This window comes from Pan troglodytes, chromosome 16, assembly GCF_028858775.2.
Source record: "Pan troglodytes isolate AG18354 chromosome 16, NHGRI_mPanTro3-v2.0_pri, whole genome shotgun sequence".
Classification (NCBI taxonomy): domain Eukaryota; kingdom Metazoa; phylum Chordata; class Mammalia; order Primates; family Hominidae; genus Pan; species Pan troglodytes.
The window spans coordinates 93172893-93461250 of NC_072414.2; the positions used below are offsets into that span (position 1 = coordinate 93172893).

The 288358-nt window shown below is 48.8% G+C and overlaps 1 protein-coding gene, 1 long non-coding RNA gene and 1 pseudogene across 9 annotated transcripts; all 3 read right to left on the reverse strand.

The window, feature by feature from the left end:
• Positions 1–3561: 3561 nt before the first annotated feature.
• PCSK6 (proprotein convertase subtilisin/kexin type 6) lies at positions 3562–201588 on the reverse strand. Of its 8 annotated transcripts, XM_016927557.3 has the most exons (22): positions 201257–201588; positions 154562–154666; positions 142896–143006; positions 142225–142368; positions 140892–140968; positions 138796–138884; positions 107488–107660; positions 102285–102497; positions 98528–98628; positions 93242–93345; positions 91004–91121; positions 78178–78366; positions 74025–74161; positions 36985–37164; positions 36783–36821; positions 31531–31633; positions 30004–30200; positions 27679–27766; positions 23459–23562; positions 18530–18659; positions 6854–6966; positions 3562–4994 (listed from the first exon to the last, which is right to left on the reverse strand). In XM_016927557.3, exons 1-22 carry the CDS (start codon positions 201548–201550, stop codon positions 4897–4899), a joined length of 2907 nt encoding a protein of 968 aa, XP_016783046.3. In that variant the 5' UTR covers positions 201551–201588; the 3' UTR covers positions 3562–4896. The 8 variants fall into 8 exon arrangements, with proteins under 8 accessions (XP_016783046.3, XP_054523212.1, XP_054523213.1 ...); XM_054667237.1 differs by lacking the exon at positions 36783–36821; XM_054667238.1 differs by lacking the exon at positions 6854–6966.
• On the reverse strand, positions 7557–8369 carry LOC107968452 (uncharacterized; annotated as a pseudogene).
• Positions 201589–259096: 57508 nt separating the features above from the next.
• Positions 259097–260831, reverse strand: LOC112205627 (uncharacterized). The gene is made up of 3 exons (XR_010151821.1): positions 260742–260831; positions 259555–259610; positions 259097–259185 (listed from the first exon to the last, which is right to left on the reverse strand). It is a non-coding gene; the product is annotated as an uncharacterized LOC112205627 (long non-coding RNA).
• Between the last annotated feature and the right edge of the window lie 27527 nt (positions 260832–288358).

The following is a 288358-nucleotide window of genomic DNA, read 5'->3' on the forward strand; positions in this document are numbered from 1 at the left end:
AAAGTTGTACAAGTTTCCCTTCAGCATAGGAACAGGGACAGAAGTCAAACCATATGTGGTTTTATTCATTGAGGGTATCTCTATGAAGTTGCAAACAATTTTCTTTTTTGATTCCATTTCTTTTGGCCGGAATTTCTCAACCTCGGCACTATTGACATTTTGGTCTGGACAGTTCTTTGTCATGGGGGCTGCTGTGCATTGCAGGGTGCTTAGCAGTATTCCTGGCCTCCACCCACTGGATGTGAGTACATCCTTCCAGTTGTGACAACCCAAAATGTCTCCAGACGTTGCCAAATGTCCCCTGGAAGACAAAAGTCATCCCTGGTTGAGAACCACTATTTTGGCAACAGGATGTTCTCTGCCCTGGGCACTTTGGTTCCTGTTGTTTCAAAAGGGAGGCTAAGATATCTGGTCACCCTTAGTGTGGCTGGTCTGTAGTGGTGAGGGGCTTTGGATGGTGCGACTGAATCCTAGGATCTAAGGTGGGTGCTCAGTGCTGTACCATCTAAGGATGCTGTTCTGTGCTCAGATAAGCCACAAAGCCTGGGGTGTCAGGAAAGGACTCAAACAGCCAACCAGGAAGGATAGAGTCTGGGGTTCGTGCGAGGAAAGCAACAGTGAAGGCTGGGGTAGGGGAGCAGATTCTTCCTTTCCCCCCAGCAGCCAGTGCCCAGTGGCCTCCCAGCTGGCTGGGCAGAACCTTAAGATGCTAGAGAATGGCCTTGGTGTATACTTTCCATCACCCCTGCTTGTTCTTATTAAAATGTTTTTCTTTCCTATTCTCCACCTCCTCTTTCCATCCTCTGATCTGAACCTCTGGCCCTCACCTGCTCTCGGGGGCCCCAACATACTCCAAGCTTTTAGGCAAAAGGCCCTCTCCAGCCATAGTATCAATAATGCAAATGCAGTGGAGGGTGGTCTCCCCAAGTTCAAGGACACTCCACTCCTGGACTCATTTAGACCATGTTGCTATCTATCTATCTATCTATCTATCTATCTATCTATCTATCTATCATCTATCAATCTATCATCTATCTATCTATCTATCTCTGTCGTTTTTGATTGATTGATTGAGACAGGGTCTCGCTATATTTCTCAGGCTGGCTGCAAATGCCTGGGCTCAAGCCATCCTCTTGCTTCTAACCTCTCAGAATGCTAGGATTACAGGTGTGAGCCACTGTGGCTGGCCCTTTTACTTTTTTAAGTTCTGTCCACCCCCCTCCCATTTCAGGTGTGTCTTCTGTACAAAGTGCAATTCTCACCAGTCCTTTGAAGAGTCACAAGATACAAAGTCAGTAGTGGCCTGGGAGGGATGGGGATGTACACATGGGGTCCACTGTGAGGTGCCAAAGAATTTGGGGATAAGGTCAGGTAAACATCACCCCCTGAAAATAAAGCTAGTTTAAAACAAATGCATCATGGCTGCATTTGGGCAGCTGTAGAACGACGCCCCTCCTGCAGCCAGCCAGCCTCCTTCCCTGGGCCTGGTGGGGAGCAACTTTGCCAATGTGCAGCCCAAGGCAAGGCACTCACTTCTGTGGGCCTCAGTGTCCTTGTCTGGGAAATGACAGGTTTAGAGGAGGTGATCCATGATCCTGTCACTTAAAATCCATACACATATCCTGCCAGAGTCCAGACAATTTTAACCTCAAAGTCGGACCATTTGTGAGCAGACATTATATGTAGTTGGTCTCTTTCAACAAGGTGGAGTTTAGTCATTAGGACTTTGTGAACAACTTCTCAACTCCCCACCCGACTTGTCAGCCCCAAGCTGGGCTTGCCTGGCTTAGCCACTCGACGAGGCTGCCTGGTTGGCTTTCCTGTAGTTGTATCTCCCTTTGGGAGACAAAGGGAGTTTCTTCCCTTTTTTTTTTTTTTTTTTGAGACGCAGCTTGGCTCTTGTTGCCCAGGCTGGAGTACAGTGGTGCAATCTTGGCTCACTGCAGCTTCGCCTCCTGGGTTCAAGCGATTCTCCTGCCTCAGCCTCCCGAGTAGCTGGGATTACAGGTGTCACCACCACGCATGGCTAATTTTTGTATTTTTAGTAGAGATGGGGTTTCACTGTGTTGGCCAGGCTGGTCTCGAACTCCTGACCTCAGGTGATCCGCCTGCCTCGGCCTCCCAAAATGTTGGGATTACAGGTGTGAGCCACCATGCCTGGCCAGGAGTTTATTTCTGATTCAGCTGCAAACATGGTAGACTGTAAGCTCTGAGTGGGCAAAGAGCTCGGATTTACTGATATCCGGGCTCTAGGGTCTAAAAAGCTGCCTTGCACCAGCAGTACTTAACAAGTTGCTGGTTTTAATTCAGTGTCGGTCTCATGGGCGGGGCAAGGGGTTGAATGTTCATCCCAAACACACTTATTCCTTCACTGCCTCACACGCACAACTCTGGTCAATTGGTGCTTGTGGTGGCCAGCTGTTGGGTTGTGTGGCCTGCCCTGCCTTCTGAGAGCTGCACACTGCTCCCCTCCTCTGCTCAGAGCTGGTCAATTGGTGCTTGTGGTGGCCAGCTGTTGGGCTGTGTGGCCTGCCCTGCCTTCTGAGAGCTGCACACTGCTCCCCTCCTCTGCTCAGAGCTGGTCAATTGGTGCTTGTGGTGGCCAGCTGTTGGGCTGTGTGGCCTGCCCTGCCTTCTGAGAGCTGCACACTGCTCCCCTCCTCTGCTCAGAGCTCCCTGCAGCCACATTCTGCTGCACAAGCCTGTCCTTGTAGCCACAGCTGATGACACAGGGAGAGTACCCATGTAAGGCAGGCTGACCAAGTCCTGTCCCTGGGAAAAGAAGAGCCAAGAAACAGACCCAGAAAGTTGGCTTGAGGGGTTGGATTTGTACCAGTTTTACCTGGAAGATGCTGGAGGTCTTGTCATTTGTCCCATCAACTGGAGAAGGCGGCCATGGAGAGAAGGGCAGTGCTGCCGCACAGAGAGGGTCCAGGTGACATTTAACGCCGGCTCCAGCTTTCCCAAGGCTCTGCTGCGCCCGCCCCTGAAATTCTGAATCCACTCTGGATTCTCAGAACAACGCCCCTCACCCACTCGTGTTTTCACCTAAGTCATTTCTAGTTGGTGCGTTTCCTTTACTTGCAGCCAAAGGATTCCTAGCAAGTACAAGCTTCTGACCTCACAGAGAGGCCATGGTAAACATCCCAAGGAGTGCATAAGCCATGGGTTCAGGGATTTCAGCCACTGCGTAGAAGACGAGCTGTAACCTAATTCACTCACACTTGGCAGCAACCGGTGAAGAGGCTGGCAGTCTGGGCTGTGGGGAGCTCCCCCGTGACAGATGGAAGGGGCCCCTACATCTGGAGAGGCTCTAGAACCTCCTCCCAGTGAGGCTAACGTGGTCTGAGGAGGGTCTCTTTGCCCAATGACATTCTGGGGTTGGGATCTGGGATTTCCTCCATTGCTTCCTTACATCAACATTTGCTAAAGCTCAAAAGAAGACCTTCCACGTAATGACATCAAACAGATCTGAAACCACAGTTAAAGTAACGTCCACTTAACACTTGGTCAGCACTCATGTTTCATTTTGTGTGCCGTGGAAAGAAATACAGGCTCCTGTGCCATGGGATGTTAACTCTTTTATTAATTTAGGGTTAACATTGTACTTGCTTCATTGATTTCTCTTTCAGAGTTGTAGATTCAATAAACAACATCTGGGTTCTCTCCAGCTCACAGGTGACAAGGCAAATGCACTGTCGTCAAACAGGGGAGCGGGACAATATGGAGAAAGATGAGGTCGAAAAAATTTAAGGCAAATGTTACTTCCCTATTCAAGGGAATTGATCAAGCAGATCTGTGCATTTCAATGAAAATATATGAAATATTTGTCAAAATAATTAACATCGGTAAAAATTAGAACATGTAGCTTATAAAATGCCTACACAGGTTTGGCAGAATAAATCCAACTGTGTCATGTAGGCTCGTAATATACACAGACACAGGAGCTTTCACCTTAAAAACGAGTCTTCTGAAGGGCAGAGGCCAAATGTATTTTAAAAGCAATTCCATAAAATGGGAAGTGATGGATGATTAACAATGCATGGCTGGCTTTACATTTTGTTCAGAGGAATTGCTTGGCCATCGGGGTACCTTTTGGCTGGCCACAGAATGCCTCCTGTTGCCCCTCCTCAGAAGGCTCTGCATCAGGTCGAGGTGGTCGTTCAGGCCATGAGACTCCTGAAGACACAGACAGAACACGGTAACAAGGAGAGCTCGGCTTGCTCAAAGGAGAATGCTGCGGGGATAGAATCTTCTGGTCTGGCTTTGGAATTGGACTTTCTAAGCCACTGCTGCAGTTTCAGAAGTAGCTGACTATGTAGAAATAGATACTCCGGCCCCAGTGGTCATACATTTTATGCCCTCAAACCTATCTTATTTATAGTCTGACCAAACCGTGCCCAGACTGCTCAGTGGCAGGCAACGAGCAGGTAGACTGCTGGCCCTTTGTCACATGTGAGGATGGCCCAGGGTTTGCCAGCTGGGCCGGGGAGATTTACTACACAGCCGCAGAAAAGCACGGGGAGAAGAGTGATGTGTGATGCCAAGCGCCTTTCTTTTCTGCTTTGGTCTTGAAGATTCAGTAAACTTATGGTCCCAGAAGCTGCTCCAAAGCCAGAGCTGTGGATTCCCAGAATTCATTTTGTTCCTGTTACAGTTTGTCAGAAGACTGGAGCCAACAAGCAGCATTTGAGAGGATGTCACCATTGTAGGAACACCTCCTTAAGAGCCACCACCCACCTGGCTTGGGTGCCCAGAGATGCTGCTCCTGGCGAGATAAAGCTGTCAGGTGCAGGGCGCCGCTCCTGAAACAGACTCTGGCCGACAGTCTGGAGGAAAGTGGACGGACGGATGGATGGATGGGAGTGCCTGCCCTCTGTGGGCAGCTAGACACCCTTACCCGGCCAGGAGGCACGTGCGGCAGCAGAACTGAATGAAGAGCTTCCGTTCGCACAGCCGGTTGGACTTCACCATCTCGCAGAATGTCTCGTCAGCTGGGGCCCCGCATCAGGAAAGGCAAAAGAGGGAAAGGTCAGTCTTCGGTGCCTGTAAAGATTGTTTCAAGGCCGGGCGCGGTGCCTCATGCCTGTAATCCCAGCACTTTGGGAGGCCGAGGCGGGTGGATCACCTCAGGTCAGGAGCTTGAGACCAGTCTAACCAACATGGTGAAACCCCGTCTCTACTAATAATATAAAAATTAGCTGGGCATGGTGGTGGGCGCCTGTAATCCAAGCTACTCGGGAGGCTAAAGCAGGAGAACCACCTGAACCCGGGAGGCGGAGGTTGCAGTGAGCTGAGATCATGCCACTGCACTCCAGCCTGGGCAAGAAGAACAAAACTCCGTCTCAAAAATAAATAAATAAATAAAAATAAAAAAATATTGTTTCAATCATTCCACATATGCTGGGCATCAGTGGTGCCCTGGGCAAGAGGGACACAGACAGAGGTGGGCAGCAGGATGGCAGCCCTTGAAGCCCCTCTCCTGCAATGCACTTGACTCTGGGAGCCCTGTGTGGCGGGAGGGCACTGGTATATGGGGCTCTTGCTGAGTCTCAGTGACAAGGGGATTCATGAGCGGGATGTGGGGGTGGTGTGGGAGGGATCTCGGGAGAACACCCAGCCTGGGCCTGTGGGGCACATGTGCACCTGTCTTTCTGGACAACTACTGGCAGTGGAGCTTAGGAGGAAGACTGTAGGGGAGGCCGGAGGACAGGCCTGGAGGCAGGAGGGAATGGAAGCTGCTTCCAGGGTGGAGGGGGCGGACGGGGAGGAGTGGGGATGGGGGGAAGGGAGCCGCCGTGGACAGGACTTGCTGAGGACGCCGCTGCAGCAAGGGGAAGAGGCCTTTGAGGATGCATCATCCGTGGACCTGGGAGGCCCTCCAGTGGCAACCACACTTTTTTGGGCTAGATACATAACCTGGGCAGGTGACTTCCTAAAGGAGTTTCTGGGCCTTTGAAGGGACATAATTAGACAACCCTCCCGCCACCCCCCAAAAACAATAACCAGTAACAAGGCAAGGAGGCATCCCAGGGCCCTCCACAAGCTCCATGCTCTGCCAGGACAGGGCCAGTGCCAGCTTCATACCCAAGGACCACCTGCCCTGACCCTGGACACTGGAGCAGAGAGCCTTCCTCTCCTGGCTGTCAGAATGTGGCTCCACCCTGCTGCTTGCTGGGCCAGAGCCCCCTTCCCTGCCCGTGTGTCTGTAATAGCTCCTGCACTGCACCTCCAGGCTCGAGTCCTGCCAACCCTCCTTGGTGCCTGGAATTCCCAAACTGGGCACTTAGCTTTGGTGCCCTTTTAAGTTTCTGTTTTTACAACTTGTCCTTGTCCCCCATCCCACTGCAGAGCCAGGGCTCTCCTGCAGCACAGATGCAGGTCCATGCTGGATCCCTGCGGAGCTGGGATTGCTGCTGCTGAGTGTGTGCTCTACTCTGGGCTCTGTTCCCCTCGTCCTGAGGCAGAGACCCTCCAGGCTTCCTGCCTTTGACCCCCCAGGTCAGGCTTCTTTTATGGTATGTCATCACATCCGGGCCACCGGCGGCCTATGGCATGGCAGTGGGACCAGCACAAGGACAAAATCATTTTTAGGAGTCACTCAATAAACAGATCAGCAGTGGCTGGGATGCCTCTCTGATCGATGTGTGAGAGGCCTAGAGGGAAGTTGGGAGACAGGGCAGCTGTCTTCCATATCAGCTAGAGGAATCCCAGACAGTCAATCGGATCAGGGGCACGAACGCCTGTCTGTGGAGCCGCCATGCCTGTGTGGCTTTGCTTTTCTCTTTGGAGCACGAGCTGGCCAGCTGAGCTCCTCCACAGGCAGCCCCAGGGTAACCCTGCTGCTGCTCACCGTTGCTGCACGTGTGGTTGGTGATGCAGGAGGTCCCCAGCTGTGTGAAGCCCGTCTTACACCTGCTACAGTTCCTGCTGGAGCCTGCACAGCTCAAGCAGTTCTCATCACACCTGTGGGAAGATACCGTTCCTGCTGAAGTCTGGGGAAGAGGCTCCACCACTCCGGGCTCCCTTCCCAGAACCCTCACCTCCCTGCACCTCCTTCCCACCCCCTCAGCCTCGGTCCTCTGTGGAGAGGCTGTGTCGCCCACCATTCCCTGACACAGGGGCTGAGTGTCTGCATGTCTTTTCTCCTGTCTGACCTCACTATTGCCCTGGGAGGGCAGAGACAGCCATGGCCAGTTGGCAGGAGCAAGTCCAGGATCAGGGGCCAGGCCTCCGAGGCTTCCTGCAGCTCACCTGGACACCCTCCTGGGCCCTGGCACCCAGCCCCCACCCCACAACACGGCTCCCAGAGCTGTGTCAGTCTTCTCTCTCCAGTGGCTGCCGGGCTGCAATGGCTGTAGGCTTGGGGTCCAGGCCAGACTCCACCCAGGGATGTGACACACCTGACTCGAGCTGACCAGAAGGCTGCTGTCACCTATATGTGGCCATGCCTGCTTACCCTCGGGGAGTGGGAGAGATGCCCCACAATTCCTGCCCCTCTCGGACGGTCCTGGCCCAGCCTGCGCAGAGAGGGACCCCGGCCAGGGCTATTTCTAACGCAGGGTAAACGTGACCTCAGGGGACGGTTGGTGCACTACAGCCCAAGGGCCACATCCAGCATTTATCCGGGACCACAGTCACTCATTCATTGACAATCTTTTGTGTAGCAGTGGCTGAGCTGAGTAGCTGTGACAGAGGCAGTGTGGCCCCAAAAGCCTGAACGACTGACCATTATGCCCTCTACAGAAAGCACTTGCCGATGCGGGCCGAGTGCTTGAAGCAGCACGTTTCCCATCCTGGGGCCGTGAGTGCACCCCGGCTATGCTGCTGCCTGTCCTGAGTCCAGAGCCCGGTGACTCGGTCTCCACAGTGCTCGCATCAGCTGCCCACCTCCCCATTGTTGCCAGTTAAGGGTGGAACAGGCCCCATAGGCAGGGCTTGGAGCTTTGTTGTGCTCATGCCTGGGCCTCCCTGGGGGGCAGTTCTTTGCTTTATATAGATGTCCCCTCCCTGCTGTGTGAAGCCTCCCATGCTCAGACACCAGGCCTCCTCATGGGGCTCTTTGCAGAGCAGCCCTCTGATGGGGTCTGGTCTCACCACGGACTCCGCTGCTCTGGAGCCCCAGGTGCAGCATCGCTTCAGCCTGGGTGGGAGGTGGGTTTTATTCCTAGTGTGTCTGAGGATGCTGAGCCTAGAGCTCAAGCCCTTGGTCTGTGATTGTTAATGTGTAAACCCCACAGGCAAACTCGAACCCACGAGCCTTTCTAATATTCCCATCCAGGCCGCCCCAGAGGAAAGGACGGGGTTACAGGACTTGCCAGAGGGGGTTGTGCACTTGTGGGAAGCCCCATGGGTCTGCCCCCATCATGCTGCCCCCTCCCCACACCTGCCCTTGCACATTCTGGTGGCCCAGCCACCAAACCCTGATGCCCCAGTACAGGTTATGACTTTCCCCACAGACCCTCTGATTTCTCTTACAGACAATGCCACTGGTGAGACGAGAACCAGGGCCGAGCTGAGTCATTTAAAGAGATGTCAGTGGTCTGGAGGACCCAGGGGCCCAGTGCCCCCAGGCCATGGCTGAGGGCTGCTTCATCAATGAAGAACTGTGGTGAGGAGTGGGCTGCGGTGGACAGCCAGGAGGTTACGGCTTGCTTGCTTCTTCAAATACAACCTCACCGAGCTCAGCAGGATGGCAGGGGCCTCGGTTTTCCATTGCTCTAACCAGGTTGCCACACACTCAGCAGCTTAAAATAACACCCACTCAGCGGCTCCCCGTTATGCGGGCAGAAGTCCAGGCAGGTGCAGCTGGGCTCTCCACCTAGGGTCTCACGAGGTTCAGGGCAAGGTGGTGGCCAGGCTGGGCTCTCCTCTGGAGGTCTGGGGAAATAATCCATCACCATGCTGCTCAGGGAGATGGGTGATGCTCCCGTCCCCGTTAGGCCAGTGCAGACGGCTCTCCCTGGGAGACCCTGTGTAGCTCCTGCTTTCCGTCAGGATTACCGTGCCCAGCAGCGGGTCCTCGTGGGCAGCACCAGCTTTGGGCAGAGTGGCTTTTAAGATGCTTCTGGTTCTGCAACCATCTATGGTACCTACTTTTCCCCCAAACACCATGGCCGCTTTGCCCTGCCACATTCTGGAAGGACAGGGATGCCGGATGCAGCCCTCTGTCCCTGCTCCCTTGCAGAGGCCACTCCCATCATCCTCCTGCCTGTTCAGGAGTGGGATGCAGAAGACTGATGCTTTCATGCTCCAGCCTGGATGCAGCATGCGCATTGGCAGAAGGCGTGCCCCTTCAAGCTGCGCCCCTGGGAGTCTCTGCCCCCGCTGAGCCTGGGGGCAAGTGGAGGCAGGGCCAGGGCATGAGGAGTTTGTCTCCCCCGCTGGCAAGCACTCCACAGAGGCCTGTTTTTCTTCCAAGTTGTCCAGGCTGGCTCTTCCTGGGTCCTCTCACTATGTCTTGAGGGTGTCCGGCGCCTCTCTTAGGGAACTTATCGTGCGTTGTTCTCAGCGTCGGGCCCCGGCCCCTCTCTTAGGGAACTTATCGTGCGTTGTTCTCAGCGTCGGGCCCCGGCCCCTCTCTTAGGGAACTTATCGTGCATTGTTCTCAGCGTCGGGCCCCGGCCCCTCTCTTAGGGAACTTATCGTGCTCAGCGTCGGGCCTCGGCTTCCACCTGCAGTTGCCAACCCAGCAGGCCTGCGTCCTGACCTGCATGTTCCAATGCAGCCCGTCTGGCCACATGCTCCCTCGGAGCTGCCTGGCACAGCAGCAGCGGACGGCCACGGCGTCCACCAGCATTCTGGGGCCTGGAGGATGCCTGTGGTTCTCAGCTCAGGCTGTCCAAGTGGGGAGAGACCCCGCAGAACCAATCGGACCAAGGCCTTGCTTCCTTTGGGAGGCGTCCACACTGACGCTCTTCCTGGGGGGTGCTTCTCCAAGACCCGGTGTGTCAGCCGCAGCACTGTCAGCCTCTGCAGGGCTGAAAGCTGCCCCTCACCTGGGAACAAGTACCCAGGAAACTCCTGTCCTCCACTGCCCAAAGAGAGGTTTGCGGTGCGGCTGCCCGCCTGCTGCCTCCACTGCCCAAAGAGAGGTTTGCGGTGGGGCTGCCTGCAGGGGGTCCAGTTGCACAGCTGTGGGCATGATCAGCATGCCCTGAAATCCAGGGCATTTGACAAATGAAAGTGATTATCACTGTTTAATTCCAAGTTCTCCCTGGATTGCTATATTTAATTATCTGAGAACCAGCTGACTGGTTACCATGAAGGGTTTAACTTCAGACAACTGTGCCCAGGGCCCTGTGCGTGACTCAGCAAGGCTGCACCTTGCAAGCAGGTGGCAAGTTTCCTCCATTACAGCAACTCAGCAGAAGGGGCTGATGCTTGCAGAGATACGTAACTGCCACCAGGTCCCTCTGCTGTGGGTCAGACAAGTGCAAGGGCTCGGTGGTCCCTCATGGGCTCACTGTAGGGCTTTGTTTCTAGGGGAATAGGTTACAACCCACAGTGGTTCTTACACACAGCCTGGGAGGCAGACCCCACTGTGTGGTGAATCAGTTCCCAGCTGGCAGCCAGCCACGGGCACCCCTCCCCTGCTCTGACACAAGCCTTTGAGGGCTCCCTCATTTTCAGTCTTTTTCAGACGGAAGCCCCCCGATATGGTTTGAACATTTGTCCCCTCCAAGTGTCATGATGAGATGTGATCCCCAGTGTTGGAGGTGGGGCCTGGTGGGAGGTGTTTTGATCACGGGGTGGATCCCTCATACATGGCCTCACACCATCCCCTTGCTGATGAGTGAGTTCATGTGAGAGCTGCTTCTTTAAAGGTGTGTGGCAACTCCTGACTTTTTTTTTTCTTTTGAGATGGAGTCTCGCTCTGTCGCTCATGCTGGAGTGCACGGCGCGATCATGGCTCACTGCAACCTCCGCCTCCTTGGTTCAAGCGATTCTCCTGCCTCAGCCTCCTGTAAGACTGGGATTACAGGCACACACTACCACGTCCAACTAATTTTTGCATTTTTTTTTTTTTTTTTTTTTTTTTTTAGTAGAGAAGGGGTTTTGCCATGTTGGCCAGGCTGGTCTTGAACTCCTGGCCTCAGGTGATCTTCCCACCTTGGCCTCCCAAGTGCTGGGATTACAGGCGTGAGCCACTGTGCCCGGCCTCCTTCCCTCTCTTGCTCCTGCTATTGCCATGTGATGTGCTGCCCTTGCTTCACCTTCCATCAGGAGTGAAGACGCCGGGCAGATGCAGGCACCACGTTTCCTATGAAGCCTACAGAACTGTGAACAAATTCAACCTCTTTTCTTCATAAATCACCCAACCTCAGGTATTGCTTTTTAGCACTGTGAAAGCAGGCTAACACCTGGTACTTCCCTTACAGCCCACCCCATCATCACACCCGCACAGCTCACCCTATCATCACACCCTCACAGCTCACCCCATCGTCACACCCTCACAGTCCACCCCATCATCACACCCACACAGCTCACCCCATCATCACGCCCTCACAGCTCACCCCATCATCACACCTTCAAAGTCCACCCCATCATCACACCCTCATAGTCCACCCCATCATCACACCCTCACAGCTCACCCCATCATCACACCCTCACAGCTCACCCCCATCATCACACCCTCACAGCTCAACCCATCATCACACCTGCACAGCTCACCCCATCGTCACACCCTCACAGCCCACCCCATCGTCACGCCCTCACAGCTCACCCCATCATCACGCCCTCACAGCTCACCCCATCATCACACCTTCAAAGTCCACCCCATCATCACAACCTCATAGTCCACCCCATCGTCACACCCTCACAGCTCACCCCATCATCACACCCTCACAGCTCACCCCATCATCACCCCTCACAGCTCACCCCATCATCACCCATCAGAGCTCACCCCCATCACCACACCCTCACAGTCCGCCTCATCGTCACACCCTCACAGCTCACCCCATCGTCACACCCTCACAGCTCACCCCATCATCACCCCTCACAGGTCACCCCATCATCACCCCTCACAGCTCACCCCATCAACCCTCAGAGCTCACCCCATCATCACACCCTCACAGCCCACCCCATCATCACACCCTCACAGCTCACCCCATCATCACACCCTCACAGTCCACCCCATCGTCACACCGTCACAGCTCACCCCATCATCACACCTCACAGCTCACCCCATCATCACCCCTCACAGCTCACCCCATCATCACACCCTCACAGCTCACCCCAACATCACACCCTCACAGCTCACCCCATCATCACAACCTCACAGTCCATCCCATCGTCACACCCTCACAGCTCACCCCATCGTCACACCCTCACAGCTCACCCATCGTCACCCCTCAGAGCTCACCCCATCATCACACCCTCACAGCCCACCCCATCATCACACCCTCACAGCTCACCCCATCATCACACCCTCACAGTCCACCCCATCATCACACCCTCACAGCCCACCCCATCATCACACCCTCACAGTCCACCCCATCGTCACACCCTCACAGCTCACCCCATCATCACACCCTCACAGCTCACCCCATCATCACACCCTCACAGCTCACCCCATCATCACACCCTCACAGTCCACCCCATCGTCACACCCTCACAGCTCACCCCATCATCACCCCTCACAGCTCACCCCATCATCACACCCTCACAGTCCACCCCATCATCACACTCTCAGAGCCCACCCCATCATCACACCCTCAGAGCCCACCCCATCATCACACCCTCACAGTCCACCCCATCATCACCCCTCACAGCTCACCCCCATCATCACACCCTCACAGCTCAACCCATCATCACACCCTCACAGTCCACCTCATCATCACACCCTCAGAGCTCACCCCATGATCACACCCTCACAGCCCACCCCATCATCACACCCTCACAGCCCACCCCATCATCACACCCTCACAGTCCACCCCATCATCACACCCTCACAGCTCACCCCATCATCACACCCTCACAGCCCACCCCATCATCACACCCTCTCAGTCCACCCCATCGTCACACCCTCACAGCTCACCCCATCGTCACACCCTCACAGCCCACCCCATCATCACACCCTCACAGCTCACCCCATCATCACACCCTCACAGTCCACCCCATCATCACACCCTCAGAGCTCACCCCATCATCACACCCTCACAGCTCACCCCATCATCACCCCTCACAGCTCACCCCATCATCACACCCTCACAGCCCACCCCATCATCACACCCTCACAGTCTACCCCATCGTCACACCCTCACAGCCCACCCCATCGTCACACCCTCACAGCCCACCCCATCATCACCCCTCACAGCTCACCCCCATCATCACACCCTCACAGCTCACCCCATCATCACACCCTCACAGTCCACCTCATCGTCACACCCTCACAGCTCACCCCATCGTCACACCCTCACAGCTCACCCCATCGTCACACCCTCACAGTCCACCCCATCCTCACTCCTCACAGCTCACCCCATCATCACACCCTCACAGCTCACCCCATCGTCACACCCTCACAGGTCACCCCATCATCACCCCTCACAGCCCACCCCATCATCACACCCTCAGAGCTCACCCCATCATCACACCCTCACAGCCCACCCCATCATCACACCCTCATAGTCCACCCCATCGTCACACCCTCACAGCTCACCCCATCATCACACCCTCACAGCTCACCCCATCATCACCCCTCACAGCTCACCCCATCATCACCCCTCAGAGCTCACCCCCATCACCACACCCTCACAGTCCATCTCATCGTCACACCCTCACAGCTCACCCCATCGTCACACCCTCACAGCTCACCCCATCATCACCCCTCACAGCTCACCCCATCATCACCCCTCAGAGCTCACCCCATCACCCCTCAGAGCTCACCCCATCATCACACCCTCACAGCCCACCCCATCATCACACCCTCACAGCTCACCCCATCATCACACCCTCACAGTCCACCCCATCGTCACACCGTCACAGCTCACCCCATCATCACCCCTCACAGCTCACCCCATCATCACCCCTCACAGCTCACCCCATCATCACACCCTCACAGCTCACCCCATCATCACACCCTCACAGCTCACCCCATCATCACAACCTCACAGTCCACCCCATCGTCACACCCTCACAGCTCACCCCATCGTCACACCCTCACAGCTCACCCCATCGTCACCCCTCACAGCCCACCCCATCATCACACCCTCACAGCTCACCCCATCATCACACCCTCACAGCTCACCCCATCGTCACCCCTCAGAGCTCACCCCATCATAACCTCACAGTCCACCCCATCGTCACACCCTCACAGCTCACCCCATCGTCACACCCTCACAGCTCACCCCATCGTCACCACTCAGAGCTCACCCCATCATCACACCCTCACAGTCCACCCCATCATCACACCCTCACAGCTCAACCCATCATCACACCCTCACAGCTCACCCCATCATCACCCCTCACAGCTCACCCCATCATCACCCCTCAGAGCTCACCCCATCAACCCTCAGAGCTCACCCCATCATCACACCCTCACAGCCCACCCCATCATCACACCCTCACAGCTCACCCCATCATCACAACCTCACAGTCCATCCCATCGTCACACCCTCACAGCTCACCCCATCATCACACCCTCACAGCTCACCCCATCGTCACACCCTCACAGTCCACCCCATCCTCACTCCTCACAGCTCACCCCATCATCACACCCTCACAGCTCACCCCATCGTCACACCCTCACAGCTCACCCCATCATCACCCCTCACAGCCCACCCCATCATCACACCCTCAGAGCTCACCCCATCATCACACCCTCACAGCCCACCCCATCATCACACCCTCATGGTCCACCCCATCGTCACACCCTCACAGCTCACCCCATCATCACACCCTCACAGCTCACCCCATCATCACCCCTCACAGCTCACCCCATCATCACCCCTCAGAGCTCACCCCCATCACCACACCCTCACAGTCCACCTCATCGTCACACCCTCACAGCTCACCCCGTCACACCCTCACAGCTCACCCCATCATCACCCCTCACAGCTCACCCCATCATCACCCCTCAGAGCTCACCCCATCACCCCTCAGAGCTCACCCCATCATCACACCCTCACAGCCCACCCCATCATCACACCCTCACAGCTCACCCCATCATCACACCCTCACAGTCCACCCCATCGTCACACCGTCACAGCTCACCCCATCATCACCCCTCACAGCTCACCCCATCATCACCCCTCACAGCTCACCCCATCATCACACCCTCACAGCTCACCCCATCATCACACCCTCACAGCTCACCCCATCATCACAACCTCACAGTCCACCCCATCGTCACACCCTCACAGCTCACCCCATCGTCACACCCTCACAGCTCAGCCCATCGTCACCCCTCACAGCCCACCCCATCATCACACCCTCACAGCTCACCCCATCATCACACCGTCACAGCTCACCGCATCGTCACCCCTCAGAGCTCACCCCATCATCACAACCTCACAGTCCACCCCATCATCACACCCTCACAGCTCACCCCATCGTCACACCCTCACAGCTCACCCCATCGTCACCCCTCAGAGCTCACCCCATCATCACACCCTCACAGTCCACCCCATCATCACACCCTCACAGCTTACCCCATCATCACACCCTCACAGCTCACCCCATCATCACACCCTCACAGCCCACCCCATCATCACACCCTCACAGTCCACCCCATCATCACACCCTCACAGTCCACCCCATCGTCACACCCTCACAGCTCACCCCATCGTCACACCCTCACAGCTCACCCCATCGTCACACCCTCACAGCTCACCCCATCGTCACACCCTCACAGCTCACCCCATCATCACACCCTCACAGTCCACCCCATCGTCACACCCTCACAGCTCACCCCATCATCACCCCTCACAGCTCACCCCATCATCACACCCTCACAGTCCACCCCATCATCACACTCTCAGAGCCCACCCCATCATCACACCCTCACAGCCAACCCCATCATCACACCCTCAGAGCCCACCCCATCATCACACCCTCACAGTCCACCCCATCATCACCCCTCACAGCTCACCCCCATCATCACACCCTCACAGCTCAACCCATCATCACCCCTCACAGCTCACCCCATCATCACACCCTCACAGCTCACCCCATCATCACACCCTCACAGCCCACCCCATCATCACACCCTCACAGTCCACCCCATCATCACACCCTCACAGTCCACCCCATCGTCACACCCTCACAGCTCACCCCATCGTCACACCCTCACAGCTCACCCCATCGTCACACCCTCACAGCTCACCCCATCATCACACCCTCACAGTCCACCCCATCGTCACACCCTCACAGCTCACCCCATCATCACCCCTCACAGCTCACCCCATCATCACACCCTCACAGTCCACCCCATCATCACACTCTCAGAGCCCACCCCATCATCACACCCTCACAGCCAACGCCATCATCACACCCTCAGAGCCCACCCCATCATCACACCCTCACAGTCCACCCCATCATCACCCCTCACAGCTCACCCCCATCATCACACCCTCACAGCTCAACCCATCATCACACCCTCACAGTCCACCCCATCATCACACCCTCAGAGCTCACCCCATCATCACACCCTCACAGCTCACCCCATCATCACACCCTCACAGTCCACCCCATCATCACACTCTCACAGCTCACCCCATCGTCACACCCTCACAGCTCACCCCATCGTCACACCCTCACAGTCCACCCCATCCTCACTCCTCACAGCTCACCCCATCATCACACCCTCACAGCTCACCCCATCGTCACACCCTCACAGCTCACCCCATCATCACCCCTCACAGCTCACCCCATCATCACACCCTCACAGCCCACCCCATCATCACACTCTCAGAGCCCACCCCATCATCACACCCTCACAGCCAACCCCATCATCACACCCTCAGAGCCCACCCCATCATCACACCCTCACAGTCCACCCCATCATCACCCCTCACAGCTCACCCCCATCATCACACCCTCACAGCTCACCCCATCATCACACCCTCACAGTCCACCCCATCATCACACTCTCACAGCTCACCCCATCGTCACACCCTCACAGCTCACCCCATCGTCACACCCTCACAGTCCACCCCATCCTCACTCCTCACAGCTCACCCCATCATCACACCCTCACAGCTCACCCCATCGTCACACCCTCACAGCTCACCCCATCATCACCCCTCACAGCTCACCCCATCATCACACCCTCACAGCCCACCCCATCATAACCCCCCACAGCCCACCCCATCATCACACCCTCAGAGCCCACCCCATCGTCACACCCTCACAGGTCCCTTCAAACTCCTCAATGTTGCTCCCACCCTGAATAGGACAGGTTGCCCTGCCCTGTTCTGGGTCCTGAGTTCATGATCTCCCAACATAGGGCAATATTCAGCCAGAAAAGAAGAGACCAGAGCAAACAGCTCCTCCTTTAACAGCTCATGTCCAACAACAGAAGGGTCCAGGGCCATCAAATAAGAATGGTGACTCTGTGGACGGACACATGGGAGGAAGCACAAAAGCAGGACAGGAAGGGTAAAATAGATGTGCATGGACTGTGCAGAAAACAGCTTTAGAATGAGGAAATTGTCAGGATCTTTTAAATTTCTCTGAAGTATCTAACTAAAAAAAGTATTTTAGGCCAGGCGTGGTGGCTCACACCCGTAATCCCAGCACTTCGGGAGGCTGAGGTGGGTGGATCACTTGAGGCCAGGAGTTCGAGACCAGCCTGGCCAACATGGTGAAACCCCGTCTCTATTAAAAATACAAACAATTAGTGGGGAGTGGTGGCGGGTGCCTGTAGTCCCAGCTACTCGGGAGGTTGAGGCAGGAGAATGGTGTCAATCCAGGAGGCGGAGCTTGCAATGAGCCGAGATCGCCCCACTGCATTCCGGCCTGGGCGACAGAGCGAGACTCCATCTCAAAAAAAACGAAAACAAAAACAAAAATTAGCTGGGCATTGTGGTGCACGCCTGTAGTCCCAGCTACTCGGGAGGCTGAGGCATGAGAATTGCTTGAATCCCAGAGGCAGAGGTTGCAGTGAGCTGAGGTCACACCAGTGCACTCCAGCCTGGTCGACAGAGTGAGAGTGTGTCTCCAAAAAAAATTTTTTTTTAACCCAAAACATGGTTTCTCTGATTATCGACAGTGCAAAGGATGCATGCTGAGCGCGACATGGGCAGGGACGTCCCGCGTAGTCCACCAATGGGGTGTGAGCACCTTGCTATTCTGCTTCCCATCTTATCCCGTTGCTGCACGGTGTCTGCCCACAGCAGGGACCCAACAAATATGCATCCAGTGAACAAAGGGACGAAGGCCCCTCAGCAGCTCTGTAAATGGGCTCCTGTCCACAGTGGGGTGATGCAACATGCCCTCCCCGGCCCCTGGGGAAGCTGCCAGACTCTGCCCTCCAGGCACTCCTTTGCTGGACACAGCTGCCTGCCGTTCCCCGCCAGGAGGACCGTACCTTCGACACACTTTGTGGGGCAAGCCCGGCATCTCCTCTGGGTAGAACCCCTCACCACAGGCTGGCACACACTTCCAGTCGTGGAAGTGGAAGTTTTTCGCACAGTGAATGCACTCTTCTCTGCCTGGCCCTGAGAGACACAGGAAAAGAAGCAGGTATCAGGGATGGCTGGCAGAACACCATGCCCCAGGCCTGCCTCAGGGCCTTGTGAGATCAGGGGTACCATTCAGGAGCCCCCAGGCCACCACCACAGCTGCCATTTCCCAGGTTCTGTGAGCTGGGCCGTCCTCACCCACTCCCAGGAGGTGGGCATCGCCCTCCCCATTTCACAGACGGGGACATCGAGGCATGAGATGATCTCAGAGGGAGCACACCTGCCCACTGGCCGTGCCACGATGATGGGCCCTGTTTCCAACAGGCCTAGGCCCACCTCTGCTCCCTGAACACCTGGAAATACAGTGCCAAAGTCTTCATATAAAAAATATAAAACAGCTCATTTAGTTTTTGTACGGATACATGTTGAAATGGCAATATTTTAGACACATTAGGTTGAATAGGATATGTTACTAAAATTATTTTTGCCTGTTTCATTTGACTGTTTAAGATATGGTTACTAGGCAACTTCAAATTGCATGCGTGGCTTGCGTCTGTGGCCCTTCCATTGCACAGAACGCTGTAGAAGACGACGGGGGAAGATGAAAGAAGAGATCTTTGGGAATGGTGTTGACAGGTGTTTGGTGTGTACAGCCAGGGCGTTTTCAACAACAGAGAAACAAATGCCTAAGACTAAGGGTTTATAGGGCAGGGAGGAGAGACTCGAAGACACAACAGTTCTGAGCAAAGGGCCACGAGTCATGGAGGAAAACCTTCAGGTTGGCTCAGGGTCCGAGGAGGACCTGTCGACCTGGGTCAGATGTTGGACTAGTTGACTAGATAGCACCTCCTCTGGGCCAGGTGTCTCCAGGGAGCAACTGATGGGACGTCAGAGAGGGGCAGTGAGGTGGCCACTGACTGACAGCGGAGAGGGTTACAGGCAGGGAGGAGATTATCTCAGGGGCTCTATGATAATCACAATGCCCAAGTAAACCTCCCCACAGCTGCTTCAGTTCGATTGTGGTTGCAGATCGAGGCCGTGCAGTCTGCTCTGGACTCAGATGGGGCCTCTCGCTGCGTCAAGGGAAAACCCCTTTGCAGAGGTTCTGGAGCCTGGAGGGCTCAAGCACAAGGCCCTGGGCTCTGGGGCTGGTTCCACACCTCGGAACCACAGCCGTAAGCCTGGGAGGGAATTCTGAGCTCATGCAGGAGAAGCTCCCCCTTTGAGAGTCAGGAAGAGTGAAGCCGACAAGGCCACAGGGTTTTGAGCAGGGGGCAGATGTAGGGACCTCAAGGGGCCTCTTGAGGACCACCGTCTTCATGGCGGGTGTCTCCCTCTCTTCCTGAGGTCCGGTGGAAGAGCTGTGCCCCGGGGGCGGGACTCTGTCTGGTTTATGTTGTTCTGGAGCAGAGGCTGCTCGTATGCCTTGGCCGATGCCGCCCCTCCCCATCGCTGGTCTCTGGGAGCATCGGGTGGGTGGGTCTCGTACACCAGGCGGGGTGCCACTCTGAGTGGGGTTTGGGAGCTGTTCAGGGCCTGCCGCTGTACCTCTCACGCCTCACCTGCTGGACCCGTCTTCCCCACTATCCTTCCTCCAGCACCAGGGTCCTTAACACCTGTGGAGCCTCCCAAGTGGGAAAGAAAGCTCGTTCTTGTTTGTACTTAGTTTCATGCTCAATGTATTAAGCTTCAAAGTTGTTAAAACACATTTATTTGGAGGTGGTGGCGATGGTGGCACACAAATGTAAATTCACTTAATGCCACTGAACTGTATGCCTAAAAATAGTCAAGATGGTAAATTTTATGTGATGTGTATTTTACCACAATAAAAAAGCTGTTAAAGTGGGTTGATTTTCTAAGTGACCTATTTTCTCAACTACTAAAAAATATGAATTTCATAACTCAGTGAAAGTCTTTTAAGGATTCCATTAAGTCGCAAGTCTCTATAGACTTTGAACACTTTAAAAGCACCCACAATCAGAGCAATAAGAGCAGAACGGGCTGTGCTTATACAGGACCTGCTATGTCACTTGCGGGGCCCAGTATAAGGTGAAAACATGGAGCCTTTGTTCAGAGAGCTGGAAGAATGTGCCACGACAGGGACGAAAACAGAAAGCGTTTTCCTTTCTTTTGAATCTCTCTTGGTCTGTTGTAGTGTTTCTCATTTGCTGTTTCAAGTAGTGCCGTCTCAGGCACAGGACGTTCACGCTTGAGGGCTGACCGTCACAGGTGCTTGGGGCACTGCCCCGCAACTTGGTATGTGTGTGCCCTGCAGGCTGTCAGCTGCTAATCCACATGCCATGCCCCAGGTGGGTAAGTCGCGTCCCACGGGGCCACTGCATTAACCCAGCTGTGCCAGCAGCCCCGAAGGATTACAACCTCCATGCCAGGACACACGGGGCACCTGGACTCAGGAGAATGAGAGGCTCATCTCGATCGAGTTGCCTGCCAAGCGCACTGGGGCACTGTGAGCCAAGGGTGGGGACAGATTCCGCCATGCCCTACCCCAAGCACTCATGCCTGACTCCGACCCTCCCCACGACTGTGCCCAGGCCCCTGGGTGGGTGGTGGACAGCAGTGGACACTGAATGGGAACAGGGAGGGGAATGCCAGGTGGGCCTGGGTCTCCAGGGCACAGGAAGTGGGCAGCTGAGAACAGCTGCCTCCAATGAGGTCCACACCTGACATGGAACAAGAAGCCTCCAGTGACTCAGAGGAGGAAAATGAGGTCTCTCTCCCAAGAGGCTGCCAGGGGATAGATGTACACGTTCCCAGGAGCTTAGAAAGAACCCCAGGCCAGAGGGCATGGGGCGCAGGGGAGACCCCCGGAGCTGTGGACCTGCTCACCAATGAATTTAATAGCTGAAGTGATGGAGAAGTCACTGGTTTGAGATGAGAATTCCAAGGGACTCTATAAAGCTTTTTGCCATCAGGCAATCTGGGGACTCAAAGAAAGAAAAGTGAATTATTGAAATCAAAGAGTTGCAAAACTGTATGCCTGAATGTTATGGATTCAAGTGACTATGAAATTTAAATAAGCAACATCAGTGATGCTTCCTAATCCATCTGGGCTAAATAAGTCAAAGAAATAATAAAAATAATAGACAAAAAGGCGACAGGCAAACTGCTGGGGAAATCTGCTGAGCTGCCAGCGGGTGGAACCCATCCAGATGCTGAGCACTGTGGCCTTGAGGGCTGCCCCAGGAGGGAACTGAGGAGGACACGTCTCCCCTGGGTGGTCTGAGGTCAGCCTGGCAATCATAGGAGGACACTGGCCTTGGCCACAGCCTTGTTCATCAGGCCTGTCTATTCCAGGACATACGGCAGGGAGCTGCATGGGGTGCTCATGGTCGGCCACGTGGGGAGGGGTGTGCCCACTCTGCAGCATTTCTGAGGCACAGTAGTATCATGGAAACTGATTTAGCAGAGACTTAATTCTGTTATTTATTTATTTATTTTTTTTTAACAGAGTCTTACTCTTTCGCCCAGGCTGAAGTATGTAGGGGTGTGATCTCAGCTCCTTGCAACCTCCACCTCCCGGTTTCAAGCAATTTTCATGTCTCAACCTCCCCCGTAGCTGGGATTACAGGCGCCCGCCACCACACCTGGCTAATTTTTGTATTTTTAGTAGAGATGGGGTTTCACCATGTTGGCCAGGCTGGTCTTGAACTCCTGACCTCAGGTGATCCACCCGCCTTGGCCCCCCAAAGTGCCGGGATTACAGGCGTGAACCACTGTGCCCGGCCAATAGAGACTTAATTCTTAAAGTATTACTGCAGAAAAAGCTCACATGATGTGAGTTTCTTAGAAAGGACCAAAGTACCAAGGACAGGAAGGAGAGAGGAGAAAACTTAACCCAAAACATATCCGAGCTCACAGACTGATGGTGCACTTCAACTTACTGTGCAAATAGCTCTGCAAAACAAAATCCAATAAAATGGATGAATTCTCCGCTATTCTGCATAAAAACTGTGCCTGGGAGACATCTGTGCCATCATCTTTGTGGGCAATTGTAATACATGTAAAATTGTTTATAGAATTCTTTTCCTCTTTGAACAAAATGTTCAAAATAAGTGAAGATAGGCACAAAGAACTAAGGCTATGTTTGAAAACATCCCCATCCCCACCTGGATCCATTCCCGCCTCTCCCAAAGCCCTCTCAATGTTTATGGTGTTGTGTTTCTGTCCGCGCCGTTCCACAGCAAGAGCTGAGCTCTGAGACAAGATGGCTTATGAGTGGTGAGCATCTCTTATCCCTTTCCCCATCTGAAATAAGCCACTGCCTGGCTGGGTTTCTAATGAGAACCTCAGGCTGCGTGTTCAAAGTGGGATTTTGTTTCAAATTTAAAAACATGGTTTAAAAAAAATTTCCAACAAAACGTTTTCCTTTTGTGGAGAACAGGGTCTCACAGCTTTGCTGCCCAGGCTGGTCCTGAGCTCCTGGGCTCGAGCTGTCCTCCCACCTCTGCCTCTCTAAGTGCTGGGGTTATAGGCGTGAGCCACTGCAATGTACATAAAATCTACCATCTCAGCCATTTTTAAGTACACAGTTCAGCAGCATTAAGTACATTCACACTGTTATGTAACCATCGCCAGCATCTATCCTTAGAACAATTGTCATTTCTCAAGTTGAGACTCTGTAACCATTAAACATTAAATGCCCACTCTCCCGGCCCCCAGTCCCTGGTAGCGCCTTTGTACCTTGTTTTGCCTTTGCATTTTAATGCTGCAATAAATGCAGAAGCCCACGAAGTCCTAGGGCTTTCTCGGGCTCAAGGCAGCTAGCCTACGCTTGGGTGACGCTGGCCCGAGGCCTCCGCAGGCGGTGAACTCACCCACGCAGGTTCCGCAGGTGTGATGGCATTCCCCACATCTGATCAGCTCTGAGTCAAAGTAGGTGCCTGGCTCGCAGTCAGGAATGCAGCTGCCCCGTGCAAGGCTGTTGAAAAGAAAGAGGCAGATTTCCACATCCATTCCAAAAGTCTAATTAAATTATGACTTGCCCTCTAACACCTTTCCCAAGAGGAGATGTAAGTGGCTGAGGCACAGTTCTCTGTGTCACCGAAAGTTCTCAGCTAAGGAAAGTTGGGAAAGCCATCCCGCAGTCCGCTGGGGGCCCAGCAGGAACGGGCACAAGGGCCTGGGAAGCAAAGCTCCCATCACCAGGCAGCAGGCGCCAGGCTCCGTCCTTGACCCAGTGATAGCTTTTCCTTACTGTCATTTCTCCAACTCGAATCCAAACCCCACGAAGAGAAGTGGAGCTGTGTGGGTCATCACTGGTGGCATGCTAGCTCAGTCTCAGTGTCAAGTCCCTCTTGAAGTGTTGGCATTTATGGCGTGTGACGGGGCTGTCGGCTACAAGGCTGGCCCTGAACCCCAACCCGCTCTTGCCTCTCTTGCTTGAAACCTTGAAACCTTCTGCAGCTTCGCAATGAACTTGAAATAAGACGCCCTCTGGAGCCCCAGCAGGCCTGTCAGATGCAGCCCCTACCTTCCTCTTTCGCCCCATTTGTGCCCTCACTTCACTCCAGCCAGCCGAGTGCTGGACAGAGACACAGATGCTGAGCTAGACCACCCACGTGGATGGCTTCTGCCACCTTCCCAGTGTTCGACCCCAAGCAAGCCAGCCAGCCCCTCTACATCTCTGTTTCCCTTCCTGTTAATTGGTTTCTACATCATAAAGTTGCTTGGAGGACTCAATGAGCTAATACCCATAAACATTTCAGTGTCTGGCACACAGCAGTGTGAATAAATATCACCTACTATTATCTCTTTAGTTCCTGAGATTATACTGTGTACAGTCTGTGACGTACATGTTCTAGATGGATTTGCCACTAAACATACTGAGCAAGGGCTCTGGGGTGCATCTGTCAGACCCGGAGACTCCTGCTATGACACTGGGATTTATAATAAGAAATATATGAAAAGAAAAAGAAAAAAAAAAGGAAATATATGTTCGGTCTTTGTCCTGACACACAGCTCCTAAAACCCTTGGAATTACCAAAGTGCTAAATGTCTTTAATAACTGATAGCTGGGGGGTCCTGGGCAGCCTCTAGACAGGGGCTGGCTGCCAGGGAACCAACCATTGATCAGAACTTTGGAATTTTTAGCCCTACTACTCTGACTTCCCTCCTGGGAGGTGAGAGGGGCTGAAGGCTGAATTGATCACCAATGGCTGATGATGTAATCAATCATGGCTATGTAACAAAACCTCCATAAAAAACCCAAAAGGTCAGGGTTTGGAGAGCTCTGGGGTGGTGAACAAGAACACAACCACATCCTGGGAGGGTAGCCCAGCCCAGCCCCATAGGGATGGAAGGTCCAGCGCTCAACCCTTCCAAACCTCACCCTCCGCATCTCTTCACCTGGCTGTGTGCCATATCCTTTGTAATAAATGGGCACATGTAAGTAAAGTCTTTCCCTGTGAGCTGCTTTAGCCAATTATCGAACCCAAGGAGGGGTCAAGGCAAGTCCGATTTACGGCTGGTCACTCAGAAGCACAGGCCATGTGGGACTCGTGATTGACATCAAAGTGGGGCAGTCTTGGGCTGAGCCCTCAATTTGTAGGATCTGACACTATCTAGTAGCGTCAGAATTGAGCTATTTATTTATTTATTTATTTATTATTTATTAATTTTTGAGACAGGATCTCGTTCTGTCACGCAGGCGGGAGTGCAGTGGCACGATCTCAGCTCACTGCAACCTCCGCCTCCCAGGTTCAACCGATTCTCCTGCCTCAGCCTCCCGAGTAGCTGAGATTACAGGCGTGCACCACCATGTCAGGCTAATTTTTTTATTTTTAGTAGAGACAGGGTTTCGCCATGTTGGCCAGGCTGGTTTCCAACTCCTAGCCTCAAGTGATCTGCCTGCCTCGGCCTCCCAAAGTGCTGGGATTACAGGCGTGAACCACTGCGTTCAGCCTGAGCTATATATTTATTACGTATATCTTACGGTTCACTGGAGAACTGCTTGGTGTGTGGGGAAAAACCAACACGTTTTGGCTACCAGAGGTGAAGTGTGTTGTATTTTGTGTGTGAGAGTAGGAGAAAACACTGGCTTTTCCTATCTCTTACACCTGCATTTAGCAGGAAGACGTCTGTATGTTGGCAGCTCCTCTGCATAGATAGCCGACACCCACCCGGCGCCCTTCCTCTTCATGGTGCCATGCCCACTGCGAATGGCAGTTAAATCATGTCTTTATGACTGACACTCCCCTGAAAACCTTTCCTGTGTTGATCCCCCTGAAGAGATGGAGGGCCAGAGGCGGCGGCTCGGCTGCTCTCTTGCTGCTTTAACATGACTGCAGTGATTAGAAGTCACAACTTAAGAGGATATTGGGCAATAAACGGAAGCTCTCTGTGGCTGACGGCTGGCGATGCGTCTGGAGTTTGCACGCCTCTCTGAAAGCTCGTCAGTGACGGAAGCACTGCTTCTATGTGGCGGGGCTACTGACGGGAGGCGTTTTCTCTTTAGCACACCATTCCTAAATTGAGTATCCGATTTCCCTCTCCTACAGGATGGGACAGGACGCATAAATGCATTCCCAGGGATCCCTCAGCACTTCTCTGCTGGGAAACAGGCAGGTTCCAGGGAGCTGGGAACACAGAGCCTCCTCTTCCTGATGCCCCCAGCTACCAGCCTGGGTTGAGGATCCACTCCTGGGCTGCCTGACCTGCAGAGCCTGGGACATCAAAGCTGGCCTCTCCCAGGCCGCCAGCGGAATGCCTCCTTCCTCTTCCAACTCTTTTATCTTTGGGGGATCCCTTTCCTGGGCCAGTTCATCCTTTCACTGCTAATCCTGCCTTGTCCAGCCAACAGGTTTAAATGACAGCAGATGTGATGCATGACTTTGGGAGCCTTGCTTTGCCTTCCCTCTCCTGGACTCCTAGCTGCTTGGGGTCCTCTTCTCCCCAGTACTCTGATCTGGAAGAAAGGGGCAGGCTGAAGGAAATGAAGGCAGGAGCATAGTGCCTCCTGGGGAAACTTCATCTCCCCTGTTTGTAAAATGCGAGTAAGAATTATGTCTACTTCACAGGTTGCTGCAAAGATTACATGAGGCAACACTGGTGCAAGCCCCTGGAATAAGAGAAGATATGTGCAGTAGGTTTTCTTCCTTTGTTCTTTACTCCAAAAAAGAAACTTCTTCTATGGAGAATTCCAGTCCTCACAGCATTTGAGAAGGGAGACGGGGCTGGGGGTCTGTTGCAGCCCTCCACCGCCTCACCCTGCAAAAGCAGCTCCCTGCCTGGACCGCAGCATCCTCACCACTGCCAGCCTGCGGAAATGCAGAGTCGTGGGCTCTGCCCAGACCTGCTGCATCAGAACCTGCATCTGCACATGAGGTGATCCTTCCAGTGCGGACCATGGTGCTAGTCTCCCTACTATGGGAGTGTCCCCCAAAAAATTTTGAACAGAATGTTCTAAGATTTTAGACAGCAATTCGGAGGAACAGGTAATGTATATTTGATTGCATTAAATGCAGTTTGGTTGCATTAAATGGGCTGAAGAAACATTTCAAAATATTCCAAGAACAATCATTAACCCAGTAGAATGATTTTAAAGAAAATGCATGCTGAGCTTTATGGGGCTGAGCCTGATGAACAGGGAGAACTAGGAACGTAAAGAGCACCCTCAGGAAGCCGTGAAGATGTCAGGAGCTGGGAGAAAAAGAGAAGACCGAGGGATGCAGAGGAGAGAGGGTGGGTGAGCTGCTACAGCCCACCCCCGGCCCAGACAGCGAGGGGAACTGGAGCAGGTGGAGGTGCTGGAGCGAAAGGAGGCGGATCTGGGCACAGCCCTGTGCTGTACGTGATGTGATCAAGTGCTGCTTTGCCCAATTCGCCCATGTTGTGTAAAACGTAGAGATTCCGCCCATCCTCTCCCTTTCCATCCTAAGCGGACACACGATTTCCAGGACTCGGAATCTTTACCCTCAATGGCTTTGGGCCTCTGACAGTTCAGCTTTTAGGAGAAATGCACCAACGTGGTAAATCCATAACACACTCCAAGCAGCGCCACCGCCCTGGCATTACTCAGGTTTCAAGGGGGTTTTACCTGAATCCTTCTTTACAGACAGTACATTTCTCAGGTTCATCCACGCACTTTTTACAGCTTGGGTGGCATTTAAGGCAATTTTTCTGACCTGGAGAAAAATAGCAAGATAAGAAAAGAGAAGGGACGGCACTGACAGGAATGAAATCTGGGCAAGCAGGCCCCCGGCATTTCAAAGTGGGGGTGCAAGTGGGCTGTTCCCTGAGTCCACCTCCGGAATGGGTGGAAATAAAGCAGCCAGAGGCCGCTTGTGCCTGGTGTGGGGTCACAGAATTCTCACCTCCCCTTTCTGAGGTAAAAAAGGTCCTCAGACAACCACCAGGCCTCTGAGGTGGTTCTGCTTATTTCAACAGGGATGGAGGCCAATTCCTGGTGGGCTGAGTCGAGTTTAACGAGGTGGAAATCTTCATAAACGTGGCCGGGTGTGGGCAGGTGGGGGGTGGAGAGCCTGAGGCTGCCGCTTGCCCCCCACGGTGCTTTCTCAGGGAAACCTACGTATGAAGATCTGGCTGCTCTAGATGGTGAGACAGGAACCTACGGCGAGTCATCGTGCCTCTTGGGGAAGTTCTGGGTCACCCCAACTCCCACCTGCAATGTCATAACTTATTATCTGTGTTGGCGCCTCATGAAACACCACCATGCACCACTCCTAAGTGGCTGGGGTGCTCTGGGCCTGGGAGCTAACAGCTGCTTGCCACACCTGTGCGTGTCCCCCTCAGGGCCCCCACAGGTGGCATCATACGCCATAAAGCAGGTGCTGAGTGAGGATGTCGGGGTGAAGAAGGGCGGCCAATTGTGCCCTTGGGAAGGGGGTGGGGATGGAGGCGCCTCCGTCCTTTGCAAAGGTCTGATTGGCAGCCCAGGGCAAGCGTTTGCAAAGGCTGTGAAATGTGTCTTGCATGACTTTTTGTTTCCCCGCTAAAGGGAGTCTGGGACGGGTGAGGTGGCTCACACCTGTAATCCCAGCACTTTGGGAGACCAAGGCAGATGGATCATTTGAGGTCAGGAGTTTCAGACCAGCCTGACCAACATGGTGAAACCCCATCTCTACTAAAAATACAAAAAAATTAGCCGGGCGTGATGGCGCATGCCTATAAGCCCAGCTACTCAGGAGGCTGTGGTAGGAGAATTCCTTGAACCCAAGAGGCAGAGGTTGCAGTGAGCTGAGATCATGCCACTGCACTCCAGCCTGGGAGACAGTGACTCCATCTCGAAAAAAAAAAAGGGGAGTCTTGTTATTTGATGGCTTTATATGTCTTTAAAGATTTCCTGGGTCTTGTCCACAGGGGTAACAGCAGTGCCATGACAGGCCGGATCAATGACCCATCCTGAGCAGCAAGGGCCCAGAGAGGAGGGGAGGCCCAGTGGGGAGGCCTGCTACCTGGAAGGCCACGAGTGCCAAACGGTAGCTTCTTTAATGTGTTTGAGAACTATCCCGTCAATTTAACCCAAGCCCTGCTTTTGTGTCTCCCAGGGCGAGGCGAATTACGAAAACATGGCATGGGGTCTTGGGCCTACAACTCCTGTCCAGCCCCCACCCTCCTGAGACAGCAAGACACCTGGCCTTGCGGCTCTGAGTCCGAGTCCCACCTCCATCATGACTAGTTGTGGCCTTTGCCCTTGCTCAGCTTTGATTCCTCATCTGTAGGACGAGGAAAACACTGCCTGTCTACTGTTCAGGGGTGTGGTTGACACCTGTGAAATGCCCCGCAAAGACAAACCCATCCCTTCCGAGCCCAACTGACGTTGGTCAGCAGCTCCTTTTCATGTCTGGAGGTCTGCAAACCTTCCGCCCACACCTGAATCCCAATTCCATCTCAGCAGCTCTGCCGAGGAGGGCTCTCCCCCAGCTCTGACCACCAATCCCATGTGCCCTGACCCACGCCCAGCACACACATCCTGTGTTACAGAGAAGCCGATGGCACAGTCTTTCCTGGAAGAGAAATTACAGCACAGACAGCAGGACCTCTTCTGGTACCTGAAATCAGACTGAGTTCAAGAGCGGCTGGCCCTAGCCACCTCTCTGCCCTTGCTCAGTAGTGGACGTTGACTCTGGTGCAGGTGGGTGAAATTCCCTGGACAGCCAGGATGTCTCTCAGCATCACTTGGAACTTCTCCTGGCCAGGTCTGTGGGTGAAGTGCTATTAACTAACAGGTCTGGGTGCTTTGATTTCATCATCTCTGCCTCCTTCCCTGTTCAAAGTCCTTACTCAGAACAACAAAATACACGGAAGCAGAAGGCTGGGAAATTCTCCCCGGAGAGAGGACACGGGCCCAGAAAGTTGGGGCTGGCTCATCAGTTCTTGTGCCCACAAACAAGCCACTTACTTTCATCAGCATAAAATCCTGCAGGACAGAGGGTCACACAGGTGTTCATGTCCTGGTGGTGATAGAACCCGCGGCGGCAAGACAGGCACTGCGTCGCAGCTCTGCCGGAGCAGCTCTCACACCCCTTGTGGCACCGGCGACAGCGTCTTGCTGCTGTGTCCCCAAAGTAGCCCAAGGGGCACACGCTCACGCACTTCCTGTAGGAGCAAAGGCAGGAGGGTGAGGGCCTTGCCAACCCAGCCCCAGCCCCACGCCTGCCCCTTTGTTTCCTCTGAGGAAACGAAGGCTTCAGGAGTGAATGTCAAACATGATACCCTTTGTCTTGGTGAGTGCAGTTCTGAGGTTCCTACGTACACAGGTGGAGAGGCTGGAGACCTTGCATAGAACCTGGGAATCCTTTCTTTTCAAAGCTGGCCCCGCTGGAAGGTCCTGAGGGTGCGCATGGTTTCCCAAGGGCATCGTGAGGTTGGTATTTGACTTTTGGAACTGTCGGCTCTGGCAAAACCCTCTCTCGGGCGCCCTCAGGGAGTGAGTCTTGTGGGCAGTGAGTGAGGCCAGCAGGGTGACAGCCTTTGCACTTTGGCCAGTGAGTGCGCTGTGGCTGGGAGCTCGAGGACGCGACGAGAGCCACATGGGCACCCGGCTCGACCTTGCACGGCCGCACCCGTGCCTGAGCCCTCATGGGTGTGCACCAGTGGTTGGTGGGTGCATCTGTCACCCAGGCCTTTGGGGAGCCTAGCAGTGTCCTGTCATCGTGGCCTCTGAGGCCTGGCACGTGCAGGGCATAATGGGTGCTCAAGGAAGTTTGTGAAATGAGAATGGACAACAGGGCAGCTGCAGGACTGGCAGGGAAGAGAATCTGAGAAAGTGGTGATGCCAGGAGCTGGAGGAGCTCCGTGGACAGAGCCCAGGGCCTGACTGCAGAGGCCACACAGGAGGGCACACTCATCACAGAAGGGTCAGCCTGAACCGGGCAACTGGCCATATACCTGGGGTCCCAGGTCAGAGCTCCCGATATCCTCACTCGGGGTAAACTCAGCCTCATGGGCTCTCTGGGGAGGTGCCAGGAGAGCTTCTGTGAAAGCCCCACACCCAACCAGAGTCCAGAGACACTGAAAGAAAGACCATCAACAGGCTTCAGCCTGTCCAAGAGCCATGTCCCCCGAGCTGGCCTGTGAGGACAGCACCAGGGCCTTGAATCGCATCCGTCTCCAGGCCCTCTGGGGCAGCCTTGGCACGCCCAACATGACCCACTTCTCTTTAACAACGTGGATAGAAAAGGCTTTATAAGCACGGATGCCAACGTGCAACAGCTTCTAATTTCTCCGTAATGGACATGTATGACTTGCATGATAGGAATGCCAAGTTACTAAAAATTTAAAAACTCCAAAGCAGTTAACTTCAGTGTGATGATTGTTTGGGGGTGCTACGTTACTTCCTAACTGGGGCATCAGGACATGGAGGGGCTAAGGATACAACTGGAAAGTCACTGAGTGGTGAGCCACAGGGCTGCGGGACATGCATTACCTGCTGGTCTTGACACTCCCCAGGCTGAAGTGGACGCAGTTCAAGCACTGGTCTGCATTGGGGCCATCACAGCCTTTGTCGCCACACTCCGGATGGCACACACCTTAAAGAAACAAGCATTGCCTTTCATCCAGAGAGACGCCTTCTCCATCTACTGCAGTCCCGCGGATCCCTGTGTCAGGATATCGCAGCTTGGCAGGGTTGGGAGACGCTCCCAGGCCCCGCTGGGGCTGGACGGCCAGACGACAAGGCGGGAGCAGCCGTCCCTGCGGGTTAACAGGCACAGCTGAGCCTCGCTGGGCTCCAGTGTCAGTCTGAGCACTCTAGACAGGGATGGCATGAGAAGGAGTGAAACATCCAGGGTGGGTACGCCACCCGGAGCAGGGAGGAGATGGGACTTGTGAGAGCCTGGAGGGGTAGCGGGGAGGGAGAGGCTGGAACAGATGTTTCATTCACTCACTTGCACCAGTCATCATGCTGGGACCAGCCAGCACCTTTGACTTCCACGTGGAGGACAGAGCAACACGAGAGGGGGTGCTGAGTGTCGGGGGAGCTGCTGGCAAGCTGATGAGCCAGGAGGAATTAGGTAGCCCCCCTGCAACTTGCAGTGGTGGGAATGGGGATGGATCTCCGCATGCTCAGGACTGCCTGGTGGGGCTGTGGCTGGACAGGGACACAGCTAGACAGTGCTGTCCTAGGGTTGGGGGGCTGCTGTTTTCTGTGCTGAGGGCTGAGCCCCTTTCAGAACATCCCCTTTAGGCTTTCCTTGGAGCCCTTGGTGGGACGGCAGCTGTGTCTTCCCTCAAGTTCCCAGGGGTCCCCAGCTTCTCACTCCGGAGGCTGGTGTGTTGTTGGAAAAACAACTGAGAACTGCAGGCGAGCTGAGTAGATGCCAGCAAACCTCACCCTCTAGGTCCTTCCCAGGTATCCCAGAGATGAAGCCAGTGTTAAAGGTCTACCCCTCAGGCGGGGGCGGGGCACGCTGCAGGGGTCCTCCCCACGCTGGTCGGCAGGAGTGACGCCTGAAGCTAGAGCTGGGGTGGACTCCTGCCTACTGCCCACCCGTCCCTCCTACGCTGGGAAATGGCCCAGGGGACCCCGACAGCTCTGACACACAGGGACTAAGTGGGGCATGTGAAGGCTTTTGAGTTACAGGAAGAAAAACCTCCTCCTCCGAGGTGTGAGTTATGAGAGGGGATGGGGAGTGAGCTCAAGAGTAAAGACTAGTGAGTTGCTGGCCACCTTCATTTGGTGGGGACTTGAGGAAAAGACAAAAGTCCTCATTCTCTGCTGCCCACAATGGGGTTTTGCTGGGGCATGCAAAGCCCTCTTCACTCGAAGTCTCCAGACCTTGCCAGTGTTAGACCCAGTGAGGCTGGCTTCCCTCCCCGAAGGCTCTCTGGTGTTATTTCCCTAGTTTTCACTGGGGGGGCTTCGCCTGTCCCGGTTCCCACTGTGAACCCCTTTCAGAGCTGTGTGTATCCACGAGGACACTCTAGATGCTGTTCCTGGGCGGTGCTGGTATCCTGGGTTCCAGATGCCACCCACCATTTCTAAAACTCATTGCTAAACTCCTCCCCCTAGCTCCAGAGGGTTTACTATAATATTTTGGATAAATTCCTATCTGATTGGATTCTTTGCCCACCTCATCCTGGGTCATCTATGAGGACGGCCTCCAAAATCCTCATTTCTGGCACCATTGCTTTAAATAACCCATGAGCCCAAAACTCCAGCTCAGCCACTGGGCTCTCGCCTTCCCACCCTCGCAGCTGGCCCAGCGAACGCGGGGCTGTCGTGGTGACTTAAGGACTTCTCTCCTGCCTTTTCCTGCAGCGTCTTCTCCCTGAGGCGGCAGCAGGTCTGTCTTGCTTGATAAAGTGAACAATTTCCTTCATCTTAAGAAGATGAGGGCAGGAGTGCGACAGGGAGGCGGCAGACCAATCTTTTCACTCTTTCTAGACACAGGGAATGGGAGACGGGCGGGCAGGGCTTGGTTCGGTGTGTTCACTGCTAGATTCCTGGCATTAGGCACAGAGCAGGTGCTCAATCACTATTTGCTGAGCGGATGAGAGGAGGGTGGCTAGGAACAGGGAAAGTGCAGATGTCCTCACCATCTCCAGACAGAATGTTCTAGGATGTCCTCGGAGGAGGACAGCCTTGGGGAGGGTCCTGAAGCAGTGCTCCCAGCTGCTGGTCCAGGTGTATGGACTTCACACCCCCCACCCCTGTTCCTGGGTCTCTCTGCAGTGGAAAGCTTATTCATAATTTTGCAAGGAGCCCAGTGCAAGGTTGGGGGCTATTCAACAGAGCTGCAGGGCCCCCACACTACACTGAGGTCACCCACCGGTCAGGTTAAGACGATGCCCATCCAAGGGTGGAGATGCCTAGATGAATATCTGTAAACAAACCTCCCCAGTATGGCTGTCGACTTGAATTGTGTTTAAAAGCCAAATATCCAGGTTTGTCTCTCCCATGAAGCGTTCTTAAATTAAATCCACCTGGCTGTCCACGTGGTCCCAATCACTCCACCGCCTGAGCGTGTTCTGGTCCAGCTGTAGCTCATTCTCTGGGCGACCATGATGTTCGTGTTGCAATTTGTACTTATATCTGCTTTTCCCTTTGCCTCAATTAGCGTGAAAGTTCCTCTAAGCCCCACTGCCTTCTTGTGTCACTTCCCGTAACTCCTAGCAGGGGTCTCTTCATACAAGGGGGGCTCCGTTCACGTGCTGAACAGCCTGGCTAGCGGCTGATGCCTCTCTAGATGGGCTTAGACTGACACGGGTTTATTTGAAAACTCCACCTTCAATCCTTTGTGGAGGAAATCCAGGATTTAAAAAAATACGCAAACAAATAAATGTTAGAAGCAACTTGGGAGTTCTCCATGTGCTTTGCCGTTGCGTGCTCAGACCAACTGCCGATGGACAGGAGAGTTTGGTATCACCATCTTCTCCACCGTTCACGCCATCCAAGAACAGCACACCGGAACCTCACTGGAGCAGTATCAGACCCGAGAGGCATGCAAGACTTGGGCCAATTGCAGACAAGAGGTGCCCACGAGAATAAGAGCACACTGAGCACAAGTCTGGTTTCCTTCCTGACTGCTGTGCCCTGAGCAAGCGACCTGAGGCTTCTGGGCCTCTGCTTGAGCCTGTCGAGTAAGCACGGATGTGCTGAGCCTGTGAGCACACGTGGTCCTGCTCCAGACATCACCCTTATCCTGTGAGCTGGCTCCTGTACCGGTGGAGCTGCCCTGGAACTCCGTCTTCCAGACGATGCCACGTGGGTTCTTGGCTTCCCTTGCAGTCCTGTGTGGATGACCACAGTGTCCTGAGCTGATCTCAGCCCACTCAGCTTCCTTTGCTCAACCATGGCTTCTTTCCTGAGGCCCAGGCTTCCCTGTGTTTCCGTGCCAGCAATGTCCTGGCCTCCCAGCCACTCTCTTGCAGGAACCCAAGCTCTTCCCTGCCTCCTGCCCCCATCCTCGCTGGTTTCATTATCTGCCAGCTCCCTAAGCCCACGGTGCCTGCAGGCACCTAAGAGTGGTTGCTACAGGTGCAGACCCCCAGGCGTCCCACACCTGCTGAATCCCAGTCTCTGGGCGGGGGGGACAGCCCAGGGTCTGCTCTCAACTCAGCACCCTGCGGAGTCCCTGGGGTGGCCTCCACCTGCACTTTGGCCACCAGACGGCTCTGGCCTAGCAGGTTGGCTGTCACCACAAAGTTGTCCACCTTCAGAACCACAGCACTGACATCTTCCTTGTGCCCCACGCTGCCCACTGCAGCTGCTGCCCTTTCTCCCAGCCAGATGCTCCGGTCCTCAACCTTCCTCTCCAGGGACCATCTTGCCTGCTGCTGTCCTGGGACCCTGGCCATTTGCAAGTACTCCCTAGGCTTCCCTCGTCCCCCTCGCTCACCTCCTCTATTTCTTGGCAACTGCTCTCTTGCCCAAAGGGTCCAGGTGCAGCCTCCACTGGCCTGGGCCCATCACTCCCGATGCACCATGCCCATGGCCGGCTCGGCACACCCCGTCTCATATCCACCTGACCTCGCACTGGACTCTAATGTGGCTCGTCCTCCTCCTTTGGCTTCCACACTCTGGCACCGTCTGGTTCTCACCTCCTCTGTCACTCTGTCCTGGTCTCTGAATAGGCTCTCCTGCTGTCTCTGGTCTGCCCATCCCACTCACCCCTGAGACTTGAGGGGGCTTCTCTGAGGGCCAGGAATGCATCTCCTTCTCATGGAGACCCCCTCTCTCCACCTAATCCCTGCTCAGTAGACTGCTGGACTGCAGAATGGTATCACAGTGAGGTTCCATTGTGCAAGGCTGAAGTCAGTAGCAGATTTTAAGAAAAAAATCAGTTCTTTATTAATAATTACTGAATCTTGCCACAGTTTATAAATCACAGGGGGAAACAGAGCAGATTAGTCCATACATAATTCAATGCTCTATTTTAAAGGAATAGTAGAAGAAATTTAAAATGGAATTGACCGTAATTTATACTTGATATGTGTTGGTGGAATTTTCCATTTGTTATTTGTTTTTCACAGAAGATATTAGATAACTTAAAGCATCAGTGTTCTTAGATATCACCCATCATTTATCATTTAGCCGTAGTATTTAGCTAAGGAAAATATGTCCAACCAGAAATACCTCTTCTCGCACAAATTGCTACAGGAGGGCTCAGAGGGAGAAGAACAGCTTCTAGTCTAACACACGAATAAAAGCCGCGTCCAGCTCAGTGGCTGGAGCTTCTCTGGGCAGCTGTGGTTTTGGCCGCCTTGTGGAGTCAACTGGTGGCCCCAAACCAGGGCCCACCTTGGCAATGGGATGATTGGAGAAAAACGATTCATGCAGGGCCTTTTTAGATGCTGTAAGATTTTCAAGGCGTCTGTGAAGCATCAGTATCTGCTGACATCATCTCTTGAGATCCTCTCTGGGTCTTTAACCCTAGGCCTCCAGGCTGGTCAGGATCTCTGCCACGAAGTCCTTTCCCAGCTGTGCTCCTTGAACCCAACCTTCCTGGATCCTTGGGAGTAACTGTGTCCTTCCCACATCCTGACCTCAAGGACTGAAAGTGGATGTACTTGAGGGAGTCAGGAGGCTGAGCTGTGAGATGGGGGCCTTTGGAAAGGGGGTGCTCCTGGAAGTGGCTAATTTACCAGGGGGCAAGACCCCATTCTGGTTGGGCATATAGACCCTGCTCTCCCAGCTGGGAAAGTTGGAAAATACTTACTGGTTTGAAGCATACTTACTGGTCTGTAAAATATTAGCAGAGCCTGGGGTGGATTGAGCTGTGTGAGTGCAAATTGCCATGATTATTATGACTCCCAGGCAAGAGAAGACACACAACCATCAGCCCCACCTTTGCCAGGAGCAGCCCTACATTTTAAGAGCTACTCTGGACAATCAAAGCTCGTGGAAGCTGGCCGTCTCCTCTTACTTCAGGCTCATTACCTGTGTAATCTTCCTCATCTTCAGGAACTTCCACCTGGGAGGGTGACAGGGCAGCCTTGGGTGGCTCCAGCTCTGGGGCCGAGAGCTCCAGCATCCGCGAGCGGGACTGATGGGCACTGAAGGTGTGGTACGGGTGCTCCACTGTGCCATACAGTATGAGGCTCCATTCTTTCAACTTCCCTGGAAGGCACCAAACCCACAGAGTTACCTGCCTGTGCCAAGACCTCTGTCACTCACAGAAATAAGCCAGATGCTGCCTGGCTCCTCCCCTGATAGCTGGGCTCTGGCCTGCTACCTTCACTTCCTGGTTACCTGCTGGCCAGCTGTGCACCTATTGCCCAGGCCACATGCTGCTTTCCCCCAGTGTCTCATTCCTGCAAGCCAGTGCCCTTTTATTCCTGTTCTATCGAGCTGCCCTCCGCTTCCTGTCCCTGCTGGGATGGAGGTCAGCCGGGCTGGACTCTCCACTGTCCTGGAGGCTGTCCTCTGCCCTGCTGATCTCACTGCAGCCTCCCTCGATGCTGCCTCCCCGATGCCTAGCAGCAGCCACCTTCCCGTCTTGGGATATCCGGTGGGTAAATCTGGTGCCAGGCCTGGCTGTGAGTCTTGCCCTACAGCATCCAAGTGTGATAACTGGGTTGCATGGAGGAGTCCTGCTGTTTGGATCCTTGATCCTAGATCATTGGAAGACTCAGTCTTGGGCTCTCTCCTCCATAGCTAGCCCAGGACAGTGAGGGATGTTCTGGGGGATAGCAGTGCTGGTAAAAACCCAAATGTCTGCAGAAGCTGGGTGGAGGGAGAACATCTTTGAAAGCAGGGGGATGAGTAGACAGACACCAGGCTCCATGGGGGACATCAGAGACAGACAGACACAGGAAAGACAGTGCTGATGGGAGAGCTCCCAGCCAACATGGGGGCAGCTGGGGTCCCGCCCCACCGACAGCTCCACAGGGAGCGATGGCCCATGCAACTGTCTGTTCTCAGGTATCAAGCAAAGTGAAAATCCTGGTAGCAATTTCCAGGTGAATTCCTGATGTTATAAAACACATTATAAACAGTCCCCAATTTATGACAGTTTGACTTACAATTTTTTGACTTTACAATGGTGTGGAAGCCAGATGCATTCAGTACACTCCTAGACTTAATGATGGGGCTATGTTGGGATGAATCCACCATAAGTTGAAAATATCATCGAAATAAGTCAACTTGCAATTTGTAAGTCAAAGAGCATCTATGCAATTAATTAACGCGTGTCTGCAGGCCGGCTCTGCTGCTGGCCACTGGTTTAAGCTTCTTCTTCTTCTTCTTCTTTTTTTTAACCACGGCATCCCCAGAATTCAGAGCAGGGTAACTGTTTAGAAGGTCATCACCCCACACAGTTGAGGGGGCCAGGGGCCAGTGTGACCTGCCCAAGGACAGCTGCTCATGCTGACGGGGCTCCCGGACGCCCCAGCCTTTCAGTGTTTCTAACTGGATTGGCTCAATAGGAAACACATGCACACACATGTTCAGCTGTGAACCCCCTTAGTGGGCCCTCATGACTGTCTCCTGCGACCCAAGCTGGGGACAGGGCCATTGCTGGCTCAATGTCTCTGTTGGCTGAAAAATCCCTGCTTCCTCTTCCTTTCCTGCCACGGGGTTTCTTGGCAATCAGAATGGTTTCGGGGAGGAAGAATACTGCTCTGATTCTTTGCTGTTGACTGTGTTTTCTCAACACTTACCTCTGCCCATGCTCGCTACTCTACCCGCTGGCTCTAAATGGCAGCCTGTCTGTCTTTACATACCTGCCTATGCACTGTTTCTGCAATGCAGGCCCCTCTGCCAGTACAACTTTACTTTTTGTTCCAATTCTGGAAATCTCTTAGCGTTTCTAAATTCCAGAACAGGAGCTCCTGCTCATCCTCATACCATAAGCCCATAGGTTGTAATCCACACACCCTGGGTGGGTGGGCGGGCAGGTGAAAGACAGGCGGGACTGGCCCCACTGGTACGATTCGAAATGGCATCCGACACTGACCCATTTACACAATGTGGCATGGGGCAGCCCTGTTTCATTTTAACCACAGCCTCAACTGGCTAAGTACTAGGTTGCAAAAGGCTGCAGCCTCCACACTGTCCCAAGTCAGATTCTGTACTGCCCAAGCCTCCCTTAGCCTGGCCAGGGCCGGAAGAGGTAAGCAAGGCCCTCCTACATGAAACAGCATCCCCAGCATAGCATTTCTAGCACACGGTCTTCCACAGGGCTCGGTTCATTAAGCCCCACAGCAGCTCCCCTCCCTGACACAGTTCCTAACCCAGCCTACGTGTGTGGTGACAGCGACACAGGAAGTTGTTCTCACCGCTGCAGCAGTGACACAGGAAGTTGTTCTCACCGCTGCAGCAGTGACACAGGAAGTTGTTCTCACCGCTGCAGCAGTGACACAGGAAGTTGTTCTCAACGCTGCAGCAGTGACACAGGAAGTTGTTCTCAACGCTGCAGCAGTGACACAGGAAGTTGTTCTCAACGCTGCAGCAGTGACACAGGAAGTTGTTCTCACCACTGCAGGTGCAGAAAACAAGCCTGGTGAGGAACCTCTGACTCTCCTCAGCTCCTTAGGGTCCAATTACAGCCACATTCCAACCACAAAGGAATCTGAGCACTTTAACCACCAAGTGGTGCACTGAGATTATGCTGGGGTTGTGATGACGGTAGGACAGGGACCAAGGGCTCTAGAGGCTATAATTTGAGTTGAAGTTTATTTCAATTATAGAGGATGTCTCCAAAAACACCCACAAAAGGCCTGGTCACCAAAACTGGATTTTTATTTTCAGATATAGTTTTTGTGGGACAAACAAGAGGGGCTGCTCCACACTCAGGGTCAGTGGTGTGCACTGTGTGGAAAAAGAGAGCAGGAAGAATTCCCAGGGACCCAGCAGACAGGCAGCCTCATGGGAGGAGGCTGGACTGGAATGGAAGAGAGACTTCATTTTTATTACACTCTGTTTGACTTTATGTGTGTGTGTGTATGTGTGTATTTAGACAGGGTCTCACTCTGTTGCCTAGGCTGGAGTACAGTGGTACGATCATGGCTCACTGCAGCCCCAACTTCCCAGGCTCAAGCCATCCTCCCACCTCAGCATCCCAAGTGGCTAGGACTACAGGTGTGCACCACCACGCCCGGCTACTTTTTGTATTTTTGGTAGAGACGGAGTTTCACTATGTTTCTCAGGCTGGTCTCAAACTCCTGAGCTCAAGCAATCCTCCCACATTGGCCTCCCAAAGTGTAGGATTTACTGGTTTGAGCCACGCACTCAGCCTGTTTGACTTTTTGTTAAAACCACAACATATACTACCTGTTCATATATAAACATTAAAACTTTTTAAAAGTTTAGTGTTTAAAATCTATGAATAAAGTGGTTGTATGGTCAAAAAACCCCATTAAAAAGCAGCAGTACTCGGGGTTTTGATTTTTGTTTCTGAATAAGTAATATACAAGGATGGCTCAGAAATGCAAAAGTATAAAAGTGCATATGACGAAGTCTCCCTCCCCATGGGCAATGTTGGTTCCCCATTTCTTGTGTATCATTTCTGAAGCATTTTATTCTTATTCAAGCAAATATGAACATATGTTTCCCCATCCTTTTTGGTAACACACCTGCTAGCACTTTCTGCTCCTTGAGTTTTCCATTAACAGTGTATCCTTATGATCCTTCCATGGCTGCACAGGAGAGATGTAGTGTTGTTTACTTAAACAATCCCCTACTCATGGACGTTTAGGTTGTTTACAGACTTTGGCAATTATAGTCATGTGTAGCTTAACTATGGGGATACCTCCTGAGAAATGCAGGTGATTTTGTTGTTGTGTGAATACCATAGAGTGTGCTTACACAAACCTAGATGGTACCCGTACTCCACACCTAGGCTATAGGGTACAGCCTGCGGCTCCCAGGCCACAAACCTGTGCAGGATGGTGCCGTATGGAATACCGTAGGCAACTGTAACACAATGATAAGTGTTTGTGTACCTAAACATACCTAAACATAAAAAGGGTACAGTCAAAATACGACATTAGAATCTTATGCAATGGCTATTGAATATGGGGTCTGCCACCGATGGAAATGTCATTTTGCAGCACACGACTACACAAATAGTGCTCTATCCTTGGTCACATAAGGAGCAACTACTTGAGGTGAGCAGAGCAAGGGCCCTGGAACAACAGGGTCTGGAACCTGGCTTTGCCCCTGCTAGCCAATTACTTCATCTCTGTTCTTTAGTTTCCTCATTTGTAACGTGGGGATAATAATAACGTCTCCAAATGTCTACCTCACAGGGTTGCTTTGGAGATTAAATGACTTCATGATGGTAAAGCACTTAGAGACTGGCACATAGGAGCTGTCCATTAAGGGAAACCTACTGCACACGTCATTTCAGCTGTGTGCATGTGTACCTGTAGGCTACATTACTAGACGTAAAACTCGTCACACGTCACATGTCACACGTCAAAAGGAACGGGCTCCCTTGCAGCCTGCAGCTATGGCTTACATTGCCAATCCGATAACTCAGAAAGGTTAACGTCGCATTTCTCTCATTATATGAGAAACTGAGCATCCTTTTCATATAATTAAGAGCAAGACAAATTTCTGATTTGATAAAATTAAAAGCAATTTATAAACTTGTAAATTTACCAAAGATATTTGCTAGGAACAAGGGATGAGACGTCTAAGATGCATAGAAGCAGATCTTAGCTGCATTTGTAACAAGGGCCAGTGGAATGAAATGGTGTTTTGCTCACACATGGTTTGTATTTTTGTTCTTTCTCTCGATCTGCAAGATACTCATGACAGCCTATGAGGGGCCAGGCACTGAGCTAACAACCTGCGGAGCTGAGAGCTGGGAGCTCCAAAAACACCAGCAGGGAAGAAGCAGTGGGACCAAAGCAACCCCTTCCTGCATGTGCCTCCAAAAGAGACCTTTCCTTTTCTAACAGGTGCGATTTGTGACACTTGACCTAAGGTTAAGGTTTAGACAATGGTAATTTTGGAGACATTTATCTCTCTCTTTTTCTTTTTTTAGACGGAGTCTCGCTCTGTCACCCAGGCTGGAGTGCAGCGGCACCATCTCGGCTCACTGCAAGCTCCGCCTCCTGGGTTCACGCCATTCTCCTGCCTCAGCCTCCTGAGTAGCTGGGACTACAGGCGCCCGCCACCATGCCCGGCTAATTTTTGTATTTTTAGTAGAGATGGGGTTTCAGAATGTTTGCCAGGATGGTCTTGGTCTCTTGACCTTGTGATGCGCGTGCCTCCCAAAGTGCTGGGATTACAGGCATGAGCCACTGCACCTGGCCTATCTCCCCTTTCTAGTACTTAAATGCTTTTTTCACTTTCTCAACCAAGGGAGTCACTTTGGTTTTCCTGCCTTTGGAAGACGTAAAAATGAGAATTCCATACCTATGGCATAAAGTGTATGGCATAAATTTGAAGTGTGATTCTTTTTTAAAATTACTTTTTCCCTAGTTAGAATAAAAATTATTAAATGTTGAGATATTTAAAGAAAAATAAAAATAAATCACCTATAACTCTTTTGGCATATTTCCTCCTGGGCTCTTTCCTATGCAAGTGTATTTCTTGCATAGTTGAAAACACACAGCACCCTGTTTTCTCTTTCTTTTTCCACTTAGCATTATATCATGTTAATCGCATTCGACGTTACTTTTTTTCTTGTTCACTGTTTTCTCTCCCTTCAGCCTAGAGGCATCACGGGGCAGGGAACATGTCTCTCTTGTTTGGTGCATTAGCTTCAGTGTGTAGCAACTTTTGGGCACACAGTAGGTACTCAATAAATGTTTGCTGAATGAATGAATCTGTTAAAACATTTTTTTTTGACAGCAAAATACTTCACCCTGTGAAAGTGACCATTTGTTTAACAACCTCTTATGACAGGTTATGACAGAACGTTTAGTCCAGTTCCCTTTTTTGAAATACATAAATCTGACAGAAATATTACTTGATGCAGTCTGGATTACTTTTTCCCAATAGAGTCCCCAAAGTGGAACCACTGGGTCAGGTGATACCACACTGTTAATGTCTTATCTTGAACTGTATGTCTATCATGAACTGTAAACTTACGTCTATCATGAACGGCAATGCCACATGATCCCACCACAGTGTTTGGTGTCCCATGAGGCTTGACTGCAAAATACCCAGGCGAGGGACCACAGGCCACCTGGGCAAATCAGTTCCTTGATAAGAATCACCCCCTCTACACAGTCCCTTCTCCAAACCACAGCCCAAGCTTAACTGAGGCAGGAGAGTCAGATGCTTACGGGTGACTTAGGATAACAGACTAAGGCAGAGACACACAGGAATGAGCTTCTCGGAGGCTTTAGTTTTCAAGAGGCATCCACCTCTTCTCATTGCGTCCAGCGTCCACAGTGTCGGCCCCCCACAGCAGCAGCACTTGTGCCAGGACAGGCTCCCCAGGCCGGCCCCTCCACACTCAGTCACCCCCAAGAGGCCACATTCTCTTTGGGAAGGTAAGCCACATGGGTGCAGGAGAAGCAAGGAGGAAGAACAGGCAGATGTGTCCAGGGACACCCCAGGCCAGAGCAGGGTCTACACTCAACAGAACTGCCACCCAGAGGCAGTCAGATTTTAGAATGTTGACCCTGCTTTCGGCAAACCACTTAGCAAGAATGTGTTATTTACTATTCAAGGTACTCTACAAGCCTGTTCAAGTTTACTGTTGTACAAACCCAACTAGCACCATGAGTTCCTTAGTTTCTAAAAGGAGGGGGTCTTAAAAGATGCCCCATCAAATTTTTTGCCATCAGATTCCTGAGCCTGTAGAAGAATCACAAATCCACCTGTTTAAACACTTGGGCCAGCACTGCCAGCAGGCTGCCTCCAGATGTCAACAACGAAGGCCAGGGAATGTCACTGTGACAGGCAGAGGATAATCCGCAGGTAATGCCAACCGAGGCTGCCAACGAATGGATTTATCATCATTCACTATCTTCAATGCCAACTGAGGCTGCCAACGAATGGATTTATTACCACTCACTATCTTCAATGCAGTATTTCCCCTCAATGAATTAAATTCATAATGAACAAACAGGATTATTCCCATTATGCAAAGAAAGAACCATAATTAAGGGGAGACTATGGTTGAATTTGCCAACAGGAAAGTACCAGCAATAATGAAGCTTTCCTATGCCTGGCATTTTGAGTTAAGCATTAAAATCCCTGTGAAGGAAATTTACAATTGGAGACAAAGCAAGTAGGGGTGGGGGAAAGTTCTATTAGACTAAGGACTCTGAGCTAATACTTTTGGATTCCTGGGTTTTCTTGGCTGTAAGAGAAGTTATTAACAATATAGAGTTTAATTAATTCTCCCCCTATGTCCCCATACTTAAAATATGCAGGAAGAAATTCCTTAATTGAAACACAGTGAAGTAAGAGAGCCCTAGAAAAATCACGTAAATATGTTTCAGTTTAAAACACCAGTGGAAGTTTTTTCCTTCTGAGATTCGGTGAACCAGCCACCCATGGCTATGTTCAAGTTACAAAGGTTAATGCAGAGGTTTGGGTGGAAGGAATAAAAAAGCTTACTTCCATCCATTTATAAAAATATACAGAAACACCCCTATAATTCACATACTGAATACTCCTATAATTTACTCCTTAAAAGGGGTGAATTTCACAGTATGTGAATTATATCTCAATAAAGCTATTATTAAAAATACCGTGTAGGGGCCAGGCACAGTAGCTCACGCTTGTGATCGCAGAGCTTTGGGAGGCTGATGTGGGAGGATCTCTTGAGGCCAGGAGTTCGAGACCAGCCTGGCAACATAGTGAGACTCCATTTCTACAAAAAATAAAATAGAAAAATTAGCCAGGCGTGGTGGTGTGTCCTTGTAGTCCTATCCATTCAGGAGGCTGAGTTGGGAGGATTGCTAGAGCCCAAGAGTTGGAGGCTGCAGTGAGCCATGATTGCACACTACATTCCAGCCTGGGTGACAGAGCAAGACCCTTTCTCAATAAATAAATAAATAAATATACATATATATATATAATAATTACACATACACACAGTAATTTTTTGTGTATATTGTACGTATACGTATACACACACAAACAGAAATATCAACCTTTACTCAGTAGATTGAACACATTATTAAAATACACTTTAAGTTCACATTATGGCCAGTAAGAGAAAGGTAAAAAGGAATTTAGGAATGGCTTGGAAAGGAGGATAAGAAAAAGAGTACATATATGTGTGCTCCCCATGTACACACACGTCCATGGATGCACATGGACATGTGTGCACAAGGCACCTGTAACATGCACACCCACACTCACGTACTTACCTGAGCACACACACATACACACATGAACTCTCAGACCCAGGCTAGGAAAGGGGAGATACAAGGCTTCCCTGTGCTCCTATAGCCACAAAAACCCTGAAAGATGGTATTTTAAATGCCAGGAAAAGGATCGAAGAATCCTAAACAAATATCCATTCAGGAAAGAATGCTCGCCTGTGTGTGCAATGGACAACACAGCACTTTTCTTAATGGCATCTATAAGGTCATTCTATCTTTTAAGATGCTCCAGCTTTTCCAAAGTAATAAATTAAATGTCTGGAAAGTCAAAAACTCTTACAAGGTTTATAACAAAGAAAGCAGTCCTCCTTCACTCCATTCTACCTCTTGGAGTCCCCCTGACTCCCCACCTCTTTTTAACACTTGGAGTTATTTTTCTGGCATTTACCCTTACATTGCTAGACAAAAATACTCATATGCTATGTCCTGGTTTCTTGATGTTAGACATTGTCCAGTGATGTCTCACCTAGGAAGCTGAGAATTCAGTTCTCTTACACTATCTTCCACATACTCACATGCTCCCTCTCCCGCCCCCACCTCCCAATGTTCTAACAAAATTTCTTACTGGGTCCAATATTTATTGTCTTTCCCCCACCACCCTTTCATTTTCTGGGAGATTTCCTCAAGTTTATCTTCTAACATATCTATTGAATTTTGAATTTTTGACTTATATTTTTAATTTTAAGGCATTTATGTGCTTCTCCCCAATTTTTTTTTTTTTTTGAGACAGAGTCACCCAGGCTGGAGTGTAGTGGTGCAATCTCAGCTCACTGCAACCTCCGCCTCCCAGGATCAAGCGATTCTCCTGCCTCAGCCTCCCGAGTAGCTGGGATTACAGGTGCCACCACCACACCCAGCTAAATTTTGTATTTTTAGTAGAGACAGGGTTTCACCATGTTGGCCAGGCTGGTCTTGAACTCCGAACCTCAGGTGATCCACCTGTCTCAGCCTCCCAAAGTGCTAGGATTACAGGTGTGAGCCGCACCGCGCCTGGCCAAAAGTGTGGGTTTTTTTTTTTTTTTTTCTTGACAAAGTCTTGCTCTGTTATCCAGGCTGGAGTGCAGTGGCGCGATCTCGGCTCACTGCAACCTCTGCCTCCTGGGTTCAAGCGATCCTCCTGCCTCAGCCTCCCAAGTAGTTAGGATTAGTAGTTGGGATTACAGGCGCCTGCCACCACGCCTGGCTAATTTTTGTATTTTTAGTAGAGATGAGGTTTTACCATGTTGGCCACACTGGTCTTGAACACCTCACCTCAGGTGATCTGCCCACCTTGGCCTCCCAAAGTGCTGGGATTACAGGCATGAGTCCCCATGCCTGGCCTAAAAATTTGGTATTTTTAAAGTGCTGGAATAAATACTCCCAACCCAGAATTCTATATCCAGTGAAAATACCATTCAAAAATGGGTTGAAGTAAAGACATTTTCAAAGAAAACAAAGCTGAGCAAAGTCCTTGCCAGAAGCCCAGCTTGATAAGAAATGGTAAAGGATGTGTTTCAGGCTAAGGGAAATGATAGCAGATGAAAATTCAGATCTACAGGAAAGAATAAAGAGCACTAGAAATGGTAAACATGTCAGTAAACACACTGAAGAGCAGCTGTTTCCCTTAATTTATTTAAAAGACAACACCCTTATAATCCCAGCATTTTGGGAGGCCAAGGTGTATGGGTCACTTGAGGTCAGGAGTTCAAGACCAGTCCGGCCAACATGGCGAAAACCTGTCTCTACTGAAAATACAAAAATTAGCCAGGCACGGTGGTGCATGCCTGTAATCCCAGCTACTTGGGAGGCTGAGGCAGGAGAATTGCTTGAACCTGGGAGGTGGAGGTTGCAGTGAGCTGACATTGTGCCACTGTACTCCAGCCTGGGAAACAGAGTAAGACCCTGTCTCAAAAAAAAAAAAAAAAAAAAAAAAAAAAAAGAAGATTGCTTAAAGCAAAAAATAATATCACTGTTTTAAGAAGGAGTTTGTAACAAATACAGAAGCAAAATATACAACACCATTACAGCACAAATGAGGAAGTGGAGGGGGATGGAATTACACTGTTAGATCCTTTTATTTGAGAAGTGTAAAGCTGTTCAATATTAATTCTAAGTAAAGTGTAATAAATTAAGGATGCATATTGTAATCCCTAGAGCACCAAAGTACAGCTAAAAAGCAAATAGAGGAGATAAAGTGGAAAGCTGACAAATATTTGATTAATCTAAAACAAGGCAGGAAAAGAGGAACAGAGTATTTCATCTTTTTAATACTGTTGGATTTAGTTTTCTTGATATTGGGCTTAGAATTTTTGTATTTATGTTCTTGAGTGAGACTGGCTGAAAATTCTCCATTCTCATATGTGCTCTTGGGATTTGGTATCAAGAATACACTGGCTTCAGCTGGGCACGGTGGCTCACGCCTGTAATCCCAGCACTTTGGGAGGCTGAGGCGGGTGGATCATCTGAGGTTGGGAGTTGGAGACCAGCCTGGCCAACATGGCAAAACCCTGTCTCTACTAAAAGTACAAAAATTAGCTGGGTGTGGTGGCGCATGCCTGTAATCCCAGCTACTTGGGAGACTGAGGCAGGAGAATCGTTTGAATCTGGGAGGCAGAAGTTGCAGTGGGCTGAGATTGCACCACTGCACTCCAGGCTGGGCAACAGAGTGAGGCTCCGTCTCAAAAATAAATAAATAAATAAATAACTCTGGCTTCATTCAACAAAGTGGGGACTGTTTCCCTATTTTTCTACCATCTAGAAGAATTTACAGAACACTGACATTATTTCTTCCATTTAAATGTTTGGCAGAATTTGCTGGTAAATTGCTCTGGCCTTGAGTTTTCTTTTAAATTATAGAATCAATTTCTTTAATAGGACAATTTTAATTTTATGTAAACGTGTCAATTTTGTTAAGTTGTATTTTTTCTTGGAATTTGTTCATTTCACTTAGAATTCCTTTGTCACATAATTTTAATGTATATAGGATCTATAATCATGCGCTTTTCATTCCTGAAATCATATAGTTTCAGCTTTTTCCTTGGTCTACTTACAAGTTTATCAATTTTATTAGTTTCTTTCAAGAACTGGCTTATGGCATTTTAATTTTCTCTACATATGTTTGTTTTCTATTTTGTTAATTTCTGCTATTTTAAAAATTCCTTCTTTCTTCATTCTTTATGTTGTTGGTTTTTTTCTATCATCTTAAGTTGGATGCTTAGCACGTTAATTTTCAGGATTTTCTCTTTTCTGATATATGCAATTACAGCCATAAAGTTGTCTAACTACAGCTTTAGCTGTATCTTCCTTATTTGAATATGTAGTATTTTTATTATCATCCAGTTTTAAGTATTTTCTAATATAAATTATGTTTTTTTCTTTTAACACATAAATTATTTAGAAGTATTTTTCAATTTTCAAATGTATGGAAACTTTCTAATTATCTTTTTGATTTTGATTTCTAACTAAGTGTAATGTCAGAGAATAGGGTTTATATGCTACCAATCCTTGGAAATCCATTGAAGCTTGCCAAATGGCTCGACATGTGGCCAATTTTCATAAATCTTCCATTCGTGTTTGAAAAGTGGGTGTATTGGCCGGGTGCAGTGGTTCATGCCTGTAATCCCAGCACTTTGGGAGGCCAAGGCGGGCAGATCACGGATCAGGAGTTCGAGACCAGCCTGGCCAACACGGTGAAACCCTGTCTCTACTAAAAATACAAAATACAGGCACACACCTGTAGTCCCAGCTACTCAGGAGGCTGAGGCAGGAGAATCACTTGTATGTGGGAGGCGGAGGTTGGAGTGAGCCGAGATTGCGTCACTGCACTCCAGCCTGTGCGACAGAACAAGATTCTGTCTCAAAAAAAAAAAAAAAAAAAAAAAAGTTGGTGTATTATTCTGTTGTTTGGCACAGTGTTCCAATATGTCCATTTGACCTAAATTGTCAATTGAGATATTTGCATCTTCTATTATTATGAATTTTTGCTGTTTTATCTATCAAATATATCCGAGGTATGCTAAATCTCTCCCTCCTGTGTGAGTTTGCCATTTTCTCTTTGTAGTTTTAACAAGTTTTTGCTCTATATGTATTTTAAGGCTGTGTTATAAACTGCATAAAAGATTAGAGGTGGAACGTTTAGAACGGAACTAAACCTTTTAGCAATATGTATAGACCCTCTACATATTGATAGATACACAGAGCCACATACCAAGCTCCAATAACGCTTTTTGCCATAACATTTCTGTTTGCCTAATGTTAACATAACTACACTAGCTTTCTTTTGGTTATTATTTGCCTACTATATCTTTTCCCATCTACTTTATTTTTAATTCTTCTGATTTCTTAAGTTTTAGATATCCTGCCTGTGTATAGTTATAAGAGTCAGTTCCAGCAGGAAGCAGACAGCATAATTAAAACAGGATGATCCAAAGAGGCTTTCATAAGCAGACTGTTTACAAAGGTGCGTGCGAGCAGAGGGTAGCAAAGCCAGAAGGGACGGTGCAGATCCCTGGGACTAGTGCTCCACAGGTAAGGGTGAGCTATGACTGTGAGGAGTGCCGGCTGATGAAGGACTGGAGAATCACTAACTCATAAATAAATATCCCCTCCCTCCCTCCTCTCCTGCTGGAGTTTCCCCTTGGCTGAACTCAACTATAAGCCACAGGCAAGGGAGTCTGCGGGGTGGAGGAGTGGAGAATGGATCTGGTGGGTAAATGAAATATACCTGGCACTACAGAAAATACTTTTTTTTTAATTTGTATTTTTTGAGATGGAGTCTCACTGTCGCCCAGGCTGGAGGGCACTGGCATGATCTTGGCTCATTCCAACCTCTGCCTTCTAGGTTCCAGTGATCCTCCTGCCTCGGCCTCCTGAGTAGCTGGGACTACTATTAGGCACACACCACCACATGCGGCTAATTTTTGTATTTTTAGTAGAGACGAGGTTTCACCATGTAGGCCAGGCTGCTCTTGAACGCCTGACTTCAAGTGATCCGCCCACCTCGGCCTCCCAAATACATTTTTAAATACATTAAAAAAAAATCCAATATGACAATTTTTGTCTCTCAAGGGGAGCAATGAGTCTGTACGCCTTTAGTGAAACTACTGACGTTATTGGACTTGTTTGTAAGCACTTGTTTTGTGGGTTCTAGTTACACAGCTTTGTCTGTGTCTCCTTTCCTTGGGTGCCCCTGAGGTCCCAGTGTTATGTGGTCTGCTAGGTGAGCTCCACAGATGAAGCAGATGCCTTCAAGCAAAAGCCGGACCACGATTCTGTTCACCTCTTTGGCTGTGAACATTTCAACCAACATTTAAAATTCTTTTCTGTGGGAGGGAGATTTCAAGACACTTGTCTTCTCTGTTGTCGGAAATAAAAGTCCACGACATCTTTTAACATTTTGATCTTGACTTTGTTTTGGAGTAATTTGTTAGCAACTTAGAAAAAGTTTTATATATCTTTTATTTATTTTTTAGAGACATTCATATTTAGACTGAAAAAAAGGCAAACAGATTATGAAGAAAATAAAATCAAACAAATTGGGACTTTTTTAAAAAAGGAAATAATTATCAAAACTCTGGAGGGGAAATTTAAAATTATTTTTAAAAAGTCAAAAGTGAAACAGCAGGCCAGAAAAAAATTTTATATGAACTATGACACACCCAGGGTTATTACACCAATATTTTACCAATATTTTACATAGACTACATACTTATCAGCTTGATAGCAACACTGAGCGCTCTCGCGAAAGACAGAAAAGGGAATTTTCTTTTTTCTTTTTTTTGAGACGGAGTCTCATTCTGTCATCCAGGCTGGAGTGAAGTGGCAAAATCTCGGCTCACTGCAACCTCCGCCTCCCGGGTTCAAGTGATTCTCCTGCCTCAGCCTCCTGAGTAGCTGGGATTATAGGCACCCACCACCATGACCGGCTAATTTTTGTATTTTTGGTAGAGGCGGGGTTTCACCCTGTTGGCCAGGCTGGTCTCAAACTCCTGACCTCAGGTGATCCGCCTGCCTCAGCCTCCCAAAGTGCTGGGATTACAAGCGTGAGCCACCACGCCAGAAAGGGCAATTTTCAAAAGAAAAAACACAGTGCACAAACATTTGAAAAAAGGTTCACCTTTGTTAGTAATGATCACAATGTAAGTTAAGGAAGGGTATCATCTACCTCCTCCAGAACTGCCCACTCCTGGTAAGACTACAAATCAGTTCAACTATTTCGAAAAGCAAATTGGCAATATGTATCAAAGGCAGGCATATTTGTGGTTTCCACCTCTTATTTATCCCAGTAATTTTACTTCTGGTGAATAATCCCAAAGAAATAATTTTAAATTCAGGAGAAGGCTTTTTGTACCAAGCTGTCTGCTCATAATAGGAAAAAATGGAAAGCAATCTACATGTCCAACAATAGAGAGATGCTTAAATAAATGATGGTGCTTCTGTTGGTGAAGTATTATAAAAATCTATAAAATGCTGCTTACAAAGGATATTTAATGACATAGAAACATGCTTGCTATCCAAGTAACAAAAAGAAAGACCAAGTTATACATGCAGCACAGTTAGGACTCTGTGAAATGTCAGGGGAGAAAAAGACCAAGTAGAAATGCCTGTAGAGACACAGTTTGAACATGAAGTGTTTCTGGAAATAAGTAATAAAGTCAAATGTTCGAAAATCAAACACACTTATCTATTCTGGGGCGAACCTGGCTGCCAGAATGCCGAACCATGCAGGCAGCAGGAATGCCCAAGCGTACCTCATTCCTAAAACTGAGGGCAAACCTGGGAAAGGGGTTTCAAGAGAGCTCTCCCTCTTCCTCAGATCTGTCGTTTTCATTTTCATCAATGTTTAGTATTTTATTTGCAAAAATTAGCTATGAGGTGAGACAAAGGTCATCTTTTTGTTATGCTTTCTACTGGAGATACAGAACCGACTAAACAATACTGTGATTCATAAATGTGCACAGCAGCAGTTGGCGGCATTTCTCCCCGAGATAAGTGGGGATACATACTTCTTTTTTTCTCAAACGAGGAGAGTTTTGGGGAAAGGCGTCACTGTCACGGCCCCGTGAAAGAGAAAAGGAGGTAAAGAGATTGACTGCAATATTAATCCAAATGGGGTTAAAAATGGAACTTTTTGACAACAGTGTGTATGGTGACTGTTTGGAGAGTGTGCCAAGTTCTTCAGCTCTGTTTCCAAGGAAGTGGGAGTGATACTCTATAATTGCACTTTCCAGAAATGAGAGTTTAGTGACAAACTTGAAAGCCGGCACAGAAGGCATGTGCTTTAAATCTGTCTTCCCTTCTAGCATCAAGCACAAGATAGATTGAGCCATCGAACACAGATTGCAAAATCTCAACTCTTATCTTAGAAATGAAGATTAGCTCAAAACAGATGTCAATAAAACACAGATCAAGACGGCTAGCAATAAAATGAGAACAGTTATGCTCTTGGGAAAAAAGACATTGTTGAAAGGGCCACTGAAAGGAAATCAAGAATTCATGGAACTTTTTAGGATGAATAAAGGGAAAACATGGTCACACAGAAGAGACTAATTTCTTCCCCTTCATTAAACATTTTACTGAGTATGTACAGCTGAAGACAGAACTGGTTAAAATTATGTAAGCTCTTGATTTAAACAAGGTTTATGCTTGCACGCACACGCATTCATGCAGTCGATCAACAACTGCTTGTGAGCCACGTCCAAAGTGCTGAGCCTCTGGGGGCGGGAGCTGAGAGATCCAGCTCTGGACTTCCAAAGGCAGCCAAAGTTCTAAATGTGGTGGCTGTGGTCATCTGTCCCTCTGCAGTATTTCACAGAGATTACCAAAGCTCTTGTTCAATCTGCCACCTGAACACGTGTTTCAGTCCAGGTTCCCTGGAAAACAAGGGACTGAAGCGAAGCCCATGGGCTGAAGCTTTACTGGGAGGTGCAATCCCAGGGCAACAGGAGTGGAGGGCAGCAGGAGGAAGGGCCCGGGTTTGACAAATGGAAGGAGCTGTGTTTCAAGCTGGCTGCAGCTCCACAAAGAAACGGGGTGGTTGCTTAGCCAGGGGAAGTCTTCCAAACAGGCCTTGTGAGACCAATGTGCCCTCAGACAGGAAGGGCATACACTTTATGTCCTGTCTTTCATTGGGTAAACCTTCCTTCTGGGTTGTGTTACCTGCCCCCTCCAGGCAGCCAGATGCTGGGGAGGCCTGATGCCAAGCCTCACCTGGAAGTGGAGAGAAAAGCCACAACCCCCGCCCCCCCCGGGGTCCTGCTGGGTCAGACCGGACCCCTACGCCTCCGCCGCTCCTCCCCGGTGGGAACGTCAGCAGCCATTCCAACGCCCAGGCTTCACTGTGGGGGAGGCTGGGGGAGCCGAGGCAAGGAAGTGAGGGCTAGATCTCTTTACTGGGCAAGAGGCAAGGCCTGACGACAGCAGGGCTGGGCCAGTGTGGGGAGACACGCAGTGGGGCCAGTGTGACATTTGCGGAGTAAAACGTCATCAAAATACATGCTTCGAGGTATAAAGTGTGAACTATCATGTTTGAAAAGAACCTGCTTCCCTGGGCTTTCTGGAGTCTTCCAAAGGTATAGCAGCACCTTCGTGAGACACCGTCACAGCACAAGGGCAGAACTACAGAATTCGATATGTAACTGACATGTGTAATTGGCTTCAAGGAAGCTCAATATCAAGAAACACTTCTTGGTGTTTCTGATGTTATAGGCACTATGGACAAAGATCGTAATCCTGAAACCTTTGAAACTCCTCATAAAGGATTTGCTCATATGAAACCTTCCTCCATTTGAATCTCCCCAGGCCCGTTGAAGTAGACACTATTATTCCCATCACACACGTGCAGAAACAGAGACTGAGAGGTTCCGTGACCAGGCCAGGAAGCGGCCAGCTGAACTCAGACCACACCTGCCAGCTGCTCTGCTCTGGGCTCTCCCTAAACACCACCCTGAGGTCCAAATCCCGTTCAGGGGCTCCAGTGTCTGCGGCAGCCTGGTCTCCTCCCGCCACCCTCCTGCTCCTCTCACTCAAGTCGCCTGGATAGCGGGTCAGATTTGGTTTTCGTAACTGATCTGTGCCCCGATAGCTTATTCTGCAAGTTTTGGCAAAAGCACCACAGTTCTGACTAGACCTTCCTTGATCCTGTCTTGGCTTCAACTTTCAGGTTTCTGGGAAGGACAGAACCAAAGCTGGGATTCCACAGAAGCACAGGGTAGAGTCAGGTGCACTGGGCTGAGCTCCAAAGAAAGCCAAGCCCTGTGGGAACTTCCTGAATGGCTCTGCCCCGGGGGCCTGCAAAAGTCCTGAGGAGCCAAGGCAATGCTTGGCTTATCATCTCCTCCTGGCAGTTTCAACACAAAGCTTTTGGTTAGCAAAGTTTTGTTTGTTTTTCTTGGGAAAAGTGTTGCTTAAGAAGAAGAAAGGAAGAATAGAAATGTACCTGCTGAGTTCAAAAGTCAGAAGAGTTTTCCCTTAGGGCCAGCCAACCCAGCTTTGCCTCCAGCGCAGCAACCCTGGATTCAGTGAATTCCAAATTCCTGGGTTCTGCAGAGGTCACAGCCAATTTGATTTTCCTCAAAGGCACGGAGGCAGGTCTCTACCAGCTTCTCCAGGCTGGAATTTTCCCAGAGAGCAAATGGACCAATTCCTAAAGGCTGTGGTAAAACACACACTTGCAGCGGCAGGTAGGGAGAGGGGAGAGGAGCCTGGGCTTCTGTGACAACCTACACAGGCTGCGTGAGAAATTTCATGTCCACCAGGTGCTGGTAAGACGCTGATGAGGGAGTCATCAGTCCCAGGTCTCCCAGCCCATCACCGGTGCAGCCAGCGTGGGACCCGGGCTCCTCTGCCCCTGCATTCCCGCTCTTTAAATCACATCACTCCGTGGCCCCGAGTGCAGAGTGCCATACAGATTCGTTTCACACATTTGTTCTACCATCTCTGCAACTGCTGCTTGTTGGCTTTCTATCATGATTTTGCCTTCTTGTGTTTTCGTTTATTTTTTTTATTTTTATTTTTTCTGAGACGGAGTCTCTGTTGCGCAGGCTGGAGTGCAGTGGCACAATCTCGGCTCACTGCAATCTCCACCTCCCTGGTTCAAGCAATTCTCCTGCCTCAGCCTCCCGAGTAGATGAGATTACAGGTGCACGCCACCATGCCCGGCTAATTTTTGTATTTTTATAGAGATAGGGTTTCACCACGTTGGCCAGACTGGTCTCCAACTCCTGACCTCGTGATCCACCTGCCTCGGCCTCTCAAAGTGCTGGGATTATAGGCGTGAGACAACGCACCTGGCCTTTAGTTTATATTTTATTTGGATACTACAAATGTTGAATATCTTGTGTTTACTGGTTATTTGTATGTTTTCTTTACGAATTGCTTTTCAGGATTTTGGCCTATTTAGTGATATTATTTAAATATTTCTTAGTGATCTGTAAGCACTCTACATATTAAGGCTATAACACAGTATAGCACTCTGTGATTATCTAACCTCTACAGTTGAGATATTAGACATAAAGGTGTCTGCCTGTGTATTAGAATTTTTTATGCCAAATATTACTTTAATTTTACCCCTTGGAAAAATGACTTTTTAGCATATGGAGAATTCAGATGATCACTATTTACTGATAAGCAAGATTTAGTCAGAAAAATAGTTTGATTTATTAAACAGCAGTTAAACCAATGGCAAGTAGACCTGGGGGCCTCTGAGCCGGCCCTGGGAAGAATGAGGCCAGTGAAAAAAGAACGCCTGGTTGCGACGTATAGTCCTGGGGAGGACTGGAGAGGGGCTGGCCCCACAAGCATAAAGAGGAGCTGGGACGGGTGGGGAGCAGCGCACTTTGAGCCTTGGTCCTGCAATGAATACGCTCCCCTTAAAGTGCGCTCGTCCCAAGAGAAAGGCAGCTCTCTACCCGTTCAATTCCCAATATGCAGTGGTGCGCTGCAGCCGACCAGCACTGGCTTAACGGAACTGATTGTGAACATTTTCAGAATCTTTGTGAGCTGGTTGTTAAACACAGTCTTTATTAAACATTAAATTATAGAAGCTTACAATTGAATAAATTATACTAAAAACAAAGGTAGTGAATATTCACAAATTGCCCCTTCCTCATGATCTCACTATATTTTGTCATTATCTGTGCTTCGGGGTTACTCGCATCTGTCCTATCTACACAGGGGAAGCACTCTCTCACGGTGGCTACTGGACCCCCCTTTCACCAACCCGTCTTCAGCGACGTCACGTGAGCAGCTTGAAATCGGCCATGGCGGGATATTCCCATACGGAAATCGACAAATGCTACCAACAAGGGCTGGGTTTACTGCTGATTTTCTGGACTTAAGAAAGTGATGGAGAAAGCATTAATACTGCAGGTATAACTTAAAAGTGTTTCGTGTCTGTAGGTATTACACTGTGAACAGCATACAAAACTGAAGAGATATTCTTTCAGTATTTGAAAATTATTTTCCAATTTAGCAAGGAAGTTGTTCCCATCCCTGGTGAGTGAATGAAGCTCTGACATATGTCTTTGTTGTTTCTGCGGTAAAAATATTACCCAATATTCACGCTGGAAAGACAACTGTTCACGCATCGCAGCCATCGGCTGGTTACGGAACCAGAATCTGGCAAAAATCAATGAAAGCAGTCTCTGAGAATCAATTGGCTAAATGGAATTTATAATACAAGCAGTGTATATTTTATTATTTGTAAATTGTTGGCTAACATCCTTTATATCAGTAAAATTTATAATGAACTTATGTGATATGTCAATATCTATATATAATTTCCCCCAGAGCACTAGTTGTTAAATATTTACCAGCAAGCAGGACAATATAACTTCATGGGTGGTGGGAAAATGGGGACAGGATGGGATGCCTCATATAACAGCCAAATAAACAGCCCTCTTAACTACCATGAAACAGAAGACTCAATTCAACTGAACATGTAAACAGGGCAGAGTGGGGACAGCAAACTAAGGCCAGGACCTACCGCCTATTTTATAAAGTGAGGTCAGAACACAGCACGGCCTCTCATTTACATAATTTCCATGGCTGTTTTACACTATAATGGGAGAGGTGAGTAGTTGTCTCAGAGACCAGAAAACCTCAAACATTTACTATCTGACCCTTTACAGAAAAAGTTTTCCAACCCATGGGCTAGAGAGAAGTGAAAAGGCCATTTGTGAATCACTTGAGTTTGTCCAAAATATTTTATAAATATTTTTCTAATTTTTTTTTTTTTTTTTTTTTTTTAACAGACGGGATCTCACTCTGTCGCCCAGGCTGGAGTGCAGTGGTGCGATCTCAGCTCACTGCAAGCTCTGCCTCCTGGGTTCACGCCATTCTCCTGCCTCAGCCTCCTGAGTAGCTGGGACTACAGGCGGCCGCCACCGCGTCTGGCTAATTTTTTGTATTTTTAGTAGAGACGGGGTTTCACCATGTTAGCCAGGATGGTCTTGGATCTCCTGACCTCGTGATCCACCTGCCTTGGCCTCCCAAAGTGCTGGGATTACAGGAATATTTTTCTAATTTTATGATGTTTTCTGCCAGACAGAAATTTCTAATTTTATGTGTATGCATCAAGATAATTATTTTCTTTCCAAATGGTTGGCCAATTATCAATAACTCTTATTCAACACTTCAGTCTTTTCCCACCAGTTTAAAACGCTATCCTTAGCATATCTCTGTGGCTTTACTAATGGACTATCCGTACTGTTCCCTTGATCGGTCTATTCCAGCACCAGTGCCAGATCATTTTATTATAGTTAAAAAACACAGTTAAACACCTGCATTCATTTTTTCAGAATTCCTCTAGCTATTATCTGTGCCCATTCTTTCAGAATAGGTTTTCCTTGCATTCCTTTAATTTTGTTGCGATGTTGATGAGGACTGTGTTAAAGTAACAGCTAACCCTTCTTTGTGAAGAAGAGATACCTCAGTGATACTGAATCCTCCCATTCAGGAACATAGTCTGTAGGAAAAACCCTTAAAACCAAGCATCTATTCCAAGTACCTATTGCATTTCAAATGTTCTACTGCAGTGGTTCCCAACCTTTTCGGCACAAGGAATCAGTTTATTGGAAGACAATTCTTCCACAGCTGGGGATCCGGTGGGGAGCAGTGGGGATGGTTTCGGGGTGATTCAAGCACATGAGAATCATTGTGTACTTTATTTCTATCATTATTACATTGTAAAACATAAGGAAATAACTATACAACTCATCATAATGTAGAATCAGTGGGAGCCCTGAGCTTCTTTCCCTGCAACTAGACGGTCCCGTCTGGGGGTGATGGGAGACAGTAACAGATCATCAGGCATTAGATTCTCATAAGGAGCGTGCAACCTAGATCCCTGGCACGTGCAGTTCACAATGGGGTTCACACTCCTATGAGAATCTAGTGCCTCTGCCGATGTGACAGGAGGTAGAGTTCCGGCAGAAGTGGGAGTGACAGGGAGCAGCTGTAAACACACATGAAGTGCTTGCTGGCCGCTCACCTCCCGCTGTGTAGTCTAGTCCCTAACAGTCCATGGACCACGGACCGGTAGGTGGGATGGGGACCCCTGCTCTTGTGGACTGGTCAAAGCAAGTTCTCAGAAGGCCTGCTGCTCTCTTGGATTTCAGACAAGTGAGGCAGCCTCTCAGCAGCAACATTCCTCAACACCCCGTCCCTAGCTGGCACCCAGCAGAGGCTCCCAGCTTTTAATATTTCATTTAATTTTTACTTTCTAATTCCAACACTTTAAACAAAAAAATGCAACCAGAAATATCCTGAAGCCAGACACATGAAAACCACTGGCCCCAGGGCTAAAGAGATCAGATCAACTATGGGCTGCCTGTACTGCCTTGGAGGGGCTTGGAGACCTCACCAGGTTGGGTTGAGGTGAGGGTGGCCCTGAGCTTGGAAGACGGCCCTGACGCCAGGCTCTGCCCCTTCCAGGCAGGTGAGCTCAGTCAGGCTCTGGGTGGAGGAGCTTGGACTCAGCTTCCTCTTCCACAAAAGGAGAATCTAAACACTCACAATAAGAGAATCACGTTCATCCTGGTAAGGCTCAGCACTTCTCGGGCACTATAAACACTCACAATTAGAGAATCACGTTCATCCTGGTAAGGCTCAGCACTTCTCGGGCGCTATAAACACCAACAATTAGAGAATCACGTTCATCCTGGTAAGGCTCAGCACTTCTCGGGCGCTATAAACACTCACAATAAGACAATCACGTTCATGCTGGTAAGGCTCAGCACTTCTCGGGCGCTACGAACACTCACAATAAGAGAATCACGTTCATCCTGGTAAGGCTCAGCACTTCTCGGGCGCTATAAACACTCACAATAAGAGAATCACGTTCATCCTGGTAAGGCTCAGCACTTCTCGGGCGCTATAAACACTCACAATAAGAGAATCACGTTCATGCTGGTAAGGCTCAGCACTTCTCGGGCGCTATAAACACTCACAATAAGAGAATCACGTTCATCCTGGTAAGGCTCAGCACTTCTCGGGCGCTACAAACACTCACAATAAGAGAATCACGTTCATGCTGGTAAGGCTCAGCACTTCTCGGGCGCTATAAACACTCACAATTAGAGAATCACGTTCATCCTGGTAAGGCTCAGCACTTCTCGGGCGCTATAAACATTCACAATAAGAGAATCACGTTCATCCTGGTAAGGCTCAGCACTTCTCGGGCGCTACAAACACTCACAATAAGAGAATCACGTTCATGCTGGTAAGGCTCAGCACTTCTCGGGCGCTATAAACACTCACAATTAGAGAATCACGTTCATCCTGGTAAGGCTCAGCACTTCTCGGGCGCTATAAACACTCACAATAAGAGAATCACGTTCATGCTGGTAAGGCTCAGCACTTCTCGGGCGCTACAAACACTCACAATAAGAGAATCACATTCATGCTGGTAAGGCTCAGCACTTCTCGGGCGCTATAAACACTCACAATAAGAGAATCACGTTCATCCTGGTAAGGCTCAGCACTTCTCGGGCGCTATAAACACTCACAATAAGAGAATCACGTTCATCCTGGTAAGGCTCAGCACTTCTCGGGCGCTACAAACACTCACAATAAGACAATCACGTTCATGCTGGTAAGGCTCAGCACTTCTCGGGCGCTATAAACACTCACAATTAGAGAATCACGTTCATCCTGGTAAGGCTCAGCACTTCTCGGGCGCTATAAACACTCACAATAAGAGAATCACGTTCATCCTGGTAAGGCTCAGCACTTCTCGGGCGCTGTAAACACTCACAATAAGAGAATCACGTTCATGCTGGTAAGGCTCAGCACTTCTCGGGCGCTGTAAACACTCACAATAAGAGAATCACGTTCATCCTGGTAAGGCTCAGCACTTCTCGGGCGCTGTAAACACTCACAATAAGAGAATCACGTTCATCCTGGTAAGGCTCAGCACTTCTCGGGCGCTACAAACACTCACAATAAGAGAATCACGTTCATCCTGGTAAGGCTCAGCACTTCTCGGGCGCTACAAACACTCACAATAAGAGAATCACGTTCATCCTGGTAAGGCTCAGCACTTCTCGGGCGCTACAAACACTCACAATAAGAGAATCACGTTCATGCTGGTAAGGCTCAGCACTTCTCGGGCGCTACAAACACTCACAATAAGAGAATCACGTTCATCCTGGTAAGGCTCAGCACTTCTCGGGCGCTACAAACACTCACAATAAGAGAATCACGTTCATCCTGGTAAGGCTCAGCACTTCTCGGGCGCTACAAACACTCACAATAAGAGAATCACGTTCATCCTGGTAAGGCTCAGCACTTCTCGGGCGCTACAAACACTCACAATAAGAGAATCACGTTCATCCTGGTAAGGCTCAGCACTTCTCGGGCGCTACAAACACTCACAATAAGAGAATCACGTTCATCCTGGTAAGGCTCAGCACTTCTCGGGCGCTATAAACACTCACAATAAGAGAATCACGTTCATCCTGGTAAGGCTCAGCACTTCTCGGGCGCTACAAACACTCACAATAAGAGAATCACGTTCATCCTGGTAAGGCTCAGCACTTCTCGGGCGCTATAAACACTCACAATAAGAGAATCACGTTCATCCTGGTAAGGCTCAGCACTTCTCGGGCGCTATAAACCCTCACAATAAGAGAATCACGTTCATCCTGGTAAGGCTCAGCACTTCTCGGGCGCTATAAACACTCACAATAAGAGAATCACGTTCATCCTGGTAAGGCTCAGCACTTCTCGGGCGCTACAAACACTCACAATAAGAGAATCACGTTCATCCTGGTAAGGCTCAGCACTTCTCGGGCGCTATAAACACTCACAATAAGAGAATCACGTTCATCCTGGTAAGGCTCAGCACTTCTCGGGCGCTGTAAACACTCACAATAAGAGAATCACGTTCATCCTGGTAAGGCTCAGCACTTCTCGGGCGCTATAAACACTCACAATAAGAGAATCACGTTCATCCTCGTAAGGCTCAGCACTTCTCGGGCGCTGTTTCGTTTAATCCTCCCACCATGCCTGGGCAGAGGACGGGTTGGAGGCTCGGAGCATGGAAATGGCCTGCCGAGGTCCGCAATGACCAGTGGTGGAAGATGAATCTGAGAAGCAGGCCGCTCTAGAGCTCAGCCTTGTGCTACACTGGGTCTCGAAAAGGAAGCATAAGCCAATATGCACCACACACATACACACACCCACGTATCCACATGCACACACACACAGATACATGTACACGTATACACATATACCTAATGCCCACATATACACACATCCATATGCACTTGGACACGCACATGGACACACAGATACATACAAGCCCACATACACACACACATACTTACACACAATACTCTCCCCCACACATGCACACATATATACACCCAAGCACACACTCCCATACACACGTCCAGTAACTGTCTAGAGCACCTTCAGTCAAACGTAAAAGAAACTACGTGTCTTTTTACACTTTAAACAAAGTGTAAAATCCCTGTCTCTATGTGTCCCACGGCACATTGAGCATTTACTCCTCACAAGTGAAGAACTGAAGTGTATTTGCTGTAAAGCAATGAAATCTTTACATCGTTATATTTACTTGTGCCACGTAAATCTCTTAGACGGTCTTGCATTCTGACCTCTTCGGAAGAAATGTTTCCCATACATGTGCTTTTAAAAACTCTTCACGTAATGGAAATTCTCAAATAAACATAAAATGGAGAAAACAGTACAATGAGTCCCCGTGCCCCATCACACAGTCCCAAGAATCCCCAACCTTTTCTCAATCTGGTTTCGTCCACCCTCTTCCTACTCTCCCACTCCCCACCCCCACCCTCTGGAATAGTTTAAAGCATAAATCATAGGCATCGTGGTCATGTCTTCATTTGTAAATACCATGATATGCATCACTAGCAAGAATAACTTTTCCTGAAACTTTAATTCCTTATTATCATCTACCTTGATTCTATACTGATTTGTAACAGTGAGATAAAATAGCACCCAGTGCCTACTGGAGAACACGTAGGTGCTAATCATCATCCTATTCCTCTCTTGTTCTTTTGATAAATTGGACTTCTTTCCTAGATTGGTGGGAATCTGGAAATAATGCTGTTGAAATAATCTGGAAAAACACAGCACATGTGGGTTGCTGCTCTTTTGGAAACAGATGAAAGATCAGAGAAAAAAGAAATTTTAATCAGGGAGAAAGTGAATTCTCAGAGTTCAAGAGTGACACAGGATTTTTTAAAGTGCCATCAATTGCCTCAGACAGTCTATTTATTACTATGTGAATACCAAGTACATAAAACCCTTTGGAACCGTGAAATAAGATACGTGGTGTCAATTACAGAGAGAAGATTGGAAAGCATGCCTGATTATTTTTTCTATTTAGACATTGATGTCTCACAATTCTCCCTGGCAGGGGAAGACCGTGGGAGGTGCCCCAGCACCTTAGGTAGGCTCCTGGTTACAAAGGGAGGGCTAGGCCAACTCAGTAAAGTTTGGGCCCTGTATATAGCCCTGGTCAAACTGCCTGCAGGGCACACTCAGCTGGGCTCTTGGGGTGGAAAAAGTGAAGAACAAGGAAGCACCCCTCACCCCCATGCCTACCCAGCAGACCCGGCACGGGGCAGGTGTGCAGACAAGGTAAGTGTGTGCTGCATGAACAGGAGAACACCATGCAGATGCCCCTTAGTGCTGACAAAGCCAAGCTCGATTCCTGCAGAGCACTTTGCATGCATCCGGCGTGCCCATGGGGGCCCCAGGTCATGAGGAGGTGCAGGGACCTTCCTGCGCCTGAGGGTGCTGAGCGGGATGTGGCCCTGGGTGGGGAGGCTGGCCCGACCTTGGCAAGTGCACAGGCTCTGCCTTGTCGTTCAGGTGCAACCACCAATGTAGGCTCCGAGGTAAGAAGGGTGGGCTGGAAAGGCTCCTCTCTTCAGTGACTTGGTCTGGGTCTCACTTCTGCACAGCCCTATCTTACAGGAGAGGAGACCCAGCGCAGAGGCCAGAGAGACAGGAAAAGCGGAGGCAGGAGGATCCGACCCCAGGCCTGTCTGATGTCTGACGTGGGAGAATGAAGCATACATGTTTCTGAGAGAATAGACACTTTCTGCATTCTGGGTCCAAACTTAAAATCTCGGGCATTTTGGATGGCAACTCTCTAAAATGCAGCAAACTTCTCCAACAGATGTTCTGCAGGACGAGCCATCGCCCCAGCTCTGCCTGCACCGTTGCCAGCTCCATTCGTAGCCTTGCAAGCTCTGTGCGTAACGGCTGGCATAGCAAGCTCACCCACAGTGGAAGCTGCCCCCTCTTCCACACCCACACTGTGCACTGCAGGGGCAAGGTCCTAGTGTTCCCAAATCTGGAGCTAAGCAGAATTCAATAAAGGTGTGCTGGGCTGGACGCGGTGGCTCACCTTGTAATTGCAGCACTTTCGGAGGCTGAGGCGGGCAGATCACCTGAGGTCAGGAGTTCAAGACCAGCCTGGCCAACGTGGCAAAACCCTGTCTGTACTAAAAATACAAAAAAAAAAAAAAAAAAAAAAATTAGCCAGATGTGGTGGCAGATGCCTGTAATCCCAGCTACTTGGGAGGCTGAGGCAGAAGAATCACTTAAACCTGGGAGGCAGAGGTTGCAGTGAGCCGAGATTGCGCCGTTGCACTCCAGCCTGGGCAACAGAGCGAGACTGTCTCAAAATAAATAAATAAATAAATAAATAAATAAACAAATAAAAAAAATAGGTGTGCAGGAATAAATGAAGAGCTGTTAGTATCTGCAAATGCTGCAAGACTGCAAAGCAGGATTCGCACTCGATTCCATTCCTAAATTGCCTCCTGGAAGAGAGTGATCCTGGGAGGACCCAGATCCTTGGCCTGGGAACTGAAGAGGAAAATGGATGACTGATCTGCTACTCAACTTTTAAAAATAGTTTTAAACCTAATTACATAAGCCACGTTCAATCTGACAGGAGGTGAGTATTATTCGAGCTAGCGCATCAGTCAGATCACTTAATTACTTCATAAACCCTGGGTCTTAGCATAGATTTTAAAGCACTTTTACACAGCACACCATTGGAGCAGTTTTTTTCTTTTCATTTTTTTTTAAAGCAATTAACTTGCAGAGATTTGCAGGAGATTGAAATGAACACCACAGAAACGAAGCACCCTGCCCCAAGCACAGGTTTTTGGAATGCCTGTAGAGAAGTGAGGACTGCCTGCTTTTCTGGTCTACGCGTGTGTGTGTGCTGCACTGTGCCTGGCACTGAGGCTGGTGGTGACTGTGCACTCACAGGCCACCCTCACCAGACAACCAGGGAGTGGAAGATCCTGCCCATTTGGGATCAGTTCATACCTCGGCATCGACGAGGCCGACAGGCAGCTGACTCCACCGATGCTGACCAGCCCTGCATTTTCCCAGCCTCTAGAGCTCTGAATCCTGGAGCTTGAGGGCAACCTAGGTCATCTCTGTCACCTTCCCAGGCTGAGGTCCCCAACAGGCACTATCGGCTTGACCTGAACATTCAGTGCTGGGGCTGGTCCTGCCTCCCTGCGTACACAATAGCGTCACAGCGTGCAGGCAGGCTGGGCTTCCCTCTCCACCCATGCACTGATGAGAAGCCCCGGCCAGCGGCCGTCCTGCCCACCTGGCGTGGCCTCACAGGCATGCTCTGGGGGTAGGTCTTATTGCGAACAATGCCTACGTTGGGTCCCGGGTCTATGGGCACAGCATAACCAGTGCCTTGGTGAGCTCTGGGTAGACACGGTTCTCTGTTCTTACTGCATCCTTTCACCCTTCCTCCTAGGGGGTGCTTCCTGGCTCTCTGGTGGTTGATAGAGATCTTCTCAGACTCTCCTCCACACCTCAATGCCCGTCCACTGCAGGCCCCCATCCACACTGACGCCCTCTGTGGACATCAGAGCATCCTCCCAGAGGCAGCAGGCCCTTTCCTCATGTTGGCCCGGCCAGGAAGCTCCCACCTCTGCTCTGCACTCATGGAAGGGCCCAGACCTGCCCCTGGAGGGAGGGGAGTTAGGGCAGGTCATCGCTGAGGACTGTCTCGGCCTGACATCCCCGTCGCTTGCCCAGTGGATCGGGTGGGGAAGCCTGGCTTGTCGCTGCTGAGCCCCTCTGTGGTCCCTCCCAGGGCCTGGGGAGCAAGGCCAGCCCTGAGAAGTCTCACCCCTGGGGGTAGGCGGAGTAAGGCAGGTCATATGTGGGCACTGCCTGGCACTTCATTCTACAAAACAAAAGGACAGCTGTACCCTTGGGGCAGTCGCCATCTCCTAATGGCCTGTATTTTCTGTGCTACTAAGATAAAAAAACAAAGTGACACTGGGGAACTCCTGAGAATCTGGCCTTAGGCAGACCCTTCCTCACAAGCCCTTCCTTGTTTCTTTCAGCCGGAAATCCCTGTTTGCTCCACTGAACTTGGGGTACTCCTCTGGGTCACTGGTGGCCCTTGGGTCCTTGTGCATGGTACTATTGGTTCCTGAAATCCGAAATGTTCCCAACTAGCCTGTGGGCTCCTCAGGGGCAGGAACTGTGTCTTGGAGCCTCTCTGTGCCCGAGCACTGGCATAGCATCTGGCACATGGCAGGACCTCTGCAAAATGCATCGGAGACATGTCTGTTAGGATACGCAGACCTCCCCATTTTGACGTTTCAGGAACAGCCGGAAGAGGTACCATTCATCTGGAGGCTGAAGAGGGCTTATCCTGGATCAACCTCAAAAGCACTGGGCCCATACGCCAACCTGGAAAGGGCCGCTTGGCCTTTGTGTGAGCCCCTCTGACCCCTTCTGGCCTCACTCCATCACTCCCTTCCCTCACCCTGGGAGGATCCAGCCGCCATGCTGAACAACAAGCTCAGAGGCTGGCCCTGGAATGAAGTGAGCAGGGCAGGTTGGGGAGACTCAGTTGCAACTGCAGTGTCCCATGTGAGGGCCACATGGATTTCCACTGTGGAGAGATGCTGGTGGGACCCAGGCTCCCAGGCTAGCTCTCACTGTGCTTGGGGAGGATGCACAGAGCCTGTGGGTGACAGCAAGGCGCCCGTCCTCCCCACACACAGCAGGGAGGGCTTGCCGTGCGTCAGCTGTGGCAGGACGCATGCCTGTACTTGCTGTTTCTGGCAAAGACCACATTCAGGAGTGGCAGCTCTCTACAGGGTAAAGCTTGCATGGAATGAACTGACTCCAGACGCCCTTGCAGGAATGTGCATACTCTCTGTGATGACACTGGAGAATGTGTCCCCGCCCCCCAAATTCCAGTAGGCCACAGAAGGTCAGAGCTGGAAGGTACCACAAGGTGTTTATTCTGCACCCGTCTCAACCTTCTGAAAGCAAAGATCCAGTTTCTACCCACGCTGAGGGGTGGAGATCGACCTGTGTCAAGACTTCATTTGGGGCTACCCTCAGGAAGTATTCTTGTATCCACTAATCCTGTGTCCTCTGAAGCACACAGAGCATCTGGTCATGTGGTGGTTACAGAGGGTTCCAGCTGGACTAATTAATCCACCAACACTATTCTGCATCCATCATACACCATGCAGCAGGGGGCTCTCGGGGCGCAGCAGTGGGCTCTCGGGGCGCAACAGGGGGCTCTCGGGGCGCAGCAGGGGGCTCTCGGGGCGCAACAGGGGGCTCTTGGGGTACAGCAGGGGGCTCTCGGGGCGCACCAGGGGGCTCTCGGGACGCAACAGGGGGCTCTCGGGGCGCAGCAGGACCGGAAGGAAGGAAGGCTGCAGATGGCAAGCCCATCAGTGCTAAGGCCAAGGCCAGAGCTGCTGAGTGCCATGCAGGCAGCAAGCAGGGAGCTGATACGGCAGCATCTGGCTGGGCAGGAAGCAGTGCGGCAGGTGCACAGGTGTGCAGGGCATGCGGTTCCGTGCTGTGCACCACTGCAAGCCTAAAGCTCGCTCAGCACCCACACGCAACAGCTCCAAATGTGTGAATCATTGTTATATAAACAGATCTCCTTCCATTGCTCATACAGCTTGAAAGGCTGACAATACTTAATATACCTAATCCGAATTTGGATTTCTAGCTCAGTCTTCCCTCTGACCTCCAGGTACATATCTCCGCCTGGACTTGTGTAAGTATCTTTGATTTAACCCACCCAAATCCAAGCTCCTGAACTTCTCTCCAGCATCTTCCCCCCGTGCAATGTTCCAGATCTAGGAAACTGGGACTCCATTCTTCTACTGTGCAGGACAAAAACTCTGAAGTCATCCATGCCCCCTCTCTCCTCTCACAGCCCACATCTGATCCATCTACACATCTCTCGACCCTGCTTTCAGAATCTGACTGCTTCATACACTCCACTGATGCCGACCCGTCGGAGTCACCTTCACCTGATATTGCAATGACCTTCTAACTGGCTTCCCCGCCTTTGTTCCTCTCCCACCCTCACTTCCGTCTATTCTGACCAGCTGTCAGCCTATTAACACAGAAGTTCAGATCACCTCTGTCCTCTGCCTAAAATCCCTCAGTGGCTTCCAACCAAGTCCCTGTGAGGGCTGACAAAGCCCAGTGCGATCTGGTCCCTATGCTCTCAATGCCTGGCCCTGTCCTATTCTGCTCCTCTTCCCACTGCCCCCTGCAGCCTCGGGGGCCTCTCTGCTGTGCCTGGAACACACCAGACACACTCCTGCCCGGGGGCCTTAGCATCCCCTGGAACACACCAGGCACACTCCTGCCCAGGGGCCTTAGCATCCCCTGGAACACACCAGGCACACTCCTGCCCGGGGGCCTCAGCATCCCCTGAACGCTTTGCTTGGAATGCCCTTTTCCCAGATGTCTGCAGAGCTCACCCCCTCATCTTCTTTGAGCTTTACTCAAATGTCCCTTCCCTGAGGCCTTCCCGGTACACCCTGAAATGCCCTTGTCACCCTGCCCTGCTTCATTTTTCTCCTTAGAGCTTCTCATCATCTAATGGACAACAGCTTCCTGCCTGGTAATCTTGTTTCACGGCCTCCTCTGCCTTCTAGAATATAAGCTTAGCATCTGTTTTGTTCACCGGTGCATCCCCAGTGCTTAGAACTTGGTAAATGCTCAATAAGTATCTGTTGAGTGAAGGCTGTGTTCTTGGAGGGGAGTATTCTTTGAATAAACTGATGAATTCCACTTCCTAATGTTTTATTTAAGACTTCCGTATCCCTATTCAAATTTGCCTATAGTTCTTTCTCTCTCTCTTTTTTTTTTGGCATATTGATCAATTTCTCTTCACTCTTATTTCCCTCTAGTGATCTGGAAGGTTGGCATCCTGTTTTACATCTTGGTTATCTCTCTATTATAAGAAGATATTTGAGTTTATATGTCTCTATCAGTGCTAAGAGTAAGACATAATCCATCACCCCTCCCACTAAATGTGGAATGAGAATCTCAGTAAATTTTTATTCCTCCCCATTCTCATCCCCTGCCTTTATGTTTCTGTAGGAGTATAAGGTGGGAGAGTGGGTAGGACATCCACCACAGGCATTCAGATAAGACCCCTCCATGAGGCCAGGTCTGAGCTGCGGCCATGGGAAGCCCTAGGGACAGCTGTCCCCAAGGAGGGAGCAGCACGTGCAAAGGCCCCATGGAGGTAAGACCAGGCATGTTAGGGGAACAGAACGGAGGTCAATGATGAGGCGCAGGAAATGATTCACGGGGGAGAGGTGCTAGCAGGATGTGCAGGTCAGGCTAAGAGATTTGGGTTTTGCTCTAAGAGCTTTGGGAGGTCATGAAAGTTAGCAGGAGCGCATCATTATCTCAATTATATTTTAAAAGGATCATTGGATGCTGGGTGGAGAGTGGCTCTAGCCAGTAGGGGATGAGGCAGGGGGGCCAGTGGAATGAGGAGGTAAGAGACGACAGGGGACTGAACTGAGGCAGTGGGCAGACTGAGATATATTCTGGAAGCAGATGGTGAAGGAGACAAAGAAGAATTAAAGGTTCACTCCTGGGATTTGGCCAAGCAATGGAGTGCAAGGTGAAGCTATTTTTTTTTTTTTTTTTTTTTGAGACGGAGTCTCGCTCTGTCACCCAGGCTGGAGTGTAGTGGCGCAATCTCAGCTCACTGCAAGCTCCACCTCCCAGGTTCACACCATTCTCCTCCCTCAGCCTCCCGAGTAGCTGGGACTACAGGCACCCGCCACCATGCCTGGTTAACTTTTTGTATTGTTAGTAGAGATGGGGTTTCACCGTGTTAGCCAGGATGGTCTTGATCTCCTGACCTTGTGATTCACCCGCCTCGGCCTCCCAAAGTGCTGGAATTACAGGCATGAGCCACCACGCCCAGCCCAAAGCTATTTACATTAATGTGGAAAGCAAGAAAGAGGCAGTTTGGGAGTTTGTCTAAGGTGCACAAGCTCAGAGCCAGTTAGACCGATGCCCAGAAGCAGGAGGCTGCTGCAGAGCAGGTCTGGGTGCACGAGGGCAGGGAGAGGCAGCTTTGGGCACCACCAGCAGGTACAAGGTGCTCAGTGTCACGGGGCTGGATGAGATCCCTGGATGGGAACAAAGAGCAGAGGACCCAGGAGCGCGTGCAGGGGTATGTGCGAGAGGATCAGCCAACGAGATGCACAAGGGGCAGCCAGTGAGGTGGAGAGGGCCCCCAGATGTGGCATCACTGCAGCTGTGCAAGAGGGCACTTCTAGAGGGGGTGAGCTGCCAACGTCGCTGTGTGCCGGGCCCTGCTCTCTGTATCCAGCCTGTCTTACCTGATTTCATCCCACCGCAACCCAGTAACTTGCGTACTATCCCCATTTTCTAGATAAGAAGACCAAGGCCTAGAAAGGCTAAGTGACTTGCCAAGGTCACAGGTATTTGTAAGAGTTAGAGCCAGCATCTACCCCCAGGTAGAAGGGCTCCTGAGCCCCCAGTCTTAACCACTGCACCCTGTGGTCCCCAGAGAGGGTGCTTAGTTTGTTAGAACCATAGACCCTGGCTTTAACAACCTGGGGAGGACAGAGATGGGACCATAGGCTTGGGCAGTGTGGAAACGGTGGGGGACCCTGACGAGCCCCGGTTTTTTGTGCAGTGGATGGGAGTGGGCTGGGAGTGAGCCAGTGATGGCCATGGCAGGCAGCTTGTTCTGCCGGCTTTGCCATAAAGGGGAGCAGAGAAGTGGGTGGTGGCTGGAGGGGATGTGGACTCAGGGGAGAGGCATCAGTGCACGCATGTTGGCCTAATAGGAAGGGGAAAGAGAAGAATGCGTGAGATGCATGAGAAAGGCTGCCTGCAGCAGCACAGTTCCATGGGGGATTGACTGTCCCCTCGAAGCTGCCCTGGGACATGGGTAGGGCTTGTTGTATTCGGCTCATGATACAGAGTAAAGATCACAGGTCTAGAGTGGTGAATGGTGTGCCCAGTTTCCAGGGCTATGCCATGAGGACACAAGAGCAGTAGCCCCAGCCTCCACGTGCTCTCCTGCATACAGCACCAGCCTCCCAGGCAAGCAGGCCATGCAGGCTGGCATGAGAACTCTGCCTTGTGCCCACAAAGCAGTGAATGCTTGAGGATGCAGCTGGCATGAGGAGTCAACCTTGACTTTTAATACTTGGCCAATACACTTTGGGGCTTTTAAAAGAAAGAATTTAGGAGTCCACTATTAAAATGTGTAAATTTCAGGTCATTTAAAATTTTACATTTTTGTATTTTTAGGATTTGTTATAACACTTGTTTTTTTTTTGAGACGGAGTCTCGCTCTGTCACCCAGGCTGGAGTGCAGTGGTGCGATCTCGGCTCACTGTAAGCTCCGCCTCCCAGGTTCAAGCCATTCTCCTGCCTCAGCCTCCCTAAGAGCTGGGACTACAGGTGCCTGCCACCTTGCCTGGCTAATTTTTTTTTTTTTTTTGGATTTTTAGTAGAGATGGGGTTTCACCGTGTTAGCCAGGATGGTCTCGAACTCCTGACCTCGTGATCCACCCGCCTCGGCCTCCCAAAGTGCTGGGATTACAGGCATGAGCCACCACGCCCAGCCAACGCTTTCTTAAAATAGTTATTTACTATTTTAAAACCAGAAAGAATACAACTGGGGGAGGTTCCAGATCCCTGTAGATGACTTGATGACTTAAAGTCAATTTTTCACGTAAGGCAAGTCAACACTCTTCTTTTCTCCTAAAACTGTGCTATTCCAAATGGAATGGTTTTTTTAATTTTGCTTTTGGGTTGTTTATGGAGAACTGGAAAAGAACCAGGGCAGGGGAAGGTTCTCACGCACTCCCAGGGTGACCAAGAAGCAGACTGCATCTTCACAGAAAAGGGCACAGCGAACGACGGAACAGTGAAAGCAAACCTTGAGGAAACTCGCCCATAGAAAAGCAAGATCCCAGCACATTCTGTAAATGTTACTATGCATTCGACCCAGAGAACAAAGACAGGCATTTATAGACCTTTGTGGGTAACTACAAAATAAGATGTGCTGATTATTCCAGTTTTCTTTCCTGGTTGTAACCCCATTACCTAGATCAGAGTTTGGTACTTAATAAAGACTGGTTAAATAAATGATTGATCATTAAGTAAAAGGGATTAAAAAGGTACAAGAATTACCAGAGAAATAAACAATCCAAAAGAAAAATTAAGAAAACCATTCCATTTGCAATAGCATAAAAATAATAAAATACTTAGGAACAACTTTCACCAAGGAGGCGAAAGACTTATATACTCAACACTACAAAAAACACTGCTAAACAAAATTAAAGAAGAGCTAAATAAACAGAAAACTATCCCACGTTTATGGACTGGAAGACTTAATATTGTTAATGTGGAAATATTCCCCAAAATGATCTACATATCCAATCTCGACCAGAATTCCAACTACCTTTTAAAAAAGAAATGTACAAGCTTATCTTCAAATTCACATGGAATTACATGGGACCCAAAATAGCCAAAACAATCTTGAGAAAGAACCACTAAGTTGGAGGACTCGCACTTTCTGATTTTGAAACTTACTACAAACCTACAGTGATCAAAACAATATGGTACTGACTCCAAGATAGATCTATAGACCAATGGAACAGAATCGAGAGTGTGGAAACGAACCTCTCTTCTGTGGTCAGTTGATTTGCAACAGGAGTCTCAAGATCACCTAATGGGTAAAGAATGTATTTTTCAGCAAGTGGTGCTGGAACAAGTGGGTAAAAAAGAATGAGTATGGACCCCTACTTCACACCATATACAAAAATAATTCAAAAGGGATCAAAGACCTACATGTAAGAGCTATAACACTCTTAAAAGGAAACACAGGAGTAAATCTCTGTGACTTTGGGTTAGGCAATGGTTTCTCAGGTATGACACCAACAGCACAAGCAACAGAAGAAAAAATAAACTGAATTTCATCAGAATTTAAAACTTTTGTGCATCAAGGTGCACCATCAGGCAATTGAAGAACCACAGATACCACTTCACACCTACTAGAACGCTTATAATTTTTTAAAAAGCAGAGAATATTAAGTGTTAACGAGAATGTGAAGGAGCTGGACCTCTCATATATTGCTGGCCGGAATGTAAAAGGGTGCAGCCAATGTGGAAGACAGTTTGGCTGTTCCTCAAAACGTTCAACATAGAGTTACCATATGACCTGACAATTCCAATCTTAGGTATACACCCACGAGAAACAAAACCATAGGTCCACATAAAAACTTGTCCATGAATCCTCATAGCTGTACTATTTGTAACAGCTAAAAGGTAGAAACAACCCAAACGTCCATCACAGGTGAATGAATGAACAAAATGTGATCAATCCGTACAATGGAATATCGGTCAGCCATACGAGTAATGACGTTTTGATGCATACGACAATATGGAAAAACTTTGAAAACATCATGCTAAGTGAAAGAAGCCAGACACAAAAGGCCAGGTGTTGTATTATTTCATCTGTATGAAATGTCCAGGAGAGGCAAATCCAAAGTAACGGTAAGTGGATTAGAGGTTGCCAGGAGCTGGGAGGGGAGGAGGGAATGGGGAGCGGCTGCTTCATGGGTATGGGGTTTCTTTTTGTGGGGATGAAAACATTCTGGAATTAGATAGTGGTGACGGTTACACGACATCGTGGATGTACTAAAAGCCACTGAACTGTCCACTTAAAAATAATTAAAATGGTGAATTTTCTGTTATGGGAATTCTACCTCTAAAACACAAAACAAAGAATTATCAGAGACTCCGTAGTTACATAAGGCCCAGAGGTAAAAAGAGGCTTGAGATACAAAAGCTGTCATGAGATTCCCAAGAGCCACTGACCTTGCTTCTCCGGGTTGCGGACCTGGGATGGCAGATCTTGGATTTCCAAGGTCCACTGCCCTTCAGCCTTTTCTCCCCAGCAGTGGACAGTCATGAATTCCCAGTTTGTAAACCCTTCATTGGAAAGATCCAGCAACCTGCAATTGGAGATGTGGTGTCAGGAAATGAAGGTGCTGGTACTGAGTGGCTGGACGGAGGGGCTGGCACAAGCAGGGCTCTCGGGGGACCGTATGATCTGGCTGGACCGTACCCCCAGGGTAGCGGGGGTCTGGCCCCAGCCAACCCGAGGGCAAAGGGCACAGTGAAATGTGACCGTCTTTAAGCTCTTACACAGACTATCTCCTCCATCACCTCCTTGAACCTCCCTAACATTCTGAAAGGAAGGCAGGCAGGCAGGCAGGTTTCATATAACCCAGTGAAAGATGTTTACAAGCTCACTAACAGAAGCCCCCAGTCCCGACAATTTCCTGCAGAAGGTGGCTGGCTCCTTCCCACCCAGCAACAATCTTACAGAGACCATAACTCCAGTGCCCGGATGCACGAAAGCAGACAGGGGCGGGGGTCCCCCTGGGGTACCTTCACTGAAGCCCAGAGAGTGCTCACTAAGGACGCCTTTTGAAAGTGCTTGTTTGTGGAAGAATGAAACTTCCATGTTTGACTTCAAGCCAGCTGTGTGCACTGTTCTCTGGGAGACACAAATAAGGAAAGAGGAGCAGCTACTCAAGCTTGTGGGGAAAGTTCTGTCCCTTCACCTCCAGGGCTGATCCAGTCTCAACAGGGGCATTTGGGGGAGATGACGATGGCAGGGTTGGTTGCTTTTCAGTGGGAATGGGAGGGGCCCGTGGAGAGCCGGGGGGAGGAGACAGCTCCCCCACCCCCAGCAGTACCCTCCTTGCAAGTCCTGATGAGCCTCCCTTTACCCTTCCCAACTCGAAGGCCTTTCCCAACTGTACCCTTGAGCCCCTGGGCCTTCTGCCTCACACTTGGTTCAGGCAGAAACAGGAAGCAACTAATCAACATCCAATCTCTTCCTACACCCAGTGCCATCCTCAGAAGTGACTCTTTCTGTATTGGAATCAATTCCAGGTTTTTTCCTCTTATTCTTTCTTCACAGTCTAATTTTCTATCTCGATTTTGGAATAAACATTTTTTTAACATAGGCATCTTTATTGTACATCAGAAATTGAAATACATAAGTTTTGAATGATGTAAGACTCAATTTCCAATCCGGGGGTTCTCTGAACACTCAATGTAGGAAAATGTTTATCTAGGGAACATTCTTTGCAATGGAGAAGAGTGAGGGGGAAGCATCCTGTGCTTTCTTCTAAGAAATGGCAAACGCCAAGGCTGATTTTCACACTCAATGCCAAGCTGAACCCAACACACTGGGGACAGAACAAGGACAAACTGTCTTTTAAGGGCTGAGGTGCTGAGGCACATCAATGGCTTCTTAGTGAAGAAACTGGCAACCTGATAAAGCTGCTAAATTAAGTAAGATGTGCAGTAGGATAGGAGGTCATTGATCCTAAAACACAAATTCTTGATACAATCACAAAATCTGCCTTGGAAAAAAACCAAAGTCCCAAGACTCAGATGACAGCTGGAGTAGCCTCAGGGTAGTTTTTTTGTTTTTGTTTTTTGTTTTTGAGACAGACTCTCTTTCTGTCACCCAGGCTGGAGTGCAGAGGCGTGACCTCAGCTCACTGCAACCTCCGCCTCCTGGGTTCAAGTGATTCTCTTGCCTCAGCCTCCCAAGTAGCTGGGATCACAGGTGCGTGCCACCACGCCCAGCTAATTTTTGTATTTTTAGTAGAGACAAGAGTTGGCCAGGCTGGTCTCGAACTCCTGACCTCAGGTGATCCACCCACCTTGGCCCCTCAAAGTGCTGGGACTACAGGTGTGAGCCACCCTTCCTGGGCTGGGGTAGTTTTTAAAAATGCCTGATGGCACAAGGACAGCACTACCCAGCCAAGGGGTGGCTCCCAATAGGCCTGGCAGGACCTGCCCTCTATTATCCCAAGGGTGCAACACTGGGCAGTAGCAGGAGGAGGAAAGTTTCCAGGGAAGGGAAACAGGGCCCTAGGGGAGCGGGAGAGGGGAGGCTGGGGCAGCGGAAGGTTCTTGTGGGTCAGGTAGCCGGACGTAAGCAGGACACGTACGGCAACCAGGCCCCTGTGCCAGGGATGATGCCAAACATTTTTATCTACATATATTATCACACTCAAGTCTTATAACAGTCCTAATGTTTACGGATAAGTGAAGTGGCATTTTCAGAGATGAGGAATAAAGAGAGGCAAAGGGACTGGCTCCTGGGAGCCCAGCCAGGAGTGGAAGAGCAGGGTGTGGGCCGACTCTGCAGGGTCAGTGCCACCCGCCTGCCTGCCACCTGCTGCCCCAGCCTCAAAGCCTCACCACAGGTGCTCCGTCAACCTGGGCCATCACCTGGGCCTGCACCCAGCTCTGGCTCTGAGTCAGGGGTCACAAACCTGGGTGCCACTAGGTGTGCGGCTGGAGTGAACGGAGAGCCCGTTGCTGGCCTCAGGGCTGCCAGCACGGAAAACATGGAGCACATGGACACACACTCGCCCACCTGCTCAGCTCCGGCCCAGTGCACGCAGGAACACGGGGCTGGTGTCAGACAGCTTCCAACTTTCCAAGAAATGCCAGAAATGAGGACTTTTAAAATCTTTAAGGTTAAAAAAATAAAATAAAAAACACCACGGGGAGCAACACAGCATCAAAAGCTGCAGCTCGTCCGCTGACACCGAACTGCTCATGCCCATGTGACCTCCCACAGGCAGAGGCACAGCACGGCCGGGCCTCCCGGCAGGAGGGAGAGGTGCCCCTGTGACACTCGTGCTATGAAAGAAGAATGTGGGATGGGCTGAGCTTGGTGCCAGGGTCTGCCTCAGGGTTGATTCCAGTGCACCGAGGACAAAGCTGGTGCCGGGCCCGCCACCTGCTGCCACCGCTCCAGCTTGCCTGCTGCAGAGAGACCAGGCTGCTGGGCAGTGCTGTGGGGGGCACAGCACAGGCCCCAACCCTCTGGACAATGGCCCTGTCTGCCTTGCATTGCTGCTGAGTCAATTACCCTGTCTCATACAAAGCGTGGGGGAGGGGAAGGGTTAAGCAAAGGGCAACCCCCAATTTCTGCCTGGTTCCATCTGAGAGCCTTCGCTAGCCCCTGTTTCTGAATCTCTGCAGCTCCCTATAGCCCACACAAGGGCCACAGCCTCAGGCAGGTCACCAAAGGAGTCAAGTGGGCCCAGAGTGGGCAAGGGGACCACGCCCCAGAAGACAGAGCAGGCCTGGTCCTGGGGGGCTTCCTGCAGATGATGTGGGCACAGTGCCAGTCCTGGTTTTTGAGAGAAGCTGGAAATGCTGATTTGTCCATGAAATCTCTTTTCTCTCTCTACCTCTTAGCTAGAGACAGAAGGTACCAGAATACCTTGGCCCCTCTTAAGTTCCCATAAACACCTTCATTCTAATTACCTGTAAGTCATATATTTGCATCAATGTATTTCCCCTTGTTTCTAAGTTTGTTAAAGAAATGACTCCATAGCCTCCCAAAAACCATGTGCGAAGCTTTGGAATTCCCAGCCCCTGAGCGCAAGAGAAGTTGGCAGAGAGCAGCCTGGGAGCACCTTCCCCACATACCACCCGAGCCTGTCTGTATTCCCGGGACAGGCCCCTGCTGGTGCAGGTTCTGCAGGGCAGCCCACGACTGGGTGGGAGAGCTGGTGGGGGGACAAACAGTGCTCCCTGTGGTACACATGCTCGATTCAAAAGCCAATTGAATAGGATTAAATGACCTTTAATGCACTTCTAAGCAAAGAAGGCATAGCCAGAATTCCACAAATCCCTCCGCTAAACAACAAAAAACGAAACAACAACTCTTTTGTCACTTCTCTCTGAAAAGGAAAGTTTTCCAGGACCTTTTGGAAGGCAAGGTTTCAGGGAGCAACTTTTAAGGTTTTTGGGGCCTACATGCAAGGGTCTCCAAGAGAAAGGAAGCTGCCAGCAGAACCAGTGGGAGCCCCCAATGCCAGAGGGCCTTGCAGAGACACTGTGGGCCCAAGACTGGACAGAAGCTCTTGTGCAGGGTCAATCTCAGTGAGCCCCAGCCCCCATCCCCACGCCTGCCTCACCTTACCTCTTTGCCAGAAGTTGAGACTTGGTTCCCGAGGGAGAAACCAGGTAGATCTGGAGGTCTCCTCGGCGTGGGTGTGAGATGGAGGTGCGAACCACCACGTGCTCCAAGTAGACCACCCGCTGGTCCGAGTGCTCCGCGCAGGCGCTGGTCAGGGCCGTAGTCCGCAGCACCTGCACTAAGGGGATGCTCCTGGGGGAGAAGGGAGGGCTCAGCACTTGGCACCGGAAGCATGAAGTCTCACCCACATAGCCAGGAGCTCCAGCGCCCGTCCACTCTATCCCCACTGCAGCCTCAGGGCCCTGGGGGCCCCGGGGAGCCGCAGCAGCTTCTGACTGCCTCACGCGGATGCTCCACTGTGAACTTTATCACCTGTCCTGAAGACGTTTATGCCTCTGGAATTTGCTTACAGAGATTTAAAAGACGGTTCGGCTGGGCACCGTGGCTCACGCCTCTGATCCCAGCTCTTTGGGAGGCCGAGGCACCGCCTGCTGCCACCGCTCCAACTTGCCTACAGTGGAGAGACCAGGCTGCTGGGCAGTGCTGTGGGGTGCACAGCACAGGCCCCATTCCTCTGGACGATGGCCCTGTCTGCCTTGCATTGCTGCTGAGTCAATTACTTTGTCTTATACAAAGTGGGGGGAGGGGGAGGGCAGATCACAAGGTCAGGAGTTTGAGACCAGCCTGGCCAATACGGTGAAACCCTGTCTACTAAGAATACAAAAATTAGCTGGGCATGGTGGCGGGTGTCTGTAATCCCAGCTACTCGGGAGCCTGAGGCAGGAGAATCTCTTGAACCCAGGAGGCGGAGGTTGCAGCGAGCCGAGATCGCACCACTGCACTCCAGCCTGGGAGACAGAGCAAGACTCCAACTCAAAAATAAAATAAAATAAAACATGGGTTCTTGGGCAGACTTGGGTGAATGTCCCCAGGGATGGGCTCCCTTTGGTGACCAGAAGGCGGCTTCTCCTCGGTGGCATTTGGCCAGCTCGTTTCTCCGTTGCCCTAGTACGAACTCCATGGTGACAGGTACACTAAAAGGCCAGACCTCACCACACTGCAATATGTGCATGTAAGAAACCTGTCGTTGGACCCCCTAAATATATAAAAATAATTAAATGTTTTAACAAACAAACAAATAAAAAATCCCACTACTTTGTTCCGAAGACTAGCATTGAAAATAGAAGTCACAATGCTAAGTAACAGCAATCGGCAAACATTTCCCAAGCTGACTGTGCGCTGAGCATAAGGCACTGGCCTGAGAATTTCCAAGGATTAACCCTTTTAATCCAGAGGGAAATTAAGGACTGCACCCAAGGTGTAGCTAATGGGGGGAGCAGCTGGGAGTTGGGGCCCCAGAGCCCACGCCTCCGCCTCCAGGCCTCGCTGCCTCGAATGGAAGCTCGCGTGAACCCACAGTCAAGGACACAGCTCGGAGTTGGGAGGCTGCCCTCTCATGCTGATCGAGGGTGCCAAGCTTGCGTGCTCCCAGATCTCCTGCAGAAAGCAGGGTCCCCTCACTCTCCTGCCCTGTGATGGAAACGGACGACGGTTCCCTTTACAAACTCAGGCCAGCTTTACCATATGGGATGGAGTCTGAGGGTCAAAACAAAGCCTCAATCATTCACGACTCCTTCCTGCTAGAATTTTCTGACACACTCCCCAGACCAAGCAGATACAAAATCTGTACCCCAAGGCCGTTTCTGCGTCCAGGCTGGACCACCCTGCCAATTCCAGGCCGGACCATCCTGCCACTTCCAGGCCGGACCATCCTGCCAATTCCAGGCCGGACCACCCTGCCAATTCCAGGCTGGACCATCCTGCCAATTCCAGGCTGGACCATCCTGCCAATTCCAGGCCACTAGGGTTCATGCCTCTTTGAACTCAGCCCCGACGCACCCCAGTGATCTGCGGCTGAAGAAACAGGGCATTCTTCAGTACGGACCCACCGCCGCCCAGCAGCACATGAATAACTCCCCACCACACGACCGGTGCTTGGCTTATTATGGGGAGCGCTTTTCCCATTATGCCTGGACTCTCCTCCCAGGAGGCGTGAGGCGTTCTGCTGAGAGCCTCTCAGGAGTTACATTGCTTGGCTCTACTGGGCCCTGAGTCATAAAAAACAATCAAAACAGTTATAAACGGTGATGTAATTCCCTCGGAGACTCTGTAAATATTTGAAAACACGCTTTGCATGCACCATAAATTGATCTAGAGATGCTGACTTCCTTCATTGCCTTCTCCCAAGCTTTACTGCTAGTGTTTACTGGCCAGCAGCCCCCGCTGCGGTAGATGCCGAACACAACAGAAGGTTCTGGGGAGTTCCAGGTCCTGCAGGGCCCATGTGTCTCTCCAGGTGAGTGTCCCCCATCCCCCACCTTCACCCCACACTAAGAATGCAAGGTGGGTACGTTAGGGAGAAGCAAGGTGTGGAGATGGAGAAACATCTATGCCGGCAGACTTACTCAGTGCTCCCCTGGGGCTTCAAAATGTAGCTCCCAGTCAACCCCAAAAACCAGGAATAACCCTACACTCTCACACTTCAACACCTTTCCAGTGCTGAATAGCAAGATCAAGAGGAAACAGACACAAAAGCCTTAACCAACTTGAAGACACGGTCCCCACACTCCAACCAATTGCTCATCAGTAGGGGAAGTGATCAATCTGCTCTAGAAATAGACCTGGAATCCTTGTGAAGAAGCTTTAATCCCATTGATAAGGCACAGGGATGAGAGAACGGGAGCAGGGTAATTACAAGTGAAAGACAACCAAGCCCTACCCCTCACCTGCCCCGCCACTCTGAGCCCCACCCACAGAGCGAACACCTAGAAAAAAAAAATCATTTCAGAGTACGAAAGTCTCTTGCATCTGACTTTTTTATTCCTGCTAAGGGACTCCAGCCGCTGCATAAAGAAGGCTGGGTTGGGTGTGATCCTCCGCCAGCCCCGCTGCTGCTGCCTGCAGGGAGGCTGGCTCAGGGCGGGAGCACCCAGCTCCTGCAGGAGTTAATGGCCTCACTTCGTTTGGTTTTCAAAGCCAAGCCCCTACCTTCGCCTGGGGGCTAGGAGCCCAGCAGCCTCCTGGAACAAGGCTAACCGTAACAATTAGTTTTTATGTGAAATCTCTTAACTGCTAAATCACTCCGTTACAGGCCACCAGGACTCCTCATTCCTGTAAGTTCTGGGGCAGCGCGGGAGCCCAGGATAGCTACTATAGGAGGGCACGCTGCCACCTTCCTGACATGCAGTTAGCTCCCCACACATTTTATTTCTGTGGTTGCTATTGAAACCATTAACCTAACATCCCCAATTAGAGTGCTTTTATTAAGAAGAGAAATAAAACAGGAGGCTTCAAAATGTTTCATGATCATTGTGCTCAAATTTTTCTGTATTTCAGATAGAAACTCCAGGAAGAAAATAAGGAAGCCACCTATCAAAAGTCATCACTTTAAAAAATTAACTCCAAGACAGAAAGTAGAACAGTCAATGAAAAAAAACAGAAGTGGTTCTCCACCCTACAGTTATTTCTAAGGTAACACTGAAAATGCAAGTCGACTGCCAAGTAATTTATCTTTCAAGTTAAACAATGTGCAGAGATTATCACTGTCACGTGAATACACCTACATTGTACTTTAATGATGAAAACTGATTTAGAAAGATCTTAAAGCCCCCAAAGTAACTGAAAAGTGTCTTCTGCTATTAACTTCTGAAATTGTGGTCTATGTACATAAAGCCATCTTCCGAGGACCCTAAGGGATTCCACGGAGTTAAATGATCCTGCAAAACCTGCCTGGAGACCCAGCGTTGTTGAAGCCAGGGAGACGGCCAGACTTGGAAAAGATCTCTAATGACAGCAAATGCCACGTGCCACGCAGCCACACTTCAACGTTAATTACTCTGGTACTTCAGATGTTCTCCATTCGTCCCAAATGCTCTCCACCCGCTCCCTTCTCCTGAGGAGGCGAAGGCCCACCAACAGTAGCCACCTGCTGACTCCCTAGGAACTCCAGACCACAGATATGTTGGCCTCCTCCTATTTTTTTTTCCAATGCATAATACTATCTAACAGCAAAAATAAATATTTTCAAGTAACCGAGTGCCAGGGGAAGCAGGAAGGCGGGCCACAGGCTGAAACCCTCCGCCTCAAGCGCTCCACTTTTCCTGTTCTACCTGGGAAGCTACTCCATGTCAGTATTTCTCACTCCCTCCTTGAAGCCCTCTCCCCAGGTTGGCTTCCTGGACCAACCTGGATCCTTGCACAAAGCACTTGCTTTGTTCCTCACTGGGCCCATGACTGTTCTAGGGCCATGTTGACAGACCCTCCAGAATCAGGAGCCAGCAGCATCCTGCCAGCTGCTGTGTTGGCACCTGGCTTGGGGAGGAGAGGCTAAAGAACTGAGGCCCATTACAGCAGAAGGTCATCCAGGAAACCCTTTCACAGACCCGCTAACGGGAGTGAGTGGGGTGGCAAGAGTTAATTGGGACAGACTTGCTAAATTAAGCAATAGGAAAACAGCAGGTCTGTCGGAGGGCACACAGTGCCCGCGTGAAGGTGGCAAGAGGCTTCTAGGTCACTTCTCAGACCTGTGTTCCAGGATGCACGCTCTCAACAAGACCGTCGTTAGGCTCTGAGGTAAGCTGCTTCATTCGTCTGTGGGCTTCCTTATTCATATGAGTTCAGACTGAGAATTTTCCTCACATGAAATTACTTTTTTTTTTTTTTTTGAGATGGAGTCTCACTCTGTCCCCAGGCTGGAGTGCAGTGGTGCTATCTCAGCTTACGGTAACCTCTGCCTCCCGGGTTCAAGCAATTCTCCCGCCTCAGACTCCTGAGTAGCTGGGACTACAGGCATGCGCCACCACGCCCGGCCAATGTTTGTATTTTTAGTAGAGATGGGGTTTCCCCACATTGGCCACACTGGTCTCAAACCCCTGACCTCAGGTGATCCACCCGCCTCGGCCTCCCAAACTGTTGAGATTACAGGCGTGAGCCACGGCGCCCGGCCAAAATTACTTTTGATGATCAAACCATAGCACATCACTTAGGTGAGAAATAAAATTTAACCTCAAAAAAAAAAAGCTAATCCAGTACATTAACTTACACAATGCCGTCCACAGTTAATTAATCAGAAGGTGCTTTAATATGTAATGCTTAAAATTATAGCACACTTTTTTCCTCTACGTTAAATGAGGGGACTGAATTAGCTGGCTTTAAAGATGCCTTCCAATTCTAACAGTCTACAATTCAACCTGAAGGGGAGTAAAAGAGAAAATAAAATATACAGTCAATCCTCATTATTCACATATGCTGTATCTGCATATTCACCTGGTGGCTGACATTTATTTGTATCCCCCAAACTAACACCTGCGGCACTTTGGTGTCATGTGTAGATGTGTGCAGAGTGGTGGTAACGTAATGAGTCCCCCAACGAGCACACTCCCAGCTGAGGTCAAACAAGGCAACACCGCCTGTTGGTGCAGCTCTCATGCCATAAATAAGTGTCCATTTCTGGCCAGGCGTGGTGGCTCACGGCTGCAATCCCAGCACTTTGAGAGGCTGAGGTGGGCAGATCATTTGAGGTCAGGAGTTCGAGACCAGCCTGGCCAACATGGTGAAAGCCCGTCTCTATTAAAAATACAAAATTAGCCAGGTGTGGTGGCAGGTGCCTATCATCCCAGCTACTCAGGAGGCTGAGGCAAGACCATTGCTTGAACCTGGGAGGCGGAGGTTGCAGTGAGCCGAGATCGCGCCACTGCACTCCAGCCTGGGTAACAGAGTGAGACTCCATCTCAAATAAAAACAAGTGTCTGTTTCACAGTGTATTTAGTGCCACATTTTTCACATTTTTGTGCTGTTTTTTGTTTTTTAGAGACAGGGTCTCACTGTGTCACCCAGGCTGGGGTGCAGTGGTGCAATCCTAGCTCACTGGAGCCTTGACCTCCTGGGCTCAAGCGATCCTCCTACCTCAGCCTCCCAAGTAGCTAGGACTGCAGGTGCAAACCACCGTGCCTGGCTCTGTGCTTTTCTGTTGGTGAATTCACTGTTTGAAATGGCCCCAAGTGCAGTGCTGAAACACTGTCTAGGGTCAAACAGCATGAGAAAGCAGAGACCTGCCTTAAGGAGAAAACACACGTGTAAGACAAGCTTGGTTCCAGCAACGAGCACTAGTGCTGTCCGCTGTGAGTCTAAAGTGAATGAATCAATGATCTATGTTAAATAAGCTGTCTTTAAACCCATACACATAAAGCTCGGTCTGTATGGACAGGCTGGCAAAAATGTGACCGGAGGCTCACAGGAACTTAACCCTGTATCTCTCCCAGGAATAATGCTTCAGTGTTCGTGGTGACTTTGTGGAACAGTACCACGAATAGGGAGAATCAACTGTATTCAAATTCCAAATCCTAATTTTAGAAATAAGTAGCCTTTACAATTTGGGGAAAACAAGTTTGCTTCAAAACTAAGCCAGGAAAGGAAAGGGCTGCAAGAACATAACCAGCTGGTTAAGTTTGCTCGCAGCTACAAGGGGTAGCAGCAGGCAGGAAAAGTGTTGTGGGTCCACTGTGGTTACCCCCAGGGCGGGACTGCACAGCACCCCACAGATCTTCTGAGGACACCCAGGCACGCTGTATATAACAACAGCCCAAGAGGAGAAAGCAGAAGTAAGGGCCTCCCGTGGTACCCAGGTATACACAGAGGTCAGATGCCCTGGAGGGAGAGCTTGGGTAAGGTGAGGAGGGGATGGGAGGGTGGCAGACACCTGCATAGTTCTGAGACAGCCCAAAGAAAACGAGGGCTCTTGGCTTCCTAAAAAGACGTCGCATCAGGCTGTGCGCTTGAGCACAGTAGGGAGCTGGGTTGACCCGCGTCTGATCCGCACGGCACTCCACCAGGCCGCTGGGCTCCCGGCCTCACCTGCTTGCCCAGCTGACCTGCCGCAGATGAGACACCAGCAGCTGTGCTCTTAGGCACTGGCACCTGGCCAAGGCCGGAGGACGCTCTGGGCAGCCAGGGTCAGGTACTTTATCATCCCCGGAGGTGGTGCGCCCGGCTAGCTCCCGGCACAGAGGTCACAGAGGCGAGGTCTTGCAACGGGTGGGCAGGTCGCTCTCATTGGCTCAGCACCGCCTGAGCTCCTACCTAGTGGGGCAAGGTGGACTCTGGAGACAAGCAGCCTGCGGGAGCAGCTCAACCCCGCAGCACCCCACCTCTGGGCCTAAGTTCCTAACTCCTTTGTGCCTCCATTTCTTCCTCCACAAAATGCGGATAAAGATAGAACTCCAACCTCACATGTTTATTGGGGATTTTTATATAAAGTGCTTAGAGCAATGCCTGGCACACAGTAAGTGCCTTTATAATCACAATCCATTATCTCTCATCCACAGCCATATGTCTTCATAAATAGAGTTGTTTTAAAATGACCGCCATACGCAGTCTAGTTTCACGAAATTCCAGAAAAGCAGGTGATATGCGGCTAATCCAGAGTTAATTCCTGAACATCTATAAAAAGATTATCTGCTCTACAGATAAGCCTTGATAGTCAAAGCAACACACTGGCTTTTGGGTCTGAAGTGTCTTGTGTGGGTGTGTGTGTGTGAAGAGTTCATTAAAAGACAGGCCAAGCTAAACTGTAAGCTCTGTCTGGACAGTAACCTTCCAAACCAGCAGAAACTAAAGACGTGCAGGTAAGTTATTTTTTTGTGTTGGTTTAAAAGACCCTGTTGTTGTGGGTGTTCCCAGCACTGAGGTGGGAGTCATGCATATCATAAACTGTTTCCCAGAAGCCTGGATTTTCAAAGCAGCGACAGAAGCACTGGCTAGAAAAATCAAGAGTCAAATAGAATATTTAATAGCTGGGCCTCTATTTCATTCGTTGGAACAATACTAAGCTTAATTTTCTTTTTCATTTGAAGAAAAGATATAAAAATATCAACTTTATCTTTCTATTTAATACACACAGGTTTTAAAATCATTTTGCACACGCAGATGCCCCCGGTCATGATCCCATGTACCTTCGTTTAATTGACAAAGGTTCTAAACAGATGGAAACCATTTGTGCCCAGGAGTAGGTCAACGTGCCTCTGGTCTATGGTCTGACGATCACAACAGAGGCCCAGGCACAGCTGGCACTTTCATCCAGGGCTATCCTGGAGGACTCTAGCAAGTCACTCTCTTTTGCTAACAGTAGCTGCCATTCAGTTTAAGTGATTTCCTCTCGCCTCTGCATTTAGCTTTAGCATTTCCTGAAAGCCGCCTATGATGGGCCCTACCCCGTGTGGGCTCCTGGAGAGGTGGCTCAGACATCACTACCTCAGTTCTGGGGCTCAGACTGCTCTAGGGCAGGGTAAACACCAGGCAGTAAAGAGACTGCCCAGCACGATCCTGTGGTGCCTTGGAGCAGGGGGCCTGGCTCCTTGATTCTCACCCAGGCCCAGCCCTACCTGAGGTCCCCTCTTCCCTGATGTTCTCTACCCTTCCAGGGACTTCTTCTTATCTTTTGGGTGGATCCATACACAGACAGGCTCAAACCCCCCAGTCCCCAGATGTGCAGTGTCCAGGTGAGAAATGCCAACGTATCACTTGGGGTCCCCTCTGGGCTAGTCCTTTTCACACCATGGATGGCCTTTTTTCAAGTGACGGAGCTGCCTCCTGAAGGGGACTGCGTCTGGTGGGTCTGGCATCACCGCCCCAGCTCCTTCCTCTGCAGCCCGCATTGTGCTGTGCTGTTGGCCTTTCTGCGCCTTTGGGCCTGAGCATGACTCGGGCAGGCAGGGGCTGTGATGCCAGCCACTGGGGCAGCGTTGGAGACAGCAGCTCCGCAGGGGGGACACCATGGGTGACGGGGCACAAGCTCTGTGCAGTCATTCGGGGCACTGGATGCAATGCTAGTTTGGGAGCACAGGCTGGGTGCATAGGAGGGACGTGCAGAAGGGGTGGCCCATTTGACTCTTCCTGTCAGTCACTGCCATGAGGACAGTCTCCCTGAACCATGACCATATCCCAGCCCAGGGCTGGGGGTAGACAGAGGTTTCCTGCCCCTGCCCGTGACCAGAGGGGTGGACGTATGAACACCCCAGCCCCTCTCCCTCAGGACCATGTGTGACGTCACCATAGACCTGACAGGTGTGGACACATGCCCCAGCTAGAGGACTCCCGTGCTTAACATCCAGTGAACACAGCTGTCTGACCTTTGGTCACACCAGGGTAGCATCCTCTCCTGTTCAAGAGAAAAGACAGTCACCATATCCCACGCAGTGCACACGGATGCACACGAGATGGGTGTATAAAGAGGCATACACACACTCTGTCTTCCCTCTTGCTCTGCTCTTCACCATGGGAAGCAGCTGAGGGCAGGTTCAGGACATTCAGGAAGTCCTAGGATTCCACCATGAGAGGAAGAAATCAGAATGAGGCCAAGAGAGTAGACAGCTGGACCCAGAAATGTGCACGGAGAGGGGGCAGTTAGAAGAAGACGGGAAAATGGCTGTGTGGGAACACTTCCTTTTCATTTTCGGCCACGTGATCCTAGCAGCTGGGAACCCCGATGGGGAAAACTCGCATAGCTGTGGGGATACTCGCAGCTCAGGTGGAGATGACCCCGACAGGCAGGCAGGCTCAGTGGCAGAGCTGGCTGGACCTCCCTGCCAGGAGGGGAGACCCACAGGTGGACGTGAGGCATGGAACTCTGCTTGGTAACACCACTCTCTCTGGAGGCCCTTATGTCCTCTGCAACAACCATGTTACAGAGTTAAGCAAGTGGTTTGATAAGCAAGTGGTGTGAGACGGTAGACTGGCTGAATATCCCAGAAAGAGTCTGAAACCGCTAAAGGTAAAGATGACTTTTCTTTAGAAACAGAAGTCTGATTCTTCTCCTCTTGGAGTTTGGAGGGTCCTTACTTTCCTCAAAGGACAGGAACAATGTTACACTGTATGTGACGGCGGGTTCCCTCAACCTGTGCTGTCTAGACTCCGTGTGCTTTCACTTAAAAAACAAAATAAAATAAAAATAAAAACAACCACTCGCCACCTAGGCACCACTCTGCCATCTTAAAACGATTTCTGGCAGGAGAAGAATGCTTCATTCAGGAGCCGCCCTGACGGGGACACGAGCGGAGGCGCCGGGGCAGAGGGCAGCCCCCAGGTCAGGAACCAGACCCAGGAGCCCACCTCCCTCACCTAGCCTCTGAGGGTCCAGGCTGCAGGCGTTTTCCAGCAAAGACAGAGAAGGCAAAACCTCCTTTATCTCAGAGACTCTCCCACGTTGTTTCAAATTTGACAGTCTAAGGCTCCTCAGAGAAACTGACGCCTTAAGAAGTCAAGACTGAGGCTTGTCAGGTGTCCGGCCGACCTGCCGGGGCCTGGAGTGACCACTCAGCGGTCAGTGTGCAATTAGCCACGGGAGAAAAAGGTAATTTTTCAAACGATCCTTCTGTGGCTATTCATCCAGCTGCTCAGCCAACACACACTCTCTGCATTCCTACCATATGCGAGCCCTCCACCAGACACATTTTTCTCAACTATTTGTGGCAAAAGAGTGTATTACAAGAGTAGAGGCATATTCAAGGAAGACCATCTAAAGAGAGTGACCTGTATTTGTTGATAAAGAAATATATCACTTTCAGTCATCACACTGTTTCTTTTTCAAACACGTTTTCCAAAGGGAACAGGTAGTTACGGGAAAAACACACTCCGTTCTGTATCAGATACAAGGCCCAGAGAAACACCGTTCTCCTTAAAAACAGCTGCGATGGCAGCATTGGAATAATCTGATTTCCTCTCCTAGTGGGCTAGGGTTCTTGCTTTCTGATTTACTTTATGGCTGATTTTTTTTTTAAATAAAAATTTTGGCCAGGCACGGTGGCTCACGTCTGTAATCCCAGCACTTTGGGAGGCCAAGGCGGGTGGATCACCTGAGGTCAAGAGTTTGAGACCAGCCTGGCCAACATGGTGAAACCCTGTCTCTACTAAAAATACAAAAAAATTACCTGGGCATGGTGGTGGGTGCCTGTAATCCCAGCTACTCGGGAGGCCGAGGCAGGAGGATGGCTTGAACCCAGGAGGCAGAGGTTGCAGTGAGCCGGGATCATGCCACTGCACTCCAGCCTGGGCAACAAGAGCAAAACTCGGTCTCAATCAATCAATCAATCAATCAATCAATGAACAAATATAACAGATTTAGAAAAACTTACTGCAAAGAGCAGTTCTGGGTGTGCCCTGCTCATGGGAGAGAGATGAAGCCAGGGCCCTTCTGCGTAAGCCTTATTAAAAAAATCCCAGTGCTTAAGCCTGAAGAAGGTTGTACGGGGCCAGATAAAAGCCACACAAAGCTGCTATGCTCTGTGAATAATAAGCAGTACCCCACAACCTGCAACAGAGAAGGGGCTGACCCAGCTGCTCCTGCTCAGGCCTGGTGGATTCACACTGCAGCCTCCCAGGGCCGGTTAGGCTGGGCTGGGGCTACAGCTCCAATCTCTAGCAGGTGGTGACAGAAAGGACAGCTGCAGCTACTCCTCAGTTCACCTTCTGGGAGGAGCAGATTCCTGACTTGGGCTGAGATGCTAAACATGGGTAAGAATTTCCAATACTAGGCTGAGCGGTTCAGGCTGAGGAACTGATCCCCTACCATGGAGCAGATTCCTGACTTGGGCTGACATGCTAAACATGCGTAAGAATTTCCAATACTAGGCTGAGCGGTTCAGGCTGAGGAACTGATCCCCTACCATGGAGCAGATTCCTGACTTGCGCTGACATGCTAAACATGCGTAAGAATTTCCAATACTAGGCTGAGCGGTTCAGGCTGAGGAACTGATCCCCTACCATGGAGCAGATTCCTGACTTGCGCTGACATGCTAAACATGCGTAAGAATTTCCAATACTAGGGTGAGCGGTTCAGGCTGAGGAACTGATCCCCTACCATGGAGCAGATTCCTGACTTGCGCTGACATGCTAAACATGCGTAAGAATTTCCAATACCAGGCTGAGCGGTTCAGGCTGAGGAACTGATCCCCTATCATGGAGCAGATTCCTGACTTGTGCTGACATGCTAAACATGCGTAAGAATTTCCAATACTAGGCTGAGCGGTTCAGGCTGAGGAACTGATCCCCTACCATGGAGCAGATTCCTGACTTGCGCTGACATGCTAAACATGCGTAAGAATTTCCAATACTAGGCTGAGCGGTTCAGGCTGAGGAACTGATCCCCTACCATGGAGCAGATTCCTGACTTGCGCTGACATGCTAAACATGGGTAAGAATTTCCAATACTAGGCTGAGCGGTTCAGGCTGAGGAACTGATCCCCTACCATGGAGCAGATTCCTGACTTGCGCTGACATGCTAAACATGCGTAAGAATTTCCAATACTAGGCTGAGCGGTTCAGGCTGAGGAACTGATCCCCTACCATGGAGCAGATTCCTGACTTGCGCTGACATGCTAAACATGGGTAAGAATTTCCAATACTAGGCTGAGCGGTTCAGGCTGAGGAACTGATCCCCTATCATGGAGCAGATTCCTGACTTGCACTGAGATGCTAAACATGCGTAAGAATTTCCAATACCAGGCTGAGCGGTTCAGGCTGAGGAACTGATCCCCTACCATGGAGCAATCTGCTACAAAAGCGGAAGAGGCCTCAAAACAGTGGTGGCTTGAGAAGTGATTCCTTTCCCAGCTGTACAATCCACAAGAGAAAACGCAGACATGTGCAAGCATGCATCGTGCACACGCACGTGTGCACAGAATGCGTGTGTGAACACCTCCCCCAGCCACACCTTACAACAGAGTCAGCTCCAAACCCACGTGCCTGAGAAGTCACCGATGCCACAGCAGAGCCTTACCTGGGTCTCTTGTCTGAGGCGGCCACACACATGTGCTGCGATGGCACTGCTGTCCACTTCTTTGCCTCCACAACGAGAGCTTCTGCGTCCACCAAACCAAATCCATAGAAATGGCTAACTGAAAAGACAGGCCCTTCAGAGCCAGGATCTCCTGCCTCTCCCAGGAAGGGAGCAAGGCTGGCTCTTGCATCTGCTGGGCCCCATGGAGGACAGATGGACCGTAAGACTCGAGGTCTCCTGGGGGCCCTGGGCTGCAGGACGGGTCCCCCTGAGGGCTGCTCAAAGGTCCCAGCTGCCTCTCTCTCTCTGAACCCAACTCCTTCTGCTAAATTTAGGAGTGTGGGTCAGGAAACACGTCCCACTTTGGTACAGAGTAGAAGTGCTGAGAAGGTCTAGGAGTTTCTTTTTTTGAGACAAAGACAGGTTCCTTTACATTAAAAGGGCTTGTCAGCATCTATGCTCCCTGAATCTAAGACCAGACAAGAGAAAGAAAATCTGAGACCTCTTGGTTCACACAATTACCACGTGCCCGAAATGCAATAACACAAGGCTGGACTCATCTTTTTTGCCATTTTCTTTCCCTGCTGAGTTCCCAGAGCATTCCGGGAAAACAGCACAGCACAGAGACAGGCTTGCGAACTGGCCCAGTCCAGTATTTAATTTGGCCAGGGCAGGAGACTTTCAAAGTTTAATTTAAGAGGCAAGGTCAAGAACTACATACAATCTATTCTTCTATTTAATTAGGCCAGAATTAAAATATGGGTCAGCTCTTGTTACAGCACACCACTACCACCGACATTCCTGCAAAACAAAGATGAACTAGCCCAATCGATGGCCTCCTTATTAAAAGGAATGTCCCTTGGCACTTAGGGTAACTATGCTTGACCTATATTTTACAGACAGTAGTATCAGACTTAGTGTCAAATTAGTTAGACCTGAGCTTCAGAAAAGGTTAAAAAAAAATTCCTCCCTAACATAAATACTACGGCCAAATGAAATATTTTTCAGTGTACCTGATAGGAAGTCAGGCAAACAGGTCGGGCACAGTGGCTCACACCTGTAATCCCAGCACTTTGGGAGGCCAAGGCAGGTGGATCACAAGGTCAGGAGTTCGAGACCAGCCTGGGCAACATGGTGAAACCCCGTCTCCACTAAAAATACAAAAATTAGCTGGGCGTGGTAGCAGGCACCTGTAATCCCAGCTACTCGGGAGGGATTATTTGAAGGAAAATCGTTTGAACGCAGGAGGCAAAGGTTGCAGTGAGCCGAGATCGTGCCATTGCGCTCCAGCTTGGGCAACAAGACGAGACTCTGTCTCAAAAAAAAAAAAAAAAAAAAAAAAAGAAGTCAGGCAAACAAAGCCAGTAGCACTGTCCTAAAATTACCTGCTTCAAAGGCTGCAGACAGCCAGCTTAACGAAGCCCTGACCATGGGTTGATTTCATGGTACCTAGGTCTGTACCAGGCTGGGCTGAGGGTAGAGGCCCCACTGTCCTATGATTTACTTTTATAACACAGGGACTGGCCAAAAGAAGTTTTACAGTTAGAAAGTAACTTACAAAACTATCTCAATGTCCTCATTGTACAGATGAGGAAACTGAAGGCAAGTTTCAAAATCACAGAGCTACTCAGGGCTAAGGATGCAAGCTGCCCTCAGGTGGCACACAAACAACATTTATTTTAATAATTATGGATTTGTTTTAATGCACATTAGAAAAAATACATAACTACATATCAAACCTATGATTAACTAGATGTAGTACAGTTTCCTTTTAAAATACATTTTTTTATGTCAAAAAAAAGTAGTGGGGGCAGTAATTTTTTTTTTAAGAGATGGAGTCCTGCTGTGTTGTCCAGGCTAGACTCAAATTCCTGGGCTCAAGCAATCCTCCTGCCTCAACTTCCCTAGTAGCTGCGACTATAGGCACACGTCATTGCTCCTGGCTTAAAGAGAACTATGAGTAAATATTGGTATAGGTGGTGTCTCGGTGTGGCCAAAGTTATAGAGTATAGGAGACCCCAGACTCTTGTGACCTGAGGGTTCTTCCGTAACGTCACTGTGAGCTTCCGGGATACTTTTCTTAAATAGCTGCACATGCGTTTTAAATTCTTGTGACACACAATTAATAATAACAACAAATGCTATTTGGAGAGTCCTTTTAAGGAATTAATGACACCCCCACCCCTTCCTACACATTCCAGGGCCACCCAATGGTCCACCAGGACGCCACTGCCGCACCTTTATGACCTGCGCCGTTCACTTTCCAGTCGCTCGCTTTCAGGTGGGCCGGCCGGGATGTCTTCACTAGCAGGTGCTGGACGTCCCTCCAGGTTAACTGGCTGCTGCAATGACACAACACACTCTAGAGTCCACACAGCTCAACAACGGCAGCCACACAGGCCACTCAGAGGCAGGGGGTCGGCAGCCAACCCACGTCTGAACTCGAGCAAGCCCCTCAGGCTAAGGACTGCATTCCTTGGCAAGGGTTTATTTCACCACCTCTTTGTAAACAAGTTTCCGGCAACTAAATCCTGAGGGAAAAAAAGGTTCAATGGGTGACCCAAAATTCATAAGCATTAAAGCCTAGCCTTGCTGCCAAGCTCTGCCTGAGTTTGCCCAGAGCCATATGGGAAATTCTGAAAATACAAGACACTTAACATAATAGTAAATGTTTATTAAATACTTGGGGTTATTCTTCATCCTAAGCAAATACAACAGTGCGTAAGAATAAGTTCAAACCACCATTGGCCGAGATTCCATCCTGTGTGGACCCACTGGCTGTAGATTATAATTCAAGATTTTATATATGATTCTAAATTTGCAAAATATTCTTTTTGGGGAAGTAGAAACATTTCATCAAAAGAATACAACATGCCACTAATGTAACTAAATACACAGATGATTTTTTTAAATTTCTAAGACACATTTGCTCACCCCTGCTTTTTGTGTGTAAGACAGGGTCTCGCCCTGTTGCCCAGGCTGGAGTGCAGTGGTGTGATCTTGGCTCACTGCAACCCCGACCTCCTGGGCTCAAGCAATCTTCCTACCTCAGCCTCCCAAGTGGCTAAGACTGCAGATGTGCACCACCACACCCGGCTAATTTTTACATTTTTTGTAGAGACGAGGTCTTGCTATATTGCCCAGGCTGGTCTTGAATTCCTGGGTTCAAGCAATCCTCCTGCATTGGCTTCCCAAAGTGTCAGGATTACAGGTGTGAGCCACCACACCTGGCCCACCTTTTTTTTTTTTTTTTTTAACACCTCTGAAATCCAGATCCATCTTATGATCTGCTACCTCTTATAAGCCCCTCTGCCCACAGCAACCAGGAACGGGTTACATTGCCTGGAGGTACTGAACTTGGTCCTGTCTATTCACAGTGTCATTTCCAGGTCTAAATAACTCTCAGCCTAAAAGAACTCTTCAATAGTTACAAAAATTCTAAGAGATATGGATGTATTGTATAATGGCAGCACTTCTGGTTTCTGTGGTACATAAAAAGGTGCATCTTACAACTTTATGGCATCTTGGATTCGATGAAATATAGTATTTTTCATACTATCTGTACACAGAGAATAGTATAAAATAAGAGCATTGTTCCTTTCTTCTAATCAGTATTAAATGCTATGCAACCTGGATATTTGAACATACAAGCTTTCCGCAAGGCTGCTTTAAAGCATGGTAAAGATAACAGCTACATGTGAATCAGTAATGAAAGGAATATATTTTTGCCCTATCAAACAGCTGAGTGAAAAGAAAGATGTATGGGCTCATAGTTCTGGCCGCCATTTGACAGATAAATATTTATAGATCTTTTATTCCTTTTTTAGTCGGTTAAATTGATGCCGACCTAGGACTTTCTATTCAATCAGAAAATTAACCAAGAATAAACGAACATCTCTCGAGTCCAAGACTCTCACTCCCTAATATCACAAACACATACTCTTTCTTTCCAGACCATCTTCCCAGGGCTCGTTGGGATGCAGGTGACCAGAAGCACACGCCCCAGGCTTGTCTCGGTGCACGTTTACCAGGAACGCACGCCGCGCTCTCGGTGCGTGTTTACCAGGAGCGCACGCCGCGCTCTCGGTGCGTGTTTACCAGGAACGCACGCCGCGCTCTCGGTGCACGTTTACCAGGAACGCACGCCGCGCTCTCGGTGCGTGTTTACCAGGAGCGCACGCCGCGCTCTCGGTGCGTGTTTACCAGGAACGCACGCCGCGCCACAGGTGCTGCCTCAGGGAATGTGACTCTAGGAACACCGACTAAGTAAAATCGGGGGAGCTGCTGCAGCTGAGGGGGCCTGGGGACGCAGAAGAGAGAGAGCTGAAGTACCCAGCGGCCCCGCCCTCCCCAGTGGCGCCTGCTGGGATGTCACAGGCGTCTCTCCAGTGGCCCACTCTGTGTGTGAGTGTGCGAAGACGTACGGAACACAAACTTTCCCATTTCAACCATTTGTAAAGGTACAGCTCAGTAGCATTAAGGACATTCACATTGCTCTGGTACCGCCACACCCACCTCCAGAACTTTTCACCACCCCCAGACTGAAACTCTGTCCTACGGGACACTCAGCCCCCATCGCTCCTTCTGCAGCCCCTGGCAGCCACCATGCTACTTTCCGTCTCTATGAGTTGGATGGCCCCAGGTCTCCGTGTAAGTGGAACCACACAGGATCTGTCTTATTTCCCTTACCACAACGTCCTTGAGGGACCTCATCATAATCTGTACCCGAATCTCCTTCCTTTCAAGGCTGAATGTTCCACGTGTGTACAGAGCACACTTCGCTGATCTCTTCGTCCATCACGGACACTCGGGTCGCTCCCGCCGTTCAGCTGTTGTGAACCATGCTGCCATGAACGTGGCTGGGCCGGTATCTACCCGAGTCCTGCTTTCAATCCTGGATATCACCCACAAGTGGGATTGCTGATCGTCTGGGGAGTCTGTTTAATTTTTTCAAGGACGCGCTACACTGTTTCGTATGGCGGCTGCTCTGCACACTCCCACCCTCAGCCCCCTCTTTGCCTGTTTTCCTACGAGAAGCTCACCCATGGCGTTAAGTCTTGGGTATACTCCTTCCCTGGGCTCACACTCTCCAGGCTCCAGCCCTGGCCTCCCCTGACTTCTCCAATGTGTTCTTGCTGCTCCTGGCTGGTCACTGGCTTCCTCACCGTCTCTCCCCATCCGTGTCCAGTGGCTCAGTCTCCAGGCCTTTCCCTGCCAGGCACACCTGTTCTCCTCCTGCATCCACTGGCCTTCCTGCGGCCCACACACCAACCTCACTGTTAGGGGAGGATTCTGAGGCCTCGAGTAGCCCATGGCCGTGCACCCTGGTAGAGAGGTCACAGGTGCAGGCTTTGGAGTTTAGACAAGTGCTGACATGGCCACACCCCATGCTGCCCGTGCAACCTGGCAAGTTACTGCTGTGTGTCAGCAGGGCGTACTCGAAGACGGCTACAGCCAGTCCTCCTGGAAATCTTGAATTTAGGTGCCGGGATGACCTTTGGAGTGGAGGACAGAATGGGTCCAGGGAGTGAGAAAGTTAGGAACCATTTTCTCATGAAAAAATCTATTTTATTTTTGACTCTAGCAATAAAATCACAAATATAACCGCATGGAAAATATGTCTAAGAGAGAATGTTGAAAATGTTTTCTGATGAAGAACGGATGTTTGAAAAGTACCAAGACTGTCCCAAAACCATGGGACTCCCTTTAGAGAATTCCAACACATATGGGTCTTCCTTCATTCTGGCCCCACGCTGTCTGGGGGCCCTCCCCAGACTCTCAGGGAGCATCTCCACCCAGAACCATCTGGCTTTGCCCCAGTTCCTTCCACAGCAGTAGTGAACAGAGAGAGAAGGCGGCCTGGGGCCAACCTGCACAGGCGAGAGCTATCCCAGGCTGCAGGTCTGCTCAACACAGGTTTTCAAATTCCCAGACATCAACCGTTCCTTCCTTGACCAATCCTATAAGTGTCGAGTGCTCTAGACTGACATTGTTCCAAATGACGTTTGCCTGATCCGTCCCCTGTATGTGTCTGAGGAGGAGCTAAAATGATGAGGAAGATGACCGTCTGAGCTTTCACGTGCCCACTGACCAAGTTTACGGGGACAACGCGCCCCGGAGCAGGGTTTGTTTTCCATTTAGCTCTTTGCATGTTTCCAATAAGGAATGGAGGAAAATACAGCGCAAGGAAGGGTAAAGTATGCGAATGTGAGTTTCCACACAAGCAACTCATTATGAAGAATTTTTAAAAAGAGCCTCAGGACACAGAAGCTAACATTTTGGCCTGGAAATTAAAAATATCAAACTGTTCCTTTGTTACATTGGTAGCATTTGAGTGTTACACTCAGTTTGTCTTGTGCAAATCCACATGCAAACATACGTAATTACAAGCATTGAGGCATCCCAACCACTCTTTTTGAGTTATTTGAAAACTCATCTACAGCAGATGACTACTGCAGAGGGCTGGTTTGTTCTCTGCCAGTTTTGGTGACTAAAGTACAATTCGGATTTGACTCTACGACTCCATGTGCGGTTAACTTGCTTTTCTTTCTGAACCAACAACACATACACAACTCAAGAGTTTTTCTTGACTGTTAATTTATAAATGAAAGTTCCTAAAAGGAAGCCAGCGCAACCTGAAGTGTGGATTTGGTGTGAGGTGCAGAATCAGAGGCAGGCCTTGGACTCTGGCCCAGCCAGCCCCCGTGTCCTACAAAGCCCACAGGAGACGTGGGCTTTAAGAAAGGAAGAAACCACTTCACGCCCATCAGGATGGCCTAAAAAAAGGAAGGAAATTTTGATACGTTCTACAAACGGGTGAACCTTAAAGACATTATGTGAAGTGAAATAAGCCAGGCACAAAAGGACAAATCCTGTGTGATTCCACTTACATGAGGCACCTAAAGTAATGAAATTCATAGAGACAGAAAGTAGAATGGTGGTTGCCAGAGGCTAGGGCGGGGGGTCAATGGGGAGTGTTATAGGCTGAACTATGTCCCCTCCAAAATGTATTCATCGAAGTGTTAGGCCCCAGTACCTCAGAATATGATTATATTTGGAGATAAGGCCTTTAAAAAGGTAATTAACATAAAATGAGATTATTAGGGTGGGCCCTAATCCAATATGACCAGTGTCCTTATAAAAAGAGGACACAGCAGAAGGGGAGAAGTCAGCTTTCTGCAAGCCAAGAAGACACCAACCCTGCTGACACCTTGATCCAGGAATTCCAGGCTCCAGAACTTTGAGAAACTAAATTTCTGTTGTTTGAGCCGCCCAGTCCGTGGGACTCTGTTACGGCAGCCTGAGCTGACTAACCTGGGCAGCTGCTGTTTAATGGGCAGAGGGTTCCAGCCTGGGAAGAAGACGAAGCTCTGGGAGAGGGATGGTGGTGCAGGTGCACGACTCACTGAATGTGCTTAATGCCGCTGAGCTGTCCACTTCAATAGGGTGAAAATGGCCAGTGTCATGTGTATTTTGCCACAATGTAAACATTTTTTTTTTAGAAAAAGGTAAGTGGGAACTTACTTTGCTTCTAGAGCCAAGGCGATGATGCCCGCCACCATGGGGGCAGAGACTGAGGTCCCAGTGTGGCCATCGGTACAGCGCTGACGCAGATCCGTGGTGACCTGGGGGAGAGAGAAGCACAGTGAGGCGGTGACGGCAGACAGGCTAACTCACTCTCTGGAGAAGGCTGGGCTGCTTCAGCTGCCACTAACCGGCAAGCGTGGCCCTGGGTCCTGGGTCTCGGGAACAAATAAGGTGTTAGGCAAATGCCTCTCGGCAACCACAGGTTTCCACAACATCTGCTGCTCCCTGCTAAATCACTCTGTAGGAGACAGGCAGGGGCAAGAAGGCCAGCCGGGAGTACAGACCGTACGCTTTGATAATAATAGATCAGCTGGTTCCCTCCCTACTGCAGAAGCGCATGTGGAAAAAATGGTAAAACAATAAGAAACCAAGACGCACCCCACAAGCCCTCCTCTCCGGGTCTGCTGGACTTTGTGGCCTGTCACCAACAGCCGAGAGTACCCACGGCAAAACCATCAGAGTCCACACCAGCTACCCGTAAGTCACCCCCTGACTTCAGAGCAGCTAGAGGTACCCACGTGGCTCAGAGAGAGTTTCTGCCTTTAGCCAGTAGGTCATAAACTGGGTTCTCCACCAGGACGTCCTCCTGAAGAAGCAGATCAACCTGGCATGTTCTTGACCTCCCAAGGCCTGCTGCACAGGGCAACAAGGCAGGTACCGCTAGCTGGGGGCTCTGCCTGCCCTCCTCGGAGGCACTGGCCCAGGCTGGGTGTGGGATGGATTCTGGACCTCACTACCACTCAGGCTGACGTGTATCTCCCTTTGGACTGAAACGGGAAGCGGGTGCTGGGGGTTCAGCCTGTGTGGGTTCAGGTGTGCTAGGTGGGCTTGTGGCCCCCATCATCTTTGTCCCCTGGCGTTATTCCGATGAGCTTTGCAGATGGAGTTAAGGTTGGTAGCCAGCCGACCTTAAAGCAGGAAGATTATCCTGGATTATCTGAGTAGACCTGGTGCCACCACACGGCCCTCCACCTTGGAAGAGGAAGGCAGCAAGGCTGTTGGAGAGAGGAAGCATTAGAAGGACTGGACCCACCGCTGCTGGCATTGAAGAGGGAGCTGAGGAGTAAGCCAATGAATGTGGGTGGCCTCCAGAGGCTGAGAACGGGCCCCAGCTGACAGCCCACAAGGAAGTGGGAAACTCAGTCCCAGAACCACAGGGACCTGAGTTTTGCCAACAGCCCGAGTGGGCAAGGAAACAGATTCTCCCGGGAGCCTCCGGAAGGAACCACGGCCCTGCCAGCACCTAGCTCTTGGCCTCGTGAGACTCAAAGCAGAGACTCGGCTGAGGCTCCTGGACTTCTGGCCTACAGGACCATGAGATATCAATTTGTGCTGTTTTAAGCTGCTAAGTTTGTGATAATTTGTTATGGCAGGAATAGGAAAGTCACACCCACCCACCCACCACAGGGCTCCAGTGGCCGATTTGCCTAACCTTTGAGAATCAATTTCACAGTGAGAGCAATCCAGATCCTCTTCTGAACTCAGCACCTTCCTTGCACACGTTTTAGCTGGGCCAACTGTCTAGGGAAGGTGGGGGTCTGGCCTGTGTCACACACAGGAAGATGTGACGGGAATGCCAACAGAGACCAGTTCCCTCCTTGTTTGTTTCAGTGGGGCTGGGGTACCTCAACATGGGGAGGGCAGCTGAGGGCATGGGAAAAGGGACAAAAATGCTCCCTCTCTGACCCCAGCATCTTCATATGCAAATGGACACCATGATATAGATTTCAGGGGTTCTCGGCAGATCACAGCCAGGCACCTGAACGTACTTGGGCTTGGTAAATGGTGGCCAGGAGGAGAAACTAGGGGTGGCTGGGCAGGAGGCCACGCTCCCAAGAGCATGTGAGGCTCACAGCTGGTTCTCCAGCTTCAGAGAAGGGGGTCCTGGGGAGCGAGCAGAGGGGCCTACCCTGGGAGGGATGGCTGAATCAAGGTGGACAGCCCCTCCTGAGTCCTAGTGCCACGCCTGGGACACAGCTCGTGTTCAGTGAACGAACATACCCTCTTGTTCTGGTGAGAGATGCTTACTTTAGGTTTTACTCCTCTATAAAGAGTCATGTCTCACCACGGGACATCCCTCGCTCCAGGTGGACACCTGCTCACATTCCTCAGACTCAGAGGGACAGAGAATGCAGGTGGACAGGGTTGTGATTGCCATCACAGGCCTGCCTGAATGCTGGGACTGTGATATGTCAACTGTCCTGAGCAGCACTCGTCTCCCTGGAGGATATCTAAGAGGACTCAGAACAAAAGCTGGGCTCTAGTAGAGCTGAAAATAACACTCCTCCTACTGTCAGAGCAGACTTCCCGGGCAGTGACCAAGACAAAGTATATTTTCTCTTTTACCGTTCTCCAAACTATACCCTTCTTAACCACATATTATTGCTCAGGGAAGAGAATTTTAAAAAAAGAAAGAAAAAGCATTTTATAGCAAAGGCACGCACACATGCATGGCATACGGATCACATGCTGACGTGATTCGTAATGCAAATAAAGCTGCAAGTCCTGCTTCCAGGGTTGAGAGACACCATCCTGCCTGCACGCAGTCCATGTTATAAACTGTCCCATAACTTAGCAAATTCGAACCTGCATCCATTCGGCCAGCAAGACTATGTTGGGTTTTGGCCAACTGTCTGTCTAATAAGATCCTAGCAGGTCCGTGCTCAAATGAGCTGGATTTCTACATAAACAGGACACCATTCAGCATCTCAGCTGCCCGTCCCAGGGGTGCGTACTCCGGCAGAAAAGGAAAATAACAAATTAATACCTTAGTTAACCAGCCCGAGCCGCTACCAGGCTGGCGACAGAACGATGGCAGCTGACCTTTCGCTGGTGCGGAGCAAAGCGGAGAACAGGAAGCCTGTATGCTCCCACAGAAAAGTGTAAAAATAAATTTGCAAATAACTTCTAAAGATGTGGCTGAGCAGCTGCAGAAATGAAAAGATGCTAGTGAGCTTTAAAATTTAACCATGTCTGGCCAGCTCCACAGTCTCATTTTTAAAATGTCTACAAGTCAACGTAATGACTTTGCACTTCAGTTCTGCATTAATTTGAACTGGAAACCCTCCCTTCCTCTTTTTTTTTTTTTTTTTTTAAGTAGGAAAGTATGTAGGGAAGGAAAAGCACAAATTCTACCTGAGTACTAAAACAGTTACCTTTTAAAAGACAAATCATGCTTATGTTCACTTAAGTAAGCGGAACAGACAGAAACCACTGCTCGACTTAAAGTGTCCAGAAAAAGTGCTTCTGTAGCAACAGAATGCCTAGAAGAACTCCTGGATTTCTAGAATGTCTCAGTATAAAACCAAGTCTTTCTCTTACTCTGTTGTACACGCTGGAACTGGATGGGTTCATTGGATTCCAAGACATGTGACCACAGAATTTCAGAGTTAAAACAAGACATCATGAGAAGGAACCTCGTTCTTAAATAATATTTTTAGATCTCTAAAGCCAGAGAGGGGTTTAACTGCTATTTCTGTGCAAAGATTAGAAAGCCAGTGTCCGAGGAAGGCTGCCAAGGGACTGGGGTTTACCTCGAGGCTCAAATTGTTCGCCGATGGGTGAGGCTGGGACCCTGGGATCCGGAACAATCTGGCCTCAATCTAACCCATCTTTCTGAGAAAGGGAGAAGAAGCTCATTCCCAGAGGGCTGAGGCACTCACTGTAAGCACTCCAACTTGCCAAGAGAACTTACGATTTTTCGCTCATAAAAGGCCCCACTGCTGTAGGTGGTGGCCAGGGTGGAGGCACACTCTTCCAGGTACCAGGGCTTGTAGCCATTCTCGGTGGCGCTGCTGACGGAGATGGTGTAGATGCTGTTGGTGTAGCCATCGCACGAGCAGTAGTCCCCCTCTCTCCCGCCATTCCCAGATGCCCAGACGAAAATGGAGCCCAGGCCCTGCCGGCCCTGGAGGGACAAGAGGAACAAGGCTTAGCCCCGCAGCAGAACCTCGTAGGGTGGGTCTCCCCCTGAACCTAGAGTCCCATCTCCCAAATGTTCCTTCAAAGGGATAAGAAGGTTGCATTCAGACCATCTGGATGCTGCTGAGAGCATGGTTTTGGGGGCTCTGTTTGGATTTTAATGGTGTGCCTTTGCCTGTGGCAGCAGCCTTAAAATTGCAGAATCACAGGATCATACAAGGGAAAGGGGCCAGAAAGACTCCTCTGTTCTTCACAGGAAAATCAAGGGTCCCAACACAAGCTGCTCTATTCCAGAGCCATGCCTGTCATTTCCATCGCAATGGCCTAGGATCAAAGAGAGCTAGCAGTGCTGCAAATGACACTGAGATTACAGATGATGGCAGAATTTACAACTTTAATTTTTCTGGGTTGAAAGAGCTGGTCTGGTGGGGAAAAGAATGATTTTTCTGGAAAACACACTTGAAGAGGTACCCCTCTTGCAGAGCGAGCTAAATTTGCAAAGAGGGATAGGACCATGAACTCTGGGTGAAGACAGAATAGGTGGAAAGGGTTACGTCCAGGAAGCTGGTAGCAGCTTGTGGGTGTCCTGTCAGAGCTCCCTGTGGTCTCTGCAGTGGGTAAGTATCAGGGTGGTCTGATTTACATCACTAGCCAAGGCCAGGGCCTCATTTGTGTGTAGGTTTGCTTTCCGTTTTTTTGTTTTTTTGTTTTTTGTTTTTTTTTTTTTTGAGACAGGGGTCTTGCTACGTTACCCAGGCTGGTCTGGAACTCCCGGGCTCAGGTGATCCTCCTGCCTTAGCCTTCAGAGTAGCTGTGCCTACAGAAGTGTGCCGCCATGCCCAGCTGTGCACCGGTGTTCATTGTTAAGAACGTACACATGAAAGCAAGTCTTTGAAAGACAGCAGCCAGTCAGGGCGGATTCCTGCAGCTCCGCTCTATCCTATACCCACAGGATGGATGATTTCTGACCACACTGAGAATCATTCCAGCCACAAATACCAGCTAAAGATTAGCGAGTGGAAGACTGAACTGACGGATATAGTCCAGATGGCTGGATGGGCTGGTGGTGCACAGCTGGCCTGAGAGAAGGGCCAACGTCCACCTCCACGGGAAACTGGAGCCACTGGCTGGCCATCACGTCCTTACTAAGGACTGTCCTTCCCAAACAAACAGAGGAAATTTATACTTATGCTCAACAATCGGCCAATTTAAAGATAACTTGCACACCAATTCTGCAATCCCCGTAGAGCCAAATTGAAGCCTGCTGCTGACCAAACATGTCACACTCACTTTTGGAGCACAAGGAGTGGACCCGCCTGCTCTGTACGCTCACACCACGGGGGTTTGTAAACCAAGGAGACTCCAGCTCCAACTTGAGGCTCCCAAGAAAGCCCACAGCAACGTTCTTGGAGCTCACGCAGCCCCGCTGCTTAAGGCTGCCGCGTCCACTCTGCTTTCTGCATCTGCAAGGTGAACCTGTCGGGGTGGACAAGAGCTCAACAGAAAGGTCCCTCCCAGAAAAGCTAACCTTCTGAGAGAAAGGCACAAAGAGCTCAGGAAGGTGGTGTGTGTGTGCATGTGATTACCTGCAGGAAGAGATTCAGCTGAAGCCGGTTTAAAGCAGCTACAATGCAAATCAAAAGGTATTTAACCCATCAGAGCCTGTCCTTATTCCAGGTGAGAATTAGTCCTAGACACTGCCACTCGTAACTCCCCACCCCACTTGAGATGACTCATAAAATGTTGTCCTTTTGCAAGGTGGAGCATGCAACCTTACTGCTCCAGGAGCAGAGAATGGCCAAAAACAGCACTCCCCAAACTTGAATGTGCACACCCTGGAGTCACCTGGGAACCTGTTACAATACAGACTTGCCCCAAAGTCCAGGGTGGGCCTGAGAGTGTGCATCCCTAATGAGCTCCCAGGGGATGCCAGTGCTGCTGGCTCTGGACCCCACTTTGGATACCAAGAGCCTGAAATGCTCAAGGTTTGCATTCACAGCATGCACCATGCATTTACTATGAGACCAACCCATCCTCATAGGCATCAAGGTACCAACAACCTTTCCCCTCCTTAAAACGGTTTCTGGGAAGGAGACATGGAAATGAGGCAAGGAAACAGCCAGGTCTGAGGAGTGTAGAGATGTTTTAACTGTCACTGACGACTTTATTTTCATTTCCCAGATCTTCCAGTGGCTTCATGGAAGCCATGGGACAGAAGCTGTAGGGGACATTTCAACCCTAGCCACGAACTTGCACTTCTTTTCAGTAAACTCACAACTTCAACCCAATCAAATCGTATTTCGGTGTCTTCCCTGGGGAGGGAGAGTTCATTTCATGAGCTCAGAAGCGACTCAGGGCCAGCAAACACTGGCCACCTGGACGCGGCCAGTGTCTTTAGCCACAGCAATGTCTAATCGTCCCTTCTGAATAACCAGGTGTGAGAGGAGCCAGGCTTCCTAAGGACCAACGTTAAACAGATCTTTGTGCCAAGTTACAGCTTCCACAGTCTCTCACCGCCGGACCACATCATCTACCAAAGATAAAGTCAGATTTCACAGAAGAAGACTGTAGGTGACAAACAGGGCCACAAGGAGGAAAAACAGTTGGGGGAATGTGGTTTGGTTTGAGATCATCAAATTTCTAGGAGGATTTTCAGTGACAGATCGAGACAGTTGCGATTTAAGGTTCTCTGTATGACATATTTTACTTCCAAATGACAAAAAAAAAATCAAATGACCTCAGTATTTCACAAAACTGTGACAAGAATGAGGGGAAACCACGTGGTCCCCTCTGCAACTTCCCCACTCCCCTGACAGCTGGATGAAACCAACACTGCTCAGAATTCAGAATGCAAAGATCCCTCTCTGCAGCTCCAACCTCCCCAAGCCTCCCATAGGCTCAGTGAACCAGAGAGCCCGAACGATCACTGCCAAACAACCAGGACCCCTCCTAGACGGAGGGTGCCTCATCCTAGGAGCTCAATCTTTGGAAATCATCCCGTAGAAATGACAGACGCTCAGCAGGAACACCATCCAAAGCAATATGTTCTATGCAGGAAACCCGCCCTCCAGCTTACCCACCCTCTCCGAAGCTTAAATACAGCTTGATTTTTAGGATGTCTCGCTTGTCATCAAGACTGAGATCCAAGCGATCTAGTGGGTTGGAGCTGGGAGCTAAGTAATGGAAGGGTGATTTATGTATTCGGTAGTTCTTGGTGGGCAGCAGCTGACTTGGTCATACCTGAGTCTGCCAGCACTCACTCAGCCCAGCCTTGGGCCGGGCTTGGGTGCTCAGCAGCCTGATCGAAGCTGCCTTGGTGTTTTCTTGGGGGAATGGAGATAAAGGAAGCTGTCCAGTGTCCCAAGGATGCCCGCAAGATCCCATGCTGTGTGCGTGCGTGTGTGTGTCTACACTGCCCCTCTTCCTTAATTTTCCTTCTCACATTTAGTGTCTGGGTGAGTACTAAACTCGGAGGGACAGGCGGGTAGACACCCTGCATTTGGTTATTGGTTTCTCAGGCATTCAAGACCTGAGTGGTCGGGGGGTGGGGGCAGTAGAGGAGGAAGCTTCTGCCTCACACTTGCAGAGTGACACCAAGTCCTTCGGAGGAGGTGCAGGCAGGTGCAGCTGGCAGGAGGCAGAGGATGCAGTGTAGGCCTGACGCCCGGGAAAGGTAAGAAGCGGAGGAAACTCCAGGGTTTCAGCAGGGCAGCAGGGCTGGGGGTCTCCCAAGAGAAAAACGCTCATTCTGATAAGAGGAAATTAACAGATGGTGACCAAACTCAACGCACCCAGGAAAGCCATCAAATGATATTACTTAGAGAAAGGAAATCATGAACACAGTTTGAAAGCAGATTCCTCCTCTGTGGGGCAGGACTCGGGGGTGGGCAGACAGAGACAGAGAAAGGCTGTTTGCAGTATAATCTCTTCCTACTATCTGATTGACTTACTAGCTCTTTATGAGCCACACTGCAATCACTATGCATGGGTTATAACACGATGAGAACTTTAAAAATATTTTAAACGATATAAATTTAATGGGCTTGACTCCTGCCACCCCCTCCCCATTCCCCCATCCCCCACAGGAGGAGTCAGAGAAGCCTGGACTTCCTGCTGGAAGTCCCCCGGTCCCCACTCCCTACAGCAGTCACTGACCACACGTTGTACGTTGGGCTGGGGCCTGTTCGGCCACCCAGGGCCTCCTGGACGCTGACCACAGCTCTGTCTGCCTGCTCCAAGAAGCTGTCCTCACCCAGAAATCGGCCTTGCCACCCTGTTTGTAAGAACTGGCTCATCTGCAGCCACCTCCTCCCCCTTCCTCAGCCTTCCTGACACACAAGGATCCAGAACCAAAGACCACAGAGTGGCTGGCGGGTGGCCTCGCAGGAGCCTGCCAGCCTCCCCTTGGCCCATCGGCAGAGAAGCATCTTTGCCCTGCTTAGCCCCTTGTGAGGTTCTCCTGGAGAAGTTCAAAGTGGGCTGGGCTGTGCGCTGGTAGGGGACACCCCGACCACTGCTTCCTGCTGCAGCGGGGCCTGGGTGAGCACATACCCCGTGATGAATGCAGAAAGTTCCACGGCTGGGTGTTTCTAAGGGCAGGTGGGCCGAGGCCCCTGCAGAGTCCAAGTAACAGGCCAGGTGAGCTGCCTTGGACCCCTGTCACCCACCTGTGTACCCCCTTCAGCCAGGGATAAGCAAACTCCAAGGCAGAGAGGGTCGTGCTAGCAGCGGCCACCTGGCTGTCACTGGAACAGCTGTTCTGGAATGAGGCAAAAACACTTCTGCTCTCGCTGGTCAAGAGCCACTTCTCAGACTCCCCGAGTGACTCCTCCACACTGGCCCTGGCACCTGTCACAGCAGAGTCTTCCCTGTCTTGTTTCAGGGCTGTGGCCAGTGTCACTCTGATACTTAATTGTTAAAATGTTTACTGTCACCCCTGTCCCAGAGCGCTCCCCTGTAGCCCTGGTTACTCACACCTTTTTAATGCCATACTCGAAAGCCTGCTTAGCCAGTCGGCCGGGCCCGTCCACCGTCTTGCCATCGTCGTCCGGCCCCCAGCTGGCACTGTAAATGTCGATGTAGTTGGGTCTGATGCCCAGCGACTTTGCCTCGACCACATCTGTGACATCGCCGTCCAGCATGCGGATGCCTGAAAGCACAGAGGAGGCTCGGTGTCGGCGCCCAGGCTCCGGGCACACAGCGACGGGAACCCGGGCCCAGGAGGCTCGGACGAGGACACCGCATCACAGAGTCCCTCCCCAGCAGGGGCTGTTCCCAGTCATTCTGCAAAACTGGCTCCTCTTCTCCACGCTGGCTGATGTGAAAGAACTCAGGCCGGGGCAACAAAAGCAAGCAAGCTACGTCCCAAAGAGAGGGTTCAGCTTCCTCAGTGCTATGATGTCCTGCTGGTATCTAAAAATGCATATTTCTGTTTTTTATTTTAAAAAACAAGACCTATTATTATTATTATTATTATTTATTATCATTATTTTGAGACAGAGTCTCACTCTGTCACCCAGGCTGGAGGGCAGTGGTGCAATCTCGGCTCACTGCAAGCTCCGCCTCCTGGGTTCAAGTGATTCTCCTGCCTCAGCCTCCCGAGTAGCTGGGACTACAGGCACATACCACCATGCCTGGCTAACTTTTATTTTTAATAGAGACAGGGTTTGGCCATGTTGGCCAGGCTGGTCTCGAACTCCTGACCTCAAGTGATCCACCTGCCCCAGCCTCCCAAAGTGCTGGGCTTACAGGCGTGAGCCACCACTCCTGGCCAAAAGGCAAATTTCTATAATGGAACTCCAGAGGCCTTCCACCTCTCCCAGCTGTTGAGAGTTCACATCTGTTTCTCTCTCCTTTATAATTCCACTCCGACGTATAACTTATGATGAACCAAATGATGAGCTTTCAACCTGGAAGACAGAAGCCTGCACCCCAGGTTGCAATGGAGGGGACTGGGGTCTTGGACTTCGCTGGCCAGCTCATCTCCATTTGGGTTTGGGATCTATGTTCCCTGGAGGGGTCTTTAGAGGTGGAGAGTCCAGCTTCCTCAAGAGCACCCCAAAAAGAGAGGGGTGAGGGGCTCCCATAAGCCTCTCCCAATGCCTGCCATCCCAGCCAGGGGCCTCCCTTCTTGCCCCATACTTGGCATTTGCCTTTATTACTGGGTGCCCTCTGCAGCCAGAAAGTTGCCCCAACAACAGTGCCTCCCCCAGAGAAGGCATCTGAGAAAAACCTGGCATGAAATGGGGAAGCAGGGGGTAATGACGGCCATGGACACACTCTTCCTGGATTCTAGTAGATACAGAAAGTCGACTTCTCTGGGGCTCAGAGAATCTTGCCACCCGACCCTGGGTCAACTGTCTTCATGGCCACTTGACACCCACAGCTCCCCACTCAGAGGCCCCCGGGAGCCCCTCACCCATGGGGCCCAGCTCTGTGTGTGCGATGACCATGCCTTCATCAAGACGAATTCTAAATCTTAGAGCTATTTAAGACGTAATGGAAAAGAGGACTCTTCTGATTGTAAGAATAGTATATGCTCTTGCCCAAACTTTGGGAAATAGAGAAATAACCAATAATATTTTGGCTATTTTCTTTTCTTTTTTTGCTTTACAGATGGGGTCTCACTGTCACCCAGGCTGGAATGCAGTGACACAGATCATAGCTCACTGCAGCCTCAAACACCTGGGCTCAAGCAATCATCCCACCTCAGCCTCCCAAGTAGCTAGGATCACAGGTGCACACCACTGCACCTGGCTGGTTATTTTCTTCTAGTCTTTTTCTTTGCCTCTAGCATATACTTTCTTTCTAAATCCTTTTTTTCCTCCACTGAGCTTTATACAGGGCATCTCCCTGTGCCATTAAAGACTCTTCCAAGGCTTAGTGGCTGCAGCTCCCTGCCATCATGCACACACCCCTGGCCCAGGCAGCTTCCTTCTGGGGTTCACCTTCTGAAGTAGGGGTTCCCCATCTTACCCATACTAGTCTGCGCCTGTTTGTTCTACATTCCAGAATCTACATCAACACGTAGTGCATACTCAAAAGCAGCAACTTTAAATATGACTGACTTTAAAAAACAAAATAGTGAAGTTTTCCCTGAGGTTAAAAGAGGTGGTGCAGGACTCATGCAGAAGAGCAACAGGAAGGAGACCCTGGAGGTGACACCCTCCCTAGGCGCTCAGGGACAAACATTTTACGTGAGTAGAATCCTGCTGTCCCATCCATTTGTACGATAATCATGGGTGTGCTCTTTTGATGGAAACTGCTGGGCAGAGATCCCTAACACATACATTTCAAATGTTCTTGTCCTATCATCTTTCACCCAGTAGCACATGGATTATAAACATATAACCAAATGTACTTCTTCACTTGCCAGGGTAAGAAGCTTCCAACCTAAAAGGAATTTGAAGATGATTTCGCTGCAGTAAATTCTTCCATTCCATCCATTCATTCTACCCAGTTTTGAAGGTTCAGGTTTCCCTAAGGTTTTCCCCTTAATATATGCCCTGAAATTTCCCAGGCATGAACCAAGACAGAGAATACAAAAGTCACCACAGACAGTTCTTGGGAGGCCAGGTAGGATAGTTGGTGGTGGGAGAGGGAGGACCACTCTAGGGCTCGGCATGTTGACCTTAACACTTAGGTGGGACACCAAGCTTAACTGGAAACTTCTGCTTCAAAAGCCTGGAACTGTATTCAAAATCAATGTCAGAGAAATTTACACCAAGGCAATAGCAAGGTTGAGGCATAGGAGACATCAGAAGTTCAACAACAGTGCTAGAGACATTCGGCAGTGTCAGCCACGTGGGCATGGGCAGTGATGGAGGATGGGGCTGAAGTCACGGGAAGAGCCATCTCTTCATAGCTGGAAAGCCTACTATGAGCAGTAGGAATAAATGTAACTTCGGTGTTATCTATCTTCTCTTCTGGCTCCACCTATTTCCCTTCCTCTCTTTCCTACCTCAGCGAGCTGGCTGCAGGACGGCCCAGGGTAGCCACCAGTGTCCAGGCACTGAGATGGCACAAGGCAACTGGACTTAGAAGCCTCGACGCCTGCTCCCAAGGGGAGGTCCACAGAGTGGAGCTGTCACTCACAGTGAGCCTCGGAGCCTGCAGGAGGGACATGGGGCATGCCACAGGGGAAGACCTTGCCTTCACCATCAACTGTGACCAGGTAGTGACTCTGGAGTTCTCCCGTCTTGCTGAGCCTCAGTCTTCTGCACACTGCAATGATGACAGTTATCATATGTAGAGGGATGTCAAACAAATGATATCGGATGATCCGTGTAAAGGGTCTGGCACACAGTAAGCATTCAACGTGTGTGTTTGCTGCTAGTTTGACCCCACCAAGCCTCAGTTTTCCCATCTGTAAAAATGGAGGTAGTCTCAATATCGTGAAAATGGCCATACTGCCCAAGGTAATTTGTAGATTCAATGCCATCCCCATCAAGCTACCAATGACTTTCTTCACAGAATCGGAAAAAACTACTTTAAAGTTCATATGGAACCAAAAAAGAGCCCGCATCGCCAAGTCAATCCTAAGCCAAAAGAACAAAGCTGGAGGCATCACGCTACCTGACTTCAAACTATACTACAAGGCTACAGTAACCAAAACAGCATGGTACTGGTACCAAAACAGAGATATAGATCAATGGAACAGAACAGAGCCCTCAGAAATAACACCACATATCTACAACTATCTGATCTTTGACAAACCTGAGAAAAACAAGCAATGGGGAAAGGTTTCCCTATTTAATAAATGGTGCTGGGAAAACTGGCTAGCCATATGTAGAAAGCTGAAACTGGATCCCTTCCTTACACCTTATACAAAAGTTAATTCAAGATTGATTAAAGACTTAAATGTTAGACCTAAAACCATAAAAACCCTAGAAGAAAACCTAGGCATTACCATTCAGGACATAGGCATGGGCAAGGACTTCACGTCTAAAACACCAAAAGCAATGGCACCAAAAGCCAAAATTGACAAATGGGATCTAATTAAACTAAAGAGCTTCTGCACAGCAAAAGAAACTACCATCAGAGTGAACAGGCAGCCTACAAAACAGGAGAAAATTTTCACAACCTACTCATCTGACAAAGGGCTAGTATCCAGAATCTACAATGAACTCAAACAAATTTACAAGAAAAAAACAAACAACCCCATCAAAAAGTGGGCAAAGGATATGAACAGACACTTCTCAAAAGAAGACATTTATGCAGCCAAAAGACACATGAAAAAATGCTCACCATCACTGGCCATCAGAGAAATGCAAATCAAAACCACAATGAGATACCATCTCACACCAGTTAGAATGGCAATCATTAAAAAGTCAGGAAACAACAGGTGCTAGAGAGGATGTGGAGAAATAGGAACACTTTTACACTGTTGGTGGGACTGTAAACTAGTTCAACGATTGTGGAAGTCAGTGTGGCAATTCCTCAGGGATCTAGAACTAGAAATACCATTTGACCCAGCCATCCCATTACTGGGTATATACCCAAAGGACTATAAATCATGGTGCTATAAAGACACATGCACACGTATGTTTATTGTGGCACTATTCACAATAGCAAAGACTTGGAACCAACCCAAATGTCCAACAATGATAGACTGGATTAAGAAAATGTGGCACATATACGCCATGGAATACTATGCAGCCATAAAAAATGATGAGTTCATGTCCTTTGTAGGGACATGGATGAAACTGGAAATCATCATTCTCAGTAAACGATCGCAAGGACAAAAAACCAAACACCGCATGTTCTCACTCATAGATGGGAATTGAACAATGAGAACACATGGACACAGGAAGGGGAACATCACACTCTGGGGACTGTTGTGGGGTAGGGGGAGGGGGGAGGGATAGCGTTAGGAGATATACCTAATGCTAAATGACGAGTTAATGGGTGCAGCACACCAACATGGCACGTGTATACATATGTAACTAACCAGCACATTGTGCACATGTACCCTAAAAAAGTATAATAATAATTAAAAAAAAAAAAAGAGAAAAAAAAATGGAGGTAGTAACATTAACTGATTGGTTTTTCTTTTTGTTTTCTAAAAACACATGACTTGATAAGCACAAAAGATTGTATGTCACATACACATTAGTTATAAAGCCTAATAAAAAAACGGATACCCGTGAACCCTGCAGCCCAATGCAAGAAGAAGAACGTGACCCACTGGGGGCCTCTACTTCTGTGTCCTCCCTGTCACCCCCAGCTTCTCAGAGGAAAATGATCAGAATTTTTGGATTATTCATGCCATTGCCTTTATTTATTTATTTATTTATTTATTTTGAGACAGCGTCTCGCTCTGTTGCCCAGGTTGGAGGACAGTGGCACCATTTCGGCTCACTGCAACCTCCACCTCCCGGGTTCAAGTGATTCTCCTGCCTCAGCCAACCAAGTAGCTGGGATTACAGGCGCCCGCCACCACACACGGCTAATTTTTGTGTTTTTTAGTAGAAACGGGGTTTCACCACGTTGGCCAGGCTGGTCTTGAACTTCTGACTTCAGGTGATCCGCCCACCTCGCAGACCATTGCTTTTTAAATACTACTAGTTTAATACAATTGTATATATGCTTAAGTGATACATTGTTTAACTTTGCTTGTACTGAAAAATAATCCTTTGTTGGTAATGCAGGTTATAAAAGTCTTCTCCCAGTGTATGCCTGGTCTTCTCACTGTGTTTAGGGTAGCTCTTGACAAACAGAGGTTCTTAATTTTAATAGAGCAAGAGCTCACCTCCCTGTGAAGATCAAAGGAGTCGTAACAGGGGCCAACCTTCTCTGGGTTTGCTGGCATCTATTGTAAGTTCCTTTCCCCCTTTTATAGGCAGGGCAGAGCCACCTCTAGGCCCAGCTCACATGGGCTGTGGCATCAGCTCACTGTATTTCGTCCTTTCTGGGTGGAGAGGAGGGGTCGGGTGGACATGAAGTGGGGTCTTTCCCAAATCTGTGGCCCATGTGCCTGCCATCCCATCTCCATGGCTGTGTCAGGGACGCTGGGCCCAAGTGTCCAGCTATCTCAGCCAGGAACCTCCAAGAGAAGGGCCAGGGCCAGGCCCAGTGCAAGAGGCTGGCAAGGGTGTGGCCCCTGGCAAGATACAGAGCAGCTCACGGTAGGGGAAGAGAGTGGGGTCAGAGAGTCCTGGGGTGTAATCTCGCTTCCACATGACCTTGGGCCATGATCTCAACCTCTCTAAATCATGTTCCTTACAATATTTATCTACCGGGGCAGTTAAGAAGATTAACGAAAAGCTAAGTTGAGGCCCTGGCCCCGGAACTGCTGGATAAATGGCAGCAGGGTTCTTTTTGCCCTTACTTTCAGCCATGGATCTCCAGGGCAGGAGACCTCACTGGCCACCCAGGGGGTCAAAACCAATTCTGATGCTCTAATGGTGAAGCTGATCCTATTCCAGGATTCTGTCTACAAGTTATAGGTGTTGAAATGCCTATTTTTGAACAAGAAGAACGGGATGCCAGAAGACATCCAAAAATACATAAAAACATATGACCAGAATGATTTCCCAACACCTCTCACCATGCTTTTCATCTTGGAAAAAGACTGACTGATGTGTGGGAAAGCAAGCATCACGCGCTTAGATCTTAATGAAGCATCTATTTTCCCCAACACTGACAAGTTGCCAACAAAGAAAAGGTAAATATTTTCAGTAGAAGCCTGCTGTTCCAACATGAGCTTTAAATGTGAATGGCTCTCTGGAAATGCCAAGGAGAAGAAAAACAATAATGATTTCTCTAATGAGAAAAGAAAGGCCCATTTACTATAAAATGTCAGGTATAAATTTGATTTGGGCAAATTGTTTTGATGGCATTGATGGCAATGAACTCCCCATGGTCAGCTTGCTAACGGACTGCTTTTGGGCATGCTGGGTTCAGAGCACAGCATGGCACAATGAACCCGCCTGCCCAGTCCACTCTAAGGACGAGTCTGTGGGTGTGAGGCGGGAGGAGTGTTGAGTGGAAGGAAGATGGTTGCTTTGGAGAACCTGGTGCCTTTGTGTTTGAGGGAAGAACTCGGGGTGCTATGGGAACCAATCTCCCCACTGACAATTGCAGCTGCCCACAGAAGCTCCATCCAGGAAAGAATCACACCAGTTTGCCTTGCTTTAAATAATACGTGCATTCCTACAAAATCTCCTAAACCCATAAACCCAATAATATTTTAAATGCCCTGGGAGAACTTGATGAAATGAATGATTTTACAACTCACTTAGTGAAGCTAAAAAAAAAAAAAAAAAGCCACTTTTTTTCTGTAGTGACCTGTCTTTCCTCCATTTCCCCTGCTTCTAATTTTTTTTTTCAGACAAGAGTCTCCCTCTGTCGCCCAGGCTGGAGTGCAGTGGCGCGATCTCAGCTCACTGCAACCTCGCCACCCAGGTTCAAGCGATTCTCCTGCCTCAGCCACTGGAGTAGCTGGGATTACAGGCACACACCAACACGCCTGGCTAATTTTTATATTTTTAGTAGAGATGGGGCTTCGCCATGCTGGCCAGGCTGGTCTCAAACTCCTGACCTCAAGTGATCTGCCCACCTCGGCCTCCCAAAGTGCTGGGATTACAGGTATGAACCACCGTACCTGGCCCCTGCTTCTAATTTATATCTCGACTTTCCAAATAGCAGGTTTGTATAAGGCAAGGTGAACCTATCAACATGCAGCCGGCCCCAGTCAGCACGAGACACAGCATTTCCCCTGAAAACTTTCTAGGAAGCTCAACATTAAGAGCAATGGGAAGAACACACCCACACGCCCACACACCCGCACACACACACACGCACACATGCACATCAATACAAGTCAGCCCTCCTGCCTGGGGGGTTAACGGCTGGAGGAAGGCAGGGAGCGGGACACGCTGGGCCCACTTTTGTTTATTGAGAAGTAATGTATTTTGCCTTCAGCAAACGAATGGCAATGCAGAAGCAATGAACAGGAGCAAATAAAATTAGACTGTCGCTTCCTGAGTGTGACAAATAGGCCTCCCCAACACATTTTGCTCATTAGCCCTGGGTTTATTTTAGTAAGTCCACAGAGAATTATGTTTTGTTTTTGTTTTGTTTTTTTCAGTAAAACTATAGCACATTCTGTTCTATGAGCAGCCATTCCGGGCCAAGTAAGGTTTCAACAGTTACTTAGAAATGCTACAATCCTAAAAGGTTTCTGTCAACCCTCATTATCACCTAAGACAACAGACACGGCTCTCAAATTGCTAACTATGCCCCCACGGGACAGCCTTGTTCTAGGAACTCCAGGGAGCTGTGGTCTGCCGAGTTGTCAAGGCAGACCTACATTCGCCACCGTGACATGAAATGTGTGGGGACGCGCGGCGGATGACCAAGCCAAATCTCTTCCTGCTTCCTGTTCTGTTCCTGATGCCCTGATGGAGCCACTCCACCTCCTTCTAGAGTGGAAACACAGCTGCAGCCAGCGACGCTCCTTATGGGCGTGTCCTGCATGCAGCCCTGGCTCCAGGAGAGGAGGTCTGTCCCAGGTCGGGCCCCGTGATAACTGAGACTGGTTCCCCCGTCTGTGGTCCATGTGTCTGGCGTCCCATCTCCACAGCTGTGTCACGGACACAGGTGCGCAGCTCTCTCAGCCAGCAACCTCCAAGAGAAGGGTCGTGACCAGCGTGGGAGGCTGGCAGTGTGGTGTGGCAAGGCTATGGCCCCTGGCAAGATACAGAGCAGCTCATGGTAGGGGGAAGACAGCTGGGGTCAGAGAGTCCTGGAGCGGAATGTCGGCTCTGCATGACCTTGGGCCATAGTCTCAGCCTCTCTAAATCATGTTTTCTACAATATTTATCTGCCAAGGCAGTTGAGAAGATTAATGAAAAGCTCAGTTGAGGCCCTGGCCCTGGTACTGCGTCTGGGATAACTTTGGTATCATTCATCTTCTCCCCTTCCTCTTGTATTTTCAGTATCTGATGCTTTGACATCTGGGGCTTGCTGACCCTGGGGAGACTGTTCCTTCAGGCGCTACCCAGGGTCTCGGGATAGTAAACTACCCATCAGGGGCTTGCTGACCCTGGGGAGACTGTTCCTTCAGGCGCTACCCAGGGTCTTGGGATAGTAAACTACCCATCAGGAGTGTGCTTTTCACATGCAAGCCAACCAATCCAGAGTCTACACCCCAGCCACCTCCATCATGGGCTCTCACACACCAGGTCACTACTCCCCTAACCTAACCACCCAAGGCCAGGTGTCAGGCAGCTACGGACAGCCCCTATTCCCCTGAGTCTGCTGAAATTATTCAGCCTAGCTGATTCTGAACTTGCCTTCTCTGCCTCACCCACTCCTTCCCACAGAAACAACCACAAGGCCTCTGGCCCATGTCTTCCCCTCTCTCCTGCCTCCTGACAGACCCCGCTGCTTCTCTGTGTGGCCCCACATATGGTACTGGGACGCATCCTCTTGGGAACTGGAACAAACCACCTTTTCAATGCATGGCAGTGGTCTCCTCATCTGCTGGCCTTGCCAAACCTAAATAATACCGAAAATGATTGTACATATTTAAACAGGTCTCTCTTTGATAATCGGGTCCTGTTGATTCTTCAAAGAACAATATAAAACCTGGAAAAGCCTTAGCCATGGTCTAGAGGTTTGACATCGAGGCTGACCCTTTCACGGTCTCCCCGCTAGGGAATGAGGGCCGGAGAACAGAAGTGCATGGCCCAGGCACTCACAGGAAGCCAGTGAGAGCCGGCAGCTTGGGATGCAGGACAGGACAGCAGGCTTCTGAGCCAGATGGAGCACCCGTACATCTGCACCACATGCAAGTACGGCAAGGAACCCTAGAGGAGGTGCACGTGCCAAGAAAGCAAACCCATATCCTGAACGGACCTCTGAAGGGGACACGGATGGCGAAAAGGAGACGTTCATGCCGCCATGAACAAAGGCCACCCAGGAGCTTGTTTCCAAGACTCAGCGTGCTCTCTTCCTGTCTCTCTGCTTCTTTCTTATGTATACCCAGGAAGAAAGCCCCTCAGCAGCCATCCCAGGAAGCCAGAGCTATGCAGCCCACAGCATTCGAGAGCCAGCCTCACCCATTCTCTGCGGGTGTCTGCAGCAGGGCGGCCTGAGGAGGGCATGGCCACCAGGGAGACACAGGGCAGAAGGGGCTATGCCAGTTCTTGCCCATCTCCTCCTTCCTATGGCTCCTGCTTAGCCTGGCGATGCTCAGATCTAGCAGGCAGGGGCCTTGGATGTGTTGGGGGAGGTGAGGGATGAGGAAGTGGGGAACACCCGCTCCCTGACAGCAGCAGCTCCTAACATTCACCAAATCCCCCCAAGCCCCCCAGTGCATTTAAAATCCTCTTGCAGTTGAAAATGCGCTGGGAACCTTTGAAGATTAATCTACAGCTTAAACTGTTCTCTTAAAACGCTCACAGGCCTAAACTGCTTAATGGAAACACTAACGAGACTGAATTCTGTGACTCAGAATTAACATAATTAACCAATTTATGGGCATGGATTAATTTAGCTGTTATGTACTTAACATTTTCATGTTTATGAAAGGAAAAACATGATTCAGTTCCCCAATCAAAATATGGAGCAAAAACACCAACAGGAATCTGGTCGCTGCTGTTTACTTTTCCTTCCCAGAAACAGGGCAAACATGGTCTGAAAAGATGCGCCTATATCCGGGGGCCTGAGCAGGGGAGCTTTTCTGTTTGTCAGGTGGGAGGGCTCCCCGCGGTCTCCAGCTGCCCTTGCTGCAGGCCCCAAATGCAGCCTACTCCAGACCAGCCTCAGGGATCCTGCCCTGTGGACTGGCGATGCTTCTGAAAAGCAGGGAGGCTGAGCGCGGGGGCTCATGCCTGTAATCCCAGCACTTTGGGCGGCCGAGGCGGGCGGATCACGAGGTCAGGAGATCGAGACCATCCTGGCCAACATGGTGAAACCCTGTCTCTATTAAAAATACAAGGGCAGGTGCAGTGGCTCACGCCTGTAATCCCAGCACTTTGGGCGGCCGAGGCGGGCGTATCACGAGGTCAGGAGATCGAGACCATCCTGGCTAACACAGTGAAACCCCGTCTCTACTAAAAAGGCAGAAAATTAGCCGGGCGTGGTGGCGGGCGCCTGTAGTCCCAGCTACTCGGGAGGCTGAGGCAGGAGAATGGCGTGAACCCGGGAGGCGGAGCCTGTAGTGAGCCGAGATCGCGCCACTGCACTCCAGCCTGGGCAACAGAGTAAGACTCCGTCTCAAAAAAAAAAAAAAAAATGCAGGGAAAGTGTCCCATAATGCAGTGTCCCTCATGACACCCCTCCTGCCTTAGGAAAGTGTCTGAATCTGGTTAAATATCAGCACACGTGAGGAACTTGCTAAAGGGTAGAAGGCTGGTAAAGTTAAAGGGGCGAGGGCTCCACTCACCTCCCCTGCATATTGCAAGCTTCCCTGAGAGAGCAGGTTCCACTCCGGCCAAGCCAGCACACCTGGCTCCCCAGCAAGCTTTTCTCAAAGGATGCCGCATGGGGCACGAAGCCAGGAGGGCCTGGTGCAGTGGATGGGATCACATCCTCAGCCTGCTTTCTGGGAGGGGCCTTCACACTTTTTTGTTTGTTTGTTTTTTTGAGTTTGAGTCTTGCTCTGTTGCCCAGGCTGGAGTGCAGTGCCACAATCATGGCTCACTGCAGCTTCAAACATCTAGGCTTAAGAGATCTTCCTGCCTCAGCCTCCTGAGTGGCTGGGATTACAGGCATGAGCCACCATGCCTGGCTAATTTTTAAATTTTTTGTAGACAAGGGTCTCACTATGTTGTTGAGGCTGGTTTCAAACTCCTGGCCTCAAGTGATCCTCCTGCCTTGGCCTCCTAAACTGCAGGGATTTTGTGTGAGCCACTGTCCTTGGCCAGGGCCTTTAGAATTCTGCAGGCCCCAGCAGGGAGGGCTTGCCATGAAGCTCAGCCTGCACTCACCTTGGAGGTGAGCTGATGGCAGTGGAGGCAGTCAAGTCTGGAGCCCCCCACCACCAATGCCACCCTGAAGCAGATGGGCTGGGAGGGAAGGAGCATTAGAGAGAGAGAGAAGGAGAACTATGTGCCAGGTCAAAATTAAAAAGACAAAAAGGTGAACAGAGCAAGAGAGCAAAGCAAGGATGAATAAGAAGAGGGGCTAGGAAATGCCTGCTGCCCTCTCTCGCTCCCTCCTGTGCTGTTCCCATTATCATACCTTTTTAGGCAGGAGGAAGAGGCAAGGCCAAAATATGCTTGGAAGGAATCAGAACTCAGTCAAGAAGTACACAGTTATACACTGCGAAGGCTTCCCCTTCTGCTTCTGCTTCTGGCTGCTGGGCTTGGTGGCAGCTGTTCTCATCTGGTCACCGCTATGTCCTAGCATCAGAAGGCTATGATTGCAAAGGTGGAATCCAGGCTTCAGGGCAACAGGCCTGAGCTCAAGCCTCTGCACTGCCTCTTGGCAGCTGTGTGAACCCAGATGTGGCAATTCATCTCTCTGTTAGTCTCCCCTGGTGGGAAACGGCCATGATCATGTCCAGTGCACAGAGGCACACTAAGAACTGGATGCAAAGATGACTACAAGTGCTTGGCAACCAACAGCAATCGGCAAGAGGTGTCACCATCTGCACCACAGTGAAAAGACTCAAGAGACCTGACCCAGGAGGAAGACTGAGCATGCAGCCTACCTCTCCCCAGGGCCTGGATCCCTAGGAATAAAACTTAAAACGAACAAATCTGAACCAGCCCTGGGAAACAAGATCAGCACAGACAAGCTGTCTTGAGGCACTGAGGAAAGACGGGAAGCGGAGGGCATCAGGTAGCAGCAGGAGGCGTGGTCCTGGCGCGAGGACTTCTGAGTGGGGAACAATTCCAGAGCTGAGGAAGGTGCCAGGCTGGGCGTGCAAGGACAGGAGGAGCCCCAAACAGGCCTCGGAGTAAGGAGCTAGGGTGGCAGGTCTCAGCCTCCAGGCTGAGTGGGGACAGCAGCAGAGTCACCTTGAGGCTGGTGCAGTGAGACAGGGTCCTAAGGCCAGAGCACCAGGACGATGCCCTGGGAGCGGGGAGTCCGCCTCGCACCCTCTCAGAAGAAATGCTATCAAGCAACAGCTCCCTCCACTCCACATCACAGAAAGGCCCCTGCCGTCAGACCAGACAACCACCTACAGCCACATGGGGATCTGTGAGCACACGCAGGGGTGGACGACCAAGAAGCAGCCCATGTTTGAGGAAAACCCATCCCAAGAAAGAGGGGCACCCAATTAAAAAGCAACATGAACAAGACCAGAGGGACCCGACGAGACAGGGCCAATAGAACAAATGGAAAAAACCATACACAATAAGTAGGCCAAATACCACAGCCAGGAACCGTGGCACCAGCCCCACCTACGGCAGCACAGCCTGAGTGGGGAGCCTAGACCTCCGCCCATGCGAGGACGAAATGAGGTGCCCGACCTCATTGCTGGGGCATGTCAGGAAACAGCAGGTAGGAAGCAGCGCTTTTACCTCCAGCAACCTCAAAAGGGGCCCACTTGCATGGTGCCAGCAGATACCATGCCATGAGCCTGGTCTTCCAACCACACCCAGCAGTAACAACGTGTCCCCTCCCTCCCCTGGAGTTGTGTCACGATGCCTGGTGGAGAGTCAGGAGCCTCACTGCTGCTCACAGTAATGAGGGGACCTGCATTGTGGGGTCATGGGAGGCACACAGGGAGTGGGAACCCCTGCCCCTACTCAGCACTGATAAGGAGACTTCCCACGCTTGGGTATCAGCGGAGGCTGAATGGGGGCCCTGGACAACCTACCCCTGACAATAATGAAATGGTACCCCTTGTCCTCTGCAGCAACAGGGCCAGAGAAGCCAGCTGAAACAGAAGGCTGAAGTCAGGTATAGCCTCATAACATAATGCGAAAATGTACAGGTTTCAAAGGAATATCACATGTCATTCCAAGAACGAATAGGAAGATCTCAAATGCATAAAGACAGACAATCACCGATGCCAACATGGAGGAAACAGGGATGCTGGAACCATCTGACAGACATTTTATTCATTTTCTTCCTCTTCTTAGGTTTACCTTTTAAAATAATTTTTAATTTTTAAGGATATATTAGGTGTATATTAATAAAGATTTTAAAGAGGCCATGATAAAAACACCTAGGTGAGCAATTACAAATATGCCTAAAACAAATGAAAAAATAGAAAGTCTCAATAAAGAAACTGAAAGTCTCAGCAAAGAAATACACGATATAAAGAGGAACCAAGTAGAATTATTAGAACTGGAAATACAATAATCAAAAAGCTCAGTGATGGGCTCAATAATAGAACCCACAGGACAGAAGAAAGAGTGAACTGGAAAATTTTATATATATATATAAATATATATATTAATTTATATATATTTATATATATTTTATATATATTTATATATATTTATATATTTATATATTTATATATATATTTATATATTTTTATATATATTTATATATTTTTATATATTTATATATTTTTATATATATTTATATATATTTATATATTTTTTATATATTTATATATATTTATATTTATATATTTATATATATTTATATATTTATATTCATATATATTTATATATATTATATATATATAATATATATATTATATATATTATATATATAATATATATTATATATATATTATATATATATAATATATATATTATATATATTTTATATATATATAATATATATATTATATATATTTTATATATATAATATATATATATTATATATATATTATATATATAATATATATATAATATATATATATAAAATATATATAATATATATATTATATATATATATAATATATATATATATAGAATTACCCAATCTGAACAATATAAAGAAAAAAAGTTAAAAATATGAACAGAGCATTAGGGACTTGTGAGACTATAACAAAGACCTAAACTTCACGTCACTAGAGTGGACAGGAGGAGAGGAAAAAGGGCCAGGCGTGGTGGCTCACACCTGTAATCCCAGCACTTTGGGAGGCCAAGGCGGGAGGATTGCTTGTGCCCAGGAGTTCGAGGTTACAGTGAGCTATGATCGCCCCACTGCACTCCAGCCTGAGCGACACAGCGAGACCCTGTCTCTAATAATGGAGGAGGAGTGAGGAGGAGGAGGAGGAGGAGGAGGAGGAGGAGGAGGAGGAGGAGGAAAAAAAGTAGTGGGGGCTGGAAAAGTTCTCGAAGAAATAATGGCTAAACGCTCTCCAAATTTGGCAAGAGATATAAACCTACAGATTCACCAAGTTTACTTTCAAGTTTTCTAAATTACATTTGATGGTTGAAGCAAAAATTACAACACTGTCTGATGTGGTTCTAAATGAATGTATGTTTAATATGTATGTATATTACAGATATAAATGGGAGAGAATAATGGGATATAAAGGAAGGTAAGGTTTCTGTACCTCACGCTGGTAAAGTGACAACACCCATAAAATTGATTGTGAGAAGTTACATGTGCATAATGTAATACCAAGGGTAGCCACTAAAAAAGCCATACAAGAAGACATACTCAAAAACATTATAAACCAAGTGAGATTTTAAAAAGTGTTCAAGTAACCCACAGGAAGGCAGGGAAAAAAAAAACAGAGAAACTAAATACAGAGAAAAAAGAATACAGAAGTTAAAATGGCAGACTTAACCCCTAATATATCAATAATTACATTAAATATTAACCATCTAAATATAGTAACTAAAAGAGATTGGCAAGTGAATCTAAAAACATGGCCCACGTTTGACAGCAGACCGGGGGGCTACAGTTAGCAACAATATGTTAAATATTTCAGTGTAGAAGAGAGGACTTGAAATGTTACCAACACATAGACATGATAAATACCCAAGATGATGGATACCCCAAATGCCTTGACTTGATCATTCTACATTCCATGCATGTAGAAAACATTCACATGTACCTCATAAATATGTAAAATGTTGTTTATCAATAAAAGAAAAAAGAGGCAATTTCTACTATATTGTACTCTTTAAATTAATAAAAATTTTTATAAAAGAAAAAAAAATTTTTTAAATGGCCGAAATATATGCTATCTACAGGAGACTCAATTCAAATATAACAATATAGGCAAGTTGAAAGTAAAAAGATGGAAAAACATATACTGTACAACCATTAATCAAAGGAAAGTAGAAGTAGCTATATTAATATCAGATAAAGTAAACTTCAGAGCAAAAAAATTCACCTGAGACCAAGAGACGCCCCTTGTCAGCAACACTGAATACCAAAGACCATGGGGTAATACTTTTTAAATTATGAGTGAAAATTATCTTGAACTTAAAGTCAAAACCTAGCCAAATTTGTAGGGAGAAAATAATGACATTTTTAGACTTCAAGGACTCAGAAAATTTACTATCTATATAACCATTCATACCTATAGCAAGCACTCAGAATATCTTTTAAGAGAATGAATAATTTAATAGATGAGAAAATCTAGTAAAATAAAAAAATCACATACAAAGATGTAAGAAAAAAGAAACAATGGTGACCAAAGAAATTAGTTAGACTTTATACTTAAGCTCACACAATTGTTGATGCATGATGTAAAGTTGTAAAAATAATATGGAGTTAAATTTTTTTTTAATGATCCCAATTGAAGGAGGTGACGACAGACAGAAGACGGCAGAGGAGTGGAGCTATGGTAAGTCTCTTATGTTGCTCAGGTGAAAGAGTTAAGCACTGATTAGTGCTAAACACTGTAGAGAAATATAAATCCCAATAACTATGTTTAAAGAGTAACAGAAAAACAGATTTAGAATGTAAAAATTTCAACCCATTAGAATGAAAGAAAAGAGAAGAAACTACATCTAACCAGCAAAAGGAAGGTAAAGACAGATTGGTAGACAGATGGACGGACAGATGGATGGATGGATGGATGGATGAATAGATAAAAACAAATACAATAGAAATAAATCCAAAGATATCTGAAATCAGCACATGTATGAATATAACAAAGTCCTTCTTTAAAGAGACTCTTCAATTGTGTTAAAATATAAATCCAGATACATGCTGCTTATAAAACCAACATTAGAAATAAAGAATATATGAGAAAAAGGATGATAAAATAATTTCGCAAGTATGCTACTTTTATCAATCAAAGTACAGGTGTTATACCAGCCAAAGGACAATTAAAGGGCAAAAATGAGATAGAGAAGATTTTATATTGATGAACATTCATTATACCTTGTAATGTACCTTGTAAATAGCTATAAAATGTGTACAGCGAAAACAAAAAGAAACTGACACATCCATAATCATCATGGAAACCAGCATTCCTTCTCAGAAACAGATCAGGTAGACAAAAAGTAAGAAAGACTCCAGAACTTCTGAATGAACTTGATAGAACACACAGGTGATAGAGGCTGATGCCTAAAGGTATCAGGCAGGCAGGGTAAATGGCTGAAGCAGCCAGGTCTGTGAAGGCCACCCGGGGACGGGTAGACTGCCCTTTGAGTTAGGAGCAATCGTAGCCGACTGTTGCCGTTAAGGAATGAGGGCCCAGCACAGCCAGAGCTTCTAAGCTTTCATAGAAAGCCTCAAATCCATATTTTTACATAAAATACTGTGATTTATAAATGTTTACTCAAGTTTTCAAAAATACACTTGTGTGAGTCAAACAAAACATGTCTGCAGGCCAAAGGCAGCTTATGGGCTACCAGTTGCAATCCCTAATCTGATACAGATTTTTTTTACTCAATGAGCATAGAATAAAAATACTCTTCAAACACTGATATGGTTTGGCTGTGTCCCCACCCAAATCTCAACTAGAATTGAATCTCCCAGAATTCCCACATGTTGTAGGAGGGACTCAGGGGGAGGTAATTGAATCATGGGTGCCAGTCTTTCCTGTGCTATTTTTGTGATAGAGAGTAAGTCTCATGAGATCTGACAGGTTTATCACGGGTTTCTGCTTTTGCTTCTTCCTCATTTTTCTCTTGCCACCACCATATAAGAAGTGGCTTTTGCCTCCCACCATGATTCTGAGACCTTCCCAGCCATGTGGAACTGTAAGTCCAATTAAATCTCTTTTTCTTCCCAGTCTCGGGAATGTCTTCATCAGCAGCATGAAAATGGACTAATACAGTAAATTGGTGCCCATAGAGTGGGCATTGCTGAAAAGATACCCCAAAATGTGGAAGCAGTTTGGAACTGGGTAGCAGGCAGAGGGTGGAACAGTTTGGAGGGCTCAGAAGAAGATAGGAAAATGTGGGAAAGTTTGGAACCTCCTAGAGATTTGTTGAATGGCTTTGACAAAAATGCTGATAGTGATATGAACAGTAAGGTCCATGGTCAGGTGGTCTCAGATGGAGATGAGGAACTCATTGTAACTGGAGAAAGGTGACTCTTGTTATGTTTTAGCAAAGAGACTGGCAGAGTTTTGCCCCTGCCCCAGAGATCTGTGGAACTTTGAACTTGAGAAGGATGATTTAGAGTATCTGGCAGAAGAAATTTCTAAGTAGCAAAGCATTTAAAAGGTGACTTGGATGCTGTTAAAGGTACTCTGTTTTAAAAGGGAAGCAGAGCATAAAAGTTCAGAAAATTTGCAGCCTGATGATGCAGTAGAAAAGAAAAACCCATTTTCTGAGGAGAAATTCAAGCCGGCTGCAGAAATCTGCATAAGTAACAAGGAACCTAACATTAATCCCCAAGACCACTGGAAAATGTCTCCAGGCCATGTCAGAGACCTTCACAGCAGCCCCTCCCATCAGAGGCCCAGAGGCCCAGGAGGAAAAAGCGGTTTCATGGGCCACGCCCAGGGTCCTCGTACTGTATGCAGCCTAAGGACTTGGTGCGCTGTGTCCTAGCCACGTCAGTCGTGGCTGAAAGGAGCCAACTGTAGCTTGGGCTGTGGCTTCAGAGGGTGGGAGCCCCAAGCTTTGGCAACTTCCACTTGTGTGTTGAGCCTGCAGGTGCACAGAAGTCAAGAACTGAGGTTGGGGAACCTCCACCTAGATTTCAGAAGCTGTAGGGAAACACCTGGATGCCCAGGCAGAACTTTGCTGCAGGGGTGGGGCCCTCATGAAGAACCTCTGCTAGGGCAGTGCAGAAGGGAATTGTGGGGTCAGAACCCCCACAAAGAGTCCCTACTGGGGTACTGCCTAGTGGACCTGTGAGAAGAGGGCCACCGTCCTCCAGACCCCAGAATAGTAGATCCACTGGCAGCTTGTACCATGTGCCTGGAAAAGCTACTATATTATATTATATCCTGTGCTATTCTCGTGATAGTGAATAAGTCTTATGAGATCTGATGGGTTTATCGGGGGTTTCTGCTTTTGCTTCCTCCTCATTTTTCTCTTGCCGCCGCCATGTTAAGAAGTGCCTTTCACCTCCCACCATGATTCTGAGGCCTCCCCAGCCATGTGGAACTATAAGTTCAATTAAATCTCTTTTTGTTCCCAGTCTTGGGTATGTCTTTATCAGCAGTGTGAAAACGGACTAATGCAAACACCCATTGGCATATTTACAAAAACTGAACGTGTATTAGGACACAAAGATATTCTCCAGAAATTCCAAAAGGCAGAAAATATACAGAACATTCTGTGAACCCAATATAATAAAGTTAAAAATTAACAACAAAAGGAGCATCAGAAAATCTACACAGTTGAAAAATTTTATAAATCTCTTCTAAATAACTCCTGGGTTAAAGAGAAAAATCTAAGCTGAAACATACAATTATTCAGAAATATATAGCAAGAAAAGCACCATATAATTAAACTAGTAAGAGGTGATGAGAGGAGAATGTATGATTATTTATTTATTTATTAGAACACATAAAATCCTGAAAATAAAGAACTAAATACACATTCCATTCAAGGAATTAGAACACAGCAACAACAAATTTAAAAGCTGAAGGAATTAATAAATAAGTAAAAGCAGAAATTTATGACGTAGAAAATAAAGGAACTCAATTTAAAAAAACCTAGTTCTCTGCAAAAGCCTGTTTTTTTTTATTTTTATTTACACTATTTTTTATAATTTTAACTTTTACTTTAGATTCAGGGGGTATATGTGCAAATTTATTACATGGGTATATTGTATGACACTGAGGTGAAAAAACCTATTTTATTAAAAATAGAAATTTTTCATCAATCAAGGGAAAAAAGAGGAGATGTCACAAATAAGATTAGAAACAATTATAACTATAAACATGGAGGATTTACTTTTAAATTACGAGCATATGATATTGAATTTATGTCATATATTTGAAAATCTTGAAAAATTGATGATTTTCTAGGAAGATTTAATTACAAAAATCTCCTCAAGAAGAAACAGAAAACCTGAATAGGTCTAGTCCTTTTGAAAGTCACCATATCCAATCAGACTAGTTAATCAGCTCTACCAACACTTCAGAAATCAGGCACTATCCACAATATATTAACTATTTCAGAGCACAGGAAAAGAAAGTTTCCTAACTCATTCTACGAGACTGGCCTGACTCTGATAAACAAGTTAGAGAGAAACATCACAAAACACAGAAACTGTGATTCTATCCATTTTATAAATGAAGTTGTAAAACCATAAGAAGACATCAGCAGTTGAATGCAGAGGTATCAAAAGAACAACACTCATGAGCAAATGGAACTTATTTCAAAAATGAAAGAAAAAGTTTCCAATTTAGGAATTTTTTTTTTTTTTTTTTGAGGCAAAGTCTTACAGGGCTGGAGGGCAGTGGTGCCATCTCAGCTCACTGCAGCCTTTGTCTCCCAGGTTCAAGTGATTCTCCTGCCTCAGCCTCCCGAGTAGCTGGGATTACAGGTGCCTGCCACCATGCCTGGCTAATTTTTGTATTTTTAGTACAAATAGGGTTTCAACATTTTGGCCAGGCTGGTCTCGAGCTCCTGACATCAGGTGATCCACCCACTTTGACCTCCCAAAGTGCTGGGATTACAGGCGTGAGCCACTGTGCCTAGCCCAGTTTAGGAAATCTATTAATGTAACTTATTACACTACACAGATTAAACAATAAAGTTGAAAAACAATATAATAATCTCAATAGATACTTTTAAATATTCAACATCCATTCCTGATTAAATCTCTTAGAAATCTAGGAATATAATAAAATTTTCTCAACTTGATAAAGGGTAACTAGAGGGAAGACATTTACAAATGGCATAAAATTAGAAGTATTCCTGTATAAGTCAGAAATCAAACAGAACCTATAAACCACCACTATTCAATATTCATCAGGAACTGCTACATATTCAAATAAGGCAAGAAAACGAGAGTTATTAATATTAAAGAGATAAAACCACCATTATATTTACAGATAGCTATTATTTAACATCTCTCCAGAAAAGCCAAGAGAATCCAAGGGAAAAACAACAGCACCCACAGAGATCAATAAGGTGACCAGAAACAAAACCCAACATACGAAAATCAATAGCTTTCCTATATCCGTTTCAATAATGACCAATTAGAAATATAAACTTTTTAAAAATCTAGATATATATCTAATAAGAAATGTGTAAAATCGATATGCAGAAAGTGATAAAACTTTAAAAAACGATGTAAAAGAAGACCTGAATAAATAAAAACATACCATGCTCCTGGGTGGGAAGACTCAATATTGTAAAGATGTCATTCTCCCCCAATTAATCTATAATTTCCAAGCAATCCCAATCAAAATCCCAACAGGGATTTTTTTTTTTTTAATGGAACTTGACAAGCAGATTCTCAAGTTCATCTGAAAGAGAAAATGTGCAAGAATAGCCAAGTAATTTTCGAAAAGGAACCATAAGAGAAAATTTGCCCTATCAGTTACCAAAAAAACAAAAACAAAACCCCAAAACTCTCCTAAACTGTAATAATTCAAAGCGTGGTATTGTTAGGGCTTATGAAGGAACTGACTAAGGAAACGTAAGGGCGGACCCAGTGTCCATATGGGGATCTAGGATGTGATGAGGGCCACGTGTGGCAATCACCAAATATTGATTTGGGGGGATCTCTCTTTCACACTACTCACAGAAATAAATTCCATATGGATCAAAAAGCTGAACAGAAAGGCTGGTTGTAGTGGCTCACACCTGTAATCCCAGTACTTTGGGCAGCTGAGGCAGGTGGATCACCTGAGGTCAGGAGTCCGAGATCAGCCTGGCCAACATAGTGAAACACCGTCTTTACATAAACAATACAAAAAAATTAGCCAGGCATGGTGGTGGGCACCTGTAATCCCACGTACTCGGGAGGCTGAGGCAGGAGAATTGCTTGAACCCAGGAGGTGGAGGTTGCAGTGAGCTGAGATCATGCTACTGCACTCCAGCCTGGGTGACAGAGTGAGATTCTGTCTCAAAAAAAAAAAAAAAAAAAAGCTAAACAGAAAAGAGAAAACCATAAAAATTTTAAGACCAATTATTGTCCTAAAACTAAGTTTTTAGAGGAAATACAAAACAGGTTTACTATCTTGGGCAAGATCCCAAACTCAAGAGTCATGAAGGAAGATGAACAAATTTGACATCATAAAAACTTTACTTTGTTTTTTTGAGACAGGGTCTCACTCTGCCACCCAGCTGGAGTATAATGATGCAATCATGGCTCACTGTGGCCTCGACCTCCTAGGCTTACGTGGTCCTCTCACCTCAGCCTCCCAAGTAGCTGGGACTACAAGCACGTGCCACCATGCCCGGCTAAATTTTTCAAAATTTTTTGTAGAGACAGGGTATCACTATGTTGACCAGGTTGGTCTCAAATTTCTGGGCTCAAAAGGTCTTCCTGCCTCAACCCCCAAAGTGCTGGGATTACAAGTGTGAACCACTATGCCCAGCCCATAAAAACTTTAAACAGATTTTTATTAAAAAATTATATATGAAAAGGGGGCACAAATCATCAATGTACAGCGTGACAACTTAATATAAAATTAAAGTCTCTCTAAAATGAAAGACATCAGGGACCAGTGACCACACAGGGGTACCCCACTCTCCTCTCTGGAAACAATGAAGATGGCACATGCCTCTGTGGATTCCTGACAGTGTAAAATTTCTCCCCAGGGTAGATGCTAATGCACCTGAAGGCAACACACCTAGGGAAACTGGGGGTTGAAGGAGTTTTATTTCTTTTTTATTTTTTTATTTTTGAGATGGAGTCTTGCTCTGTTGCCCAGGCTGGAGTGCAGTGGCACGATCTTGGCTCACTGAAACCTCCACCTTACAGGTTCAAGCAATTCTCCTGCCTCAGCCTCCCAAGTAGCTGGGACTACAGGTCCCTACCACCACATCCAGCTGATTTTTGTATTTTCAGTAGAGACAGGGTTTCACCATGTTGGCAGGCTGTTCGGGAACTCCTGACCTCAGGTGATCTGCCCACCTCTGCCTCTCAAAGTGCTGGGATTACAGGCATGAGCCACCACGCCTGGCTATTTCTTAAGATATAATTTGGACAGTTCCTCTGTTTCTTTCATTTGATCTAATTATTTTTATGTGACAACATTTATAAGGAATGTGCAGTTTTACAAGGAAAATTGGTTAAACTATGTCCACAGGTTTTTTGACACCTTTCTATTCAAAAGGTGCTACCAAATTTCTCTCCCCTTGAGTGTATTGTTAAACTTAGTGATCCATTTCTAATGCACAGAGTATGGCTGAAGAGATGGTGCGTGACTTCTGAGACGAGGTCATAAAAGACATTGCTGGTTTGGTTTTGCTTTTTCTCTTGAATCACTTGTTATAAAGAAAGCCAGCTACCATGTTATGGGGACACTCAAGCAACCCTCTGGAAAGGTACACAAGGTGAGGAATCAGGGACTCCAGCCAACAGCCCCGTAAGTAACCCATCTTGGAAGTGAATCCTCCAGACTCAGTCAAGTCTTCAGACTACAATCACAGCCAACAGCTTGACTGGAACTTCACCAGTGACCCCGAACCAGAAACATTCAGCAAAGCCACTAACTGTGCTGGAAAACAAGTGTTTGTTGTTTTAAGCAGCTACATTTTTAGAATGACTGCCACTCAGCAATAGATAACTAATACACAATCTAATTGATAACTATAAACCACAAGTTTTAAGTTCAACAATGACAGAGTTGCTTATATCAGACTAACTCTTCTTATTAAAGATAAAAATTATAAACTCTGAAAAAATATTTACTTAGAAAAAATTAACTTTTTAAGACCACTGAAGAACAACCAGAAAAAGGCAGAGGTAGGCAGGGGGTTCAATTCTTGACAAACCATACTGGGTATGATCCAAGTTGACATGACTTTTCCTCTTGAGGGAACTTTCCATTTCTTTTGGTGCAGAGAGGCTAGAACTCAAATACTGAAGTACAGTAAAATGTCATCTTATTCTCCAGAGGAGTCAGGGGATAGAGTTTGGGACTGTCACAGAGCTGCTGGAAATTGAGAGGAGAAATTTCAGAAAGGAGAGATCTACAGAAGAGAACATATAAACTCCTCACAACCACTTGGCTGAACCCTGAAGTATACATGGGCAACCCACTAAGAAGTCCAGTAGGAAAACAGCAGCTGAGAGGCTGGAGGAGCTGAGCAGGTATTTCAGCTGCTGCCCACTACAGGGCAGTCCATCTGGAGTTTGAGACTTGCTAAGCTGGAGGTCTGGGTTTAAACATTTCAGGCTTTCCACTGAAATACCAAAAGGGTCATGGTCTCGGCGTAAAGACCATATGCTAGGGCTAACGGATTTTCCCTAAGGCTACGTGCAAATCAGAAAGATAGCAAACATTAAAAAAAAGAATAATCAGGTCTCCACAAGCTCACATTTCACCAACTGCTAGAACGAAATTTTTTTTTTTTTTTTGAGACAGAGTCTCGCTCTGTCGCCCAGGCTGGAGTGCAGTTGGCATGATCTCAGCTCACTGCAAGCTCCGCCTCCTGGGTTCACGCCATTCTCCTGCCTCAGCCTCCCAAGTAGCTGGGACTGCAGGCGCCCGCCACCGCGCCCGGCTAATTTTTTGCGTTTTTAGTAGAGACGGGGTTTCACTGTGTTAGCCAGGATGGTCTCGATCCCTTGACCTCGGGATCCACCCGCCTCAGCCTCCCAAAGTGCTGGGATTACAGGCGTGAGCCACCGTGCCCGGCCAAGAACGAAACTTAATGATATTCAAAGACAACAGAATCCAGGGTCTCTACAATGTAACAATATCTACCATACAATAAAAAATTACTAGACATATGCAAAGAAAGAGAAATACATGACCCACTGTAAAGAGAAAAATCAGTCACTGTAAACATACTCCTAAAATGGCCTAGATGTTGGAATTAAGTACAAAAGACTTTAAAGTATTTCTTACAAACATGTTAAGGAGTCTAGAATAAAAGACAGATATCATGACTGAAGAGATGGAGACACAGGAGGGATTCGGAAACAGTAAAAAAAAGAGTCAAATGGAAATCATAAGACAGAAAAGTAAACATCTGAATTTTGTTGTTGTTGTTGTTGAGATGGAGTCTTGCTCTGTCACCCAGGCTGGAATGCAGTGGTATGATCTCAGCTCACTGCAACCTCCGCCTCCCAGGTCTAAGCCAATTCTCCTGCCTCAGCCTCCCGAGTAGCTGGGATTACAGGCATGTGCCACCACACCTGGCTGATTTTTTTGTATTTTTAGTAGAGACGGGGTTTTAGCATGTTGGCCAGGCTGGTCTTGAACTCCTGATCTCAGGTGATCCACCCACCTCAGCCACCCAAACTGCTGAGATTACAGGTGTGAGCCACCATGCCCGGCCCTGAAATTTTTTTTAAAGACCAGACTGAACACAACAAAATGAAGGATTAGTGAACTTGAAGTTCAATAAAAATCATCCCATTCGAAGCAGAGAAAAAAGGGTTAAAAAAAATGAACAGTGCCTCAGTAACCTGTGAGGCGTATTAAGCAATCTAACAACTATAACTGTGCCCACAGAGAGTAGAAAGAAAATGGAACTTTAAAAAATTTGAAGAAATATTGACAATTTTTTTCCCAAATTTTCTTTAAAAAGAATAACCCACTAAGAAGCACAGAAAACCCAAGATGGAATTAATACGAAGAAAACTACACGAAAGAATGTTAGAGCCACAGGCAAAGCACAGATATTTTTAAAAATAACACTATGAAAGCGGCTACAGGGAAGGGCCATGGTGGCTCATGCCTGTAATCCCAGCACTTTGGGAGGCTCGGGTAGGAGGATCACTTGAGGCCAGGAGTTTGAGTCCAGCCTGGGCAACACAGCAGTATCTCATCCTACAAGGAAAAAGGTGTGTGTTTTTTTTAATTAGCTGGGAAAGGTTGTGTTCACCTGCAGTCCCAGATACTTGGGAGGCTCGGGTGGAAGGATCACTTGAGGCCAGGAGTTTAAGTCTGCAGTGAGCTATGATTATGCCACTGCACTCCGACCTGGGTGACGGAGCAAGACCCCATCTCTTAAAAAAAAAAAAAAAAGGAGCCATAGGAACAAATCACATTTCTTAAAAGGGAACAACAATAAGGATGGCAATTAACGATCGACTCATCATCCAAAACAACGGATACCAGAAGACAACAGAATAACATCTTTAAAGTGTTGAAAGACAAAAAAAAAAGTTAGAAGGTCATGTTCAGCATAATTTCTTTTAAGAAAAATGAAGAGAAGCCACTTTCAGATAAAATTGGGGAGAATTTTTCACTAGCATACCTGAACCTCAACAAATACCAAAAGAGGTGAGAGAGAACCTCAATAAATGCCAAAGAGCCTGGAGACAGGCTGAAGATAAATGGAAAGATGGAAATCCGAAGCTAGAAAAACTAAGGAAGACCAGTCAGTGGAATGGTGCACATGCAGGTAAGTGTATTTCTTTTCATAAGTAGTTTGCGGTCAACTACATGTTTAAAACAAGAAATGCACTGTGGGTTTATAACATGTGAAGTAAAATCTATAAAAACAACAGCACAAACAATGACAGTGATGGTGAATGGAAACAATCTTAGATTTACACATTATATAGAAAGCACACTATTAATTCCAGATAGACTGGGATAAGTTAGGATATGCATGATAACAGGGATATTTTTTAATTAACGCATTGAATATGGTTGAGCACATGCTGCATGTATAATACTGGATATGCCACTGACAGAGAGACGAAAGAGATGAGGGTCACAGTTCTGGGCCTCTAGGAGCTCAGCATGTCTTTGGAGGGAACCAACAAGGAAGATGGCACAGGACCACCTATTGAAGTTAAAGGGGCAGGTAGGAGCCCCAGGGGTGGCAGAGCAGGCACCCCATGAGAGCAGGGCATGAGGGTGTGGCTGAGCTTGACACGGCAGGACTTGACTACCCGTGAGAGTGCTGAAGAGACAATTACGTCTGCGGCGTGGGGCTGGGGTGAGCAGGCCACATAAAGATCGAGGACATGAGGTAGAGCTCACACCTCTCTGGAAGGTAGGTGTGGGGTTGAGGCTGGCCTTGACCCAAGGATCCGGTGATAGCCACTGGCTCCAAAGCTGCTGCAAACAGCTTTAGCCTCTCCACACAGGCAGCCAACCCGCTTCCTCCTGGTTCTCCCTCCAAGCCCACCTCTGGGTGGGTGCTCTAACACAGCTCCCTCTCTGAGTGTGCTGGCACACAACAGGGAATTTCCCTGGGATGTCCCTGGAGCTGACCATAGAGCTCTTCCTTTTCATGTCTTTATTGTTAGTTGTCACTCAAGAGACTATAATGCATATCCTAACTTATCCCAGTCTATCTGGAATTAATAGTATACTATTTTCTGTATAATGTATAAATCTAAGATAGAGCGTTTCCATTCACCATGACTGTTACCATTCCTGCTGTTGTTTATATACATATATATATATAGTTTCATACGTTATAAACCCACAGTGCATTGCTATTATTCTTGTTTTAAACACATGCCAAATTCTATCCCTACATTTTCCAGATCTGGAGGGAGCACCTTCACTTGCAGGACTCGGGAAACGTAGGGAAAGAGTTTGGCGATGAGTGTAGAGCTATCTAACGGTAATGCTGTGTTTACTGTGCACCTCATCTGGGAGGATCTTTATGCATGTTACTTCCACTGACTCCTCCCCGCAATCCATGATGCAGGTGTTACCCACCTGTGAGACCCCAGGGAGTCCTCTAAACCAGTGCTTCTCACATTGTCACTTGGAGACAAATGCCCTGCGATCTTGTTATAATGCAGACCCTGACTCCGTAGGCCTGGGGTGGGGATTCTGCATTTCTAACGGCTCCCAGAGGGTGCCATGCTCAAAGTCTAGGGACTTGGGGGAGCAAGGCTCAAGCAGCTCCAAAGGTGGGGTCCACCCCTCACTCAAAGCAACACAAATGGTTTTTATTCTCCCACTGAGAGTCTCAGCAAGAGGGAAGGAGGAGCTCAGCTATCCCCTGCAGACTTAGCCCAAGCCGATGGTTTCACACATGGTATCTGACTTCATCCTCATAACAAAACTGGGGAGGCAGCTGCCTGGTGGTCATTTCACCCCACAGGTAAAGAAACCTTGGCTCAGAGAGGTTATGTAAGTTGTTCAAGGACACACAGACAGTGAGTGGTGGGAATGGAACTGGCACCCAGGTTGGCCTGATTCTACAGATCCTGGAGAGACGTCTCAGGGCTCTGCACCCATCATCAAAGGCTCCAGGGAGAACTTATATATCTCAGTTTGCAAGAACTATCCACAAAGGAGCCAGGCCAGTTGACAGAGTCTCCTGATTTGTTCTGCAGAACGCGCCCTTGGGGGTTAATTCTGCTATAAAATGAAAATCCAAGCCACCTTCAAGATTTCCATGGGAAAAGGCAGGCAGAGTCCTAATTAAGTAAAAGCTAAGGACCCTCTTTTCGAAACACAAGAAATTCCCCCAAGGACTGGTGATCCAGGGAACCGTGGCCCAACCTCCCTGCCTGGTACTGCTCATAAGTGGAGCCAAAGCGGCTGCAGCCACCCTCACCAAGGCTCGGTGGCAGAACGGCAGAAAGTGGCTGCAGCCACCCTCACCAAGGCTCGGTGGCAGAACGGCAGAAAGTGGCTGCAGCCACCCTCACCAAGGCTCGGTGGCAGAACGGCAGAAAGTGGCTGCAGCCACCCTCACCAAGGCTCGGTGGCAGAACGGCAGAAAGCGGCTGCAGCCACCCTCACCAAGGCTCAGTGGCAGGATGGCAGTGCCCCCCCGGGAAGGTGGTTTCCCACTGCAGCCACCTGAGTGAGCAGGCGCACCTTCGGACTGAGAGGCAGACAGGCCTCCTGGGTGAGGCCGCAGTCCCTGGAGGCCCTCTGGCACTCCTCTCTGCTGCCCCCACTTGCTCAGTTCCCGGGTCAGTGACATGCACCTAGAGGGGCCTTCAGAGCACTTGGGTGACTGAGCTGTCACACTGCCGGGCTCCCGTGGGGAATAGGAAGACATTCAACACTACTCCAAAGCCTCATACTAGCAAGGGCAGCTTGACTGAGCAGTGTGAGAAGCTAAATGGCAAGACCAGACGCACGCAGGGGCGGGGGCGGCTGCTGCTCCGTAAAGGCACCAAGAAGAGCTGAGTCCCTGGTGAATGAGACGGGGGACAGCTGGATCCAGGGAGCAGGGACCAAGAAGAGCTGACTCCCTGGTGAATGAGGCGGGGGACAGCTGGATCCAGGGAGCAGGGACCAAGAAGAGCTGACTCCCTGGTGAATGAGACGGGGGACAGCTGGATCCAGGGAGCAGGGACCAAGAAGAGCTGACTCCCTGGTGAATGAGACGGGGGACAGCTGGATCCAGGGAGCAGGGACCAAGAAGAGCTGAGTCCCTGGTGAATGAGACGGGGGACAGCTGGATCCAGGGAGCAGGGACCAAGAAGAGCTGACTCCCTGGTGAATGAGACGGGGGACAGCTGGATCCAGGGAGCAGGGATCAAGAAGAGCTGACTCCCTGGTGAATGAGACGGGGGACAGCTGGATCCAGGGAGCAGGGACCAAGAAGAGCTGACTCCCTGGTGAATGAGACGGGGGACAGCTGGATCCAGGGAGCAGGGACCAAGAAGAGCTGAGTCCCTGGTGAATGAGACGGGGGACAGCTGGATCCAGGGAGCAGGGACCAAGAAGAGCTGACTCCCTGGTGAATGAGACGGGGGACAGCTGGATCCAGGGAGCAGGGACCAAGAAGAGCTGACTCCCTGGTGAATGAGACGGGGGACAGCTGGATCCAGGGAGCAGGGACCAAGAAGAGCTGAGTCCCTGGTGAATGAGACGGGGGACAGCTGGATCCACGGAGCAGGGACCAAGAAGAGCTGATTCCTTGGTGAATGAGACGGGGGACAGCTGGATCCAGGGAGCAGGGACCAAGAAGAGCTGATTCCCTGGTGAATGAGACGGGGGACAGCTGGATCCAGGGAGCAGGGACCAAGAAGAGCTGACTCCCTGGTGAATGAGACGGGGGACAGCTGGATCCAGGGAGCAGGGACCAAGAAGAGCTGACTCCCTGGTGAATGAGACGGGGGACAGCTGGATCCAGGGAGCAGGGACCAAGAAGAGCTGACTCCCTGGTGAATGAGACGGGGGACAGCTGGATCCAGGGAGCAGGGACCAAGAAGAGCTGAGTCCCTGGTGAATGAGACGGGGGACAGCTGGATCCACAGAGCAGGGACCAAGAAGAGCTGATTCCCTAGTGAATGAGACGGGGGACAGCTGGATCCAGGGAGCAGGGACCAAGAAGAGCTGAGTCCCTGGTGAATGAGACGGGGGACAGCTGGATCCAGGGAGCACTTCACAGAACAGAGCAGGCATGAGCTGCCATAAGGCACAGGTGGACAGAGCCAAGTGGAAAGACGGGGGGAGGCGGGGATGGGAATGGTTCAAGCCCAGGCATCAATCGGGAAGACCAGATGTGTCTAAGGGACACTATGACAAATGTCCTCTAAGGCCAGAGCAGGGGCAGGAGAAGTGGGCCAGCAGGCTTGAGTGGGAGTCGGAACCCACGGAAAGCTCTGGTCCCGGGTAAAAGCTGTCATTCTGTCTGGGAAGTGACGGAGCCACTGAAGGCTATGGGCAGCGGGGAATCAACGCAGCCTTCTAGGAGTCAGCAGCCAGGCCAGCAGGACCAGAGGAGAGAGGGTACCTTTCTGATGGGAACTGCAATGGCTTTGCAGGCAAAACAGTAAGCAGTTCCTCTGTCTTGAGGCCCCAATCCCTGTGGGTCAGCTGCCTGGGCCATGATACAGACGGCACTGCTGCGTCTGGCCCAGGGGTCTGCTGACATGGCCAAAGCCAAAAAACAGGAGGCTGCTGAGACCAGCGGACAGGGAGCTCCTAGCTGCCCCTGCCCCAGGCCCCTCGGCTCGCAGGCTGCCACGCCCGGCCTTACCTCCTATTTTGGCATTGTACGCTATGCCCACGATGCAGTAGGAATTGTTTGCTGAAGCAGCAACTTCTCCCGCACAACGAGTGCCGTGTCTGAAACAAAGGAAAAAACCAAGTGAGGACGCAGCCCAGCAAGTTTCAGTGAATTCAGTGCCTGGCTCGGTTCAATGCAACAAGAGAGTCAGTTGTCCGAAGCCCAGAGATGTCATTAAAGCCCATTTCCTGCATCCCCTCTCATCACCAACCCCACTCTGGGAGAAGGCACCAAGTCAGCCTGGGTACAGCCCTTCCTGGCATCCTGAACGTGGCAAGCGCTCACGCATGGTCACCTCTTCCAGGATGCCTCCCCTGACCCCCACGTGGGAGGAAGGTGCCTGCCCCAGTGCCCGTGGCCCTATACCTTCCTCCTCCCAGCGCGTGTAGTTGGCACATGGCCACTGCTGTGTAGGGTGGGTGCTGCGCCACCTCGGCCTCGTGTCTCCTGTGGCTGGCAGCATGGACACCTGCTGCCTGGCAGGATGAAAGAAGGAACTGTCTGGTGCTGATGTCACCTGCCTCATCCCCTATGCACCTACAACACCATGCTCACCCTGAGGCAGCCCTTCCTGTGCTTCTAAGGCCATTTAAGCTGGAGCTGAGGAAGAATGCTCTAAATTAAACACTCAGCAGCTGGTGGACTATGAAGAAATGACCAGAAAAACAAATTGCGTTTTCCTCAGTAATGACCCCATTCTCTGATGTGCCACGTTGGGTCAGTTCCTCCAGCGGGGGCCAAAATAGGAGCAACTTGAAATAGCACATCTTTGAGAAGGGTCCACAGAGGATGGGAATCATTGATTCAAATTTAAAGCTGCCTTTAAAAATCGCCCCAGGCAGCAGCCCTCTGGAAGAGAGTCATCTGTCCTTCCCTGGAAGCCACACAGCTTCAAGGCCAGGGCTGTTCCCGGGGTCGCAGAGCTCGATGGATGGCTTGGGATGGGATTGAATCCTGCCCCTCAAGGGTCACTGTGTGGTATGTGGGTCATTGCTCCTTTGCCCCAGGCATCCTCACTGGCAGCAGGAAGGGCACCTTGGGACGTGCATGAGGCTGGGCTGCTGCAGGCTCGCGGGAGCTCTGCAGCCTGCTGTGTGGAACTCCAGCGGCCGAGGCTTCCTGCACAGCATTGCCTGTGCACCCGTTTGTGAATCTCAGAATCAAAGCGACCACAAACTAAAAGACTATAATCGGGAGACGCCCCTCAGCAAGAATCTTGTCAACAGTGGGGAAGAAGAAAAAGCTTTTATTATTTCCCTCTGAATATTTTTAGAGGAATGATAAGAGCTCAGGGTATGGGGCATGCTGATGAGGAAGGAAAGAGACAGCAAATGAATTCCCAGGACTGACCCCAGGGCTGCCGTTTACACTGCAAAGTCACCTGGGCTCTCCGGACCCCACTGCCTCCACTTGCAAAATGACAGTGACACAAAAACGCCCACCATTTCGGGACAATCTGCTGGGTGCATTCCTCATGCATCATCTCACTGACCCCTCCCGTGACCCTGTGAGGTAGGGGACATCACTGGCCCGGAAGAGCCTCTAAGACACTAAGACATGAAGTTTCAAGCAGCTCACCCAGCATGCACGCAGCCGGTAAGTGGGAGAGCTGCGATCTGAACCTGGGTCTATCCGGCATTACTCATGCCCCTTCCACCTCATTCCTAAGGTCACAGAGACACAAAAGCTCGGGCATATGATCTGTGTGCTCAAACAGACCAAACTGCTGTCTTCACACAGCAGGTCATGGAGACCGTTAGACTTAAGGGTTTCTCTTTTAAAATATTTCAAGAAAGTTGGAAACAGGAATGATGTCTGTCAAACACCCATTTCTAGCTGCCCGGCAGCAGTGACACCCCAGAGGAACAGGCTGACTCCACAGAAGCTGGCCGTGCCTGAAGGGCCGTGCCTGGCATGGCCTGTGACTCCTGGAGAAGCCTGCCTTGCGCCCGGGCAGGGAAGATACGCCGGCAGCCACCGCCTCTCCAGCTCCCTCGCACACACATTCAACAGCGACGCTGCAGGGAGGGGAAGAGAAGCCGGGGAGATGAGGCGAGGTGACGTACTTATTTTCATTGCTGGCATCATATCGCGGAGATGGGTCATAATCATTGCCGTTCACATCGTAGCTGGCGTAGGAATCCTAAGAAATGGAATCGTGGTGAGTGAGGAGAAATGGCATATGACAGCTCTGTTTTAAATGGATTTTACGTTCCGTTGGCAAATAGAGAAACCACACGCGGGGTTCCTCTCTTACTATAGCTATAATCTCATATACGTTTTTATCGTGGTAAAATATACGTGACAGGAAATACACGACCTTAACCATTCTCGGGTGTGCGGCTCAGTGGCATTAATTCACAGTGCTGTGCGGCCATCGCTGCTACCCATCTCCAGAACTCCTTCAACCTGCAAAACCCCACGCCCACTCAACACTAACTCCCCACTCCTCTCTCCCAGGCCCTGGCAACCCCCACTCCACCTTTTTGTCTAAGATTTTGGCTACTCTGAGTCACTCGTGTAAGTGGAATCAGGCAGTATTTGTCCTTTTGTGACTGGCTTATTTCACTTCGCTTAACGTCCAAGGTTTATCCACGTTTCCACGTGGGTCAGGATTTCCTTCATTTTATATTTTCAATAGGTATGCTTTTGTTTATATGACTGTAACAGCAGTATTCACATAATTTTACATTCTCCTTTTAAAATATATGATAAAAGCTTTCCAGTGTTGTTGACGTAGTCTGCAAAATTCATTTCTAAGGGCTGCATAACGATCTGTCAGATGGATACAATATGGTTTACTTAATCACCGGTAGGTGCCCAAGTCCCTTAGAGTATTTCTTGCATCTATGATATTTACGATATGCCAAGCTTGCGTCCTTACATTTAACTAATTTAGTCCTTACAATAACTCCGTGAGAGAGTCGTTCTCTTATGAACCATTTTACAGACGGTAAAATGTTTACAGATGAGGCACAGAGAAGTTAAGTAACTTACTCAAGATCTCAGAGCTAATCATTTGCAGACCCAGGATAGGAATCCAGGCACTCTGGGCCTGGAGCCCGTGTTTTCACACTGTCACCCTGTCACTGTTCGTGTTGCTACTATCTGTACACTGATGATCCCCCTCCATGCATTTCTTAGTTCTTTAGGCTCCATTCCTAAAAGTGTATGTGACTGTGCAAGCATGTGGATGAATCCCTCTGCAAAACCCTTGCCCCTGACAGTAGCAAGTAGCAGCATATTCATTTTCCTAATTCTCTCCAGCATAGTTTTCTTTACTGCCTAACTTAATGGGGGCTTGGGGGAGATCGGGACCTTACTGTTTTTAAACTTGCATCTACTTAATGACCAGCACAGTTGAATATATTTGCATGTCAGTTCCGAGGATTGACTTACATAATTTGGGGCCAGGTCAGGGTGATTTCTCTCTATGCCATCATCGAGGATGGTGACTACCACGTTTTTTCCTGTGTAGCCCCTCTTCCATGCTGCCTGGACATTCATTTCCGACCGGCAGCGACTGTTCTTGTCGCCACAATGCTGTAAGCACAAAAGACACAAAGTCCCCCCGACATGGACATTCCAGATGCAGAATTGACACTCGGTGCACACCCCACAGGGAGGCGCTTAGGCTTGCGAGTAAATAAGGAGGGAACACCTATCCCTGCCTTACATAGCAGAGCTCCTCTTTCCCACTCGGATCGACAATCATGCAGACGGCTCCCTTGCTTTTTCTGCACCTGCAATCTATCATTTTCCCAGGGCATCACCTCCCAGCAGGAGCTCTGTCCATGGGCCGGGCTTTGCCATTTAGTCATACAGCCTGCATCAAATCACTTCCCTTCTTAAAGAGCCCCCAGCCCAGGGTGTGCTGCACAAAGTTTCAGAAAAAATCCACAAGAAAGCTGGTACTGCACAGCCTTGCGGTAGGGGTTTTACACCCTCAAGGTGAAGTGTGTCTGTCTGGAGATGTTGTTTGAATTTAGCTTTGTTGAGGGAAATTAACCCATTTCAGAGACCTGGCAGTGCAAGTGTCCTGGGGCAGACAGAGGTCCTGTCCTACTCACCAGGTACCACATGTTGGACCAAATGGGGTCGTTGAAGTAAAGGGCCTGTGGGTCACTTCGCACCTGTCTCTTCACCCTTCGTTTCACTTCCTGTTGCTGGAGCCATTTCACCTACCAGAAGAAATGCAATTACTGTTTATATTAGAAACGATTTCTTGATTTTATGTAGCCTCTTTGCAGGTGCTACAGCCTTCCTTGTGCATGAATATCTGTGTCATAGTAGATATTTTAGATGGTAAGTTCCTGGGGACATTTTCACTTCGAAGTGACTACATTTGAAAGATGAGAAGTTGTTTGTGTATACAGAGGAAGAAATAACACCACTCTGATAGATTTTGAAGTCGCTGTACTAAAAGAAAGAAAGTGCTCACGCCTGTTGTCCCAGCACGTTGGGAGGCCAAGGCAGGAAGATCGCCTGAGCCCAGGAGTTTGAGACCAGCCTGGGCAACATGGTGAAACCCCACCTCTCCAAAAAAAAAAAAAAAAAAAATCTAGCTGGGCATGATGGCGCATGCCTATAGTCCCAGCTCCTCAGGAGACTGAGGTGAAAGGATTGCTTGAGCCTGGGAAGTCAAGGCTGCAGTGAGCCGTGATGGTGCCACTGCCCTCCAGTCTGGGCGACACAACACGACCCTGTCAAAAAAAAAAAAAGACAGAGAGAGAGAGAGACAGAAAGACAAGAAGGAAGGGAGGGAGAGAGGGAGAGAAGGAAGGAAGCCAGCCTTGTGAAATGGCCAATAAATTATCTGGTGATCCTTGTCCTGAAGAAAAAGGAAATACACACATGGGAAAGCAGTGAATGAAGAAAGTGTTTGGTTAACTGGTATTGGAATTTGCTTTACAGTAAGGACATAAGTAAATACGATAAGCCATATATTGGAATATTTGGCAGCCACCAGCAATATGGTACCAAAACATGCACAGAGAAAAATCTAGAAAGGAATACAGCAAAATAGCAGTAGCATCAGTTCCTGGGTGGTGACATTATTGCTAATTTAAAATTTTACAATTACTTTCAGGATGTCATAAACGTCTTTCAGTCAGCATGATTTGTTTTCACGATCAAGGAAAAAAGTTCACAAGGCTGTATCACTGATATTTAAGACCAAGGATCAAGGCACCAGGCCACCTGCAATAAAACCCAGCCCCGTGCTCACCAGCTGTGTGACTTGGAGCTGACAGTGGACATCCATGGCCTCAGGGTGGTGTCCACCCACACAGTGGGGACAGTCATGGGTTGCCACAGGGTTAATATAAGAAACAACACATATAAAGCCCTCAGACCAGTGCCTGGAGCACACCTGCTCTTATCATCCTGTGTACACATTCTTTTCAAGCTGGAAAAACTTTTTCATTTTAAAAGGATCTTGGGGTAAAGACTTCTTGGACGCTGAGTGGGAATGTTTTCTTTGGTCTTACCACGGCAGCTCCACCTGATTGAATAATGCTCAAAGCTGGGGTTCAGCCTGGCTCTGGGGCCTGACATGAGTGGGATAAGGATGGGCACCAGGGCCGTGCTCTCGAGGAGTCTGCACTACATTCAGGGGATCCCACCAATCAGAGGATGATGTGAGTTCCAAACAGGGCAGGCTGCCTGGAGGAGGCAGCTAGAGGCAGGGGAGTAACAAGAGAAGGGGGCGGGGCCCCAAGGTGACCCAAGGCTGGCGACCCCGGGTCGTGCTGGAAGCTAGAACAGAGTTACCTGAGGCTGAGTGGGCAGGGAGTAACGGTCCCCAAGAGCAAAGGGACAAGATTTCTCTTCCTCCTCCCTGAGCCTTGGCCTCCCCACATCACCCTGAGCAAGGAGAGCTGAGCACCTGCATACACAGCTCAAATTTAGGGCTGGGGATGGCCTCCAAGACATCCTTCGTGTACAGGGCAAAATGCCGGAAGAGAGGCATCCCAGCCTGTCCCACCCCGATGTAATTCGTCTATAAAACACCAGCAGACCAGACGGCTTAGAAACACCGCAAAGGGCTCAAAATCAGTTTCACGTCACACACTTAAAAAATCCTCAGCACCAAGTCCTAGATAATTTATAATGGCCGCTGACAGATACTTCCACAGAAAATAAAACTATAAAATGAGATATTTTGTTCCTAACACCGGCTGATGGCATTTTGCAATGTCCCCATATATTACTGCCTGAACTAGAAAGCTTTTTACCTGGTCTAAGATGCCGCAAACAATATTTCATAATCTGTTCAGCACGCTATTACAAAATACAGTGGTATGTAGATCCCGCACAGCCCAAAGCTCCCAAGGATGTTCCGCCCTCCTGCCAGGCTGAGCCCTGTTTGTGCTAAGGGGCCCTGAACTCTCCGTTCTAACAACATCCAGCCCCTTCCAATTGCTGTGCCCACCAGACCACACTTCCAGTCAGAGGAGGAGGCACACTCTGCCCCTCCAAGCCCAAGTGGGTGACACCCCACTAATCAGCTGGGAGATGTGGGAAAGCGTAGAGTCAGAAGTCATAAGAGGGTTCCTCAGCAGGATGAAAGAGCCTGGGCATCCCGGCCCTTGGCCCTTGCTGGGCTCTGGGCAAAACCCCACAACACTGGCACACAGTTCTGAGGGGGACTGTGATAGCCTGGGGCCCGCAGCACAGTTTGGGGCTCTCTCTCTGTCGTGGTCGCAGGGGCAGCCCTCTCTCTGCTAACACACCTGCTCATTGTAAGTCTCTGACGGCAAGTGAGGTGCTGTCAGGCCAATGGAACCGAACACTGTACAACAGATGACTGACCAGGCGCGGGAGCTTCTCCGTGGAGATGGGATGCAGGCAGACAGCGCGGTGGCAGAGGCTGATTCTCCCAGCACCCACTGTGTCCCTTCCTCTGGGTTCCAGTCACTCCCTTGCTTCTCACCCAGCTCCAGGACAGCACAAGGGGATCCCGGATCCCACCTCCTACCCATGACAAAGAGAAAGCCATTTTCCAGGTTCACCTTCCCCAGTGTCTCCGGAGAGCAGGCATCCTGGGGTCACTTATTCTGTGGCCCACTCAACAAAAATGCACTGAGTCTTCCTGTGTGTCTGCGCCAGGTTCTGGGAAGATCAGCATGAACATACCTGGTTCCCGGCCAGGACCAAAGTGCCTCCCCCTCCCATCCCCAGCTGGGATGCAAAGCTCTGCCTTCAGTGCCCCCTTGGGGTGAAACCAGGAGTCACCTGGACACTCTGTGGAGGTCAGAGGTGTGTCACCAGCCCCAAACCAAGCGACTAAAACTCCAGCTCTCCCATCGAATGGAAGCAACCCTCACAGGTTGCAGTGAGCAGAGATTGCACCATTGCACTCCAGCCTGGGCGACAGAGTGAGACTCTGTCTCAAAAAAAAAAAGAAAGAAAGAAAGAAAGAAAGAAAGAAAGAAAGAAAGAAAGAAAGAAAGAAAGAAAGAAAGAAAATGTGATTAGGTCTTAATGACTGCTAGATGACATCTGTTGACTTTTTTTGTGGAAGATCAACTATAAGTGATTTGGGGCAAAGGCAAGGTTTGCCAAATGCCACTTCTAGCCCAAACACAAACCATCTTTCTCTGCAAATCTGTAGAAAGTGCCAGGATTTCTTTAACGTCATACTTTGAAGATAGAACTTCACTCTGACCTTTTTATCCTTTTCTCTATTTTCCAAATGTATGTTTCCTGCTAAACACGCAGCACAGTTATAGATAAGCTACGCTCCAGGGCAGGGAGTTCTAATCATGAAGGCTTCATCGTCTTCTCAAGACAGGTGCGCAGCAACACTTTCTTTTGTAGTGTGTGCTTCCTCCAGCTTCCTTCTCGAGAAGCCAAGTTAAAATGAGGCATCCGTTGACTGTCCCTCTGTTGATAAGACGAGGTAAAATCTAAGGATGTTCCTAAAGGGTAACATAAACAAGCAGAGACCCAGGAGGGGGCCCTGCCCGCGTTCCAGTAAATGGCTTGCCATGCTGCAGGCTGTCCATGCCACCGAGTTGTGATCCTTGTCCAAGCGTCCTTTCAGCGAGCAGCCATGGGCAGCCTTGGCCCTGTCTTCTTCCCTGTGGGCCACAGGTGGGCCAGAAGCTTGCTGACATATCATTCCCAGGTGTGACAAGCGACAGGGGCGGGTGTTTTGAAACTTTCACTCATGAGCCAGTGTCACCAAAGACAGCACGAAATCCCTCCCACTTGCACGTCCACCCAAAGCCACCACGTCCTTCTGCCCTAACTTCAAGCCCGTGCCTATTCTGAGGGGCCCTGCTGTGGCTCAGGAAGGCCCCTAGAAGTTCTTGGGAGCTGGAGAGTCCTAAAAGGAGAGGGGCTTCAGTCTTTGCTCTGAGATGGAGTGAAGGCCACGAAGGGCATACACAGGCACCCTCCCCCAGCGGTCCAGGGGTCCCACACAGCATCAAGGGAGTCAAGCTGCTGAGGTTCTTTGAAGTACGCACCGGCAGGGCTGCGGACACAAGGTTCACACAGGTTCTGCACAGTTGTAGCCAAAGCAAGGGAGACAGCTCGGCCAGCTCTTTCTTTTCTCTTTTCTCCCTGGTTTCATCAAAGTGAAGGTTACTTTATTCTGTAACTGTGAAAGAACAAGGGGACTGCAAGCCAGACCTGACTGTCCACCAGGGCATATCAAGGGAGGGAGTCGGAGGCCATACCTCAGCACCCAGGAGCCACCAAGCTCCAAAGCCTCCTCCGGGAGAGAACCATCAGGGCACCGTAGAAAATAAGCCTGTTATTCTCTCTGTGTGGGAGGTGGGCACCCTGCCTGGGCCTCTCCCTCCACACTGTAAAGCAGGGGCTGGGACCGGTCCCTCTCTCAGAGCTTGTGCACTCAACAGTCTGTGGCGCTTAGATCTTGATTCCCATCAACCTTGACTGCTCTGAGCACCTCGCTGGGCCAACATCCAACCAGCTAAAGAGCTCAGTGAGAAGGCTCACAGGTGAATTTAAAGAAAGAAAAATCCCGCTCCCTGACAAGTGCCCGTCACTGCATAACGTGCAACGTGGCCCTTCTCTCACTGACAGGCGACGATTCATGCAGCACACTGGAGCCATCTTGCCCTGGATCCCACAGTCCCTCAAGGAGTGGAAGGACAGGCTCGAGTCCCAGAAACCCCAGAACTGTATGCAAAATGGTGCCGGCATGAGCATGATGTCTTTTTTCCTCTGGAGAGCGAGAGGCTCCACAACTTCCATCAGCTTTTCAAAGGGGCCTGTGATTCCCCCAAATGGCTAAGAACCACTGAACCAAGCTAGACAGAGGCAGAAAGCAGATCCAAGTTCTCCCTGAGTGAGGGATTGGTCCTGCGGCCGTCATCTTCCAGCAGGGCAAGAGGACCATCGCGACAAGTGAGAGACGATTACATGGTATCGTGAGAGCCCATCACGGCGAGATGCCCAGGCCCACCTCTGGCGCAGCACTGGCTCAACTTGGGGTGGGGCCGGGAAACCCCAGGCTGCCATGGCAACCACACAGCGGGAACCCAGTGAGTAAGCCTGGGCAGTAGAGGAGGGGGAGGAGGAACCAGAAAATAAAGGACAGAAAGCAACCCCCACCACCACCTCCCGTGTCATCCAGGCAGCTGCGAGCCCAGCTCCCTCCCCACTGCCTCCCCTGCAGCCATAACTGCAACAGCGTAGAGACCATTTCTTGAATTCTTTCCATTGAAGTTAAACTACAGGTGCCAGAAGACCCCTGCTTAACAGTCATGAGAGGGAAGTCCTCGCTCTGCCGATGACGGAAATGGGACAGTGTGTGTGAAAGCTCTTTGGGAAAGTAAAGCTACTCATTTGTAAGTTAGTTCTTATTTTGCTGAAAGGGGACAGAAGGTGCCCCTCTCCCCACCGCCCGCCACCCACCTCCACTCACTGACAACAGAAGAGGCAGCTGGAGCCCAGCTTCACCTATTGTTAGGGGCTGACCTGTGAACCCCTAAATTCTTATGTTGAAATCTTAACCCCGGGTAGCTCAGAATGTGACTGTAATGGGAGATAAGGGCCTTAAAGAGGTAATTACGTTAATATGAGGTCATGATGTGGGGGACCCTAATCCAGTCTGGCCAGTGTCCCATGAGAAGAGATTAGGACAGAGCCACTCGCAGAGAGGGACAACCACGTGAGGATCAAGAGACCTCAGAAGAAACCAACCCTGCCAACGCCGTAATCTCAGTCTTCCAACCTTCCTAAGTGTGAGACAATACCGTTCTGTGGTTGAAGTCCCCGCATCCTGTGGGACTTTGTTACAACTGCCCCCGCAGACTAACAAACTATGAGGTCCAACACTGCTCAACGTGTCTGACACGTAGTCACTGTCAGTACCTCTGTTATTTTAGCTCCAGCAATACAGGATACAGCTTTGTCAATTGAAAACTATATTTAGGATTTTTCCATAATTTAGCCAAGGTGGGTCAGAATTTACTTCTAAAGTATTTACATAGAAAGAAGTTGCTTATGTTACACACAACTTGCTTATAGGAACCACATCTCTGGAACTTGAGATATGCTTCAGGAAGCATTGTCTACTGTTCTGTGGGTCGCTGCTGGACTTGTAAGGGAGTAAAAGCAAATGATACGTGGCCTTGACCCTCGATAACCTCCTATTGCATTGGCAAGAGATGGGCCTGCATGCTTTGAACTCCAAGTTCCTCTCTCCTGAGGCATCCGCACAGCAGCGTCAGTCCGCCTTCCCATCGCCTCTCCTCTGGTTCTGGAACACTGAACGCCCTCCCAAGCCTGATGATCCAGGTCCCCCAGGAACCACCTGCAGCTCCCCTGCCGACTCTGTCTGTCCCTGACAGATCCCAAACAAACTGAACTAGTCATCGCTCCCAACAAACACTGCTGTGTGCTCCTACTCTAGGGCCAGATCTAGAATACAAACATACGACTGCTAGAAGAGCAGGCCAAGTCCGCAGCCTCTGAGCAGGCTTCCTGGTGGCAGGGATATTGGAGCCCAGAGGGGAAGGTGGGGAAGAGAGCGACAGCAGGGGAAGGTGGGGAGCCGTCTGTGCAAAAGCTCTGCAGAGGGAAAAAGAGCGAAAGTCATCCGAGGAGGACCTTAAAGGCCAGTGGTGGCCGGGACTCAGGGGGCCACAGGAGGCCAGAAAAAGCAGGGTTTGGGAGGTGTAGATACAGCTTTGTGGCACCATCAGGCATGTATTTCAGAGGATCCCTCAGGAGCATGGGAGGTGACTGGCCGGGGCAAGGATGCCCACATGAGGCCAGCAAGGAGGGCAGTGCAGTGGTGCAGGCAAGAGATGACAGGAGCTGGGCCTAGGGCAGGAGACACAGGACATGGCAGGGCCGGGTTGTACGGGAGGTGGAACAAGTGTAGGGGGGAAGGAGAGGCCGCTGGCACTGCAGTGGAATGCGGATGAGCGCTTCCCTCTGAGACAGACTAGGGTCAGAGACAGTGAGCTGGGTTTGGGACATACTGACTTTGGATTGTCTTTGAGATATCTAAGCGGAAGGGCAGAGCATGTCGTGAAAGAATAAAATGCTGTCTTTTAAGGTAAATGTACACATTCAAACTTTTTACCAATTCCTAGCAGCCATGCCACTAGAACCAGCTGGGTGGTGCTGAAAATGTGAACAGCCAACTTGTCACTGTCATCCGATCACCCTCATGGGGGAGCAGTCCACTGTCCCCGCGTGGGCAAATCCTCTGGGCCCTGGGCAGCTGCCTGGCCCTGCCCTCAGCCCCGTGACACAGTTCATCAACCCCTGAGACCAATGTGGTCACTTACTGTCTATGTGCTCTCGTAAGGAACTTTCTGTTTGTTTGCACTTTGAATTGCTCTAGCACACAAAACTGTTAGATAAAATTCCATCTGTGGTTAATGGAAAGATCTGCTTCAACATTGCATCACTGCTGGAAGGAAACACGAGCTTTGATTAAACTCCGGGGGCAAAGTCCCATCCTACGAAACAGAATGCCTCCTCTGGTCCTTGTAATCATTTTGCAACTTCTAAGCTTTAAAGCACTGAAATGAAGCATTGAACCCAAGCCTCCTACGGCCCTAGAAGGAGCCACCAAGGCTCCCTCTGAACATCTTTATCCTTCCATTTCCATCACCAATCTGGCTGAGATCTGTAGGGAAGGAAAAGAGCCGAACCCAAGTCATCACGCTAAAATGTAAGGTCTGGAAGACACAGGCAGCAACGACTAACTATAAGCCAGCTTGGAACATAATCAGAACAAGTAATTTTAAAAAAATTTGTGAGCCCTTTCAGTGATTGGTCGACGCTTCTGTAATATCCACCCTTCTCCAGACTTTTGGCAAAAGAACAAGTTAAAAACAAAAGCTTTCAGTTTGCTTAAATGACAAGCCTTGGAAAAACCCAGCGACCGATAACTGCACACTGCGAACACTTGGGCTGTTCCTCCAAGGACAGGGCTGAGTAACAAAGCAATCTGAGCAAAATGGCCCTTTTCAAAGACGGTAAGAAAAACATCAAGTAAAGGTAATTAAGAATGCAAGGAAAATGACTGTACCATTCCGGTACAGGATCAGTGCGAAGAAGGTGCCTAATAAGTGTGCGTGCACACACGTGCTTAACAGAGTCCTGCTGCTGACCCCCCCCTTGAGTTTTGTTTTGCTTTCACAAATGTACATTCTATCTGCTTTTATGTGACGTGGGGTGGACTGTACATTCCATCACTTATCAAAGCACTTTTATACAATAGGGACTGGAACTAATTAAAATAAGATACCGTCTGCATTTGATGGAACTTTATCCTAAGCCTCATAACATTCATTTCCAGTTTGGTCATTTGAACACAATGGCAGCCTCGCATTCCGAAGTCTCTGAATAATATTAAATCATCTTTTCCTTTTGTTAATAATATTAATTACACAACTCTCCAGATGTGAAGGTATCATAAAAATGCTTTGCCAACGTAGGGAAACGTTCCGATGCACTGCAATAAAAGATAGCACTAAATACTTACATAAAACAGCTAATTTCACCAAATGTTTAATTGTAATGACTGGGAGGAGTAAATATTAGTCAGACTGACAGCTAATTGATTTGGTTTGCATTAAAGCTAGACAAATTTAAACAGAGGTATTTCAGTTGCGATTCTGAATTCATAATCGGTTCAGATGTCTGTGTGCTTTCCCTGGGGCTAACAATTTAATTAGAACTGTGAGAAACAATCAGCCAATCCTATGAAAGTTCCAGGAAGACCTGGGATGCCCAGGCTGTTTACCTTTCTTCCTTTCTTCTTTACTGGCAGGATGCGTTGATAGCAGCCTTGCCAGGAGCTTATTAAGAAGCTCTGTGAAAAGGAGATTTTTATTTGAAAAAATTTAACTGCTATGTTAGCCTTTGCCTAGGAAGTCTCTATCCTTCCTTGTGCTGACTTCGAGGAGACAACTAATGCCTGGGAATGCTTTGCCCTCAGACCCAAACTGAATATAGGACTTTTAACACACCTAAAATGGGTCAATCAAGCAGCTCAGGTGCTGCAGAGAGGAGGCAGGTCCAGGGTATGGTGGCCCTCAAGCCCCCCCCAGAGTCTGTCTCTGCTGCCTCAGCCTGCCTTGCTCATGCACGGGTCTCCCATCCCCATCTTCACCGAGAACTCAGCAACACAGAGACCTGCTGGGCAGCTCTGCATTACTCAGGCACAGGGTCCTGCACTCAGCAGGTGCACCATTAATATTTTTGGAAGGAAGGGATGAGCAGTCGACCTGAGTACCTTTAAAAGTGTTAAAATATAGTCACCAACAGAGGATGTAGTCAAAACACAGATTAAGTCTCCCATTTCGACTCTGCCTTAGTTCTAACCATTAAGAATCTGCTTTATTAATTCTTGGAAGGCCTCATGGAAAGAAGACCAAGAAATCCACGGTCCCCGTCTCTTCTCAGAGCATGCTTATGAGAGGGGCTTCCTGCATGCAGACAGCTTGCCTTCATTGTAACTATCCGCGTGGTGGCAATTCAACAACTCAAAAGACTTCAGTTGAAGAATGAGGATGTTTCTTCACACGGCAGATCAAGTGCTTGCTTAAAGTGAAAGTGTGGAGGGATGCTGCGTCGACCTCTTTCCTAGCTTAGAATTTCCTCCAAGATGACAGATGACGGTCTCTCAACCGCACAGAACTCACGCCTCCTCCGGGATCAGCCTATGCCCCCTGTACAGAGGCTCCCTGCTGCTCAGTTTTCTACTGATCCACACTTCCCCAAGTGCCCCACTCTTTGGGAATGAGCAACTACAATCTGGCTTTTTTCCTAGAGGATTAAATATACTGGCCCCTTTGAAAAACATTCCTTCATGTTCCATGGTGTAAGCACAAGTAGACGTAATCTCACCCCCATGTGATGGGGTGAGACGGTGCATGTAAAGTGCCCAAGCACAGTCATCCCTTAGTAAACACTTAACTCCTTCCCTTGCTATGAAGGAATAATGGAATTAGCACAATGTTTCATATCTATCTCGTTCGACTTATCCGTATCTATCTATCCATCCATTCATCCATCCATCCATCCACCTATAAAACCAATCCAGAAATATATTCAAGACAAGTCTGCCTTTTCACAGCCCAGGTCCATGGGTGAGCTCCATGAGGACCACTTCCTCACGTGCTTCAAATCAAAACCCTCACCATGCGATGCCCCAGAGAAGGATAATTCAGGTACAGAGCCCAGAGATAACGCGTCTCTCCAACAGATCCCTGCTCAGTCAATACAAAAAGAGCCCTGATTGTCACTGAAGCAGGTGGGTTGGGGCAACACCAAGAACCCATTTTTCCATAAAAACTTTACTCTAAGTATTCTCTGGAAATAGCTGAAATAATATTGTGCACCAGCCAGGGGGCCCAAACAAACATCTAGTACATACGTTAACTTTTAAGAGAAGATGATTTCTGTGATCTAAAACTATGATTTACCAATGACCTCCGTTCCTTGCTGGGGCTGCTACTGCTTCTCACGTGAACTTCATTTTCCTTCTCAGCACTCATCGCCCTGTGACATATCACACATTTTTCTATTTCCTGCTTCGTTTTCTGTCAGCCCCACCGCCAGCTCCACGGGCCCTGCTATGGACAGAGCCAGCCACATGGAAGGTATTCCAAAAATACCTGCCAAATGAATGAACTCACTGGAGGCTCACTTGGCCATCTTAAATTTTTAATCTTGACACATAACTGTTGATTGATCTTTCTCAAATATTAATTTCAAATCTATGCAGAAAGGAAGTATAATTAACCACCCAATAAATACGGGTTATGTTAAAATTTAAAATGTTAGCCTCCTTTCAAATCACATTTGTTTTAATCCTGAAGATCATGTGAATCTTTGAGGAAAAAAAGTCATACTTACTGCCTCAGTTTTCAAATTCATAGTAACCATTAACATACATGTTATGACAACCACAAATGCATCCACCTGCCTGATCTCTAATTTCATTATTAAAATACTTGCTTGAATTGCTTAGAGTTTTTGTTTCATGGGTAAGATTCATATAGGTGTCTCCTGTGAGTATTGTATTTTGTTGATTTTAAAATGCTGAGAGATCCTCACTCACATGATTTAGTTCAGATGGTCTGATATGTAGCTACACCTGTCTTGCTGTATTTAAAGTGAATGTGGAAAACTCATGTCTATCCAGAATCACATTAAAATCCAGACTCCGCCATATTTAAGACCACAGACCCAAACCCTCCAGCCCTTAGGAAAGCATCCGGACACTCTGTACCTGGGGGTCCATTCTGAGGAAGGTGTGAGGGCCTCTGCTACTCAAGGTTGATCTTTTAAAGGTTTTGCTGTGATAAAAATGGTAGTAATCTTCCAGGTTTCCAATCTGCAAGACAAGAAGCAGAATGCCATCAATTAATAGTCTCACGAACAGCTTCCAAAATCTTCCACCCCACAAGAATCTCCCCCTTATCTGAGGGGCTCATTCTCCCAGAGGAAACATACCCTCCACCACTCTGCTCCTCATATCTCTGGCATGTGTGCAGTGTTTATAAACGTGAAGGTGGATTCAGACACTCATTTTTAGATAAATAACACTAAGTCATATTTCCCATGGAGCACACACTCCATCACATCTCACGGTAAATTAACATCATTTAAAGTTTGGACTATCATGGCCAAGTTTTTTAGACAGAAATGAATGTTCGTTTAGGGCCAAGAATCCCTGAAGTAGCTAAGTTGGTGTCAAGTCAGGTCTACACCGAAACATTCATTTATAAACAAATCCTATCCTCTCCACCCCATGGGTAAACTGAAATATCGAAGAATGAACACTCACTCTCCAGTGCAACAGGACAGCCAAAGAAAACACATGGATCCATCTGCTTGGGGATTGTGAAAGGGTCAGATGAGAACATCTAAACCCCCGAGGTGTCCCAATTTTCTGCCAGGGGCAGTTTGTCAGGACAGATTTCAGCTTGAGGACCGGATGGAACCAACAGCAGCCCTGTGCCCCAGCCCCTGACTTTCAAGAAGGGCTGGCCCTCGCTGTAGCACCAGCTTGTCCTCACGTCTGTCCGGGCTCGAGCATGGGGACATTGTTATCGGAGGCCTGCTTCTTGGCTGTAGAGAAGGGCTAGTTGATCACCATCCTCCAAAAAGGATTTTAAAATCAAGATGGACTGGATATCATACAGACCCTCAAGTTGATCTTCTCAGGCTAAACCATCCTGGTTTCTTTTCTAGCTTGATTAAAGGGTAAATTTAAGACTAATGTCCTCTACAGCAGTTCTATATGATGATTACAAATATGGGTTTTGAGTCAGATCGATTTGGTCCAAACCCTTCCTACCCCTCCACCAAGATTAGCCATGTGACCTTGGACAAGGACATTTGACTCATGGGAATCTCAATTCCTTATGTGTAAAATGGGGATAAAGGTACTTACCTTTAAAAGTTAAGTAGGACTAAAGCCTACCCGACTCACACCTCCTTGGCTGCCTCCACCTCATTCAGAGCCATTTAGTCTGCTATAGTCTGACCTCAACAGAGTTGACTGGCCCAGGTGGAGACCTGGAGGGACTTGGATGCTGTGAGTGGCCGTTTTCATATCTTTACACAAGAAGATAAGGCAGGAGTGCAAGAGAGAGCCTCCCAGCCCCTTTACTTCCCTTCAGTTCTCCTTTCCGGCAACCCTGGCAGCTTTGCTGTCTCCTGTTCGTGGGTTTAGGAGACACCACTTTGTCCTCGAAATAAAGAGTTCCCTTTTCTACTTCAGCTTGCTCCAGTGTGTTTCTGTTGCTTACAACCACAGAACATCAAATACGAAGACAGTCATGAGGAATCAATAGGAATCACCTATATAGAGCCTAGCTGAGTGTCTAGAACCTAGTGGGCATTCAGCAAATGCTGGTGGTCCTGGGAGCTGGGACTCTCTCTCGGGCTCCTCCACTCCCTTCTCTGGGTCTGGGATGCTTTAGCTTTTGGCCAAATCCAGGTCTGCATCTAATGTGACCCCTCCCTCTGGGTGACCTGGGCTTACCCTCTCTCAGTTTCCTTATGAGACTAATAACCACCACCCTGAAGGGTTGCTCCGAAATTTGAACGCAATATTTACGTGTGAAAGAGCCAGCAGAGACCCAGCAGGGAGGCAGTAAGTGCTCGATACACGGTTTTCCGCAATTCTGATTCTCACATTTTTCTGCCATCATAAACCTCATTATTTCTGCCCCATTTTGCTCACAAGCACTTTTTCTTCCTACAGATAAGTCACCTTGCTCACTTCTTCAACAAAGTTAACTGCCACACGTGTCAAAAGGCTCCTCCTCACCCACACTAGAGCTGTTATTTAGCTACGGAGGCAATCACAGAGTCTCAACTTGCTGCAGTGTTTAATCAACATGTTTGCTCATAAGCTGCCATCATCCCTGGGAGACGTTACATAACTTTTGGTCTTTTAACTCTGGGCATTCGAGTCAATTCCCAGTCAGGGACATGGAGGAACTAAGAGTTGAATAAAACTTGCTGGCAAAGAGACTAATTGCAGCAGTGCTGACCCTTAGCAGGCCCATGTCAGGGGGGCCCTGGAAGCCATTCAGGGCAGCACCTGGCCTTTGACCAGCTAAGCCAGGCTTGGGGAAGCCACCTTTCCCCTCAAAGGCCAGTCCCAAAGCCATCCAGCCCCCTGCCCCGGGGCCGCCATGACTGTCCTTTGCAAAGGCCCCTGGGTCGGGGCTGATGTGAACTGTTCTCCACGAACGATCCAGGAAAGGCACAGACAGTCCCCAGAATGCTGACCAGGCCAACTACCTCTGGAGGCAGCAGCGGCCAGAACTCCATCTGTTTGGACACTTATGTCCTGCCTAGCATGAGAGCTGGGGGGCCGGGGAGGGACGCTCCCACTGCAGGGGAGAAGGGGACACCAGCCAAGGCTGCCCTTGCAAAGCCAGCTGCAGAAGAAGCTGGAATCACACATTTGTCCTCTGTGACTGGCTTATGTCATTCAGCATAATGTGCTCATGTTTCATCAGTGTTGGACCATGTGTCAGAATTTCCTTGCTTTTTAAGGCTGACTAATCTTCCGTTATCTGCACACCTCACATTTTGTTTATTCATTCATCTATTTATGGACACGTGGATTACTCCCATTTCTTGGCTGCTGGGAATAATGCTGCTGTGTACAAATATCTGTTCGTGTCCCTGCTTTCAATTCTTTTGGGTATATATCCACCTACCGTTTTTTGATAAATTTTCTTGGAACATAGCCACACCCACCCTTTCCCTACTGTTCATGGCTGCCTTCCTACTACAATAGCAGAGCTGAGTAGTTGCAACAGAGACCCTAGAGCCCACGAGGATCAAAGAGTTCATATGTGAACTTTGAAACAGAAAAGGCTGCCAGCCTGTGATGTACAGCATTTGCTGCTGAGAGTATCTGGGGAGTTCACCAAAGTCTCTGATGTCAAGCAAGGGTTCTCTAGGGCTGGGAAGTGGCGGTCCATACACGGAGTGACTCAAACACAGGTGCGGCTGCAAGCCTAGACTTTCAGCATCTCATTGAGTCTCTGAGACGTGCTTTTTCCATAAACCTCCTTGTCAGATGCTCCAAGAGGCCCCGTTCTTCTGTCTGACTCATGTGGTCCTGCCCTCTGCCCTCCCTTTGCAACATCAGGCACCAGGTCAGGAGTGTGAGGTTTTCATCACGGGCAAAACCAGTGAGAGAATCAAAGGTGACACAGCAGGAGGCAGGAGCAGCTGCCCAGGAACACAGGCCCATTGAAAGTCTCGTCGGCCCGGATGATGCTGTGTTTGATACAGCCATTGCTGTCTCTCATCCTCCCCACCCACCTAAGCCCTTCTAGGCTTCTCATCTGACGTACCACAGCAGGGTCCACCCCAGGTACAAGGAGGTCCTGCCCCTCCCCAGTGAGGGAGGCTGTTCCTTCACATCTCTGGGTGCCTTCATGGGGAAGGGGGACAGGATGCCAGGCTGTGAGGCCCCCAGGCTCACGCAGGGTCACCTGTGGGGATGTGGCCACTGGCCTGGTTCAACATGAAGGACACCTGGCTGCCCTCTGGCCCTGACTCACAGATTAGGGTGTGACAAGGACCCACAGAGATGTCCCCATTTCACAGATGAGTATACTGAGGCCCAGAGAGGTTAAGACTATGTCACACTGTGGGGCTCCCAGTTCCTAAACCAGCAGCCTCCCCATTCTGCTCACAGACAAGCAGGTGACAAAATTTGATACTAAATGACATATAGATACACGAGTAGGGTTTAAGATGACTGCCACACTTTTAGGACCTCTTCAGGGTCAAATGGACAGGGGTGGACTCAGGAAGGGGGCAGCCTAAAGACAAAATTCTAAATCATCTTCCAGGGAAAGTGAGGTTCTTTCTTTATGTGGCATTTGCCCTGATGGCACGTGTCCCTCCCTGCTCAGCAGCCTGGATGTCCTGGGTGGCTGCTGCTTGGCTGTGGCCTCGGACGGTGTCCACACCAGGCGCTGGCTCTGCTCCCGTGCTCACAGCTCATCGACTACACACCGCTTCTCCAGCCGGTGCCTGAGCAGCCCGCCTTTAGAATCAGGAGCGGTGGCTTCCACGGACTGCCGCTGTCGGAGGGCCCCGGCAGCCTCCTCCTCCTTCCCTCGATTATAGAAGGGAGGCGCTGCCTCCACCATCCCAGGCTGCGTCCCAGTCCTGCTCAGCCCCGTGTCCTCCCCTGACCTCCATCTGCTCTTCATCAATGAATCTGACTGCTAGTCCACAAGGCATTGTCTTTGTAATGTCATAACATGAAATTTAAATACGTTCTTGTTCTCTTTCGTGCCCGTGGTATCTTCACAATGAATTAATTAGAGCCCGTCTCATGCACCATTCAAGAAAATAAACAATTTGCTGAATACAGGGTGCTCATGTTTCTTTACTCAACATTGATAGGCGATTATATGCATTACTTGATCAAACTGATAACATCATTAGAACATCATTACAAACCTTGCTAAATGTTCTTGACCAGAACACTGGAAGGAATGAGATCAAAGAACTCACAGTGAAGAGAGTTTAATGTAGTGTAATCCTCTTTAACAAGATGCTCTGACATTTAAAAAAATATAGGTAATATGTGCACATGATACAAAACATGGAAGGTACAAAAGGGTACAGAGTTAGTGGGGAACAGCAATTCCCCCTCCTTCACCTGTCCCCCAGCCAGAGATCCTCACTATTACCGAGTGCCCCTGGCTCATGACAACAGCTGACGCTTGCTGGGCACATGCCCCATTCCAGGCAGCAAGCTTGGAGTTCAGATGAATTAATAAGCTTGATTTTCATAACAACTGTAGGGGGTAGATGTTATGACCATCCTCATCTGACTGATGGGGAAACTGAGGCACAGAGCAGTGAAACTGTTCAAGATTCATTTAGTCAATGAACAGTCAGGATTCTTCACCATTGAACCTTCTGCCTCTCGGCATGGTTAAGACTGTTAGTTACCATGGGGAATTTCAGGCACCTTGGTCCTTTTCCTTTGCGGCAGGTTCTTTCCCAGAGAACCAGTACCCTCAGCATGTGTGCACTTTCCTTCATTTCAATAAGGAAATCGTGGGAGGCCTATATTATGTTTCATGTACATATTATTCCATTATGTCTGTATACGAGTGTGTGTGCATATGTGTGGATGTATAGAATGTGTGATTGTAGTACACACGTGTATACGTATGCCGGTGTGTGTGTGTGCATATGTATATGGATGTGCAAGTGTTTGTATACAGATGTATATATATGTATACAGTCATGCCTTGGCATCCATGGGGGGCTGGTTCCAGGCCACCCTGCAGATGCCAAAATCCACAGATGCTCAAGTCCCTGATATAAAATGGCATCATATTTGCATACAACCTACACACATCCTCCAATACTTTAAATCATCTTTAGACTACTTATAATACCTAATACAATGTAAATGCTGTGGAAATAGTTGTTATACTATATTGTTTAAGGAAAAATGACAAGAAAATAGTTTCTACATCCACCATACATTTTTTTTTCATGTTTTTGACCTGAGGTTGGTTGAATGTGTAGATGTGGCACCCGTGGATAAAGACAGCCAACTGCATATGTATTCAGGTGTGTGTGTGTATCTGTGCATATACACGTGTATATACATATCCAGGTGTGTGTGTTTATGTAAGGTTCATAAACAAATGACTCTGAAACATACCAGGTAGGTCCTTGGTTTTCCCACAGTTCTCACATCCGAGTGAGCCTCCTGGGGCCACTGCTGGGTTGCCCTAACTCAGAACTCCAGATCTATGGCTCGCCACCTTCGTACATGTCAGCTTCACCTGAGTAGCTTGAGCAACCCCATGTGGGTGGGGGCTTGGCCCCAGATGGACGTTCTGGTTCCAGAGGTCTGAACAGCCACTGGGGAGGTGGGTTCTGAAATCCTCTGCGGGAGAAGCTGAGCTGTATCCGGGAACTGCATGAGATACCGAGAAGACAGGCCCAGAAGGCTGTTTCTTCATTTCCTGCCAACCAATCCTGGGTCCTTCCAGGCTCAGCTCAGCATCATCTCCTCTGGGGAGCCTCTCCCGCCTAAGTGGGTCCCAAGCACATGGCCCCATAATGGCTGAGTCCTCCAGGGGCTGGGCCGGATCTGCACCATCTTTATCCACCGGCTCCTGGCAGGACCCCTAGGTCAGCTCATAACTTCCACCACGCCAGAGCAGCATCAACAACACTGCACCCTCGCCATCCTGCACCCCAAACCTTTCCTCCTGAGGCGTTCCTTGTCTTGGTAAAAGCCACCACCAAACCTTCCCAAAGGGGGCTCTTAACGGCTCCCAAACCCGCTCCCCTCATCGCACCAGCCCTAGTGCGGGCAGCCCCACCCCTCTGCTTGGACCCTCGCTGGCCTCTTAGTCTCTCCCGTACCACCGCACTGACACTCCCACCCTGACTCCTCCTTGTCTCAGAGAGTACACGACCGGCCAGGACCCCTCTCCAGCCACAGGCCTGGCCCTGCCCACACTGGTCTCTGTCATCCAGTGTAAGGGGCCCTGCCCTCACTCACCGTTTCACACCCCTGTGCTTGCTCAAGTCCCCTCAACTCCTACTCTGCTTTTAACCATCCCCTCGGCTGTCACTGACTCCAGGAAGCCCTCTCAGGCCTCCCAGGCCCTGTATGCCCAGACATGGCTATGACACCCTTTGTCCTCCCTCCCTCCACCATAAGCCTTCAAGGGCAGGAGCTATGTTGTCTGTCAATCCTCAGGGCCTGGCTGTGTCTGGAACACAGAGGAGCTTGAAATCTGCCTGATGAAATGAACAGACTTCTGTCTCCAAATGACATTGGGAGGATACACAGGTCTCCCCCCATCCCATCTGTGTCCAGCTGTCCAGTGAGGCCCCGCATCCAGAGGCGGGGTGAGCATGCCCCCAGTGCCTTCTGGCCCGGGCTCTGCTGTCCTGTCTTTGAGCTCTCTCTCAGTCCCTGTCCCAGGACAGCTGTGAGGTCGGGAGGAGGCTATGGAGCCAGGCAGACCACCTCCCGGCTGTATGGTCTGGGCAAGACCCCCACTGGCCTCTCTGGTCTGAGGACTTGAGGCAGGCAAGGCCCGGCCGGGCACTCCCTTCCACTGGCCAGTGCCCTTCATTCATGGCACGCACCAGCCATGAGAAGAACTCTCGGGCGCAGGTGTGGACCAGCAGAAGCGGCTTGCAGGGCCACACAAGGGAGGGGTAGGAACCGTCACGAGGGGAAAGGCCTGGCTTGGGGTTTACAGAAAGGGCCTCCCCCATCATGTCGTTTCTTTAAATGTGAGTGTAGCTGGCTTCAAACAAAATCTCAGTGGGCGCTGCCAGCTCGGGTTCACTCTGCCAGAAAAGACTAAATGTTTTTTGAAGATCCTGAGGAATGGAGGAGGAAAGCCCAATCTACTTTACATGTTTAATTGGCAGCAAAGTCACCGAGAAGCACGCCGAATCTACCCCAAATGACATCAAATAGTTCCAAAGGTCCACCCGCCCACTCAGCTCTCCAACGGACGTGACTGCAGACACAGGTGCAGTTCGTAGCCCTCGAGCAGGCTGCGTTGTTGGTGGGGGTGGGTCGGCTAAGTGCATACTTTGGTAAGTCTGCAAAATCCCCACCCCACCTCCCCAGGCCAGCCCAGCCAAACCCTTCCACACGGGAACAGCTGATAAGCAGCCACAGGATGTCTCAATTCAAGGCCTCAGTGATGAATGGACTGTAGATGAGGCTTCTGACTTTAAAAACTGTACTTTATCACTCCCAAAGCCTGCCCTTGGCTGGAAACAGATGTTCCAAACCCCGTCCGCTCCGCAGCTGCAGCGTGCCTGCTTCCGGAGCCGCTTGTCTGTCTTCAGGGCCGGCATCTGCCGAGGGCCTTGGCTTTCTGGGAAGAGTCTATGTCTAAAAGTCATGGTCGTCTGAGTTCAGTTATATAATGTTATTGATCCCGGTTGGTTTGCTTAAGAAAAACACAACTAATTAGACTCTATGAAAACCTACACACCAAATTAATTCTGTATTGCTCTAGTGACTTCCGCCTGAAAAAAACGTTATAAATATAGATGACCACTGGACCTATATTTAGCCAGCACTGGATTACCTGGTATTTATAATTAAGGAAGTCCAGAGAGAGAGAGAGAGAAGGGACATTTTGTTGTTATTTCTTAAAGCATTTTTAAAAAACTGCTTCCCATTTCAGTCACATATACACATAGCAACATTCTGTTATTGCAATAATTACAATCCTGACCCAAGTTAAGATGATTGCACAATTTCCCAGTCTCCTAAAATTACTTTCTTCAACACATATCCACCCAAACTATGCAATTAAGCTGTTCAACATCCTAAAAATTCCTGAGAAATCATTAATTCTTACTTAGCAAACTTCATTTTTCTCTTCCCTTAAGTCGCCAAACCAAATGGTCCGGCTTCGGATGAGAACGTTTAATTTCTGCATGTGGCCTCGGCCTATATTTTCAATGTCTACAAAAAGCTACCTGAAAAAACTCTACAATCCTGACTTTGAAGATCTCCATTTTAAATCATTTCCTGGTTACAGGTTTCTTTATGGCTGTCTGGAATTAGTTGTTTTACCAGATTCCTAAATCCAATGCCTCTTGAGTATTCATTTTTGTTTTGTTTTGTTTTAATTTTAAGATAAGCTGTAAAACTCTTCTTTTTCCTGAAAAATTCCAGTCTAAAGTCATCATATGGGGAAGAACATGGTGTGTGTGGGGTGGGAAGATCTGGGGTGGCGCAGAACAAGGCATTGCTGCAACTCAGAAGGTGAGGAGGGCGCTCACATGGGGGAACGTGGAATCGCAGCCCGTGGGGCTACGGGTGAGAACAGGCTACTCCAGATGTCAGTCCAGGCAGATAACCAGGGTGCCCACTCAGGGAAAGTGAAGACAGAGGACATGGCAGATTGGTTACCCACAGAGGACAGATGGAACATGTTACTACATTAGGGGCCATTACAATTGATAAAGACCAGTGGTAATTCCCTGGTGTCCGTGGCTGCACTGCACGGTTCTGCAGACACAGCCCTTGTTTATGCAAAGGACACACTGGAGCACTGGGGCTGGCAGGGCCGGGGTCACCAGGTTCTCTGCACTGGGTCAGATGAGCTTTGCCCTGTGCATTCAATTTTTCTATAAGTTTGTGATTGTTTCAAAAAATTGTAAAAGAAATTTTTGATTGTAATAAAACAAGGTAACCAGACCTTTTAGCCCCTTTCCCAAATAAAGCTTAAAGAATGTATGGTCTAAACTGAAGACAAAACTCTTTCTCTAAGCCCATGCTGAGAAGCAGCGACAGACTGCTTCTCAGAGCTGCCCCATTCCTTCCTCCCATCAAAGCAGGGCCCGTGGGATCCAGGAATTATTTTGTAAAAGAGACAGAAAATGAGGTGTATTTCAAGGGCAGGTGACCTCTGGGGTAGGGAGGCTGCTTGAGGCCTGGCCCTGCCCCATGTGCCCAGAGCCCATACCTCACCCCCAGGCAGAGCACACGCCCCTGCTCCCCGCAGGCTGCCCCTGTGCAGCTGATGTGTTAGTGGGAATGGATTTGAGCCACATCTCCCTGCTGCTCGCTAACTTCCCTGTGCCATGTTTGGCCTCTCTAGTTGGGTGAGGTACCCCCGATGCCCACAGGGCCCAGCCTGGGACCCCATGTCAGGGAGGAGGTGAGCCTGCGGAGGCTCCAGGAACCCAGAACTGCGAGATCTCCCGAACTCTTCCAGAGAAGCCAGCATTCGGATCCGACATGCGCTCTCCCGAGTTTTTAATAATGGCAACTCATTGTACATGTTACCACCACCGTGTAGCCTGCCTAACACATGCCTGCAGGCTACAGGCAGCCTGTCGTCCTGGAAGGTGGGGATCGAGACATTTGGTTGAGACTTTCCCAACTTGAGGAGGCCCACTGTTTACTTTTTTCTTTCTGAGTATGCGAGAAGTAGGGGGTGCCTTATCCTCAAGAAAGTCTCGTCTCATCTAGAGAATTTTCCAGGGGAGAGAGGCTCCGGTACGAGCCCAGGTCTACTCTCAGCACAGGGCAGCTCTGCTCGTGAAGAGTGGACTGTGTCTGTGACCTTGAGCACCAAAGGCTGTGCACAGCACACCTGGGCATGCTGCTTACATCATGGATCAGAGAACAAACTGCACTGAGCACCAAAGGCAGTCAGGGGGAGCCCGTCTGGCTCCTGCCAGTCCCCCTCCTGGGCTCCCCAGAAACAAGGGTCAGTGCTGGGCTGCAGCTCATGGCTACTGGACCAAGGGAGGTCATGTTGGAGGAGGCTACAAGGTTTTTTAAAATAAGATTTTGTCTTTATGAAAGAAATGTGGGAAATTCACAGTTTACTACCTAAAACACCATCACTTGAGAGCAAGTTATCCCAAGGGAAATCAAAAGGAATTCTAGAAAAATTAATCTTCAAATTTTCACTTGAAAATATATACCTCCTGTACCCGAAGATGTGAAAACGGGGTTCTGAACAAATATCTGCATACCCGTGTTCACAGCAGCATTTTCCACAAAAGCCAAGGGGTGGGAGCAACCCAGGTGTCTGTGGCTGGTTGAGTGGATCAACAAAACCTGGCAGGGACACACGATGGAATATGGCTCAGCCTGAAAAACGGAGGAAACTCTGATGCATGCTACAACACAGATGAGCCTGGAGGACACTGTGCTCAGTGAAATGAGCCAGGCACTAAGGACGAATACTGAACGATTCTCCCTGTATGCGGTACCTGGAATGGCCAAATTCATAGAGACAGAATGTGGTTGCCAGGGGCTGTGGGGGAGGGAGGAGTGGGGAGTTGGTGTGTAAAGGGTACAGAGTTTCAGGCCAGGCACAGCGGCTTCTGCCTGTAATTCCAGCACTTTGGGAGGCCGAGGCAGGTGGACAGATCACATGAGGTCAGGAGTTAGAGACCAGCCTGGCCAACAGGGTGAAACCCCGCCTCTACCAAAAATACAAAAATTAGCCGGGTATGGTGGCGTGCACCTGTAATCCCAGCTATTTGGGAGGCTGAGGCAGGAGAATCGCTCGAACCCAGGAGGCGGAGGTTGCAGTGAGCCAAGATCACACCACTGCAGTCCAGCCTGGGCAACAGAGCGAGACTCCATCTCAAAAAATGAAGGAATGAATGAATGAATAAATAAATAAATAAATAAAAGGGTACAGAGTTTCAGTCTGAGAAAATAAAAAGGTTCTGGAGATGGACAGTGGTGATGGTTGCATAACAACGTGAAAATACTAAATGCCCCAAACTACATACTTACAAACAGGTAAGATGATATATTTTCTATTATGTGTATTTGACCACAGCAAACTAACAAACAAACAAAAAACTCTCCTCTGCATTCTGTCCCCACCTTTCCCACCTCTCTTGTGTCACTCAGGATGCTGGGACTATGGCTCCAGTGTACCAGCAGCATCTGGAGGCCTGAGAGGGAGAAGGCATAGCCGACCCCAAGGCACAGCCAAGCACGGCAGTGCTGCCCAGCTGTGATTATTAACAGCTCTTAGCTCCGGAAAGCGCTTCCCATCCTTGGCCCCTCTCTACTGTGTGGTTTCCCTTAAAGGGAACAAGGACACAGGAAGGAGGTGGCAATCATCTCAGGGACGGCCAGAGTCACCTGACCGGGACTGACAGTCATGGGTGGTGAGAGTGTCAGCCAAACACCATGCAAGCTCAGCTTCCTTTTATCCTGGAGCCTATCCCAAATGATGGCTTCAAAGGCCTGCTGACCAGGTGGCACAGTGACCAAGCTCCTATGCTGCTGGCCTTGTGACAGCTTGCCCTGCTGAGGTCGGCAGCTCCCAGTGCATGAGGATACAGAAAGCTTTCATCCAGCTGCATCAATGCTCCAACTCAATCACATCAATTAAAACCAGGCGCAGAGAAACATGCACTGTCATTCTGCTTCTGTGACTCAACCCCACGCTGGTAATTAAAAATGAAGAAGCTACTGATGAGGCAGCTGTCATGACTTCACCAAAATACAACTGAGGGACATCCTTTCCCGGTTGCAAAGCATATCTTGGCTTGTAAACTAAAAATAGACTTTGTGCAATTTTCATACGGCTCTTTAAAAATGGCATTTGGGATTTCTCCGGCAAGCTGTATGCTAAGAAGTCAGGGGACCAGGTCCCAGCCCATCTCTGCACCCTTGCTGGCCACAGTTTCTACTCTATCGGGGAGGCACTACATTGCCTTTTCTCTCCATCCCATTTGCACTAACATCTGTGGCTTATGGAATATTTGCCAATAAATGATTTCAACAGAACTTTCATACTCAAAGTAAAACTTCAGCAGCACTAATTTACAGATGAGAAGTAATTGCTTGAAAGGAGGGTAAGAGAAGACAGATCATCCTACTCCAGGGATGGAAGGACGGATGGTCCCCTCCACGGCTGATTCACTAAGACTGCATGTAACAGCAGCTTATCAACAGGGACTTGGTGAAGACCCACCCACAGTGACGAGACTCTGTCCAGTCACCGTCTGTGCATTTATCAATAGTGACGCCCACCCTGACTCCTGGGCAGCTCCAACCATTCCTTCCTCTTCTGTCTGGAACCCTTGTCCTTGTTTTCTGAAGCCACTGCAGGTCTCCAGAGGCGTCTGTCCATTCCCTCATTCCTTCCCTCAACAAATATCTGGGCAGCTGCTCGAGCCAGGTATCTTAGACATGAGGGACCCAGAAGGGCCCACATGGGCCCAGGGCCTGGATCCAGGGGAGAGGCTGACAGGAGCGAGCATGACACAGCAAGATGAAGGAGGCACATAGGAAACCGCTTTGCCTACCGGGCTCTCAGAGGGCATAACAAGGAACGGCAATCTGCCAGATGCACCCCTGGATAAAAACAGGGACCTACATTCTTAGAGGCTGGAGTCCTAGCAGTGGAGGGAACATCTTCTCTACTCGTCTTTTGAGGCAAGATGGAGCCGGGGAGAGAAAGGGGGAATACACAAGGTGAGGGTCAAAGGGAGGCAAGGAGGTAGCAACGAAGGGACCCCAGGCCTTGCCTTGCATGACCAAGGACACTCCAGAGGGAGTATCAAGATCTCAGCTTGGGCTGGGCACAGTGGCTCATGCCTGTAACCCCAGCACTTTGGGAGGCCAAGCAGATCACCTGGGGTCAGGATTTCGAGACTAGCCTGGCCAACATGGTGAAACCCCGTCTCTACCAAAAATATAAAAAATTAGCTGGGTGCGGTGGTGCACACCTGTAATCCCAGCTACTTGGGAGGCTGAGGCAGGAGAATCACTTGAACCAGGAGGCGGAGGTTGCAGTGAGCCAAGATCGTGCCACCGCACTCCAGCCTGAGCAACAGAGTGAGATTCCATCTCAAAAATAAATAAATAAATAAAAATAAATAAATAAATAAATAAAAATCTCAACTCAACAGTTGAGGTCTTGGGCCTTGGAGCCAAGGACTACCCAGATCTGAATCCCAACTCCTCTGTTTAAGTGAAAAGGATCTCTGAGCAAGTTCCTAAATTTCTCTTCAGCTTCCCTTTGCATGCACTGGGATTAGCAGCATTCCCTTGCCCAAGGTTTCTGGGGGGGGGATAAATGAGGCGTGATGCACATGGAATGCTCGGCTCAGGGCCTGGCACACAGAGAGCAGCCCCAGCCTCCCAGGGCGCAGGCTGGTCAGCTGGGTTTTTTCATAGTATTTCTTAAAGAAAAGAACAAGGATGCAGCTCCCTTTGTGGGGGAAGTGCATTGCAATAAAGCTAGTTGCAAAGTTAGAGAAACCCCATTTGCCCTCTGATTTCAATTCTTAAAAATATATAGAGTGCTTCTTTATCGGTGGCCCCTGTGGGGAAGATAATCCCACCTAGACAGAGCCATACAGGGCCAAGGTGAACAGGGCAGGGGGGAGCCGAGGAGCTGTGCTGGGGACAGTCCACACACAGGCAGCCCTGGCCACCCCTCTGGGTGTGCAATACCACTCGTGTCTGGCAATCCATTTTCCTGAAACTAACTTATTTCTTATCCATAAAATGAGCCTGCACTATCTGTCCAATTCCAGACTGAAACATTTTTTAAGTCCAAAACTTCTGATTTTGTAAAACACATTCTGGCCTTATGTCATCTCTTATGCTCACATTCCATCTGATGTTTGCTTACCCCCCACCAGCGCTGACATCTGGTGTCTCCAATACCCTCACAGATGGTTGCCCGTGGTACGTCCCTCCAGAGGTGGAGCTGGGTCCAGCCACGTTTTAGGTGGCTTGCAACAAGGTGGTCAGACACATTCGTCCTGCTCTCTCAGAGGTCTCCATGGCTGTTCTACTCATGCTGGGCTATCAGGCAAGACACAGTAAAGACCTACGTGACTGCCATGTGCACTATCTCAGCAAACAACCAGCAAGTTCACCCAACTATTTCTGGGTTGGTGGGCACAGGTCGTGGTGATAGGGACGTGAAACCCAACTCCAGGGCTGTGGTCGCTTTGCCCCAGTGGGTTTGAGTCTCTGCAGCAGACAGCACACATGTTGAAAGGGGTTTCCACAAGGCTTTGAGCTGAGGCATAAACCCAAATGCCGTAGAGACCCCAGCTGGGCAATGTGGCCCGGGCTATACACAGTCACTGGACCCCCGGGCTGTACAGTCACTGGACCCCCACAGGACCCGGCTTCTCAGGAGGGCCCTTGGTACAGACTCCAGCAAGGCTCCTGACTGGTGTTTGCTCACCATTTACAGACCATCGTCTGTCTCCAGGGACTGTGCCTCACTCTCCCTTTCACCATGTGTATCTTCTCCAGCGGAAACAGACCCCAGCACCCGAAGCGCGACTGACAGTCCCAAAGGCTCCACATACCCAGCAGATTGGCTCCTCGCTCCTTCCGAAGACTCCCACTCTGCTCTGTTTCTCCCCAGTGGCAACCACAGACACAAACTCTGTCAATCATTCACGCTCTCTGCGACGCGCGTAATTACTCACAATGCCACCTCTCTCTTGAATCCAGGCTAAATTTAGCAGTTTTGGGTATACCTCTGTCAGCTTCTACCTAATTCCTTCACATCCATCTCACTTGGAAAAAAACAAACTGCCTTCCATTTCATTTAACGACCCCGACATCCCGCAAGCATGCTGGATGGGCCTGGATTTTACTACTGACAGCTGTAGGACTGTGGTTCACGAGCCACGTGTTCAGAGAGAAGCGGTGTGTGTGTAGCTTCTCTCAGCCAAGGGAGAAAGGCTCCCGGACAGAAGAGAAACCCTCTCCAGGCCACCTCTCCTCTCCCAGCCTCACTGCTAGCTCCGCCCACTGAGCCCTTGGGAATCCCTATTATACACAAACATATATTTTAAAGCCACAAACAAGGGAGAAACTCCTCTGAACCTTCGGTGCTTCCTCACACACCCTTGGCTTAGCTGAAAGCCCCTACGTGCCTGCACAGGGAATCATATGTGTGCTGGCTTCCTCCATCCTGTTGCCCAGCTGTAAGTGTCCAGGCTCTCCCTTTTACTTCCTAGAAACATCCTGGTTGCACAATAAATTCTGTGGCCACAGTAATCCTACCAGGAAAGGACAAATCCAGGCCCACCCAGTTCTCCCGGCTTGCTCCGCGTCTCCTCTCCCTAAGTCCACAACACCTTCTGCCACCATTCCCGTCCCCCCACCCTAAGTCCATACCACCTGCTGCCACCATTCCCGTCCCCCCACCCTAAGTCCATACCACCTGCTGCCACCATTCCCGTCCCCCCACCCTAAGTCCATACCACCCGCTGCCACCATTCCCGTCCCCCCACCCTAAGTCCACACCACCCGCTGCCACCATTGCCGTCCCCCCACCCTAAGTCCACACCACCCACTGCCACCATTCCCGTCCCCCCACCCTAAGTCCACGCCACCTGCTGCCACCATTCCCGTCCCCCAACCCTAAGTCCACGCCACCTGCTGCCACCATTCCCGTCCCCCCACCCTAAGTCCACGCCACCCGCTGCCACTATTCCCGTCCCCCCACCCTAAGTCCACACCACCCGCTGCCACCATTCCCGTCCTCCCACCCTAAGTCCACACCACCCGCTGCCACCACTCCCGTCCCCCCACCCTAAGTCCACACCACCCGCTGCCACCACTCCCGTCCCCCCACCCTAAGTCCACACCACCCGCTGCCACCACTCCCGTCCCCCCACCCTAAGTCCACACCACCCGCTGCCACCACTCCCGTCCCCCCACCCTAAGTCCACACCACCCGCTGCCACCATTCCCGTCCCCCCACCCTAAGTCCACACCACCCGCTGCCACCATTCCCGTCCCCCCACCCTAAGTCCACACCACCCGCTGCCACCATTCCCGTCCCCCCACCCTAAGTCCACACCACCTGCTGCCACCACTCCCGTCCCCCCACCCTAAGTCCACACCGCCGGCTGCCACCATTCCCGTCCCCCCACCATTCCTCACTGCACTATCATTGGGCTCCCCCTCCTCCATCACCATTGTGCCATGCCTCCCAGGTAACTGACTCTGCTGACACCCTGAATCCTGCCCTGTCCCCTCCATCCCAGCAACTGTGAACACAGCTCCAGCTGGGCCCCTCACCAACACCCCTCCCTCACCCTGACGCCTCCCACCCACGGTGACCTCGGCGGTTCCCAGTCCTCCATCCATGTGCCTGCCACCGGGTGCTCCAACAGCCTCAGTCCCTTTAGGCAGCTGTTTCAACCACGTGCTCCTTAGAACCCTAGACAGCCCACGCCCCCACCTTCTGAAACATTTTTAAGTCGCAAACTTCTGATGTTATAAAATGAGTTCAGGCGTTACATCATCTCTTAGATTCACAGGTCTGTAAAGAAAAATTCACCTCGAGGGAGAGAGATGTGCGTTAGGTTCTGTGAAATTCCATCTGATGTTTGCCACCCACGATCCCAGGCCCCACACTGACCTGAGGGGCTCCTCCCCACACAGCCACATGGCCACCACTATGCCCCTATGAACCGTCACACAGGTCCCTCTCCCGCCCAGGAAGACCCCCCACGATGGCCTGGGCCTACCCAACCCCACCCCTCCGTGTCCTCCTCTCTGTGGGCTCTCTCTCATCTCCCCTCAGAAGACTCTCTCCTGCCCCTCTTCTAAAGAGGGGTCTTTCCCAGGGCCTCTGGTCCCTGCCCCAGCCTTTTCCTGCCCTCTGGCCCTCTTTCGAGATGTCACACCATTCCCTGGCCTTCCTTCGCCAGTATTATGCTGTCCCCTCTGCCCAGGCCCCCTGCCTACCTCCATCAAGCCAAATCTTCCTCACCCTCCAGGGCCAGCCCAAACACCTGCTCCTCCTACATAAGCTCCCTGATTCCAGGGGTCATAAGGGACAGGGGTAGCAGAGGGCCACCCAGACAAAAAGCCAATGGCAGTGGAAAGGGTCTGAGCCACTCTGTCAAGAGGTGTAATCCAGCAGACTTAGAACTCCACGCCCAACAACAGAGAATAACATTTCTCTCTAGAGACACACAACATTTTCAAAGACTGACCCCAGTACCAGGACTTCAAGCACACCCCCCAAATGTCAAAGAACTGATTTCCAAGAAAGCATAGTCTTTGGCTGTAATGCAATTAAGTTGGAGGTCAACAGGGCAAAGAAAGACTAAAAATGTCACACATTTGGAAATTCACAAACACATGTTTATATAACTCATGGTAAAAGAAAGCATCATAATTGGGATAAAAAAATACTTAGAATGGAATGATAATGAAAATACTATTTAGGACAATTCATGGGCACTGTGGACATGACCCCGGGAAAGATGTGTGTAACCTGAGGTGTTCGTGGTAAGAGAAATGCTGAAAATTCATGGGATTAAGCATCAAACTAAAAAGTTAAAAGAAAAAAAAATGAGAAGAAGGTAATACAATTAGGACCAGAACTCTGTAAAAGTAGAAAACAAATTTACAATAGAATTTAAAAGGCCAAATGCAGTTCTTTAAAAATCTGGCAATATAGCCAAACCCATGGCACCACTGATAAAGAAAAAAATTAAGGCGCAAACGAATAAATAACATGATAAGTGGAAAAAGGATGTAACCGCAGATCAAGCAGAGGTTTAAAAACAATAAGGAAACACTACCAACGCCGTTACACTCATAATTCTGAAAACACAGACCACATTAAAAAATTCCTAGAAAATTGTAATTTATGAAACCACTAACTAAAAAACAAATACAGGACTTGTCAAACTTTCCACTAAAGAAACTGAAACAGTGCTTAAACACCCATCTCTCTCACACAGAACAGGCCTAGACGGTTTTACAGGTAAGCTCTACCAAAATTTCAAGGTATAGATCATCCCAGTCTTAAACAAGCTCTTCCAGAGAACAGAAAAAGAAAAATTTTATCAGGTCAGAATACTTTAATCCTAAAAACAGACAACAACAGTATAAGAAAGGGAAACTCTAGGTCCACTTTACCCAGAATATAGAAGCAAAACTCCTAACTAAAATATTAGAAAGCCAAATTCAGCAACGAGGAAGAAAGATAGTCTGCCATGACCATGGTGAGTTTATTGCAAAAATGCAAGGGTATTTTAGCATTAGAAAGTCAATAAATGTAATTTTTACAGTAGCAGAATAAAGAAGATACAGGAAAAGCATTAGATAAAATTCAAAACCCATATGATTAAAAACTCTTAGCAAATTAAAACAAGAAGGAAGCCTTCTTAACCTGTTAAAAAGGCATTTACAAAAAACAAACAGCAAATATCAATCTTAATGTGGAAACCCTGAAAGCACTCCCTTTAAAATCAAGGACAAGATAAGACTGCCCAAAATCAATGCTTTTATTCATCATTATACTGAAAGTTCTAGTCAACAACAGCCATGATAAATAAATAATTAGCTTAAAGATTGATTAGGGAGAGACAAAACTACAATTATTCACAGATGATATATCTACATAGAAAACCATATCAAATCTATGGTTTCCTATGGTTTACATAAAAAATAGACGAATTATTGGAAGAAATAAGGGACTTTATTGAAAGGTGGCTAGATGTGAGACCAATCTAAAAAATCAACTGCACGTCTATATACTAGCAACAACTGTTAGACACTTAAGGTACCTATATCTTTATCGGAGATGTGTAAGTTGTGTATATAAGAATTTACAAACTTTACTAATACTTAAAGGAGACCTAAATAAAGAGACACCATGCTCATGGATAGGAAGGTCCCATATCATAAAGATACATTAGATAGATAGATGTATATATTAAATAAAATTTCAGTCAAAATCCCAACAGCTTTTGTTTTGTGGAACTTGTGAAGTTGATTCAAAGTTAATACGAAACAACAAAGGGCCAAGAATAGCCTAAAACGCCTGAAAAAGAATAAGACTTGCCCCACCACGTATCAAGCCTTGTTATGAAGATACAGTACTGAAGTCTGTGAGGCACTGGGTCACAGACAGACAAGTTTAACTCGTGGAACAGAAAAGGGAGACAATCTGTGTGCAAATACAGAACTTGATTTACTGATAGAATATCAGGGTTGAAAGGAGGAACTAATCCACTGATGATGCTGGGAAAAGGTGGTTATTCATATGAGAAAAAAATAAAATAAAATCCCTACTTCACATCAAACACAAAACCAATTTGAGCTAGATTAAATACTTAAGTGTGAGAAGTAAAACTAAAACTTGTAGAAGGACGTCTGAGAGTGGGTTGGGTACCTTCTGTTTGTCCCTCTGAATCCACTTTCCGGTTTCCTCTACCGTGCTTTCAGCCCCAGGCACATGGCTATGGGGGCCCAAGTCTGTGGAGAAAGGTCACCAGCTTGCAAGGCAGCAGCTCCAGGAGCAGCCTGGGAAGGCTTTCTGCAGAGGAGGGCCGTTTCCTCCTCCGTGTTGGGAGAGTTGTTTCTGCAGATGGTGGGTGAGAGTTCGCTGCCAAAACCACTGTCTTCCCTGCCCTGCGGACGCTTCTTCCCCACCTTCCTAAAACTGTAAAAGACCTGGAGGCGTTGAGCATCAATGACTCTTTGACTCAGGAATCTTAAAAATCACACACAGGGGCCTTCTGGTTGGCTCCTTTGCCCTCTGACTGTGGGTTGGTTTTGGAAACAGAAAATGGGAGAGACGAGAGAGGCAGGTTGGGAGGAGGGTCAAATTGGCTTGTTTTCTCCTCTGCCCCCTTCTACAGGGTAACTTCTGGCTGGCCGTGTTTCTCCCCGAATATCACTGCTCTACCAAGGAGACTTGTCAATACAACCTTTCCTTCCAGGTGCCATCAACATTCCCTCCCCTCTTCCTTTGGGGCCAAGGGTTGAAACAATTCTGCTGCTACCAGTTCCTGGTGGTTTCTCTGAACTCCGCCCATGTCTTGGGAACCGGTCTAGTGACCTTCCTCAAAGTGCTCTACTATGTGCCGTATCTTTCCTGCTGAGACCTCCACTGATAAAGTAATTGTTACTGAAAGTGGTCTTCAAATAGATCCTCACGAAGGGATTCTGGGATTAGGTTGTTCATCTATTCTGGGAGCACTGGGATAGTTGCCTTTCTGGGTGTGAGTGTGTGAGTCTGTGTGTGTGAATAAGGATAATCCACAGCATTCATGATTATACATGATACTGGCAGTCCCACTGAACAACGTGCCGGGGAGTTGGGGTGTGGGGTGCCCACTGGGAGAAGAGGGTGTGGTAATAACAGTGCCTACCAAAGTTGTGAGGTCAGGTAGATTCTTCTTATGTCCTTAGAGAGCATATATAAGGGGAAAAAGAAATTGAAAGCTATAAACATTCAACTAGTAATACACAAGGAGAACCAGAAGGCCCCCATGGTAGCCCCAGGGTGTGATTTTTTAAGATTCCTGAGTCAAAGAGTCATTGATGCTCAACGCCTCCAGGTCTCTTTACAGTTTTAGGAAGGTGGGGAAGAAGCGTCCGCAGGGCGGGGAAGAAGCGTCCGCAGGGCAGGGAAAACAGTGGTTTTGGCAGCGAACTCTCACCCACCATCTGCAGAGGCAACTCTCCCAACACGTAGGAGGAAACAGCCCTCCTCTGCACAAAGCCTTCCCAGGCTGCTCCTGGAGCTGCTGCCTTGCAAGCTGGTGCCCTTTCTCCACAGACTCACCCACATCCTGCGCCACCTGGGCCCATAAAACAAGGCAGACCCCAAGGCACAGGAACTGCGTCAGAAGGAGATGTCCACTGTGTGGGGGCAGGAGCCTGGGAGGTGGGCTCCAAGCGGGACGAAATGCAAGTAGGTCATATGTACCCACATGTGTGGACAAGGTGGTTCCCTCACAGTTTGGTCATTTAATGTGAACCTTGAACATCGAGGGGTGTGTATAGTCTACAAGATTGGCTAATCCAAGTCTAGAATTAATAAAAACCAATCGCTGATGAGGTCAGTATGCTGGACCTCCCGGACATCCTGCAGAGCTGTGGTTCTCCAGCCCCAGACGGTTTATTAAAGCCAGATTGTTGGGCCCTCTCCCAGAGTCTGTGATCGAGCAGGCTGTGGTGGGGTCCAAGGATTTTCATTTCTAACAAGGTCCCAAATGTAGCTGCTGCTGGTCTGCTGGGAATGCAGGGAAATGGGAGGCTGGAGCGATCTACTGCGTGACACCTGTGAAGCCACCTGACCTATACTCCCTGGGGAGGCCTGGAGGCTGGTCTCCTCACCAAGGGGTTAGGAAAAGGCCTGGGGGAGGGTCGGCGTCCTCCTAAAGAAGTCCACGGAGGCTGTCCGCTCTATCCCGCCGGTGACAAGGGATGCTCCCACAGCACCAGGTTCCCACTCTCCACGGGAACTGCGGGATCCTGGGTAGTAGAGGCCAGCGGCGGGCATACCAGAGTGATCACCTAAGCAAGGGGACGGAGGGCTACTCAGTGTACTTGACTCGCAGGACCTGGGGAGAGGCTCCAAGATGAAAAAGAGGGCAAGCCTGATCAGATGCCGCTTGACACACAGAAGCTGGGACCTACTGGGTCTGCTGAGCAGAACCATAGTGGGGATTTGCAACATCATCCAGTGTCCGGACCAATGACGGGGAGGCTGGGGCCCTTTAAGAAAGGGCCCTGCGAGGGGCAATCAGCGTGTGTGGCGAGCCTGTCCTCAGCCTGTCCTCACACGTTCCCCAGACCCGCACGGCCACCTGCCAGGTGGCTGTTGCCAGGCGGCCGTGTGCTGGGGACAGGGACACACGCTGACCTCCCGTTGGCTACCAAACACAGGCCCTGAACCCGCGCTGGTTCTACAGCCCTGATGTGCTACTGAGACGCACAGGTCCTGAGCTGGGTGGAAACAGCACGTCTTCTTCTGCTCATGGAAACAGGACCATCTGATGGTACGTCCAGTGCAGCTCAGTCCCTCCTGAGGTCATTCCCCAGCTCCAGAGCAGAGTGTGCGGACACACCCAGGAACGGCTGAGGCTCCACTCTGGCTCTGAGCTGGTGGGGTGAGGGCCATCAGAAGAGGGCAGAGCGGCCACCTGTTGCCTTCTGAGACACTGACTGGCACTAGAGGAGATCTTTCTGACCGTGGGGTAGGAAGGATTTCTTAAACAAGAACAGAGGAAGCACTAACTGAAGGAAGACAATGGTGTCCTAAGAGATGGGGCCGTGAGGGGGACATTGGTAATGCTCTAAGGTACCTGAACTACGCGTGATGCCACACGGTATTACTTCAAGGTGGACTTAAATCAGTTAAGTATGAACTGTATTGTAATCTTTAAGGAAACCACTAAAAAAATTTTAAGAGAAGTATAATCGACACATTAAGCAAGGAGACAAAATGGAATTATCTAAAAGGCTCAATGAAAACCAGAGAAGGCAGAAAGGAGTGGGGTTGGGGAGGGGCAGGGGTGCGAAGAACAAATGTAACAAACAGAAAAGTTACAAACACGGTAGATACTGATCCAACAACACCAATAAGGACTTTAAATGTGAATGGTCTCAACACACCAATCAAAAGACAAGAATGTCAGAGTGGATTAAAAACACAATGTCCGTGCTCCAAAGGACACCATCAAGAAAGTGAAAAGACAACCCACAGAAGGATGACAATGACTGCAAGTCACATATCTGATAAAGGACTCGTATCTAGAATATACAACAATAAAAGCCACATAAACCCACTAAACATGAACAAAATTCTGAGCAGACGGTTCTCTAAAAAAGAGACACAAATGACCAAAAAGCACAGGAACATACGCTCAACGTCATTAGCCGTAAGGGAAATGCAAACCACTCCATCTATGAGAAGGGTGCAGAAAAAAAGACGCATCATCACAAGTGTTGGTGAGGATGTGGTGACACTGGAACCCTCAGACATGGCTGGTGAGACCGTGAAGGGTGGGGCCACAGCCTGGCAGTTTCTCTGGCAGTTTCTCAGAAATGTAAACATAGAGCTGCCATATGACTCAGCCACTCCACAGCTAGATAAGCTCCCTAGAAAGATAAAAACATACGCCCACATACAACTTGCACATGAATATCCACAGCAGCATTATTCACAACAGCAAAAAACCTGGGAACAACCTAAATGTCCATCGGTTGATAAATGAGCAAACACAATGTGGGTAATTCATTACAGTGGAATGTTATCTGGTGATAAAAATCATGACATATTAATACATCTTATAAAATGGATGAACCTTGAAAACACGCTACATCAAAGAAGCCAGATACAAAAAGACCCTATATCACTGTATGATTCCATTATATGAAATGTCCAGAATAGGCAAATCTAGAGAGACGGAGAGTAGATGAGTGGCTGCTTAGGGTTAAGGGAGTGGGGTAGATGGGGAGTGACTGCTAAGACGGGTATGGCATTTCTTTCTGGGGTGATGAAAATGTTATCAGACTGGGTGCAGGGACAGTTGTACAACTCTCTGAATGTACCAAAACCCACTGAGCTGCATGCTCTAGATAGGTGCATCCTATGTGAATTATAACTTAACAGAATTGTTATTAAAAGAGAATAAATTTTTATATACAATTATGTAAAAGTTAACTCTCCAGTTTAATCAGAAGACACCCCATACAGGTAAAAAAAAATTCATAAACTGGGAAACACGGTTTCCCGCTCCTGTTAACTGACAAAGGATTCATATGCCGTATATGTACACCCAGTAATCCCAATTCTAGGCACACACCCCAGAGAAACTCTGGCATTTGTGTACTAGCGGTCTTGTACAAGGCTGTTCTTAGCAACAATTCTTTTTTTTTTTTTTTTCAAGACAGAGTCTCGCTCTGTCGCCCAGGCTGGAGTGCAATGGCACGATCACGGCTCACTGCCACCTCTGCCTCCCAGTTCAAGCAATTCTCCTGCCTCAGCCTCCCGAGTAGCTGGGACTACGAGCGCCCACCACCACACCCAGCTAATTTTTTGTATTTTTAGTAGACACAGGGTTTCACCATGTTGGCCAGGCTGGTCTCGATCTGCTGACCTCAGGTGATCCACCCGCCTCAGCCTCCCAAAGTGCTGGAATTACAGGCATGAGCCACCACGACTGGCCAACAACAATTCTTAAAAAAGAATTACAAACATGTCAGGAGAATGGGCAGATACATTGAGATTTGCTGGCCAAAAAACACTGTAGTGTTCACTGCAGTGAAAGTAAGAGAACCCCAGCTAAGCTGGGGCCATAGCCACACTGCGGCTAAACCTTAGAAACACGATGTTAAACTGGGGGGAAAAAAGCAAGTCTCAGAATACCCCACACAGTACATCCTTCCCACAGTGCTCAAAACCAAAGCTAAGCAACACGTTGTCTAAGCACATCTCCGCCGGAGATACACAAGCCACGCGGACAGTGGCTTCCTGCGGGAGCTGGAGGTGTCTGGCAGGTGGTAGGGTGCAAGGAATGCGTAGGTAATACTGGTAATAGCCTAGTCATTGGACGGGTGGTGGCTTCACAGGTTCTATTGTTATACTTTGTATAACTAACAAATATATTGTGGGAAATATTTTATATGTGTCAAATAATAGATTTTAAATGTTAAACATGTTTTAAAAATAACAAAGGAGACAAAAGTGTGGTGTTAGCTCCGGGTCTGCCATTTCTAATTGGGTTAAGTCATCTGAATGCTCTGTGCCTCAGTTTCCTCATCTGTGATGTGGAGACAGGGAAAGTACCTAGTTTGTGGGTTAGCAGTAAGTAGTAAATGAGATCAAGCCCTCAGAGCAGTTTCTTGCCCAGTAAGAGTTTGTCATCCTTGTCATTGTCACCATCATCATCGTCACAGCACCAGCCCTGGATGGTCCATCTTCATATTCACTATGTGAAAACAGTGAGCCCCACTTTGTTTAAGCCACTATCATCTACTTTTTGCATCTGAATACATTCCTAGCTACTATTTGATGATGCTCTGGAATTGGGTGACATCCAGCATATTATTCCTTAGCAGGATGCAAACTCTCCATTTCCAGCAGGAGCTTTTAGATTACTGGTTAAATAAAATCACAGAAATCTGATGCTTCCAAATTTCAGCTCTCGTGTCAGAAGGTGGGCCATGACTCCAGGACTCCACAAACACCCAGAATTCTATGGCTCCTCCAAAATCCAATAAGGAAGCATCCCAGGCAAAATGTCCATGAAGGAGACAGCAGTTGGTACTAATAACTGGGAGTGGCCATCCACGTCCTCGATGCTGGGCCAGTGGTCACAGTATGGACTGCTGTTAGGTATCCACACAGGAAGGCACAGCTCTCTCTAGGATCAGCATGGAGTGTGCCCGTCAGGCAAGGAGACAGACCTCACATCTGCACTAGTAGTGATGACAGCTCGTCTCACGGAGGTTTAAGTTGATGCTGCAATCCTCACGACAGCTGGATATAGAATTCTATTTTGGCAATGATTGTTGCAATCATATTTTACAGGTGAATGATTTGACATTCAAGGATGTCAGAGGTCCCCAGCTGTTGATCAAGGTGTCGTCGAAAGTGCTGGGATTCGTACCCAGCTCTTCTGATCTCAAAGTTCTCATTTTGTCACTAGCTCTTTTTGCAAGAACTACTAGATCAAAATAGCGCTATGAGAAACACGTGTTTTTTTAGGCATTCTGGGGAAATTTGACTATTACAGGGAGAAAAAACACTCCCACCTTTGCCCTCCCATTCTAGAGGAGCCTTACAACTCCTGCTCATTTAATTAAGATGGTCAGTTTTCTGTACAATCCATCCCAAGTGATGCCCAGAGCAAGAAAAGCTGGCGGAAAGGATAATAATCCAGCCTCTCCAGGCACTTCAGTCTCTTGGGAATGAAGACAGTGAGCATTGGTAGTTTACAGGCAAATGCACGTGTGTAGAGAGCTGCTACATGCCCTGTGTGACTGTGTGCAGGCGAGAAACCATTCCTTCCTAACCTTCTACGCTGGCTCCAAGATGCCAACATGGGTGAAGTGCCGAGAGACCCTCCGTCTGTCATCTTAACCCCAAGTTTTATTTTCTTTCAACTTTAAGAGAGAATCCTTAGTTAATTAATTTCAGGCAAGAGGGTCCTCTTTTGCGTCAGTGGTGGTGGGCACGAGCCCCGAAGAACATGCCGGGCAGGCGAAGGACTGAGCAGGGGTGTCCACACGCTGCTGAATGGAGCGGCTAGAGCCGGGCGCCTCGCTGGGAGCCGGTGAGGACGGTGTGCAGGCTGGAAATGTCCCAGCTGCTGAATCATGGCTCAGCAGTTTGTTTCCTAGTTTGGCTTAACTTCTGCCTTTTCCATCCTAAGCTTTTCAAATCGGCCAACACAAAAGGTAAAAGAAACAGTGGATCTGAAATCTTCTCCGTGACACTTTTTACTAGCTTTAAATTCCTACTTTAAAAATAGTGCTTTCCTAGTCTGACTCCAAGGCCTGACGCTGGAAGGACGTGCTATTTCTCTCTCATCCAGTGCTAATGATAATCGCCGTGATGATATCAATATGACTGGCAACAACACGCGCTGAGTGCTCATTTCGGGACTGGCATTATTGCAAACATTCAGTTGTTGGAGGTGCCTCTAACTGCCATTTTTTTTGAAGAAAGAGCTGAACCATTTTCATAGCTTAATTCCGTTGGATTTTAAATCTTAGAAGGTAGTTCCATTCCTTTCTCCCTTGAGTGAGTGTTTTTAAACTCCTCACTTTATAGAATCCTCACTCATTTGTCAATGTATTCACCTAAAAGCATTTGTTTGATTCCAGCTTTTGTAATGTAAGTGCCTATTTATTTTGTATCTTGTCCCAGTAATGTGTCAACTCAGGGATCAAAAGTCCCTTGTTTTGTACACAGGAGTGAGGTACTGTGCTGGCCGCCAGAACACGGCAGGCGAATTATGCCTATTCACATATTTTACCATATTTAATATATTTTATTTCACCAATGTCTCTTAAAGCACATTAAACATTTAATTAGTTTTATTTCCTTTTACAACAATGACATCTTATTTATGTCTTTATAATGTAATTAGTGTAATATCTGTATGTGTTTTCCCCTTGAGTCAGCTTAACACTTTCTCCTTTTCATTATGAAATATTTTGTTTCCTTCCAAGTTTTCTGCTAACCAAGTCCTTACTTTATTTGATTCACTTTCCCCATACACTGTGCTGTAAGAATATTTTATTTCAGAAAAATGTCACATCTTCCTCTTGGTACTAAGATTCTCTTCTCATTTTACCATTTTTCCCTATTTCAGTTTAATGTCCTTTCATTTCTATTACGTGTTACGTGTTCCAAGTTTTACATCCCTCCGGCATTCATTTTAATAGAATTAGGAGAATCTATAAATAAAAGTAGCTCCTAGAATAATGCTTTCATTCTTGTCTTCTCTCCCCACCCCCACTTCTCCAACGTGCCCTAAATTTACCAGCAGCTCCTCCTAGGCCTGGGTTCTCCCACAAGGAGTCTGACTGCTGTGTCTTTGCTGCATTTGCCCTGGTACATCCCCAGGGTTACAGAGGATCAGGATTCCGACACAGGACGCCTGTCCATTAGGACTCTGTAGGGAATGGCTGCGGTGCCACCCTTCAATTCAACAACTCGAGAGGCTGAAAATTCTACACAAAGTCAGTAATTCAAATTCTGAAACTAGAGAAACACTGCGGAGCAAGACCGAGAAGATAATTAGCAGGCAAGCAACCCAGCCTACCTTGCCGTGCCAGCGGTGTCTGCGGCAGGCTTATCTCTCCTCCACAGGAAGGTCCTTAAACCACGGACTCTGCTCATTTACATTTACTGGGAAGCTTCTCCCTGGGGCTGAAACTCTGCCTGGGGAAAGCCTAGCAAGTTAGTGGCTCAGAGAGCCACAGTAATCCTTTCAGATGCCAGTGTAGCCCCAGCACCTCCTCTACAAAAGCAAATGCCCCTGAACCCAGATTCCAGGAGATTTCTTTGATGACATCATTTGCCCTACTAAATCCCTAGAAAGGCTTCTAATCCTCATCTCTAAACATAAATTTATGATTATGTCTTCAAAGACAACATGGGGTCTCTCCCACGTCCACCTGGTCTCTACCATGTCCACAAAAATACCTTTCTCCCAACATCTTGTTATGAAATTTTTCAAACATGCACCAATGTTGAATGAATTGTATGGCAGACATCCATATGCCCACTACCTTGATTCTACCATTAACATATTCACTAAAATCACTTGATCAAAGTTCTCTCCATCCATCCATCCTTCTATCCATTTGTCAACACATCTTATTTTTGGTGCATTCCAAAGTAAACTGCAGTATCAGTACACAACATACATCTCCCTAAAGACTTCAACATACATATCATTATTTGCTTATAGATTTCTTTTGAGATAAAATTTAGATATGATGAAACAAGCAAATGTAAATTACACACTTGTTGAGTTTGGATAAATGTACACACTTGTATAACTCAAACCCCTACTGAGATTCAGAAGACAGCCATCACTCCAGAAAGTCTCGCATGTGCCTTCCCAGTCAACCTCCAGCTTTCATGCCCCCACATTTGGTTTTGCCAATTCTAGAACCTCCTCTGAATGGAGTCAGGCCACCCTCATGTAAGGTTTCTTTCACTTGGCCTGTCTATGAGACTCATGCATGTTGTTATGCATGCTGGTTGTCTGTTCCTTTATATTGCTGAATAAAAGAGTGCTCACTGAATGAATGTATCACATTTGTTTTTCCATTCTCCTATGGATGGACCTAAGAAACACAAAATTGTGATAAAAAAAAGCTAAATGACCCAGAAAACTCCATAATTCTCTGAGGAAAAAAAAATCGAACGGAGGCATCGCCCCAGATTGCTGAGAACCCAGCAAGGGGACAGGCAGACCAGAGACATGCTCTGACTGACGGCACTTGTTGGCTTGAGTCTCTCCTCAAAGCCCCACGGCCAGGTGGCCTGGCCACAGCAGTCAGCAGGTCGTCTTCTGCTATGAAGCGGCCGACGCAGAAATCAAACTGGGCTCAACATTAACACAGCTCCCTGAAGAGGCCTCAGGACAAAGTCATGGCATTGAAAACGGGTTGGGCAGCATGGCTGCTCCCTTCCGGCTCTGTCCAGTGTTTCTAACGATGGGACAATCTGCCAGGCATCAGTTTCACACCCACGGTGCATGCAGAAACATGGCCCAAGCTCGAGACTTGCAATCTAATTCATGCAACCTGACAGCACGATTCAAACAAAACTGACGCTGTGGGGAGAATGACAGTGGCAAGTGCACAAACAGGTTCCCTCAACCTTGGAGAGACAAAAGGATCTCTCAATGGTGGCGCCTGGTCACTGAGACTCCACTGAGGAGGTCAGTTTTCAGGAGAGACCAGGGAGGAGGCTGAGCAGCTCCCTGGCACGATGAGATGCCCGGGCTGGCACAGCCATCAGCACAGACCAAGCACAAAGCAACTACCTCCAGGAAAGGAACCAATTGCTGGAAAGTAGAACCAACTTGGAATAAGAAAATAAATTGGGTTAAGACAGGATTTTCTATAGTTCTCTGTAGCCATTGAACTTTTAACAGAAGAAAACAGAAAATACATCCAGGGCTCTTTATGAGTAACAATCAAAAGAGAAAGTGGAAAGATCCTCTGGTTAGGTTTGAGAGCTGCCCTTCCCTGGTTGGAAAAGGAAGGCTGTTAAGACCTGGCTTGTCATAGTGTGGATCTGTTAGTTCTGGTCCCTCAATGTGAGCCTTGTATTGACAGTCTCCCAGAGCTAATGTGTCCATACCTACCTCTGAGGTTTCATTTGGATTGGTTTTTGTTTTGTTTTGTTTTGTTTTCTAGAGACAGAGTCTCGCTCTGTCACCCAGGCTGGAGTGCAGTGGCATGATCATAGCTCACTGCATAGCCCTGACCTCCCAGGCTCAAGCAATCCTCTGGCCTCAGCCTCCTGAGTAGCTGGGACTATAGGCACATGCCACCATGCCTGGCTAATTTTTTTATTTTTTGTAGAGACAGTGTCTCACTCTGTCATCCAGGCTGGAGTGCAGTGGCATGATCATAGCTCACTACAGCCTCGAACTTCTGGGCTCAGAGGATCCTCCCACCTCGGCCTCCCAAAGTGTTGGGATTACAAGCATAAGCCACCATGCCTAGCCTTCATTTGGATTTTAAGATTATTTAGTGTAAGAAAGAATCAGTTTGGTTTTCTAACGTTTTCTGATTTGACCAAATATCAGAACAAGGTAGAATAGCAAGTTCCTTGAAAAAGCAGGCAAGCAAACAAAAAACCTAGAAAGTACTAATGAGTTCACAGAACTCCATGGGGAAGAGAAAGCATCTATTCCCACAAACAGGCTTTTGCATCTTGTGCTAAAATGAATGGTTGGAGGCCGAGGTGGGTGGATCACCTGAGGTCAGGAGTTCAAGACCAGCCTGGCCAACATGGTGAAACCCCATCTCTATTAAAAATATAAAAATTAGCTGGAGGTGGTGGCGTGCGCCTGTAATCCTAGCTAATAGAGAGGCTGAGGCAGAATTCCTTGAACCTGGGAGGCAGAGGTTGCGGTAAGCTGAGATTGCACCACTGCACTCCACCCTGAGTGACAGAGTGAGACTCTGTCTCAAATAAGTAAGTAAGTAAATAAATAAATAAATAAATAATGAATGAATGAATGAATGGTTGTGAGGGTCTTAGATTATCAAAGTCATGATACATAAAGTTGTCTAAGCCTCTGAAACAAATCTAACTTCTTGTTCTTGGCTAACGGCATCATATTCCTGCAAATGAGAAACAGAACCGTGTATAAGACTGTTAATGAGCTCAGTCATAAATGGTTACTTTGATAGGACAGCAATAAGGTTTCTTTTCTTTCTATAGAAATTGGGCTTTATCAAGAGGAACACAAATTGGGATTTCTGTTTGTTTGTTTAAGTTGGAAAAAAACAGCAGAAGATCAAGATGTATGTTAGACTGAATTCAATGGCGGCCAAAAATGGACTTATTTTTCCATGTTAAAATCTGTCCTCAGACAGACACACCTAAATAAACTCCAACTGGGACAAGGAGGCACAGATCCAGGTACATGGGGTCTAACAGACATAAAACCACAGGCCTCTGCTGTGACCCTCGGAGAGGACACGTGGAAAGCTAAAACTGGCGCCACGGCGGTGATCACTGGGGTGCGCAGCCTGCCTGACCCATCTTTATAACTTAGCACCTCGCCCAGGGCCAGGCTTTGAGCCAGCATCCAATAAATGTTTGCTAAGTAAAACCAGCAGCAAATGAACCCCCCTACCCTCTAATGGCATCGAGGGTTGCTGAGGCCTTCACACATCCGGAACTTCTATCTCTGCTTTTATCCTTACTGAGCTGGTTTTTCTCCCTCCACCTCCCCTGACACCTCTGACCCACTCTCCACCATTCTCTGCCCTGCTCTGTGCTGCAGAAGACTAAGCCCTCCAGGCAATACTGCCCAGGCCAATGGAGGCACCAGAAGGAGGCTGCACCCTACTCAGCTCCAGCTCCCACAGGATCTGCTAACACTGTTTTGCCTCCATCCCTGCAGCAGCTCCCCACCACTGCCTACCCAGTCCCCGGGTACCTCAACACCCTCTGTTGGTTCCCTTGTCCCCATGCACATCCTGTAAGTAGCCTCTTCATGAGACTCTTTTCCAGTGGGTCATTGAAGGTGAGTTGTTTTCGGATGGGATGCAGATTAAAGCACTCACGATCCATCTGCCCAAACACACCCCCACTTCCCATTCCTCTGTGAACATTCTATGGACCCCTCCGGGTCTGGCCCTAACGCCACTGGTCACAAAGGCTTCCCTGAATCCCCAGTTGAGACGCTGCCCCATTCTCCTCCGTTATCCTAAAGCATTTGGACTCCGCCCCTATATTCCATTCACTACTCCTCTCGCAAGAGTTACGTGCTGTCTATTTTAGGTGGGGACTTTGTCTTACTCATCTCTGAATTACACAGAGTGACGAGCCCAAAGCCTGGCAAACAAATGGTGCTGCAGATTTTACTTCAAACAACAACAGGCAAAGCCAACAAACACTCTGAACAGTGTTCAATGAAAAGCAACGTACTTAAAAACAAGGGACGAATATCTACAACACAGAGAAAGCAATCGTTAAAAGACAAACAGCCCCACTGAAAAAATGGGCAAAGAATATAAATAAGCAATTCAGAGAAGGATTAAAATGCCTAATAAATAAAGAGACACTTCACTTTATTTACTCATTTATTTTGAGACAGGGTCTCGCTCTGTCGTCCAGGCTGGACTGTGGTGATGTGGTCTTGGCTCACTGACTCCTCAACCTCCTGGGCTCAAGGAATTCTCCCACCTCATCCTCCCCAGTAGCTGAGGCCACAGGCGTGCACCACCACACTTGGCTATTTTTTTTTTTTTTTTTTTTTTTTTTTTGAGTCTGGAACTTGCCATCTTGCCCAGGCTGGTCTCGAACTCCTGGGCTGAAGTGATCCTCCAGCCTCAGCCTCCCAAAGTGCTGGGACTGCAAGTGTGAGCCACTGTGCTGGCCAAGCAACATTTAACTTGAATAACAATGAGGGAAAAGAAGCATATTAAAACAACCACCAGATCTCATTTGTCACCTATAAGAACTGGCAAACATGACAATTGGTCATCACTACGCAAAATCAGTGGGGCCCACACACACTTCTGGGGGCGGTGTCAACTGGCACTATCTGTTGGGAGAGCCATGGCCAACATCTAACACAATGTAACTTGCACACATACATTGACTCAGCAGGTCCCCTCTCTGGAGTCAGACTATTCGGGTTCAAATCTTGGCTCTGGCACCTACAAGTTGTGTAACTGGGAAAAAGTTACTTAACCTCTCTGTGCTTTTGTTTCCACATCTGTAAAATGGGGGTAATAATAACACCTACCCCATAGAGTTTCTAAGATTAAATGAGTCAATACAAGGAAAGCACGTGAAAAGTTACTTGGTACACAGTATGGGCCAGCAATCACCATTTATTATTATAACTAGTATTTGTTTTGTTCTTATGGATCCTACAGAAATTCTCACAAGTGCACAGTCGTGAATAAGGATAACCACTGCAACACTGCTTATAACAGAAAAAAACTGGAGGCAAATCAAAGGAACATTCACAGGTGTGGTATAACAAAACATGTTGCATCTCTAAAATGCCATAAAACTATTTAAAAAGAATGAGGTAGGTCTCTATGTACGAGCACGGGAAGATTCCCAAGACGTCCCACTGTTAGTGAAGAAAACCTAGGTAGGTCCAAAAAAAACATGTTTAGTGTGATTCCATTTATATTAAAAAAAAAAAAACAACAAAAATTCTTTTTGTGTGTATATGCGCACGTATCTGTCTGTTAAGGCAGAGAAACAGGACACATATACTAATGTGTGAACAGTGGTGACATCTCAGGGAAGGAGTAAATCAGGGATCGGATGAGGGGAGGAAGGAGATTTTGGATTTTGCTTTGTACACCTGCACTGTTTGAATTCTTTACAATGGGGGAGCATTTATATAATACTCTAAATTTATAAATTTATATGTAATGTATAATTTTTTAAATAAAAATGGTCGATAAAATCCTAATGAGTTGAACTGAACAGATGTTACCAAGTGTGGACCCTCTGTAAGGCTGGTGATGCCGGACGGGAGATGCAGGTAGGTGGGATGAGACGCCATAACCAGGGACCTAGGGCATGTGGGGCGGGGAAGCAGCTCAGTGGCAGAGCCTCTTCCACCTCCCTGCACGGTCCTGACCTTCCACAGCAGCTGCAGCACTATCCACCTCCCCACGCAGTGATAAAGAACTCACTGACCTAAACGTCAGGAAAGAATGACACAAATGATGGGCCAGCTACGCCAAGGTACACTGAGCAGCCATTACAAGTTACGCCATAGAAGACTTATTGACTTGGGAGGTACAAGTTGCAAAAGTAGACAATCCTATTTGTATAAGACATTGGTGAATATATGTGTGTGCGTGTGTGTGTGTCTGTCTGTGTGTCTGTGTGTGTGTGCATGCATACCTACACAGGTTGAATATCCCTAACCTGAAAATCTAAAATACTCCAAAATCCAACAGGACACTCAAAGCATTTCCAATTTCAGATTTTCAGGTTAGAGATGCTCAACCAGTGAACATGACACAAATATTTCAAAATCTAAAATAATTGGAACTCCAAAACATTTCTTTTCCCAAGCATCTCAGATACAGGATATTCAACCTGCATATGAGTGTGCACGCACACACTCAGACATAGAATCACAAAACAAAAAGTCATGGCCCAAAGTGTCAACAGTGATTATTTTGGGGTGGTGGGACTATGGGTGATTTTTATAGTTTTCTTGTTCTTTTCTGTATTGCAAAAATATTCTGTATCCACATATCCTTTCTGTATTATACTGAGAGGAATCAAGTAGTGTAAACAGTCTTATAACCAGGCCATGCTACCCTCTATGCAACTGTGGGTCCCCCTCCAGCCTCTTCTCTCCTTTTCGGATCTGGTTCTACTGTGTTCCACTTGCCTCCCAGCAGGCAGGAAACACAGGGTTCTGGTAGGCAGAAAGGAGGGTATCCAAGAAAGGTTCCCTGACCTTCAGACTCTTAGACTCCACATCAAGAATGCTGCCTTCATTCCTGCATAGATAAGCCTTAGAACTGAGCTCCAGGCCAGAGCCCTGATAAGGAGGGGAGGATCCCATAGTACAGGAGGACTCCTTCACAGGTCCCTTCTGCCCCAACCCTCCATCTGCCTGGACTGCACCCCTCTGCCCTAGCCACTTAGAAAGCCCCAAGCCAAGCTCCGTGGCGGCTCACGTGCCACCTGCTCCTTGTAGCCTTTCCTAATAGACACAGACTCTGTCTATGAGGAAGGCCTGGAATGCAAGTTGCCCAGGTTGAAAGCCTTGCTCTGACCCTTACTACTATAGCAGGTTACTCAGCCTCTGTGGGTCTCAGTTTGCTCATCTGTGTAACGGGATTAATAGTAGGGTTCTGGGGGCAATCATCAGCAGTGCCTGGCAGACAGCCAAGACTGACATAGGAGTGGCTGGCGGCAGTCATGGTGGGGTACTGGAATCCGAGGACCCAGTTGCCATTCTAAGGACAGTCACGTGTGGGGACAGAGAGGCTGAGTACAGGCACGAGCCAGACTGCTTCTTTACAGAAAATAAACCTTCCACAGGACAGGCTCCACCAAGGCCGCAGGACACACCCATGCCTCCTGTCCTCAGTCCTCCTTCCCACTTTCCCTCCCTCCCTCTTCTGTGGCTTCCCCAGTCCTCTTTTTCTGGCTTCCTTTCCTCTTGTTCTTCTGCCCACCAAGGAGCAAGATGCTCGTTCTGAGCTTCAGAGAACACCAGGCTAGGATGCTAGGTTTGTCCAGACTTGCTGGTTCTGCCTCGGAGTAGCCACGTGGCACAGATGACTGAACATCTGCCTTGGCCTTGAGAGCAGAGTCCCTGCAGGTGACACTGGAATCACTCAGCAAGACTCAGTCCCAGGAAACACAGAACCCAAAAGCAAGGTACGAAGAGATGTCAAAGGGTGGAAAGCACAAGCGATATTTGACTACACAGAAATGTCACAAATATTTGCTGCTCACAAACCTGCTAGAGCTCAGCAGAAGTGAAGACAACAAGGTCAGCATTTTCTCCATACTCACGCTGTAAGGATGATTTGCCTTTGGTGAATGGAATCAGGACATCACAGGTCCTGATATAAAAAATTCTAACAATTTCTCATTCACTAAACCTTCTTAGTGCCAGGAACTGCACTAGGGCCTCAGGAAGCAAAATGAGTCACGTAAAGACGTGGACTATGAGATGCTGTGGTCCAGAGGGTCTAGCGGGGAGAGAGACACCCCGCACGCCATGGCCGAGCCCCTCCGTGGAGCTCGGAGAGGTCAGGGCTGCAGGCAGGTCAGGAAGCAGCACTTTGGCTAATGCCAAAGAAGGGCAGGGCCCGGGTAGACCACACATGGAAGGGGCCCCCAGGTTAAAACAACAGCAACAGATAGGTGCAGAAGAAAGAAAAAGCATATGGAAAGAGTCCTGAATGTCAAAGGCCCGGACTTCATGAAGATGCGTGTGGTAAAAGTGAAGGGTTCTGGGTGAGCACAGAGCAGTGGGGCTCTGAAGAATCCTACGGATGGCAGTGTGGGAAATGGCCTGGAAGGGAGGCAGGGAAGCCAGTGAGGCAGTCACCAGGACACTCACCACCAGTGAGAGTATGAGTGAGCAGGCCCGGCCTGGGCTGTGGCCACGGGCTGGGTGGCAGGGAAGAAAGACCCAGAGGCTGGTCGGACAGGGCTGTGGTCGGTGCATGTAGATGCTGGTGGGAGGAATCCAGAGAGACATCTGGTTTCCCATCTGGAGGACAGGGTACAAGATAGGTGAGCAGAACCGGTGTGGGGCACAGAAGCACCCCCATGCAGCCTTCTACTAGACAGGGAACAGCAGGCCTGACCTCTGGTGGGAGGGCCCTTATCCAACACGAGGCGGCCCCTCCCTTCCCCTCCACCACCTTCCCAGATCTCCACCCAGGGAAGAGTCCGGCAATGATCAGGGAGGTGAACTTGGGCCTTTTGAAGGCAAGAAGGAAGCTCTTGTAAGTGACCACTGCTGGGGTCCTCCCAGGGGGACAGTCCAGGAAGGGGGACAGGACCTTCTTAGACTGTCCGCCTGTGGCAAGCCCAGCAGTGGTCATCTCAAGGTGATCTGCTTAAATGATCACAGGAGATACGTCTGAGAGTTGTCATCAGGGTGTTTGAAACCAAAGCGGGAAAGTCTGGAAGTCCAGGTTCCTTGCAGGAACGTGAGTGATGCCATTACCCACTGATGGATTCCCCCCAGGGCGGTCTGGCTGATCACTCAGAGCTTCGGTAGTCTGCTCCATTTGGGCTGTTTCTGCCCACTCTCACTGAGAAGATGGATTTTCCCAACAAGGACTCTAGAAGTGATGGATGCTGGCCGGTGGCAGAGATACAAGAGCCCCCGAGGAAGATTAGAGAACTAACAGTGACGGCCTCTTCCCAGCCCAATTCAGTAAATGGGTCCGTGTGCGGCTGGGCAGAGCCACAGGTCGGGCGTGGCTACGGGGCCCTGTGGAGCGCAGCTTGTTTATGCCCAAGCAGCCAAGGCAAGACAATGAGACTTTCTTCCTTTCCGCGGTGCCCCTGTCTTGACACTGAGGGCATTGATGGGCTGGTTGCCATGGGAACCCTAGGCTGCTGATCCCATCCCATGGAGCGTGAGGCTCCGGACAGCTGATGGCTATTCATCCCCCTTCCTTGCAGGACTAGACAGGGGGCCTTGCGCCTGCTGCTGGGTCCTGGAGATGCTCAAAGGGCAGAGGCACAAGGACATCAGGAAAAACCACAGCTTGATGGGATGATGGGACCCGCAGGGTCTGAAGCATCCACAGTGAGCTCCAGGGCACCAGTGGGGCCTCCAGGGCACTAGTGGGGCCTTCAGGGGACACAGGGCTCTCAGATCAGTGTGGAGCTGACCTGGCCAAGAGGCAAACTACAGCATCACAAAGAGGGTGTCCTCATGTACAAGTACGTACGTGGCAGGGCCTATCGAGTGACTCCAAAAAGCAAACGATTGGGATGAGAAAGCGATGGTGGAGGCGGTTCAATAAATGACACTTAAATAAAGCGCAGGTGCCTGGCCTTGGTCCCTCACAAAGACTCATAACCAAGAGTCTCTTGAGACTCTCGCAAGGCAGGGGCCACATCTTCTTATCTCTAAGTGCCCAGGCCAGTGAGAGCACACAGCAATACTCGCTGAATAAATGAACGCACGTCTGCCGGCCACCATAGAGGTGGCAGAATCGGAACTAACCTTAGAGAGCAGCCAGAGGCCTAACTTTGGGCTGACTCACCCAGGAAGCCCAGAGCCCAGTGTCAGAAACAGGCAAGCCAGCAGGCAACGTCCAGGTGGCAGGGGGCCTGGGGGCCCAGACGAAGGGTACATCCGGTGGGCTGGGGAAATCGGGGTGAGTTGGCTGATGGAACTGACAGTGCAGCAGAACTTGGAAGGCTGATGGGCGAACCTGGTGACGGGTGGGAAGGCTGAGGGGCGAACCTGGTGACAGGTAAAGCCGTTCTGGGCAGGAAGAACAACAGAAGCAAAGCCTGAAAGGAAGCAAAAGCATGAAGACAGGGGTTCGGCAGAGCTGCAGCTACAGCCAGGGCTCAAGGCGGTGGGGTGGGGCAGGAGGAGGCCCTGAGGCAGGTAGAGGCCACAGAGGCCACAGCCTGTGCTGGGCGGTGGCAGGGGCAACGCAGGGAGCCTGAGAGCCATTCAGGAGACAATGAGACAGGCTTGGGGGAGCACGGGAGCAGGAGGAGGCGATGGTGGCCTCTAGGCCCCCAGCTCCGCCACTAAGGTAGACAGGGGTCTCTTCCTGTAGACAGGGACCCACACGAGGAGGGGGTTTCAGCAAAAGATGATTAGTCCAGCTGATAAATGTGCAGCTTGAGTGACTGAAATGTGAGTGACTCAAATGTGTAGTTTGAGTGGCTTCCTAGAAGGACTGGAGGGCTTTTCTTTTTCCCTCCAATAGAGAGAGGCGTGAGTGGTTCCAATGCTGATGAGCAGGAGCCAGTACAGATTCCCCGAGACAGAGCCATGCTGGTGTGCAGCCCTTTGAGTCTGTGTGCGTTCACGCACACGCATGTGCACGCACCCGGTGGACAGAGGGAGAAACGGCAGCTGGTGGGGTCTCAGGAGGTTGCTATGCCTCTCGCCTGTTCATTCTGGCAGAGCTGAAAGGCTTTCTGTCTGATGATTTACCTTTGTCTGGGAAGCAGGTACGAAGTGACAGCAGTAGAAGGTGAGTCAGAGGGTGTGGGGTCCGGCCCTGGCCTGTCAGTCACTGGTTTGTCAGAAGGTACCGGGTTCTAAGGCCGCATCACCATTAAACAGGCCTGGTGACACCTCCCTGCAGGGCTGGTGAGGGCCTTCGGAGCAACAGTCAGGAGAAACATCAGCTGGTGGGAGCAAGGCCAGGGCTTCTGGTCGGTGGCAAGGCCAAGACCCAGTCCCAGGAGCCAGGAGGAGGCCAGCCACCCAGGGCAAGTACAACCTGGAAGCCCTCCCAGGGTGGGGTGAAAGGAGGAGGAGAGGTGTCGGCAGCCTGGCTGAGCTGCAGAAGATCAGAGGAACTACTTTCTAGATGCCACAATCTGTGTAGAAGCTCAGAGATCCAAAAAAGCTCAGGACGTTCCCCAGCCGGCATGCAGTTGGCGGACACTGGAGAACAGGGTCTGGACAGCCCTGAGTGTCCCTGTCGCCACCCAAAGCTCAAAGCCGGCAGGAGTATCAGGCGGTGTCCCAGCCTCCCCCAGCCCATCGACAGCTCCGCGTTTCTCATTTGCTTCCCTGGTTTCCGCCCAGAGAAACTCAAGCCTTTCTAATGGTCCAGTCAGCTGAGCCACCTGCTCAGTCCTGATTCTGAGTCTCCCCTGCACCTGCTCAGTCCTGATTCTGAGTCTGCCCCTGCACCTGCTCAGTCCTGATTCTGAGTCTGCCCTGGATGCTGCCTTCTGGAGCTTTTCTGGCTCCAGAGATGGCAGCTGGCTCGGCTTTGATCACCACTCCCTGCACCAGCTCCAATGACTCAGGAGGGCAGTCTGGTCAATTAAACTCCTGCCCACTTAAAGGCATCACCATCCGGGTGAAGACATCAGATAGGAGGGTTAAGACAATGAGCTTCACAACCCTCATCTTGCCTCTGTCCCTCAGTTCACACCCAGAACCTCTCGCAGGCCAGCCGCGCACAGCCAGTCCAGCTTGGCTCAGAGCATAAAACCAAGACAGCCTTAGACCGAAAACCAATCCCAGAGAACTAGGTCACAGGTGACTGCTCTTCCAGGTCTCCCCTTGTCCCTACCAAACCCCTGACGCTGTGGCTGGAACAAGTTCTGGCCCATCATTTTAACACCTGGTTAAGGCTTCGGCTTGTTTTTCATTGCAAGAACAAGTTGTCTGCAGCATGACAATTTTCCTCTGCTGACAAATGAATCGTGCAGGCTCACCTGAAATTCTGGGCCAGGTATGTCCTGCTCAGTAGCTATTTTAAGTAAAACTATTTAAGGCAAGTTCAAGATCATTTAAGGCTCTTAGATCTTTTAGGGCCCTGGCAGCCAGCCTGCCTTTTTATGTTCAGACTCAGAAGCAACAAATTAGCTCAATACCCCAGGCAAAGCAAAAACCCAAGGGAAAGCATGGCATCCAAGAACCACCCTTAAGATAAACATCATTTCCAAGAGCAGCAGACGCTGAGCTGTTGTGATTTGGTATGTGGAGAATACCTTGCTGCCATCCTCTCCGCACAAGCAACTTGTCTTTTCTGAGTCACAATGTCAAAGGTGACAATGCACACAGGTTAGAGTGAGGGTGACTGGAAGGAGAAAGAAGCAGGGGAGAAGGGAAGGGTTCCTGGGCTCCGTGTCCAGCTCTGTCCAAACGGCCATGCGACCTGCAGCCAGACATTGTTTCTCTGTCACCATTTCCTTGACAAGTGGATCGGCCCAGTCTGGACATCTACAGTAGGGACTTCTTAACCTGGGCCTGCAGGCACCTGCCTCCAGCGGTGGGCTTCAGATGGTCCAGAAGCACCATGCGGTAGGTGTACCATGTGCATCTCCCTTTTCTTTTTTCTCTCTTCAATGTTTTATGTGTATCTGTGTATATGTCTATGTATATAGGTATATGCGTCAATATATGTGTGTTTATATATTATGGGTGTGTATATATACACACTTGTACACATCACCATATGTAATATACCCTGATACAAAGAAAAAAAGTACAAAATGTCTAGGCACAATTTTGTATATAATCCATGTATGTTTATACATACACACACCCACACACATAAGCGTGTGTTGTAAAGCAGTACACTGCAGATAAAGTTTGAAGTTCCTCTCCCCTCCCTCCCTTCTTGGAGGCCATTGCTAACTAGAATTTGATGCAGATCCTTACAGCCCACACTTTTATACTTTTACTACATCTATAAGCATCCATAATTAATACAGTATTGCTTTGTGGTTTGTTTTTGCTTGTTTTTGTTTTTGTTTTGAGACAGAGTTTCACTCTACTCGTCGGCCAGACTGGAGTGCAGTCCTGTCATCTCAGCTCACAGCAACCTCCACCTCCCAGGTTCAAGCCATTCTCCTGCCTCAGCCTCCTGAGTAGCTGGCATTACAGGCGTGTACCACCACGCCCAGCTAATTTTCATATTTTTTTAGTAGAGACAGGGTTTCACCATGTTGGCCAGGCTGGTCTCGAACTCCTGATCTCAGATGATCCACCCGCCTCTGCCTCCCAAAGTGCTGGGATTACAGGCGTGAGCCACCACGCCCGGCCTGCTTTGTGTGTTTCTTAACGTTTACATGAATATGATCACGTTGGACACCTACAATTTGCCTTTTTTCTCTCTCAACACTATTTGAGAGATGTATCTGTGTAGATATAGATCTGGTTTATTCATTTCTAACCACTGTAGAGTCTTGCATGGTGTGACTATTTTGATTTAGTTCTCTATTCTACTTCAAGGAAGGTGGGTTTTCCTTCATTTAAAAAAACGCCTGCATGGACATTCTTACACAAGTCTCTTTGTGCACATGTGGGAGAGTTCTTCCAGGATATGTCTGGCTGTGGACTAGCAAGTCCAGCCTCACCGTGTGTCGCCAAATTGCTCTCCAAACGATACCAATCGCCACCAGCAGCATCTGAAAGTTCCCACTGCTCTATATCCTTGCCAGCACGGATGCTAACACTCTTCCGTGTCGGGAAATCCGATAGGTGTGAAATGGTATCTCATCGTTGTCCAAATTGCAGTGCTCCAATAACCCCCAGCGAGCTTGAGTGAAGCTGGGCATCATTTCTTATGTTTACTGGTCATTTGGATTTCTCTTCGTTGACTTCTCTATTCATAAACTTCCCCATTTTTCTACCTGGCGTGTATCTTTTTTTCTCAGTGATTTATAGTTTTCAAAATAATCTGTGTACTAATTTATTTGTTATATATTGTAAATACTTTCCCAGTCTATTTCTTGCTTTTTAACTCTGTTAGGATGCCTTTGTTTACATCGAATTTTTATCTTAATGTATCAGTCTCTTCATTTTGAAATTTATTTTCATAACTTGTGTAGGGACTCCTTTCCCGGTGTGACAAAGGTATTCCACTGCAGCTCTTTCTAAAGTTTTATATACAGTCTTTAATCCCATCTGGAATGTACTGTTGTGTAATGTGAGGATCTAATTGTTTTTCCATGGGGAGAGCCTGTTCTCCCAGCACCATTTAGTAAATAGCCCATCCTTCTCCATCTATTTGTAACTCTTCAGCTCACACGTACAAGTTCCCACACACGCTTGGGTTTGAGTTGACTCTACTGCTGGACTGTCGTTACCACAGCTCCCCTCCTCCTCTTCTTTCCCAGAGTTGTCTGAGGTATTCCTGGACCTTACTCTTCCATATGAATTTTATAATTCATTTGTGTGATTTCATATTCCACATTAAATCTTGTCACGGCTTAAACTAGATTACACTGAATTTGCAGATTAAATTGGGGCAACTATGAGAGCCAGCCCTCCCATGCATGAACACAACGCATCTCTCCATTTATTTAAACTTTTTTTTTTTTTTTTTTTTTTTTTTGAGACGGAGTTTCACTCTTGTCGCCCAGGCTGGAGTGCAATGGTGCAGTCTCGGTTCACTGCAACCGCCGCCTCCCAGGTTCAAGCTATTTTCCTGCCTCAACCTCCCAAGTAGCTGGGATTACCGGCATGTGTCACCAAGCCCAGCTAATTTTTGTATTTTTAGTAGAGACAGGGTTTCTCCATGTTGGTCTGGCTGGTCTCGAACTCCTGACCTCAGGTGATCCGCCTGCCTCAGCCTCCCAAAGTGCTGGGATTACAGGCATGAGCCACCATGCCCGGCCTAAACTTTCTTTTCTCAGTCCTTCTTCTAAATATTTTATGTTCCTCTATAAAAGTCTCACCTTTTTAAAAGACCTATTTCAAAGTATCTCACAGCTTTTATGCAAGAATGAAGAATGGTTTCTTTTGTCTTCTCAGATGTGCTGCCATGCAGGTGGCTGTTGCTGATCAACTCCCTTATTAGCTCCGGGGGTTAATCTCCAGGCTCTTTTGGATTATCCATGTAGTTATGTCATCTGCCGATAATGACATTGGACACTTCCACAATTTTATTCCCTTTGAAATCCTGTGGTGTTACCTGGAATGATGAGTAGAGGGACAAAGAGAGGCTATCTTGTCTTTTCCCTGGTGATGCATATTTTACAACAGAGAGGATCCACAGCTTTTATCAGATGCTGAAAGGGAGCCATGACTCAAGAAAGGTGAATAACCACCAGTCTAAATTACCTCTGGGCCATGTGAAATAAACTGAATCCAGTTATTAGTTGTATGGAAGAAAGTAAAACAAGCAAGAACCTTGAGCACAGCGACTATCTGGGAGAAAACCAGGGCTGTGATTCAGGCAAGTACAGAACATAACACTAATTGCCCATTAAGGGCTTGGAGAAAGAGTTTCACAAAGGAGATCTCAGAACAGAGAATACGGCAGAAGAAAATGAGCAGGGATGGAACTGTCAGAGGTGACATATGCGTACCATGTGAACACAAACAGCTTCCTTCCCTTACTTCACCCCCATTTACTCATTTGTAAGTCAAAGCTAATAATATCTACATCTTATTTATGAGTCACAAATTCTCCTGGCTGAAAAAAAGACAAATAAGGTTTTTAAAGAGTTCTTATTGAGTGGGTAGAGGCTCAAATGCTCCAGGCCTTTTCCACATTAGCAGTGCACTTAGAGGGGGGAAAGAAAAGCTCGTTTTGGAATAAAGAGTAATAGGCCCTCCGTGAGTAATCACACACAAGCCTCTGAGACAGCTCCTATCCCCAACCAGCTAATCTCTCTGTTAGTGAATGTCACCGCAGTGCCACTGCCAGCACCATGCCTGAGTGACCGGGCTGCGTGGCATTCATGCTGGCCGCACTAGACAGAGCTGGGGAGACCCCGATTAACTCCCCAGAATATCCTGGGTACGGAGTGTGCATCGGGGTGAATCTTCTCTCCCATCTGCAAAACCAGGAGAGCAGACTGCACTAAGAACTCAGTGAGTCTGACAGAGGTTGTCTCAAAGGGGCGGCATGGCCAAGGATTAGGCATTTTTATTCCCACAGATAGAAATTTCCGGGGAGAGTTACCTGTACCTCTCTGCCTCTCTCTTGCAGTGTGAGCTCACAGCTCAACTTCAGCTCCATTCTGCTCATTTAATTTTAGAATCCCAAAACCCAGGCACTTTGTAATTTATCGCGTAGTTTAAGAGTCACTTTTAGCTGAAGACAAATTGCTGGGCCACCTGGGCACAGCAGCGAAGTGTGGCAGGAGCCAGGGGCACTACGCAAACATGAGGAACACCTTCTTCAGCCTGGACAATCAGCCAGGGAGAGTCAGGAGCTACAGAGACAAACCAAGTCAGTGCTACCCAACGGCAAAATCTGAAATCACAGGATGTTTGGAGGGCCTTGAGTGGTTAAAAAAATAAATATCTCTATGGATATACATGTGTGTATATGTGTATATATGTAACATTTTATATATATATGCATATATTTAAAAGGTCTCCAAAGATGTGCTAGCATTCTTTCAGTAAACTCGAACCTGCCTTGTGAAGATTCCTTCATTCGAATGGTGGAATCCACCCCTCCAGCCACACACCTAATAGTACATCAACGTGGGGCTTGGGATGCAGAACTAATGTCATTTCTATCAGGGACGCCACGACACCTTGCTGGCTTCTGCCACGGATAACGATGAAACTAAATTTAACACTGCCTGGCACTAACGTTTAGAGTTATGAGTCGGTGCTTCCCTGTCACTTCACTTAATCCTCTGAGTGTGTAGTTTGTAGATTTGTTAACTGCACTGAGAGGTCCCCTGGTGTGACCTCAAAATAATGGCCTCTCCAGGAGGCATAAACATGGATCAACCCCAACTCACCGCCCCTCAGCCCGGTAGCTGGTTGAGAGAGGAAAAAGGGACCCACCGGGAGGCCCTTTGAGGGTAATGCCGCCTTCGTGCCCAGGGCGTGGCCTCCTTGCTCACTGACAGAAGAGGTGACAGCCAAGGGGTGCGGGGCTGGGAGGGCTCCTCGCTGGCCCCGTGGGGGCCGGTGAGGGTCAGGCCCCGGTCCAGGCTCTGTGGCAACGCAGCATTAGATCTTTCCGACAACCCAACAGTGTAGACATTGCCACTGACTGCCAAGGAGCTTGTCAGGGAAGCGACTTGCCAAAGGTCACACCGCTCCGCCATCAGAACCGCGGCAGAAGCCCACACACAAAGCGCCCTCCCTCCGCTCCTGGAGAGGTTTTAAACCCAGGACCCCCGGCCCTGCGCTGTCCCAAAGCCTCTCCGACGGTGGCCGGGCTCCAGGGTGCAGGCTCCCGGCCATCTACCCCCGGGAGCGGCGGACACCGAGGGAGCGCGAGTCCCCGAGACGCCGGGCCACGCTCGTGTCACCCAAGCAGCGGCCGGCCGCCTTGGCGCGCGCACAGGGTCCGGAGCTCGCGCCGCCCGTCGAGGGCAGAGGGGCGGCTCCCCCGCGGGGGGGAGCTGGGTGGGCGCCCAGGACCCAGCGGCGGACGGCGCGCGACGCCTGAGGCAGCCCAGACTCCCCCGGAGCCCGGCAGGTGTCCGCGCCGCCCCGGCTTCTGAGGCCACACTTCCGAGCGCGGGGCTGGGCGGCACTGCCAGGGGACTTGCGGTCGGCGCGCCGGACCTGCGTGGGGGCCCACGCGGGACCCCAGTCCCCCCCGCCCCCCCCGCCGAGTGTCCCGCGCGCGCCCTCCCGGGCGACCCCCGCCCCCCCCTCGCAGGGCGCCCCGGCCGCCCGCCGTCCCCAAGCGGTCCCGGAGCCTTCCCACGCGCGGCGCGGGGCCGGGCGGACAGGACTGCGGAGGCGCCCCCCTCGCGCGCGCCGGAGGCCGCCGGGAAAGTTTTCGGCGCGCGGGGCCGGCCGCACTCACCTGGCCCAAGTTGAGGTAGCCGTGCGCCGCCGCCACGCGGTCCGCCTCGGCCGGGCCGCCCAGCACTTGCACCGCCCAGTGGTTGGTGTAGACGGGGCGCGGCGGGGGCGCGGAGCAGGCGGCAGGCAGCGCCAGCAGCAGCAGCCAGCGCCAGGGACGCGGCGCGAGCGGCCGGAACCCGGGCCCGCCGGCGCCCCCCGCGCCCCCCGCGCCCCCCACGCCCCCCGCGCCCGCGGCGGTGTTGGTGGCGGCGGCGGCCCGGGGCCCGGGCGCAGGCGGCGCGCGCGGAGGCATAGCGGCGACAGGCTCGCGCGGCGCCCGAGCTGCGAGTGCGCCGGGGGGTGGAGTGCCGCCTTTTAAAGCCGCTCCGCGCCGGGGAAGCGCCGCCGCCGCCGCCACCGCCGCGGGCGGGAGCCAGGGAGGAGGAGGCGGCCGCGGCGCGTTCCCGCCCGCGCGGCCCCCGGCGGCGCCCCCGGGCCCGCGCTCCTGAGGCCGGGCTCCGGGGCCGAGAACCGTCCGGGAGGCCCGAAACGCCCCCCACCGGGGGAACTTCTGCGCCGACTTCTGGGGCTCTCGGGACGCGGTACCGCCCCAGAGGCGGCCTCGGCCCCGCGAGTTCTGCTGGGAGCGGGGAGGCCCCGGCGTCTCAGGTGAGTCCCCGGTTCCCTAGACCGGCCGCACTCCCGGAGGCCGCACTCACCTGGCGGGGGCCTCAGACGCCTGGCGGCCTCGCCCGCCTCCCTAGACGGAGGGCTCGCCCGTGTGCGGGGTCCCAGGGAGAAGAAGCTGCCGGGAAGACAGTGGATCGCCCCGGACCAAGCCTGGCTGAAGGGACACGTTGAACGGGGCAAAGGCATGTGGCGCATTAGCCGGGCTCACGAGCGTGTCCCCGAGAAACCACCGCACAGAGCCCATCGCGGAGGCCACAGCCCATGCTAGGAGGCAGGCTGTGCAGGTGAACCCCCAGGCCGTCCGCTTAGCATCGCTGTGATCTTGGGCAAATGACTGTGGTGGCTGAGGGCAGGCGCCCCACCTGCAAAATGGGGGGAACAGTGGTATCTACCCCGTCGGGCTGATTTGAGGATGAGGTCAGCTTTTGCTGTACAATAAGCTGTCCATAAACGTCCGTTTTTATGAGCCCAGGGCCTGCCGTGTGGTAGGTGTTCACTAGACGATGTACACTCTTGAAAGCACCCACTGAGCTGCGACCAGCAGTAGGAAAGTCAGCTGAATCATCCTCACCCCTGCTGCCTGGAGCAGCCTGGTATCCAGTGGATAATGATTTGAAGCACCCTGGAGATGTATGGAAATGTTCACACCATAACCAAGGAATTATGAAGGGTGAGGATCGCTGCTAGATCTCTTCCGTCATCCCTCCCAGGACCCATTGGTCCTACTGGCCCACTTCCAGAGAGCAAGCCATCAACCTGCTTAATATAGGAAGTAAAACAAAAAGGTGGAGAAGGCCTTGAGGTGGGAAGGAAGCTGCTTCTCTGATGGTCAGTTCCAGGAGCGGTCTCTTGTTGAGCGTGCAGGATTCACGTGGAGTCTGTGGCTTGGCAGCTGGAGGTGAGAGGCTGGGGCGAGAGGGGATGGGCTGAGGACAGGATCTGCATAGATGGTTTCCGAGGTCCTTTCCAGCCTCGCTCTCAGGAGCCCTTTGGTTTCGTAACCCACATGATTCATCATTTCTGCAGGTGTGAGTCACCCCTAATGGAGGTGGGAGAACAGGAGGCGTGGTGGGAGGCCCCATCCCAACAGGCCACATCCATGTTCACAAGGGCTCCTGCCAAGGGCCCATCTTGGAACCTGGAGATCAACGTCCCACACGGCCTTCGCTTTGCTACACTAGACGTAACTTCACCTCCCTGCGTTCCCCTGGCAAGTGGGGTCAGCTGCTTGGGCCGTCACTCCAGGCCTGCCCACGCTGCAGAAGACAGCCACCGTGTGTCCCTCCTACAGATGGACTGGATGCTCACCAGCCCCTGCCAGTGGAGAGACATGAGGCCCTCATGCAAACTGGCAGCCCTAGAGGAGAACCAGCCATACCTGTTGGACAGAAACAGTACCCAGAACTCTCAGTCTGCCTCTGCCTGACATGGCCCTGGCTGCCTAGCCAACTGGCTTGCAGAAGAGGGACATTGGCCTGAGTCAAGGGGACGGGGTTGGAGGCATTGCATTGTCACCTAGCAGCAGTATGTCTGGGCAACATGTGTCACCTCTCTTCCCCTTCCCCTGCTGGCCGGATGTCCCTCAGATTCATCCTGGATCTGGTGCCGTTCTTCAAATATGTGGCCTGCTTCAAGATAATGTAACTGCACATCAGCTAAATGATTATAAAGCAGCTGGTGCCTCCCAAGACGGAGCCCCCGCAACGGCAGTGATTTTGACAGGCAGAGATAAGGGTGTTTGCATAATAATGTGGTAGATTAAGGGATTCAGCCTGCTGTACTGAGGGGAGACTAAAATGCATCTGAATTTTTATTTGGAGAGATCTGAATGTATTTTACCAACAAGTCTGGTCCTTTTGGGCTGAACTTTCCATTTGTCATGGAAGTGCCCGGCAATATCTTGACTCCGATGTTGTAGGAAGACCAGCTTCCCAAAATGAACATCCTGAATCGAATCGCCTCCTGTGGGTTTCCTATTGATTCACACGGTGACGGGATTAGCTCAGTCACAGGAGTACCAGCCCTTTTCATTGTGATAGGATCTGTAATAAAACTTGGCTAGTCATCCTGCAGGGAGGGGATTTATTACTCAGGCTCTGGCTCTCCACATGGCCCCCGAGGTCCACACAGCTCTGTGGGGAGGGAGGGGGTGCTGCTTTCCTAGATTGAGGTCTTCGAGCCTCAGGAGGGACAGGACATGGACCAGAAAGGTGATTGGAGCCTGGTCATATTTTGGAAGTTTTGTGATATTTATACTGACATCTTCAAAAATCAGAAAAGAGGAGAAGACATTGAATGATGTGTTCTCATGCCCACCACTGATCCCTTTACAGCAAGCACGGGGTTATCCGGCCAGGGTCCGGGAATGCCCACGCAGCCAAGACCACAGGACAGCAAGAGCCTTTGCACAGCCTTCTAGGATGTGATAAGACAGACTTTGATGCAGAAATTGCCTCTGTGTAGGGAATAGACACTTTATTGAACAATTACATTTTTGGCAATATGCTAGGTTCAGCAGGCCAGACTAGCATCCCTTGAAAAACAGCTGATGGACACCACCTTCAGGATACCGGAGATGAGCGTGGACTCAAAGCCCAGCTTTGTCATTTACTCGTGTGCAGCCTCAGTAAAGTTGCTTCAGTTTGCCCTACTGAAAATAATAGTAACGCTGCTGTCCCCATACAGAGGGGCTATGAGGATGACAGGAGCTGATGTGAGCAGAGCCTGGCACCCAGAGCCTGGCGTGAAGTCAGCACTCCATAAATAGTGGCAACAGTGAGCACTGCTGACCAGGCGATCTCCAGTGGGATAGAGTAGTTAGGGCTGAATACGCTGACCTTCTCTGGATAAGGGCTCACTGTCCTCATCTATGCCTGGGTGCACATTTTCTCACATCCTAACATCCCCAAATCAAGAAACATCTCACAGTTGGTGTTTTGCAATCACCACTGGCCTGGACTGAAATTGAGTTCTTCCAGAGAGGGTTTGTTTTTGCTTCTGCCAGTGATCTGGGGACACAGCTCCTGAAACTCCTTGGGGACCTGCTGAATGGTGTGACCCCAGAGTGAGAACCAGCTTATGGTTCTAATGATCAGTGCAGGGCATCTCCCTATTTCTCCCTCCCCTCGCCAGGGCCAAGATAGAAACCTGACGATTCCTTGCTGTTCCTCTCCATGGTGGGTTTATTTCTCATTTTCTCCTGTACTGACAGTAGAGTCTTTATTTTCCCTCCCCTCCCCTCCCCCCTCCCCTTCCCTCCCCCCTCCCCTTCCCTCCCCCCTCCCCCTCCCCTTCCCTCCCCCTCCCCTCCCCCTCCCCCTCCCCTTCCCTCCCCCTCCCCTTCCCTCCCCCTCCCCTCCCCTTCCCTCCCCTTCCCTCCCCCTCCCCTCCCCCTCCCCTCCCCTCCCCCTCCCCTTCCCTCCCCCTCCCCTCCCCTTCCCTCCCCTCTCCCTCCCCTCCCCTTCCCTCCCCCTCTCCCTCCCCTCCCCTTCCCTCCCCTCCCCCCTCCCTCCCCTCCCCTCCCCCTCTCCCTCCCCTCCCCTCTCCCTCCCCTCCCCTCCCCTCCCCTCCCCCTCTCCCTCCCCCTCTCCCTCCCCCTCCCCTCCCCTTCCCTCCCCCTTCCCCTCCCCTCCCCCTCCCCTCCCCTTCCCTCCCCCTTCCCCTCCCCTCCCCTCTCTCTCCCCTCCTCTCCTCCTCCTCCTTCTCTCTCTTCCTTCCTTCCTTTCTTTCTCTCTCTTTCTTTCTTTCTCTTTCTCCTTTCCCTTCCCTTCCCTTCCCTTCTTTTCTCTTTCTTTTTCTTTTTCTTCTTCTTTCCTGAGATGGAGTTTCACTCTTGTCACCCAGGCTGGAGTGCAATGGTGCAATCTCGGCTCACTGCAACCTCTGGCGTCCAGGTTCAAGTGATTCTCTTGTCTCAACCTCCCGAGTAGCTGGGATTACAGGTGCAAGCCACCATGCCTGGATAATTTTTGTATTTTTAGTAGAGATGGGGTTTCACCATGATGGCCAGGCTGGTCTCGAACTCCTGACCTCAGGTGATCCACCTGCCTCAGCCTCCCAAAGTGCTGAGATTACAGGCGTGAGCCACCAGGCCCAGCCAACAGTAGAGCCTTTCATTGTTCCATCTTTAGAGAGGCATCTCCTGTGAGCCTTTCATTGTTCCATCTTTAGAGAGGCATCTCCTGTGAGACTTTCCATCTTGGATGTTTTTTTTTTTCTTAGTAATATGTTAAATAATGACACATCTTCCAATTGAGGGTGTATCTTAGATTTGATGACATATGATATTAATGCCTTCAAGACATATTGCAGTAAAGAAACTTGTTGAATTCTTCCAAATATATTTGCTGTGTCTGTGTATGTGTGAGTGTGGCATCTATTGATATCCTACAGAAAAGGTACAGAGAGTACAGCATTTTTTCATGAAAATCTGTTGTGAATCCTCAGCAAGGTAAAGGCTTTTTCAAAGTAATTGCCTGGCTCAGTTGAATTTTCAAATACATTTCTATCGGGAGAACCCTCGGATACTTTGGGCCAGACAGCACTCAGATGGGATGTACTGATGGGATGTACAGTCATTCCTTAGACCTGACAGTGCTTCTTGAGCCCAAATAAACACCCAAGGTCCCCAGGAACAGGAGATGTGATGCAGGTCGCACACAGTCAGTGGGCCTGAGACATGGAGAATCCGGGGCAGACTACACCTCTGCCTCCCACCAGCCCCTCCCACCGTCCCCAACAAACCTTTACCCAAGCCCAGGTTTCTACAAACCAGGGGTTTCCCCAGCCAGGTCCTCTTCTCTCCCTTTCACGCTTTTCTTTTCTCTCCTTTTTACTCACTCCAAATCCCACTCACAGCTGCTGCCCATAGCAGTGGTGGGTCAGGGGCCTTTGCTCCCCTGCAGCTCCAGGCTCTGCGTCCTTCTGGGCTCTGCCTTCTGCTCGGTGTACACAGTTTTTCAGCGGTCTCTTCAGTATCTGCTCATTCATACTGAGCTCTACTCCCTGCTGGGGTAGGGGGACATGTGACTATCTGGGGTGGGGAGGGCATGGAGCAGCTCCCACTCTACTCTCCTCTCTGCTTAAACTCTCTTTATATCTAGATCCTAGTTTTCTTAAGAAAGAGCCCTTGAAAACTGCTTCTCCTGTGAAACAATTACCGTGGGTCTAGCAGTTATGTATCCCAGTGTTCCTTTCCTAAACTCCCATGTGGAAATTTAGTGTCAAACAGGGAATTTAGGGACAAAAAAGCTGAAACTCCCTGAGAAGCTCTTCCTGACTAAGAATGAGAGCTTGGCAATTTATCTCGTTTCCCTTTTCACCTCAGCATCCAGGAGGCTCAGAGCCACATGTGATAGAAAAATCGTAGTTCTTTATTTCTTCTTTGCTGCAATAGGTAAGATGCCTTTGGTTACAAAATATGAGAGTGCCCAACTGAAATGAGTGCAGACAATAAGGACAATTCATTATTTTGCAAACAAGAAACTGGTAGTAGGTGGACCCAGGCTTGCTAATTCAGCAGCTCAGCGATGCTGGGACTCAAGGTAGCTTTTCTATACTTTACCTGCCTTTCTCCTGTTCTTCTATGACTGCCACAGATGGGAGGATCGATCATATCCTCTCCAGACAGCCTCCAGGGAGGAAGCGCAGGAGCGACTTTCCGTCTCTTGAATGTCTTCATCTCCCTGGGGAGGAGGCACCTAAACCTCCAGTCCACTTCCTCTCAGGCCCCACCTACCAGATCTGGGTCACAGGCCCACCCTCTGCTGCCAGGTGATCGTAGACAAGGTGAGCAGGGCGGCTCAGGTTGCTTTCGATCAGTCTTAGCTCTTCTCCTGGGGAACGCTCCCTGAGCACATTGCTGCCCCAGATTGAGCAAAACCAGGATGCTGTTAGCGAGGGGCGGCACTGTGGAGGCTGCTGGGCGAGTTCCTTGGGGGTCTACCTCTTGCTCTCTGTTTCTGTTGGATCACCTTCATATAGATTTTCTCAGGCACACAGCAGACTCCAAGCAAATATTTATCGAAAAGTGGAAAGGAAGAGAGGTAGGGAAGGAGGGAAAGGGGGGGAAGGGAAGGGAGGAGGGGAAGAACAAGAGGGAAGGGGAAGGAAGGCTCAAGTATTATTTAGAATTAATGTGTTCCATAAATTAAATACAACACAAATCAGCCTAAGCAGCGGTGACTCTGACTTTCGCCACCTTCCCTGTCCCCACGCCCAGCAGCGCAAGGATGGCGTTGCACTGTCCACAAGCCCAGCAGCGGGGTGTGCCTTTTTCCTGTGTGAAGACACCCCTTGGCTCCAGGGTGGGTTTTGGGTTTGTGGCCTAAGTGTTCTTCCCGAGTGAGAGTGAATTGGGAGCTGGGGCTCCCTCCCTAGTCCCGGCAAAGAGAGCAGAGCAGAAGACGGGATGGGAGTGGGGTCCTCGCAGTGAGAAGCAGAGGAGAAGAGCTGGCAGGTTATCCCTTTCTACAAAAGTCTGGTTTTGAGAAGCTGAGTGTAGAAATACATCATGGGAAAATGGGCATTGCGGGGGACCTGCTGGGCTGTGGTGTACACAAAGTGGCCGGGCTGGGTGGGGCTGAGGAATTGCAAGTTCCTGTAGTCCTCGCCCTTTAGCTGCTCTCTTTCCTCAAGAGCACAGAAGGCACAAACACCATTGCTTCTGCATCCCCCTGCCCTGTCCCTCTCCAAAGCTGCCCCTCCCTTGGTGCCCTGGTCCCCAGGGAATCCTGCCCTCTGCAGGGTCGTGCTCTGGCAGTTCCCCAAACTCCTAACCCTCTAGTCTTTTCCTGTCCCCAGATCCTTCCCCTTAGTTGCACGTGTGCCAGAGCTCCCCCACCCGGCTCTGAGAAGGCTTCTTAGGCCTTCCTGCCCCTGCCGCCCCTTCACGTCACCTCTGACCTCCTGCCTTCACTTCCCCGGGGTTCCAGGAAAGGTCACATGACGCCGCTCTTCACTCATGGGCCTCTCCGTGCCGTCCTCTCCCTCTCCCTCCACTCAGCTGGATGCAGGTGGAGAAGAAACACAGCCACCCCGGCTGCTGTCGCCTGGCAGCCATCATTACACACCTCTGGCAGTCTCTCCAAACGCCCACCCCTCCTGTCCAACTGGCGTCCTCCGTCCTCACCCTCAGCTGACAGCCTTGCTTCCTTCTTACCTCCTTTCTCGGAAGAGATCTTCCTTCTCCACCCGCACCTGCGCCGGGATCTGCCTCACAGCACTGCCGCAGGTGGTGGGGCCCACTGAGGACCTCCCCTCCCTCACCTGCTGGATCCCAACTACCCCAGCTCCCCAGAGCCGCTGCTTCACAGTATCATCCTTTCTCCTGCTGAGTTACCTCCATGCACGTACAAGCATGTGGTTGTACCATGTATCTTTAAAAACCCACAGGACTCTCGCCAGCTACTCTCCCATTCTTCCCTTTTTAGCAACACAAAACTCCTCAAGCAAGTCTCGCCACCCACTGTTTCAGTCTCTCCTGCACTCAAGCCCACCCACGCTCTCATCACCATCCCCGGCAGCCTGTCCGCTGCTAACTCCAGGGGGCCGTTCTCTGACCTCCTGTTGGAGGCCTTCCTGCACCTTTGACACGGCTGACACCCCTTGTCCTTGAAGCACATTCCGCTTGTGGCTGCCAAGCGGCCCCTGCTATCCTAGTTCTCCTCTCACCTGTGTGGCCGCCTCTCCTCAGTCTCCATCGCTGGTTCATTCTTAGCGTCGGGGTGCCCCGAGCCCCGACTCTTGGGTGGCTTCTTTTTTGTACCCACCCTCACTCCACGACGCTCTCAGTCATTCTCTAACTTTAGGTGCACATTACGTGTGGGTGACTCTCGGAGCCCGTCGCTGGCTTGGACTCCTAAACTCCAGGCGGCTGGCAGCTTCTCTCCTTGGATGTCTAAAGCACTTTACAAGCTGAGCTCCTGGTCCTCCCCGTCCCCACCACAAAACGCCCCCGCCGCCCTGCCCTGTCCCCAGCTTTCTCCATTACGGCAAATGCCAACTCCACATTTCCACTGCTCAGGCTAAAGCCTGAGGTCATGGTTAACCCCTCCCTTCACCCCAGCACACCCGTGTCTAGACTGTCAGTGAGTCTGGTTGTTTCTACTTTGAAATCCATTCAGAGTCCGGCCACTTCTCACCATGCCCCCTGCTACGTCCCTGGGCCAAGCCACCCCCACCTGTCACCTGGTGAAACTCAACAGCCTTCTAAATGCCTTCCCTGTTCCGGCCATGCCTCTTGCCATCAATCCCCATCAATCCTCAACACAGAGGATGTGTGAAAATAGAAGTCAGATCAGGCCGTTCCTCAGCTCTAAATTCCTCCATGGCTTCCAACCTCATGCAGAGAAAAATCCAAGATTTTTCTCTACCCTCCCCCAAGCACGTAGTGGAGGCTGTCAGATACGAGAAGAGCATTGAACAAGATGGTTAGGGCTTCCTGGAAGAAGTGACTTTTAACCTGAATTTGAAGATATAAACAGGAGATAGCCAGACGGGTGGACCATCAGTCAGGACTAAGCAAGAAAACAGAGATCACACTGAGGATTTGCAATGCAGGGAGTTGGTGACTCAGGGATGAAGGAGCACAGTTTCTCCCACCCCTGGGTGCAGGCCTCTCTCCCCCAGCTCCAGGCAGAGGGCCTACTTGAGATCAGCACGTGCAAAGGCCCTGGTGCAGGAGGAAGCCTGGTGTGGTGGAGGAGCTAGAGGGCAGGCAGGGCAGCAGGGGCATTGGCAGTGACAGGAGGGTAGTGGGAGAGGGGACGAGAGGCACGGCCAGAGGCCAGGCTGTGACAGCTTCATCAGCCTTGGCAAGAATTTGGACTCCATCCCAGGAAGGGTGGAAAGCGGAGGAGGGGCACTCCCACAGCTCCAACCCACCTGGCCTCCAAGGCCTTCTGACCTGCACCTGCAGCCCCACGCTGTCTTCAGGAGGCCAGGAACCTTGGGTCCCACATCTTCACCTCCTTACTCAGTATCTCCACTCTCTGTGGCCTCTGAAATCCAGAGCAGCCTGTTCTAACCTCCTCACCCCCACCCGGACCAGACCCTGGCCTCAAGGGCATGCTGTGGCCTTCATGTCCTGACCCAGTGTGGGCTCGGCCTGACTCCCACCTCTCACCAGTTCCCTCACCCGTCCCCAGGCTTCCCACCCTAGCCGAGGGCCCTGTCGCACTGTCTGTGGTGTTCACTTCCCAGGTGGTCTCTCTAGCTCCAGCCGCTGCCCCTCATCACCCTCCCTGCCGTCTCCAGAGTCTTGGTTCCCAGGCACTCCCATGAGACGACTTAGACCATCGGTGAGTCTTCTCAGCCAGCAGGGTGGAGATCAAACTCAGGGGCATGGCCTTTAGCAAGCTGGCACTGTTTTTCTTGCTCTTCCTGTCCCACCATAGGGCCAGTTGCTGCTCCCAGACGGACTGGCCCTTCAGGCCTGGGCACCTTAGCTTCCACTATTTCTTCCTGACTGGATTCTTCTCGGTCTCCAGGCAGAATGGCTCTCCCTGGCTGTAGGACCTTAGGTTTGGGGGCCCAACTGTGATTTGTGGCCTCACTGCCAGCCCTGTGTGTGACTCACGGTGAGGCCTCAGCAGCTGTTCCCTGCACCCCCATCTAAAACAGCTCCCTGCACCCCCATCTCTCACTGGCAAGATGAAGCCTCAGACCTGGCAATCTCGCTCCACCCCTATTTAAACAAGGCAGAACCTCTGATCTGGAATGTTCCCACTGCAGCCTCTCCCAGAGCCTTGGGAAGGAGTTGGCTAATACAATGCTGGGTGGCAGGGCTGTGCCAGCAGTGCAGTGATTTTTAAAATATGTGTTAGAGCCCTGGGTTTTTCCTATAAATGAGATGGTCGGCCATCATCCTAAATGTCACTCCCTCACTATTAGGCCACAGTGATGTTCCTAAAAGAGTCAACAGTAGAAGACCTGTTTGTAGATATCTAGGAGCCGGCAGCAGACCCTGGGGACACAGGACCAAAGGTAGGGAGGTTTCAACTCTGGATCTCCATCGATTCTGAGCACCTTGGTGACCGGGGTGGGCTTCAGGCTTCCTGAGCTGGGGCTACAGGAGTGCAAAGGGGTTTTATGATGAGTCCATGTATTAAATGAAATAAGGGCCCACAGAAAAGAGAAGGCTGGGACCGCAGGTGTCCAAGAAGCAAGGCACAGAGGCAAGCAGGTTCCTTCCCACACGCAGCTGAGGTCCACTCAGAAGGTGATCCTGAAGAAATTATGCTAGAATCAGCAGAGTGGGCCTCGGCTGAGTGTGGAATCCAGCCCACTACTTGCTGGCTGTGTGACCCTGGACCAGGCACCTACCCTCCTATGCTTCCGTTTTCTCTGCTGCAGAAGAGGCTGCCAATGATGCCTTCCCTTAGGGAGTGAGCCAGGCCGTAATTCAAGGCTGGGCAGCACCTGGCAGCTGGCTTGCTGGCAGCAGACCTCCTGACACACGTGCCCTTGGTTTGGCAGATGCCGGCAAGGGTTGTGGTGACAGCAGACACGTGAACCATGACAGCTGGAAGGGAACAGTGGAGGGGAGGGCGCCATGCTGAGTTACATTTAGACCTCACTAAAACAGAAGTGGTTCCTGTTAACTTGCTTTGGTCTATGTGGTGGATTTAGGGCTTCCAAAAATCCTCTTAAGGCTTTTTATATCCTCCTCACTATTTATAGTCTAAACTCCCCCAAATCCCCAACCCAGGCAAAATCATTCCTGCTATGTTTTCGTTCGATGCCAAGCTCACCAGCAGCAGAGAACATAGCTGCATGACATGGGGCCCAATAGGCTGCTCATGCCTGTGCCCCTCCCTCCAGGAGTGAGACTTGGGAAATCCTTTACCCTCTGCAGGTTCTGTGTTTATCCTTTGCAGGGTCACCTGCCACAATGTCCAACTCCTGCCACCCACAGGAACTCCAGCAATGCTATTGATTCCCACCATCCAATATTGTGATTTTTCAAAGGTTGAAAATTTGATAAGCAAACAACACATATGTGGCCCAAATAATTTTGCATCTGGGTCTTTTCATCTGGACTGGGGCCAATGCCCTTATTCTTTTTCCTTCTCCTTCGGAGCCCTTTCTCCCTCCATCCTGTAAAAGTAATCTTTCATTAGAAATCAGCAAAGTGGAACAGTATACTCCCTCCTGAGCATGTACCAGTCACAGGTCACAGGTGATCACCACTGTCAAGAAGAAAGTCTAATTCAGTCTTCACCTTTGATAGACGGGAAGTCTGGAACCTTCTTAGTCACGGCCTCTCAGGCGGAAGATAACAGAAGACTTGCCACAGTGCATGGCAGGGCCACAAGACAGCAGGAGGGGAAGTGACACTCAAGTCCTGTCTCCTGGAATAGGCAGGGGATGGTCCAAGTGAAGTGGGATTGCTCAGGCAGGAGGAGAAGAGGCAGAGGGGCACTGTGGCTAGGGAAGAGGCTCCAGCCCTGACCACCTGGGTTCTCATCCCAGCTCGGCCACCTCCCAGCTGCCTGACCTCAGATGAGTCCATTGACCTCTCTGGGCCTCAGTTTTCCCAGCTGAGCATAAAATGGGCATATTTGTGTCCACCTTAAATGAATTAGTGTACAGTGCCTGGACCTGGGCCTGGCACTCAGACAGCATTATGTGAGAGCTGTTCTCATCAGGCCAGAGGTTTAGCAATACCTCATTGCTACTTATAAACATGCCTGGTTCTGGAAGTGTCTGTGTGGGTGTGTCTGAGTTAACACAGACATGCCCCAGGCTGGCCAACCCCACAGGCCGGACTTGTATCTCCCCCAGCAGAGACCCCCAGGCCAGCCTCTCCTCTCCCTCCACAGCCCAGACCTAGAAGGACTGCACAGCCTGGGGACCTCAGCTCCTTCCCGTACGTGCCTGGTGAAAGGAGGGAAACAGGCAGTGAAGGAAGAAGGAGCAGAGGAGGAGACAAAAACTCACCTCTCCTGAACCCTCTGTAAGGCTTTTGCATGCATTCGTGTCTGAGCTCCTAAAGCCCCTGTGTCCTGTTTTACAAACAAGAAAGCCCCGATCCTCCGAGGGAGCCAGGGCTTTGCCTAAGGTCTTGTCAGGTGAACAGTTCGGGTTCTGGAATGGGTGGCTGTGAAGGCACAAGGCAAAGGCAGAAGGAGGAGGCTGGGCAGCCACCCGGCCCCATCTCTTCCTGCCACGCCGTGAGGGCATCCTCAGATAAGGACCCAGGCACAAGAACCTTGATGGGAGGGGAGAAGGACACCACGGCTGGCCCATCCCCACGGGTCGGTAGAAATAGGAGACAGGCCCGAGGACTCCCTGGTGACCAGGGACCATCTGTGGCATCCCCCTCCAGGACTGTGCCCCGGGGAGAACAGCTCACTGGGGATCAGCAGGCTGCACTGTTGCCCCCTGGAGGATGCAGAAGGAGAGAGACATGGTGCCCGGACTCGGCAGCCCCATGATCCCAAGCTGGGAACCCCTGGGCAGGCTTCAGACTCCTTTACTGTCTGCCTGTCACCCCCAGGCCCCTCCTGCCAGGGGGAGCTCAAGGGAGTGAGTCCCCCCTGGTGGCAGGGAAGCCCGTCCTTTGGGATGGAAAAGCCCGAGGCCGCCCCAGCTCCCTGGCCACCATCGTGCAAAGGCAGCAAGGCGGACAGTCAAAGGACGTGCATCCTGCAGGGGCTTGATCCTTTTGATGCCTACTGATGAGGGGCAAGTCACTGTCTATGAAGGGTCTACAATGTCCCCAAATTCTGCCCCTAATGTCGCTTTAGAAGTCAAGCCTATCCCTGCTAGTGGCATTTAGGAGCTGAATTATATCTTCTTTTAAAAAAGAATAAAAAAGGCTTCTCTCCAGAGAAGTATTCAGATGCCCATGAGCTCTGCCATCCAATATGAATATTCCCTTAAAGATGAAAATTATGGCGCACTTAAAAAGGAGCATGTTATGTCAGCACCGGGGATAAGACAATTTATTACTGTCTACAAAAGGCAGGCTCTAATGCCGCCGTAGAGGCTGGCTCAGCGGGCTGTAAATTATGAGCCATTCTCTGGCTGGCGGAAATAAATCCTCCTGTCACTCACTGTGCTCTCCCCTTGACAGGCCAGCAGGCCGCCGGGAGCGGGCAGAGTCAGGAATTCCACGTCCGTGACCTGAGAGCCGCACCACTCCACCTCCTGGGCCTCACTCCGCCCTATACACGCGCACACTTAATGACATCTCTGATCATGTCTTTGGGACGCATACCCTCTTTGACTTGAAAAAGTAACAACTGTTTGTGGCCTTCTCACAGGCGGAAAAGAACAAGCGGGGTCCAGTGGAGAAAGGTGAGCCATGGGAAGGCCTGGCCCGAGCACTGTGACTTCAGCGAGGCACCCTCCACCCCTCTCAGCTGCTTTCCTGGTCTGAAAGTAGAATTTCGCCAGAGGGCGAGCCGACAGGTAGAGCTGTTTCCACCTGCGTGTGCTGCCTGTGAGCTGGGGAACTGCCCACACTGGGAGGGGTTGGGAAGTGTAGGAGGGCACCTGTCGCAGACGTTGAGGAGGGGCTGCCTTTCCCCTCCAGGGGCTGACCTCCCAGGTGATTCCCAGAGCCAGACCACAATTCCAGAATTCAGTGAAAACAGCGCCAAATCCTATTCCCTCCCGATCCCACCCTGATCCCTGCCTCTGGTAAACCGGTAAGTCTTGTTTCCCCCACCACCACCTCCCACTCACCACCTTCCTAAAGCGATCTGTGCCATCAGCCCCTACTGTGAGTACAGCCCTCTAAGCCACTCAGAGGGACTTCTTTGGAGCTCACTGTCGGAGACATCCTGCATGCATCCAGGTAGAGACATCATGAACAAAGAATACGGGCCGGGCACGGTGGCTCATGCCTGTAATCACAGCACTTTGGGAGGCTGAGACGGGCAGATCATGAGGTCAGGAGATCGAGACCATCCTGGCTAACACAGTGAAACCCCGTCTCTACTAAAAATACAAAAAAATTAGCCGGGCGTGGTGGTGGGCACCTGTAGTCCCAGCTACTCGGGAGGCTGAGGCAGGAGAATGGCGTGAACCTGGGAGGCAGAGTTCCCAGTGAGACTCACCCAGTTCTCAGTGAGCTGAGATCGCGCCACTGCACTCCAGCCTGGGCGACAGAGCAAGACTCCGTCTCAAAAAAAAAAAAAAAGTACGGCTACTCGCTAGGCAGTAAGTATGATTAAATGTGTCTGCTGTGTAAGAACTTGGGATTAAATGTTTCCAAAGAATGGTTGAGGAATCAGCTGGTATGATTGCCAAATACATGCTAGATGCCCAGTTAAATTTGAATTTCAGATAAACAATGAAAACACTTTTGGTTTAAGCGTACCTCACACAAAAGTTGGGATACACTTGCACTCATAAAATTATTTTTTATTTATCTGAAATTCAAATTTACCTGAGTGTCTGTCCTGTATTATTATTTGCTAAATCTGGCAACTCTGGGTGGGCAGGAGGGTCAAATGCTCAAGCTGGGACTGGCTAGGGAAATGCATCCTTAATATTTAAAAAAGAAGTGGCAGGCACAGGTTTTGGTTGAAAAAATACAGAACATTTTCTCTTGGGGCCTGGAATCATGGCAACTTAAACCATTAAAAGTATCCTACTGATCTCAAATACAGCCCATTAGGCCTCCAGGAAGATTAAAACAACAAAATAAATAAAAGTGACAAAAGAGACAGAGGGGAGAGAGATCAAGAACTAAATGGAACATCTGATATTCATGGAAGCTGTGATAGTTCCGAAACTGCACATTCGAGAAGTTTTGCCAGCTGGTATTTCAGGAAGGGTTTGGGGGAACGGGGGAAGAGCCCTTCTGCTGGCCCATCTCTCTCCTCGTCCCAGCCTCAATCTGCTCCAAGACAGGAAGAGCAAAGGCGAGAAGGAGCCACGCCCCAGGACCGATGAGGGCCAGCAGGAATATCACATCACCCACACCATTAGTTAGGTATGCCTGGTCTTCCCCGCCCAGCTTTCTTCCCTCCTCCCATGGTCAACCCCAGACACCTCAGCAAAATGGACAGCCATCCAAGCCAGAGGCACCCCCTCCAAACAATTCTCATTCACTCTACTTCATCATTTTCTTTAACATCTTATTTGTCCTTGAATTTTCTATTTTACCTTTCCTCCACTTTCTAGTTATTTTCCCCCTCCCCGAAAAATGTTTTCTGGTGGTCAGTAAGACACTTGCTCTCTCTGGAAGAACAGTGAAATCCCTGATGAGACCCAATGTGAATTCACAGTGTCGTCATGTCTGTCCTGTGAGATTAGGCACCCATGAACCTTCCCAGCTTTGTGTGGATCGAGCAGGTAAGAACAGAACAACCATTTGCTGCTCCCAGTGCCCACGGTGAGATACACTTCAGAGGTGACAAATGGATCGTGCGGCAGCTCAGACCCCAGGCAGGAGGCCGCGGGGACACTCACCTCTCTTTGCACTGAGGGCTCCGGCACGGTGGAGAAGATGTCGACAACCCTGTCTTCTAGGTTCAAACATCAGGTCATGGAGGTAAAGGGAGAAAGCGTGAGGTCAAGGGCCTGCAAAGCTGGCTTATCCAACAACCTATTAACTGTAGCTCAATATTTACCAGCCATTCTGAAGATATATAGAAGAATGACAATGTTCAGACTATCAATGTCAAGATTGTAAGGAGTCTGCCTGAGTCATGGGTTAAATGTTACCCATGAATATTTTATTGAACTGTTTCCTAATTGTTTACAAGCTGGACATTTTTGTCAGCCATACACAGCAGTGTTGTGTGCTACCCAGAAGTTCTGACTCATCAACACTTTGTCAGGTTAACAGAGAGCAGGCTGCACTTGCCATCTCGAACCCAGAGTTCTTTCTGTTCTGTATTATTTTGTGATTTGGTCCAGAGAAAAATGATGGATCAGGGCAGAAAAGCAGGTAACGGGCTGTCCCCAGATGCGCACATTAAAAGGCAAAGAGCTATCGAAATGTCACAAACTTTCGTTACAGCCCATCACTGGAGAGCTTTTCCAGCCCAGAGCATCCACCTTGACATACTCCCCTCCCCCAGCTCCATCAGGCACGAAGAGGCTCCTGCTGACAGACATTAGGGACACGAAGCAAACTGACACAGTGGATTAATCCTAGTGTCTGGGGAGCAGTTAGGACACGTCATGTCAACAGGTGTCTGGGCACCTTTTAGACCAGGCCTTAATGGCCCAGCCTGGCCCTAATCGTCCCTCACATGCCACGGTTCTGCTCTTTCATCTTTGCTGTGTGTGTCCCATGAAGTCTCATTTTAAACAAGGCAGCAAGGCACAGTGACCACCGCAGAAATCCACTTCCCTCAGGGCCTTGCCACGGATGCCAGCAGCGCCACCAGCCCCCATCCCCAAAGGAAAACACAACCAAACAGTCATTAAAATGAAGAAAACCACAACCATGGTAAATTTGTCAGTGTTGGCGGAGAAGATAATGATACTGAAAATAGCCTGAAACTGTTTGTCAGATGGCTTGCATTTTTGGTCACAGGAGAACGTTTTCTATGTGACACGTGTAAGTGACCTGTGGGATCTTGTCATCAATGAGGTCAGAGCACTCACTGATGCTGAAATTTGGGGGGTTCCCCAGGCTGCCCTCATCGTTCTTGCAACATGGCTGCCAGGGTAGCCGGTGTGGAGGATGGGGTAGGCACACCCGGGGTGTGAAGGCGTGGGGTAGGCTCACCCTGGATGTGAAGGATGGGGTAGGCTCACCCTGGGTGTGAAGGATGGGGTAGGCTCACCCTGGGTGTGAAGGATGGGGTAGGCTCACCCTGGGTGTGAAGGATGGGGTAGGCTCAACCGGGGTGTGAAGGATGGGGTAGGCTCACCCTGGATGTGAAGGATGGGGTAGGCTCACCCTGGATGTGAAGGATGGGGTAGGCTCACCCTGGGTGTGAAGGCGCGGGTTAGGCTCACCCGGGGTGTGAAGGATGGGGTAGGTTCACCCTGGGTGTGAAGGCGTTGGGTAGGCTCACCCTGGGTGTGAAGGATGGGGTAGGCTCACCCTGGATGTGAAGGATGGGGTAGGCTCACCCTGGGTGTGAAGGCATGGGGTAGGCTCACCCTGGATGTGAAGGATGGGGTAGGCTCACCCTGGTTGTGAAGGATGGCGTAGGCTCACCCGGGTGTGAAGGCGTGGGGTAGGCTCACCCGGGGTGTGAAGGCGTGGGGTAGGCTCACCCTGGGTGTAAAGGCATGGGGTAGGCTCACCCTGGGTGTGAAGGCGTGGGGTAGGCTCACCCTGGGTGTTTGCACCTGCGTCCTTGCTGCTTCCAGGTCCCTGGGACACGGCCTGTGGTCTGCACTGCTTGGGTGGTCCGTGGAACATTTTGCTCACAATGTTCATAAGAAGTAATACAAAATAGTATCCTTCTCCCGCAAGGGTAGGGCCGGGAGAACTGGGAGAACAAGAGGCTATTGGCACCTGCCAGGTGGAAAGCAGGTGGACAACTCAACAGAGGGTCTGTCTGTTGGCACCCAGCGGTAGCAAACTGGTTATGTAAAAGAGAAACAAAAAGGATACTAAGTCCTTGAATGAAACTGGGCCCCATCACACGACTCTCTCATAAGCCCAGCACAGCTCACCAGGGCCTCTCTTGACCAGAGGCTTCTGCAGAATTCCATCAGAATGGAGGCTCACACCTGCCAGCTGGCTCTATCGCTAAAGGTCGTAATAATGGAACATCTCGTATACCTGATATTTTTTAGGTCTTCTGAATCACATTTTACAAAAACAACTTGGCAATTTTGATTCAAAATTCAGATGCTTTATTTTTCTTGTAATTTTCCTGCACACACACACACATACACAGCCATCAAACTAATACTTCACACACACACACGCACACTGCCATCAAACTAATACTACACACACAGACACACACACTGCCATCAAACTAATACTTCACACACACACACGCACACTGCCATCAAACTAATACGACACACACAGACACACACACACACTGCCATCAAACTAATACTTCATATCCACTGTAAGCTTATCTTTAATTTTGGGGCTGAATTTTGGGGCTGGAAGTACTAATGAGGAAGGGACTGTTCCCACCCTCTGGCAAGCCACCATTCTGGAACCTGATGACAAATGCATGACAGATGCTGAATATCCTCCTGTCTTGATTGCCTAAAAAATTGCTTTTCACTATCAGCATGTTTTCATATCTGGTTTTCAGAACATAAATGTATTCACAATTCAACATTTTAGTTTATTCATTTAAAGCATTAAAAATGTTTCTCAGAGTATGCATGGTCGAGAAGGGCATATTATTAAAGCAAAAATCATCCACTCCATTCCCTTGTCCTACCAATAGTCCCAGAGACCACCACCTTTCAGCATTTCTGCGTTTTGTTTTCCTAGTGGCTAGCATCATCATTCTACATGGCATCCTCACATCTCTATGTTGATATTCAACTCAGGCTCTATTGACTCCTTGCCATGAAACACAAGGCTTTAGCTGACTTACACTACACCCTCCCCTAAATTTTCACAGTTACATTGTTATTTTTAGTTTTCTGTTGTTTGCCTTTCTAACTTGCAATCTCTTGTCTATCATTTCTTGTTCTATTGTTTTCAGATAATAGATCAGTTTCTCTTAGCCATACCTTAACTTTTATACTGTCAGAGTTGATCATTTTATATACTGTCTTATAAACATAAGGTTTTCATGCTTTGTCCACCAGTTGATTCTAAAAATATATTAAAAAAATAAACACTGTGTACATAATTATGACTTTGTAAATATTGTTCCTTCAAAGTCAATCAGTATGTTAGGATTTTATTTATTTTTCTCTAGGTCCAGTATCATTAACCATAAGTGACATGAAAGGTTAATTATTAAATTCATGTCACATCTGTATTTCCTTTATATTTAGACACAGACATAAATCTCCTAAATAGCTTTTTGTTTTTCTTGGGATTTTAAGTTGCACTACTTTTGTTTTTGTCAGATCCTCAGAATTACCAAACCTCTTAATCATACTGTTTCTTGAAGCTTTTTGCTGGACTATATTTTGCAGTAACAGAAAGGAAAGGGTGCTTTGGAGGCAAATTCTCTGAGTACTTGTAAAAGTAAAACTCTTGCTCATGTGCTTAACAATTTTCTAGGTATGGAATTCTGGGTTTTAAATCATATTTCCCAGAATTTTTTTTCTTCTTAGTATTCAATGTTCCTGACAAGATGTCTGAGGTCAGTATTATTTTTGGTCTTTTGAGAATGACTTTTCTTGTTTCCTGGAAGCTTTTAGGAATTTCTCTTTATGTTCAACGTTCTAAAATATCTTGAGTCTGTGTCGGGGCATAAGTCTTTTGTTCTTTATTCTACTTGGAACTTGGAGCGTCTTTTAGTCTAGAGATAATTATCTTTCTTCATTTCTGGAAAACTTTGTTCTACCATGTCTCTATTCTTTTAATTTTAATAAAGTGTACATTTATATAATTTAAAAAATTAAACAGTTCTATAAATCTGCAAGTGATATTAGCAGTTCTCCTCCCACTCCCTGGAAGCCATGACTTTCAATGCTTTTAGTTTTGTTGTATTTGCCTCCGAATGTCTAAATAGCAGGTTTAAATTCCTGTTTATTAATATTTTTAGTTTTAAATATAGTTTATTTACTTCAGGCAATGGACAATAAGGGTTTAGCTTTCTACTCTACTCCCACACCCTTAAATATATTTCTTTTCCATCCCATTCCTCTAATAGAATGGCACAATTATAGGGCAAATCATATTTAGCATTTATTTTATTAGGCCCATGGAAATACGATTTGAGGCTGTAGCTATATGCATTCTAATTTCCTTTATTTTCTGATACGGTTTTTGTTTTCACTGGAGTCAGCCTTTATCCCATTTGTTTGGTTTCACTATGTACCTATCACAAATCCATCTCCAAATTCCTCAACAGAAAAAAGTCTCCTTCCTGAGAAAAAAAAAAGCAGGAACAATTTTTAAAAGTTGAGACATTGCATTCTGAAAACGCCCAGTAGTCTTTATTCTAGCCCAAGAGCACGTTACTACTTTGGCTGAGGATATAGAATTCTAATTTGGAAATCATTTTCAATGAGAATGTTGAAGGCCTTGCTCTATTATTTAGTGTTCACCATTGCTGTAGAGATGCCTAACGCAGAACTAATTCTAGACCTTTGTATGCGACTTGTTCTTTCTTTCAAAGAGCATTAGTATCTTCTCTTTGTTCCCAATGTTTTGAAACTTCGTGTGAATGTGCTTGTGTTTGTTGTGTGGCTTTGTTTTCATTCATTGTGCTGAGCACTTGGTGAACCTCTCAGCCTAGAAATTGATGTCCTTGGGATCCAGGAACTTTTTCTTGAATTGTTTCTTTGGTGAGTTGCTCCCTTCCATTTTTTTTCTCTATGTTTGAAAGCCCTATTATTTAAGATGTATTTCCTGTTTAGTCTAATTTTCTTGCTTTTTAGCTTATATTTTCCATTTCTTTGTTGTAATCATTTTTATTACTTGGAAATTTCCTCAAGTTTCTATGTTTCTACTAAATTTTTCTTTTCTGCTTTTGGATTTTAAAATTCCAAAATCATTTTTGTTTCCTAAATGTCCCTTTCTACAACAACACTCCCCTTTTCAGCCTCACTGATGTATACTAATATGTTACTCCCCACATTTAACTCCCCACAAAACTTTGCTAAGTTTTGACATATTGTATATATGTATATTTATATATTCCCATAAAACATCCCTATAATCAGTGTAAGCATATTCATCATCCCCCAAAGTTTTCTTATGTGTTCATAATCCCTCTCACATCTTCTTCCCCACCCCATCCCCCATCATCCTATCCTCAAATAACCACTGATTTTCTTTCTTTCATTGCAGATTAGTTTGCATTTTCTAGACTTTATATAAATGGAATCATACACTATGTACTCTTTATTATTTGACTTCTTTCACTCTGCCTAATAAGTTTGAAATTATCCATGCTCTACATATCAACATTTCATTCCTTTTTATTCCTACATGATATTTCATTGTATATTGACTATACCACGATTTGTTTAATCCATTCACTTGTTGATTGGCATTTGAGTTGTTTCCAGTTTTAGACTATTACACATAAAGCTGTCATGAACATTTGTTCACAAGAGCTTGTGTGGACATATGTTTTCATTTCTCTTGGGTAAATACCAAGAGTACAACGGTTATAGCATATGATAGGTGTGTGTTTGACTTTTTAAGAAATTGCCTATATTAATTATCTAATGCTACATAAGGAATTATCCCCAAAACTCCCCAGCTTAAAATAACACACATGCATTATCTCAGAATTTCTGTGGTTCAGGAGTCCAGGCATAGTTTAGCTTAGTACCGTTAAGGCATTAGGCAGCCCTGAGGTTTGATCTGAAGACTCAACTGAGCAGAGATCTACTTTCAAAGTCACTCATGTGGTTGTTGGCAGGATTGAGTTCCTTGAGGATTGCTGGGCTGAGAGCCCCAGTTCTTTCTGTCTGTTGGCTGGAGACATCCCTCAGTTCCTTCCCATGTAGGCCTCTCCAATACGGTGACTTGCTTCGTGAAAGCTAGGAGAGAGTCTGTTAACAAGACAGAAGTCACAATCTTTTGTAACCTAGACATGGAAGTGCCATCCCTTCAATGTTGTTGTATTACATTGGTTAGGAGAAAGTTACTCAAGGAGAGGGGTTACACAAAGCCATGAATACCAGGCACTGGGGTCACTGGGAGTCAAGTCAGAAGACACCTCCCACACTGCCAACAGTTCCCCAAAGTGGTTGCATCATTTACACTCCCGCCAGAAGCTTTTCAGATTTCCAGTTGCTCTTATCCTCACTGACATTTTGAGTCATCAGACTATTTAATTTTAATCATTCTAAAAAGTGTGTAGTGGTATCTAATAGGGATTTTAGCTTGCATTTCCCTAATGACAAATGATATTGAACATATTTTTATGTGCTTATTTTCTATCTGTATGTTTTCTTTCTTTCTTTTTCTTTTTCTTTTTTTTTTTTCTGTAACCTCTGCCTCCTGGATTCAAGCAATTCTCATGCCTCAGTCCCCCTGAGTAGCTGAGACTATAGGCACGCACCACAACACCTGGCTAATTTTTATATTTTTAGTAGTAGAGATGGGGTTTTGCCATGTTGGCCAGGCTGGCTCAAACTCCTGGGCTCAAGTGATCTGCCCACCTCTGCTTCCCAAAGTGTTGGGATTACAGGCGTGAGCCATAGCGCCTGGCCTGAATATTTTCTTTGGTGGTCTGTTTAAAGCCTTTGCCCATTAAAAAAAAAAAAAAAAAAAAAAAAATATATATATATATATATATACACACACACATATATATATACACACACACACACATATATATATGTATATGTATATATATATATGTATATGTATATATATGTATATGTATATATATATATGTATATATGGGTGGGCTGGGCACAGTGGCTCAGGCCTGTAATCCCAGCACTTTGGAAGGTCAAGATGGGAGGATCGTTTGGGCCCAGGAGTTGGAGACCCAGCCTGAGCAACAGAGTGAGACCCCATCTCTACTAAAAATAAAAAATTAGCCAGGTGTCATGGTGCATGCCTGTGGTCCCAGCTATTCCAGGGGCTGAGGTGGGAGGATCCCTTGAGCCTGAGAGATTGAGGCTGCAATGAGCTGAGATTGCACTACTGCATCACAGCCTGAGTGACAAAGCAAGACCCAGTCTTAAATAAATAAATAAATAAATAAAATGGGTGGGTTGATTATTATCACATTTTGAAACTGCTTTATATATTCTGTATCCAAGCCTTTATCAGATATGAATTTGCAAATACTTTCTCCAAGTCTGTGCCTTGTATATTCTTTCAACAACATCTTTTGAAGAAAAGTTAAGAACTTTTCTTCAAAAAAAGAAAAAACCAGAAAAGTTTAAAAGTTTAACATTAACGCAGTGCAAACTATCAGGTTTTTTCTTGTCTGAATTTTGCTTTCAATGCCACAGCTGAGAAATCTTTGCCTGACTCAAGCTTACAAAAATTTTCTCTGTTTTCTTCATCTAGAAGATTTGTGGTTTTATATTTAGATCTATGATCCAATATGAACCAACAATCAAGGTTCATTATTTTTTCACGTGTGTATATCCACTGTTTCTATGAAGTTTGTTGAATTTTTCCCTTTGAATAACCTTGGCACCTTTGTCAAAAATCAGTTGCCCTTATAGGCATGAATTTATGTCTGGACTCTACTCTCTGCCATTAATCTGCTTGTTTGTCTTCACGCCAGGAACCAAATTGCTTAATTACTGGAGCTGTATAGTAAGTTTTAAAATTGGGCAGGGAAAGTCCTCACATTTGTTCTTTTCTTCCAAAATATGTTTGGCTATACTAGGTCCTTTGCACTTCCATATAAATTTCAGAAATAGCTTATCAATTTCTACAAAACAGTCTGCTGGGATTTTGATTATTTTGATGCTAAATGTATACATCAGCTTGGGGAGAAGTATCATCGTAATAATATTGAGTCTTCTGATTCATGAACATGGCATGTCTCTCCATTGATTTAGATCTTCTTTAATTTCTTTCTGCAATGTTTTGTTGTTTCTAGTGGAAAGGTCTTATGCACCTTTGGTTAGATTTTCCCCTAAGCATTTTGTATTTTTCATGCTATTGTAAATGGTATTATTTTTAAAAATTTCAATTTTTAATTATTAATTGCTAATGTATAGAAACGCATTTGAGTTTCTGCTGTGTGCTAATCTTATATCTTACAAACTTGTTGTACTTACTTCTTAGTTCTAGTAGTTTATTTTGTAGATTCTCTCAGGATTTTCTACATAGATGATCATGTCTGCAAATGAAGACAGTTTTTCTTCTTTATTTCCATTTGGATACAACTTTTCTTCCTTTTTCCCATCTATCTTTTTCTTGCTTTATTTAATGGTCTAGAACTTTCAGGACAAGGCTGAATAGAAGCACAGAAGCAGACATCCTAGTGTGCTTCTAATCTTAGAAGAAAAGCATTCAAGTTTTTTTTTCATTCAAAAGATCATTTTTATTAGAGGTACAAAGTCATAATCATAAAAGAAATCTTGTGAGGGAGTGGCGACTTTATTTGATACAACACAATGTACTGAAACATGGTGGCTGCTTTTCCTTTTTTAAAAAAATAGACTTATTTTTTAGGAAGTTTTTGGTTCACAGACAAAATTGAGCAGAAAATATAGAGACTACCCATATACCTGCCCCCACACCACACACAGTCTCCTCCATTATCAACAGCCCCCACCAGAGTGGTACATTTGTCACAATCCGTGAACCTGCATTGAGACATCATTATCACCGAAAGTCCATAGTTTACATTAGGATTCACCCCTGTACATTCTGTGGGCTTAGACATGTGTATGATGATGTGTATCTATCATTATAAAATCATACAGAGTAGCTTCACCATCCTAAAAATCCTCTTTTCTCATATTCGTCCCTCTCTCCCCGAACTGCTGGCAACCACTGATCTTTTTGACGGTCTCCATAGTTTTGCTTTTTCCAGAATGTCATATATTTAGAATCATACAGTATGCAGCTTTTCCAGATCGTCTTCTTTCACTTGGTAACATGCATCCAAGTTTCCTTCGGTCAGGTGTGGTAGCTTGCATCTGTCATCCCAGCTACTCAGGAGGTTGAGGCAGGAGAGTCACATGAGACCAGGAGTTTGAGACCAGGCCAGGCAACATAGCAAGACTCCATTTCTAAATAAATAAATAAATAAATAAATAAATAAATAAATAAATAAATAAGATTAGCTGGGCATGGTGGCCCGTGTCTGTAGTTGCAACTACTCAGGAGGCCGAGGTGGGAGGAGTGCTTGAGCTTAGGAATTCAAGGCTGCAAAATGCCATGATTGCACCACTGCCCTCCAGTGGGGTGACAGAGTGAGACGCTGTCAAAAAAAAAAAGAGGTTCTCATAGCTTGGTAACTCATTTTTTTTAGTGCTGAATAATATTCCATTGTATAATGTACCACAGTTTATTTGTCCATTCACCTACTGAGGGACGTCTTGGTTGCTTCTAACTTGGGAATTATGAATAAAGCCGCTATGAACGTGTGCACAGGTTTTTGAATCAGCATAAGTATTTTCATCTCATTTGAGTACCTACCAAGAAGTGAAATTGCTGAATTATATGGTAAGAATGTGGTTAGTTTGTAAGAAACTGCCAAATTACCTTCCCAAATGGCTGTACCGTTTTGCATTTCCACCAGCAGTGAGCGAGGTCCTCTTGCTCTGCATCCTCGGCAGTGTTTGGTGATGTCAGTGCCCTGGATCTGCACCACTCTTCTAGGTGTGCAGTGCTATCTTCTTATTGTTTCGAACAGTCTGTTTTCGCTATGAAGTATGATGTTCTAGTTTGCTGAGAGTTTTTATCAGGAATTAAAATTGGATTTTGTTAAATATTTTTCCTATGTCTATGGAGATGGTCAAGTGATTTTTCTTTTGTAGTTTGCTAATATGATTAATTCTTTTTCTTTTTCTTTCTTTTTTTTTTTTTTGAGACAGGGTCTCACTCTGTCTCCCAGACTGGAGTGCAGCGCTGTGATCATGGCTCACTGCAGCCTTGACCTCCCAGGTTCAAGCAATCATTTCACCTCAGCCTCCTGAGTAGCTGGGACTACAGGCACAAGCCTCCACACCCAGTCAATTTTTTTTTTTTTTTAATTTTTGGTAGAGACGAGGTGTCGCTATGTTGCCAAGGCTGGTCTCAAACTCCTAGGCTCAAGTGATCCTACCACCTCAGCCTCCCAAAGTGCTGGAATTACAAGCTTGAGCCACTGTCCCTGGCCACATCAATTGATTTTCAAATGTTAAACCAATCTTGCATTTCTGGGTTAAACCCTACTTGGTAATGAAGTATTTTCACTCTATTTCTTGTTAGACTCAGCTTGTTAAGTTTCATTAAGAAATTTTGCATCTATGCTCATGACAGATATTTGCTTGCGGTTTAATTTTCTTGTCTTTTTCTGATTTTGGTAACAGGGTAATGCTGGCTCCATAGAATGAGTTGGTATTCTGTCCTCTTTGATTTCCTGAAAGAGTTTGTGTAGAGCTGGTATTATTTATTCCCTAAAATGTATGGTAGAATTCACTAGGAAAGTCATGTGGAGCTGGAGTTTTCTTTCGGGAAAGGTTTTTACTTGCAAATTTTATTTTTTAATAGATATAGGCCTATTCAGATTTTTTTATTGTGATAAGATATTCTTAACATAAAATTACCATTTAAGTGTATAATTCAGTGACATTAAGTATATTCACAATGTTCTGTAACCATTACCACTATTGCCAGAACTTAAAAAAATTATTCCAAACAGAAATTCTGTATTCATTAAACAATATCTCCCTCCTCCCAGCCCCTAGTGACCTCTGTTCCTCTGTATACATTTGTCTATTCTAGGTACCTCATATAATTGGAACCATACAATATTTGTCCTTTTGTGTCTGGCTTACTTAGCATAAAGTTTTCAAGGTTTATCCACGTTGCGGCATGTATCCAAACTTTATTCCTTTTTATGGCTCTTGATTTCTTTTTGGGTGAGCTTTGATAGCTTGTGTGATTCAAGAAATCTGTCTAAGGTGTTGAATTTATTGGCATAATGTTATCTATAATATTTTCTTATCTTCCTTTTCATATCTGTAGAGTCTGTAATGATGTCACATCTCATTCTTGTTGATAGTTTGTATCTTCTCTCTTTTTTCTGATTTTCCTGTCAAGAAGCTTATCAATTTTAATGATTTTATCAAATAGTAAAGTTGGTTTCCTTGATTTTTATATTGTATTTCTGTTTTCTATTTTATTTATTTATACTCTTACCTTTATTGTTTCCTTTCTTCTGCTTTAAGTTTAATAGTTTAATTTGCTCTTATTTTTTCTTATGTTAGAAACTGAAGTTGCATATATAAAACCTTTCTTTTTTTCTAATATGAGCCTGTAGGACTATATATTTTCCTCTGCATACTGCTTTAGCTGCATCCCACGCACTCTTACCGTTATTGTTTCCTTTCTTCTGCTTTAAGTTTAATAGTTTAATTTGCTCTTATTTTTTCTTATGTTAGAAACTGAAGTTGCATATATAAAACCTTTCTTTTTTTCTAATATGAGCCTGTAGGACTATATATTTTCCTCTGCATACTGCTTTAGCTGCATCCCACGCATTTTGGTAGGCTGAATTTTCATTTTGATTTAGTTCTCTTTTGATTTCTTTCTGACCCATGAATTATTTTTAAATGTATTAGTTAAATTCCAAATATTTGGGGGGATATTCCAGATACTTTTGCAATACTAACCTTTAATTTACTTCCACTGTGGTCAGAGAACACTTTTTTAATTTCAATTTTTAATTGATAGATTATAGTTGTATATATTTATGGGAGAAAAAGTGGTGTTATTATCTTTTAATACAATGTGAAAAGATTAAATTAAGCTAGTTAACATATCCATCAACTCAAATATTTGATGTTTTTGTGATAAAAACATTAGAAATGTACTTTCTTAGTGATATTAAAATGTACAGGACTTAATTATGGGCTATGTTTCCTATGCTGTACAATTGTTTGTATACACACAAATCAAATGTATTTTTCCAGTCTAACTGAGGCTTTGTACCCTTTGACTATTATCTTCCTATTGCCCCCATACCCCAGGCTCTGATAACCACCATCCTACTACCTTCTATAGTTCAATTGTTTTAAATTCCACATATAAGTAAGCACATGTGACATTTGTCTTTCTGTGTTTGGCTTACTTAGCATAATGTTTTCTGATTCTATCCCTGTTATCTCAAATGACAGAATTTCTTCCTTTTTAAAGGTTGAATAGCATTCCATTGTGTGTTTCTACCACATTTAAAAAAATCCATTCACCTCTTGATAGACACTTAAGTTCATTCCATAACTTGGCTATTGTGAATAGTGCTGCAATGAGCATAGGAGTGCAAACATGTCTTCAACATACTGGTTTCAAATCTTTCAGGTAAATACCCAGACGTAGGATTGCTAAATCATATGTTAATTCTATTTTTAGTTTTTTGAGGCACCTCTGAACTGTTTTACATAATTACTGTATAACTTACATTCCCACCAACATGTACAAGGGTTCCCTTTTCTCCATGTCCCTGCCAACACTTTTTTGTCTTTTTTTTTGAGATGGAGTCTTGCTCTGTCACCTAGGCTGGAGTGCAGTGGCATGATCTTGGCTCACTGTAACCTCCGTCTCCTGGATTCAAGTGATTCTCCTGCCTCAGCCTCCCATGTAGCTGGGACTACAGGCATGTGCCACCGTGTCCAGCTAATTTTTTGTATTTTTAGTGGAGGCAGGGTTTCACTGTGTTAGCCGGGATGGTCTCAATCTCCTGACCTTGTGATCCACCTACCTTGACCACCCAAAGTGCTGGGATTGCAGGTATGAGCCATCATGCCCAGCCTTTTTTGTCTTTTTGATAATAGCCATTCTAACAGGTATGAGGTAATAGCTCATAAAGGTGTATACCTAATTTATTAAGAGTTTTTATCATGAAATTACACTGAGTTTTTTTTGAATGCTTTTTCTGCATCTAGTGAGATGATCATATGATTTTTGTCCTTTATTTTGTTAATATGGTGTATAACATTTATTGATTTGCATATGTTGAACCATCCTTGCATTCCAGCAATAAATTCTACTTGATTGTGGTAAATGAACCTTTTAATGTGTTATTTAATTCTGTTTGCTGCAACTTTGTTGAGGATTTTTGCAACTATGTTCACTGAGGATATTGGCCTGTAATTTTCCTTTCTTGTGATGTCCTTCTCTGGTTTGGTATCAAAGTAATGCTGGCCCCATAAAAAGAATTTGTAAGTATTCTTTCTTCTTAATTTTTTGGACTAGAAATCAATAACAAAATAGATTTTGGAAATTTCACAGGTACATGAAAATTGGACAACATGGTCCTGAACAACTAATGGGTCAATGAAGAACTTAAAAGGGAAATTTAGAAATATCTTAAGCAAATGAAAATGGAAACACAATATACCAAAACGTATGCGATGCAGCATATGCAGTTCTAAGAGGAAAGTTTTTAGCAATAAATGCCTACACCAAAAAAGAAAAAATGTTTGCAAATTAAAAACTTAATGTTACCATTCAAGCAAATAGAAAAAGAGCAAACTAAGCCCAAGATTAGAAGAAAGAAATAATAGAGATTAGAGCAGAAGTACATAAAATACAGACTAGAAAACCAAAACCAAAGATCAACGAAATAGTTGTTTTTTCTAAAAAACGATAAACAATTGACAAATCTTTAGCCAGACTAATCAAGAGAAAAAGAGAAAAACTCAAATGAATAAAATCAGAAATAAAAGAAGAGACATCATAACTGACACCACAGAAATACAAAAGATCATGAGACTATTATGAATAATTATATGCCAAAAAGTCACATAAGCTAGAAGAAATTTATAAATGGATAAATTCCTAGACATATACAACCTACCAAGACTGAATCACAAAGAAATAGAAAATCTGAACAGACTGATAGTGAGAGAGGACATTAAAGCAGTAATAAAAAGTCTCCCAACAAAGAAAAGTCCAGGACCTAATAGCATCACTGCTGAATTCTACCAAACATTTAATAAAGTACTAACCAAGCCTGTAATCCCAGCACTTTGGGATGCCAAGGTGGGTGGATCACCTGAGGTCAGGAGTTCGAGACCAGCCTGGCCAACATGGGAAACCCTGTCTCTACTAAAAATACCAAAATTAGCTGGGCGTGGTGGTACACACCTGTAGTCCCAGTACTCAGGCGGCTGAGGCAGAAGAATCGCTTGAACCCAGAAGGCAGAGGTTGCAGTGAGCTGAGATTGTGCCATTGCACTCCAGGCTTGGTGACAGAGCAAAACTCTGTCTCAAAAAAAAAAAAAAAAAAGAAAAAGAAAAAGAAAAAGAAAAAAAGGACTAACACCAATTCTCCACAAACTATTCCAGATAACATACTTTATTTGATTTAAATCCTTATACATTTATAGACGGTTTTTTTTTCTGCTGAGAATATAGTCTATCTTAGTAAATGCTCCATATGCACTGCAAAAGAACGTATTCTTATGTTGTTAGGTAGGATGTTCTATAAATATCAATTAGATCATGTTGGTTGAAAGTATTTTGTAAGTCTTCTGTATCTTCACTGATTTTTCTATTTATTTGTTCTACAGATTATTGAGAATAAAATGTTGAAATCTCTAACTACAATTTGGACTTGCTCATTTCTCCTTATAGTTCTATTCACTCTTGTTTCATGTATTTTGAAACTCTGCTATGATGTGCATAAATGTTTAGGTTTGTTTTATATGTTCTTGGTAAATTGCCTCTTTTATCTTTATGAAATTTCCCGATTTACCTCTGCTAATATCATTTGCTCTGAAATTTCATACCTGTTAGCACCTGCTGCTTTCTTTGAATGAGTGCTCAAATAGTATATATTTTTAAATCTATTTTACGCCTTTTCTCAACTCTTATTTTAAACCTGTTTGTATCTTTGTATTTTAATGGGTTTATTGTAGCAGATCCCGGGAGGTCTACCTATTTCTTGTTCAGATTTTCAGTCAATCTTCCTCTTTTGAGCCTCACTCAACCCCTTCAGTTTCAGTTAACTAACGCTTCCAACTTTTAGGGCTCTTCCGTTTTTGGATTTTCCTCAGAGCCAGTGAGGGCTCCAGCTTTCCTGGCCCGTTAACAGTCACCACTCATCCGTCTGCCTCCCAGCTTCCAGGTGGATGGTTTCAGACTGTCCTCCCATTCGCATTGTCATTACAGGTTTATCCTCTCATTGTCATTTTGCTGAAGTTTTTAGAGGGAGCAGTAAATTGGGCGTTGTCTTTGCCATGTTAAGCCAGAAGGTAGATTTCTTTATAAAAATCTCTGTTTTGTCTTTGATAATAGCTTTCTCTCCATTTTGTCTCTGAAACTGTTAGTTGGGTGTTGCCCCCTCTTGGAGTAATCCTTTGGGTCTCTTATGTTTTCTCTCCTATTTGTATCTGTTTGTATAAATGTTCCCTTGATTACCTTTCTTTCCTATGGGGTCAGCTATTCTGTTTAATATTCTTGGTCTTTTTCTATCGGATGGCTCACTTTTCCCGTGTGCCTGGTGGTCCTTTGTCCTTTGTTCATATGTGAGGATGAAGGATCACACTCACGGTAGCTGGCATGCTGTGTGTCTTCCACGGGCCTCACCGTTGAGCTAATAAAACATTTGAATGGGAGCTCATGTGTGGTGTTGGCGCTTGCACTCCAGTAGACTCTGTAGGATTTTAATGGTCTTGGGAGCATCCTTTGATATTAGAATAGGAGTGCACCAACCCCTCCACTAGAACCTTGGATTTCCGTGGTGTGTGTCTTTAGAGAGAGCCTTCTAGCTTGTTGCTTTGTTTGCCTGGGGGTGAAGATCTGATTGTCAGTCTCTCTGTGAAGTAGGGAGGGGTTTAGGGAAGGGATTGCCTGGCACAAGTGTTTTGTTGACAACCTTTTATTAGAACTTTCCGTGTGATCCCTTCCCTTACTGCCAGCTCTAGCCTGCAGCCTCTCCGAGCTCTGTGGGGAGAATTGGCCACTGCTGTGCCCCCGCTGCTCGTGTCTCTGACCTGGCACCCTGTCCTTGGCTCTGCCACATCTGTAACCCGCACCCTCTGCGTTCCACCTCCCTGTGCCTGTGCCTTGCTTGCATGTAACCCCTTCTTCACCTCTCCTTCCTGTTTTGGGAGGTTATTTCATTGTGTACTTCTTTAGTGGGATTTGGAAGGAAAAAGAAAAATCCATGTGTAAAATCCACCATCTTAAACCAGAACTCTTTTTACCCCTAGTTTTACAAGCCCTTAAGCTCCTGCAGAATCAACCCATAGTTGTTTTTTTCTTAACCTAGAGAGACATCTAAGTAGGAGTCAACAGGCTTTCCAAGTTCTTGAGTCAGCCAGTGCCATGGGTCTGTGATGCTCAGACTCTATGTCCACTACTTTATGGCAGTAATATAGTCACCTGGGATGGATCTAAGGCCAAATTTGCTGTAGCAAGATCTGTGACTCCAAAGGATTACACATGCTGAATTATTGCAGTGTGGACCCAATAAGCAACCCGAAGCTGCATCATGGAATTAAACTGAGTTAGAGCCTGAGTATATTGCTCCTTGGGTGATTCTATCCTGCAAATAATACATTATCCAAGGCCTGGTGCTGGAGACAGATTGCTGCAATACGCATCCAAGGGACCTGTTGCTGCCTGAGAGCAGCTCCATCCCATCATCCCAGTGCTGCTGTTTTATTGATGCCAGAGAGTCCCCACAGGTGATGCATTACACACTGAGGAGGTGGCCCCCGGAGGAAATGAGGGATCTGCAAGAGAACTCTGTAATAATTATTGCAGAGAAGACAGCTACCATGCTACATAGAAAAGGTCTTTTTTTTTTCCCATGTCAACTAGGAGAGAATATAGATACTGACTTTTCTTCTCCCAAGTTATTTCTTCTGCTTTCGTAAAATATGTTTAGATATAACCAAAGTAATTCTTCAGATCCACCCTGCAATTAAACAAAACAACTTCCTTATTTTCTGAGTATCTCTAAACCTCCACAGATTCAAGGACAGATAAGCATTAAAGTGTCACAACCTTCTGAACATGGTGCTTTCAAATTTCCTGTTTCACAACGACTGAGAGGTAATTTGAAGTGCAAAAATGTGAGTGAGAATATCAACTCCACACCTTCAGCCATTCCGTCTTCAGCTATTTACAGATATGTTTTAAAAGCATACCATTTAAATATGAACAGCAACTTCCTGTTAAACTTTGGATGTAGCAACCAACGAGAAATACGGCCCTCGGTGGTAAGAGAGGAAAAAATAGTTTCTGTATACAAAGCCCTAAGATAATAAACAAGCAGAAGCACTTCCTGATAAATAGCGCCAAGCAAACATTCACATCCTTGCCTCTGCTATATTCAAAATGTTTTTACTAGACCAAGTGCAAAGTATTATTATCATTAATATTAAGTTTATGCTTCTTGCAACTGAGCCAGGCTCCAGTTCTACAGGAAGGTCTGGTAGGAACCAAGGGTATGGCCGTTTATCGTGGCAGATACTTTGGTTTTAATTCCCTTCATATAAATGTTGTAAAGGCATGGAAGGATATAAACATTACTGCATTTGGTGAAACCCACGCCCAACGGCCCCAGGCCTGCAGCAACCACCCCACGGAATGATCAACACGGAAACTCCAGAGCAGTAAACAGGCCAATTTCAGATCCAGCGACAATCCCAGCAGGCAGCCAGGGGAAGAAAAGCAAGGAAGACGGCAAAGACAGACGGGTGCCCACAGGTTCCCTCTAGCTACCACCACGGAGTGGGAACCCCAGCCAGGGCACAGACAGAGGCAGGGCCCCCTGTGAAAAGGGGCAAGGACTCAACTTGCAGGGAAGCACTGCCTTGTGCTACCTTTGTTCACTAACGTGAAATGCTACTCTGAGTGTTCCTTATTTTTAAATCAAAAATTTAAAAAGCACACACACACACAGAAACCTTTCCATCTATTGACATATTACATACAGCAAAAAAAGTTCACGCATCATATGAGTACAGTTCGACGAATTTTGACAAACCGAGCCCACCCCTGTAAATCGCACCCAGACCAAGACAGAAGACATCAGCAGCTCCCAGGAGGCGTCCCCGTGCCCCGCTGCCATCAATACCTGCCCCCACGCCCACCCTCCAGGGCAACCACCATCTGAACGTCCTTGTTTACACGTCTTCCCGGACTGGAATTGGAATCCCAGAAATCAAGTGGAGTAAATGAAGTGCAACTTTGTGCCAGTGTGTTTGAGTTGAGGCTGCTGGGCCTGCAGGTGACAAGGCGCCGCTTCCCCAGAGACCTCTTTCAGCACTCCCGCGGTATTAGGAGAAGGCACTGCAGCAGAGCAGAGAGAGGGGCAAGGCAGGACTGGGGAAACTGCTCACATGGAGAGATGTGGGAGGCAGTGTCTCCACGAGATGTCAGGGCCCTGGAAGAAGGGAGACCCTGTTGGAGGGGCCAGGCAGGACGAGGGGACACTACCAGTGGCAGCCATCAAATGATGTGTGTGAAGTGCCACCAGCCACAGGGCTCAGCCACGCAGCTGGGTGGGGTGGGGTGTGTGAGAGGGTCCTGCTTAGACAGCAGCATCACCACCCCTAGGAGCTGGGCTTGGATCTGATGAGAGTCTGTTTCCTCCCCTAGATCATGAGCCGTTCCCAGGGCTGGCCACTGAGGATCTGGGTCACACAGGCCACTGTCCTCCCCACATGAAGTTTGCAGTCAAGTTAGGAAGATGACAGGTAATGGGGTCCACACCACACAGCATGGTGTGGCACGTGTCAACACATTCGCCGACAGAACCAGTGCATGAATGAAACCTTGAGGGCACAGAGCACCTCTCCTGTCTTGCCTGAGGTGTCCCCAGGAGCAAGCCTGACAGCCAGCTGGGCCACCCTGTGAGACCGGGGCCTGCTGGAGCCCTTCCATGAGGAAGACTGAGCCGAGCGCCTGCACTAGGAGGAGCCACGGTACCGCCAGGCTCCTGGGCCCGCTGGGGGAGTGGGCTGCCAAGCACCCAGTGAGCTGCGGCTGAAACAATGATGACATTTTTGTCATCTCTGTCAACACAACAAGAACTTGGGAGGCAGGCAGTCCCCCGCCATGCACGGTGCCCAGTACTGTCACCAGAGCCTCTCCTTTATCCTTTTCCTCTGTCCCATCAGCTGCTGGTGGCTCCTCCCTCCCTGACAGTCACAACACAGCCACCTCGTTCTGTGCATCATGGCCTCAAACTGCTCCTCCCTGCTCATCAGGGAGGGAACAGCCAATGTTCCCTGTGTCTCATTGGCCATAAGGTCACCTGCCCTGCAGGGTGCTGAGACAGGGACACTGGTCACAGGTGGCTGTTGGAACCCTCCCTCCTCAGAGCTTCGCAGGTCAAAGGGATGTGATTAGACTCTGTTAACACCTCTAAGAGCTCCACTGTGTGCAACAGAGAGCGAGATTCCGTCTCAAAAGAAAAAAAAACAATCTATCCACCGTCATAACTTTAGTCAATATGCTTATTCCGTCACCTCTTCATTTGTCATCCTTCAACAGTATCTACTGATTCTGCACTATTAAAAAATGAGAATTTCCCTCATTTACCCTCCCCCACCTCCTCTCAGTCACGATTGTTAGTTTTCACATTCGTTAGATTCGCACCTGTCAATATAGACGTGAGCATTTACTGCTTTTCCATCCAGCTGAGACTGCTGAATCTTCAGCACACCGTGGAGGCCCCTGAAGCCCCGTCCTGTCCTCTGTCTCCCCTCCCCTCTTCCCCTTCTCTTCCTCCATCCCGTGGGTTTTTCTTTTGCAGCGCCAAGGATGGCATCATATTCTGTTTGATGAGCATAATTAAGTTTTCTGTTCTTTGTTAAGTTTTATCTGTGTTGAGAACAAGTCAATGGCATTCGCATTTTTACTAGTTTGTAAGTACCATTCATAGCAGCCAAGTGGCTTCCTTCTCTGTGGTTGGTGGCTTTCCCGGGGCCACAGGAGAGAATGACTTCAGCGTCAAGGCTGAATGCATTCTGTCTGTCATAAACTTTCTTCTTGCTCAAAACCATAACGTGGCCGGGCGCGGGGGCTCACGCCTGTAATCCCAGCACTTTGGGAGGCCGAGGCGGGCGGATCATGAGGTCAGGAGATGGAGACCATCCCGGCTAACAAGGTGAAACCCCATCTCTACTAAAAACACAAAAAATTAGCCGGGCGTGGTGGCAGGTGCCTGTAGTTCCAGCTACTCAGGAGGCTGAGGCAGGAGAATTGCTTGAACCTGGGAGGTGGAGGTTGCAGTGAGCCAAGATCATGCCACTGCACTCCAGCCTGGGTGACAGAGCGAGACTCCGTCTCAAAACAGAAAACCATAACATATTTTTAGTTTTTTCATGATTAGACTGTAGCTTTCACAGACAACTTTTTGATATCCCCCCCGTTTGATTTACCTTTCATTTTTCTCATGGACGAAGAATAACTGCCTCTTGATTGCGCTTCTCTGTCTTGCAATCTGTGCTGTTTATTTATCTGTGGACATAGCTTCTAACTTGTCACTCCATACTCCCATTTGTAACTGCCAGGGCTGGAAGCCTATGAACTATATTCCCAGCTTCTCTTGATGCAAGTTTCCGGCCAATGAGAGGCACTGGAGGCTGGAAGCCTGGATCATGGGAGAAAGTATGTCCCCTTCTCCAGCTCCGGGAGCAGCTGGCAGCTGAGAGTGACTGCAATCTGCAGATTGGTGGTGGGTGTCTCAATAGTGGCGGAGCTGTTGATGTTTAGGCTCCGTAGCAGCGGCCAGAGGGTGACTCCTGGTTTCTGGATGAGGGGCAATCGTGCTCATGAGCTCTCGTAGCTTCACTTTCCATTTCATTCTCCGGTTCTATAGGGGGTCAGTGACCTCCTGTAGCTGCTGCTCTCTGAGTGCTATGGAATGAATGTTTGCGTCCTTCCAGATTTTTATGTCAAAGCCCTGCCCCCCAATGCAACTGTATTTGGAGACAAGGCCCTTAAAGGTAATTAAAGTTAAACGAGGCTGGATGTGGTGGCTCATGCCTGTAATCCTAGCACTTTATGAGGCCGACGCAGAAGGATCACCTGAGGTCAGGGGTCTGAGACCAGCCTGGCCAACATGGCGAAACCCCGTTTCTACTAAAAATACTAAAATTAGCCAGTCATGCTGGCACATGCCTGTAATCCCAGCTACTCGGGAGGCTAAGGCAGGAGAATCGCTTGAACCCAGGAGGCCGAGGTTGCAGTGAGCCAAGATCACGCCACTGCACTGCAGCCTGGGTGACAGAGTGAGACTCCGTCTCAAAAAAAAAAAAAAATTAAATGAGGTCTAAGGATGGGGCCCAGTCTGGTAGTTTGTTCAATTTCTTTTCAAAAGAGCCTTGTTTTTGTTTCTGTTTTTTGGCGTGAGGTTGTAATTGCTGTGTGCCTGGGGTGGGGAGGCTGGCTGACAAGGCAGCTTCCTCCACAGACTTCCAGCAACAGTCCTGCCCTGGCTGCGCTCCTCTCCCCCAGGCCTCCAGGCCACCAGCTTGCAGCCTGTGCTCCTCTGGGGAGGGATCCCCCGCTCCCCCACTCCCAGCCTCGCCCTGACAGTGATCTGAGTTGCGGATTTTGGCTTTCTCCTCCATCCTCACCCGTCCAATTGCCCTCCAGCTCGCAGAATCATTTTCTCAAAATTTTCCACTGCTAATGACCCTGTCACCAGGCCACCCGGCAGGGAAGCCCACTTGTCCCCTACCGATAGGCCCATGGTGTCTTGGAGGCTTTCCTGGTCTCCTGGGACAAGACAGCTGCCCGGCTTGTAGCCAGGACTGTGCCTGTAGCCCACCTGCTGTAAGGTCACGCCTGCAGGCCCTGAGTTTTACCGGCAAGATCTAAGTCAGTTCTCTACCAACACCCTAAGGCAGGTACTACTACTTTCTCAGTTTAGAACTGGGGAGACTGAGATGCAGAGAGCCCCTCCCCCGACCCCAGGCGGAGCCCGAGACTCTCCGCAGGTTCATGCACCGTGCCACCTGCCCTCCTGAAGCCATGTTCTTCTCACAGGAGGTGGCCCTGTGGCCTCACCTGGGCCGGATGGGAATTGCAAACTTGAAACCACTACCTCTTTTTCCCTGTTTTTATTTTAAAAAGGATATTAAAAGAACATATCTTTTAAAAATTAAAGTGAATTGAAGTTCATTTTCATTTTATCCTGAGAGGTTCACAGTAGCTCTTGAAATAAATGAAAATGACTTTAAACGGGCTTTGTTTTGAGGTGATCGCAGTAGCTCTGAGGATATGCACAGCAGTCTTGGAGTCTCACAAAACTCGGCTGGAAATCTCTGGCCCCAGAGGGAGGAAGATGCTTCTCTATTTCTACCTGAGGCCTTCCTTAGGCTCCTGGTGAGGAAGGGAGAAGAGACCCCGGGCAAGGGGTGAGAAGTGGGGGTGGGGGAGTCTTGCCCCTTCCTCTGGACGACAGAGCCCATTACTAGAGGGAATTTCAATGGTGTTTCCAACCCCAGGTCTCACCCAGGAAGGAGGAATCTAAACAAACTCAGCTGCCAGTGGCTCCCCCATAGCGACAGTTTGAGGCCGGATTCACTGAAGTTTTCACAGATGAGTCTAGGTAAAGTTGTGGGGGTTTTTGCTGTTGTTTTGTTTTGTTTCTTTGAGACAGGGTCTCAGTCTGTCGCCCAGGCTGGAGTGCAGTTGCGTGATCTTGGCTCACTGCAGACTCCAACTCCTGGGTTCGAGTGATTCTCCTGCCTCAGCCACCCAAGTGGTGTGAGCCACCATGCCCAGCTAATTTTTGTATTTTTAGTAGAGACAGGGTTTTGCCATGTTGCCCAGGCTGGCCTTGAACTCCTGAGCACAAGCAATCCGCCCACCTCAGCCTCACAAAGTGCTGGGATTACAGGCATGAGCCACCGTGCCCAGCCAAAGCTGTGGTTTTAAGCAGGATGTTCCAAAGTCTAGTGGTTATGACCAAATGCCACACAGAGACAGAAGCCTCCCACACAGCCCCAACTCCCAGCAGCCATGGTGTTCCAGGTCCTCCAAAGTCAGCTTCTCCTCCAGGAGGCCACTGAGCTCCCCAGCTGCGGGGCTGAGGCCACACAGCCCTGTGCGGTTCATCTGCCATCGGGGCCCTTCTTCCTCTTCTGAGCTTCACAGTTAGCCCAGGGAAGAAAACAGGCGTGTCTTCCACAAACCCTGAAGGGAATGGGAAGTGCCAACAGTGAGAAGGACTTAGATGTAAAGGATTTACACACAGTCACGGCATTTCCACAACCCTCTGGGCACCCGAGTACACGTGTGCAGACACACCCCCAGATGGGGGCGAGGGGTGGGGTGCCCCAGCTATTCACACCTAACCATGAGCGTGTGAGGCAGCAACACTTAAAGGCCACTTGCTTTCTGCAGCATCTAGATGGAGCAGGAGCCTGCCTGGGGCATCTCCCGGCAGCCTGGCTGAGCACCCAGGACTGAGTGCATCCTTCAGCGTTTACATTTTTTAGTGCTATTCACTCAGAGAGAGAGAGACAGAGAGACAGTGATAGAGACAGGGAAGGACAGAGACAAAGAGAGCAATGGGTGAAGAAAAAGCAAGCAAGCAGGGATGTCGGACATTTCACACGACGTAGTCACCAGGGAGGCAGGAACACTTACAGAACAGTTTGAGCCAAAGAGTCACTCAGGGACAGGAACAGCAATTTCTTAAATATTTAAAGCAGACACCCTGTGAGCGGCTGTGGAGGCGGCTCTTTGTTAATATTTAACACGAGCTGGGCAGTTGCTGGGAAAACAACTGTTTACAGGAGAGATTAACCAATATTCATCATTGCTCAAAGCTGTGGGGAGGCTTCAGGGGACGGGCAGCTGCCGGTATTTCTAGATTACAGCAGATCAAGGTCACAGGGCTGGGGAGGCTCACGGTGTCCCCAGGGTGCATGAAAACTGTAAACAGGCAGTTCGGGGTCACCTACCCTGCTCCAGAATCACGGTTTGCAGGAAACCCAGCCCTGCAGCTGCGCCTGGGTGGTGGCTGCTGGCCGGCCATCCAGCACCTCGCTGGACAGCTGTGTCCCACAGTCCCAGGCTGGGCTGTCCTTCAGGCCCATCCACAGTCCCAGGCAGACTCCTCGTGCACTCCCTGCATGAAGTCGGGGGCAGGTGCTCGAAAGTAGAGGGGTTCCCACTGATGGAAAGTGTCACCAGCCTGCCTGCAAATCCCCCAGCTCACACTTGGGCTTGCAGGGACACCAGCCAGGCCGTCTCGCAGAGAAGACAAGCTGCCTGTTTTCAGGGGCTGTGAGTCTTGTTCATGACAGTTTTCTCCTCTATGTGCCAAACCTTTAAGAGCCTGGCCATTTTCACCCAGCCCCATAGCCTGGGTGAATCAGGCCTCACTCCCCTGTACTTCCTTCCAAACATTCGATCACTCCCAACACCCTCCACCCAGGCCTCCTGGAACTACACACACATCACGCTTGGGCCCAGCTGGATGCGGAATCCCAGCTCAGGACCAAGGAATGCTGCTGCTGTCTCCACAATGCCCTAGACCTGCAACCCTGGGCACTTCCTGGCATACCACTGCCCACTCTGCCCACACCACAGCTGACTGACTCCTAATGGCTCTTCAAACAGTTGTTTGCACACCTGACCATTTATTATAAAGGAAGAAGCGCCGAACAGCACGTGCTGCTCTGAGGAATCTGTACAAGAATTGGGGCTCTGCGTATTAATCTTTGCTAAAATGAATTTAGTTTGGGTATTTAGGTTTCACAGCATAAATATATTTTTCTCTACTCTGAGACCAATTGGCACAGGCTGTCTAAGGCATTAGAAGAACAGCCCTTAATCTTTCTGTGTTCACAGCATAGTCCTGAATACTAGAAATCTAGAGGAATGCTTGAAGAGGTTAAAAAATTAAACAACATTAAAGGAGTCAGCAATGATTTCCATCTCAGCAAAACAGGGGCCCTCAGGGTCCAGAAACATCTATGGCCATTGAGCAGTCACTTGGTCATTCTTGTGGATGCTTTTTTTGAGATGGAGTCTTGCTCTGCCACCCAGGCTGGAGTGCAGTAGTGTGATCTCGGCTCACTGCAACCCCTGCCTCCCAGGTTCAAGTGAGTCTCCCACTTCAGCCTCCCAAGTAGCTGGGATTACAGGCATTAGCCACCACACCTGGTTAATTTTTGTATGTTTAGTGGAGATGGGGTTTCACTATGTTGGCGAGGCTGGTCACGAACTCCTGACCTCAAGTGATCCACCCGCCTCGGCCTCCCAAAGTGCTGGGATTACAGGCGTGAGCCACCACGCCTGGCCTTGTGGATGCTTTTTATTTTGTGGTTATGCAGCATCAGGACAGCCTTTTAACATTTGAGAAGTGAACCGTCTTGGTGGGAGGCAAAACCCTGCTTCCCTCTACAGAAGCCTAAAAGGCCGAGAACGTGCACTCCCTGACACCGGTCGGGGGAGCAGGGCTGTGCAGCCACATGCCCAGGAGGCACGGAGACTTCAGGGTCCATCCCCCCATTCCCAGGTGGCAGAGCAGTGCCCCAGTGTCCTGGGTGCGAAGAGCAATGGCTAGTGCATGCTCAGCACCAGCAGTGTCCTAGCCACATGTCTTGGGGCTATAGCTGTGGCCACTTGGCACCTCCAGGTTCCTGACCCTTCCCAACAGTGATTCAGCAGGGAGTTGTCTGTGAGCCACTTGATACCCTTTTACAATATTCCCTTTCTGATGATTAACCAGAAGCGCTTTGCAGGCGGGAAGCCTGGTGCGCACAGTCAGGGTCTGCCCTGTGCTGCTGCTTGAGGACTGTCTCCTGCCCTGACAGTGCTCTTCAAAGCGGGCCTGCTTGATGTAATGCTCACTTCTGACCTCTTTGCCCATGCAAGGCACACCCTGCCCTGCTGTCCCTCCCACCCCCTTCCTCCTTGGCATTCTGATGGACTCAGTCAGTGGTCCCCAAAATTGCACACATCAATTAAACCAGCAGCACACTCATGGAGGGTGAGTGGCGCCCGGAGTGCTGCTGTGTGCCAGCTGTCAATCACCGTGGGCTGGAATGTGGATTACAAGCCTGGAAGGGGTATCGCACACTCAGGGTTTAGCCACAGTATACAAACGGCTTTTCCACCTTGCCTGTCCTGAAGGCCACAGCAGGGCCCACTCTGCTCCCTGCGGCAGTGGTCCTCGTGCTTGGCCAGGTGACTAGGCATACTCGCAGTTACTGCAGGGCCACCGTGTCCCCGGCTGAGCCTCGTGCCACAGAGAATTGGTCAGAGAAGAAGGCGGCTTAGAGAGGGTCTGGTTGGCCTGCAAGCTTGAGCCCCTGCCCAGGTGGAGATTAAATCCTTGTTACCTGATGGTATTGACACTTAAAATTAAAACTGAGTTCAGTTACTGAAAATAGAGAAAGGGCCACTTCTATGCTCCTGAGATTGGAAGTGAGGTTTATCCCCCCGGGGATCTGAAGGATCATCCACTGGGCTTCCCTAAAGGGGCATTGTGTCATTTCTCCTGGCTAGGAGAGGTCTCCCCATTCTCAATTCCCGTCACTTATTCTCACTCAACAGAACCTCTCAGAGCACCTACCGTGTGCATGAGCCCAGTGTCGGTGGGCCACGGGCCAGCCAGGCTGGGACGCGTGTCCAGGGCAGCTGGGATTTGGACTCTACTCCACGAGGCCACACAGGGGAAGGGAAAGCCCAGACAGCTGTCAGGGCATTCTTGGGAGCCGGGGGTTTGGAAGGGCTGTTGGGTGTGCTGGGGCACCGGCTAGGCTGTGGGATGGTGACTCTCCTGCAGCCTTGGGAGGCTACCCTGAGATCATCTGTCACCCCACTGCCTGCTGCTCACTCCTGATCACGCATTCTGGCTGTGGGCAGAGGGCACTGCCTGCCACATGCTGCGGTCCGTGGCCCCTTCGCCAGTTTAATTTTCTTTTGTGCTCGTTCCCCCCTCAGTGTTCTAGTATTTTAATGTGTGTCCTTTTATTTGCTTGTGTCCCAGTATAAGACACACTATTCTATTTTGGTTTCTAAAATTATTTCTTTACTAGATTGAACCTTTTTAATTTTATTTTTATTGTGGTAAAATATATGTAACATAAAATTTACCATTTTAAATATTTTCATACGTACAGTTCAGTAGCATTAAGTATATTCACACTGTTGTACAACCGTCACTGCTATCCGCCTTCAGAGCTTTTTCATCTTCTCAGTCTGAAACTTTGTTGCCATTAAACACTAACTCCTCATCCCACCTCTGCTCAACCCCTGAAAGCCACCTTCCTTCCTTCCTTTTCCTTCCTTCCTTCCTTCCTTCCTTCCTTCCTTTCTCTTTCTTTCTTTCCCTTTTTTTTTGAGACGGAGTTTCGCTCTTGTTGCCCAGGCTGGAGTGCAATGGCGCGGTCTCAGCTCACTGCAACCTCCACCTCCTAGCTTCAAGCAATTCTCCTGCCTCAGCCTCCCAAGTAGCTGGGATTACAGGCACCCACCCCCATGCCCAGCTAATTTTTGTATTCTTTTTAGTAGAGACGGGGTTTCACCATGTTGGTCAGGCTGGTCTCGAACTCCTGACCTCAGGTGATCCCCTGGCCTTGGCCTCCCGAAGTGCTGGGATTACAGGGGTGAGCCATCATGCCCGGCCCCCACCATTCTACTTTCTGTCCCAATAATTTTGACAACTCCAGGCACCTCACATACGTGGAATCACAGAGTATTTGTCCTTTTGTGCCTGGCTTATTTCACTCAGCATAAGGTCCTCAAGGTCTGTCCACGTTGTAGCACCTGTGAGAATCTCCTTCCTTTTCGAGGCTGAGTCATCTTCCCTTGCCTGCATAGACCACGTTTTGCTTATCCACTTATTCCTTGCCACTCAGTACTGTTTGGTACTCTTGACCTACATAAGGACTATTTCACTCTTGGCCTCGATGGGTTTCTATGTTCACTCAGCACCAGAACCTCATAGTAGTTTCCTGCCTCTGTGCACATCTGGGCCGTTGCTTCTAATGGGGGCCTGGCGTCCCGGGGGTCCTCTGCACCTGACTTCCCCTCTTACCCGTGACACAGGCCCCCAGCCTGGGACGCTCCTGCCGCAAGCCTCAGTGTGCAGGCCTCGTTTATCATTATCTGTGTTTCTGAATTTTATGTTTCCCACCCTTCTTGCTTCCATTTGGCTCTGTTACAGTTCCTCTGTCTGCTTTCCATTATTAATACTGCCCCTTAGCTGACAATACTTATGACACTTAGTTTAGACTCCGATGGGTGACTGTGGCTCAGTGTGTTTTCTCCCTGGGAGAGAGAAGTGCCCCGGGGCCTGCATTTGCCTTGATCTTAGGTGCATGTCCTCCTGGGGACAGGTAATGGGGAAGGTGCTGAAGCTCGGGCCCGGGGTGTCTGTGGCCCCCATGAAGGGGGTTATGAGATGGGAGATGAGCCCTGAGACCATGAGGTTGCTTCTGTTGCCAGCACTTTCCCTAACTCATAGTTGTAGGTGGACCTGAGAAGAGGTGGGTTTTTCAGGTTGCAGCCCACCAGCCCTGGGGAGCAGAGGGGGCAGCCAGGAGGGGTGCCCGAGGAAGGCTGATAGGAATGTACCCAGCCTCTACCCATGCAAGCCTGGGACTGGACCCTCACCAACACAAGGATGCTAGGCTGGGATTGCTGCTATCCCAGAGGAATGGAATAAAGTGGGGTGGACGCAGGAGCAGGACTTCCAAGCTCTCCCCACCACTGCTCCCTGCCCTGGCCCTGGGGCTGCTCCCACCCACACCCCTCACGGGTCCCAGTGGCCTCAGGCTTCCCCGGGGCTCTGTGGTTTCATGCTCCCTCTCCCCAAGGTGTCTCCAGGGTCAAGACGGGCAGGGGTGCAGCCCATGCTCTCACTGAAGCCCGAGGCTCTTCCGGTACCTCCACGGAGTCTGACCCGATTTCAAGCCCATGGTGGATCCTGATGGGATCCCTGTGGACTACCTGTATTTTCTGTTCGTCCAAATGTTGGTGGAAGGAAGGAAAGAAGGAAGGAAGCAAGGACTCCCCATTGAGCCCACCTTTAGCACTCCTGGGAGGGCCTTCCCTATACTGGGCCTCTTCATCCCCTCATTCCCGGCTCTGTCCTCTTCTGAAAACTAATTTCCTCCATCAGTTCCCACCTACCTGGCCAGGCAAAGGACAGCTGGACCTCAGTAAAGTCCCCTAACATGAGTCTGCTTAAATGGAGAGCAAATTTCACAGTCAATAGTGAAAAAAAACACAAAACACAGGGTTTGACTGGAACCTACGTAAAAAATGAAGCACATTTGTGAAAATTTATATATTATCTATCAATATATTGTGAAAAATTGTATTTAAACAAATTACTTGATATGCAACCCTGAGCCAATTTTTAGAATGAAAGAGGAAAGGAAGCTATTATTAATTAGTTTTTTTGGCATAATTGTATACGCGCTTGCAAAATTAATAGCAAATAGTTAACACCACTTCCTGTGTGCCAGGCACCATGGATGTGTATCTACACTCATCTAATGCTCACAGCACTCACCGAGACAGATCCCATTTCCGTCTCCATTTCACAGGTGACAAAGCTGAAGCACAGAGAGCTTCTGTGCATTACCAGGTCACGCAGCCAGTGTTAGGAGGGCTGGGCTCTGAGCGCGTACCCCCCTGGGCTCTGCTGTGTCCTTTAAGTTTCTGACTTTGGCATCCGATCATGAATAGGGTCATCTCACAAAACCCTGAAGGCCTCGTGGCTTTTCCCCAGGCCCTCTCTGACGCCGTCTTGGAAGCTGCTCCCTTCGAAAGTGCGCACTGGGCCAGGCGTCATCTTTCTCACTTCTCTCCTCTTTGGCTGTAACTGACCTGCCCCCTGGACTTGCTTTTCGTGTGTGACCCCAGCAGCTCTGCCCACCCTGCGCTTTGCTTTTCAATGGATTCACCCAGGTTACACTGTGTTCTTCCATGCATGAGATCCGGGAGTCGTCTACTATAGATCAGCTCTGATGCTGAGTGACGGGCAGGGCGAGAGGCTGGAGATGCTGGAGCGGGACTGACTGTATAAGTTGTTTACTTCCTCACTGAGCCGGCTTTGTGTCCGCTCTGATCAGGGCCCCGGGGAGGTAGCAGCAGACAAGACAGCCACAGCCCCCCGTTTCCATGGAGAGGACATTCTGTTACATTTGAACAGAGGGACGCACACACACAGATAAGAAGGGAAACAAAGCAGGTAAAGAGTATAGGAAGTGCCCGGGGTGGGCTGAGGGGTTGCAATTTACATAGTTGGGCCAGAGAAGACATCTGCAAGATGGAGAAATCCGAGTAAACATTGAAGAAACCCAGGAAAGGGGACCCCGAGGGAAGAGCCAGGCCCTGGAGTCGGGGTGAGGGGAGGAAGAGCCGAAGCTGGGGGCAGAGGAGCCGAAGGCGGGGGCACTGGGGTGACAGGGCCGGATCTCGCAGCCTTGCCACAGCCTCAACACTTTGGCTTTGTCTTGTATGGGACAGGGAGTTGGCGGAGGGTAGGGCCTTCAAACAGCAAAGGGGCGTGTGGCTTTTACGTGAAAGAGCCACCCTTTCCGCGTGTTGAGGCAAGACTGCAGGGGCACGTGTGCATGCAGGGAGGTGAGGCCAGGCGCTTGCAATGTTCCAGGCGGGAGGTGGTGACCACAGGGCCCAGGGTGGTGGCAATCATGGGGGCAATAGTGGCCTCATGGAGGGCGCACTTCCGTGTCCTAAAGTAATGGTGTGGAAGGAGGGGAGTCAAGAAGACTCAAATGCATGGTGCGTGCGACGGAACTGCCATTCTCCGGGGCGGGCGAGACAAGGTGGAGCAGGGGCCAGAGACCCGAAAGGCCCAGGTGTGCAGGACAGGCCAGTGGGAAACACGTGTGGGGTTGTTTGCACAGATGGTCTTTCAGGCCAGGAGAATTCTCGGCACATGGGTAGGGGGAGTGTTGATTATATGGGAAGTGGCTCCCATGGAGTCCCCGGTGGTCAACGGGGAGAGGAGGAGGGAGAGACCAGCAGCCAGTGGAGCCCAAGGCAGGCAGAGACAAGGATGAGGACCAGACCGGTGCTGGGTGGGGCAGCCTGGGGGCGAGTGCTGGCCTTGCCAGAGCTGCTGGGAGGTGTGGGGGTGAAAGCCAGGCCGCTTTTTACAGAGAAAGGAAGAAGAGGACTTGGAGACAGCAGGATAGACAGCCTATCATGGAATTTTCCGGAAAGGGAAAGAGAGAGATAGGGCAGTAACTGGGGGGGTTGGTAGGGAGTGACTCAAGGGAGGATTTCTTGTTTGATGTTTGTCTTTTAAGACATGAAAAGAGAGAAATAACCATGTGTTTCTAGCCGATGGCCCTGGCCCAGGGGAAGGTCAGGAGTTGCTGGGCCTGTGGAGGGGTGTCCTCCAGAAGCAGGATCTGGGGCCAGGAGGAGCCGCTGGTCTGGTGGGGTGGGGGGCGGGGGTGGACGGCGCAACCCACACACGGAGGGAAGGGCAGAGCCTCGGGGCCCACAGGCAGCACTGGGGGTGTGGGGACTTCTCCCATGGCCTCTGCTTTCCCAGGGCAGAGAGGGGAAGGCTCGTCAGCAGAGAGAGAGGAGGAGGCAGGAGGGGACACGGCTGGAACCCCAAGCGGCTTGCTCACTCTGTGGGATGTGTCGCCACCGCCATGCTCTCTTTTCACAAGAAGGTGTCCTAGGTGGACCCTAGAGCAGACGTGGTGGGTGGAAGTCAGCGGAGGGGCCTCACGGTGACCCTGGAGAAGGGGTGGCCTGGAGTCCACAGCCTCCCCTGGCACTGGAAGGTCCCACGGAACAGCCTCCTGCTAGGTGGGCCCAAGGCCAGCCCAGAGCTGTGGGAGCAGCGTGGGGACAGACCCGGGGAAGGTGGCAGAGAAAGAACCCCAGTCGGGTGGTGGGTGGTCCCCAGCTCAGCGCTGTCCTGGGGCCAGTGATTCGGCCTCCGGGCCCCAGCTTCATTGTCTGGGTCTTCCTCGCAGGGCAGTGGCGAAGAGTTCTACGAGCTAACGGGAGTGGAATGCCTGTCCTTTCTCATCTCCCTGACGTGAATCAGTTTCTCCAAGTTCCTCACCTAACAGAGCAGAAATGGTGACTCGCGGCCACACCTGGGGCTCTTAGTCTTGGAGGCCTGTCCCCGCCCCATCTGCTGCTGCCCACAGGGAACCCTCCTAGAGCCGTCACGGGGCATAAGGCCCAGGGGGCCTCGCGAGCTGATCTTTCCTGTGCGGAGCCAAGGATGCAGCAGAGGGTGTGCTCATGGCGAGGTGTCCCTCCCGGGAGGCAGCTCTTCAGGGTTTGGCAGAGGAGAGGAGCGCAGTGACCACCCAGCACTGCCCTAAGGTTTGCAGGCACCCGGGAGGGACGATGGCTCCATGGCGGGCGCCGAGAAGCACTTGGCAAGCTAGCTGGTCCCATCTCTGGATCCTAAGACATTCCCTTCTGCTGTTATTCCCAGCTGAGGAAGGCCGCCGGGGTCAGTCGATCACTTGTGTTCCTAAAATGTGCTGCCTGCGGATGCCGTTCTGACAAATCTGCAGGGGCCACAGTGAAGCTCTGCAGGCTTTGCCTTCTGCCTCTGGGGACGGCACTCTCATCCCATCCTGGAGTTACTGCCCGGGCTCCCCTCTCATGCTGGCCCCACCTGTGCCCCAAACACAGCACTCCTTACACGGCCCTCTCCCTTGCCATCCGATGGCTGGATGATCAGGAGGGAGCTTCTGAGGGCTGCCTTTCCATGCCATTTAATGGGGAAGGAAGGGGCTTTCTCTCCACTTTTTCTTGCTTCCCATTTAGCGTGTTCTTTCCATTTACACAATGTGTTCTCCAATCTTGGATAGCTTCTGTTCTTATTTAAACTTTTTAAAAAGGGATTCATACTCAACATACAAATGAGGAATGCAGCTGAAACTGGGAGACGTGAGGAGAAGCTTTTTTTTTTTCAAGTCAGTGCAAATATTTTTGGAATTTAATTTTCCTTAGGAAAAAAATGCCTTGCAGACAGAGCGTCTGCATCCTGTGTTTGAGCACCAGTGGCCTCTGGTGTCTTTATTTGTAAACTCAACATGATGATATATGACCCCACAAACCCTGACTTCCCCCCTAGCAAAATTAGAACAGTGGCTCCTTTCTTCCTCCAGCCAGTCCTTCCCCTCTCCTTCCCCCTCTCTTCCTCATGCCTCTACCCTTTCCTCCCTTTCATCTTCTTGTTTGGTTGTGGGCAAATATGATGACACCTTTATAGGAAAGACTTAGAACTAACAGACAAGGAAAGTCTATAAAGCAAGCCCGTGCCACTTAATTGCAAAGCACATTTCAGCCCAGGCATTCTGAACGGACACAGACAGATGAGAAATGCTATCCACTCAGAGAAAGCAGAGATACAGGAGAGCAGTATGAAAGGCAGGCCACCATGCCACCACGTATGTTCAACCTCTGGGACATGGTCTTCTTACTGGACAGATGGGTAAAATGGTGGCAGATAAATAAATCTCCTTTCCAAGTCATTCAGGCCAACCCCAGGAGGATCAAGCCATATATATGCCTTGTGGAGGGCCCATCTTCCCTTGTGACCAGTGCTGTCTGGCCAGCAGCTGTCCCCATTACTGTCCCCAGAAAACCCCAGGTTGGGGGTGAAGGCAGCCAACAGTTCTCACGAGGTGGGCTGTGGCGATAGGGCCCTTGGGCAGAGCCACGGTCTACAATCATTTGATTTTCCCTCATGGATGTTGTAAAACCCTTAGAGTTCCAACCACAAGTTATTGGTTAAATAAACGATGATATTTCCATACGTGTGTGAACCATACAGCTATTCAAAGTGAGTACAGGCATGGTTAACCATTAATAATGCATTTGGGAAAAACAGGCTAGAAAACACATCTTTAGTGATAAAAGTCAGAGAGTGTGCAAGGGTGGGGAAAAGGGTGGGTATTGACCAGCAAGGGGCATAGGGAACCCTCCAGATGCCAGAAATGTTCTCTGTCTTGATGGGTGGGGGGATACAAAGGATTATAGACTTATCAAATCATTGAGCTGTATACTTAAGATTTGAGCCCTGCATTGTGTGAATGTTATACCTCAATAAAAGAGAAGCTGTAAATGCAGCATGAAAATATTATGAAATTTTAACATGGCAGATTGTGTTTTCCAAAAATGGCCATAGCAGTATTTCTGGTCCTGAATGCATTTCCAGAACTCTGCCACTCTCTGTCCGAAGGCGGAGTGTCTCTTCCCTCCCCTTGAGCCTGGCAGGTCTCTGCAACTTTCAGCTAAAATGAGGTGGTAAAGGAGACGCCCATTACTCCTGAAGTTAGGTCAGAAAAGCTGCTTTTGCCTGGCTCTCTCTATCTCTTGGGACACTTGCCCTCGGAACCCAGCCACCATGTTGTGAGGAAGCCCTGGCCGCTTGAAGAGGCCAACAGCACCAACTGGCCACCAACACCCAGCACTGGCCTGAACGAGGCTTCAGATGATACTGAGCCTCCAAATGTCTCCGCTGAGACCCCAGATGTTGCTGGGCAGAGAAGAACCATCCCCATGGCACACATCCAAATTCCTCTCATAGGATAATAGATGGTTGTTTTATGCCACTCTGTTTTGGGGATAGTTTGTTACACAGCTATTGTAACTGGAAGTGTGTGCACATGTACGTGCATGCTTATGCCCACACACAGGAAAATTTCTGAATATCTGGACAGAGGAATTGGAGTTGCTGTTCATTTGTTTTCGCCTATTCTCTAATGTTTCTCCAATAAGCTGGTACTATTCATGTAATAAAAATAAAACTTAAACAACGTGAATAAACTTCTCAAATGGAAACAGGACCGCGGCGGGGATTCAAGCATACTGTGCCAGGTCAGCCTGTGCCCTGCTGCCCTCCGGGCGCTGGGACAAGTCCATGGAAGTGTTGAGAAGGACAGAGTGAGCTCTGGCCGAGAGGACGCTGCTGCAACCCTGCTTCCAGCTGGAGTGACTTTTGCACCTGTGTTTGTTGAACAGCAAGCAGCCTTTGTGGAGGGGGTTCGGGTGCGTGTGTCTGTGTCTGCAGAGGTGGAAGGGGGCCCCTGGTAGGCCAATAATGCATTCCTGGCAAAACTTTTTCTCTCCAGATTCCAAAAATCAAATTAATTAAGGGGTAGCCTCGAACGCTACCTCTAAGAACAGTATTAAAATATTCATATAAATGCCCACATCTTGAGTTTTAGGAATGCAAATCACCGGGTGATGATTCAAAGAGACTTCAACACAAAATACAGTGTGTTCAACATGCCCCTGGCCATGAAATAATAACAGTCAGGTCCAGGGGCTGCCTTGCAGTATCTGGAGAAGCAACGGGCCCTGGCCACTGATTCCTGAAGCCAGGGTGGTGTCTCGTACGGACGCTTTATCATCCCTGTCCCTGCCTCCCGCTTCCTAAAGCTCCCTCTAGCATCCCACCCTCTGCACTGTTCAAAGGTGGAATAGCCGCGGAAAGCTTATGAACCGAGGAAGCCTCTGCTTAGGATCCACACTTTAGTAGGAACAGAGGAACCTGAAGCCTCCTTGTCTTTCCATCCTCCTTTGCACTCCATCATTTACCCAGGTTGGAATTTCCAAACAACCTGGACCAAACAAGGTGGGTTTGCTTCTTGACCTAAGCACTTGGTGTGAGGCAGGGAGCCTGGGAGAATCACCATACTTTGGTTTCCAAGTACCTGGGTTCTTTTGTTTTTGTTTTTGTTTTGTAGAGATGAGGGTCTCACTATGTTGCCCAGGCTGGTCTTATACTGTCCTCAAGTGATCCTCCTGCCTTGGCCTCCCCAAATGCTGGGATTAGACATGAGCCACCATGCCTGGCCTATTTAAAAAGTGGGTGTCCACCCGGGGTTCCCAAGGTAGATTGCAGGCAATGATGTGGGGGTGCTGGGGACAGCCCATCAGCAAGTCCACCTCCAGCCAGATGCTAGGAGTGCTGTTCACCAGGGGCCCCCAGAGGATAACAGTGCAGCGTGCCCAGGGTCATGGCTCTCCAACTAGGAGGACGAGCGCCACCACAGAGGAGGTCTGGAGCCCGCCCCGGGGATCTGGCCTGGAGACAGGTGGCATCACATTCCATTTGCTGGGACTGGTCTGGGAGTGGAGCACAGGTCTCTGAGGTGCGTCAGGGATCAGGGATCCGACGGAGAAGCAAGGGAGCTGGAGCTCTCTGTAGGCCCAGGGCCAGTGCAGGGGCTGAGAACGCAGGTATGGGCAGCCAAAGTCTGGGGAGGTGCCACTCCCTGGGCAGGAACTAGAATGAACCCAAACTGGCCTGGGCTGCTGGGGGTGTGGGGGGCACGTGGAGGGGAGGAGGGGTCCAGGAACAGCTGCAGGAGTCAGCTGAGGACACTTTTCCCCACGCCCACCATGCACCCTGCATACCACAGAAATCTGGTGCCTACAACAGGCAGAGCTCCCAGGGCAGCCCGGGGTCTCTGTGGACAGACAGGAAGAGATCCAGGCCACTCTTTGGGGGTGAGGAGGGCACGGCCCTTGGTACAGAGAGACCACCAGGACACCGGGAGGCTGGAGGCTGGGAGCAGGGTTGGGGGCCTCTGAGATAAGACCATCCAGATGCTCCTGGCCCCTTCTGGAGGGGAGACCAGGTGAGGTTTTCCATGGCAGTGCAGTCACCTGTGGGATTTGGTGTCCTCTCTGGTGGGCATGGCCCAAGACCCCAAGGCTCCTGGTGGGGCTGGCATCTCATTCCTGGAGCCTCTCCTCCCTGTGCGACACAGATCAGGGTCTCGGGGAAGTCAGGATGGGCCTCCTGTCCCCTCTTCCATCTGACTCAGCACTGGGACTCTGATGAGGGGTTGAGGCCTGAGGAACTTCCCACGGTCGGGGACTCCCTGGGCTCAGTGAGCTCTGAGATGGTTTCTCCAGGGCGCGAGCATCCTAGCCTCACTTAATCCCCTCCTGAAAGCACCTCAGTTTCCCCTTTGATTGGGATCTATCTGGGTGGCAGAGGAGAGAGCCTGGCAGGGCACCAGGAGGCAGGGCCTGGCGCGGAGACAGTGGTGGTCCCTGCAAGTGCACCGAGGCCCCGAGACCGCAATCCTCTCCCAGCACTGCCTGTTGTCGTCAGCTTCACCTGAATGGTTTACTGAAAGCTGTCTCTGCCATCTCTCCATGCCAGCCTTAGCTCAGGCACCACCTCCCCAGGGAGGCCCTATCTGGCCTCCCAGGTGCAGTCTCTTCCCCAGCACCCCAGTGTTCTGAAATCCCCTGGTCCACCTGTTTGCTCGTCCATCATCCGTCTTCCCTCTTGGATGTCAGCTTGATGAAGATGAGGACTTGTGGGCCGGGGCCACCGCCTGCCTGTCCCAGCTCAGTGCCCACACAGCCTGGTAGGGCTCACACCATCTTTGTTGGGGGCAGTGAGCCAGTGGGTGACCCAGGCTCTGAGGTGGGTGCAGATGATGTGGCAATGAATAAAACACAGCCACTGATGTCCTAAAGGGCTCAGGAGGGTGTGCCCATTACCCAGTTACCTTCAACAGATGGCAGATCTGTGGGCGAGGAGTTTCTGGCTGGAGTTCTCAGGTACTAGGCAGGGGTGTGACGGGGTCACACATGGACTCTGGGTAAGGTTTTGATGGACAGAATAAAGGAAAGAGCACTTACTTTGGGATGTAGGATGGAAATGGCACGGAGGCAGGAGAGCACGGGCCTTACCTGGGCCAGCGCAGGGTAGGCTGGGGCCCGCCCACCCAGGTTCCTCTAAGCCTCCAGGCCTCCAGCGCTGTTTTCTCTGCACCCTCAAGCTCCCTTCCATCCTACTCCTCCTCCCAGACCCCTCGCTGTCCTCCTGCCCCTCCTCCTGCCGGACACTAGGTCTTCACAGGAATCCCCAGGACCCACTTTCCCCAGAACTGGGGGAACCCCCGAAGAGCCCCCACAGCCCACACTCCTAGGTTTGTAAGGGGAGCTCAGCTCTGCAGCTGTCAGCCCCTGGGTCCCGGCCACGGTGTCTGTCCTCACACACAGCTGAGGGACTTCATTTTGCCCTTTCCCCCGCCTGAGGCTGAGGGACTTCCCCTGACCCCCCACCCAACCCCAGCACTGCTCTGCCCCCGAACCCCCACCCAACCCCAGCACTGCTCTCCCCCCTGACCCCCCACCCAACCCCAGCACTGCTCTCCCCACTGAGCCCCCACCCAACCCCAGCACTGCTTTCCCCACTGACCCCCCACCCAACCCCAGCACTGCTCTCCCCCCGACCCCCCACCCAACCCCAGCACTGCTCTCCCCCCGAACCCCCACCCAACCCCAGCACTGCTCTCCCCACTGACCCCCCACCCAACCCCAGCACTGCTCTCCCCCAGAACCCCCACCCAACCCCAGCACTGCTCTCCCCACTGACCCCCCATCCAACCCCAGCACTGCTCTCCCCCCGAACCCCCACCCAACCCCAGCACTGCTCTCCCCCTGAACCCCCACCCAACCCCAGCACTGATCTCCCCACTGACCCCCCACCCAACCCCAGCACTGCTCTCCCCACTGACCCCCCACCCAACCCCAGCACTGCTCTCCCCCTGAACCCCCACCCAACCCCAGCACTGCTCTCCCCACTGACTCCCCACCCAACCCCAGCACTGCTCTCCCCCCTGACCCCCCACCCAACCCCAACACTGCTCTCCCCATCGTCCCCTGCCATCTCCAGCACCTAAAACCACCGTCCTGGGGTGGGGAGACCTACTTGGGCAGACTCTTGTTTGGTGGCTGCTGTCTACAGCCATGAGGGAGGAGGGAGCGCAGGAGCCTAGGTCGGGGGGTTTCTAGGGGCTGTAGTCCCCACTGGCCTTGGGCATGCGCTGCCTGTGGTCCCTCAGGGTGCAATTTTCCCTGTAATGAGGCCTGCCCCCGGGAATATCTACATCTGGCATGTGTCTGGGAGTGGGTGGTATTCAGAGGGAGTGGCGCTGGTGTCAGTGTGGACTCCTCGGGCACTGCCTTCCTCCCAAAGCCTCACACACAGCGGCGGGACCGGGGTCCTTGCCTGGCACAGGAGGCCTCACTTGAGCCTGCAGCCAGACCAAGGGGCAAGTGTCTGCCAGGCCCGCTGAGCTGGTTCTGGAGGGACTCTGCCTACAGGAGTGAAGGGCATGGGGGGCAACCCCATCCTTCCTCCTTCCGCTTCCCTTGCTCTCCTGCCTTCGGTACCTTTACCAAACCAGGTGGTATGTTCTTTATCTTATCCTAGGAAGTCAAACACAAGCAATGGCTAGCATCTACCAGACACATACGGTGTGCCAGGCCCTTTTCCTAACACTGACGCTCTCCCCGCAGGTAGAACCTGCTACCCTCATCCTTCTACAGCTGAGGGGTGGAGGCACAGGTGGGGCAGGTGAACGGCTCAGCCAGCAGGTGGGACAGATGGGATCTGAGCCAGGCAGGCCGGCTGCGGAGCCCATGCACCAAACCAAGACCCCAGACTGCCTGGGGCTTAGTGCGCGGTATTTCTTATTTTACTCTAAGGGAAATCATCTAGAGGTCATGGCAAACCACCTTTTATTGTATGGGGTCCTGAGTGGGCTCCTGTCCCCGAGGGCCTCAGCAGCTGAGCCAATGAAGTCCCTGTTCCACAGCAATGGAGGATTACAACAATGACCTGGAACCCGAAAGACCCAGGCTTCGGAAAAGCTCACGTTCATGCCGCTGGACTGATGAGAACAGGGAAGGCTTCACTTTAGAAAGCGTTGTTCACAGCACTGCTTGCAGCCAGCAGCACTTCCCAAGGACGTTCTCAGTCAGCACAGAACTGGCACTGCCCAGGAGCCCCCTGCCCCGCGCGTGCAGGGTCTCCCCAGTTCTGTGCCCACACCACCTGCTCCAGCTGCACTCGTGCTCCCAATAGGAACAGGTGGCCCAGAGCCCTCCGCCGCCTGGCAGGATGGTGGGGGAGCTTTATTTCCCAACCCAGTCTCCCGAGTCTGATGCCCTCCAGCCCACCCCGCCTCCCACCCATCCGTGTGACCTTGGCCTGTGGCTCCTGGCCTCTCTGCTTCTCACCACGCCGTGGCCGCTGTGGCCAGAGGCCAGTCCCCCAGTGTCACGGACCTCCCTGCCCACGAAGACCGTCTGGACGGCCAGTTCTGAGCGGCCATATGTGCGGGTGGAAAGGAGTCTGAAGGCCAAGCCAGTCTCCAAACAACAATATGGAAAAAATGTTAAAGAGGCGAGCGCTAACCTGGCATCGCTGCAAGCCTTGTTCATTAAAATAAGGAGGAAGGAAAATTGGCATGGGAATAAGGAAAATTACAGGGTACTTCCTGCAAGGAATATGGGACATCCTTGGAAATTTCTTGAGGCATAATAAGTTTACTGTCCCTTTTCTTAAAAAAAAACATTGCTGTGGCTCACCTGTCCCTCCTTCCCCACCAAAAACAGTTATTTATGGGTGTAAAATATTCCCTGTTTCAAGCAACTTAAGAGAACAAATACTGCTGTGAGAGACTCCCCCAGCAGCGAAAGATTTGGCACACAGTCAGGATCTGAGGTTTGGCTATTTGCTTTTAGCCATTAATTGCTGTAGAAAGCCTTTGAAAAAACCCTGTATCTGGGAGTCTCCTGCTATAAAAGACCATTTAGAACCAGTGGGAAGCTGGTCTTTAAGTTCTTGTCGACGGAGACTCCAGTCTCCAAGCAGGAACTCCCAATTACACATTTACTTGATAAAGATATAGGCGCTACCTGCGGGGGGTAATTAAATGTGAAAATCCCTCTTTGAACCTATCATTGTGGGATGCCCAAATGTGGCCCTAGAGCTGCTGCCTTTGTGAACACACGGGAGCCCAAAGAGAATCGCTGTGGGATTGAGGAGAACAGAACGGTTTCTTTCTCCCCCTCCTTCATTAAGAATGCTTTGACCTACTCTCTTATAGTAAAAATTATTAATTAAACGCCCAAACGCAGCCGCTTTGGCACAGGGAACTATTTAGAAGGCAAACACCGAAATTAAGCCCAGACACAAGCTCATTCTACTGCAGAAGATGCTACTGATGCACCTTTTGTGTGAGACAGTGAGGAAGCCGGGTTTCGGAGACGGTATGTGCCAGGCATATTGCTTGGCATAGGATGTAGTCAGGGTTAAGACAATCCTCTCGCAAAAGCAGCACTCCTTTTGCCTGCGGTGGTGATGGTCCTTGAGATGGAAGGAAGAGTGGAAATGGGGATGCCTGTCCACTCTGAGCCCGGTTCGTTTCTCTTCTCCACAGGATTTGGGGTGTTGATTCTGTTTCTTCTCTTATCACTGCATTTATTAGAGTCCTTGACCCTCCAGAACCTGGCACCCACCTCGTGTCAGGACCCAGCCTTTGTGGTCAGGATTGCAGCACCCTGAGCCCACCTCAAGACCCACAGGCTTAACTGTGAAGTGGCTCCCATCGGTAGGGGACCTGATGTTGGAGTCCTTAATAAGGAGTGAGCCCTGAAGTCTGGAGACATTTCAATTGCCCAGGTCACTGGGTGAACCTGTAACCAAGAGGCTGCCAGCCAAAAACTCATCAACAGCTTGTGTTTTCCAATTTCCATCTATCATATCCATAGGGCAATGTTCAATGCATAAGGTCCAAGTGAAGGTTTGCACTAAAAATATTCTGTTGAGTAAATACAAATGGCCATTAAACACACAAAATAAAGCCCCACCTCACTAGGGACCAGGGAAAGGTAACAATTAAAGCTTCACCCATTCTGAAGCTAGCAAGTGGAAAAGATACAAAGATAAATTGTCTTTGGCATAGACGGTGACACCCAATGTTGGTGAGATGTGGAGAAACGGGTTCTCTTGCCCACAGCTAAGAGCAAACATGGATGCCATCTTTCCAGAGGGCATTTTGGCACGGTTTTCAAAAGCATTAAAAACATGTGAGCCAATGTGTGCTTCCAACAATGTTGGACTAGCTTATTTCAGATCAACCCTCCTATCAAGAACAACTAGAAAAGCTGTAGACAAAGGTATAAATCACCTGCTTGAAGTCGTGGGAGTAGCCCCAGGGCAGTGAGCACTTGAAAGGTCCAGGTCCTGGAGAGAAGAGAAGCACAGGAGGATAAGCTGCAAGTTCGGTGCCTATTTCTCTCTCAAGGCAGTTGCCGGTTCTCTCTCAGCTGCAGCTGAGAGGTTGAGAAGCTGAGCAACAAGCAGTGATGGTGATGGAGGGGCTGAAAAAGTGGGTGAACTGCCGACAATCTCACAAGGAAAAAGTGGGTGAACTGCCGACAATCTCACAAGGAAAAAGTGGGTGAACTGCCGACAATCTCACAAGGAAAAAGTGGGTGAACTGCCGACAATCTCACAAGGAAAAAGTGGGAGAACTGCCGACAATCTCACAAGGAAAAAGTGGGAGAACTGCCGACAATCTCACAAGGAAAAAGTGGGAGAACTGCCGACAATCTCACAAGGAAAAAGTGGGAGAACTGCCGACAATCTCATAAGGAAAAAGTGGGAGAACTGCTGACAATCTCATAAGGAAAAAGTGGGTGAACTGCCGACAATCTCATAAGGAAAAAGTGGGAGAACTGCTGACAATCTCACAAGGAAAAAGTGGGTGAACTGCCGACAATCTCACAAGGAAAAAGTGGGTGAACTGCCGACAATCTCACAAGGAAAAAGGGGGTGAACTGCCGACAATCTCATAAGGAAAAAGTGGGTGAACTGCCGACAATCTCACTAGGAAAAAGTGGGTGAACTGCCGACAGTCTCACGAGACAAGGGAACAAACACTGGCATGGAGGGTATGCAAAAGAGGAGTCAAAGGTAGATACCCCAGGCCTTGATTTCAGGGGCCCAAAGAGCTACCTAGAGTGACCAACCACCCTGGTTTGTCTGTGACTGTCCTGGTTTTAGCACAGAAGGTTCCCTGTCCCAGGAATCCCCTCAGTCCAAGGCAATCCAGGGTTCTTGGTAACTGCTGTGGTTTGAGTGTCCCCTCCAAAACTCATGCTGGAGTTGAGTTGCCATTGTGAGGGCATTAAGAGGCGGGGTCAGGTGGGACGTTTAAGGGGGTGATTAGGTCATGGGTCTCTGCCCTTATGAATGGATTAACGGAGTATGGCTTGTCATAGGAGTGGGTTAGTTATTTTGAGAGTGGGTCTGTTATAAAAGCCAATTTGGCTCTCTCTTCTGCACCCCACTTGCCCTGTGTACCCCACTTACCCTGTGATGCCTTCTGTTATGGTACAAGACAGAAAAAAAGGTCCTCAGCAGATGCAGCTCCTTGACCTTAGAACTTCCAGCCTCCAGAACTGTAAGAAATAAATTTATTTTTATTATAAATTACCCACTCTGTGTATTCTATTATAGGAACAGAGAACAGATGAAGATGGTCACCCTAAATAAACCCTGGAATTCATGCTGACACCCAGGTTCAAATCCTCTCAGGCCCTAATTAAGTTAGGTGATCTGCCATTGATGATGACCAGAAGCAAAAGTTAATATTCTCTGGGGAAAGATAACACCCAGGGTCTTGAGTCTTTTCTGCAGTTTTCAAACACAATAGCTAACATTCCATCAAAACTAACCAGGTATGAAAAATGATAAGGTTGGAGCAAGAGGAAAAAAATAAACAATACAAAAAATCCTCTGGAGATTCTGATATTGGTGTTACGAGGCTTTTAAAAACTAAAATAACTGAGATTAGTATATTCCAGAAATTAGATAGGTATTTTCAGCAGCATCCTGGAAGCAATAAATGGAAACTTTAGAACTTAAAAATATGATACTAAACTTATGGGAATAGTTAAGTTTAACTACAGATTAGACATAGCTGAAGAAAATAAGTAATTGTGAAGATAGTTAGAAAAATATATCTAGACTGAAGCACAAGGAGAAAAAAATGAAAAATACAGAAAAGAATTTAAGAGAAAATATGTAATTAGAGTCCAAGAAAGAGAGAGGAGAGAGAATAGAAGTAATATTTGAAGACACAATGGCTGAGAGATGACAAAAATGATGGAAAACAGAAAACTACAGATTTCAGAAGAGCTATAAAGCACAAACAGTGCAGATTAAAAAAACACACCTAGATGCATAGCAGTAAAACTCCTGGAAGCCAAAAAGAAAACTCCAAAAGCAGCCATAGAAAAAAAGCCATATTTCCTTCAAAGAAAACAATGAAAGCTAACGGACAATGGAACCATATGTTCAAAGCACTGAAAGTAAATTGCTGCCAACATATAATTATATACACAGCAAGAATATCCTTCAAAAGTGAGGGTGATGTGAAGACATTTTCAGACAAGTGAAAACTAGAATTATTCACCAGAGCACCTGCACTGAAGAAACTAGCAAAAGAGTTCCTTAGGCAGAAGGAAAATGATCCTAGATGAAAGCACAGAGATGCAGGGAAGAATGAAGAGAAATACAAAGATTTAATATGCAGGTAAATCTAAATCAGGACCGATCATACAAAACAACAATAATAATGTTTTGGGAATACTATATGGCATTTTGTAACGATGAAAGATCAATTCACCAGGAAGACAGTAATTCTAAATTAGCCTCAAAATTGTAAAGAAAAAAATTGACAAAACTAAAATGAAAAATAGACAAATCCACCATTATCCTGGGAGATTTTTAACACAACTCTCTTAGTAACTGAAAAAACAAGTAGACAAAAAAAAAGTCAGCAAGCATACAGAAAATTCAAACAACACATTTAACAAACTTAATAGATATATGCAGAACTCTGCACCACAAACTGCAGAATGTGCCTTCTTTTTAATTTGCACACGGAGCATTGGCTAAATTTGACCATATTCGGGGAAATGATACAAACCTCAATACATTTCTAATGACTGAAATCATGCAGACTGCATTCTTTCACCACATTAAAATTAAGCTGGCAATCAAAACTAGGAATCCCCAAATGCTTTTAACTTAAGTTATATGTTGCTAAATAACCCCAGGTCAAAAAGAAACTCAAATAAAAATTCAAAAATATTTTGAGACCGGGCGCGGTGGCTCACGCCTGTAATCCCAGCACTTTGGGAGGCCGAGGCAGGCGGATCACAAGGTCAGGAGATTGAGACCATCCTGGCTAACATGGTGAAACCCCATCTCTACTAAAAATACAAAAAATTAGCCGGGCGCGGTGGCGGGCGCCCGCAGTCCCAGCTACTTGGGAGGCTGGGGCAGGAGAATGGCATGAACCCGGGAGGTGGAGGTTGCAGTGAGCCGAGATCGTGTCACTGTGCTCCAGCCTGGGTGACAAAGCAAGACTCCGTCTCAAAAAAAAAATTTTTTTTCTTTGAACTGAATGATAAATATGTGATATAAAACCTTGAGATGAAGCTAAGCTATACTGAAATGGATATGTGAGAGAAGTAAAGAGGATAAAATTTAATGAGCCAGGATAAATACAAGTGATTCCACTTATATGAGGTACGTAGAGTGGTCAAATTAACAGAGACGGAAAGTAGAATGGTGATTGTCGGGGGCTGGTGGGGGCAAAGGAGTTAGTATTTCGTGGGTACAGAGTTGCAGTTTTGCAAGATAAAAAGAGTTCTGGAGATGGATGGTAGTGATGACTGCATAACACTATGAATCTACTTACTGTTACTGAACCTTACGCTTCAAAATGGTTAAGATGATACACTTTATGTGTATCTGACAATTAACATTTTTTAAATTAATGAGCTGAGCATCCATCTCAAGGAATTGCGAAAATAACAAATTAAACCTAAAGAAAATAAAAGGAAAGGGGTAAAGAATATAATAGCAGAAATTAATGAAATAGAAAACAAATTTGCAAATAGAGGTGTTCAATAAAGTTAACGTTTCTTTTTGAAATGAGCAATACAGTCGGTAGTAAGTTGGGTTTCCTGGGCAGCAGATTCTGAGATGAAGAGCACAGCGCTGAAAGGTTACGAGGGACTGTTTTTGGAATCCAAGGAAAGGGAAGGGAGAGGAAGAGAAGAGAAAGGGAAGAAACCAGGATTGGGTGAAGGAAGAGGTTGAGCTGTAACTCAGCCTCACAGGATGCCTCAGCCAGCTACTCAGGGAGGACGGAAGCTGACACGACCCTTGAGAGTCATCCCAAGCCGGGGCCAGAGGCAGATCTTCATGACCCATAGTGAGCAGTCATCCTGTAGGCTGCCCTGGAAAGGGCGCATGACACTGGGAGTCACCAGCACTCTCGGCAGCTGGGGCAATGAGCACTTCATTTCTGAAGGGGGATTCTGGTAGCTCTTCACCTTACGAGCAGGGTGAGAAGAAAGGAGCCGCAGATTGCCAATATCAGGAAAGCAGTGGGGGACAGTGAAAGGTCTCACAGACCACTGAAAAGAAAGCGAGAGGATTTTGTCGACATATTCAGGCCTATCTGCTTGAAAATTTAGATAAAATGAACAAATCCTCTCACCCAAGCAACTTTTTAAAATGAACACGAGAAAAGAAAATCTGAATAATTTTATATCTATTAAATGTATAATTAGAAAACCTTCCTGTAAGGAAAACTCCAGGCCCAGATGACTTCAGTGCATTCTTCCGAATATTTCAGGTAGAAATAATGCTAATCTGATGAAAGCTCTTCCAGAGAACAGAAAGCAAGGAAACGCCGCCCGCTTGTCATGAGGCAAGCATAACTTTGATACCAAAATCTGATGAAAGCTCTTCCAGAGAACAGAAAGCAAGGAAACGCCGCCCGCTTGTCATGAGGCAAGCATAACTTTGATACCAAAATCTGATAAGGTCATTACGAAAAAGTAAAATGGCAGGTCAATCATTCTCACAAACATAAATATCTGAAACAAAATATTAGTTAAGCAAACCCAAGATAGATAAAAAGGTATTCCAGGAATATGAAGTTGGTTTAATGTGCAGAAAGCAATGGAATTCACCACACTAACAGAATAAGGAAGTCCTGTAGTAATTATATCACTGGATGAAAAAAAGGGTTTGGTAAAATCCAACACCTGTTCATAGTGGAAACTACAGAAACTGTGAATGGAAGGGGATTCCTTAATCATAGAGGCACGAAAGGAAAATAAATCTCCCCAAAATCACTAAGCCAAAGGCAAAAGTCGAGCCGGGAACTGCCTTTCATTCTAGTCCTAAATAAGACAGCTACAAAGATTAATAAAAAGCTGCCTACCTCCCTCACCATTTGCCCGCAAGGAAATTCCTTGTGGACAACGGACAGGCAGAACTCAAGTCATCCCTCTGCTCACGTGAGACAAATGCATATCCTATTGCTTCCCCTTCCCTATGGTTTCACTGAGCCAGGCTAAGACATAAGTGACTATTCCTGTACAGTGTATGTTGAGTGAAAGGCTAATCAGAAACTCAAAAGAATGCAACCACTTGTCTCTTATCTACCTATGACCTGGAAGCCCTCTCCCTGCTTCGAGTTGTCCTGCCTTTCCAGAACGAACCAATGTACACCTTACATATAACGACTGATGTCTCATGTCTCCCTAAAATGTGTAAAACCAAGCTGTGCCCCGACCACCTTGAGCACGTGTTATCAGGACCTCCTGAGCTGGGTCACAGGTGTGTCCTTAACCTTGGCAAAATAAACTTTCTAAATTGATTGAGACCTTTCTCAGACACCTTTTCGGCTACAAAGGGTATCTACACAAAAACCCCTACAACAAGCATCATACTTAACCATGAAATAGTGAATGTTTCTCCCTTGAGATCAGAAAACACAATTCAGACTAGAAAGAGAAGAATCCGCAGATGGCTGCTGGCTTCAAGGGAGAGAGATTCTTCTGGACTTTGGAAGGGCACCTGGGCACGTGAGTGGTGGAGGGAAGTCCTCTTGCCTCAGAAGAGGGTGCAGAGGATTTTTGAAAGGTGGTCAGGTGGTGTCATCACAGCAGAGACGAAGGGAATGAGCTCTGGGCAGATTTTGACCACTCTCTCCTTACCCAGCATGGCTGGCCTTTTGGAGTAGGGAGCGCCTGAATCCCAGGATGTTGTTGGAGCTCGGGGCCTGGGACAGAAGAGGTTCTCAGCAGCGTGCCTTGTGCAAATGGTGACTCTGAAATAGCATAGCTGTCCAGGCTGAGTGGGGGCCATAAGGGCCTGAGCTCCAGGCAAGGCTCTGTGGTTGAACTCAGTGCCAGGCAGTATTGCCACTTAGGTGCGTCTGCAGGGCCAGGCAGGTGGTGGCAGACCAATACCCTACAGCAGCTCTGGGTGGCCTCACACAGCAGCCCCACGGGGGGCCTGAGCAGCTCCTAGGGCACTCCCACAAGCCCCTATGGCTTTTGCTGGACCCTGAGGTAGGCAGCAGGCACCCAGAGTGATCTGCATCGCATACCCATGTGGGTAGTACCAGTGGGGGCAAGGCAACTCAGAGGCAAGTCAAGCATTATGCATCTTTAATTAGAATCAAGAGAGATCGGATTTCGTGCTGCTAAATTCTGCCAGCGGGGGTAACTGTAAAACCCCATGGCTGCCCATGAGCCCTCTGAAACCAGGAGAGGACGGAGGCTAGCGCTGGAGCAATCTCTGCCATGGGACTTGGGGTCCCCTTTATCCCCTCAGAGGAACAGCCTGAGTGCAGCCGCTCCATCCTCAGGGTGTCGGGGACATTGGGGCCCTCCAGCTCCCAAACATTTGCGCCATGGTGAGGTGACGGTTTGCAGACAGGGCTGCTTCTGCAGGAGCTTAAACTCCAGGAGAACAGGGAGTCGTCTGAATGCCTGGGCACCCCAGCACCCAGCAGTGACTGAGCTGTGGCTGGAAGGAGAGGGGGTGGATGCCGAGAATAAAGGACGGGTGCAGTTCTTAGTCCTCTCCTCTAAGTTCTTCAGACTGTGGGCCCATGAACTTGTGAGCCAAGGAGAGTCCTCGAGGGGACACTCTCCTTCTGCCTGGCACCCCACTGTGGCATTTTGGCCTCCAGAGGAGTAAGAGAGAACGGTCTTTCTCCCAGGGGTTCTCCTGCCCAGGGTTTAGAAAAATCAATACAATTGATTAAAGAAAGATGGTGGCACAGGGATGCTTCATCTTTCCTCCTTCCTGACCCAGGGACCCACAGCAGAAGCTGAGAAGGGGAAGCCTCCTGGCCCCTCCCTCAACACCAGCCTCCCCAGCGGGACCCTTGCTCTCCCGCACACACCCAGGGGTTCTGGTTCCACTGCAGCCTCTCTTACTATCCCATTCTGTAGCCCGTGGGGATGTGCCTTTTCATAAAGTTTCCCTTACATCTAAAGCGTTACAAGATCATGGTAGAAAACATTTTAAACGTGGAGAAGCCGCAAGCAAGCTAAAGAATAAATTCTTCACAATGCTTTTTTTGCTATTTCTCCTTCCAGAGATTTTTCCTCTGTGTGTGTGTGTGTGAGTATACATATAAAATCCCTATGCTTTGCTTTTTTTTTTTTAGAAAAATGAACTTATTCCCTACATGCAGTTGTATATTTTGCGTCTTTCATTCAATAGCATGAAAATTCCACATTATTCAATATTCTCAACACTTTTGGCTGCACAGTATTTTATATTTGGAATGATTACAATCAGGCTAGCACCCTGTTGTCGGACATTTACACTGAAAACTACTCTGAGAATTCTTTTGCCCTCAACCCTCAATTATTCTGTTCTTTCCTATGAGAGTTCTAAAAATTGTCTTGTTGTGAACACTCTGATTAGTTCACTGTTTTGATTGTACCCTGCACCCACCTCCACTTCCCAGGTTCAAGCGATTCTCGTGCCTCAGCCTCCCAAGTAGCTGGAATTACAGGTGTGTGCCACCACATCCAGCTAATTTTTGTATTTTTTGTAGAGACGGGGCTTTGCTATGTTGGCCAGGCTGGTCTTGAACCTCTGACTTCATGTGATCCTCCTGCCTCGGCCTCCCAAAGTGCTGGGATTACAGGTATAAGCCATTTGCTCAGCCAACAGCACAGATTTATGATTTTACAGCGCAACAGGCCGAAAGACATAGGTGTCGGTGGAATGAAGTCAAGGCCTTGGCAGGCTGTGCTGTCTCTGGCGGTCCCGGAGGAGAATCCACGCCCCTGTCTTTTCCATTTCCAGAGGCGGCCCTCATTCCTTGGCTCCCGGCCCCTTCATCCACCTTCCAAGTCTCTCTGTGCCTCTCGTCCACAGTCCCATCCTCTTCTGACCACAACTGGGAATGGATCTCCAGTTTTAAGGATTGCGTGATTGGATTGTTTTTGCCTGAAAAATCCAGGATCGCCACCCCATCTCAAGCTCCTGAACTTCAACTGTGTCTGCAAAGCCCACTTTGCCCCATGGCATGACTCAGTTACTGTCTCTGGGAATAAGGTTGGGGGCAGCATCTTTAGGGGGCCATGATTCCACTTCCCACAATGCTAATAACTCCCATTTTTCGAGCAGCTGCTATTACTGTCGGTGTTGAACTGGGCACTTTACAGGGATTATCTCATTTTACCCCAGCCCCAAATCCACAAGGCAGATACTATGGTTTTCCTCACGTGGCAGATGAAGAAAGTGAGGCAGAGAGCAGTAGTTTAGAAGCCAAGGCTAGTCCGCATGAGTAACACAACTCAGCAAAAACTATGAGCCTTCTTGGTTTGTTTATTTAAAGACAACATTGAAACCTTAATATAGACCTGGAATTTTCTGAGGAATTGCTGTTTATAAATGCTGAGCCGGCCAAGTCTGTTTTTACTCCTCAGTGTTTGCTAAGTGTCACGAAATCCTCAGGTGGAGGCTGTGGGGCTGGGCCCACATAGCTGCCTCCCACCGCTGAGGCAGGGGCTCGAGCCGCGATTTGCCAAGGGTGACACATTCTCATGGAACCGGACGTGGTTCTGTGTGACTTGCAGGTCCCAGTGGCACCTGTGGAAGCTGTTAGGTTGCGTACTTGGGCCCTCGTAAAAAAACTTTTTCATAAAAAAATTTTCAAAAAAATATTTTAAAAAGTCCTGAGCGACTCCACTCCCATCTTGCTGGCGTGAGGCAGTCATATTCAGCCAGAGACGAGGCTGCTTCTATGGAGCGGCGTGAAGCACACTGGCGTGGCCACAGCACAGCAGAGCCTGGAACCCAGCCCCGGGAAGGGACTGCTTTCTGTCCTCAGATGTCAAGTCGTCATCCAGCAGGGCAAGGCAGGAAACACAGTAGGGTCAGGTCCTTCAGGGGCCTCCGAGGCAGGTGGACTTTCTTTTCCCCAGAGGAGCCACAGCGAGGTCCCGCTGGCATCTCTGAGAGGGGGGTTGTCAGATTTAAGCGGAATGAAAACAGGACTCCCAGTTAAATTTTTTTTTTTTTTTGAGACAGAGTTTTCGCTCCTGTTGCCCAGGCTGGAGTGCAGTGGCATGATCTTGGCTCACTGTAGCCTCCGCTTCCTGGGTTCAAGTGATTCTCCTGCCTCGGCCTCCCGAGTAGCTGGGATTACAGGCGCCTGCCACCACGCCCGGCTAATTTTTTTTGTATTTTTAGTAGAGATGGGGTTTCATCATGTTGGCCAGGCTGGTTTTGAACTCCTGACCTCATGTGATTCACCCGCCTCGGCCTCCCAAAGTGCTGGGATTACAGGCATGAGCCACCGCGCCCAGCTAAATTTGATGTGGATTGTATTTCAGAGAAACAATGAATAATTTTTTAGTGTATGTTTCCAAACATGCATGGCTTCATATTTACACAAAAAATTATTTGTTGTTTGTCTGAAATTTAAATTTAACCAGGCATCCTGTATTTTATCTGGCAGCCCTACACAGGGGGAAAGACACACAATTCTAATTCAGGCCCCCAATTCAGTGAATCCAAGCCTTGTGGTTTAGCCTCCCTGACTCAGGGAAAACAGTTCCATGCCCTCTGTGTCTCACAACATTCTTTTGCCTCTTCCCTCTTTGCTGCCAATCTAAATTTGTTAAGGCCTAACTCACACCTCGCCTTGCCTCCTCCTCCAGGAAGTCTCTCCTGATTGCACTTCACCCTTTTAGTTCAAGGCTGAGGGAGGCCTCTCGTGTTTCCAGAACTGTGCACCATCCCAGGCTTACTTACAGTCTGGTGAAAGAGGCGGATGTAAACAGAAATATTCAGAGAATGTGAAAATGCATTAAAAGATGTAGCAGGATATTTGGGTGGGAAAGGAAATGGTTTTATTTATTTATTTATTTATTGAGACACAGTTTCACTCTTGTCGCCCAGGCTGGTGCGCTATGGCGAGATCTCGGCTCACTGCAGCCTCTGCCTCCTGGGTTCAAGTGATTCTCCTGCCTCAGCCTCCGCAGTAGCTGAGATTACAGGCTCCTGCCACTATGCCCAGCTAATTTTTTGTATTTTTAGTAGAGATGGGGTTTCGCCACGTTGGCCAGGCTGGTCTCGAACTCCTGGCCTCAGGCGATTTGCCTGCCTCGGCCTCCCAAAGTGCTAGGATTACAAGCGTGAGCCCCCAAGCCCAGCTGGAAATGATGATTTAAAAACATCTGTCCACTTCCACCTTTGATGTGGAGTGTCATCCTTCCTTTCTGTGAGTCAGATCTCTACCTGTTTTTCAGGGACAGTAGGAGGAAGAGAGAAGGAACAAGGGATTCCTCAGAGCTTCTGCTGTACGCCTCACTCCTCTAGATGCTGTCCCTACTTCAGCTGAGCATCCATTGGTGAGTATTTAGATACACGAGGGTAGGTGCAGTGAGTAGTGGGGGTGAAATTTCTCTGCTTAAACAAGCCAGGGACCTTGCAGGTGTGGGGAGGCTGCAGAGCGGTGAGAAAACTTGAGGAGGGCAAAGATGATCAGCAGAGTCACAGGCTTGGTGGCCAAGCAAGGTTCGAAGCGGCAGAGCCACCAGGGCCTTGGGGCGTAGAGGGGTCTGGGTTCCGGGTTCCAGGTACGTTCGTCCACAGCATCACCCCTCCTCTGCTCACAGCTTCAGCAAAGCCTGCTCCAGAGCGTCGGTCTCCTGTGCGTGAGGTACCTGCAATAAAGAAGGCTGGATTGCACTGCCAGGGCCATGTAGAGCAGGTCCTGCCACTGACAGGAGGAATCACTGAATCCAGACTAAGAACTGGAGCCCTTGTAAGAAATCAGGCACTGACAGACGTCTTGAGGAAAGAGTGGAGAAATCCTTGTCAGCAGCCCTGGAGGAAACGTGTTAGTTTTTATCCCTGGTCCTAACTTCCCCAGGTTTGGAAACTGAACAAGACTAAAATTCCTTGGGGTTTAAATATTTGACCTGACATGGCTTTTTTTTTTTTTTTCCTGGCTAGGAAGTATTTACATTTGAAAGAGAGAATTCAGTCTGATAGCCCAACTACTAGTCATCTAAGAGGTTGCCAGAAACCAGTGTCCTAGCAAATGTGTTGACTGGACAAGCCCAGGACTTACTTGAGAGGACAGAGCTGGAATTCTGAGGACAACCAATGATGACATTGTTCTTTATGTGCCCACAGGAAGGGCCCAAGTGCTAGCCTGGTGATGGGCCTGGCCGAGGAGGACGTGCGATCTGGGGTCATTAAGAGCTCCTCATTGATCCTGGAAATGCAGTGTGTTTTTACGTGGATTGGTTTACCGGTGAGCATTAGAAGTGTTTGAGGATGCTGCACATGCCTGATGAACGATCGTGCCCGCGCCGTGAAGGAGCAGGGCAGAAACTTCCGCTCAACAGGATCTGGTGCTCAGACGCGGGCAGGACGGCCGTGCGTACCTGAAGCAGCCTCTTGGTGGGAATCCCACCGGCACCTTAGTGTGTGTGTCACTCACTTGATGTGTGCGTCACTCACTTTGAGGCCTCTAGGATTCTCCAGAAAGGTAAGTACCCCTGCCTGTGTGTCCAGTTTCTGCTTCTTGATCAGTTCATGCCCCCTAACTCCGTCATCTGGGTTTGGAGTGGATGCCTCTTGGAGAGGTCACTCTTGTTCTTAGCCTTCTCCTGGATTCTGCCAGTCTTTGGGCTCGTGAATAGAAGCCAAGCCTCACAACTACATGAGAGAGAGCATTAGTCCTGGCTGGATAGGAGCGGGGCTCCTACCAGATTTTAAGTGACGAAGTCCCAGCTATTGGCAAATTCTCTTTGCCCGCTTATGCATTAAAAAGCTGTATCCACTTTCATGGAGGAACCGGTGGCCAGATGTCTTCAGCTTTAAAAATATTCCTCCTCACACCTGTCATCACAGCACTTTGGGAGGCCGAGGCGAGTGGATCACCTGAGGCCAGGAGTTCGAGACCAGCCTGGCCAACATGGTGAAACGCCGTCTCTACTAAAATACAAAAATTAGCCAGGCGTGGTGGTGGGCGCCCGCAGTCCCAGCTACTCGAGAGGCTGAGGCAGGAGAATCGCTTGAACCCGGGAGGCGGAGGTTTCAGTGAACAGAGATCACATCACTGCGCTCCAGCCTGGGTGACAAGAGCAAAACTCCATCTCAAAACAAAAAAATTATATATATTTCTCCTGCTGAATGTTGCAATGTCACAAAAAGCCAACTTCAGGGACTGTCCTCTTGTGACCACCAAAGACCGATATTCTTAGGAGAGTATTTTCTGCCAGAACCTTGGTCCCTCTTTCGTGGGTGTATTAGGGACACTGGAAACACAAATTCTTGAATCCGTGCAGAGCCCTGCAAGCTGGGCAGGAAATGGTTCGGATTTACTTCAGGTTCACTGTGGTTGTTATTTATGCAAACCTCCAAAAAAAGTTGTCTGGCCTCATTCAACCAACCAACCAGCTATTTTTGAAAACCGCAGAGCAATGGATGATTGTGTTGCACAAGCTTCTGTGGACGCACCAACAGGTGGGAGCAAACCAGGGCACACTACCATCAGCCATTGTTGAAGCGTTTCCCAGAGCATTTGGATTTTGGCTACAGTCCAAAGCCAAGGACAATTGGAATGAAGTACCTCCCACACTTACAAAAGAGCACGGAGCCACTAGCCACCAGAAACCTACTCTCAGGCTTACTAAGAAGTCTAAATGGGTTTTGCAACTCTTACCCAGTGGCCCAGCCAATCAGCTGTAAAGAGTGTGTGAAGAATTAAGAGAAATGGGGCAAGAAGGGGTCTTGAGGGGAGCAGTAGGTTGTCATGCGGTGGGAGTGCCAAGAGGTGTCCCTCGAACCAGGTGACGTGATGCCAAGAGATACCCTTAGAAATCAGGGTGCCGCCAGAGGGGACACGACTGTGTGCCCACCCTGTGCAATTAGCTGAACGGTCCCTGGTGACAATGTTCCTGAGAGATATTTGGTGGATGTTTGGAAGTAGAAATGAGCAGAAAGAATGATGCCTGCTTCTCTCCTAGAAACCTCTGAGGATGGGAGACTGGCTGGAGCAGCCAAGTGCCAAGGAGAGCTGACAGATGCAGAGGGAAAAGGAAGTTGTCAGTCAAGGTCCCAGCAGAAATTTGCCTAAATGGTTAAAATAAAGAGATTTATAAAAATCGAGTTTATTGAGACAGAATCTATACAAAATTACATTCATTCTGTTAAGGTGTCCCATTCAATGAGTTTTGCCGAATATTTCCAGTCGTGTGGCCACTACCACAAACAAGATCCAGAACATTTACATCACCCCCAGAAAAGCTCTAGTAGACACACCAAAGATTTCTCCAGAATGTCCACGCCATACGCTGCCGCCGGCAGTGCAGGGGAGTTTTGGTTGCCCGCGTACTCACCAACACTCGGAATGGCCACCATGTTTATTTTAGCCATTCCAGTGAGTGTACGACCATCTTTCACAGGTCTTCACTTGTATTTTCCTGATGGCCAACAAAGTTTAACTCTTTTGCATATATTTATGAGACACATGCGGGAAGGTATTCTGATGTGTTCTTTCGGGAGGTGTCTATTCAAGTCTTCAGTTCCTTGTATGTTGGGTTGTCTTTTCCTTATTGATGTGTAGGAGTTACATAAATATTCTGAATCCAAGTCCTTTGTCAGATGTATATATTGCCAATAGATAGTGCTGATATCCCACTCTACCTGTTGCCTTTTGAAGAATATTCCTGAAGGCACTGCTTCAGGTGGGGTGTTGAGGGACCCAGGACTAGCATTAGCAGGGAACCACTCCCACTGATGGATGAAGGGGAAACAGGATGAATTGTTGTCATGTGAGCCCAGTGAGGACTGGCGGTGGGGAGGTCGGGCAGCCCAGCCAGGGCTGTGGATGTGGGGGCCACACTATGGCCAGATGCAGCCCTGCAGCAGAGACAGGGGGTGAGGAAGGCCTCAGACTCCTCTTTCCCTCCACCCTCCACTCCCCTGCTGGAACCTCCATTGGCCAAGCCCAGAAGTCATCCAGGAAGAAAGTTCAAAGATGCAGTCCCTGGGAGTCAGCCTCCTGGGACAGAGAAAGACAAAGATGGGAAGGCGTGGATCAGGAGAAGGGTACAACGGAGGATCCCCAGCAAAGAGGGGCTGCAAGAGATTATCCAAAGCATATGTCTCCGGGGTTAAGAAACTACACAGGGTGCATATCCCCGTGGGGCCTCTGAAGAAGCCACAAAACACGGTCCTCATGAGAGCCAGCATTTGGGTGGCTGCCACGTGAGAACTACAGCTGCAGAACTAGTTAAGTTAAAAGGGAAAAGATTTCTTGCTTCCTCTAATCCCCCATCCCCCTGTCCTGCCTATAAGGGTGAGAAGAGAGAGGGAAAGGGAGAACTAGGAAAAGAACACGTGTTGCCCCTTCCCTACCCCTGGCCCAGACACCAGCCCAGCCTGTGCTGGGGGCTGTGGGAGGGGGAGTTTGACATGGATGTCAAGTTCAAATTGACTCTTTAATACATAAAAGTGAGTCATTCTCACAAGAAGCAGCCTTTTTCTTGACTAAAAATGCCTGCAAACAGGTGAGCCGGCTATCTGAGATGTCATCAAGGGGCAGGGAAAGCTGATAGGAGTGGTCTTACCTGAAGCCAGGGTGTAAGGAAGATCAAGCCATTTCCTGTCTGCTTCTCACTGAGTTCAGACCTTCCCACAGCCAGTTTTAAGTCATAACTCAAATCCCTCTTTCTTCTACAAGCACAAGGCTACTTAGCTTTCATGCATTGTCTTAGTAACCCTCATGACCACTCTACAGTTCAGTACTGTTACTATCCCTGCTTTACAGATGAGGAAATTAAGGCAGACAGAGGTTAAGTGACTTGTCCAAGTCCACACCAACCTGCTGTCAAGTCCAGCAAACCTGATTCTAGAGCCTAAGCTAAAGGCTCTGTGCACACTCCCCATGCCTCACACAGCAGCTGAGAGTGTAGAGTTGTGACGTTGTCTATCTGGTTAGGAACCTCAGAGGCAGGGCTGGTCCCCAGAGTCCATTCAGGCTGGTGGGCAGCTAAGAAGTGGGGGATTGCAGGGCATCAACCACAGCTGATTGAGGGTTGGAGGGGACCCCACATCCCCAGCTAAGAAGTGGGGGATTGCAGGGCATCAACCACAGCTGACTGAGGGTTGGAGGGGACCCCACATCCCCAGCTAAGAAGTGGGGGATTGCAGGGCATCAACCACAGCTGATTGAGGGTTGGAGGAGACCCCACATCCCCAGCTAAGAAGTGGGGGATTGCAGGGCATCAACCACAGCTGATTGAGGGTTGGAGGAGACCCCACATCCCCAGGGAGATTGGAGGAAGACCAGGGCCTCCTCATGCAACCCACATTATAGCAGCAAAATCCCTCCTGCAGTTCATGTTGCCACCTCTGGCTTCCAGGTGGAGCAGGGACTGGTCCAGGGAACCCTCGCAGATCCCCCCTGTGGGTTGCACAGTCACATCCACAGAAGCCCAGTCTGGAGAGTTCTGCATGTGGCTTACCAGGTATCAGGGACTTCTGGGGCCAAGACTGGGAAGAGTTGGGGTGCAGCTCCCAGTGGCCAGTGCTCAGGGAAGTCACGCAGGGAAGTCCTGGGAGGCCTAGGCTGCCTCATGGAGAAGCTGCATGGATGTGCAGGGCACAGGCGCACAAAGTTCTGGGGCTTGGGAGAAAAGAGGAAGGAATCATTACCACGTGTTCAGGCTGCAGAGGCTCCGTAGCAGAGGAATAGGGAGAAGCAACCAGTAACGGAGGTGGGAGCCGGAAAGGTACCAGGTGTAAGCTGGGGGACAAGGGAGCAGGCGGACAACAAGGGCAATATCTTGGGGAGGCAAGAGGCAGAGGAGGTTTGAATTGCCCCCGCCTGTGATGGGCTGCCAGGTGGACTCCGCTGTCCTGGAGCTCCATGCAGGGGCCAGCGCTCATGTCCTGAGAGTGCGGGCGGCTCACAGCACAGAGGACTTGCACTGTGCGATTGCACCTCAGCGGTGGCCGTGCAAGAATGGCCTCATCTCTTAGGTTAGCTCCTGAGAGGGCCTCACTTCCTCCACCCACGGAAGCCAGAGCTCAGCTAAATCAGCGAGGTTCCTTACCCCCGTGCTGCCGTCCACCCCGAGGGCCCCGCTTTGGACATGTATCATCTGGGTTTGAATGCAGCCCAGAACCCAGTCCCAACTCAGCCTCACCTTCATAGGCAATCAGGTTGTCTCTGGGAAGCCCAGGCCTCCCAGAACTTCCCTGAGCACTGGCCGCTGGGTGCTGCACCCCAACTCTTCCCAGTCTTGGCCCCGGAAGTCCCTGATACCGGCAAGCCACACACAGAGCCCTCCAGACCAGGGCTTGTCTTGGGGTATGATTGTGTACACCACAGGGAACCCGCCAATCCATAACACATAACAGGCCCCTGTCCTGTTCACAAAGATGTGTAACTTGGTAAAACACCATGCAGAAGGAAAAATGCACTATTGCGGTGATGTGGCCATGAGTCCAGTAGGGAAATCATTTTCCACGCTCTTCCTCTGTGGACACCATCTCCTCGGATGTGACTGGGGATTGGAGGCTACAGCTTCTGGAGTCCACACGTCTTTCTTTTTTGCTGGCAAATTCGGACAACATCTACTCTGCTACAGGCTTCAGCCCATCTCCTATTTGCCAGAATTCACCTCAAGAAATCAAGAACAAAGCGTCATCTCTCACTTCAAAACGTTCTTGGAGGCACGTGGTTTCCGGGCCAATGGCCCACGGAGCAACAAGCCCGAGTCTGACTGTGACGGTATCACTGTGGTGCAGACCTCACCCATGAGTCTCCATCTGCGAGAAAGACACAGGGCGGCGGTGGGAAACACAAAGAGGACACGAAAGACCTGCGCCAGAAAGGGATGGAAGAGCAGGCTCCGAGCCTGATGCACAGGACAACGGCTGCATTTCAACAAGGAAGGACACCTCCTGCTCCATTCTCCACTCCTCCTCCTGCAGGGGCAGGGATCCCACTCCCCGCAGTGCCCAGGTCCTCCTCGCCACCCTGGTGTGATGCCAGCACCCTCTATGGGGGGTCCTCCTATGATGCCAGTGACAGGCCCACCTCCTCCTGAGGGTGATGCCATGGGACCTGCTCCTGGAATGAGGCCACCCATGGGATGTCACATGCCAGTGTCACCCGGGCCCCCGGGATGAGCCCTCCCACCCATCGCATGATGGAGCCCACGCAGCCCAGAATAACTAAGCCAGACAGATTAGAATAGTGGAGAGACCTCGTCATATCAGCTTTTTGCTGTTTGTTCTTCTCCAGGAGACCATGGTGCTGTGACGCTGGGTGTTTCCTTAGCAGCAGAAGGAAGACCTGCTCCCCCTTCCTACCAGAGAATAGTTTTGGAGGGGAGAAGTGAGACCAAAAAAGTACAGTTTTCATCTGTATTGTGAAATGTGAACATACAATTGCCAACTCTTTTGGTTTTTTTTAAAAAAAAAATTCTTGGAAAAGCAAATAAAAACCACAATGAGATACCACTTCACATCCACCAGGATGGCTATAATTTTAAAAAGGAAAAGTAAGTGTTGACAAGGTTGTGGCGAAATTGGAACCCTCGTACATTGCTGGCAGAAATGTGAAATGGCTCAGCCACTGTGGAAAACAGTATGGCGGTTCCTCAAGAAGTTAAATATAGAGTTCCCATATGTCACAGCGATTCCACTGCTAGGAATGTACTCCAAAGAATTGAAAACAGATACTCACACATGTACCTCATGCTCATAGCAGCACTAATTCCAACAGCCAACATGTGGAGTCAACCCAAATGTCTATCATGAATGGTTAAGCAAATATGATTTATCCATACAGTGGAATATTACTCAGCCTTAAAAAGGGCTGAAGCACTTGTACATGCTCCAGTATGCAGGGACTGTGGAAACATGATGCCAAGTGAGAGAAGCCAGGCATAAATGGTTACATACTGCAGTATTTCACTTATAGGACATGCTCAAAACAGGTAAATCCATAGAGACAACAACTTAGTCTTTGCCCAGGATGGAGGGAAAGGGGAATGGGAAGCCACAGCTTACCAGGTACAGAGTTTCCTTTTGGGTGATGAAAATCTGGGCGTAGATAGAGGCGATGGCTGCACCATATCGTGCAGGTACCAAATGGTACTAATTGTTCACATTAAAATGGTTAATTTTATGTTCTGTGAATTTCAAGCTTTCAAGTAGTGGGGTTGAATCTGGAGACGCAAGGTCACTTGGAATCTCTAAGTGTTATTTTCTTAGCCTTTCCTCTTTTTTTTTTTTTTTTTCTTGAGACGGAATTTTGCTCTTGTTGCCAAGGCTGGAGTGCAATGGCATGATCTCGGCTCACTGCAACCTCCGCCTCCCGGGCTCAAGAGATTCTCCTGTTTCAGCCTCCTGAGTAGCTGGGATTACAGGCGCACACCACCATGCCCAGCTAATTTTTGTATTTTTAGCAGAGATAGGGTTTCACTGCGTTGGCCAGGCTGATCTCAAACTCCTGACCTCAGGTGATCCACCCGCCTCGGCCTCCCAAAGTGCTGGGATTATAGACGCGAGCCACCGCACCCAGCCAGCCTTTCCTTTTAAGATATAAACTGGTTGCTGGATTAGAGTCAATCATTGCTGTTTTTCCAATGGGTTGTTGTATATAAATAATCTGGGATATTTTATTAAAAACTCAGGGTTATAAAACTGGCATAGAAAGATTCTATAATTATTAGGTCTGGAACAAAAAAAGAGGCTTGGTGTCCCAGTGGAATGCTGAGTGGCCAAGGGGGGCACTACCAGTGGCTACAAAAAGGCCATCTGGAGGCCAGGCTCAGTTCTGTCTGATCGTAGGTGCTGAGGGTATGGGACAGTTGAAAAGGAGGTTTCTCTAGAGGACACCAGTGTCCAGACGAGGTTCTGGAGGATCTGAAGGAGCACGCTGGTGCCTTTGCTCCTGTAGGATGCTGTGGAGAAGGATCCCTGTATCTTATGTATATGTTCCATGATCTCTAGAAGCACCATTGCAAGCCCATTTTACAAATAGGGAAGACAGGAGTGAGGGGGCTTGCCCAGGGCCACTTGACTGGATACTCACCCAGGCCAAGCTTGCCCAGCCCTGACAATTCACTGTCACCACCCTTTACTCCTGATGACCACAGCCTGGAAGGACAGGGATTGTGTAACATTCTAAGAAAATCATGCTGCCATGCAGGAAGGAGACAGACCTAGACTCAGCCAATAGCAGCTGAGGGGTAAAGTTGCTTCAGAAGAATTCTTGGCTTCTTGGTATTATTTGGTTTGCCCAGAGACTCCACACCCCACTTTTTTTTTTTTTTGAGACAGAGTTTCACTCTGTCACCAGGCTGGAGTGCTGTGGTGTGATCTCAGTTCACTGCAACCTCCAACTCCCTGGTTCAAGCGATTCTCCTGCCTCGACCTCCCAAAGTGCTGGGATTACAGGCATGAGCCACCATGCCCGGTCTCCACACCTCACTTCTACCCTCTGCTACTCTCCTGTTTGGAACGCTGGTTTCTTCTGTTTCCAATGGTTATCATACGGATGGCTATTTGATAAGTCCCAGTTCCAACCCATCACTCTCCCAAGGAGGTTGGAACTGGGACTTAGACCCCTGTGGGACCTGGATTCTAACATGTAAAACTCTAGTGCTCCCGGAAGCTGTGTTACTCCAAGGCAGCAGCCAGGCAGAGACAGGCAGAGGAAACAAGGAGGTAGAAATGACGTCCTCACCTCCCCACAGTGCCCAGTGCCCAGCTCTGTCCCTAAGGCCCAGCCCCACACTGCCCACAGATTCTGAGGGGTCCTCCAGGATGCTGCTATGTCAGGCCCCACAGACTGGTACCCTCACAACCTACCCAGTGTCTTCCCGGGAATCTAGAGGATGGGAAGCCTCAGTCTGCATTTCCCAGACTCCCTTGCAGAGAAGGTTTCACATGTGACCTGGGTCCCACCAGGCAGAGACACCTGCAGACTTGGGAGTTGGAAATGAGCACCCCAGGGTGGTGGCAACACTCAGGGAGATCAGACTTTCAGCAAGGAGAATGGCGCAGGTGCTTGGCTGTTCTGAGTAGCTGGGGTAGAGGGTCTATCGTCCCAAACCTAAGCTATGGGCAGCAGCAGTGGCAGTGGAGTTTTCAGAAGAGTCCTGTGATCTAGGCATGTATTTCTCCTGGCTCTAAGGTCTAAGCTTGGGTCTTTGACCTGCCCAGAAATTAACAAACCACATGACAGGCTGTAATAAATTCCTTTCTCTTAAATAAACTGGAGTGGATTCTGTAGTCTGCGCCTAAGAATCCTAATTTATACACCTGCCAATAATAAATTCATCTTGTTGATAATTCGACTTGGGTGTCTGTCACTTGCAAGCAATGTAGTCGTAATACAATAGCCAAGTAATCATCCAAACTGGATAAAAAAACTTTAAAATGGATAAAATATGTCTTTATCCGAATAACAGACGTCTCCATTTGCAGGCAGCTATGACTGTACCCTCTACATTGAGACATCAAGACATAATAAATTTCATTTTATAGCTTGGAAATGCATGAATATAACAAGTTAACTGACTTGTGGGGAACACTGAAGAGCTGGAATTTCATCTAATAAGAGATTTAAAATTAAAATATTTTAAATAAAAATGTTCACCCTTATTGGGTCACTGGTTCCAATATTCTCACTTCAGTCCTGAAGACACAGAGGCCTGGGGTGTTGCTCAAATGCACACAGAGTCCGTAACAGGATTAGAACTATTAGAAGCCCTACGCTAAGCTTAATACCTAGGCAATGAAATACTCCGTACAACAAATTCCTGTGACACGAGTTTACCTGTGTAACAAACCTTCACCCGTCCCGCCGAACCTAAAATGAAAGTTAAAGAAAATAAAGTAAGAAATGAAAAAAAGTAAAGAACAGGAAGCCCTATCACTGAACCCTACACTGGTCTCTCCACCACAGCACAGTGTCTCCGGAGGCAAAGATTTCAGAGCTCTTGACTTGGCCAGAAAACGCAGAGGAGGAAAAAAAGTCAGGGCCCATCACAAATTTTGCACTTGTGACCATGCTCATGGAATTAGAAGTCAGAAGCGTGGAGCTGTGAATGATGCATCGGGCTGAGTTCTCACTTGTAATTCCTCTTCTGTGGGGAGCTGGCAATTCAGAGGGGGAGAGCATGAGTTCACAGTCTGTTCCACCCCTCACCCGTTGCCAGCAATCCCCACACTGGAGGAGCTGGACCTGGGTTCCTCATGCAGTCCTCCACGTGGACTGGGGACTAATGCGTCTGACAGAAGTTTCCGCCAAAAGAGGTTTTGCTTCTTCCCCCAAAGCACATGCTGCAATACAGGTTTTATTTTATTTAAACAAAGCATGCGAAGAGTCTGTAGCAATTGTGTTAGATAGAGATGGTCCTAATGGCTGGGAAGGGTGCTGCTGAGATGGACAGGCTGACTGGAATCATGGATTTGCCTTCCCGTGGTGCTCTGCGAAGTTGTGCAGACGCAGAGGAGAGAAGTGTGTTGCTGGGCACCTGCCAGGGTGTTGGAATGAAGCTCTTGAGTTTCTCCATCAACCTAGCTGGTAGTGACTGTTACCAACAGTCAAGAGAAGCCCAGACAACAGAGTGCCTGCGGGGACCCACCTGCAGGGGTCTCCTCGGGCTGCCTCACCATCAGGGGTTGGATGTCAGGGCACGGCCACGATGTGAAAATTTAAGAGCTTTTAGTACTTACAAGCTCCGGGGGGTACATGACACACCTGGAGGACACACACACACACACACACACACACACACACAGAAGGAGGTCAGCAAGTGCAGGCAGAGAGAGATCAGGGACCCATGGGCCAATGTCTTTATTGGGTTCAGGGCGCTACCCAAATAGGCTTCCCAAGGGAGCTTTAGTTGGTGGGTTAGCAGGCAGGCACAGTTCCAGGAGGTCACACCGTGACCCAGAAGTGATCACTTTAAGTCCAGGGGCAAGTGTCTGAATCCTTTAAAGGAAGAGGGGACCCCAGCCTGTCAAGAGGGAGAAATGCCTCTGTTTTATCTCTGGCCACACACTGGAGCCATTCCAATGAGGTATAGTATTGAAAACCGTATCAAGAGTGACTGAGCCCTGCTTCTGGTATAAAAAAGTTAAATTTGTATTTTTAAAAAATTTTAAATTAATTTTTTTTAATTTTAGAGGCGCGATCTCACTCTGTTGCACAGGCTGGAGCTCAGTGGTGCAACCCTTGCTCACCGCAGCCTTGAACTCCTGGGCTCAAGTGAGTCTCCTGCCTCAGGCTCCCGAGTAACTGGGACTACAGGGTGCCCCACCACACCCAGCTAAGTTTTTTTATAGAGACGGGGTGGTGGGGGGGGGGGTGTCTCGCTTTGGGCTGGTCTTGAACTCCCGGTCTCAAGGGATCCTCCTGCCTTGGCCTCCCAAAGTGCTGGGATTACAGGTGTGAGCCACCATGCCTGGCTTAAACTTGTATTTTAAAAATAGATGCCAAGGCTAAAATTATAAGCAGTCACTACACAGGGCCTTACAGGACCCTGAGTATAAACAAAGTCAGCAACCAGCTTAGAAAGTGGGTCCATTCTTTGCACAAACGCTCCTGAAGTTCCTCTCAGAAGAGGGGCAAAGGCTTCGCTGGAGTAGAAGAGAGGGGAAACAATCACTTTTGTCCTGGGCAAATCACTGAAAAACAAGAAGAGCTGATCCTTATCGGATGTGTCTTCTGGAGATAGATGGCATCGCATAGAGTCAACCAAACGGGAAATGCATCAGTGCTTGAAATAACAGTGACTGCAAAAGATTTTTCTTAATTCCCTTCAGACTCAAGAACAGTAACAATGTCAGTGTCTGGGAGATGCAAGTCCTCTGTCACGTACTGAGGAATCACATCTCATTCAACAGCCTGTTAGAGGGGTCTGGGAATTGGATGTGGGATCTCACGCCTTATTGTGATCCTTAACCACCTATTTATCTTTGCCAGAAAGACCTAGGGTTGCAGAAATGAAGAGCTTTGCTTTGAATGTCCTTTCTCAAATGGATGCTGGTAGCACTGTAGGACCATTTTTCAAAAATGAAAATCTGGGAAGTCATACTGCCTCATTTGAGCTTCTTCCCCTCATGGGAGGGGGTCCTTTCCCAATTGGATTGGACCATCTCCAGCCAGCAGGCTGGGAACGTGCTTATGTGTCCAGACCAGGGCAGGAGGGCTGGGGCATGGAGGGGAGCCACCAAAGGGAAAAGCCACTACAGAGGCCACCAGGAAAGTGTCCCGATGATCTCTGGCAATGATTGATGTAGTTTCTAAGGGCAGGGCGGGCCTGAGGTGCGATCCAGGGAAGGAGCGTACAATCACAGATTTGTTGCAGGAAGAACAAAAGAAGAAAAGGCAGAACAAAAAGGGCAGAAAAGCAGCTATGAGAGGCAGAGAAGATCTGCCGTGGGGGAAAGGAGCCTTGATGTCCGTGAGCTCACTACCGGGAGGCCAGCACGGAGGCCGCAGGACAGAAAGGCTGGCAAAGTACGCTCCTTGAATCGGGTAGTTACTGAGCAAACTTAGAACCTACAGAGAGAAGCCTCGGCAAGTTAGGGGAAGGCTGTCACCTGGACTGGGAGCAGGCAGGGTGGAACGGCCACTCCTGGCTCCCAGGTTGCTCAGCGTTCACACATCTACCCCGGCCGCATCAGCCTCCCTGCTGGCCGCATGGTTAGGAGGACCACAGTTGAAGTGAGGTGGAACAATTTCCACCTCGTAAGTCTGTGCTCAAACTATCAACCAAACGTAAGGGTATAATAAAGATATTTGCAAATATTCATGTCCCCAACATTCTCTGTCATGCATCCTTTCTCACAAGGCAACTGGAGGATATGGCTTATCAAAATTAATGAGCGATATAAGCCGAAGAGCATGGAAAACATATGTCCACATAAAAAGTTCCACAAATTTTGTAACAGCATCATGCGTAATAGCCCCAAAGAAGAAACAACCCAAATGTCTATCCACTGATAAATGGGTAAATAAAATGTAGTACATCGACACAGTGGAACAAAGTACTGACACATGCTACAACATAAAGAACCCTGAAAACATTACGCTGAGTGAAAGAAGCCAGCCACAAACGGAAAGTGACTGCTAATGGGTGCAGGATTTCTTTCTGGGAGAAGTAAAATGTTTTGGTACTACATGGTGGCACAACTCTGTGAATATAATGAAACTACTGAATTATACACTTTGAAGAGGTGAATTTTATAATATGTAACTTATGCTTCAATTAAATGAGTTTTCTATTTCAATTTTAGTTAAAAATAAATATGTAAATTGAGAAAGTCAAATTTTGGAGGGTCTTCAACATAAGAGACAGGCAAAGGGAATGCCCAGGATAATAGGAACATCCCAGGACAGCTGTGCAGCAGTCTTGGAAAGTAACACTTCAAGATTAGAACAGAAGATCGAGGACTCTGAGAAAGATGTCTCCAATTCAAAAATGAGTTGGTGTTGATGAGTTTGAAAATATTCAAAATAATTTTATAATACAATCAGTTTGGTGACAAATTAGTGATTAGTACATAGAAAACTAAACAGAAGGAAAATGAGAAAAACTATTAAATCTAGAAAAGACAAAAAGCTAAACAAGAAAGAAATTATAACTAGAGTACACCATATGACTCAGCTGTGATTAATAGCTGCACAGTCATAATGTAAACACAAATACATACAGAACTAAAAACTGATATACAATATTGGCAAGAGAGGAAGTCTATGGGTGTTTGTGCACAGGAAGTAAAATGGATTATCAGTAGATAATATCTAAAATCAAAAAGTCAAAAATATCAGTATAGTCAAATATAGTACATAGAAATATGGATATAAAAGCCAGAAAATAAAAAGCAGCTAAAGCGGTTAAAAGCATTCATCTTAGAGGGGTAAATATTAGAAGTTTCATGGATGAGGCAGGAAAAGACTGTTTTTATTATTCACCTAAGTAAACTCCTTGATTTTTAAAAATACGTAGATGATATTATTAGAAATTTGAATTTTATTTCGTGTCATGTAAGAGAATGTGTACTGTCTGCTGAAAGAATTGAAGGTTCTCTCATTCTCATATTTTCTCTCTACCTCTCTTTAACCAAGTTCATGCACAGTAAGTTCTCGATGTCGTGGATAGGTTCTTGGAAACTGTGACTTCAAGTGAAAGGAAAACAAGTTTCCCATAGGCTGGTTGATACATACAAGAGTTAGGTCTCTATGTATATTTCTGGCCACAAAAACATTACAAACTTCTAAATAAAGACCAAAATTCTTCCACTATTAAACACTGAAATAACTGTGAGCTATACATCCATTTAAGATAGATTAATAAAAACAGGCAAGGTAATTATTTACCCAATTATTCCAGATCGGGGTGGTGGGTGACCGGAGCCTGTTCTGACAGCTCAGGGCCAAGGTGGAAACCAGTCCCGGACGGGACACCATCCCATCGCAGGGCGCACTCACACGCGCCCACGCTCACTCACACTGGGACCATTTAGACAAGATGATCACCTCACATGCACGACTTTGGGGTGTGGGAGGGAGGAAACCAGAGCACCTGGGAAACCCATGCAGACCTGGGGAGAACGTGCAAACTCCACACAGACGGGGTCCCCACCCTGGCTGGGAAGCCACGTTTTTGCCCACCAATATTATAAGGAAACAACATTGAACAAAACGTTATTGGAGGACCTGCTGTATGATACTTTTCAGAAAATGATACAAGAAAATTTCCTAAAGTTAAAGAAGATAATTATTTAGGTTGAAATGGACTACTATATCCCTCAATTTTACATAGCTGGTTATTATCACACATATCTTTAAAGCCCAGTTCAGCAAAACTAAATTAAAAGGCCTAACGGCGTGTTTTTTCTTTTTTCTCTTGAAGGGTCTGCCAACATTTTCACACTAAAGCAGTTTAACTGTAAGCAACACAGAGAAAACGCACACCTCTGACCCTTAAGGTTGTGCGCACGACTGAGGTTTCTCCTTTTAGGGCACCAGATGGCACGGATGCATTGTGGGGGTTGATTTCAATGTGTGTGGTTCAATCTTCGGCACCATTCCTCCAAATTACCCAGTGGCCAAGCTTTTAGCATATGAACAGAAAAACGCTCGCAAGCCAGGTGCGGTGGCTCACACCTGTAATCCCAGCACTTTGGGAGGCTGAGGCGGGCGGATCACCTGAGGTCAGGAGTTCAAGACCAGCCTGGCCAACATGGGGAACCCCCCCCTCAACAAAAACGCAAAAATTAGCCAGGCATGATGGCGGGTGCCAGTAATCCCAGCTACTCAGGAGGCTGAGGCAGGAGGATCGCTTCAACCCAGGAGGTGGAGGTTGCAGTGAACTGAGATCATGCCATTGCACTCCAGCCTGGGCGACAGGGTGAGACTCCATCTCAAAATGAAAAAAAAAAAAGAAAAACACTAGCAATGAGACTTGGTGTGCTAATCATGGATAGTTAAGACTTGTGGATGTCAAAGTTCTGCTCTGCAAAGTTTTTTTTTTATGTTCTGCATAGTTTGAAAATTTATGTTCTGCATAGTTTGAAAACAGTAAAGTTTATCCACTGGGCAAATGCCATACTCATTTCCTGTTAAGAGTACAGAGGGTAGATTGGAAGAATAGTGATACACTTTCTAATGCATTGGTTCTGGCTCTCTATTATCTATGTATGTATGTATGTATGTATGTATGTATGTATGTATGTATCTGTCATCTATCTATCTGCCTACCTGTCTGTCTTTATATATATATCCTCACTCCCAAGGAAACCAAAGATATATCTGTTGATCACATCATTGTTTAAAGAAGCAAAACTAAAGGAAAATGCTTGTAAACATTTTGAATTGCTTTGCATAGTTTTGAGATAATTGGTGTCAGAATTTTGACTTTCTATATTTGAAAGAATGAAATAAAAATTTAAAAAAAATTAAAAAGCAGAAACGGCCTACTACCGAACAGCCATTCCTCCCTCCTCCTTTGGAACAGAACCTGATTGTTTTAGGTCTTCATGTTCCTGGTGCAGCCCCAGCCCCAGAGCCTGGACCTGTGTGGGTCTACATCCACCATGATCATTCTAATCAGAAGCCTAGGAAGAGGCATGTGGCCCAGTTCTGGCTGATTAGATATTAGAAAAGTCTCCCAGGAGAGGGTCTGTGATGGATTTCTTGGTTCTTGAAATAAGACACAAGGAAAAGATAGTTCCCTCTTCTGCTCTGGACACTGCATGGCCAGAATGTGTTTCCTGAACTCACCGCAGCCCTCCGCAGCTAGCTGACATGCTGAAGTTGGCAGACAGAGACAATAGGGAAAAGATGAGACTTGATGGCAAGGCCCTGGGACTGCTTTACTTTGGGAATTCTTATTATATGAACCAATAAGCCTCCGTATGATTTAAGTTGCCATGAATTGGCTGTTTGATTACTTGCAGCTGAAAGCATCCTGAATGACAGAGATCCACATCTAAACTCACAGGATGAATTTTCAGAATAGCCAGGATGAATCTGAAAAAAAAGAAGAAAATCCTAAAAAGTGTCCAGAGGGGAAAAAGACGGATGGTCCTCAAAGGAATGAGAATGAGATAAGCCGGAGGCTGAGAACATCACTAGATTCTTGAATACCATGGAGCAGAGCTTTCAGAGACTGAAGGAAAATGGCTTCAACGTAATGGTCCAGCCCAAGTGACCTTCCAGTGTGAGGACTCACCACAGAGTTTTTTGGATATGAGGGAATTTAAAAAGTTAACTGCTCATGCATTTTTTTGGGAGGAAGTAACTAAAGAGCATACTCCAGCAAAGTAAGGAAATGAACCAAGAAAAGGGACAAGAAAGACTCTAGAAAACAATAGTTTTGAACCCCAAAGAGCCACCAGAAGACCCAGGACTGCATTTGAATAGCAAGCCTGGATATTAACCATTCCACTGGAGTGGGAGGTCAGAAGGCTCTGGAAGGAAGGACCTGTGAGAAATGGGCTCCTTAGAGAACAGCGTGCTTGAGACACTGCAGGAACCTGAAGTCACGACAAAGGCAAGCAACGTAAGAGGGAGCCATGAAAAGCAAAGGGATGCAGAGTCGTGTATGATGCACCTGGTCCAAATTACTCCAGGATTTGGATAGGATTCAAGAATAAGAATGAAACAGACCCTGAGCAATTAGAATTTTAGGAAGCAGGAAGCTAGGAGGCATTTGTTGGGTAAGGTGAAAGTTTCTTCTCTCCAAAAGAAAAACAAGCTGAACGTACAAGATATAATCCAGATTTGCAGCAAACCAAAATGTATCTTGATTTTGAGCAATTGACAGTGTGAAACAATCAATTGGAAACATTTTCCTTTCATGACTCAAGGACACTGTCAGTTGAACCACACAGAAGGGTATGTCATTCCAGAGTGTGGCTTGACTCAGCAGTGAATAGAATTTGCAGTGAAAATCATGTCAACGTGATATTGCTTGTCTCTTGGCTTTTACCTTTGAGAATCAACCTACAAATAAATTCAATATCAATATTCATACATTGATAAATGTTATCCATCTTAACAACATAGAAATGTGTTGACAGAAACT

Bases quoted from the DNA above. Each gene is read 5' to 3' on its own strand.
- PCSK6 (XM_054667234.2), bottom strand. From the start codon at position 201,550: ATGCCTCCGCGCGCGCCGCCTGCGCCCGGGCCCCGGGCCGCCGCCGCC. The intron at 78,367-91,003 runs GTAAGGCTCTGC...CTTCTCCCCCAG, and splicing joins GCCTCAGACAAGAGACCCAG to GAGCATCCCCTTAGTGCAGG. The intron at 36,822-36,984 runs GTAATGAGCCTG...GCACTCACACAG, and splicing joins AGATGAGGAAGATTACACAG to CTCAATCCACCCCAGGCTCT.